Genomic DNA, 288,358 nt, shown 5'->3' on the forward strand with positions numbered 1-288,358 from the left:
ACCGAACAATATAAATTCAAAGATATGAAACCATGAGTAACTTGGGTTATCTCAGAAATACAAGAGTATTTTAATATCAGAAAACCTAAAAATTATATAATCATCTCAATAGATGCAGAGAAAACATTTGGCAAAATTTAATATCCATTCCTGATTTTTTTTAATTTTTATTTATTTATGATAGTCACAGAGAGAGAGAGAGAGAGAGAGAGAGAGAGAGGCAGAGACATAGGCAGAGGGAGAAGCAGGCTCCATGCACCGGGAGCCCGACGTGGAATTCGATCCCGGGTCTCCAGGATCGCGCCCTGGGCCAAAGGCAGGCGCTAAACCGCTGCACCACCCAGGGATCCCCATTCCTGATTTTAAAAACAAACCATGCAACCTAACAATATGGATGGATATCAGAAACTGAAAAGAAATAAAAAAAAAGATGCACCACATACTGTATGATGCCATTTTCACAGATTTCTAATACAAGTAACATGGAGCAGGAGCTACTGGCTGGCTCAGTTGGTAGACCAGGTGACTCTTAATCTCAGGGTTGTAAATTTGAACCCCATGCTGGGTGCAGAGATTATCTAAAAATAATTTATTATTTATTTATTTATTTATTTATTTATTTATTTATTTATTTGACACTAAACATATTGTTTACAGATATACATATGTGTGTGTGTGAATTTTCAAAAATAATTTTTAAAAAGCAAGGCACTGATAAAACTACAATCCGTGTTAGTAGTCCCCTCTAAGATGGTGAAGCTGGGCGATGGAGGAATTCTTTTATTTTTTTTTTTTTTGTAAATTTTTTTTTTATTGGTGTTAAATTTGCCAACATGTAGCATAACACCCAGTGCTCATCCTGTCAAGTGCCCCCCTCAGTGCCCGTCACCCAGTCACCCCCACCCCCGGCCCACCTCCCCTTCCACCACTCCTTGTTCGTTTCCCAGAGTTAGGAGTCTCTCATGTTCTGTCTCCCTCCCTGATATTTCCCACTCATTTTTTTCTCCTTTCCCCTTTATTCCCTCTCACTATTTTTTATATTCCCCAAATGAATGAGACCATATAATGTTTGTCCTTCTCCGATTGACTTATTTCACTCAGCATAATACTTGACTTATTTCACTCAGCATAATACCAATGGAGGAATTCTTAAACTGGGTGGCACTCATTTAATTGTAGTTTTATTGATATTCATTCAATTGTACAGTTGTGAACGTGGCTTTATTATTTACATGTATGTCTCTTAAATGTTGAGGAATGCATCAAATAGTTGTAATAGAAATAATCTTTAAAGAATAGAGGGAGGAAAACGTGTCATTCCCTCTCATTTCTTAATGCACATAATAAGTGCTGGATACATCTAATATTTAAATTTCCTCCTAAATTCCTGTCTTTTATCCTCATCAAGACTAAATAAATGGACTTAAATCACCAGCTTTCAGGATCGTTCTTAGAATTAGAACCTGCGCCCATTAAAACAATTAAAATGAGAAAATATTAAGTACTACAATGCAGAGTAAATTGGAAATAACGTGTTAATGTTTCAACATTTTAATGATAATATTCATCTTTAAAAATCTCATAGTAAAGTCCTCTTTGAAAGAGGAAACAATGTTAAATAGTTTACATCTGGTGTAGAACCAAGGCTGGTTAAACTGACATACTTGATTTTCCAAAGCTGACATTTTGAAGCCATAGGGTTGTTTTTGACTCTGTTCTATTAAAGTTAGTTTCTTATCCCAAACAATCAATGTAACTGAGAACGTTTTAACTGAGTGGGTAGTTTGCAGTTGCCCCTTTGACGGATGGTGAGCACTTGTTCAGATCCTCTGGATGTTCTGTGTTGGACACACAGCTGCCTGGACGATTTGGCAAATCATCGGAGACTCCACGATGTGTGATTGCAACTGTCACCGCCCCAGGTGACTCACAGAGGGCTGGGTGACGATGGAGCAGCAGGTGCTCTCCACTCCACAGGCAGGGGAACACGCGTGGCCTCAGCTTTGGGGCGAGGACTGCATTCGGGCTCCCTGGGGTTCCTAATCTCATCTCAAAACCACACTGGTTGCTATGGGAACAGTAGCCAGAAGAAAGCAGTCATGTTTGTGGATGAAAAATTGTCTGCCTTCTTTCTGCGTGTGGGAGACCAGTTGGGTGCTGGCGGTAGCATATGCTCCAGCAGCCTGCGGGGCCCAGGGGAGCCCGACACCACCAAGGCCATGAGGCTGGGAGTCGGACCTGATTTCCAGGAGCTCACTGTCCACCCGTGACTCTGGGGACAGGAAGTTTCTGGACACCTTTGCTTCCTGGCCTGTGGGTTAGGGCCCGGTGCTTCTGCTGCGCCCAGACTGCACGGCCCCCAACAGCAGAGCCCTGGGCCGGGACCCAGACGCCGATTCCCGCTTGGTCCATGGCCCACGGGCGTGTTGAGTCCTTGGTTCTCAGGTGGAGGCTCGGGCCGAGGGGCCGCCGTGACCCTCCATGACCTCTCGCCCCCGCAGGCCTACTACGCAGTCTTCCTGAGCAAGGGCCGCCTGGAGGTGCACCTGTCCACGGGGACACGGACCATGCGGAAAATTGTCATCAGGCCGGGGCCGAGCGGGTTCCACGATGGGAGAGAACATTCCGTCCACGTGGAGAGAACTAAAGGGTAACAGAAGCTGCTGGGGAGCGGCCCTAACCTGTATGTGGGCCGCGGGGGTTCCCTGCACCCCTCGTCCCCCCCGCTGCACCTCCAGCCCTGCACCCCGGCCCTGCACCCCTTGCCCCCCCACTGCACCCCCAGCCCTGTGCCCCACCACCCCCCACAGCCCCTGCACCCTCTGCCCTGCAACCCACCACCCCCCATAGCCTCTGCACCCTCCGCCCTGCACCCCTCGCCCCCCACTGCACCTCCAGCCCTGCACCCCACCGCCCCTACAGCCCCTGCACCCCCGCCCGGCACCCCCGCGCCCCCCATTGCCCTTGCACCTCCACCCCCGCACCCCACCGCCCCACCCCCCCACCACCTGAGCTGGACCAGGCCTCTGCAGAGTGGCTACAGGGGGGAACAGAGGTGAAGGACACAGAGGGAAAGGCTACCTCGGGGACGACCCAAAAGAACTGCTTCCCAGCCCTGAGTCCTGAAGGGCAGCCACGGTGCCCTGAGCTGACGCGTCCGTCCCCAGAGTGCTGGGCACCGGGTATTCCCTGCACTGGGAAAGTCGTCTGCATTGTCCTCACAGTGATGTCTGACAACGCGGGGAATTAGTTTAGAAGGACAATTAGACAAAAGGAAGACAGAAGCCCCGAGACTTCAGACCCCCAACCAGCAGGCCATTTAATTAGAATGGAGACGTAGAAAAGACCTGGAAATCAACTGTGAGGAACCCTCAGGGCACAGAGCATATTTTTTAAATACAGCAGGATGATGGTGTAGCACTAGTTCAGGTGAGCAGGAGCTACTCTGTACAGACCTGCGTTTTCTAATTAATCCTCTTGTGGGGATAACAGTGTAGATAAGTAATAAGAATGTTTTCCAAGTAAATGACAAAGCTTTCCTTGGCTCATTTTTTTATTGTTATACAGAACATTAGGTTGTGGGCCGAATTACTACTGAGCGTTCTTGCAGGATATCTACTCGCTGCGATGTTTGGAAACCATGATTAAGACAAATGAGGGATCCGTATTTGGACAAACTGAGAATTCGCGAACCTGGGAGCCACACATTGTGGGCCTGTCCCTGAGGCGGAGTGAAAACTGAATTTTCTCATTTGAATCTTAGCGACCGCTCTAAAATACTAGTTTACAACCTTTCAGATAAGACTTAAGGTTCTTTGGCAAACGTTAACCCTTCTCATGGTGGGAAGGGCTTTTTTAACGTCTTTGAACTTGAAAGAATCTCAACAAACAAATGCAGGTTTGACAAGTACAGTTGACCAAAAAAATCATCCCAAATATGTATTTTGGTCGAGAAAGGATTCTGAGGGTCCCCGGTGCGTTACGACATTGCGCTCAGGTGTCCTTTTAACAGGTGTCTCTTTAGGAAGGGCATTTTATTATGCCAACTTCACAGCTGTCGGCCGTTAATCCAGCCTTTATTTGATTAAGTTCAGTGTATAGTACATCGCTGAAAACTGGTCATTCGGCTAATTGGCCATATAAACAAACAGTTTCGCCATTCGCTGTTAATTAGAGGATAATGTATGGGCCGTATTAGTGGGTAGTCGGTGAACTCCGCGGCAAAGCAAGAACACATTTGCTGCCGTAATGTCTCAGTCAGGCCTCTGTGGGCCAAACACAATCACCGCCTATCCTTTCAGCAAGTGCCTCAATTAACTGATTAACTGGAGATGGCTAATGACCCTAAGAACTTCACCCAGAAACATCTTTCAATGCTTCATACCTATTCCACGGCACGCTCTGTGTCAAATGCTGGACACTTCTAACGCCTCCATCTGTGCTTGCCAACTATTTGCTCTTACCCTTCTGTGTCACCTCAAAGATTGTGCCATTTCACATCGAGTATGATGCCCTTGCTAATTTGGGAGTATTTGCCTTCCCCCAACACCATACAGATCATCAATGTCCGTTGTCGCTTCTTTTCCTGAAGCCCTGGATAAGATGATAATCGTAATGCCACTGCACAGAATCACTGCATTTTTACCAAACTGAGAGGCAAACTTCCCGAGGTGCTCTTGCCCTATTCTCTCCCCGTCTGCCTCTCTTTCTCCTTCCTCCCTTACCCTCTCTCTTTTTCTACCCCTCCCTCTGCAAAAATCTCACTTGAGTCACTTTGGTGTCTAATTCCGGGGACTCCAGGGCTCCCTGCCGTCCGTAACCTTCCATAGCCCTCTGAACCTTCTCCCGGACTCCGCGTAAGTGGCCAGTACCCCTAACTGGACAAAAGTACGAAACCCCAAGAGCCTGGAGTAGATGTGTAGGCGAGGAGTTTCCTCCTCTGTCAGAACATTCTCCATATGGGCACAGATTTAGGCTGAAGGGCACAAAGTTAGACCAGCTCTTTCAGGAATAATCTGGGATCTACGGTATCCAGAGTGGAATCATGATTTGGACCCTGCAACCCAAATATTTCTTACCATTCAAAATATGTTCCATCAAAATAAAATTGCAGGACCGCCTGGGTGGCTCAGTCGGTTGAGCATCCAACTCTTGATTTTGGCTCAGGTCGTGATGTCAGGGTCGTGGGGTGTAGGGCTCCATGCTCAGTGGGGAGTCCGCGTGGAATATTCCCTTCCTCTCTCCCTGACTCCTGCCTCCTTCGTGCACGGGCGCAGGTGTTGTGCTCTCTCTCTCCCTCTTTCCCTCAAATAAATAAGTAAATCTTTTAAAAAATGATAAATAAAATGGCAGACTTTGTTCTTCATATAAATTGCAAATGTCAGGGCACCTACTTCTCTTAATTTCTTCTTGCACGTATACAACCCATTTGGCGGTCGTTCGAAAACAAAAGCTTAGACCAATATTCCCAACAAACAAGTAATAGAATATAAGTAATGAAATGTTTTATTATGAAACTCCAAGAAGCAACTTGTAGGCAAATACAGCTGACTTGTTGATAATGTCTATTATAGCGCTTTTTGCCTATAACAGGTGCTCCATGAAGGGGCACTGAGTACATATTTTTAAAAGAGATACAGTAGAATCATAGTGGGCATATTGGTAATGTTCCTCTTTTAACAAAGAATGAAATAAATGATCTAGATCTGATGCTCCTAGAATGTAAAACACAAGCAAGATTTAGCTATCGTCTTCGAGCAATGCCTTCATTAAGTAACACAGCCTCAGTACCATCCCTTAATTAGTGTTCTCCATGGCTTAACGTAGGTATTTTCATCCTCATTTTATAAATGAATGAAATGAGATTGAGCAAGATTAAATACCTGGCCCCGGTCACACTGTCGGTAAGCCTCTACGCTAATACTCCATTCCAGTCGGTTCTTCCCGAAAGCTCACGTTCATCCTGTGTCTCCACCCTGGGGTCTACTAGGACAGGACCACTGGAATGCCCTTGGGGCAGAACCAGATCAGACACGACATCAGAAGCATGAGGGCCTCTGGCTCTTTGAAAACCCTGCTCGAGAGCAGAGATTTGCTCCCTTCAGACAATCCTTAATAGCGGTTTAAATCCCTCATTAAAACTGTTGAGAACATCGCCATGTCGTGTTAGGAAGAGTTTGCTTTTAGCAAGAAAAAAAAAAGGTGTGTGCGTGGGGGCGGGGGGACTGCTCAGTGAGTCACAGATGCCCAGAAGTGTTTTCCTAAAAGTCTCATAAAACCACCAGCATCCTTAGCAATAATGTGGAACCTCTTGAATTTTGCCAACATGCTCTTCCAGAGTTTGGTAAGAAAAAAAAAAACAATATGTCATTTCCCCTTCATGTTCCTTTTGAAAATAAATCCAATGTGCTCCCTCTCCACCCCTTGAACACTGACATTTTGAGCACCGATGAAATCCATTTTTCTTTCATTCTCTTACATCTGAACTGTCTCAACGTCGACCAGTTGCTCAGGGCCATTTCAGACCATCTTTGCCCTGGTTTGTTATTTCTAGTTCTGCATGTGGTTTTTATTCTTTTTAAAAATATATATAATTATTTATTTACTCATGAGAGACACAGGGAGAGAGGCAGAGACGCAGGCAGAGGGAAAAGCAGGCTTCCTGCAGGGAGCCCGACGTGGGCCTCGATCCCGGGGTCACGACCTGAGCCGAGGGCAGATGCTCCACTGAGCACCCCAGGCCTCCCTGGTTCTTATTCTTTATAAAGTCAAGTCAGATGGCATTTTAGGACTGAGTTTCCCCCCTAAGTACTTTGGTTTTCTCCCCGGATATATAGGAAGCTTCCAGGAATTCATTCATGGTCCTCAGGCCGGTGACTAATAGCCTCCCACCCCCTGATCTGGACTGAAATTCAAAGCCTGCTTCTAGAACAAGAGAGGCAATGCCTTTGGTGATGGTCATCATCGGGACTCCGCCCCCTTGGAGTCCCTGCCCAGGGCCCCAGGGCTGTTGTGACTAAGGAGCAGGGCCCCCGCCAGCAGGGGACCCCACGGACAGGCCGAGGGCGCCCGCGTCAGCCTGGTTCTTCCCAGAGCGCCCGGAAGGCTCTCGGCCCAGGTGCACAGCCTGTCCCCCCGCAGGGACACGAGGCACCCGGAGAGATCAAGGCCCCGGGCTCGGTCCCCGCGTCCCCCTGGGCCGCCGCTGCTCTGAGCCACCTGTGGGGGGGGGGGGGCGGTGCCTGTGGCCTCCCAGGGACCCACTGACTCCTGTGGCTCCTGCGAGGCGAGGGGCATCCGGCCTGAGGCCCACCCACGGGCTGGGCGCTGAGCCCTGGGTTGCGGCTGTTTCTCCAGCGTCTTCACTGTGCAAGTGGATGAAGACGGAAGGCACACGCAGGCCCTGCCGGCGGAGCAGGCCATCCAGGTCCACAGGCTCTTCGTGGGGGGCGCCCCGCCGGAGTTCCAGCCACCCCCTCTCAGGAACATCCCTCCTTTCCAAGGCTGCGTGTGGAACGTGGTCATCAACTCGGTGTAAGTAGGCAACTCTGCTCTCTTAAGGGGACCACACGGGGCCACCGCAGACCCAGGGGGTGGGCGGAGAGGCAACAGGAGGAGCTGCCCTCTCGACTGGAAGGGTCAAGCCCTCGCCCTGAGGAGGGGGGGCTGGACTGTTGGAGGCAGCACCTCGACAACTAACGCGGAGTGTTTAATTGCAATCCCATCCATCAGCCCCATGGACTTTGCGCAGCCCGTGTCCTTCAAAAACGCAGACATCGGTCGGTGTGCCCACCAGAAACCCCGCGAGGACGAGGATGCAGCGGTCCCAGCCGAAGCAGTTACCCAGCCGGGGCCCGTGCCCACGCCCGCCCTCCCCACGCCCACCCCTTTTGGGGCCCACGTGAGTGTTTCCATCCTAGCGCTTTCCCATTGGAACCTGTCTTTTCAGCTGTTTTCCGAGAGAAAATAATTCAGGAGATCTAGTACATCCTACTCCTGGAATCCGAGGGAGGGCAGCGTCTACGGAAGCCCGTTCCCCGGACGCCTTCCTCTGATTACTTTTACTTCTATGTCTGTTCCGCTTTGAGCTTCTTTCTCGTGAAACAGCAGTGTTTTCCGGTGAACAGCCAGCATAGCACAGACGCGTCTACAGAACCAAAAACAAGACCCACCTGTAACATCGCCACACACATGCAACCGTATCCGTTTTCAGCCCCTTTTAGTTGCGTTTCAACTAGTAGACGCCGCATCCTGTGTATGATGTGGTGGCCTCTGTTTTAAGACCGGTAATCCGTGACTAAACATCACGCAGACGTGGCTGCCCGACTACGAGGCCGACAGGCCCTGTCTGGGGCCCAGAGGGAGGCTCACGGCCCTGCCGAGAGGTCGGGGCTTCACACAGGATGGAAATCAGACGTGAGCCAGCTTGAGGTGAGGGCGGAGCAGACACATTCGGAGCCGCTGGGAGACTCAGAAAGCAAAGGAGCATGAGTCTTGTCTTTGCTTGGGCCTTGGGCTTTTATCGAGAACCGTGGTCCTCGGACTGATTAGAACAGAGACGAGGGCCCACGTGTGATCGTTTGGGGCCCGGGGTCCTGGTGGCAAGACGTCTAGGCTGGAGATCTGGAACACACGTAAGCTAGCTCTGTCGGTCATTCTCACCCGGGCCTGCCTTAAATGTCACCTGTGCTAAAGCCTTCATCGACCTCTTGCCCCTTACAAGGAGGAGGTACACTCTTTGCGTTCTGAGGCGTGTGTGAAAGGGGGCGGGGTGCCGTACTGGCAAGAACAGAGGAGCCAAAAACGCAGATTTTTGTGGAGTCCTTCCGTTTCCCTATCTTGATGAGTATGTGCGTGTGTGCGTGTGTGTGACACACAGAGACACGTAGGATGTTCCCTTGTGTGGGGGGTAATCATTCCATTGATTAGAGCATGGCTTTCCGAGTAGACAGCCAGGGTTGCAATGCATACACTCCCGTCTACCGTGAGTATGAATCTGGGAAAGCTACTTAGCCAATCTAGGCCTCAGTTTCCTCATCTGTACAGTGAGTGTATTTATGACACATAAGTCCAAGAGTTAACATGAGGACTTAAAAAAATGTTTCTTAAATGCCTAGTGCAAACTCAACATTTAATAAATGGCCTAACTGCTCTATCGTCGTGATCATAATGACTGCCTCCGAGTGCTGACGCTGCGCCAGCCGCTGCCTAAATGATTGCCATTCAGCCTCATATGTAATTTTCATCATGGCTCTGTAAACGATACATCATCCCATTTTTGGTTTGAGTTAATAAGAATTGTCTAGCCTCAGTCGCCCAGTAAATGGCAGAATAGGAATTTTCGCCCAGGAGGCCCGACTACACAGCCGGGCTCCTTATCACTGCAACGCTCTGTCTTTGTAATTCATTCTACTTTTTCCTCATCATAGGCCATTTAGAGTGCTGCTAGTTTTTCACTGTTAGGAACTATATTCTGATGAGCGCCTCTATTTACCAAACTTTCTTCTTTATTGTCTCAAGACAGATTCTTAGATGGATAAATGTCAGATTAAATGAAGACTATCCCGAAGTTTCTCAAAACGTACCCATTAATTGCTTTTTCCAAAGGTCTCATCAGTTTCCATTCTCACCACCAATGTATCCAAGAGGGTGGATCTCACTATACTCTTTACAGCATACCTGTCATATTTATAATGCTTGCCAACTGATGGGTGCAACACGCTGTCTTGAGCACGGATTTTGAAAACTCTTGTTCATTTCATTTTCTCCCTTAGTTTCCACCATGGAAAGGGTTGTTCTGTAGAGCGATCTGCTGCTCATCACTAGAGATATTTTTGAGCTTGCATCTTTCTAGCATCCCTTCCAGGATTTGGGAAGAGCAAAGTCCTTATGCTTGCGGTGAGCGTAGCGAATAGACTTGTGGAATTGCTATGTCGTACACCTGGAACTAACATAACATTGTGTGTCAATGATACTTCAATTAAAAAAGAAAACATAGCAAAAGCTTTTCTCCCAGGGTAAATAGTCTATAACCTCAAGCATTCTCCATGTGACCTAATTTCTTATTCCTTTATTTCAACACATCAATATTCTTTTTTATTTTTTTTATTTTTTATGTATTTATCTTTCAACAGATCAATATTCTGAAGTTTGAAATGTCCCCTTCAAAACGTGGCACCTGGAATAGACAATATTACTCAAAGTGCCCAGGTCAGGGGACAGCAGTACCTCTCCTTCCATTGGTCTGTCCTTATATTTTATTAAGTATACAACTGAGAATACTTTGGTATTTTAACTGAGTCAATCTGCTGGCTCATCCTCAGTGCCATATTCAGTCAACCACAATCTGGAGAGCCTGTCTACCACTCAACCTTCTCTTGGGTCAGGTCTCTCAGCCAGCCCATCTTGACTTGGTCCAGTTCACTGGTGGAGAAGCTCGCTGGTCCCCAGTCATCACCTCTCTTTGCTCAGTGCCTGCACAAACTCTATTTTATAGGGAGTCTCCAGCATATCCCTCTGTGGTTTCTGGAGATCACATTTTCCCCCCTTTTTTTCTGAAAATAAAGATACTTTCCCATCTGGGACTGGAGATTTTTAACTCATTTAAGTTTTCTTGTAACCTTCTGTTCTAATTCCAATTTCCATTTTCTCTCAGCAGTATGTGTTTTAACTTTTCCGAAACAGAGCGTTCCACTGAGATAAGACAAAAGCAAAAGAGAAGTTGAGTGGCAATCCTGTGGGCTGGTATACAAAGACTCACAGAACACCAGAGCTAGAAGAGACCTTAAAGATCCTGACCCTTAATTGACTCTTAACAAAGCCCTAGAACTTAGCTCAGGGCCTGTCATCACGCACATTACTGACAGTTGGCACTAAAACCCAGATATCTCAATTCCATCAGCTATCTCCCCTTATGCCATGTGGGCATAATTACATTTCTTAGAACCTCCATCCTTATGGGGTTATATTTTTACAGTTTCAGATCATGGGACCATACACATCTTTCCATTTGATCTTAATAATAATTAATTATTCTCTTATTTTCTTAAATGATTTAAGAAATACATATATTTAAGAAATAGGAATAATTTCCTTATTTCTCTTAATAATTCTCTTATTTTCATTCTTTGTGTGGAGAGAAGTGTCTGCTTTTTAAAGGGGACCAAAAGTTAAACGTTCAACAATTTATAACGAATATTTGTCGAGAGCCTACTACATGCAAAAATTAATACAATATCATCATTGCTAGCGAGGGAGAGGGGGAGAGACAGAGAGTGGAAGATTTGAGGAATAAGACGCTCATATAAATGACAAACCCACTATGTGTGGAGGTCAGTGTGGCTAAGAGCGGAGTGTGGGCCACACACACAGCCCGCTGGCTTTCAAGACTGAAAACTGGAAACGTGGCAGGGTGTCCCTGAAACTGCATCCAAACCAAATGATTAGTGGCATCTAGAAGTGTAAAAACAAGTCTATAAAATGCAAATTTTAATATATCATCACACTCTTGTACATAAAATCTTTCAGTTGAAACAATACAAAATGATGACATACTTAGGACATTATGTGAAGTGGATGAAACAGGACATAAAAGCATACATATTGCATAATCACATCTACATCAATAGATGGGAAAAAACACATTAAAAAATCCTTGCAAAAAAAATATATCAGAAGCTAACAGCAGATGTATTATGGACTAGAGATGATTTTCATCATTTAAAAAAAATATATATATATATTCTTACGTGTGTTTTGCTTTCATAACTTTTTCTAAAAGATACATTGAAAGCGGTGGCTTTCAACCTCTCTTTATTCCTCTGCAACATCACATTAAGGGCTGGTTTCTCCTCTGGGCACCCCCCTCCATGTTGGGGGCCGCTGAGAACGACTACTGGGCCTTTTCCAGTGATCTGGGACCGGGGCCTGCCCGCCTACTTCCACTCAGTGGCCTCGGGTGAGTGACTTGTCCTCCCTAAATGTAAAATGACCCTTTGAAAAATAAGAATGGTGCCATCTACCCAGCCAAGGATTATCATGAGGAAGTAAATTATATGCTGTATGCAAAGCACCCAGCACGGTGCCTGGCGCTCAGAAACACCCCAAAATTCTTCCGTGGGAATCGTTAGCCTTTCACGCTTTCAGGGGGAGAGCGAGTGCCAGGAAAGAAAGGGAGTGGCGGGTGTTCCACGTTCAACAATTGCAGACTCCAGTGGGATATGGAGGTCATAGCTCGAGTCTCGCATCATTTTCCATTCTCACCATCCCCTTCCCTTTTCACACCAGAATTTAGATCGTAAGAAGGTCGTTAAGAGCTAAGGCCTGTAGGTTAATTCCTCTGTTCTCAGAGGCCGAAGGGGCTGTCCCCTATGGTGGGTCCCCTCCCCGCCAGCATCTCACACCATGAGGATGCTGTTCACCGGGCTCCAGCGCAGGCTCAGAGTATCCTGGGAAAGCCCTGCCCTGAGGACTGTGTCGGTCCCATCATTTGGACTTGCTGGGACGTCACACAGCAGAGGTCACTGTACGTGTATTATCGCATTTGATAGTGTGAGAGCCCAGCTTCCCGTTATGCTTTTCTCTTGTTCCGTGTGTGGCCCAGTTGGAGCTCATTAAATATTTCTATGTGTCACATCTGTAGAGATCCCTCATGAAGACGGTGGGTGGGGCGGGGTCAGACTGTAGATGTCTATGACCACCGGCAGGTCTACACGGGGTTTGTACCGAGTCTTTATAACCAGCATGGCCGTGTGCCTTTGTATACAATGAACTGGCTGCATTTTCTTTTTTTTACTTGAAGCTTATTGGAAAGTTGAACTTTGAAATGTGAATGCTAAGAAGAGTGATGCAAATAGCCGTGAAAAGTCCCCGTGTCGTTAAGGGCTTTGGGGAGTTGGGGAAGAGAAGCGGGCGGAGAGGGAAAGAATAGGCCAAAAGAAAGCCATTTCTCTTGCAACTTGAGTGCTACGACTTTAAAAGCTAAATACGGTCCATGCCGAAGGACGAGTCAGGTCAACCCCGATATGCGTTTAAAGGGGAAAAAAAAAACTATTTTCCATAGCGCAAGGAACCTCTGTCCAGGTGTTAGTGTGTAAATATTACTGCGGGTGCCCAGGACCTACCAAAGGGGCTCGTGGGCAGAGTGGTCACATAATTCACTTTCTCGATAAACAGCTTGAGTAGGGATTTTATATTTCGGAACATTAAAGTCAGTGCTGTGAAAAGTATCTCCCACTTAGTATGCGTCCGTAAAACAGAGCATCACAAAGAAGCGTGCAACTTCTCAGATGCGATTTGAGCCCCCATTTGTTAGTGGGGTTACTGACTCATGAAAGAGGAAAACGATGCAGTTTTCATGATCGTTCATCACTCGGTGCTTTCAAGAACAAAGAGGCCAGTTTTGATAAATGCAATTTGAATGTCTGCTCTGCAGCAATCTCAGTTCCAGGAGGCTGGCCTACCGACCATGGGCTGCCCCCAGTCCGATAAGTCATTTCCAGGTGTCCGCCAACGACCAGCCGTGGGCACGGCCGCCGCTGTATTCTGACCTGAAACGGAGGAGCTGAGGTGACAAAGTTTTCCCCGTTGCTAACCTGCTGCGTTATCCGACCCTGAGCGCGGCCTCGGGGAGCAGGGCTCCGGCCACCGCCTTCTGCGGCTGTGCCACCCACCGCGCCAGGCAGCAGGGCACCGCCACCTGCACCTGCCAGCGTGGAGGAGGAGGAGGAGGAAGAGGAGGAGGAGGAGGAGGAGGAGGAGGAGGAGGAGGAGGAGGGAAGGAGGAGGAGGGGGAGAGGAGGAGGAGGAGGAGAGGGAGGAGGGGAGCAGGAGGGGGAGGAGGAAGAGAAGGAGCAAGCTCACAGCCCCCTAAGCGCACCTCAGTACTTCAACGCGTCCCCACAAGGTGGCAGGGTTGTAACGCATTCAGATTGATGAGTCTGTGGATTTTTTTTTCCTTTTTATTATTGTTGTTTTAACACATTTCAAAGATAAGTGTTTCCAAAATAATACAGGTAAAGTATCACATCCATAAGGATGATGCCTCCTCTCAAGCTCACGTCGGCTTGGAGGAGGAAGCTGTCTTGCAATCGTCATTCTTTTTTGACGCTTCCTTGGAGGGGGCACCTGTGTGGCTCAGCTGCTTCAGCATCAGGTTCCTGATTTTGGCTCAGATTGTGATCTCAGGGCCATGAGCCCCCATCCCTGCCCCATCTGCCACACTCATGCTCCTCGCTCACTCACTCGCTCGCTCGCTCGGCCTAGTCTGCTTGTCCCTCTTCCTCCCCCTGCTTGTGTTCTCTCTCAAATAGATAAAATCTTCAAAAAAAATTGTTTAAAGCATCCTTGGAATTACCCCCATGAGAAGACCCTTTCTCTTAATCCTCTTAACTTGGATTTCTATAGGAAGCAGGTTGAAAAATAAGACGACCTTATTTGTGTGCAGACCATGAGGCACTTTCTGTTCCATCTCATAAATTCCCTTTAAAATGTTAGAGGGGGAAAGGCGCTTAGGCAGCAGGAGGAGCAGCTGGACCCTCGGAGGGGCCCCGGGAATAGGGCCGAGCCACCAGGGTCTGCGCCCTCCTGTGCACATGCCAGCGTGGAGGCAGGCAATAATATATATGCCAGGCCGGCTTGCAGACTCCCCAGGGGAAGGTGAGGCACAGCAAACATCCAGTCCCACGTGCCTTTAGCCAACGGAGAGGACAGGTCTACACTTGCCCCAGAATCAGTGCAGAGCACAGGCTGGCAAATTGGCTTCCCATTTAAATCCAAAAATACATACGTATAAAAATTCTCCTCTGCCAGCACTTCTCGGTTCTCTTCCAGCTGCCAGTTTTAGAAAGGAAGGTGATGGAAGGTTTTTTTTTTTTTTAATATTTTTTATTTATTTATTAATGAGAGACCCAGAGAGAGACGCAGAGACCCAGGCAGAGGGAGAAGCAGGGTCCATGCGGGGGGCCCGACGCGGGACTCGATCCCGGGACCCCGGGGTCACGCCCTGGGCCGAAGGTGGTGCTAAACCGTGGGGGGGGGGGGGCCCCGGGCTACCCCCTACAGCTTCTTACGAGACCGCTCACGAAGCCCCTGCGCTCCTGTGGCAGAGGCTCCCCTCCAATGCCGAGGTGGGCTCTGTGGCCTCTGGAAGGCCCGGGGGTGCGGAGCAAAGCATGGCGAGCGGCTCGGGGCGGCAGGTGGGACCTCGGCAGGTGCCCCGTGACCCCCGCCACCGCCGGACTCGGGCCTCGGGGTGTCTGTGGGCAGCGACTGCAGCCTGGGGGTCGCGGCTGAGCCACGAGGCCTCCAAGCCCCTGGGGCCCGTCCTGCGAGATGGGGGCACCCTGGGGCCGCGTGGACAGAGAGCATGTCCCTGTTCTGCCTGCCGGGGTGAGCCCTCCATGGGCGCAGGGGCCGCCATCTGCCCCCGCGGAGCAGCGTCCTGGCGGCTCACACCCTCCCGGCCTCTCCCTTGCCGAGGCACACGCTCCGTGGACAAGGGACTGCGACGCCTGTCCTCGTCCCGGAGCCACAGCCTGGCGCTGAGGAGTCAGCTGCCCTTGCCTGGGAAGAACCTTCTGTAGCCTGTGCTTGGGGCCAGAGTCTGGGTCGTTACCTGGGTCCCCTCCGGGGCCTCAGTGCTCTACAGAGCCGAGGGTCACACTGCCACATACGGGCCTGGTCACTGGCAGGGCTGGAGCCAAATGGAAACGCGGGGCCCCTTTTTCCAAAAAGGTGACAGGACGGTGACAGCAGAGCGCTGAGCCACGCAGGCTGGCCCGCGCAAGCTCTCCCGCCCCAGCACCGGGTCTGGGTCCCTGCACGGTGACAGCTGGCCTGGGACACAGTTGGTTCCGGTGAAAAGGCGCCGCGTTGCCCAGCAGCCGCCTCAGGGACCGAGTGGCCCGACAAGTGTAGACACAGCCTCCTGAAAGTCGAAATGCGTGGAAGCCTGCTCGGGGGCGATGGTTCTGGAGAGAAAGTGATGCAGGAGGAGATGGGGGGGACACGGGGGGAACACACACCCTCTACTTGTGTAGCCCAGTGGCCTGCTTGTCACCATCCCCGGCCTGGCTTCTTGGAAGATAACTCTTCCCCAGGGAAGTAAACGTGCAAAGGAAATCCCAGTTTTCTCAGAAACATCCACAATTTTTTTTTCCCATCGAGGGTAATGAAAACAGGAATGGATCAATAAATACTTGGGGGCACATCGATTTGGCAAGTCAAGGGCACGACGTACAGGATTCCCGCTTTCGGCTCGCTCCATCGGGAGACACGCCATGTGGCCGAGGGCACAGATAAGCGGAGGCCATGGCTCCTGCTAAGGACCTCGAGTGGGACCACGTGCGAACACGAGGCGACAGGGGAGGAGCCGTTAGAGAGCAGGATCACATCTTCAGGAGCAGAGGCCCTCAGAGCCTCTTTTTCCCCTGGGTGTTTTACAGGGTCCTTGCGCGGCAGATCCAGAGCCAGCTCTTCTGGTCGGGAGCAAGCAGTTCGGACTTTCGAGAAACAGCCACGTTGCAATTGCGTTTGATGACACCAAAGTCAAAAACCGGTACGTGGTGCCCCACGACACAGGGAAGGAGGGCGGCGTCAGGTCCTGAGCGGTCGCTCCTCCTGAGGCCGAATGCAGCTGCATGGAGCTCGGCCGGGGTCAGGCACACACGGAGAGCCGGGTCTCAGGGGCCCTCCTGCTGTCCCCCGGGGACACTCACCCAGGGCCCGAGAGTAAGAACACGCTTGTGGTTCTCCGCTTTGCACGCGTCTCTTCCCCAGGCTCACGATTGAGTTCGAAGTGCGGACAGAAGCGGCGTCGGGCCTGCTCTTCTACATGGCTCGGATCAACCACGCGGACTTCGCCACCGTTCAGCTGAGACATGGGTTGCCCTACTTCAGTTACGACCTGGGAAGCGGTGACACCAACACCATGATCCCCACCAAGATCAACGACGGCCAGTGGCACAAGGTAAAAGGCCCCGCAATGGCGGTGGTGATGGTGGTGGCGGCGTCCTCGAGGGGGACCCGGTGGCAGCGGCGCCACTGTCCCCGGGGCTCCTGCTGTGCTCCCAGTGCACCTGCTGTGCTCGCACTGTAATCCTGACTCTGCAGCCAGCGGGCTGTGCAAATAAAGCAAATAAAGCAAGTGCCGCCTGCAAGCGCCCACCCCTGGGAAGCGTAATCAGACCCGGGCGGACCCCATTCTTGCCCTGCAGCTGCGGTCCCCCAACCACTGGGTACAAACCAAGGCCAGGGGCGTGTGTGCACCGAGAATACCTGGTGAGGAACGTGGGGCAAGGGAGTGAATTCATCTTAACACTCTACGTATTCAACGTAGAGGAATAATATGGGTTCTGAGATGGCCTTTTCCTCCTCTTAAGGTGCTCACACGGCCTCTCGTTTATGAAATCATATTTGACAAACTAAAAGGCAGGGAACTAACGTGGGCCCTGAGGCTTCCTCCCACCCCCCCCCCCCCCCCCCCCCATCAACCCCTTCCTGCTCTGTGGAAACCAAGAGTCTGGGAAGCTGCTAGATCATGTGCAACGTGCTCTCGGGCAGCGTCCCCACCGATAGCCATTTGGAACAACTTTGGAAACTGGCCTTCCACCCAGAAACTGGGCCCGTGATGGGAACCAAAGGCTCACCTGCCAGCTTACTGCCCTCCTTGGCCGGGCTGCAGGTCTCTACCGCATCGCCTGGTTAAAGTGCACACGCAGAACCAGTCTCTGCGCCTGCAGTCGCCTATTCAGCACAGCTTCCCTCGCTAGACTAGTAGAATGTTTAATTTTGCGGATTTGGTATCGTGAGGTGGTGGGTTTCCTCTATTAACAAATGTCGACTTGGCATATCCTATAGGAAGCCAGAGAACCTGAAAAAATACCATTAAAAAATGCAAAGTCAATCAACTCATTATCCTGGATATAAGAAACGGAACCTCCGTGCTTGCCTGAGAGCTCACGAGCCACAAGTACCGATCTTCCCGAAGGAGCAGGAGCCCTCGTTAAGGCCTATTCTCCTCTCCAGGCTAACAGAATAAATATGACATTTGAAAAATGGACCTATTGTGGGTCCACAATGCGCATGGGATTAAGAAAGAAAGTTTGCTATGAGCAGCAAAGTTAAGGAGGCGTTTAGTTTTGAAGACGCATCCCCACTGCCTCCCAAACCAGAACAGACAAGTGTAAAACGAGATCCTGATCATTCTAATCCTGACATAGACTCATTTTAAACCAAGCGGGGTCACCCACTCCTTTTCCTAAACGCAGGCTCCGGGTGTTTCTTAGGCCCAAGCCAGTCTTGACACCCCTGATTTTGCTCCACCCCGAAAGATAATCCTCCCCACGGCCGAAATCTCAGCATCAGGTGGCCGTCTGTCTTCCTCACGCCCTGTGTACCCACCAGCAGCCGTGGAAACGGCCATGCACCCTCGCACACTGCCTTTCCTTCCATTCTGCACCACAAGTGCCTGTTGGGCAGAGGGACACAGCCTATCTGAGATCGTGGGGCACGGATCCCGCAGCTCACTTAATTCACGACAGGGGCTCCCGACTGGCGAGGATCCTGCTGACAGCAGACCTCTTGATCCATGTGCTCCCTTGCCAATCTATAGGAAAAAAAGGCCTTAATCTAAAGCTCACCCAGGACGACTTTGCACCCTTTTGGAGAAGCTGGAGTCATGGAAGAGGCAGGGTGTGAGGGACACTGTAAAGATGGGTTCAATTTCCCTTCTGGGCCCACTTAGGCCCTAAATAAGTTATTCCATTTTTTCCCCTGACGAAGATCCAAAAAGTTCTCATGTCGTACGCTCAGCCTATTGGAAATTTATCCGTGATTGGCTTTAATGAGTCGTCTTCTTTTCATAGATTAAGATTATGCGAATTAAGCAAGAAGGAATTCTTTATGTAGATGATGCATCCAACAGAACCACCAGTCCCAAGAAAGCAGATATCCTGGACGTCGTGGGAATGCTGTATGTTGGCGGGCTACCCATCAACTACACCACTCGAAGAATTGGTCCGGTAAGGGTCCAATTTACTTTTTACGTGTGTGGCTTAAATAACTGCCTCAGCCCTGTATGTACGTTGAGTTACTAGTTCACACGGGGACCCGGCCACTTATAGGTGTGGCCAAGAGATCATCTTTTCTGAAAAGTGACGGGTTTTCTAGACAGATTTGACCCGGAGAGACAATATTACCAAACAGAGTATGGACCCTGGAGCGGACGCCCTTGGCTTAAATACCTACCTACCTGGTAACTAGCTGTGTGGTCTGGAGCAGGCTGCTTAATCTTTGTTTGACAAAATCCCCTATTTTGTAAAATAGGATCAGAGCACCAAACAGAAACAAGGTCACTGTAAAGATTAAGTGAGGTGATATGGCGAAAGAGCTTGGACGAGTACTAAGCATATAGAAAGCACGGGGATATAAGGAAGATGATGTCGATGGTATTGTTTCAGGGCTAGAGATTTCGCAAATATTGAGAGGTGGTATTTAGACTACAGTCGTCCAACACTGTGATGTGGCATTTAGGGGACAGTACGGGATCCAAAATGTAAAGTCCTCACTCGTGAGGACTTATAAACCAGTATTCACGAAATAATGCTTCATCAGACCATGTGTCCTGGTTTCCTTTGGAAAACATGACTTTAAGGAGAAGGGATCAGTGTTTTTAGAGAGCGTATTACAAAGGACCGTATTGCATTTCTGGACCCAGAGCACGTGATGGCGCAGAGCCGTCCTTCGTCACAGATGACCGGTCAGCACAGTTGCAATCTTCAGCTTTGGGCTCCCCTTGTGGGTGGGCAGTGTTGCGTTCCTTTCGTAGCTGTTGGACACGCTACCTCGGCCGATCAAAATGAGAGTGTCTGGAGTTCATCACAAGAGCGATTAACGGGTGCCCCTAAAACCGGATGAAATACAGCGGAGCAGAGAATGATTGAGTTATTTTTATGGTCCCTACACTGTAAATGCTCTGTGCCAACTTTCTAGGTCTAGGTGTATGTGCATTTTCCCAGGAAGGACTCCACCGCTTCCCTTAGGTTTGCATGAGGAAGAAGCACTAAGCCAGACTTGATTCTCTTCAGATAGAATGAGATTAGGACAGAATGTGTATATAGTGAGGTTACTACACGATTGATAAAAACATGAAGTTTTTTACAACGAACATAGGGACTAATTAAATATCTGTTTAATCGTAGAGTTGACACATGTTACATTGGTTTCACTCAACATGTAGTTGGACAAATTTATACGTTATGCTGCGCTCGCTGCACGTTTACTACCACCGGTCACCGTACAGTATTATCACACTATCACTGACTAGATTCCCTGTGCTCTACCTTTTATTCCCTTTTATTCATTCCATACCTGCAAGTCTGTACTTGGTCCTCTTCATCCATTCTGCTCATCCCTCACCCCCAGCCCTCTGGCAACCATCAATTTGTTCTCTGTAATTTTGGGTCTGTTTCTGGTTTTTGTTTGTTCGTTCAATCATTCATCCATTTGTTTGTTGGTTTTTTTAGATTTTACTTATAAGTGAAATCATATAGTATTTGTTGTCTCTACTTTATTTCATTTAACATAATACCCTCTAGGTCCATGCTTGCCCCCCAATGGCAAGATCTCCTTCTTTTTCGTGGCTCAGTAATATTCATTGTATATAAATACCATCTTCTTTGCCCATTCATCTATAGTAGGTATTTCCTTTATTCCCTGTCTTGGCAGCTGTAAATAATTCTCCAATAAACACAGGGGAACATGTATCTTTTCAAATGAGTGTTTTCATTTTCTTTGGGAAAATACCCGGGAGTGGAATTACTGGATCACATGGTAGTTCTATTTTTAATTTTTTCGAGAACTTCCATACTATTTTCCACAGGGGCTGCACCAATTCACATTCCTGCCAGTAGTGCGCAAGGGTTCCTTTTTCTCCACATCCTCACAGAAACTTGTTCCTTCTTGTCTCCTTGATTCTAGCCTTTCTGAGACTGTATGAGGATATCTCATCGTTTTGATTTATATTTTCCCTACTGACTAATACTGTACAGCATCCTTTCGTGTCTGTATTTGCCATCTGTACATCTTCTATAGAAGAATATTCATATCCTCTGTCCATTTTTTTAATTGGGCTATTTTTGGTTTGAGTTGCATTTTGGATACAACCCCCTTATTAGACAGTCATTTACAGAATCTTCTCCCAACCAGTAGGTTGCCTTGTCATTTTCTTAATGGTTTCCTTTGCTGAACAAATGTGTTGGGTTTTTTTTTTGTTTTGGGGGGTTTTTTTTTGTTTTGTTTTGTTTTGTTTTTGGTGTAGTCCCAATAGTTTAATTTTGCTTTTGTTTCCCTTGCTAAGGAGACATATCTAGAAAAATGTTGCTAAGGCCAACGTCAAAGAAATAACTGCCTTTGTTTTCTTCTAGGAATCCTATGGTTTCTGGTCTTATATTTAGGTCTGTAATCCATTTTGAGTTTATTCATGTGCGTGGTACTAAGAAAGTGGTCTAGTTTCATTCTTTTACATGAAGCTGCCCAGCTTTCCCAGCACCATTTAAGAGACAGTCTTTTCCCCATGGTATATTCTTACATCGTTTGTTGTAGATTAAACGATCGTGTAAGTGTGGGTTTATTTCCGGGATCTCTATTCTGTTCCATTGATCTACATGTCTCTTTTTGTGCCAGTCTCATACTGTTTGGATTAACTAAAGCTTTGTAGCATCCTTGAAGTCTAGAACTGCGATATCTCTAGCTTTGTTCTTCCTTCTTAAGAATGCTCTGGCTCTTTAGGGTCTTTTGTGATCCCATATGGTACATTTTAGTATTATTTGTCATAGTTTTGTAAAAAAGCTCCTGGTATTTTGACAGGGGCTGCACTGAATCTGTAGATTGCTTTAACAATATTTATTTAACAATACTAATTCTTCCATCCATGAGCATGGAATATCTTTCCGTTTGTGCCATCTTCAGTTTCTTTCATCAGTGCATTACAGTTTTTAGAGTACAGCTCTTCCACCCCCTCCATTAAGTTTATTCCGTGGTATTTTATTCTTTTTGGTGCAATCATAAGTGGAATTGTTTTCTAAATTCTCTTTCTGCTACTTTGTTAACAGTACATAGAAATGCAATCGATCTCTGGGTATTAATTTTGTATCCTGCAATTTTACTGAATTCATTTCTTCTGGTGGAGTCCTTAAGGTTTTTCTATGTATGTTACATCATTTGCAAATAATGACAGTTTAACAGTTTAACTTCTTCCTTACCAATTGAGACATCTCTTATTTCTTGTCTGATTACTGTGGCTAGAATTTTCAGTACTATGTCTAATAAAAGTGTCAAGAGTGGGAGCGCCTGGGTGGCTCAGTCGGTTAAGTGTCTGCCTTCAGCTCAGGTCATGATCCCAAGGTCTTGGGATTGATCCCCATGTCAGACTCTCTGCTTGGCAGGGAGTCGGTTTCTCCCTCTCCCTTCTGCCTGCTGCTCTGCTTGTGCTCTCTCTCTCTCTCTCTCTCTCTCTGTCAAGTAAGTGAATAAAACCTTTTATTTTTTAAGTGTCAAGAGTAGACATCCTTGTCATATTCCTGATCTTAGAAGAAAGCTCTCAGTTTTTCACCATTATGTATATTGTAAGCTCCAGGTTTTTCAGATATGGCCTTTACTATGTTCCCTCTAAACCCCACCTTTTTGACAGTTTTTATTGACAGATGTTGAATTTTACCGAATTTTTTTTTCTGCATCTGTTGAGAGGATTATGTTATTTCTATTTTCCACTGTGTTAAATGTGATGTATACTGTTGATTTTTTAATATTGGGCCATTCTTGCATGCCCAGAATAAGTCCTACTTGACTGTATTTTCCATATATTACAGAATGTGATTTGTTAATATCTTGTTAAGGATTATTTTTGCATTTATGCTCATCAGAGATATTGGCCTATAGTTCTCTTTTTGTGTGATATCTTTGTCTGGCTTGGGTATCAAGGTAATGCTGGCCTCAGAGAATGCATTTGAAAGCTTTCCTTCCTCTTCTACTTTTTTAAAATACTTTGAGGAGAATAGGTATTCACTCTTCTTTAAATGTTTCGTAGAATTCACCTGTGAAGCTATCTGGTCTAAGACTTTTGTTTGTTGGTAGTTTTCTGATTGCACATTAAATTTTCTTACTAGCAATTTGTCTCTCCAGATTTTCTATTTCTTCTTAATTCAGTTTCGGAATATTGTACATTTCTAGATATTTATCCATTTCTCTAGATTATATGCCAACTTGTTGGCATATAATTTTTCATAGTATTCTCTTATAATCCTTTGTATTTCTGTGGCGTCAATTGTTCTCTTTCATTTTTTATTTTATTTGGGTCCTATCTTTTTCTTTTTTTGATGAGTCCAGCTAAAGGTTTATCAGTTTTGCTTATCTTTTCAAAGAACTAGCTCTTGGTTTTATTGCTCTTTTCTATTGTCTCATTTATTTCTGCTCAGATCTTTATTTTTTCCTTTCTTCTATTCACATTTGTTCTTGGTTGTTCTTTTTCTAGTTCCTTTATGTGTAAAGTTAGATTGTTTACTTAAGATTTTTCTTGTTTCTTGAGGTGGGCCTACGAATTGTTATAAATTTCCCCCTTTGCACCAATTTCTCTGTGTCCATTGTGTTTTCATTTTCATCTGTCTCCATGTATTTTTTAATTTCTTCAGTGACTCATTGGTTGTTTAGTAGCATGCTGTTTAGCAACCACATTTGTATTTTTTCCAGTTTTTTTCTTATGACTGATTCTTAGTTTTATACCAGGTAGCCAGAAGAGATACATATGATCTCAGTCTTCTTCAATTTATTCAGTCATATTTCATGGCCTAACTTGGGATCTACACTGGAGTATATTCCATGTGTGCTTAAAAAGAATGTGTATTCTATTATTTTGAGGTGCAATGTCCTTCTGGCCTAGTGTGTCATTCAAAGAAACTATTTTCCTATTGATTTTCATCTTGGATGATGTATTCATTGATGTAAGTGGGGCATGTATTGCTGTCAATTTCTCCTCTTAGGTCTGCTAATATCTGCTTTATGTACTCAGGTGCTGTGGTGTTGGGCGCGTTGATATTTACAAGTGTTATATCCTTTTGTTGGTTGATCCCTTATCATTGTGTAATGCCCTTCTTTGTCTCCTGTTACAGTCTTTGTTTTAAAGTCTATTTTGTCTAATATAGATACTGCTACCCTGGCTTTTTCTTCTCTTCCATTTGCACTCTATAGCTCTTTCCATCCCTTCACTTTCAGTCTGTGAGTGTCTTTAGGTCTGAAGTGAGTATTTTTGAAGTAGCAGATAGATGGGTCTTGTTTTTGTAGCCATTCTACCACTCAGTGTCTTTAGATTGGAGCATTTAGACCATTTATGTTTAACGTAATTATTGATAAGTATGTACTTAATACCATTTTGTTAATTGCTTCCTGGTTGTTTTGGTAGTTCTCTGTTCTGTTCTTTTGTTCTCCTTGTGGTTGATGACTCTTTGTCGTGTCATAGTTGGCTTGCTTTTTCTTCATCTCTCGTGTATCTATTATATGTTTGGGGTTTGTGGTTACCATGAGGTTCACATGTAACATCTAAGTACATAGGAGTCTCTGTTGATCACCATTTAAATTCAAATACTTTCTAAAAGAACGTATGTACTCCCTCCTCCACATTTTATGTATATGTTATCATATTTTACATCTTTTTATTCATGGTTTTCTTACATCTAATTATGGCCTTGCCCATTTAAAGAAGTCCCTTTAACCTTTCTTGTAAAGCCACTTCAGTGATGATGAACTCCTTTATCTCTCCTTCAATTCTGAATGATAACCTTACTGTGTTGGATATTATTGGTTGTAAGTTTTCTTTTTCTTTCCACACTGTGGATAGATCATGCCCCTTTCTGCTGGCTTACAAAGTTTCCGCTACAAAATCAGTAGATAGCTTTACGGGGTTTTGCTAGTCATAATTTGGCTTCTGTCTTGTCGATGTTAAAAATCCTCCCTTTATCTTTAATCTTTGGCATTTTAATTATTATGTGTCACTGTGTAGACCTCCATGGGCTCATCTTGTTTAGAACAATCTGCGCTTCTAGAACCTGGAAGTCGGTTTCCTTTCCTAGGTCATGAAAAGTTTTCTACAGTCTCCTATCACACAAGTGTTTATTTGCTTACTGTTGTCCAAGAGCCTCATTTTTTAAGAATTCTTTTTCCTTTCTGCTGCTCAGCTTGGGTGCTTTCCATTACCATCTTCCCGGCTACCGATCTGTTCTTCTGCATCTGCTAATCTACTGTTGAGCCCTCTAGTGTATTTTTTCATTTCAGTTACTGTAGTCTTCAAAACGGATTTGGTCCTTTTTATATCTTTTCTTTGTTGAAGTTTTCACTGAGTTCTTTCACTCTTCAGTCTAGGAGTATCTTTACAGTCATGATTTAAAAATCTTTATTAGGCATTTCGCCTATCTCTGTTTCATTTAGTTCTTTTTCTGAAGTTTTGTCTTGTTCTTTTGTTTGGAATGTATTTCTCAGTCTCCCCATTTTGCTTGATTTTCTGTATTTTGGAACAGCTACTTCTGAATTTTAAGAAGTGGTCTTATGTATGGTCATCCTCTGTGCAGAGTGCATGTGCCTGGTGACACTTGCTGGCTGGCATGGGCTGGGGGTCATAGGGCACTCCATGCTGGGGCTGCTCTGGTGAGATGGCTGGAGATGAACTGGGCATATGCTGAGTGGTCCTGAAGGTCCCTGCAGAAAGGGTACTTTGATAGGACAACTGAAGCACAGGTATGTACAGTTCAGGGGTTGCAAGGGCTCTCCACACAGAGGGCACCCTGGCAGGACAGCTGAAGTGGGTAGAAGCTGGGACTCTTCTTGCAGACGATGCCCTTCTGAGAGCTAAACTGGGATGCAAGCTGGACAGTCTGGGGTGCTCCCCATAGGGGGTACCCTCATGGGACAACTGGAATGGAGGCAGGGCCCTGGAGGTTCCTGGGGCACTCAGTGCAGGGAGCATCCTGGTGGTGCTCAGTTACTCATCAGTCAGGAGGATTTGGAGTGCTCTGCATCAGGGTCACCCTGGCGTGCCATCTAGAGCTGAAGAATGCAGGCCTGGGGTGTTCCAGCATGCTTTGCTCATGTGTCACCTTGGTATGATGGCTGGAGCCATAGGGAGCATGACCCAGGGTGGCTCAGTGTGTACCACCTTGGGGTCACCCTGGTGGGACAGTTGGGGCTGATGTGAGCTAGGGGCCTGGGCTTACTGAGGCGATAGCCCAGCAAGGGCACCTGGACCCTGCTACGGTCCATGCGATCGAGGTGGATCAAGTCATGGCTCCCACCGGCCCATCTGACTCACAGAGTTCCAGCAGCTCCCCTGCCGTTTAGCAGGGTTCTAGGCCTGAACCTTTCATATATTTTCTATACCAGACACATCTGCCCTTGGTGCCTCTACTGTCCCTGCACGTGGCTGTTCATAGTGTTGGGGGCAAAGGTTCCCACCGTTGCCTTGTCTCTTGCCATTCTCTTTATCTTTTGTTGTGCTGTTCAGTCAGCCTTCGATTCTTCTTCAGGAGGAATTGCTTTATAAACAGGTATAGATTTGGTGTGCGATGGAGATGAGTTCGGGACCTTCCTTCCATCACCATCTTGGACCAGAACATACCTAAGGAACTCATTAAAGGTCATGATGTTCATCTGGAGCACGTGGTTTCTGCAAAACCAGTGGTCCCCCGCCCCCCCCCCCCGAGACACAGTGTACACTATTCACACTATCAGAGCAGGCTAGGTACAGGCTATAGGCATCCTTGTTGAAAAGCCCCATGCAGGATGCTCCACACCCACTGTGTGAAGCCTGGTGTGATAGGAGGTCCCAGGAGGTCGCGGGCTGTCTTAAGACGACTGGGTGATGATTACAAGCACAGAGCATCCCCACAAATCACGAATTCCATATCAAGGCAAAATTCTGGTAAACCCTGATATTTGATTTTTTTTTTTTCTGACCTGAATATGTAGGTGACCTACAGCATTGAAGGCTGCATCAGGAATTTTCAGATGGCAGAGGCCCCCGCCGATCTTGAACAGCCAACCTCCAGCTTCCACGTTGGAACGTGTTTTGCTCGTGCTCAGAGAGGAACATATTTTGATGGAACAGGTTTTGCCAAAGCAGGTGAGGCACTCCCACTTTTTTCTTGTTGAATATTAACAGGTACAGACATTAACTTCTTGCAGTTATTGGAAAATAAAAGTCCTGGATTTCTTAAATTAGTTTACTTAAACTAGAAATAAAAATGTATAGAAGTAATACCACAAACTTCAAAGATTAATGTACCTGATTCTGAGGCAAACGAATAGAAAAAATAAAGTAAAAGGCTATTTGGAGAGCTTATTCCATCTCCTTCCCTAGAGATCAATAACAGCAAAATGAATTTAATTCTACAAGAAGGGCCGTATGTTGGGGCACCTGGGGGGCTCAGTCATTCCTTCGGCTCAGGTCATGATCTCAGGGTCCTGGGACCAAGCCCTGCGTCGGGCTCCCTGCTCAGCCGAGGGTCTACTTCTCTCTGCCTGCCCCCCATTCGAGGTCTCACTCTCTAATAAATTAATTAATTATTTTTTTAAAAAGCCCATATGTTTATGCACATAATTGATCTACTTTCCAGTTTTCCTTGTGTACCTTTCTGGAGATGAGGTAGCATTTTTCTTTCTTCCCCTCTTCAATTCCTTGCAAGGCTTCATGCCACGACCTCCCACACATTCACCCAGTGCACACGTCCCGGCACCTGTTTCTCATCGATGGTGATGGTGAGTAGCAATTCCCTGACCTCACGCATGTGCACCTTCCCAGTGAACATCTCCAGATCAGGCCTGGATCACATTTTCTTTCCAAATGTACGATTTGGAAAGAAAAATATGAAGTATCTTCTATATAATAACAAGAATAGACATTATCATACCTTGAGACGGACTGTTCAGGCCTTTCTGCCCGGGCTCTCTGGTTCTGGATCAAACCGGACCAGAAACTTAGCCACGTCCCCAGCTGCCCACAAGTCCTGCCAGTCCCTCCGGAGGCTGTAACACAGTCTACACAATACGTGGACACTTACAGGAGGTCACGTCGCTGGAAACACACAGCTTCTTTTAAACCTTTTATATCTTTGTCCTAAAAAACTTTTCAGCCATCAGATCACCATGGCTTTTGCTGGTCACCTCTGTCTTCAGCTGAACTGCTTCGTGTTGTTCTTTTTAATGATTGTATTTATTTATTCCTGAGAGACACACAGAGAGAGGCAGAGACCCAGGCAGAGGGAGAAGCAGGCTCCCTACGGGGAGCCCGATGCGGAACTCTATCCCAGTACCCCAGGATCACACCCTGGGCTGAAGGCAGACGCTCAGACCCTGAGCCCCCCAGGGGCCCCCATGTTGTTCCTTTCCCCTCCTTACCTCTCCCTTTCAGAGACAAAAACACGCACTTTCTGTTTTATTTTGCAGAACAATTCAGCTTCTTTTTCTCTTAAAATCTGCTCCAAACCCACCTTTGCACATCCAAACCCACCAAGGTTCTCTGTAGAACAAGAAGTTTTTCACATAACAGATACTACCATTCATTGGAGACAATCACAGTTACACAGAGCATTTATTTCTTGCCTAGTAAATAGAAGACATGCAGAGAATTTCCATGAGTTCTTCCTTAATACTCCATGCCACTGATTTGTGATCTAACCCACTCTTAACAAATGGCTTTGTTTCTGAGAGGCATATCTTAAATACTCCCTAAAAGATTAAATAAATCAATGTACCCAATATAAGAAATTATAGAAGAAACCTCCCTGGATGAACTGGGAAAATCTGTTTATGTCCCAGGATCTTTTCCTTCGAAATTGCACTTGCAATCCCTTTCTTTATTAATAAAATGGGAACTTCTGAACCCTTTCAGATCACTGTGGCACAATAATCTTCGAGTGGCCTCATAAAATCTTACTGAATAATCACTGAAATGCTTGACTTAATCCAACAGTAAGAATTCCAACACAATTATACATTGCTGTGAGATTCTTTGAGTTAATCTCTGTGTGTGTTTTTTCATCCATTTATTTATTCAACAACTATTTATTAAACCTCCCTGGGTGCCAGATATTTTGGTAAGTGCTGGAATAAAATTTTCCTCGCAGAACTTACATGCTAGGAGGGAAGGCGACCAAAAAATAAGCAAAAACTATGAAGTGTGTTATATGATACACTGTTGGAAGTATAGGCCATAAGAGAGTCTGGAACTTATTATAACTGATTAATATCTGAGCTGAAATCTAAATTCATTACACTGTACAAATTGGAATTCACAATCCCTCAGCTCTAATCTATAATTTAAAAAAAAATCTTCATTTTACAGTTGGTGGGTTCAAGGTGGGATTGGACCTTCTTGTAGAATTTGAATTTCGCACAACTAGAACCACTGGAGTTCTCCTGGGAATCAGCAGCCAGAAAATGGATGGAATGGGTATTGAAATGATTGATGAAAAGGTGAGTGCCAGCTGTCTAAATACTTCAGATTGCCTCATGTCCATACGTAAGAACTGCTGTTGTGAAGCCCTGCCGATACTGTGTTGGGAGAAACTAGATTGCATCTTTTCATCCTTCTAGATTGTCTCTACTGTGTGTTTTCAGCACAATTACTCTGTAGACCAGGGTAAAGTTTAAATGTGCTGATTCTACAGTCAGCCAATTGTATTGACAAAGGATGGGCCAAATGGTTTTAGATCTCAAGCTCTACTGTGTTGCTAAAAGTACACCGATATTCTCTCTTTGTGAATACGTTGTATGTAAAACTATAGATCCCAATGGAAAAAGAGGAGGGGGGCCTGGACTGTCTAAACTCAGCCTTTGCCTCTTCTCACACAGTAGGCACTTCTCCGAAGTCAAGGTGGCTAGCTAACGTGTCAGTTCTAGATGTTGATTTAAAAACATCCTGCTACCATTTCCAAAAGAAGTGCCAATTCATAATAAATTTATATTAGTATAATAAATTGTGTCCGTTGGCTTACCATGGACAAGCTAATTCTAAACACCCATCCAGTCCCTGCCTGCCCAGGAGCAGCATCCTGCACTGAGATGACCCGTGAATAGCCTGTGAACTACAGGCAGCAGGGAAAGAGGCAGGCAAAGCAAGAAGTTACCCAGGTTTTCCCTCGGGCTCTTCAGTAGGAATCCCGCTCCATCTCTGGGCCTGTGTCCGCTCTACGGTGCTGTGGCCTCCCAAGGGGGAAGACCACGCAGTGACCTCAAATATGCTTTCTGTTGCCTCGTCTCTCCCTCCGGCCTTCAAACCATCACCAAAGGCAATGAAGCAAAAAGCTCCAGGAGTACGGAGGCAAAAGGGGGAAACAGATCGGCAGCAGCTCATGGCTTTGCCGCGTTTTCAGACACGTTCACTACACAGCGTCAGAGTCAGCCTCGCCCCATCACCTGCGAATAACCACTACTATCAGTTTGCTGAGGATCAAGTTCCATTACAATGCATTGTATTTCTCCCCAAGTCCTGCTCTTACAAACTCCACCCAATATAGTAAAATCTTAGTACTCACATCACCATTTAGTTTACAAACTTTTTACCTATTGCAGTGTTTCATCTTCTTTTCAAAACCCCTACGTCTCTCCTATTCCCTTGTCAAATGTGTTGCCAGACTGACTGTTTTTAATGTTTCAATATGTTTCTTTCCTTCATCAGCTTCAAAAAGAACTCTGTCATCTCAAATTTCAGGGACTGTTCCATGTTACTGAAAACAGATTTTTCTCATTTAGACATGAACTTCCAATCTAAGTTCTTCATTGTTAAGAATTTAACTGGCCTTCTGGCTCAAAGTCTTTGGCACCTGTGACACATCAAGCCTGCCCAAGAAAGTAATTTATGTTATTCTCCATCCTGCATATAAAATGGAATCCATGAAGGAAAAAAAAAAAAGAATACATGCAATTAAAATATCAAAAGCTTACATTTAAAAAAAATAATCCTCTAAAATGAATTTGTGAATCGAATTAATGAATCACTCTAAACATCTTTTAAGAAATTTTATAGGGTTCACTAAGGACTCTCACACTCTATAAAGATCCATGCTAGGATTTGTCCCGGTGTATATGAGGTACCTTTTTGGTCAGCCAGCCTCAAATTATATATCGCATTTTCTGAACACGGAATTATTACTAGTTTCACACACCTTGTCTCTTGCTCCCAACAATGCCCAGAAGCAAAGAATATACTTTGTGACTCCTGGTTATTAAATTTGTATTTTAATTTCTGCAAACTCTTTTTAATTTTTAAAATGCCCCAGATATGTTCATTTCTAAACCATTCCAGCTGATGCCCTTCCTACAAACATAACATTTTTTGCTATGTGAGCCATCACGATACCTGTCTAATGAAACCATCTGTGACTGTTCCACTTCCTACTTTCTAGCTTATGTTTCATGTGGACAATGGTGCCGGCCGATTCACTGCTGTCTATGATGCTGGGATCCCGGGGCATCTGTGTGACGGACAGTGGCATAAAGTCACAGCCAACAAGATCAAACACCGCATTGAGCTGACAGTAGATGGGAAGCAGGTGGAAGCCCAGAGCCCAAACCAAGCATCCACATCGGCTGATACAAATGACCCTGTGTTTGTTGGAGGTTTCCCAGGTGAGCCTTATCTACTCCATAAGAATTTCTTTGTTGTTAGTGTATTTAAATTTATTTGTATAACTATGTCCATGAATGTGTGCATAAGTACACTTCCTAGCTTTAACATCTACTCCCATAAATAACACCTTACCTGAAACTTCCAGTGTGTAAAATGAGCATATTACTTATATAAACCAACTGGGACCGAACTTTACAGGGTAGCCCCCAAAGTTTCATTCATGGGGAGATGGAGGCTAGAGGAAATGAATTTGGCTTATAAAAGATATGAGGCATTTAACAGCGATGAAGGCCAGCATTGGTGTTCTTTCTGATTTTTTGAAAATTAATATACCAGAGGAATCATAAAATGTAATGGAACTTATTTCCTCAAGTTCTGGAAATCATTGGGTTAAACAAGCTAATTTCCCCTTTAGGTTATTATGGAGTTTATATTTATATTACAAAGAAACCCAAGCAATAAATCTGCATTCAGAATCCCTGTCCAGCACATTAAGTGTAGCACATAAACCACAGTTACCTAAAGTGCCCATAAACAAGAGTGCCCAACTTGATGAGAAATGGCCCAACCGCCTCTTTATAAATACTGTAATAACACACACTTAGAATGGTCTTTCAGCATGTTGGCAAGAGAAACTGTCATTCCCATTTACGTAAAGCTCCTCTGCCTAACAAAACAAGCAAAATATATATATTCAGCAGTGGTTAATGGAGGAAAACATATAGGAGCAATGGGGACCAATTCACAGCTCCTCTTTCCAAAGTTGCTTCTGAGTTTGAAAAGGACCTATTTCTGCTTCAATCAGGATAACCCCCAAGATGCTCTGGAGATATCCTATTTCCCCACTCACAGTCTATGAAATGAGATCATAGCTAGCACCTCCTAGGCCTGCTGAAAGAATGGAGTCTCCTTAACAACAACAACAAAAATTTTGTATGAGTTTTTAACCAGCTTAATCTTTTAAGATGTATTTTTACAATGTAAAATAGTAAAGTCACCATTAAACGTCCATGCCCTAATTCAGTAAAGTATTTGATCAATTGAATTCTTTCATTAAATTCCATAATATAACACAGCTGTAAATTTGTTCATTCCAAACCAAATTCCTATCTTAAAATGTATCATTCTACATGACTCCAAATTTCGGGATATATAACAATAGAAATGCTACAAGTTTAATTGTCAGCAAGGCTAAGAACAAAATCACGAACTTTACTTAAAACAGCCTTCCGGGAAAAAAAAAAAAAAAAAAAACAGCCTTCCGACTTAACCTCAAGGTAACAGCTGACTTGTAAATATGCTCTTCGAACACTTTCAGGGAAGATGGCAGAGAGGACTCTAAGCTCACCTCCTCCCAAAGACACAACTAGATAACACACTCATCAGTGTAAATAACCCAGAAAATGACCTGAAGACAGGAAGAAAAAACTCCACAACTAAATGTAGAGGAGAGGGTAGGAAGGGCTCAGATGCAGTGAGGAGCTAAAGGACCACAGGCCATTGACAGAAATGAAACAGCCAGGGGTGTGGAAAGAGGAGAGAAATAGACAATCATAATGGGATCAGAATGCATGCGGAAGACAGGTCTCTATAACATTTGGCTTTGAAAAGCAGAGGGGCCAAATTTGGGAGTTCTTACAACCAGCAGGACTTAAAGCCTAGAACATTAAAAATCAGCAGACTTGGCTCTAAGAGAGCCAGGATGATGATAAGAAACTGTGTCCCCATCTGTAAAGACAGAGCACAACAAACAGCCTGTGGACAAACAGCAGAGAAGCACAATTTGAAAAATACCTGGGGCATATAGGAGGGAGTTAATTACTGTCCAGAGAGACAGAGATTCCTAGGAGACTCCTCCAGGAGCAAAGAAGCCATCAACTACTGTTTCCCTCCTCTACCTCCCAGCACAAACACACGGTCACCTGCAGGAACCAGTGCAGTCCCAACATTCATCCTGACTTGCTTACACCAAGCCCCACCCCCTCCAGCTTGGCCCACTCTAGTCCTGACTGTGCACAGAAGACCAGTACAAACCTTGCCAACACTGCATCTCCCAACCTTGTGCTTCGGAGGGCCTCTATTCCAGTAGCAGCAGCTGGTCATCTCTCACAGACAGCATATGCACCTTGTTAAAACTGTGCATGCTGCTCATGTGCATTTTGCAGATTGGCCTGGTCTCAGTGACAGTGGCACAATCCTTCTGGCAGATGACCAGCTCTACCTTGTAAAAAGTGCACACCCACTCACTACTTTTAAGAGCAAGAGACTTTAACACAGAGAACCAAATGCATAGAGTTAGACAAAATGAGGAAACAGAGGAAAATGTCCCAAGTAAAAGAACAGGACAAAATTATAGCAAGAGAACTAAGCAAATCATAGCTAAATATGCCTGATAGAGAATTTAAAGTAATGATCATAAAGATCCTCATTGGCCTTGAGAAAAGAGTGGAAAAGAGTAGAGAACGTCAATAAGACTCTTAACAAAAAGACAAAAAAAGAACCAATCAGACATGAAGAACACAACAATTGAAACTAAAAATAAACTAGATGAAATAAATAGCAGATTAGAGGAAGCAGAAGAACAAATCAGTAACCTGGAGTACAGAGTAATGGAAAGTAATCAACCTGAGTGGAGGAGAGGGAAAAAATTATGCAAAAGGAGAACAGACTTGGAGAACTCAGTGACTCCATCAAGTGTAATGATATTCACATTATAGGGATCCCAGAAGAATAGAGAGAAAATGAGGCAGAACATTTATTTGAAGAAATACTAGCTGAAAACATCCCAAGACTAGGGAAGGAAACAGAAATTCAGATCCAGGAGACACAAAGATCCCCAACAAAATCAACCAAAGGAGTTCACATCAAAACACACAGTAATCAAAATGGCAAAAAGTAGTGATACAAAAAGAAATTTAAAAGCACTGTGAGAAAAGAACACAGTTATATACAAGGGAAACCCATTAGGCTCTCAGCAAATTTTTCAGCAGGAACTTGGCAAGCCAGAAGGTAGAGAATAATATATTCAAAGTGCTAAAAGAGAAAAAAAAATCTTCATCTAAGAATATTCTATCTGGTAAGATCATCTCTTCTATTATTAATAATTAATAATAAAAAATAATAATGATAATTAATAATAAAAATCTCTCCTATTATTCAGAATAGGAGAGATAAAGAGTTTCCCAGACAAACAAAAGTTAAAGGAGTTCATGGCCAGAAAACCAGCCCTCCAAGAAATGTTAAGTGGAACTCTTTGGGTGGAAAGGAAAGACCATCAGTAAGAGTGAGAAAAGTAGGAAGCACAAAGTAAAAATAAGTGTATCTGTAAAAAGTAGTCAAGGGATTCACAAAATGAGAGGATGTAAAGTATGACACCATCTAAAATGTGGAGAGGAGAGGAGTGAAAAATGGATTTAAATTTAAGTGACCATCAATTTAACATAGGCTGCAGTATGAAGAAGATGTTATATACAAACCTAAGTAACTGCAGAACAAAAACTAATAATAGATCCACAAAATATAAAAAGAAAGGATTCCAAGATATCACTAAAGAAAACCAACTTATGGTGAGAGAAGAGAGCAAGGGAAGAAATGAACAGAGAAGATCTCTAAAACAACCACAAAGCAAATAAAAAAATGGCAATAAATACATACCTATCAGTTATTACTTTAAATGTAAATGGACTAAATGTTCCAATCAAAAGACATCAGGTGACAGAATGGATAACAAAACAAGACCCAGCCAAATGCTGTGCCTACAAGAGACTTATCTGAGAAGTGAGGACACCTGCAGATCAAAAGTGAGGGGATGGAGAAACATTTGTCATGCAAATAGATAGGAAAAGGAAGCCAGGCAGCAATACTTATATCAGACAAAAATAGACTTTAAAACAAAAGATTGTAATAGGAGACAAGGACAGTATATGATACTAAAGGGACAATTCAACAAGAAGATATAACAATGGTAAATATTTATGCAACCAGATACCTATATATGGAAAACTCTAAATTCCACCAAATTTAAAATTTAGTAACAAATATAAAGAACTAATCAATAATAATGCAATAACAGTGGGGGACTTTAACACCCCACTTACATCAATGGATGGATAATCTAAGCAGAAAATCAACAAGGAAAGAGGGTCTTTATATGCCATACTAGACAAGATGGATTAAACAGATCCATTCAGAACATTCCATCCCAGAAAGCAGGATACACATTCTTTTCAAGTGCACATGGAACATTCTCTAGAATAGAGATCACATATTAGCCCACCAAACAAGCCTCAACAAATTTAAAAAGATCCCAGCCATGCCATGCATATTTTCTGACCAAAATGCACTGAAACTGGAAATCAACTATAAGAAAAAGTCTGGAAAGACTATAAATACATGGAGATTAAATAACATGCTAATAAACAATGAATGGGTCAACCAAGAAATCAAAAAGGAAATCAGAAAATACTGGGACAAATGAAAATGAAAACACAATGTTCCCGAATCTTTGCGATATAGCAAAAGTGGTCCTAAGGAGGAGGTAGAGAGCAATACAGGTCTACTTCAAGAATCAAGAAAAATCTTAAATAAACAACATAAATCTTACACCTAAAGGAACTAGAAAAAGAACAACAAACCTGAAACCGTCAGAAGAAGTGACAAAGATTAACACTGAAATAAATGAAATAGAAGCTTAAATTTAAAAAAACAATAGAACAGATTAATGAAACCAGGAACTGATTCTTTGAAAAGATGAACAAAATTGATAAACCTCCAGTCAGATTTAAAAGAGAGAGACACACACAGAGAGAGAAAGAGAGAGAGAGAGAGAGAGAGAGAGAGAAAGAGAACTAAAAATCAGAAATGAAAGGAGAAAAAACAACTTATATTATATTATGAAAAATATATGCCAACAAACTGGACAACGTAGAATAAATAAATTCTTTTTTTTCTTTCTTTCTCTATTTCTTTCTTTTTCTTTTTTTGTACATTTTTTTTATTGGAGTTCAGTTTGCCAACATATAGCATAACACCCAGTGCTAAATTCTTAGAAACATATAACCTAACAAATATAACAAAACTGAATCAGGAAGAAAGAGAAAATTTGAACAGACCAATTACTGAGAATGAAATTGAATCTGTTATCAAAAGATTCACAACAAACAAAAGTCTAGGACCAGATGGCTTCATAGGTGAATTCTACCAAACATTTAAAGAAGAATCAATACATATTCTCCTCAAGCTGTTCAAAAAATAGAAGAGGAAGGAAAACTTCCAAATTCATTCTATGAAGCCAGGATTACCAAAACCAGAATAAGACTCTACCAAAAAAGAGAACCACAGGCCAATTTCTCTGATGTAAGTATAAAAATCCTCAACAAAATACTAGCAAACTGAATCCACAATACATTAACAGAAAAATCACCATGATCAAGTAGGATTTAATCCTTGGATGCAAGGGTGGTTTAATAATCGCAAACCAATCACAAACCAATCAGCATAATACATCACATCACAAGAGAAAGGATAAAAATCATAGAATCATTTCAATACATGCAGAAAAAGCATTTGACAAAGTACAACATCCATTCATGATGGAATCATTCTGATGGAATCATCAGAGAAATTGGCCTGTAGTTCTCTTTTTTTGTAGAGTCTTATTCTGGTTTTGGTAATCCCGGCTTCATAGAACGTTGACAAAGTACAACATCCATTCATGAAAAAAAACTCAACTAAGTAGGTTTAGAGGGAACATACCTCAACATAATAAAGGCCATATGAGAAAAACCCACAAATAACATCACACTCAATGGTAAAAAACTGAGAGCTTTTCCACTAAGGTCAAAAACAATACAAGAATGTCCACTCTTACCACTTTTATTCAGTATGGTACTAGAAGTTCTGGCCATAGCCATCAGGTAAGATAAAAGCAATGAAAACCATCCAGATTGGTTAGGAAGAAGCACAATTTTCACTATTTGCAGATGACATGATACCTATATATGGAAAACCCTAAATTCCACCAAAAAACGACTAGAACTGATAAGGCATTCAGTAAGGTCACAATAGAAAATCAATGTACAGAAATCCACTGCATTTCTATACACTCATGATGAAGTGGCCAAAAGAGAAAGAAAACAACCCAATTTATAATTGTATAAAAAATAAAACACCTTCGAATAAATTTAGCCAAAGAGATGAAAGACCTATAGTCTGAAAACTATAAAACATTAACAAAGGAAATTGAAAATGTCACAAACAAACATGAAGACTTTAAAATGTCCATACTACCCAAATCAATCTTCAGGTTTAATGCAATCCCTATCAAAATTCCAACTGTAGGGATCCCTGGGTGGCGCAGCGGTTTAGCGCCTGCCTTTGGCCCAGGGCGCAATCCTGGAGACCCGGGATCGAATCCCACGTCGGGCTCCCGGTGCATGGAGCCTGCTTCTCCCTCTGCCTATGTCTCTGCCTCTCTCTCTCTCTCTCTCTCTGTGTGTGTGACTATCATAAATAAATAAAAAAAAATTAAAAAAAATTCCAACTGTATTTCTCACAGAACTCAAAAGTCCTAAAATTTGTATAAAACCACATAAGATTTCAAATGGCCAAAGCAATCTTGAAAAATAAACACAAAGCTGAAGGCATCACAATTTCAAATTTCAAGTCATAATTACAAAGTTGATTTGTACAAACAATATGCTATTGGCACAAAAATAGACCCATTGATCAGTGGAACAGAATAGAAAGCTTAGAAAATAATCCCACCTTAAGGTCAAATACTATTTAATAAAGGAGGCCAGAATATGTAATGGGAAAAAGACAGACTCTTCAACAAATGGTGTTGGGAAAACTGGGCAACAACATGCAAAAGAATGAAACCGGACCACTTTCTTACACCAACAAAACCTTCAAAATGGATTAAGGACCTAAATGTAAGGTTTGAAACCGTTAAATCCCAGAAGACAGCACAGGCAGTAATTTCTCTGACTTTGGCCATAACAACATTTTTCTAAAAGTCTGTGTCTCCTGAGTCAAGGTAAACAACAGCAAAAATAAACTATTGAGACTATATCAAAATAAAGAGCTCTGCACAGCAAAGGAAACAGCCAACAAAACTGAAAGACAACCTACTGAATGGGAAAAGATATTTACAAATGGCATACCCAATAAAGGGTTAGTATCTGAAATATATATTAAAAAAAAGTAGGACAACTCAACACCCCAGAAACAAACAATCCAATAAAAAATGGGCAGAAGACATGAACACACATTCCTCCAAGGACGACATCCAGATGGCCAACAGACACATGAAAAGATGCTCAACATCACTCATCATCAGGGAAATGCAAATCAAAACTAAAAGGAGGTATCACCTCACACCTGTCAGAAGGGCTAAAATCCAAAAACACAAGAAACAACAAGTGTTGGTGAAGATGCAGAGTAAAAGGAGCCCTCGTGCACTCTTGGTGGGAATGCGAGCTGGTGTAGCTGTAGCTACTGTGAGAGGGTAGAGAAGTTCTTCAAAAAATTAAAAATAGAACCCTACATCCAATAATCACACTCCTGGGTATATACACAAAGGATATGAAACAGTAATTTGAAGGGATACATGCATCCCTATGTTTGTTGCAGCATTATTTACAGTAGCCAAGATAGGCAGCAGCCCGTGTCCATAAATAGATGCATGGATAAACATGTGGTTATACATACAATGGAATATTATTCCACCATTAAAAAAGAATGAAATCCTGCCATTTGTGACAACACAAATAGATGGAGATTGTATAATGCTAAACAAAATAAGCCAGTCAGAGAAAGACAATCATATGACTTCACTCATATGTGGAATTTAAGAAACAACAAAACAAATGCACGAAGGGGCGGGGACCAAAAACCAAAAATTTGGACTCTTATCTCTAGAGATTAAACGGATGGTTATCAGAGAGGAGGTGGGTGGGGATGGGTGAAATAGAGGAACAGGATGAGGAGCGCACTTACCTTGATGAGCACTGAGTTATAGACCGGAATTCCTGAATCGCCGTATTGTACACCGGAAAATAATATAATGCTGACTGTCAAGTACTACACTACAATTAAAATTTTTTAAATTCCTTTAAAACAGAAGCTGCATGTCAAAGCTGAGTGCTTTTTGCTTTGTTTTTCAGATGGCCTCAACCAGTTTGGTCTGACGACCAACGTTAGGTTTCGAGGTTGCATCCGGTCTCTGAGGCTCACCAAAGGCACGGGCAAGCCACTGGAGGTCAATTTTGCCAAGGCCCTGGAGCTACGGGGCGTCCAGCCTGTATCATGCCCAGCCAACTAATACAAATAAGTTTTAACTCCAAGAGTGGTCCTTCAAGTATATCGAGTAAAAGAAATATATCTTAACCATATATGTTATTAAAACTAATTTGTGCATGTATATTGACTTCTTTCTGTATTCGGTTGGTGCTAATTCAGATCCCAGCCTGAATTTAAATTCAAGTTTTCTCAAGTCCATGAATATTAAACCAGTTATTTCATTCTAAATAATTGCTTGTTTTGTGTGATTTTAAAGATGAAAGACAACTGATAAACTAATGAATTTGCAACATGCCTTGGACTCATCTCAAGAAGATCTCAGATGTAATTTGTGAAGGCAACTTTCTTGTTTGTTTTTACTAACTCCTACTAATACTTTTATCACCCTCTTCCACATACATCAGCCTTGGCTTTCTGTTCAGGCCACTGAAAAAAACAGTGGATTTGGCATGTTTGATTGGGAAGAAATCAGCTCCTTTACTCCCTCTGTTTGAGAAAGCATTAGCAAATCATTTCCCTGATGCAAGTTCATTATTAGGGGGTTTAAATAGCCATATGAGTGAATACTTTTTTATGCTGAGCATATATTTAGAGAGTATAGATAAGATTCAGGCCAGAGAGCTTAATTACTTGATTTTCCTGTTTGATAATGATTTATAGGCTTTGGGGAGACACCAGAACCAAGCTCCAGAATGACAATTAAGCACACATTTGATACTACAGTATCGACACTCTGGGCTCCTTCATTTTGCAGTGAAAATCACAATATTCATAATCACAGGGGAGTAATGCTGAAATGCATTTTTACTTACCAGGAAACAATAAACCAAAAACTTAATAAAAGTACATCGCTGAGTCTTTTTGAGTCGTAATTTGACCTAACAAATTCATTTCCTAAAAAATGTGTTTGTTTTATTTTTCTTTTATCCACTATTTAAATCCTATTCAAAGGGCTCTGTGAGAAGACTGGCCTAGATTTTATTCATCAACTTAGGAAGGGAGTGTTTCCATTGCCATCTTCAGTAGAAATCGTTAAATCTAATAATGCCGAACATTTAAAAGAAGAGATCGCATGGTGATTTTAGCAGAAGAAGAATCATCCCACAAGGGACAAGAAGGTGCTGTTGCTAATGAAGGAGATGGTAACACGCTCAGCATTCCATCATTGGCCGGTTGCTTGTTACCATTTGCCTACACAGCTTCATTCCAGAGCAAGGGATTCTCAATCAGGGCTCCACTTTGGAATTATCTGGGAAGATTGACTTGGTCTAGGATGCAGTCTGGGCATGAGGGTTTTTTAAAAGCTTCCCAGGCAATCCTAAAGTGCCATCAGGAACAAGAACCACTGTTCCTAAAGAGGAAAATTATCCACTATGCCGCAAGTTTAGAGTCATCTGAGAATCTATGGTTGACTTTGTCTTGGCCACCCCCTCACACACAAAAATTATATTGAATCAAGTTAATGCTTTTTGAGCCATCTTTAAGCTATAAAACTCTTTGAAAACCAATGTGTTTCGAAAGTGAAGATGTTGCTTCTGCACTGAACACTGATAAGACTTGGGCTTATCTGAAAAAAAGTGGATAAACAAAAATAAAGATGCTAAGTTCCTAAATTAAAAGGCCTTTCTTTCCTGAAGCCTGAACAGAAAGAAATATTACAAATTTGAAAGCAAAGGTACCTAATTAACAGTCCTATCAGAGTCAAGCCCTGTTGAAGTCAATTTGTATGTGAGTGCCTTAGAATGGTGGAGTCGGAGGGGCACCTGGGGGGCCGTTGGTTGGGTGACCTACTGTTGGTTTCAGCTCGAGTGGTGGCCTCAGAATCTTGGGATTGGGCCCTGTGTTACAATCTGTGCTCATCATGGAGTCTTCTGGGGTTTTCTCTTCCTCTTCCTCTGCTCCTACCCCTGCATAAACCTGTCCACTCACTTGCTCTCTCTTTAATTAAAAAAAAAAAAGTGTTTGAGTTGGAAAGGCCCTTTGAAATCCATAAATACAGTGATTCTCAATTCTTACTAGACATTGAAATTGCCTTGAGTACATAAGAATCATATCTGGATATCACTCTACACCTTAAATAATCACCAGATAGGGCTCTGGCATTGGCATTTTCTAAACATCTCCAGCTGATTCCAATGTATGACTAAGTCTGAGAACTTGCATTTCTACTGCCCCCATATTTTATGGAGAAACTGGCCCCAAGCAGGATTCACTGCATCGGGTACTGGCTAAATTTGTCCCATACAAAATCCATATTCCAAAATGGATCATGAATTTATATGGGCAAAGTTTGTCCAAATTCTGAGATGAGAAATAAGGAAATTTTGTGAATAGGAAAAGTTTCCCTCGCATATTTTAAATTAATTTTCTGCCTCAACAATCAGATTCTTAGCCCAAAACAAAGCATTTCCTTCATCCAACCTTATCCCCTCAATAATTTCCTCACCTCCTTCCACCCACAGCAATTATGAAGAAAGCAGAATACTTTCCATTTATTTTTCAAACACCCACTCCTACCAGGTTGTCAGCCTTCTTCTTTAAGAAGGTGCTTTGCACCTCAGAGGGAAAACATTTAGGAAGGGAGTTTTACTAAAGTTACCATGGTGAACACAGCTGACAAAGGAAAATAAGGAACTGAGCAGATTTCAGCCCCAAAGCACTAGAACACTGCCAGACACTTAAAGCTTCAATTAGCGATTTCAAAAATCATAACTACTTTCTTCTTCTTTGATTTAGCCTATTATCTCTAACTACAGAACTCTTCTAGATTTTCTGCTTAACAGAGAAAAAAGACTACAAAATGGAAAATCTCAATTTTATGTTAATTATTTGCTGAATTATTTGGGAATAAAATTGGTATCTACAATATATCATGGAAACAAAACGCAATAGTTTTCACAAGTGCAAGGTGTAGTCCTTCACCACCACTTGCGAGAGATGACTTCTTGCTGATGCCATTTTATTTCTATTTTTCAATATCTTTTAATCTCTTTTGAATCAAGAGAAAGATACAAACCAATGTACTGTACTCATTTGCTTGACTGAGAGTAGCACATGCCTCAGACCCAAAGGGTACCCCAAGGGAAGGGTACCCTCAGGCTGGGCCTGAATTCTCTTATTTTAGAATCTTGATAATTCAGGTTAGTGATTCAAACTCACTGACGTTTGTGTCAGATACCTAAGTGAGCATGAAATTTGTGTCCATTGTCAAAGCAAGAGTGTTATGACATGAACTGTGCTTTCCCCTCTACAAATTCATCTGCTGAAGTTCTAGCCCACGGTACCTGAAAATTTGCAGATGGGGCTTTAAAGAGGTAGTTATGATAAAAATGAAGTCATGTGGGTAGGCCCTAATCCAACATGACGGATGTCCTTATAAGAAGAGATTAAGACACAGACAGACATAGGGACAAGACCATGTGAAGACACAGAGAGAAGATGGCCATCGAAGCCCAGGAGAGAGGCCTCTAGAAGAAACCAACCCTGCCAACACCTTAAACTCAGATGTCTAGCCTCCAGAATTGTGAGAAAATAAGTTTCCATTGTTTAAGCTACCTACTTGGTGGTACATGGCTATGGCAGTCCCAGCGAACAAAGGCAGAGCCTTTCCACATACATACATACATATATACAGCATCAGCATATTTCAGGTTCCTTGAGAATGACGCATATATCAGAGAAATCAATTATTTTGAACAGTGAGCATTATCATTTACATAAATGAATAGAAAAAATTTGAAAAAAAAAGAATATTCACAACATACTTAAATAGAGGAAGTTGTTTTCATATGTGCTTGGGGATATTAGGAATAGCTACATAGTAATTATAAATCAAAGAAATGATGTTCAATAACACCACTTATTGAACTTTTCAGCAGAATGGATTCTCTGGAGAGCTTTTCTGGTTTGTATATTCAGGTTTAGAGAACTACTAATTTACCCTTGGATAAATCAAAGCTCTGCTTTATTTGGGCAAGTTGTGTCTCTGGAGCTCAGCCCTCTGCAGGGACATACCTAATAATATAAAAGGTGGTAGCAGTGGAGGTGGTAAGAAGTAATTAGATTCTGATATATTTTGGAGATGGATTAGTGTTTCCTGCAGAATTGCCTGTGGAGTATGAGAAAATAAGGTGCTGATAACTTCTGATCATATGGAAGAACAGAGCAGCCATTATTCAGAGATGAGGGTTGTACTTGAAGTGAGTTTTTTACAAAAAGGAAAACCAGATGATTTGTTTTAGATGTATTAGTTTTAAACTACCCATTAGGTATCTAAGGACACAGTACCATAGGCAGGTGGATAATGAGTCGAAGTTCAGAAAACAGGTCTAAGCTATAGATATAAATACAGGAGTTATCAGAATATTGATGTTATTTGTAGCCACACTATAGGAGAACGAGATCACCAAGGGAGTGAGAGTAGGCAGGGGAATATGGACACACCAAAATGAAGAGCATTAAGAGTATGGGTCTCACAAAAATTAGAACTTGAAAACAGGAAAAAGAAATTGCAGGGTTTTCTTTTTTTTTTTTAAGATTTTATTTATTTGTTCATGAGAGACACAGAGAGAAAGAGAGAGAGAGAGGCAGAGACACAGGCAGAGGGAGAAGCAGGCTCCATGCAGGAAGCCCGACGCAGGACTCGATCCCAGGACTCCAGGATCACGCCCTGGGCTGAAGGCAGCGCTAAACTGCTGAGCCACCCGGGATCCCCAGGGTTTTCTCTCAATGCAGTACTGGGCTTGACTTTCTATCAACTGGGCTAGTTTACAACCCTATAGGGGCAAAGGTATCTTGTAGATTTCTGTCTCAGAAACGTAAACAAATTTTCTGGTTGAAGGTAAGAAGGTAATATCTGAGAAATCTTGTCCTAAAATCCCTTTATGTGTGTCTGTGTGTATATAGATTCTCAAATGCTTTTTTTTTTTTTTTTTTTAAGATTTTATATAGGGCAGCCCAGGTGGCGCAGCGGTTTAGTGCCGCCTTCAGCCTGGGGTGTGATCCTGGAGACCGGGGATCGAGTCCAGCGAATAAATAAATAAATAAATAAATAAATAAATAAATAAATAAAATCTTTAAAAATAAAATAAATAAAAACAAATAAATAAAGATTTTATATATTCATGAGAAACACAGAGAGAGAGGCAGAGACACAAGCAGAGGGAAAAGCAGGCTCCCTGCAGGAAGCCTGATGTGGGACTCGATCCCAGGACCCCGGGTTCATGACCTGAGCTGAAGGCAGACGGTCCACCACTGAGACACCCAGGCGTCCCTCAAATGCTCTTTAGACCAGTTTATCGCCTTATTTCTTCCCTCCTTGAGTAAATAAAATCTTTGACGTGTTCATAGTATATTTGCCTGAGAGTCATAAATATTCAGCCTTTTGAAAATTATACTTTAGCAGGACAGAAGGGGAGTCCAGCTTAAATCAAAACCAAAAACCAAAAATCAAGTCACACATTTTGTTCACTTATGAATTAAGTGTCCAGCTCTTGGTTTTGGCTCATGTCATGAGAGTGAGCCCTGTGTTGGGCTCCATTCTCAGCAAGGGGTTTGCTTGAGATTCTCTCTCTTCCTCGCCTCTGCCTCTGCCCTTCCCCCTGCTTGCATGCTCTCTCTCACACGCACACATGCTCTCTCTTGAATAAATAAATCTTTTTAAAAAAACTGAAATATCAACATGAAAGACTGCTCACTGCAGATGGAGAAAGGCATGCCGTATGGACTAAGACAGGATGAACAAGAAAAACATAATATCCAGTATGAGCCCCAAATCAACACTCACCAAACAGATGCTACAAATTTTAGGTGACAATGTTTCACTGAGATGCATTTTGTGGCAGAAACTCTATAGGGCATATTCCAGGGTTAAAACTGTCGTGATTTACTTAATTAAATAAATGATCGTTCATGAGTCTTCCAAGAGGTATCGAATAAGGCCAGCCAACCTCTTTCTGTATAAACAGATGGAGATGGAAGAAGAGAGGGAGGAAAAAAAAGAGAAAGATTGAGACTTTTCTCTTTTAAAAGGCAATGCCCACTTTAAATATATAGTAATATAGTAAATATACAGAATTTATATCAATTTAATATAAGAATTCATATTAAGATTTCGATTAAAATTTTAGCAGTGTGTTGTGGCATCAAAAATGGATCAAAACTATATAATCTAATGTTCGCAGTTTTTATATTTTTGTACTATAAAACATCAAGTTGGCTTAGCTTAACATTTTTCATTTTTTATTTCTCAATTACAATTAAAAGAAAAAATTCTCCACTACCTGCATGCAGGCACTTCTCAAAAACAACATATTATTACTGTAAATAATTTAATACCAGTAAATAAATAGTTAACTAAATATAATTTTTTTTAACTAAATATAATTTAACAACTTATTTTCTTTTAAATTAGTTTCTAATGTATTAGAGATAATTATGATACATCACATATAATTTTTTATCAGATGCATAAATTAGGAATCTGATGAGGAAAATTTGCAGAAATTAACTCCATCATAGTCACAACATCAAGGTGCCCAGCATCTCAGCATCTCTCTATGGGCTGGTAAACCTACTAAATAACTGAAAACTTGAGGTAGGGATTATCAGAAACACTAAAAGGGGGTTAATACGGAATTTTTTCAGGGGGATATAACAAATAGCAAGTTTGTAAAAAATTGTGTAATGATCCAAATAATACAGGTTTGAACCAATACAACGTATATAATTAAACTGAATTCATAAACTATGCTAGAATATTATGTTTAAAAGTATAGGTTAATAAATAGCTTCCCAAATATTCTGAATCTACCAGGTACAAATGGGTTCAAGTGGGTCCAGAGCTTCATCTCTGAAAAAGTACAGTAGTAATAAGAGTCATGGGAGAACAAAGTTCTTAATTCAGAGGATAACTGGAAAGAAATACAACAGGAACTGAAGATATCAGAAACCAGATATTGAAATCAAAGGAGACTCTTTGAATTAAAAGATTGCCAAAATCCCTTTTCCTTAGAAGACTATGAAAAGTCAAAACCCTATAAAAAGAAAAATAAATAAAAAGACAGCTATTTGTTTAAATCAACCTTTCAATTAAGAATGAATTATTTTCATGCTCATGGATTGGAAAAAGTAATATTATTTAAATGTCTATTCTACCCAAAGCAACCTACAGATTTTTAAGCAATCCCTATGAAGTTACCAAAAGCATTTTTTCACAGAAATAGAACAAACAATCCTAAAATTTACTGTATGGAACCACGAAAGACTCCGAATAGCTAAAGTTATCTTGAGAAAGAAGGGCAAGGCTGGAGGTCTCACAGTCTCAGATTTAAAGATATACTACAAACCTATCATCATCAAAACAGTGTGGTACCTGCACAAAAACAGGCACAGAGATCAATGGAGGAGACTAGAAAACCCAAAAATAAAGCCATTCTATATAGTCATTAATCTATGACAAAGGAGGCAAGGATACACAGTGGGGAAGATACAGTCTCTTAATAGATGGTGTTGGGAAAACTGGGCAGCTACATGCAAAAGAATGAAACTGGACCACTTTGTCACACCATACACAAAAATAAAACTCAAAATGGAATAAAGACCTAAAAGTAAGGCCTGAAACTGTAAAACTCAAGAAGAAAACATAGGCAGTAATTTATTTGACATCAGCAACATTTTTCTAGTTATGTTTCCTCAGGCAAGGGAAACAAAAGGAAAAAAAAAAACAAAAAACTCCTGGGATTCTACCAAAATAAAAACGCTCTTGCACAGAGAAGGAAATCATCAAGAAAAAAAGGGCAACCTACTGAATCAGAGAAGATCTTTGCAAATGCTTATCTCCAGTAAAGGGTTAAATATATAAAGAACTTCTACAACTCGACAGCAGATAAAACCCCAAATAACCCAATTAAAAATTGGGCACAGAACCTGAATAGACACACTTCCAATAAAAGACACACACATGGCCAACAGACACATGGAAATATGCTCAACATCACTAATCACCAGGGAAATGCAAATCAAAGTCACAGTGAGGTATCACCTTACACCTGTCAGAATGGCTATAATCAAAAAAAGACAAAAAATAACAAGTGTTGGCAAGAATGTGGAGAAAAAGGAATCCTTATGCACTGTTGGTGGGAACATACATTGGTGCGGCCACTGTGGAGAAAAGTATGGAGGTTCCTCAAGAAGTTAGAAATACTGTATGATCCAGTAATTCCACCACTGAGTATTTACCCAAAGGAAAAGAAAACACTAGAAAAGATATATGCACGTCTATGTTTACTGTAGCATTATTTACAATAGCCAAGGTGTGGAAGCAGCCCAAGTGCCCATCGATAGAAGAATGGATAAAAAAGATGGGGAAGGAGGGGTGTGTGTGTGTGTGTGTGTATTTATAGATATAAATAAATAAATAAATAAATAAATAAATAAATAAATAAACAGACACATAATAGGATATTACTCATCTATTAAAAAAAATGAGATCTTCATCTGTGACAACTTGGATGGACCTAGAGGGCATTATGTTGAGTGGAATAAGTCAGAGAAAGACAAATACTATATAATTATAATATTATATAATTTCACTTATATGTGGAACCTAAAAAACAAAACAAATGGATAAAAAAAATGAAACAAAAGGCAGAAACAGATCCATAAATACAGGGAACAAACTATGGCTGTCAGGGGAGGGCTGGGTGAAGGGGAGTGAGATACTGGCTTCCAGTTATGGAACGATAAGTCACAGGGATAAAAGGCCCAGCATAGAGAATAGAGCCCACGGTGTTGTAAGAGCCTCGTACAGTGACGGATGGGAGCTGCAGCCGTGGTAAGCATTACATACAGAGTTGTCCAATCACTGTGTGGGACACCGGAAACTAACGTGACACTATGTTAACTACACTTTTATAAAAAATGAAAAGTTTTTTTAAAAAAGAACAAATTATTTCTTAGCATCCATTTCTAAAAATCACATTGAGACAAACTCCTATGAAAGTTTATGCAACAGTTGTAAGAGCTCATATGTAATAAAATATTGGGGAAAGTAATATATCCTATTTTGTGTAGGTTTTTTAAAAATCCTTTCAAAGGTAAGAAAAAGGTACATTTATTGAACTGAATGAGCTATGAAAGACACATATTCCAAATTAATTCCTCTTGCTTCTGAGAAGAATTCCCTACATTTCCTTCGGGGACCTGTCCCTCCCACTATTCCTACACCAGAAATGGGTGCTGACGATTCAATCGGTGAATCCCATCCCGTCCTCTGACCTGCAATGACTCGCATACTAAGGGATCCGATTAGAACCAATGAGTTTTCTGGAAGGCCTTGAAAAGAAGTGCCCTCATCCAAGCTACTGCAGAGTGTGCATAAGGAGGTGACAGATGGGATGGTTGCATCCAGCTTGTCACTAAGTGGGGAGCGCCCACATCTGCCAAGGGACCTCAGGATGGAACCCAAGGATGAAGCTGATACTGCAAAAGGCAGAGGAGAGAAATCGCATCTCTGGTGAGCTAACTTCAGCTGAAGCCTGTCACAACTCTGGCCTAGTCAGTTACGGGCACCAGGATAATTTTTTTTTATTGTTAAAGCCAATATTAGAGTTTTTCTCTGCCTTGGAACATTCGATTCTTATTGACAGACATGCTAACTCTACGCTACCTTACACACACATTCTCCAAGTTAAGCCTCCCAACAGCCTTACCATCCCCATTTTATATATGAAAAAACAGAGGCTTTCAAGGACTAAGTGACTTGCCCAGAGTCACCCAGCCAGGCAGTCCTGGAACCATGAATTTTAAATTGAAAACATTCACGTAAGGTTCAATGCTTTCCGGAAAGAAAGTCCTAGGTTATTATTTTTCTTACACTTTTATTACTTTTAATAAATGGAATTTGCAGACTGAGCTTAAGAAGCAGTTATTGTGAGCCTAGTGCTGTTCTCATTGAGAGGAGAGGTAAAGCTATATTCCTGATCTTTCGTTCCACAAATATTTCTAAATCCCAGAATATACAGTCACTGCTGAGATGAGAAACATAGATCTTTTTCAACTTTCTTTAGTGTATTAAGCCCGCCAAGCCCGCCAAAGCAACACAAGAGTATTTATTATCACAATATCAGGGTTTTTCATGGGACCCAAGGAAAGGACAAAAGCCTGACCTTATAAGGACATGTGATCAAGGACGGAAAACCATCAGCTTCTCCCCCAGCTATTCCACCGCCATCTGTTTCCCATGTTGCTGCTTCAGTCTTCTCTCTCCTCATGGGCTCCCCTGCTATGACTGCATGTAAGAAGACAACTTCTGATTACAAAGTTATTTTCAAGGAACCCACAGAGAAGGACTAGCTATTCTCCAACCAAAGGTTGAATTCCTAAAAAGAAAGCATGATTGGCCGGGCAGGAGTCAAGTGCTGACCTCTTCTGATCAAATCAATATGGCAGCCGGGAAACATCGGGTAGTCCAAACCCACCTATACAGTAACACCCCTCCCTGGTGGCCCAGAGGTGGGAGCAATCTGGAGGGTAGGATTACACCAGAAACTCAAAAATCTGTTCCACAGTAGCATACAAGCAAGACAAAACCAGAAAAAGTCGGTGCTAAATCTAGGGTTCATAGAAGTTCAGGAGAGAAGGGGCTCTGTGGGGCCATCTGGAGAGGCTTTGAGTTCCTGGCAGGACTTTAAGATCCTGACCCTCATCCCGTTTCTGATCACCAGCTATGATTCCGCACCCAATTCCAGTGTGTGAGGGTTTCCCGCCCCCAGCAAGCAATTCTCAGACACCAGTTGGCTCCTCTATGACTTAATGCAACTTTGACTTTGTCTACCTGGAGGTAGCATGAGATCCCGCAGGCCAAGGGCTCGGTCCTTAGACAGTGACCCGCCCCTCCAACTTCACATGCAATCGGAAGTCCAGGGTGTCACCTGTGCTTCTGATATAGATCAAAGATTCCAATGACCCTCTCCTTGAGTTTGCTTAATTTTCTAGAGCGGCTCAGAGAAACATTTTGCTTACTAGATTACTGGTTTATTATGAAAAAATGTAACTCGGGAATATCCAGATGGATGAGATACAGAGATCAAGCTATGGGGAAAGGTTGTGGAGCTCTTATGTCTTCTCTAAGTGGGCCTCCCTCCCCCAATCTCCAAGTGATCACCAACCTGGGGGCTCTCTGAACATGATGACGTTACAGAGGCACGATTGATTAAATCACCAGTCATTGGTGACTGATTCGACCTCCAGCCCTTCCCTCCTTCCTGGGAATTCAGGGGCAGCGATAGGGGACTGAACTGAAGTTCTGATCTTCTAAGCACAGGGTTGTGTCTCCTGGCAAACAACCCCATTGTTAGTTACTTACTGTGTTTTCCAAAAGTCATTTCATTAACATAATAAAGATACCTTTCTTGTTCCTAATACTTAGGAAATTCCAGTGATTTCAGGAGCTCTGTGCCAGAAATCCGAAGAACACCAAATATATATTTCTTATTACAAAACACAATATCACAGGTTTGAACTTGGCCATAAGGGATTTGGGAAGGAGAAGGGAAGGTAATACTAATAGGGAAAGCTGAAACCTATATCATATTTTAATAAAATATTTATCAACAGAAACACACATTGAAAAGAAGTGAACTGACATGTTGAAACTAGAGCTTTTCTGATATTCCCAGAGAGATTTTTAAGAATTATGCGGTGTCTCTTAGAATCCTTCCAAAAAGACAGCTGATAAATGAATTTCTAAACTAGGTACTGGTTTTGAAATGAAAGTTTTATCACCACAACTAAAAAATATTTAGTCATTGATTAAATGATAATGAGTTTTTTAAATCCTTCTTCTTTCTTCCCCTGCTTCTAAACAACTTCATCTGCTTGATAAATCAATCTAAATTGCTCCATAATTTAAAGGCCTGGTGTCTACTCAAAATGTTTGGTTTCTGTGCTTATTGCAGTCCACATAGTGCAAATATGAAAAAAAAATCTAATTTTCTTAATGGAAGGGCTATAATTGACTCAATCTAATGTAGTTCTGAAAGATTAATAAAGCTACTTTTCCTCATGGCAGTAAGACAGACATTAAATAAAAACATCTCTCAAGAGTGAATAGTAATCCCAGTGACCTCTTTCTCATTATCTGCAAACCCTTTATAAACTCACATAAGTGGAATTTGGTCACTGGATTCACAGTCATTTCTACTGAACTAAACTAGATTGTTTTCCCACTCAAGTGGAATAAAAATTGTAAAATTTATACAATGAACTTTTTTATGCTCTCTAAATCAGATGTCTCGGAAGTGAGAATTTTCAAATTCTAAAATGAGATACTAATATTCATAGATTAATAAATTATAAAATGCCTCTTCTACCTTTTATTTTTAACTGTCTTCTCCCTTTCCTCTGCCTTTCCACTGTGCCATTCTCTTGTTAAAAAAAAAAAAAAAAAAAGGGATCCCTGGGTGGCGCAGCGGTTTGGCGCCTGCCTTTGGCCCAGGGCGCGATCCTGGAGACCCAGGATCGAATCCCACATCTTGCTCCCCGTGCATGGAGCCTGCTTCTCCCTCTGCCTATGTCTCTGCCTCTCTCTCTCTCTCTGTGACTATCATAAAAAACTAAAAAAAAAAAAAAAAAAAAAAATTCAGGGGCACCTGGGTGGCTCAGTGGTCGAGCATCTGCCTTCGGCTCAGGGCATGACCCCAGGGTCCTGGGATCAAGTCCCACATCGGGCTCCCCGTTGGGAGCCTGCTTCTCCCTCTGGCTGTGTCTCTGCCTCTCTCTGTGTCTCTCATGAATAAATACATAAAATCTTAAAAAAAAAAAAAAACTTGATGAATGCCAGATTAAGATCAACAGACATGGCTATTAAAAATAAGAAAAGAAACAAATCAACAACAACCACAACAAAAGAGAGAAAACAGACTCATAAAGAACAAACGGATGGTTACCAGTTGGGAGGTGGGAGGAATGGGTAAGAGAGGTGAAGAGGATTGGGGCACACTTCAGTGATGAGCACTGAGTAACACACAGGATTGGTGAACCACTATGCTGAAGGCCGGAAGCTAATTTGCGTGTGAATCACACTGGAATTACATAAAAGAGGAGTTTGTTGTTCCTCCTTCATCTGGCACCTCCTATGGAGTGCCCCTTATATGCAAGGTGTTGGCCGGGTGCTGGGGGACCCCTCGGCTAGCAGAACAAGGGGAATCCTTCATCTCTTCCATTATTGTGGGAGAGAGAAGTAGGGGGAGCAGTGAAATAACCGACCAACCAACCTTTTGCAGTAAGTGCCTCAAAGGAGACAAACAAGAGACCACACCAGAGAGAAACGATGGGCCGCAGCCTCAAAATAGGTGTCCAGGGAAGGCTCCCTGAGCAGGTGATCCTTATGCTGACGCATAAAAATGTGGAGAGACAATTAGGTGAACTGGATATGCGTGGGGAGGGGGTGCCGCATCGTCCTGGAAGGCAGTGCGCGCAGAGGGACTAGACAGTGCAAAGACGCTGACGCGGGTCGGATGTCCGCCGGGGGTGGGAAGCGAACCAGTGTGACCAGGGGACAGCAAGCCCTGAGTCTGGACAGTGACAGAGCCACATCAGCAGGGTGCTATAGGCTGGGGGCTGAATTTGGCTACTGGTCTAGGAACCATGAGAAGCCATGGAAGGACGTTGGATGAAGGGCCTGATTCCATCTCTGTTGCTGCACAACTGGAGACCCAGCCGGAGGGGTCTTGGAGTAGATGAAAGCGGATCCGCAGCAATTCTGGCAAAAAAGATAATGACGGCGTGGACTCAGGTGTGTTTGTAGAAAGAGAGAAGAGGATAAGCTGTGGGAGGTCTCGAAGAAGCAGTTGGACCTGCAGATGGATTGGGTGCAAGGGAGGTGCCTGAGGGAGAGGCAGGGAGGGGGTATCTAGAGACAGCTTTTAAATTTCGGATTTGAATGACCATGTAGACAACCATGATGCCATTTACTGAAATAAGGAAGATAGATGGGGGTTGGGGGGGGGGACCATTAGATTGCTGTTGGCTAACAGAAAACTCATTTGCTTTATTTTTTTTCCCAAGCCAGACTGTATCCAGCTTTATTAAAGATACTTTTCATAAACTATCATGATATTTCAGGCAGGACATGGGCGGACGATCGCTCACAGTATACAACAACCTTCAAACTCCCTTCTTCAGCGGACCACCAAAATCAGGAAGCCACTGTGAAACCCAAGGAAGTCTTCACGTGATGCTCTGAACGGGGAAAGTTTAGAGTTGACAGTTCACATGTAGCATGTTGTTTAACAACTTTTCACAAGCTGACCCTGACTTTCAGGAAATGAAATGAAAATGGCAGAATTATCAATCTGAAGATCCACAAGCTAAAAAAGGGAACTCTTTTGAGGGATGCCATCTCAGTGGCGACCCTGTCAAGTCTAGATTGCCTGACATACTGAGAACCATTTCATGGGGTCAGGTTCTAACAGGTCTCTGGGTTTAAGGGTGTCAAGTCTATGTTGAAGGCAGAGAGGGAGAAGAGGACATAAAAAAATGAATTTTAGTTTTTCCACAGCACCAAGGTGGCTCCTGTGTGTCAACATCAAGGAATCCCTCCTCCTGGGAGCCAAGAGGAAGGTTCTCAAAACTAGAAGGGGAAGGTGTTTTTCCCTTTTGTTATCAATCTAGCTTTGGAAATATTCTATTAGTGACATGTGCCCTTCCCCCAAAACAAAAATGAAGTGTTCCGAGTGCTAACAACATAACTCAAAAAAAAAAAAAAAAAAAAAGTAAAACAAAATTCTGCATTTTTATAAAACTTGATTAAAAAAATAGTATTTCAAATTGTACAGTCACCAGAAGCACACAGTTATCAAAAATGCACACACTTCACTTGGCATCTCCAGCACCTTCAGCTTCTGTGCCTGGTCCGTTTTGGCATCTCCCCTTTCTGCAGGGCTATTTCCATCCTTGCCAGCATCAGCTTTCCCCTTTTGCCCTTTGGGTACCTTCTCTCCCTTCTTTGCAGGGGCCTTTTTAGGCTTGGGCTCTGGCTTGGGAGGAGCAGGTTTAGCAGACAGCCTTGCAGCTCTTCTCTGTGGCTCATCCTTCACCTTGGCTTTATCTCCTTTAGCCTCCCCTTCAGCCCTTCTCTTGGGCATGGGGCCATGGCGGGGATGCAGGGGCCCGCGGGCTTTGGCCGGTCCGGGGGTCGTTCTCGCCTCCTCTTCTACCCACTGCTCCAGTTAATTTGCATTAGATCTTTTGACAACGTGTTAGCTGATACAACCAAGAAGTGAGCAGGAGGGGTCCAGGTGCTGCCCTCCCGAGCGCTGGCTTCGCTCCTCTGCGGTCCTCTTAGCGCTCGGTTCCTTACATAGGACTATCCTCGGCCATGGGGTGCAGCAGTTTTAGGCATGAGCATGTCTAGAGATGGGAGGGGCCATCCCAACCACTGTCTCCTTCCTAGGAGTGAAGAAAGATTTTTCTAGAAGTCCCACAGAAGTCCCTAGTCAAGGTGTTACCGGCAGAATGACCACCCTAACCCAGCTGCATGCAAGGAGAAAGGGACCTCTGTATTGTTCTGTATCCATCAGGATATTTCCCTGATACTGGAGACACAATCCTGTCTCCAAAGTAAGTGAGGAAGGTGCAAATAAAAATGTATGTTCATCCAAAAACCTACATAAGAATGTTCATACCAGTTATATTCATAACTATCAAAAATTAGAAGCCATCAAGGTATCTTTTGATACTTAAATGGGTCATAAACGGTGGCACAGTCGCACACTGAAACCTTATTCATCAATGAAGGAAATGGGAGCTCAAGCTATGGAAAGACCTGAAGGAACTCTACGTGCTTAATAGTTTTTGGTGAAAGAAGCCAATCTGAGTATATGATTGTAACAATGGTACATCCTGGAAAAAAACTGCATAGACATTAAATAGATCAGTGGTTCTATTTTTAGCTCTTTGAGGACCCTCCACACTGTCTCCCACAGTGGCTGCACCAGTTTGCATCCCCACCAACAGGGCAAGAGGGCTCCCCTCTCTCCACACCCTCGCCCACACTGTACCCTACTGTTTCCTGTGTGGTTGATGTTCGCCGCTCTGACAGGCGTGAGGCGATACCTCGCTGTAGGTTTGACCCGTATTTCCCTGAGGATCCGTGACGATGAGCACTTTCCATGTGTCTGTTGGTCATCAGTGTCCCTTCTCTGGAGAAATGTCTGTTCGTGTCTTCTACCCTTTTTTAAATTGGATTATTTGTTGTTGAGGTGTTGAGTTTTGTAGGCTCTTTATATGTTTGGAAACTATCTTTTATCAGATACGTCATTTGCAAATACCTTCTCCCATTCTGTACATTGCCTTTTAGCTTTCTTATTTCCCTTACTGAGCAGAAACTTTTTGTTGTGATGAAATCCCAATAGTTATTTTTGCTTTTATTTCCCTTGTCAAAAGAGACATATCTAGACATAGCTAGTTGCTATGGCCGATGTCAAAAAGGGTACTGCCTGTTTCTCTTTTAGGATTTTTATGGTTTCATGTCTCCCATTTAGGTCTTTAATCCATTTTGAATTTACTTTTGTGTATGGTGCAAAAAAGTGGTCCAGTTTCTTTTTTCCTTTCTTTTTTTTTTTTCTTTTTTGCTTGTTGCTGTCCAGTTTCCCCAGCACCTTTATCAAAGAGACTGTCTTTTTCCCCATTGGATATTATTTCTTGTTTTGTCAAAGATTATTTGACCATATAATTGTGGGTTCATTTCTGGGTTTTCTATTCTGTTCTATCAATCTATGTATCTATTTTTGTGCCAATACCATGCTGTCATGATAACTTTACAGTTTTATAATATAACTTGACGTCTGGACTGTGATGCTTCCAGATTTTTCTTTTTCAAGGTTACTCTGGCTATATGGAGTCCTTTGGGGGTTCCATACAAGTTTTAGGATCCAGCTATTACACTACCGGGTATTTAACCAAAGAATACAAAAATACTAATTCAAAGGCATACACGCACTCCAATGTTTATAGCAGCGCTATCTACAATAGCCAAGACATGGAAACAGCCCAAGTGTCTATTGATTGATGAATGGTTAAAGAAGATGTGGTGACCGCGTGCGCGCGCACACACACACACACACACTACTTATCCATAAAATAGAATGAAATCTTGCTGGAGAGTATTATGCTACACAAAATAAGTCAGTCAGAGAAAGACAAACCCCATATGATTTTATTTATATGTGGAATTTAAGAAACAAAACAAATGAGCAAAGGGGAGAAAAAGAGAGAGAGAGAAGCAAATTAAGAAGCAACTCTTAACTATAGAGAATAAACTGGTGGTTACCGGAGGGGGAAGGTAAATAGGCGAAGGGGATTAAGGAGTGCAGTTGTGAGGAGCACCAGGCCTTGTAATGAAGCGTTGAATCACTATATCGTTCACCTGAAACTATTACACTGTATGTTAACTCACTGGAATTTAAATAAATACTTAAAAAACTGATCAGTGGTTGTTGCCAGGGGGTAGAATGCTGGGGATTGAGGTGCAGCAAAACTATTCATCTGATAGTATGACAGTGGATACATGACGTCATCCACTGGTTAAAGCTGACTGTGTACAACACAAATGTAAACATTGATGCCAACTATGGATTTCAATTAATAATGACTTATCAACATTGGTCCAATATTGGCAAATATACCACACTAATGCAAGATGTTAATACCAGGGAAAACTGTGGGTAAGTGGGGGACTAGAGAGGGATGATATGGGAACTCTCCATACTTCCCACTTAGTCTTTCTCTAACCCTAAAACTACTTGAAAAAGTGGCTAGCAGAAGAAAATCAGAGTTTTGCCAGCAACAAATATAAGATGAGGAGAGTTGCACGAGTGGCTAATAGTGTCTACAATTGATGGTGGAAAGAACTCATGTTCTTTTTCAAACATACTGAATTTGAGATGTGAAGCATCACATGAATATGTTAAGTGACGGTTGGACGTGTACCTCTGACAATTAAAGGAAAGATATGGGCAAGATGTATGAAGCTGGGAGGCAAGGACTCAGGAATCCATGGAGATCCAGAAGATCTAGGGAGAGGAAGGGGGGGGGGGCGGGGTCCCAGGACCAGATCTGAAGAATCCGCACATTTAGAGGTTGGACATAAAGGAGCTGATGTCAACAAAGGAGAAGGAGCAGAAAATGGGATTTCCAGGAAAACGTGGTATCAGGAAATACAAGAGAGGAGAGTATTTCAAGAGACAGGTAGTGTTGATGTGTTTTTCAAATACAAACTGTGTTGACAACATGGTGACCTTGACAAGTGCTGCTTCTATAAATTGGTGGAGGAAAAACAGGTTTGAACAGTGAATGGAAAACCAGAAATTAAAGGGAGAATTCTAGTGAATTAAATTTTTCCTATTTTTCTGTAAAGGGATTATTTTGTGTCAACCTAGTGTCTTGCATACAAATTTGTCCCAGTCACCAAAGGAGTAAAATAAAACAAGAAGAGTAAGTTATGTGAGCATATGTATGCCAGCACAACTCTGATAAAAGATGCTGGCACACTGGCCAAGCTTCTAACACGCCATAAAAGGCCCTGGTTCTCCGAGAGGTGCAGTTCCAGGAACTGAGGTCACCAACAAATCAGATTACCAAGGCCTCCTACCCAAGCACTCTTAGCCAGATTCCGACGTGGGATTTTAAGGAAGAATGCTTCCAGATTTCTAGAGCTTAAATAATTCAGTTAAAATGAATCCCTCTCATCCAGTAAGTACTAAAACCTTATACACTTAGTAGAGAAAATAAGCAAGATAAAACATCAAACACGACATAAAAAGATAGATAATCGAATAGAATCTAGCACACACACACACAAGAACCTAGCAGACAAAAAGAAAGGTGAGTGAAGTGCAAGCACCAGCCCTGCTAGCCGCAGCACCCCCTCCGCCTCTCCCCACACCATGCACAGTGAGCAAGGCCCTTTAAGGCAAAGTGGCTGTTGAGTTTCTCCTGGAAAAATCATCTGACAGTTGAGGCTGGGGAGGGGGTTCCATTCTTAGGAAACTCCAACTGTTTTCCTCAAAATCCAACAAAAAATCTCCTTGGCTAACCTCAGAAACCATAAATAAAATTTAACGTATAAGCACAGGCCTTTTTTGCCATCATTTCAGCTCCTTGTTTTACTTCAAAGGCAGGGTGTTGACCCAAGGGCAGGCCGTGAGTGGATGTGTGTGTTGGGGCGTCAGGGGCCAGGGAAATGGACAAAGTCCCTACTTGATGTGCAGCGTCAGGAGGGCCGCATCCACCGTGACCCAGGAGCCTGAGATTAGAGGAGGGGGTGGAAACAAGACATTTGGATGGAAGTATCTGCTTCAGAGATATTTCGGAATTATTCAAATATAACCAGGTGTCAAAGATATTTCAGGGTTCCTTTTAGAAATGAAGGAGACACTAGAGCTTATTGAGATAGAAAAAAATAACCTACCTAAAAGGCTGAAGACCAGAGTTTGCTTTCCTTCACTTAGATGTCTGATTTCAGGTAAATCATGTAAACTCTTTGAGTCTCATTTGCTTCATTTGTTAATAATAATAATAATAATAATAATACCCCTCTTCTGTGCCACCCAGAGCCTTTGATTTTTTTCATCCTTTCCCTTTTTTTCCTACATTATATTGAACAAGTAATTCTGCCCTTTTTCCCCCACTGATTCTACAGTTATACTTCCTACTTTTGTTCTCTTAATTTTTTTTAATTTAAGATTCTTTTTTAAATTCTTTTTTTTTTTTTTTTTACAGAGAGAGAGAGAGAGCCCACATGAGCAGAGTTGGGGAGGGACAGAGGGAGAAGAGAGAATTTTAAGCAGGTTGCACACCCACTGCAGAGCCCGATGTCGGCTTGATCTCATGATCTTAAGAAAGATTAATTCCTTAACCTTAAAGATATTCAGCTTAAACTCTAAATTCGATTTGATTTTTTTAAAAAAAGTATCAACAAACTTAAAATGCTTCACCCTTATCCTTTCCTTCTTATATGCTATTTTTATATTGTGTTCAAGTTCCACTTTGCTCCCGAACACACCCAAATTGGGTTTTTTTGTTGTTGTTTTGTGGGATTTTTAAAATTTTTTTATATTTTTAAATATTTATTTCTTTGAGAGAAGAGAGAGTGTGCACATGTGCACACGAGTTGGGAGAGGAACAGAGGGAATCCCAAGCAGAATCCCCGCTGAGTGTGAAGCCCAACCCATGGTTTGATCCCACAACCCAGAGATCACAACCTGAGCCGAAACCAAGAGTCCCACACTCAATCAACTGAAACACTCAGGTGCCCTCGGGTTGATTTTTTTCTTTTTAATTCCTGTTTTCAGCTTAGAAACTTTTCTTGCTTACCATTTCTTCCTGGATTCTATCTCTTCCTTCTGAATTCTTCTGTTTTTCTTGCCAAGAAGTATTATTTAAGTAGCTCATATACTGAGAGTCAACCTTTTCACTTTTAAATGTCTAGAAATGCGTTTGTTTCCCTCTTGGTATGGAATGCTAGAAGTCTAAATTAATATTTTTCCTCAGCACATGGAAGATAAAATTTCACTGTCCTCCTGTATCAATTGTCACTGACAAAAAATACCCCCCCAAAAAAACAAAACAACTAATAAGTAACAAAATAGTAGTAACTATATACCTATCAGTAATTACTTTGAATGTAAGTGGACTAAATTCTCTAATCAAAAGACATAGGGTGACTTGACGGCTAAAAGGCAAGACTCATTTATTTTTTTTAAAGATTTTATTTATTTATTTGAGAGAAAGAGAGTACAAGCCAGGGGAGGGGCAGAGGGAGAGAGAGTAGTGAATCCCCTGCTGAGCAGGGAGCCCAATGCAGGACTGATCACAGGATCCTGGGATCATGATCTAAGCCAAAGGCAGATGCTTAACCAACTGAGCCACTCAGGTGCCCCAAGACCCGTTTATATGCTGCCTACAAGAGACTCATTTTAGAACTAAAGACACCTGCAGATTGAAAGTGAGGGAATGGAGAAACATTTATCATGCAAATGGAAATGAAAAGAAAGCCAGATGGCAATAATTACATCAGAAAAAATAGATTATAAAACACAGGTTGTAATGAGACAAAGCAGTAAACCACGCAATTATAAAGGGAACAATCCAATAAGAAAACATAACAATTATAAATATTTATGCACCCAACATATAAACACCCAAATACATAAAGCAAGTATTAATGGACATAAAGGAAGAAATCAGTAGTAATACAATAATACTGGAGGATTTAACAACCCACTTACATCAATGGATAGGTCATGTAGATAGAAGATCAACAAGGAAACAGTGACGTTGAATGACACATTGGACCAGATGGATCTAATAAATATATTCAGAACATTTCATCCCAACACATTAGAATACACATTCTTTTCAAGTGCACATGGAACAGTCTCCAAAACAGATCATCGGTTAGGCCACAAAACAAGTCTCAACAAATTCAAACAGACTGAAATTATGGCATGTGCTTTTTCCAACCACAATGATGTGGAACTAGAAATCAATCACAAGAAAAAAATCTGGGAAGAGTACAAATACACAGAGGTTAAATAAATGCTACTAAACAATGAATGGGTCAACCAAAAAAATCAAACATGAAATAAAAAAAATACATGAAGAGAAATGAAAATGAAAATGAAAACACAACAGTCCAAAATCTTTGGACGCAGCAAAAGTAGTTCTAAGAGGGAACTTTGTAACAATCAAGCCTACTTCAAGAAATGAGAAAAATCTCAAATAAACAACCTAACCTTACACCTAAAGGAGCTAGGAAAAGAATAACCAAAACCTAGAGCTAGTAGAAGGAAGAAAATAAAAAAATAAATAAAATAAATAAAAAAGGAAGAAAATAATAAGATTAGAGCAGAAATAAATCATATAGAAACTTGAAAAATAATAGAACAGATCAATGAAACCAAGAGGTGGTTCTTCGAAAGGATCAACAAAGTTGATAAATCTCTAGCCAGATTCATCAAAGACAGAGAGAGAGAGAGGACTGAAATAAACTCAGAAATGAAAGAAGAGAAATAACAACTGACACCACAGAAATATACATGATTATAAAAGGATATTATGAAAATTATATGACAACAAATTGGACAACCTGGATAAATTTCTAGAAACATACATCCTACCAAAACTGAATCAGAAAGAAATAGAAATTTAAATAGACTGACTAACAGCAATGAAATTGAATTATTAATCCAAAAAATCCCAACAAAACAAAAGTTCAGGACCAGATGGCTTCACAGGTAAATTCTACCAGCCATTTAAAGAAGAGTTCATGAAAACTTCCAAATTCATTCTATGAAGCCAACATTACCCTGATACCAAAACCAGATAAAGATACCACAAAAAAAAGAGAACTGTAGGCCTCTATCTCTGATGAACATAGACACAAAAATCCTCAACAAAATATTAGCAACCCAAACAACAATACATTAAAAAAAAATCACTCACCGCAATTAAGAGGGATTTATTCTTGGGATGTAGGGTGGTTCAATATTCACAAATCAATCAACATGACACATCACATCAAAGAAAAAGGATAAAAACCATATGATCATTTCAGTAGATGCAGAAAAAGCACTTGATGAAGTACAACTTCCATTCATGATAGAAATTCTCAACAAAGAAGTTTTAGAGGGAATAAACCTCAACAGAATAAAGGCTGTATATGAAAAACCCACATCTGGGATCCCTGGGTGGCTCAGCGGTTTAGCACTGCCTTTGGCTCAGGGTGTGATCCTGAGGTCCCAGGATCGAGTCCCATGTCAGGCTCCCTGCGTGGAGCCTGCTTCTCCGAACTCTGCCTGTGTCTCTGCCTCTCTCTCTGTCTCTGTCTCTCTCTCTCTCTCATGAACAAATAAAATAAAAATCTTAAAAAAAAAAAAAAGAAAGAAAGAAAGAAAAACCCACATCTAATGATAAACTCAATGGTGAAAAGCTGATAACTTTTCCACTAAGGTCAGGAGGAAGACAGGATGTCCACTCTCACCACTTCTACTCTACATAGTACTGGAAGTCTTAGGCCACAACAATCAGACGAGAAAGAGGAATAAAAGACATCCAAGTTTATAAGGAAGAAGTAAAACTTTCACTGCATGTGGATGACATGTTATTTCATACAGAAAATCAGAAGGAAGGAAATGAACAAACCCGAAAGACCAACAAAAAACTACTAGAGCTGATAAAGGAATCCAGTAAGGCTGCAGGATACAAAAATCAATGTACAGAAATCCCTTGCATTCCTACCCACTAAAACTGACATATCCAAAAGAAAAAGTGAGAAACAGGCCCAGTTACAAGTGCACCAAAAATAATAAAATGCCTAGGAATAACTTCACCCAGGAGGCAGAAGACCTGGACTCCAGAAACTATAAAATATTGATGAAAGAAACTGAAGATGACAAGAAGAAATGCAAAGATGTCCCGTGCTCGTGGATTAGGCAAACAAATATTGTTAAAATGTCCGTACTTCCCAACGCAACCTACAGATTTCATGCAATCCCTATCAAAATACCAGCAGCATTTTTCACAGATCTAAAACAATTCTAAAATTCATATGAAACCGCAGAAGACCCCGGTAGCCAAAGCACAGAGCTGGAGGCATCGCGAGCCCCACCGCATGTCACAGAGCTTCGGTAACCAGGTCAGAGACACAGATCCCGGATGATTTCACTCAGGTGGGGAATATTTAAGAAAGAAAGAAAACCCCAAAAGCCCCAGACTCTTAAATACAGAGAAATGATTGTCAGAGGGGAGCTGGGGGGTGAGGCAGGTCAAGGGGGTTGAGAGGATGCTTCCCATGAAGAGCACTGCGCAATGCATAGAACTGTTAAGTCATACTGTGCCCCGGAAGCTTCCAGAACGCTGCGCACTGGCGATGCTTGAATAAGAACTACAGGCAAACGGGAAAGCATGTTTTACTCCCTCAGCCGCGAGGGCTATAGAGTATTTTCCTCTCATGAAACAACCCCTGGCCTTGCCCTTCTGTGACGCGATGCTGGGCATTTTGTCAGTGGTAGGAACGTATTCCTGGGAGCTGTTCCCAGCCTAGGGCCCCCGTGGTAACCTGAGCTACACGGGGGACTTACTGAACACTCCCCCCAGCATCCCACTGGACACAAACCGAAATACCCCCAGACCAACTTTGCCAAGGAGACGCACAGCCATCCCAAGGCTCCCCACCCCAAGGACTGTGTGACAGGGACCCAGAGGAATGGAGACAGTGGTCAACCAACGGTAGTTTAAAATCCTGCTTTTACAAATTTTATAGAAACTTATGACAATATGAATACATTACTCACAGGAGACCTAGTTCTTCTGTGCAAGGAAAGGGCCTACACATCGTTGTTTCGGTATAAATCTGAGAGTCCACGTGTTTCCTGTTTCTTTATCTCCTCCCACCGTATTCTGATTTCTTCACTTCTATTTTGCCTTTCATCAGCTATCTGTTCATTAGAGTTATCCCATCCCTTCACTTTTTCATTTCAATGATAATACTTCCATTTCTAAAATTTCTATTTTGTTTTTATGCCTCCCCCTAATTTTATTTTTTAAAAGATTTTATTTATTTATTTATTTATTTATTTATTTATTTATTTATTTATTTGAGAGAGAGAAGAGAGAACATGAGAGGAGAGAGAGGGAAAGAGAAAGAGAGAATCTCAAGTAGACTCCAAGCTGACCTCAGGAGCCTGACATGGGGCTGGATCTCACCACCCTGAGATCATGACCTGAGCTGAAACCAAATCAGACACTTAACTGAATCACCCAGGTGCCCCATTTTCCTAATTTAAAAAAATAATAATATCTTATGGTTGTCTTATGCATTCAATTTCTTCTTCTGTATCTCTAAGCATTTAAAGATACTTACATCTTAATTTATTCTAAATTTCTCTATCATCTATAATTCCTCGAGAGGGAATGCTCCCAATTTTTGTGCCACTGAACAATCTCAGGACAGTGGGGCACCTGGTGTGCTCTGTGGTTCTTGACTGTGTGTCAAACTCTCACATGATAGGCTCCTGTGCCCTGGCTTGTGTAGGCCTCCCTGGGAGGAGGTTCTGTTAACGTCTGCGAACAGAGCTCAGGGCTCACGCGACCACCTACGGGGCCTAGAGCCTCAAGGGCCACCTCTGCGCTGGTACTGGAACCCCCCCCCCCCCCCCCGCCTTGTTGCAGGTGAATGCGGCACAATTGGATCATTTTAGCAAATCCCCAGTTGGGGGGGTGAAGGTGGCCATCTTCCTGCGGGCTGGGACACGTGGCCACCGACACCACACATGGACACAAGCATGTGCTCGCCACACGCATGTAACCTCGAGGGGAGACGGCCCAGCACAAGAAAGCAAGTCTTGAACCAAATTCTGCTCCCCAGCCTCCCCACAAAGAAGGCGGCAGACGTTTGCTAACAACCAAGTACAAAAGTAGTTACGTGCTTGTGGTCTCTGCTTACGGCTCCTGCACGAAAAGCTTGCTGCAACTTAGACACAATATTTTCATGGCAGAAGTACCTAGACTCAGTCACGTGAGACAACTGGACCCCATGAGCGGGGCGGTGGGTGGGTTTCCCCAAGACTGATGGGTCACAGGCTTCCAACACTGCGATGACCGCAGAAGTTTCCTGGGCCGCCCGGAGTCTTGCACTTTGTCCCTGCACAATGTTCCTAAGCAAACACACCTACCTGGAACATGACTCATTTTGCCAATTAAGAAATTGTCTCTAACGTCACTTAAACTAATAATCCTTCTGGTGAAGACTCTGATAATATTTGAAATGCTAAGCACCCGCCTGGAACAGTATGGATTCTGGATGAAGGTGCTTCAAATTCCGACAAACCGCATCGGTTCTCTGCGTGCGTTGACTATAGTCTCCAAATTGCAGCAAAGTGCCTGGAAAGGTGGTCATCGGCAGCCCCTAGGACCCCACTCCACCAGCACCCCAACCACTTTCAGCCCAAGCGTTCCAACGTCCAGTGCTCCTCTTAATCATGGTGTGCAGAACCAAATGGCCTGATGGGAGGAAACATAATCAAGGAAAACAGGACTCTCAACCACCGAGATAGACATTCTAATTCCGTTTACACGATGCAAAGATTTTTAGCAGCTATTTAGCTGATGTTGACATTTTAAGCATTTAGTGCAGTTTTTACACAGGTACACAGCACTCAAAGGCCGGCCCCTCTATACTGCACTTGTAGGATCCATCTTTCATAGCTAAATTTCAGGTTTATATGTATTCTTTTTACATTTAATCTTACAACCTTCTCTACATAATATCCATGGAGGTTTTTTTTTTTTTTTAGAATATTCATTCTGCCATCTGGGTGAACAGATGGATGGATGGATAAAACATCTAACATTACTCCACTCAGTAGACCATGTTTTACAGTCAGCAATGCTGTCCTAAAATTATTTCAAGCTCTGGATCCTGCTTCTATTATTTCCCTGTCATTGCCCCACTTTCTCTCTCTCTCTTTTATTTATTTATTTATTTACTTTTTTTTGGTTATTAAAAGTAGTCACCACTAGTAGCCGAGAAAATTGCAACTGAAGAGAAAAGCTTACCATGAAGAAATAGTAATTTATGAAGTAGTAGCCTGGGGGCCTGGATTATTACAGGCTCCCAGTGAGGCCTACCTCCCTTTGGGGGAGCAGCTCATGCAGCAGGAGAAGCTGAGCCAGTCCATTTCTGATTCTGCGTCCTCTCCTGGTACAGGGTGTGCTATAACCAACTCTGCTAAGGGATCGAGTTTCATGGAACATGTAATGATATCACAGCGGGACTTGAACAAACAACTATCAGAGGTAGCTAGGGAGAGCAAACAGTTATGGAAAAGTCAAGGATCGAAGAGACACGGCTCCTAAGGCAGAAAACTCTTCCTGTGTAGCCTTGAGTCTAGGGAAACATAAATACAATGGTCTATTGTATGACTGTCCGATAGTAATGGACTTTGGTCACTACCAGCGGGGGACTATGTGTACCAGGCAATTTTAAAAATAACTCAGCTGATTCTTAGTCCCTGAACACATCCTGCTAAATAATAATAGTAATAATAATAATAATTTCGAGTCTTGCATACAGTAAGCTTTTTAAAAATCAGCACACTCTAATTCGTAGCAAAATAAAATGTGATAAGGGATACAGTATCAGATTACTCGTCACTCAAAAGCTCTTGAGGATTAGCGTTATCCTGCTGGATATCTGAGACTACAGTTTCTGTTAAATGAATTATCTCCCTAGAGATGAGTTGAACAGGTGCTAAAGACTTCATTTTTTTATGCAATGATTTTTTTTTCTCGAGACTTTAAGGTCTCCTGTGTGTACATTTAAACTCTAGAATTAGTCAAAGTTCCCATTACATAATTGCTCTAAATAAAAAAATAGCTATAAAACCTACCAGAATCCTCTTTTTGTTGTCTTTACTCCTGTGGATGTCCCTTCCATGTCTCCAAAACCTTCCCTCTTCCACGCTTTCCTTTCATTTCCTTTTCATTTCACATTCATTTATTCATATAAGGAAAATTTGTTGTTTCAGAATGAGAAAAGAAATCATTACAGGTTTAAAGAATGCTCACAAAGCCACAAACATCAGAAAATAAAATTACTATTAACTGGCAACAGGGTCGTCATTTTTTGTCATTGTTGTTTTCTTCATTTTGATTGCCTTTTTTCATAGAATCTATATATAAATTAAAATTTATCATGCTTTTCAGTGCTAAAGACCACCATTTGTCCATTGCTATGTGCTGATTATTTTTGCACGACTCCCTTATGGGTTCTCGTTCATGTTTGAAAGATGCCAGTCAAATTCTCTTCTAAGCAGAAAGGAAATTACTTCTTCTGCCGTCGTTCTGGGTTATCTTCGTCATCCTCTTCAGGAGTAAGTAGTGCAAGCAAAGGGGCCGAATAAGTCAATCATCGTGTGCAGACCAGAGGATCCCAATTCACATGGCTCGAGCAGCTCCAGTTCTGACAGCCCCCTACCGAGCCCTCCCGGGGCATGGTGTTACCTGGTGCCTGAGCCATGGGGCCTCCTGCTGTAGCCAACATCTGCCCATGCAGGTTTCTTATTGGGGTGGTAACTACTGTCAAGCCCTGTCCTGCGGGCATGTGAATATACTGGGGCGGGAGCACAGAGAGGAGGCTCTTCAGCTCAGAAAATGACGACCCAGCAAATCCACCACATATGCCAAAGAAGTGGTCTCTTCCTCAAGTAGATGAAGAAGTACAGGTTCTGGTTTGATTCCAATTGCCGAGAGTCCTCTTAAAAAGGCTAGATTTCAGGTTTTCTGTGTCAACGCTGAGTGCCTTTTTCTTTTGTGTTGTTTGTTAAGAAATATACGCAGAAGACAAATAAATACGAAAACTGTGCTGACCTAAATAACTATCCGCCTCATCTTCTCAGATGTAATTTGAAGGAGCTGATAAAGAAACTAGAGTCCCTGAGAGGCCTCCATGTAATTACAAAGGAAACACTCCAGAAAGCTAAAATGGCAAGTATATTTAAGGTAATTCCCTGTGAATAGACTTTGGCTGCCACCATCCATTTTATTATTGCTTTTCTAAATTGCTTTCTTGCCGCTCTCTACAAGAGCCTCAGATCAGTCTCCAGGCATTGTTGTGAGGGCTTGTCCAAAGTAATGACACCTGGCACCGAGCTGTAATTGTTTTATGTGCAGGGCATGGTGGGCTGTACAATAAGTCTTTTTCTTCATTAAGAGACTTTGAATCTCATAGTAGGCTCGAAGCACAAGAGAGGGCACCTTGCAGCAAATGTTTTTAGTCTAAATAGGATTTTCTCCAGAAAGCAAGGAGCACAGGGTCTCCCTCATTCAGAGAATGAGAGGTGATAGGGAGACATCTAGAGCACAATGTGAGTTATCGATTTATTACCTCTCAGCTCCAAATCCACGTGTTCTTCCATGCTCTGCAATAACAGAGCTAAGTTCTGCAAATCTCTCTCCATTGCCAGTTGGCCCAACATCTGATGGCCGAGAGGGATCTCGGATGAGTGAGAGGTCTCTCTGCCTGGCCTGCAGTACTGAGCTTGTAGGGCCCCTGCAGAGTGTGCGATTTTCTCAGCAACGCCTCTCGGCCAGCAGCACGTGACCCCTATTTATGGCAGCTTGCCCCGCACACCCCTTTCAGGAGCGTCCATGATAGTGTCTCTCACTGGGACTGGACTCTCAGCACCCCCTCCCCTGGAGCAGTGTCCCAGGGGGAGCCACTGCTTAGCACCTCTCCGTAAACAGTTCCCCTCCACACACCCCCGGGGTAGACTTCAGAGAAGAAGGCTGGTGGACATGGCTTCTCCCCTCAACCAGCCTTCCCAGACCACTGCAATCTGCAGAGTCCTGAGGCACCTCTATGAGGATGGCATCTCCCAGCACTCCAGGGGAATATTTTGTGCACCTCGCATACCCAGTGAGCCTCTGCTGGGCCCTCTCCTGGAAGGTCCGCATCTCCACTTCAGGGCCAGGGCTAATGGCTCCGCCTATATCGCTAGTCTTGTGTTTGTCTAAATTCTTTTGGCTTGCATTTGCCAATCCCCCATGACTGAAATCCCGTTACTTTTTTATGTTCAACTTTATTCAATTTTTTGGTATTTTCTGTTTCCTGTTGGACACTGACTGATACAATCCCTCTGTGGGAGGGAGCAGAGGGGGACCTCAGTGCTTTACGGAAAGAAAAGCTGCCTCACCAGGGGCATTTCTGCCCCACATGCCCAACCTCCTTCCTAACAACATCCTCGCGTCCATCGGCTACTCTCAGTAAACGGTGATCACTGGTTTAAACCCATTGAATGCTGGGCCCCGACGACTCCTACCTTCCTCACTCCCGAGTTGCCCTACATCCTTGCCCATCTTAGACACACCTAAGGCAGGTAAGTAAGAAGAATCACTTCAATTTCTGTATGAAATGTACTAAGGTACAACTTGTTCGTTGACCTTTAAAAAAAAAACCCACAACTTGGTATTTTGTAGCACATACTTGACTAGAACTCTGACTTGATCAATAGTGCAAATTGCCAAGTTAGTGAAAGTCCTGGAAAATCATGCTGAGAAACAGCAGAAATCTGTTTGTAATGTGAAGGTCAGTCAGGAATTTCTGAATTGCACTGGACAGCATCACAACCGTGGTAGCCTGATTTTGACACGATAATCCATCTCTTGGGCAGCACACAGCAAGCCGGCGCTCCTTATGTAATCTTCCACTGGCTGACCGGAGGAGTGACAAATTGACTTCCCGTGATGACTATAAATAAAAGAAATGCACAGTAAGACTCTAGTCTAATAGCCCGTAGGTAAGTAAGACATTACAGCTAGAGGTTCTGAAGAAATACCCCGATTGTATCTGATCTGATTCCCCTCGCAGCCTTTATCTCCTTGGCCCAAATAAAAAGATGCTCTAATTATTCCCATAGTCGTGGGTAACTTTTGTTTAGCCTCAGGTGTACATCATCGTGACTTGATATTTGTATACATTACAGAGGGAGTCCCACAGTAAGTCTAGTTACCATCTGTCGCCACACAAAGTTATTACCGTGTTATTGACTGTATTCCCCTGGCTCTAACATCACATCCCCACGACTTATTGATTTTATAACTGGAACTTTGTACCTCTTCATCTGCTTCACCTACTGTGCCTGCCTCCCAACTCTTCTCCACTTGGGCGGCCAACAGTTTGTTGCCTATGTCTTTGGAGTCTGTTTCTGTCTTGTCTTTACATTTGTTTTAGATTTCACATGTATGTGAACTAATACGGGATTTGTCTTTCTCTAGGGCCATTTATGTTGTCACAAATAGCAAGAGTTCATTCTTTTTTATGCCTGGTGATAGTCCGTGGTGTGTCTACACCACATCTTCATCCATCCTTCCACTCACGGGCACATCGGTTCCTCCCGAATCTCGGCTATTGCACAGCATCCTGCAATAAACGTGGAGGTGCATATAGGTCTCCTCGTGGTTGTGTCAAGTATCTTTAATCTCGGCTAAAAAGAAAGAGTAATTTGTCTGAAAAATTAAAATCTAAGCATAAAATATGGAGCAACCGGTGGACTTTTGTCCAAGAGCAGAAATGCCTGCCGGGGTTCGGTTTCACCAGCAGCCACCAAAGGTGCAGAGCGCAGCTGTGTTTCTCTACTTGAAATTCATTCATTCGGGAGCATGGAACAGCACCTGGCTCCTCCAGTCTCCACAGGATCTGCACTGAGCCCTGGCCTTGGCCTTGGCAATGCTACAAACACAAGCTTCACTTTCCTGCCCATTAGATTCCCGTCGGCCCCCAATTCACCTCACCTCCAGCCACGAGGCTCTTCACCTTTCTCTCCTGCTCAAGGGCCCAAGGGGAGGCGTCCCACCTGGTGCAGCTGCAGGTGCACAGGTCCCCCCTCTCCCTCCTCCTCCCCAGGAGCTCGCGGCCTCCTCTCCTGGCCCCCACATCACTTCTCCCGTCATTGCCCGGGAATACAGTGCCCATGATTCTCTCCACCTGGGGCTTCCGTTTCCCTCCCCTGCGTCATTTCCTTTGTTACTTCTCGCGTGTCTAAAACCAAAGACTTCGCTGGCCAGGGCTTCTCCTCCCAGCGGTGCCCCCAGGCCCCAGGAGTGTTTCCACGCACCTCCAGCGCTTCCCCGCTTCCCCGTAGAGCTGCCCTCCCTGCCATCCCACTGCATCCCCTGCACCAGGATCACCTAAGAGCTCCCTGTCCAAAAGTTGAAGTTCGATGATCAACTGTCAGTCCCTCCTGTCAACAGCATTTGGTAGGTGACGTGACAGGGTATCACCGTCGACAGACTTCTCCGTCCTGCTGTAGGGAGCCTCCCTCTGGATTTCCTTCCTGTCTCTCCCTTTCTTTTCTCCTTGGCTTCCTAAAAGCGGGAGCGCTCTGGGCCTGTCTTTGGCTCTCCTGTCTTCTCAATGCTTTCCTGTCCCCTGGGTGATCACACTCCGCCTCCTGGCTGTACAGATGCTGGTGACTCACATTCACCCTCAACCCAGACCTCTCTTCCGAATTTCAGATTCGCAGGTCTTCACTGCCTAAGTACTATCTCCACCTGGAAGATCACGGACGTCTCCAACATAGCATATTCCAGACTCAAACAGGATTTCTACCAATCTATTCCCAACCTTCTCTCCCTGAAGGCTTCCCTGTGTTAAACGATAGCAAACACATCCTCCCAGATTCCAAGCCAAAAATCTCTGGAGCCATTCTTAAATCTTTCTGTTTCTCCCCCACTTCGTATTCAGCCCATCAGAAAACCCTATTTGTTGTACCTTCAAAATCTACCCACAGTTGCGTGTGGCTTGTGCACTTCTGCCCTTCTGCACGTGGCAGCTGCAGTGCCTGCCTGGCACTTCCTCCTGGCAGTTCCTCTCCTTCAGCTCCAGTATTTTCAAAATAATAGAAAAAGAAAGAAAAGCTAATGAATAATAGGGCACGGTGTGGGTGTGAAATTCTAATTGCTTGTTAGCATGTCTTTGTTTTCAAGGAAGTTATGCCTAGAAACACAAACACTTCACAGAAAGAAAAATTAGAAGCAGAGTAAGACTACAGATCGTGCGCAACGGCTTAACACTCTGCTGTGTGCAGGGCCCGCCACAGTCGGGGCCCAGTGAGTGCTCATGGACAGAAATACTACTACCTCACACTCACCTGGTGCTCTACCGCGTGCAGGGGCATCCAACAGGCCTCTCGTAAACCTGTTTACTCTTGACAACAGTGCCAACCTTCAGCCAGCCCTGAAGTCTGTGTGGGCAGAGACTGCTGCGCACCACTAGAGGCGAGTGTGGGCCCGGCATCGGGTAGCTGCCCAAGAAACGTCTGTTGAATGCGTGCACTCGTCGACCTAGGCTTATTAGCCACATTTTACAGATGGAAAAAATAAAATCAATGACTTGCTCAGCATAATCATCGAACTAATGATCAGTAGTAAGCTGCCTTCTAATTCCTAAATCAGTGTTCTCCCAAATATTAGATTTAAAGCTTCTTAAAAGTTTGGTTCCCTGCCCCTTCGAGTACACTTTTAATAGAAATTAGAATAGCCTACTATTATGTTCTTCCACTACCTTCCAGCCCAACCTGAGCAAATCTCAGTTTTCTATTATTTTCAGTCATAGATAAACCTAAGAAAAACAATAAAAGTGGTATAGGCTCCTTGGTGACTGAAAGTGTCCTAAAGTGTCCATTTAGTGCTTTCAAGAATATACTACTTTATTTAGGTTGGGCACATTGATTATCCTAAAGCAATGGTATCTCTGAAAACACATACCCTGGATATAACGCTATATATTTGGGCAGTGGACGTCAGAACAGGAGTCAGAAAACCTTCCATCTTAGCTCTCTGAGTTTCCAAGTGCCCCCCCCCCAGCTAACTGCTACCAAATTGTTCTCTTTAATGGTTATTCCTGAGTCACATGGTCACCAAACTCTGACGTCTTGTTCCCTTCACATGGAAGCATCTAACTAAATATCCCTAGATGCTGTCACGTGGGGTATAGTAGTTCATCTCCACTCATGCATTTATCTTACTGATAAGCATAATTTCCATATCCCCACCACCTTCTGGAGTCACTCTTTACCTTTCCATATATTGGGTTCCCAGCCATCAGGCCTCCTTTATCTGTCTGTCCCTTTTACTCCCCAGAGCCTCCCCTTTCTTTCAATACTCTAAGGCAGTCTCTTCATCCTCCTAAAGCCAAACTTTTCATCAATGGCAGCAAATAATCAACCCCCATGCTAACTTGTTTATAACAATAATGGTATCACCCACTTCCAGTACGCTTATTCTCCTTCTCACAGTACTAGTATAATCTATCCGAGAATTCCTAAGATACTGCTTTTCAATTCACAGTCACATGGTACTGACTTCAGAAAACAGGAGAGAGAAGAGTGCCAGGAACGTTCAGATAAAATGGAAAAATGGGGATGATTGCCAGCCTCATTTTAGTAAGCCAGGGCACATAACCAGTCTTCGATGGCCATTACATGGTGCTTTCTGATTAGGACCAATCTCAAGGCAGCTTTGGAACAATCAAAGAAGAGTTAGGCCCTATAGGTTAAGTAATTTTTGCAAGAAAGTAGCACACAAGAACTAAGAAAGAGCAATTTCTTATGAGAAATTTATAATACCTCCATTTTCTTTAGATTTTATACAACCTTACACAGCCTAATAGCTAGTAAACCATTTCTAATAAGCCCAGAAAATGTTCTTTACCTTCTTTCTAACCCTGAAGTGATATTTAAAAAAATAAAAAAAAACTTAATAATTTAAAGGTTCTTGTGCATCCTAATTAACTAGGAAATGAGTAGGGGTTCTAAGTTTGAGTCAAGTCCAAAATTTGCTAGTGACTATGAATAAATTGCTTTTCCTCCTTGAGTTTCCTTATCTGTAAATGAGAATAACATTATCTGCTTCCTAAGACTATTGTAAGGAATAAATGAGATCATATATGAAAGGATTTCAAAAAATACAACGGGGCAAATGCCTGTTAAGTCTGTCATCCAATTCCAGCAAAAAGAGCAGAGTAGGACAACCTGTCAGCTGAGGGAGGAGACTACAACACATGTGCTTGGGAATCCCATTTTCTAACCCGAAAAATTGTTGTTTCTAGTCACCATATTGATTTTTCACCCCTTTTTTAAAAGTAAGCTCTACAACCAAAGGGCTCAAACCCAGATCAAAAGCCACATGCTCTACTGACTGAGCCAGCCAGGTGCCCCCAATTCTTCACTTCTTAAGGAAGAGATATCTTCAGTGACAATGTGTGGAGATTTATGGGGCTCTGGAAAATGATACTGCTGCTCTAAGTACAAGAAAAACAAATGCAAATACTGATACTTAGACTCATTATATTGCATTTTGTTAGAGTTAACTAAGAAAAGAAGAAAATCTGGAAAATTTGAGGTAAAAATGTGGATTTTTTTACAGAAAATATTTTCCTCCATGTAAAAATAGAAAATTTTCCTTTTTTTAAGATTTATTTATTTTATTTTAGAGAGGGAGAGGGGCAACGGGAAAGGGAGAGAATCTGAAGCAGACTCCGAGCTGAGTGCAGAGCACTGTGTGGGGCTTGATCTCATGACCCTGAGATCACAACCTGAGCCAAAACCAAGAGTCGGATGCTTGACCAATTGCACCACCCAAAGCAATAGACACCTGATTTTCTAAGGTAAACTGTTATTTTTTCCTACACATGTTGCAGTATTTCTGACTTAGGCTTCCCAGTCACCCCTCATTTCTTGTACTCTCATTGGCACGGGGTAGCCCCTGGCTTGCTTCCATCTCTATGTCTCTCATTCGCTTGATCCTTTAAATGCCATCGACGCTGTCAACGACTGTCCAGACTCTCTTGATGGACAGACTTTAATATCCAACTGCTCCTCACTTGGATGTCTAATTGGACCCAAACTTAGCAAGCCCCAAGCTGAACTCCTGATCTTTGGCCCCAGTCCTACTTACTCAGCTTTCCCCATCCGTGCTAAGCCTACTACTCCCCCTTCGCGAGACAAAATACTTTGGCGTTGGACTTCCACATCCATTCTGGCAGGGAATCTTGTTGGCCTCACCTTTTAAAGCGTATTTAGAATCTTCTCTCTGCTCACTGACCCCACAGGCACCATTTGGGTCTGAGCCAACAGTATCTCTTGCCTGGGTTGTTACAACAGCCTTCTCATATCTCTGCTTTCATCCTTCTTATCGCCATCCCTACCCCAACTGCGGATTTATTTTCAAAACAGCAACAGAGGGATTCTTTCAAAAATCTCCCTCAGTGCATTTTTTAACAAGTAGTCTCCACATCCAGCATGGAGCTTGACGCAGGGCTTGAACTCACAACTGCGAGTTCTGAGCTGAGACCCTAAGCTGAAATCAAGAGTCCGCCGCCCAACAGGCTGGGCCACCCAGATACCCCTTCAGTGCATCTTACGGCTCTATTCAAAACTCTTCAAGACTAACCCACTTTATGCAGGAAATAGCTTACATAATTGGCTTGGCTATTGTTCTCTGACCCCACGACCCTACTACTCCCCACTCGGGCTCACCTTGTCTCAGCCACACTGGCTTCTCAGCGTTCCGCAAACACACCAGATGTCTCTCTTTTCACAGCTCTGGCACTGGCCTGTCTCCCTCCCTGGAGGACGCCCTTCCCTGTGTCCATGCATCTAGTCCCTTCCCGTTACTCATTTTCTCACTGAGTCCCCATGTTGACCACCTTATTCAAAATTACAATTCCTCTCCTGTTCCTGTTTTCCTCTAAGTACACAGCATTTACAATTCTCACATTTACTGTTTACATTCTGTCTCCTTCTATTTTAATATAAAGGCCATAAGGGCAGCATCCTAAGGAGTCCTCCATCATTCGTGGAATGAATGGCTTGTGTGGCTGGCTTATGAAGGCCTTTGAAGGTCGCGCGTGTGGTGTGCTACTCTAACTTCCATAAGCTTCGTAGCACAGGACAACACGAGTTCATTCTCTTACAGCACCGGAGCTCAGAAGTTTAAAGTCAAGGTGCCAGCATGGCTATGTTCCTTCTAGAAGGTTCGGGGAGAAGTCTTCGGGCCTATTTTTGGCTCCTGGCCCCTTCCTTGTCACTGCAACCTCTTGCTTGTCTTGTCACATCTTCTACCACTTGCTTCCGTCTCCCGCCTCCTCTCGCAGAGTCTTGTGATGCATCAGGGCCAAGCCAGGTGGTCCCCGAGAATCTCCCCACGTCAAGATCCTTACCCATCTCTGCAAAGTCTTTGTTGTTGCTGCTGTTGTCCGAAGCAACGTTCTCGCGTCCATCTTTGGAGCCGTAGCTCAGCCTCAACACGAGGACGGGCTGGCGTGGGGAGCACCGCGGGGGGACGAGGGGTGGCCGGGGCCACGCAGGAGCCCAGGCGCTTGTCCAGGTACCGCGACACGCGCACGGTGGGCTGCCTACGGGGACGCACGCGCTGGAGGCGGGAGAGGCGCCCCGGAGCTGGGGGCTGGGCCGGGGGTCAGGGCGGACACCTGGGGAGTCCCAAGGCCGCAGCCGGGATCGCGGACTGGGTTCCACGGGAGGGGGGACCCCACTGAGGGGACCCCCCCGGGAAGTAGCCTGATCACATTTACCCTTCAAAGCACCTCACTCCCGTGATGATGTGGGGAGGGCGAGGGCGTGAGGACGCGAGGCGACCAGCGGGGAGAGGCGCAGGGCCCAGGGGGCAGCGGCTGCCGACCGCAGGGACCCACCGCGGGCCGCGCAAGGCCGGGCTAGGCGCACCTGTCGCCTCCCGTCGTGATGCTGCGTCGACATCAGCGCCGAGGCCCCGACACGGAGAGTGAAGACGCTCCTGAACAGGACATACGCTCGGTCGCAGCCGGCGCGGGGGACTACAGAGCAGCAAAGCAGGGGCGCGGGCCGGGGGAGGGAGGGGGGGCGAGGGGGCTGGCATCCGTGCGTCCTCGTGCGTCGGGCCGTGCGCACAGCTCCCGGAAGGAGACCACGCGGGACGGCGCGGCCGAGGGGGGACGAGGGGGGGAGGGCTTCTGTGCGTCTCCGTGGGTCGGGCCGTGCACGCAGCTCCGCGGAAGGAGACCACGCAGGACGGCGCGGCCGACAGGGACGGAGGGGGCATGCGTGCGTCGTCGTGCGTCGGGGCCGTGCGCACAGCTCCGCGGAAGGAGACCACGAGGAGGCACAGGTGCCGCAGGGCCGCTTGGCTGCGGAACAACAGATGTTACGAAAACGAACAAGGTGGAGGGTTCTCCGGTGTTTCTTGTCACGTCCCCACGCAACGAGCGACGGCCGTGTGGCGTGCAGCAGCGTGGGCGGGGCACGCGGGGCTTCGGTCGGGCCTCAGTCACTCGCGGGCTGCGGGCGGACCTTTCGGGGAGCCGAGGGCCTCGTAGCGAAGGTGCAGACTGCCAGGCCCTGCAGCACGTTCCGGGGGAAGCGCCCACAGGTGCGGCTGTCACCCCTTTCCTTTCGCGTCTGTCAGTTCGGCACCTTTCCAGGGACCGCAGAGGATCCGGGAAGGTTAGGGAGGCGGCAGCGGGGGCAGCGGGGGCAGCGAGAGCAGCGAGGGCAGCGCCGCGAGGGCTGGGGGCCAGGCCGGGTCGTCTGCACCCGAGACCCAGCTCACTGGCCTGCGGCGCCAGCGAAGAGGGCGGAGCCGGTGCGGCCCAGGTGTGTTAGCCAAGGGCAAGCAGGTGCGGGGGGTGGGGTGGGGAGCCTAGGGGCAGTGGCCGGGCCATTGCGCTGGGAAGCTCAGCTCCCGGGGGTCAGCCGCGGTCACCAGGAATATGACACGCAACACGCGCGGGAGGGTAGGAGGCCACAGCGGCTGGACCCGCGGGGCTGCAGCCCCCGCCCCCCGTGGAGCCGCAGGTGCGCTCACCCCCTACACGGACCTGCCAGGAAGCCCTCCGCGGGCTCCTCCAGGGCGTCGGTGGGGCGCGGACAAGCGGCACCTGAACGCGGCCCACCTGCCATGGTCCAGCGGCGGAATCCTGCGGACGCCCAGCGGATGCTACCCAGGCTCGGAGAGCCCGGCTGGCGGCTTTCAGGTGGCCGGGGGTCAGGAACACAGAATTAAAAGATAATCTAAGTCCCTGGAAGCCAAGGGGTACGTGTCAGTCAAGGATGAGACAAAGAACATGATGTCCCCAAGACCCGGCAGCATCGGAGGTCGGGGACGGAAGAGTCACTGGCCTGTCCTCCTCCTCTTCTGAGGCCCCTGACCCCTGGCTGGATCCAGGGCATTGGCTCCCATGGGAAAGAAGTCCTGTGGCCTCAGCCCAGCCAAGGACCTTGGAGCAGCCCCTGGAGTGGCCGTCGGAAGAGGGACTTAGCAACTTTGACAACGAAGAAGGACGGCATGTCTCGGGCAGACTAGACAGGGTTGATTAGGTGTCAACCTACAGAAAAGATTGCAGCTCCCCGTCGACTGCTCTGGTTTTGAACATCCTTCCCTCTCTCTGCTCAGTCCCCACGGCTGGATCAGGGTGTTCCAGATACAACCCCAATCTGGTGTGGAGACTAACGAGAGGATAGTTGGTCTAAATTCCAAAACCCAAGGATAAACTCCATCCAAGTGCATCTCAAGTGTCACCTCTTGGTCCCCTGAGACGTGCGTGGCAAGGCTCCCACCACCGACAGCCTGGGTGACGGGAAACTGGAGATTCAGTAGGGTCCCCGAGTGCCCAGCGCCCTCTGCCCTCCTGCCCCCTGCTCCCCACACCACACCACTCCTGCCTGCCACGTCCCTTCTCCCAGCCTCCTCACCATCTCCTCGGGCTGGGACGCCCTTTTTCTGCGGTCTGCCTGTTGGACGAAGAAACCAGACATGGCCCTCCAGGCCCCGGCGTGGGAGCTGGTCAGGCCGCGTGGTCAGACTCCCAGATGGCAAGTCCTCTGCGGCGGTAAGCTTAAGGGGTGGCAGCCTAGCAGGGTTACAAGGTGATGCCGGGCTGGGGACGTCCAGGGTGGGGCTTCTCTGGCGTGGGCCGCTTCCTCACCAGGAAACGTGTGGACAGGGCAGGAAGGCCGCGGGCCCGGACCTGGGCGCGTGAGTCTCTGAACCCCAGCCAGGCACCTGAAGTCCCAGCACTACTACCTTAGAAATATCACCAGGGCTTCATCATTGCGTTAGTGGCGGCTGATGCACCAACCCCTACGTAGAGTCACAGGGTGACAATGACTCGGGCCCTTGGAGCCCCGGGCCCCACGGTCGTGGCCTGCCACCCACCGTCTCCTGGGGACGGCCCCCTCCATGCCCGAAGCCACGCAGTCCCCGGCGCTTGGGCTTTACCTCCTGGGTTGGTTTGTGGACGTGCGGGCCTGTGGGGAGCAGGGTGTGCTCTGCGGTCGGTGAGCCTGCTGCAGCCCCTTAGTTGACCTGGTGGGAGAAGGCTCCTCAGCAGGAAAACAGGAGATAGAAGTATCTGCCGCCCAGATGCGGCACGACGCTGACACAGCGATGTGTGTAAAACCCGCGGCGCATGGCCTGGTGCAGTCAGCACCCAGGGGGCGCCACTAACATCCTCTGGATCTTGCTGATGCTTGAGCACATTGCCTGTCCCTGAGCACGGAAACCATGAACACGGCCACCCCGGGACAAAGCCTCCCCTCGCGTGGCCCAGAGTCCTGCGGCCGCCTGAAGGGCCCATCTGGGCATCTTCCCCGATGGCAGCTTTAAACCTGGCAAAGACGCCAGCTTCTTTTTTTTTTTTTAAAGATTTATTTATTTAATTATGGTAGACATAGAGAGAGGCAGAAACATAGGAGGAGGGAGAAGCAGGCTCCATGCCAGGAGCCCGACATGGGACTCGATCTCAGGTCTCCAGAATCGCGCCCTGGGCCAAAGGCAGGCGCCAAACCGCTGCGCCACCCAGGGATCCCCCAAGACGCCAGCTTCTTGAAGTGAATTACGCCTCTGCTGCGGCCAAGCCCGCCTGCCTTCCGTGAATCCTTTTCAGAATCCTCCCCACATCTCGTGTGCGTGAGCCCCAGGGCTCCAGGAGCCACAGACCTTCACGGGTCGCCTTCCATTTGCCAGTCACCGCATTGAACGCTGCAGACACCGGGTGACAAGCAGCAGCCTCTGCGCGAACGTGCTGACAGTCTCCCTCATGGACACATTACATCCTCCAACTCTCACTGCTCACTCCACATGCACCAGGACACAGTTCACACTGCCTGATGATTCGTGATGCTTGCACCCCTTGGTCTTCATATTCTTGAGCTGGAGAATCATGACCTTTTCCATGGAGGATGCCGTCACCGCAAACCCCAGTGTAGACGTGCGCTGGTCACACTGCAACAGCATCATCACCACGGCCACCAACAGAGCTAATAGTCCCAGATAGTGTGCACAGTTTGGAAAGCACAGTCGCACCAATGGTCACATTTTCTGCACCCAGACGCCACGTAGGGTTGGTCCTACCACAGCTCCATGGACTATAAGTCTCCGCTGGGGTTTTTTGTACTGGATAAGCCCAACTGCTCAGTTTGCTTTTGGCCACAACAGATCACTGGGTGTTTGTCTTCACGGAACAATTTACATAGCGTCTGCTAAGTTCCTACATCAGGTTCAGGCCAAGGATGATACATTTTACATTTTAAACTTGAACTAACGTTTCTCCCAAATCTTCATTGTCGTACGTACCATCCTTGGAGGTCATTGGCTACCTATGCGTCCTTTCAGAGATGTGCAAGTTCTTCTTACAGTCTGAGGTCAGATGCCAAAGGATCCTCGTTCCAGAATGATCAGATGTCCTGAAACTGAAAGGTTTTTTTGGTGTTTGTGTGTTTTGCTAATTTTTTATGCACTAACCCTATATCTCTGGAATCTTAGTGATTGTATTTATCTAGAGAAGTTCATTTTCCTTATTCCTTATTACTAGCTGCCTCTGTTCCCTAACCAAATAACTGAAAGCTCCATAAAAATTGTACTTAGATAAACCTTGTACTTAAATACATGTTGGTATAAAAATGAAGAAACCACTTTTACATCTCAAATATATATTCCAGTTTCCAAATACTCAAATGCCTCCTAATCCTTGTTGGGTGCAATTTTCTGTGGATACACACTGGTCCAGGGCAAAACCAGATCTGCAGTGAAATTCCATTTGGCCAGGTCAGGGTCCATGCCACAGCAGTGGTTAAAATCTGACTATCACTCCTCGGCCCACAAGTTTATTTGGATATATTTTTGACATAGGATGCCCCAGTTTTAAATATTGTCTAACTTTGTAGAAAACAACAGATAGTCAGGAAACCTCAAGTTAAATGAAAATTGGCTGAAAGGGAATTTCTCATCTCTAGCAGTTCCTACATTCAAATCAACAAGTTAAATGAGATGGTGAGAATAACATTATTCTAAACACTATCTTCCTAAGGATGGATGGTCTATGTTTCTAAGGAAGCCTTCTTTATTAAATAATGCCCACCCATTCAGAAGAACTCGAGAACACCTAGATAAAACAAAATGGAAAAAAAGAAGTTTTATGTTTAAGAAAAATCAAATTATTGGGGATCCCTGGGTGGCACAGCGGTTTAGCGCCTGCCTTTGGCCCGGGGCGCGATCCTGGAGACCTAGGATCGAGTCCCACGTCAGGCTTCCGGTGCATGGAGCCTGCTTCTCCCTCTGCCTGTGTCTCTGCCTCTCTCTCTCTCTGTGTGACTATCATAAATAAATAAAAATTAAAAAATAAAAAGCTAAAAAATAATAAAAATAAATAAATAAATAAATAAATAAATAAATAAATAAATAAATAAATAAAATTATTTAAAGCCAAACTAAGGAAAACATCTTCCATTGGTGATAATGATGATGCCAATGCCGATGACATTCATATTACTTACCATGGGCCATAAGAAGGTGCCCTTCTATGGCATTGATATTAAGTATTTACCACACATTTATACTCATTCAATACAGAAATATTATATCTAAATATCCTAAGTAAGGTTAAATATCAATATACACACAACTATCTTTGTAATGAACAAAGGCTATGGAGCTACCTTTCCTGATTTTGTGAATTCACAACATATGAAACATAATTAGAATCATAATCAACCACAAAATTTAAACTAAAGCAGAAAAGTATAATTTCTTCACCCATGAAATCAATGAATGTCAAAGAAAATGGTGACACTGAGAAGACATTATCACAAAATTGCATTGATAGGAGTATAAATAAGTACAAGTTTCCTAAAAAGCTATTTTACAATCTGTACAAGAACTTCAAATATTTTTATACTCCTCTTTGAGTCAGTAATCATTTTCCAGCACACTTCTCAGAAAATGACAAAATGAATTACTGTAGCAGCTGAGTTAACAAGTCTGTATATGAGTCAAATTGTCTCAAATTGTTTGCTTTCAACAGTCATGAAGAAGGACCAATTAGCTGGTAGATCACAAATAATTTTGGTCATAGATCACAGTGATTTTTGGCATATGATGAACTTTAAAGGAGTTTAAAGAACTGTTTCACTGCTATAACTAAGTTTTAAAATTCTGATTTACATGCGTATGTTTACAAGTTTTTCAGTGTCTACATATTTATATATGTCATATGTGTCATACACACATAAATAAAAAATAGAAGTAGAATTGAGGCTAGATTTATTAGGAATAAGTTATATCTATCCATTGGTAGTTTAGAAAAAACTAAAAACCCTATCTCACTAAGAACTCCATTTTTTTTTAGTGGTCTATTAGTGGTTTTTTTTTAATAATAAATTTATTTTTTATTGGTGTTCAATTTGCCAACATACAGAATAACACCCAGTGCTCATCCCGTCAAGTGCCCCCCTCGGTGCCCGTCACCCATTCACCCCCACCCCCCCCCCCGCCCTCCTCCCCTTCCACCACTCCTTCCCAGAGTTAGGAGTCTCTCATGTTCTGTCTCCCTTTCTGATATTTTCTATGTATACAATGGAATATTAGTCCGCCATTAGAAATGACAAATACCTACCATTTGCTTCAACGTGGATGGACCTGGAGGGTATGATGCTGAGTGAAATAAGTCAATTGGAGAAGGACAAACATTATATGGTCTCATTCATTTGGGGAATATAAATAATTGTGAAAGGGAATAGAAGGGAAGAACTCCATTTTTAATAAAATTGAAAATATGTATTAACTTTATTAAGATTTATATTTCGTTGTTTTATCAACTATTACTTTAATATATATTTATCATGCTGCAGAGAAATGTAATCAACCTGTGTCACTGAATATATTACATTAGGATAAATTTCTAAGGAGGAAGTACAATGGAAATAGGAAAAAAGCAACAGTATAAAATTTCTTGCTATGAACAAAGAGATTTCATGCATTTTTTTAAAAAAAAGATAATAGTAGCAAATCACTACGGCATTAAATTTCACCTGAAACATGTTAAAGTATTAGAATCCCTTTGCAATTAGTTAAGCTTATAATAAAAATGTTAGATTTCCACTTAAAAACAGGCAGCGCTTTGTAAAAATCATTTTAGAGGGTGAGAAAAAAACTTGAACAGAATCACATAGCACTTCAGTGCACTGTTTACCTCTTGAAATTAAGATTTGGAAATTAAGTTTATAACACGTGTCTTAATCTTGCTTCATATAGCATTGTATTTTCCAAATTCCTATATTTCCCAGATTTTGTTATATATGTGTGTGTGTATAATATATATTAAGTATATATATATATTTATATATATATATAATTTCCTATTATATGTTTCCCAGGCTTCGCCATACACATTATAGTGGGCAGAGCAATGACTCTATGTGCAGCAACGCAGAAGAGCCGTGAGAGACAGAATGCTATCTCCCAATCCAGGGTATTTTCGAAGAGCTGCTAACGTGGAACAGACTTCAATATAAATTATCAGCCTCTTTAACACCAGCTTCCAAACGAGCTTATAATCAGATCGATTGACACAGAGAACAAACTCATGGTTACCAGAGGGGATGCGGAGGCAGAAGATAGGCAAAATGGGTGAGGGGCTGGGAGATACCGGCTTCCAGGTTCAAAATGAAGAAGTCCTGGGAACAAAAGGTGCAGCACAGAGAACATAGGCAGGGGTATTCCAACAGCACCCAAGGTGACAGATGTTGGCCAGAGTTAGGGTGAGCAGAGCGTAAGGTGCTGAGATGCTGAATCCCTCTGTTGCACACCTGAAACAAATGGAGCAGTGTGGATCAACTGTACTGAAAAACAAAGTGAAATAAAGTCAGAGAAATCATTGGCCTTAAAGTTAGGAAAGAGTCTTTAAATTTAAAAATCACAAAAACCATCTCTTAAGGACAAACAACATTCTTAGGGTTTTTTTCACCTTCATCATGGTTAATTTTCTTCAAAAGCTACTCAGTTATTTTGAGTGATATTTTAGATAACAGGAGCCAGGGTGCTCTTGAATTCACTAAAGAAATAAATACAGGCATATCAGGTATTAGGAATCATGGGTGAAAACTATTTTGTGGTCAAGCTTCCTCCCCTTTGCAAAATATCAAATTAAAGAAAAAAAAAAGAAAACTGCATTAAACCTTATTTTTTTGGCCCTCCCCAACAGCCCCAACTAAATTCCCAGCTTCCAGCTCCTGTGAATGTCTTGGCCCCCCCCGCAGCAGGCCTCTGTTCCCCAAACTCCAAAGCCGCTCGCTCTCCAGAGGGTCAGCCAGCGCTGAACGTGTCAGCTTGAGCTTCAATGGTTTCTACTCGGTCTCTGTCTGGTCCACTGCTCTCAATTATTTGACATGGTTGACCATTTCTTGCAAAATCTGTCTTCCTGGACACGTACGATTTTTACTCTTTACTGGTTCCAACTGCTCGTTCTAAGGCACCTCTTCTTGGCATCCCTGAGTGGTCGGGTACGTCAAGGCTGTTCCTGGCCCTCTCTCGGCTCTACGTGCTCACGAGAGGATTCTTTTGGCTCTGTTGGCTTTACCCGTCACCTCCAAGCAAATACGTTGCAAATATACATCTTTCAAAGAAATCTTTCTTGAGGGATCCCTGGGTGGCGCAGCAGTTTGGCGCCTGCCTTTGGCCCAGGGCGCGATCCTGGAGACCCGGGATCGAATCCCACGTCGGGCTCCCGGTGCATGGAGCCTGCTTCTCCCTCTGCCTGTGTCTCTGCCTCTCTCTCTCTCTCTGTGACTATCATAAATAAAAAAAAAAATTTAAAAAAAAAAAAAAAAGAAAGAAATCTTTCTTGAGAGATCTCATTTCTGTTTAAGTTCTTCATGCATCTCACATTTGACAATCTCATTGTCTCTCCCGACCACACTTGTAATACTCCCTTTTCTCTTGCCCCAATCCCATCATCCCATTCTAGAGTGCAATGCAAAACACCATCATCTTTTCCCAGGAGTCTTTTTTTTTTAAGACTTTATTTATTTGAGAGACAGAGCACAAAAGCATGAATAGGGGGAGGGGCTGAGCAAGAAGGAGAAGCAGACTCCCCACCGAGCATCTCCGTCAGTCCTCTCGATCCTGTAGAATCATAAAGTCTTTTTAACCCCAACTCCGGAACATGAGGATGAGCCATTCTCACTCATTTTTATTCTGAGTCTCGTCCTTTCTGGCCCAGTCTAGTCTGTGGCATCCTAACAGGGCTTCCAGCTGAAATGCCACAGCCTCTTTTAACAATTACCCAATCAACAGCATCCTTTCCCTGTACTCCCGCTAAACTTTAATCTATCATTAGCTGCACCCATTTCCGCCTCCCTCCAATCAGAGTCCATTTGCTGAGAACACATTCCCTATGGCCAGCCCACATTAACGGTGTCCCCAAATCTAAATCTGGTGTTCTGTGGAGATGCACAGGTGACCGATTTTCACATCACCAAAATATACAGCACAGTGCAGCACGTATCAAGTGCTGAGACGTTTGGAAAGAAAAGGAGGAACCGGACGAGTGGAGAACCATGTTTTCTTCTGGACCTTTCAAGTACTCCTGGTGATATTTTCCGAGGAACTCGCAGTGCACCATAAGGCATTCTCGAGTGATGCCTAGTAATTTCTTAAGAATAAAGAATGTTAATCCCTTCCCCATTTTTAACATGAAGATAAGCTTGAGGAGGAAAGAGCCATGGCTACAATGTGTTTCCAGATTTTTGGACCAAAAGTGATGTGTAGTCACTCACTAGTTACTCCTTCCTCTTCTCAGAATTTTCTCTGGCCTGATACAAACCGGGTGACACAAACAACCAAAGCTACGACACCCTGCCTTTTCATACCGAAGTGGGAGTTTTGAAGACACAGGATTAAGTCACTTCCTTTCTGTAGAGGACCACGGTCAGGTGCAGGAAAACTACAGTTCAGGCCGCGGCCACCTGCGCCGATGGCCGGGGACCCGCAGCTCACCGTGGCCTGGGGTGGGGGGGTGGGCTGCAGCTCAGGCCAGGGCCTGGGGGGGTGGGCTGCAGCTCAGGCTGCGCCCGCGGGAGTGGGGGGCCTGCAGCTCAGGTAGGGGCCTGGGGGGGGGGCAGTGGCTGCAGCGGGGGTTACATGGAAGCCCAGGCCCCAGAGGCCGAGGGAGAAGCCGGGCCGCGGTGTAGACAGTGGGCGCACAGCTCTGAGGCTGATCGAAGTCCCCTGTTGGAGGCACCGCGACGTGGCATCTGGAGGTGAGAAGCTCACCCCGACCCAGGCTGTGCTGTTGGCTCTGGCTGTGCAACCCCAGCAGCGGCTCTGCTGGCAACGCGGCTGTTCTGCACCCAGCGCGGGGCGACGAGGGAGAGTAGCTCATGCAAACCCTCAGAGCTCTAAGGAGTTTAGGGCCCCCTGGGAGGCTCGGGGCGGAGCGTCTGCCTTGGGCCCAGGCCGTGACCCCGGGTCCCGAGATCGAGTCCCACGTTGGGCCTGTGGGGAACCTGCTTCTCCCTCAGCCTGTGTCTCTGCCTCTGTGTCTCTCATGAATAGATAAAATCTTTTTTTTTTTTTTTAATAGAAATCTTGAGTTTAGGAAACAGTCCCCCTGGGGCAGGGGCTCCTGTGTCGGATCATCCGTCTATGAGAGTCAACTCGGGTGCTGGGAGAGGGAGGAGCTGGGCCGGTGCAGCTGGGCCGCAAGGCCAGGCGAGGTGGGGAATCCGGTCGCCTGCCCGCTAGGGATGAAGTCGGAGAAGCCAGAACCCAGAGAGCCAGGGCGGGAGGGCCTGCGGAGCCGCCTTCGAGAAGGCGCTTGTCGGGTAGAGGGGGCCACTGGCGACACGCCCGTCCCCTTCTGGGCCTGGCACGGGGGATGGGCCTGCGGGCGCCTCGGGCCGACCGCCTCCCCCGGGCTCCCGGCCCCTCTGCCGCTTCATCGGGAAGGCAACGCGTCCTATCGGAAATGACACTGACCCCGGAGGAGGGGAGGGCTGTCACCGAACCCTTCCTGCGCCCTTCCGAAGGACGCCCGCCCGCGCTCTCGGTCCAAGGCGGCGCCCGAGCGACAGCACTGCCGTGGGCTGACCCCGCGGGCCGCTGAGCCTTGTCCAGGAACGAGCCGTCAGCGGCCACCGCGTGGGCTCCTGGCATCCCCGCTACACGAAGGAGAAAACACGGCCGTCGCCCTCGCTAACCAGGCCGCCCGGCTCCGGGACCTCTGTCGCCCCGAGGGCACCATGACGGCACACACTCCAGAAGCGACCGAGTCGGGCGTTCAAGGCCCGCAGGATGCCCCGGGCTCCCGCTGGCTGACGGCCGGGGCTGGCTCCGCTGCAGAGAACTGCACGAGCTGCGGGTACTCACGCTTGGAGCCTTCTCCCACGCGCTTCGGCCGGCTGCTCGGCTGTCAGCGGTGACCTCCAAGGGTACGGGAGGCTGCAGTGTCCAGCCTTTGGCTACATCACAGTCTCCTTGTTGCCTCGAAGGCAGCTCCTTCTCAGGGTCTTTGCTGGTTCCTTCTCTCCTCCCCGACCTCTACCACTGGGCACTTTCTCTACCACATCACTCCCTTGGGGATCGCAGGCAAGCTCACGGTTAACCCACGCACATGCCGCTGACCCTGGCCCAGGCCTCGGTCCTTCCATCAGCACAGATAACTGCCTAGTCGCCATGGCCACTTGGATGCCCAATGGGCACCTCGATCCCTCCTCCCTCACAATACCTGATTTGTCTTCGCCGTCTCTATTTCCATTGTTGGAAGCTCCGTACTTCCCATTGCTCAAGCAAAAAATCTTGTAATTAGTCTTGATTAAAAATGCATTCTCTCTGCCTCATAGCGGGAACCCTATAGACCTCTGACTTCACATCCGGATTCTGACCACTTCGTATCACTCCATAGCTATTGCCCTTGCCAACAGCAAAACTGCCCGTTTTGCTCTCAAAAATGTCTGAAACAATGAATTATTGTTGTCCTAGAACAAGACCACGATGTCCTTTCCCCCGTCCTCATCCCCATCCCAGTGTTACCTCTCTGACCCCCTCCATTTAACACACTCCCCTCCACCCCAGCTCTGCTGCTACCCTTGCTAATCTTTGGGAAGCCAGGCACACTACTGCTTTGGGGCCTGTGTTCTAATTATTCCACGCACACACCTGGCAATTTTCTCAGTTCCTTCAAGTCTTTGTTATTAGATATTCAATGAGAGACTGTTTGCTACTGCAGGGAACCCATCCCTCCACCCTTCATCCCACTTATCCTACTCATCTCTTTTCTCTGTTCACTGCACTTACATGCTTTCAACATATGAGGTGATTTTACTTGTTAATTTTTATTTAACTTATTATTTTGCTCAGTGATGTATCTCAAGGGTAGGACATGCCTGGCACGTGTCGGTAGATGCCCAGTAAGTATCTGTGGAACGAAGAAACCACATAGACACGAAAGACGGATGTCCTTACTGCCACATAGACACGAAAGACGGATGTCCTTACTGCCTTCTTTTCACCTTCCTGGTTCACTGTCTTTCCTCTTGTCCTGATCCTTCTGCTTGAAATAGACATTGTCAAAATGTCTCATCTTGGCTCAAAAAAACCCTCTCACCCCTCTCCCTCCCCACTCAACAGGTTAAGGGTAAAAGTCAGCCAATAAAAGGGAACACGGGAACTCTGGAATCCCTGACCAATACTGCCACCTACTGATCAAGAGGCCAAGAGATCAGTAGGATGAAGTAGAACATGAAATCCAGTCTAACAAAAATCAGGAAAAGGCAATAATAAGACATTTCAGGAAGTCGGTCAAATAAGCTGCTTTTCCCAAAGAGCACCAGCAAGAAGTTTATGCTGAATGCAACAGCAGCCGTAAGCAAAGACTGTAAATAATTACAGTAACCCACTTCGGAAAAGAGGAAACATCTCTGAAATATTAACAGGGCAACGAGTCTTCTCTAAAAACCAGCTCTTAAGTTTTCAACAGCAACTCCCTTAAGGATTAAGCTGTTTGAGATTCATAACAAATATATTTGTTGTTTCCAATGTCCCCTCACGTACAAACAAAAACTCACCTACCACAAGATTTAAAGTTCACTACGGGGAAAAAAAAAATCATAGAAAAAACATTTGGGTTAATTCTAGGCCATTTATATTTGAGGCTCTACACTACTAAGCTCTTCCTCTTCAGAAGTAGACAGACATCTTCATCTTTTTTGATTATGTAAAGGCAATATCGTTCAATATCAAGGAACAGGAGTCATGAGTTCCAAGGACCCGACATGCCATGGCATCTTCTTATGCGTTTACCATGATCTGGCATTCTTCTCATTATCAAAAGCCTCTTGTGTCCCTCTTTCCCCCACCAATACGCATTCTGGGGAATAGTAAATGTGGTAAAAAGCTAGTTGATGTATGTTTACGAAGCCATTTATCTAAATTATTACGTTCACTCCAGTCTTTGTTCGGAATTGTGGACTCCTAAAATGTATTGAGCACTAAAATTTGAGTTTATATCATTAACTGCTTCCATTAGCTTAAAATTATTAAAACATTTTGGAGAATTCATATATATCATCAAAACTAGAAACAGGATACAATGTGTTTTTGAAAAATCCTTAAGAACAGAAGTTTGCATAAGGAAAAAACTAAGGTGGGTAACAATTTTCTATCTTCTACATGTCTTCCCAATTTATACAGGAGCAACAGGGCAATAAAAGTGGATTTTAACCAAAACAAAAACAAAACAAAAATATAGTACATTCATAAACACATAGGATTAAAAGTAATAATTCCAAGAGAAGATAATTTAGAAAAATGCATTTAATTATAAAAAATTTTTAAATAAAAAAGCAATGGCACAAATCACCACAATGTTATTTAAATGATCATATCCACAGGCTGCTCTTATAATTACATGCTAAAAATTTATGACTGTTCTCATTAACAGCATTTTCCCTCCTAACTGGAGTGACATCAAGAGCTTCTGAGAATGTGTAATTTTCCCTAAAATACTAAAAGTATCATAAACACAGTGTGTGCAACATTCATTTACATCACCTTTTATTTACTACACTCTAAGCTCATAAAATATTGAAAGTTTCTCACTTCGTTCCTCTTATTTACAGTTCAGAGGCTCATCTCTTGTCACAATATGGTTTGTGCATTAAACTCCCTGGGAATAGTACTTCCTGCAGCATTTTAATAAATTTACTCTGATTATTTAAAGTACAGAAATAAAAGCTTGTTCATAGGACTGTGTCATACCCAGAAAAAAAATAATTCTTCCTGCAGCCTTATTTATGAGCTTAAAAAAATAATAATTCCCTGTTTCAGTACAATACATTCCTAACCATTAGTGGATCAATACCATCACGCGTGTTTATGCTAATATGACGATAGGCAAAGCCAGCTAAGACTTCGTAAATCTCACTTAGGAGAACATAGCATACATGAAGTGATTTGGCTTTCACTCCCTTGTTATCTGTAATCCAGTTATTCCACATGGATATATTTTATCTATTCTTAGGATGGACGTATTTAATATTTGAGTAATAATTGGCAGTCTCTGACAGTTTTATTTTCTTGATAGTGGATACGGTTCTGTGCACGTGTCAGACGAACTGAAGACAATGCAAATCACTTCGTGTGATACAGCAAGAAGCAGTGGGATGTTCTCGTTGGAACAAATGATTCAAAGGGAAGAACATCAACGTTCGATAGTGACAGGAATACTGTTGAGTTTGGTCTGTTTTCGGATGGACTGTCTTCACGACTCGCCAAATACCTGGTATTGGCGATCTTCTCGGTTTTAAAAAGCAAACCTAGTTGGGGGAAGGCAGACATGAGGGGGAGAAAAAGGAGCAGCAGCACATATTTCTATGGATATGGTTTTAGGAGAGAAAAAGGAGGAGACGGGAGAGAGCATGTTCTCACATTAAACTTACTGTCGCCTCTGGGTACCTCTCCCAGAGGGTGATGGCCACCAAGCTACCAAACTCCCTTTCCTCTCGCTCCAGAGATGCTGGTTTGCTCATCATATTGTTAACAATTAACATAATTCTGGCAGCAGCACAAATCTGTAACTTTTTAAGGCTTCAGGGTGTCACTATTCAATGGTGGGGGACATTTGAACAATAGGAGAGTCCTGCCATTTGCACGCTCGCCCCAGCAAGTAGTCTCAGGAAGTCCTGGTAGATCTGCAGCCTCCACCTCCTAGGATGGCTTTGACTTTATGACCCACTCGGCGCTGGGGTTGAGCTGGAACAAGTCCTTCATGTACGCGTCGTCATCAAGGCAGCGTTCTCCTACCAAAGAGACACTGGGTCAATTGAATATGGTGCAGGGGCCGGGATGCAATGTTAAGCTTATTCCTCATGGTTTAACTCTGAACTCTTACAAAATTTCAAAATATCCCTCCATCCTTTACCTCCCATAACATTATAAGACTTGGCCAAAATATTGAAGTCAATTTAGGAGGCTTTCTCCAAAGGAACGGGTTTCAGATTAATTTAAGAAGTTGAAGATACTTTGCGTGAAGAGCTCTGAAATGGCTCATTCACCTTTATCATGAGTGGCAACAGCTTTGGGTCTACCCAAGTAAGAAACACCACTTCATTCCCAATTTCTAGGAGTAAAAATGCAAGATCAAATATATGAATATTTAAATAAGCCTTGCTAATAAGCTAACAATTCCAGGCTTCTAACAGTTGCAGTTTATTCAAATTGTAAGAGCAAGCCCTCATATTCCCACGTTAAACTTTCAATATTTACTAATCCTTTTGTGTCCCAGGAAAATAATTCCATAAAACTTATCTTAAAATATTTCAATTATTACTTTGAATTAAACACTCTTTATTTGTTAACAATTTCACCCTGTGCCATTTTCGAGGGTCAAAATAAAGAGAAAAATGTCACTTTAACTTTTAATAGGGATGAGTACAACCCACTGATAACTAAAAACGGGCATATAAAATATAAGGCACGGTCAAAACTAATCCATTCATTCTATTTCTATTTCTGAAGTTACCAATGTGCTTGTATGCGTACTTGTGCATTTTTGTGTTTGCCTTCGTGCGTGTGTGTGCATTATTTAGAAGGCAATCAACAATGGCAAAAATAACTTCTGCTTTCACTAAAAATATCCGTACTGAGCCATAATAAAAAACGTAATCCTGGCCTTAAATTAGCTCGGCTACTTCCTTTATTAAGATGTGATGTAAGCATATAAAAAAGAAAGTTGTTTTGAAAAAGTTCATTAACGTCCTAGAAGCAGCTACTATTTTAAGGGAACTCGTCCTTGCTGAGGTTCAACGCAGATGGACCTTTGCAGGGAGGAGCTCAAATAGAGCCTGAAGAGAAAAAGACCACTGAACAAATCCACAATATTCATCATCAACTTCTATATGTAACTTCTGATTTCCGCCCCCAAAGATACAAATAATAACCACCGGCAATGTCAAATCAGCATATGTAACACAGAGAGAAACAAAATGTGCTTACCAATATTTCCTCCAATTTCATACAAAAAAACTTCCCCTTTCTTAAGAGTCTGGGCAATCCCACTATTAGGGACAAAACAAACTGATTAGTTGTATCATCAAACAGCTTGCAAGTAAATCACTTTAATGTGCTTGGGGAATTCGGGCTTGTATGGGAAATTCATAACCTTAGACACACTGTAATTATCGAACATTCGTATTTTCCCATCTGTTAAGTGTGCCAAATAGGTAATAAAAATGTCATACCTGTAAATTAAAATAAACAAATGGACTCATACATCTGAAGGCAAAATAATAAATCAGCATCTAAATTTGTAAAATTAAGAAGAAAAGTAACATCTTCGTGGCCAATAAAATCATCAATATGACCAACTGCTTTGCCAGTTGGCAAAGGGGCCAGGAAGGTCCTCTTAAAACTATAAGAAGAAATGTTTCCGCCTTAGTTTTTACACTGCATTTAGTCAGTAAGTATCCACCACATGTTTGCTGTGCTGACAGCTCACAGTACGCAAGGTGAACGTCAAGCGTAAGACCCGGTTCATAACCTTCCTGTGCTGACTGTTCAGGTACGAGAGTTACATACGCTCGAAGCAGAAGCAAATAGTCCTTATGATGGCCTCAGAAGTAGAAGATGCATTTGCAGATTTGTGCTCTTCAAAGAATAAACTCTTCCAGAGTATTCGGTTCAAATAAAATTCAGCAGTTTTTCAAAACTCTGTATACAAGAGACCTGCTAAAAATTCAGACCCAGAGCTCTAGAAGCTGATCTCGCACATTTGGATCAAACCAAAGAACTTGTTTCTCAAAAGCTCTCTAATGGATTGTGACGCCTAGAAGGCTTTGCGGACCACTCCTGTAAGGCCCTGAAGACACGCTCCCCGGAACTGCAGACGGAAGAGGAGACCCGACTTTCATTCGAGCCATCGTGTTGGGAAGCAGCGTCCCCAACCTGTCGTCCGGTGACTCGTCCGGGTTATCCAACTCCAGCTACTCTGTTGTCTGCAACATGACAGACACTCGGGGCTTTACATACACCCACACTTAAGATCCACCTGCTGACTCGTGCCCTAGCCAAGAGACAGCTCGTTTTATTCCAAACCAGTGTATGCTTGTTTTTAAAATTAAATAATAATTATCTTTACTTATAATATAGACTATGATGCAATAAACTATAATCATAAGAAGTCATTATTTCTATGAAAACCAAGCTGAATGTCTTGGGAGACTTGATAAGACCATTTCTCCAGGATCTGGGTTCTTGTTCTACTTTAAAGAAACCTCAACTAGATTTCCTGGTAAATGCAAGCTTTGGGTCATGCTCATCAAGAAATCTAAAATTAAGGAAAAGGCAATGGCCTTTATCAAGGCTGGTGAGTCAATGTGAAATTTATTGTATATTTACTTTATGTAAATAAAGTGTGTGTTCTTGTCTTTGGTGGAGAAAATAGGGGAGAAAAGGATGGGGGAGGTAGGGTTTCCAATGGTCCCTACACAGGAGGAATGCAAAGGGGAGGGGTGGGGAATGTGGCGGAAGAGAACATATTTATAAACACTGAGGGTTTCACTTGTATGGTCCGAACAAGTAGTGCTATGTGCTCACGGTCACTTCCCCAGCTCATTATTGCAGGACAAGGCTGGTCCTATTAGGGTCTACTCGTAAACGAAAAGCTTGAGGCTTAAGGAGATTACAAATCTAGCTTAAAATGAAATAGGAAAAGATGGCATTTGGATCCAGATCATCTGCCTTCAGCACCCCCAGACGTAAAGAAGGGACCTGAGGAATGGCTGGGGCTGGGGGTAAGCAATGGGCAGAGATGTTTACCAGACTTTCCCGTAGGTGGAGCAGGATGGGCATGAGGGAGGAGGCAGGAAAAAAATGGATCTGGGGCCCCTGGGGGGGGCTCAGCGGTGGAGCATCTGCCTTCAGCTCAGGTCATGACCCCGGAGTCCCGGGATCGAGTCCTGCATCGGGCTCCCTGCATGGAGCCTGCTTCTCCCTCTGCCTGTGTCTCTGCCTCTCTCTGTGTCTCTCATGAGTAAATAAATAACAACTTTAAAAAGAAAAAAAAAACAAAAACAAAAAACAGATCCCACTGCAGGGGGGCAGCAAATGCTCGTTTAACAAAAGCACCCCAAGCAGAAAATCCCAGTATGCGGAGGATAATTGTCACAAACCTTGTGCTCTCTATAATGATATGCCCAGGACTAGCATGCTGTACCCTAAATACTAAAGTCACGGTTGGCCTGACAGTCTCATCTTCCGTCACCACAGTATAGCAACCACAGCACAGACTGAACTGGATGCTTGGGTCCTCAGCGTAGACGCTGTGTCAATAGCTGTGTCTGGCCCGAAAGGGCTGCTTAGATCTGAAGTGTGGCCAGATGTCCTTCGGGCACCCCCTGGGAGCGGGTGGGCGGGCGGGCACTCGTCCCTGGTGCGCACAGCAGCAAGGGCTGGTGTGTCCCAGGCCACAGCAGGGAGTGGGGAGGACGGGGGCTGATTTCATGAAGCAGAAACCCTCCAGGGAACCGAGGCATCCAGCTGCTCTGGGGCTCTGCACCGCTGGCCCCAGGTCCAGGATGGCTTCTGGAACCTGGCTTGTATGGACAGTGTGGAAAGGGCAGCCTTTGCAGGAGGAAACCATGCATTCAGAGTTCAGCACCACCACCTATGCAAGGTGTGACCCTGCAAAGTCTTGATTTTCTCATCAGTTAAACAAGCAATAGCCATGCATGCGTCATGGTGCTGCCGGGGGAGCAGGGCTGGCTCCCCAAGGGCCCGGGCCTTACCCACATGCCCGTCGTCTACGTCGCTGCCGTCCTCACTGCTCAGGCTTGGCTCTTTCCCCAGTTTATGAACCGGGAGCGAAGACATTTTACAGTGTATCTGTATCCCCTTCCGACCTGTGACAGCCTTAACCAGAGCAGAGGCCTGTCAAGTATTCAAGGTGCTGTATTAACTCCAGAGAGGTTTTGGCACAAACCTCCGGGGCTGCCCTTGGACAGCACCACGCGGAGAGGACGTTCCGTGGAAGACCAGCACACAGAATTCCTAAGCCAAGACGCCCGGGCCCTGGATCTCCCTTTTAAGACATTTAGAGTAATTTTCAATGAGTGGAAATGAGGGCGAAATCATTAAAATAATAACTTTAGCTAAAAATAATTAAAAGGGCAAGAACTAAAAACCCAACCTACCTGTTAAAGCTCTAAAATTCCAGAAAAAAAAAATACAATATCTCAAGAAGCAGATGCTCTGATATTATCAGAGGGATGCCAAGGGCTCCCACAGGCCGCCTCCCACGCCCACCAGCCTCAGCGCAGCGGAGATGGCTGGGCTGCGGCCCCCCTGCGGCTCCCCAGGGCAGCGTTCCGGGTGTGTGGGAGACGTCAGAGCTCCAGGCACTGCGTGTCCTCCCTCAATTCCTGGTTTTAAATTTCGGCATTTCTTTTTATTCGTCATAGCTCATAGAAAAAGTTGTATTTTGTATTGTTTGTTTTAATCCCACTGTATCTTATCTGGCCATTTTCCTAACAGCCTACGCGTGGTGATTAACCTCCGATCAACATATTCTAGAAAGCCTACTGAGTGGTCTCAGGGGCCGAGCCCGCTGCAGGCACCGTGAAGGAATGCTCACACATCCTGCTCCAAACAGCCTCGACTCACACATAAACCACCTCCAATGCACTCGACTCATTCCCACAGTCTAGTTGTCAAGTCTGCTCTTCTTTTCTGCTGGGAAGACCAAATTTTGAAGCACTTCACATCAAACGTACTTGTTTTTTTTTTTTTTTAAGGAAGCGGGGGGGTAGGGAGGGAGAGAGCACGCGTGTGAGTTATGCCACGGAATGATTAAAACAAAACAGGCCTCTACCTTTCTTGGCTGAGAAACCTGGCAAGCACATCACTGGCTTTTAGTTCTTCAGTTAGCTGTATTGCCATGGAAACTTTCGAGAGATGGGGAGCTTGCACTCGAATCACTCCCTGAGGAACGTCAGCCTGCAAAGCAATAATGACATTGGAACGAAGCTGGCAGCAGCTGCAACGTGGAACTCTGTACAATGCATTACATGGTAAGTGTGCTCAACTACGACGCATTTTACTTCACTACATAAAAACCTTAACTACTGTATAATGTAATTTGCTAAATTACATCAAACCTCAAATATCCTCTTAATGGTGATAGGGGAACTTTATAATGCCGATGCAGTAATGCTTAATTATTTTTAAAGATGTAAAGAATGACAGCAATAACCATTACTGCCATATTAAGTGCTGATTTCTGAGTATTATCTACTAGAGAGCGCTTCTTCATGTAGCAATTTATGAAATTGAATCAGAAAGAAGTTACTTTGTGTGCTCTCGCAATGTATGCATTTTAAAAATCTTCCTGCACATTGACAAAATCTCACAGAAATTCTTGCTCCTGAGAGCATTTAAAAAATCAAAACAAAAGAAACATACATTTCTAAACGTTTGTATCTCTCCCGCTCCTCGCTTGGTGAGTGGGTTCACATGGCGACCCGCACGCTCTGACCCCAGGTGACCGATTCTAAGTGCTCTGCCGATAGGTGTTAAGAACTGTCTCTATGTTGGGGACTATCAAAGATTGTGAGGACCAGCAAAACATGAGCTAGGACATTCAAAATATCCGGCTTAATTAATTCTTGGTTGTTCTGCCACAATAAATAGTAATTTAGTATTTATAACTGTATGTCACGTCCTTAGGACAAGCAGCACGCGCAAAGGCTTTACAAAGCACTTCCTACAAAACCCTGTTTAATTAAGCTAAAACTCACTAAGCATGGACTGCGTACCAGGCACTGTTCTATGTCTACTCACCTAGCAGGTAATGAGACACACGCCTTCTAGTATTTTTTGTGCTCACAATATCATCTTTTTGTAATGACCATGGTCTTGGATTGCTTTCATTCCCTCTCCCCACACCAACGTAAAGCATGGATACACCAGGAATGGAATTAATGTGACTTCTTTCAAATTTCAACCAAAATAACATGGCTTTAGAGAATGAGGCTACATCACAGTGCAGGTGCCTGCATGAGACTTGCACGTGCTTCTCAGTAACCTGCGAATTGTTGTGCGAGAACCGCCAAGGGGAGAGGCTCAGGCGAGGCTGGACACGGAAGCGTGGGATTGTGCAGGACCACGGCGTTCCCCCCCAGAGGGCCGCAGGCACCTGTTTCAGCTGTGGGGACACCACAGAGGCCCCGGGCCAACCTGGGAAACCCTGCTCCCTCATCTGACCTCGTGGAGAACACTCCATCCAGCCAAACAACGCGGGCCAGCTGGAAGAACCTCCGTGTTCCTAGGGTCCTTTAACTTCTGTCCCTGGGGAAGAGGCTCAACCCCACCCCTGAAGGACACCCAATCCCAACCCATTCCCAGAGCCCTCAACTCCTGCTGCCGTCCCATTGGCCTGGCCCCTTGGCTTGGTTTGCTGACTTTCAATTTCCGGGGCGTAGATTTTGGTCCGACAAAGTAGTCTGGTCTCTGACCCCCGCCCCCCCACCCCCCAGGATGCAAATCTAAGTTACCTTTTTCCTTGATTCTGTGGCAATTTGTTTTCATTTGTAACATTTGGAAAATGAGCGGCTTCTTCCAATGGACAGGGGCTTTTATTTGGTTGTGTGCATTTTTTTCCTTTCACAGCAGCTATGAAATCAATGGGGTACCTTCTAACTCAGGGATTGTGCTGCACACACTCTTCCCTTGGGTTTCATCACTAGCCTATGTCCCACCGTGATCATTCTACCTGCTGGCCCGGCCTCACCTGCTTCCTTCTAGGGGGTGGAAAACAAGAAGCTGGCACAGAACACAAATGTTGGATTAAAATCGTAATAGCAACAGTCAAAGCACAGAGTCTGTGTTCATAAAATCCTAATCCACCTTGTCCACTCAATTAAGCAATAAATATCGGTATTTTGGATTCTCCGTCCATCTACTATTAGTATGGAGGGCCCTGAATAGGGGGCTAGGGTTTGCAGACACCCGAATACTTTATGCCCATTCAAGAAAGTCAGGAAATCTGCTCAAGTCACGGTGCCACATATCCTTACGTACAGGTTCTTCTTTGGCAAAAATAATAGTGGCAACAACTGTTCCCATAATTATATCCCATCCAACAGTAAAATATCAAGAAGGCTGGCAAATCTATGCTGACTTTTAAAGTGAAGATGACAATAAGTCTTTACATATAGGAGATCAACCAAAAAATGAGTTACAATACCAAAATGATCCAGAAAAATAATTTCCTGCCATAGAATTCAGGGACAGGACAACCTTCCTCTGCTCCCGGCCTTTCTCTCCACTATTCCCATGGTACATTCTATTGTTTGGGCCAAAAAAGCCAACCAACATGTGCTACAAACACCCAGGCTTTCCTATCTTGAAGTTCGTTCTCCTCTTCTGTAATATCTCCTGCTATCGATATTTCAAGGCCCAACTCAAATATATCCAACTCCAAGGAACCTTCTTGATCCACAGGGTCCAAGAGAACTTCTTCCTTCCCCTGAGACTCTTTTATGATGGGGTTCCACTATAGGATACCTGTGTTCTAGCTACATGCCACATGACTGCGTCACATCTGTAGCCAGCTATCGAATACTTATTGATGGCATGAATCACTCAAAAACATCTCTAAGAATGCTATGCTAACATTATTGTATTTCTCGAGAATAAAATAACGTACACTGACATGTATTTCCTAAATAGCAAAAAGACTGTCTTAGGAACATTTCCTAAAAGAAACAAATTGCCTCCATCTATCACATGATATTTCCTCCATGAGTGAGAAAAGACAGGCAGGGAAAGAGAGGAAGGAAGGAATTCAAGGTGTTACGAGGGACCCTCCAGTCGTTTACTTCTGCAGGGAGTCACCGATGTTGGTGTGCAGCTGCTCGTGGATGCGGCCACTCTTCCTACAAGACCCCTCTAATACGTTGGCATGACCTACGCTTTCTACATGTGTTCAGAGACGGTGCCGGAGACAGTACAACTCTGCTCCCTTATAAAATACAGCAGTCAGGTCAGTGTGGTGTTGGGGGTCACACCCAAGAGCAGCACATGTGACACACATGGGAATCCAGAGTCTCTCTGATAGAGTTTGGAAGGAAGAGACTCAGGGCCAAGCTACTGAGGACACTCGGGAGTTCTCATGTGTATGTGGAACGTCAAGGAATCGCCGTATCCTGGCTCTGGAACAGATGGGGAGTGGCATGGGTCCAGGTGCCTCATGGAACCTTCCCCCTAGTGAGCAGAGGGTGGAGCTAGGCCAGTTCTGGATCAGCTCTAGCCCTTCCCGAACCACTAACTATACTATTTTGACTCCTTTCACATAGAACTGGGGTGCCTGGGTGGCTCAGTGGGTTAAGCGTCTACCTTCAGCTCAGGTCATGATCCCAAAGTCCCACGATCGAGCCCTGAGTCAGGCTCCCTGCTCAGCGGAGAGTCTACTTCTCCTTCTGACCCTCCTCCAGGAAGGAAGGAAGGAAGGAAGGAAGGAAGGAAGGAAGGAAGGAAGGAAGGGAGGGAGGGAGGGAGGGAGGGAGGGAGGGAGGGAGGGAGGGAGGGAGGGGAACTGGGATATGAGCGCCTGTCTAAACCTTTTTTTGGCTGACAACGGCTCACAGCACCTTCCTAGGTCGACTGGTCACATTCTTTGACAACTAAGGAGACTGCTCTAGCAGGGAAGCTGTGTGTGCGCGTGCGCACATGAGTGTCTAGGACAGGAACAGTTCTTAAGTGTTTCCCTCTGTAGTGATACATTCCATCCAAATTCTCACAATAACACGTACATAGAAAAGTCTGACTCACTTTGAAGCTGCCATGCCCTTCACTATTGGAGAAAAAAATGCATGTAACTGGCAGGCATAATGGTTAAAGATGGAGAGTTTAGAAGCTCGTTCTGGAAACCTTTTTTTCCCCAGATATCTTGACAAGGGTGGCCAAATGATATTTGCTAAAGACTATAAACAATAAATGATGCCAAGGCTCTAGTTTAAATGGTGTATGACAATTTCTATTAAGCTCCAAAATCATGCTACATCAAATACTCAAGCTATTAGTGCACTAATTACATTGAGCTGCCAAGCTTTGAACAGATACAACAGGCATGATCATTAAGCCAAATAGTCTGTTCTTAACTTGAGCCACAGTAATAACTGAACCTGTGAATAGTATAATCTTTGTAACTTTCACATTTTTTTTCGTGTGTGTCTTAACAGCTGTGACTCTCTTATTTTTTTAATGTTTATTTTTGGTGTGCTGGTGAGCTGAAGTTATGTGATGTACAGCAAGACTGGAGAACAGTATTTCACTAACACAACCTTAAAATTTAGTCACAAAGGATTTTACAACTTACAAAATAATTTCTTACGCATATAAAAACTGTTACAATGGAGAAAATCATCTCATATGGTCCTCACATGTTTTATATATTGAACTAAAGAATATTTTTAAAAACAAGATTTTAGGGCAGCCCGGGTGGCTCAGTGGTTGAGCATCTGCCTTTGGTTCAAGGCGTGACCCCCCAGGGTCCTGGGATCGAGTCCGTCAGGCTCCCTACAGGGAGCCTGCTTCTCCTTCTGCCTGTGTCTCTGCCTCTCTCTCTGTGTCTCTCATGAATAAATAAACATAAAATGTTTTTTTAATATATTTCATTTCTTATTATTTCTTATTTGGTTAAATAGAAAATGACTTTAGCATTTCTTCATAACATGTAGATAAACACTGCATTGCTCATATTTTTGCACTCTAGATTAGAAATTCAGTGTCAGACCTTTAAAAAATATTAATTTATTTTTTTCATTAAAAGCTAAGTTAAATGTAAGCTGACATTTTTAATGCTACAGAAAAATATTTTATCTTCAACAGGGCAAAGTGAAAAAACAACTTTCTTAAGAAAGAGAATATAACACATATTTTAGGAAATTAAACAAGGACATTTTAGCAAGGTGCCTTAAACTAAAATGGCATATTTATCACCTTAGTCCGACTGGAGGTGAGACATGAAAGTATTCTCTACCATCTTGAACTGCCTAAGTCCTGACTATAATAGACCCTCTATTATCCAAATGCTTAAACTTTTATCCAAATCAGATTCAGAGACTTTTAAAGAACCTGAAATAGCTTCTATAGGAATATGCATTTAATTTACAACAAAACTAAGTTTTTTTTCCTCTAATATGGTATTCTTTATGTACTATAATAAAAATCACAAACGTCTTCAAAAAAAAAAAAAAAAAACAAGATTCTGCGCTTGATACTATACTGTGATTTTCCACGTAAGTCCCCAGGTAGATCCAGACACTGTTTCCAGACCTAAAGCAGATGCTCAAAACAATATCTGCAATGATGCTCTGGGTCAGAGCTGTTAAATGAAACCAGAAATGGAATTCTAAACAGGGTTGTGACCAGACATGCAGCCCTGGCTATAAACAATCCAGAATCCACACCGCACTGCTGTCAACTCCAAGATTTTCTAGAAGAGAATGGCAGAAAGTAGCAGCAACAGATTTCTTTTCCAAGCCCCAAATCCTAAATGTTAAAAAAAATTTTTAAGATATTTATTTATTTATTTACTTACTTACTTACTTACTTATGAAAGAAAGAGAGAGAGAGAGAGGCAGAGACACAGGCAGAGGGAGAAGCAAGCTCCATGCAGGGAGCCTGACGTGGGACTCGATCCCAGGACCCCAGGATCACACCCTGGGCTGAAAGTGGCGCTAAACCGCTGAGCCACCCGGGCTGCCCCTAAATGTTAAATGTTATAAGATCATCTTGGACCTTTTAGCAAGTCAGGTAAGCTCTCTAAATATGGGTTCCTCAATTATAAATTTAGGGTGTGACATGAGATCATCCTGGGCTAACACTGAAGTTAACCACAGAGGGAATATTCCCTCTACCAAGGAGGGAAGATGTGAGGAGCTCAGCTTATTTGGCAAAATCTCTTTCTCATAAATGTACAGCTTCCGAGGGTGCCTGGGTGGTGCAGTACGTTGAGCATCCAACTCTTGTTTTTGGCTCGGGTCATGATCTTGATCGCATGGTGGGTGAGACTGAGGCCCAAGTCTGGCTCCGAGCTCAGTGCGGAGTCTGCTTGGGATCCTCTCCCTGTCTCCCTCTGCCCCTCCTGCTCGTGCTCCCTCTCTAATAAATGAATCTTAACAACAACAAAAAGTACAGCCTCCATTTACGCTGAAAGGTGAGCTTGAATGATAGTAGAAAAATCACAGATCAAAGTCCTCAATGGACTTGAGACCTACATGATTCAGCAATTCATAACCAGATGCTCATCAAAGCAGCCCCAGGCCCTTATAAGGCAGAGATGCAATGTGAAGAAATTATGGGTGAAATGACAGGATGTCTATGATTTCCTTATAAGTACTAGAAGGAAACAAGGTGTGGGAGACAGGATGGAATGAGATTAGAAAAATAGGTGTGATCACTGTTGATAGGTTTATGGGGTTCATATACTATTCTGTTTTTTGTATCTAGGTAAGAAAAAATCCGTAATACAATTAAATATAAATTTACACATACATACGTACCCAGTGGGGAGAATCATACTCACAGTTTTTATACAGTACACATGCCAAGGTCCTGCTCTGAGAGGTTCTGACTCAGTGGGGTCCAGGGAGCGGCCCAGTCATGTTTTATAAAGAATGCTACTACAGACAACCCTATTGCATACTCTGGATAAGATAGCATCAATCTGGCCCTACCTCTCATTTTATAGCGGAAAGTAAGGCGCAGAGAGATAAAATGATTTGCTATTAATGTCCCACTGATGGCAGAGCTAGAGCTATATCCTCAAGCCACAACTTCCAGTACGTGATATAGAGCATATATACCCGTGTGTGTGTGTGTGTGTGTGTGTGTGTGTGTGTGTGATATCAGTCCCAACCACACGTTGAAGGCTGTCACAAAATGGTTATTTTTAATGGTCTACCATTTTGTTGTTTTTCACCAAGTGTTTCCTTCTGGTGCAAATGATGTGTTCTTAGTATTCAAGAAAGTCACATTTGTATCAAACAACTTACTCATTTAAAAACATTTGTCATATTAAGTAGATACTGTGTCCCTTACAACCTGGTTCAAACTATTAATTTATCTAGTCAAGCAAATCTCAATAACATGAACCCTGAGTACATATGGTCAGCATTAATAGCATACAGAATGCTTTAAAAATATATATATATATTGCCCTGATGACTTTTCATGATCTACAGTCTTTTGTCTTTCCTTCCTCAATCCCTGGCAATCTGGCTTCTTCCAACCGTAGTTACTGACAGTGCTTTGGAGAAAGTCAGGAGTGACCTTTCAATGCAGAATGCACTGACCTCTGCCCAAAGTTAGCCTTCTCCAGCCTCTGTCTAGCACGTGGTACACTAACCAAGCTCCTTTCCCTACCCATCTTCGTCCCTGGGCCTCCAAGACGCTGTAATCTTCCACTTCCTCTGACTTCCTACTATTTCTTGGCCTCTTTGACCAGCTCCTCTTCCGTGGCTCACCACTAAAATATTGGCATATTTGGCTTCCATGGCAATCTCTGTGCTGATCCCAAAGGCACACCTCCAGCTCTGGGCCTTCTGAGCTACAGCCCCGTGGAGCCAAAGTGCTTTCACACAGAGGGTCAACTATCCATGTCAAGAACTGACTACCTCAATTAAGAGTCCGTTCCTTTTGCTGAGTGCTTTCTATCAATGATAAAATCACCCACGGTAAAACCAGCGAGTCATTCTAGATTCCTCCTCATTCTACATTCCTCGTATCCAGTTAGTTTCCACATCTTGTCGGTCCCCCCAGCTCACACTTAACACTTCTTTCCATTCCCATTGCTGGGTCTTGGCACGGCCCAGGACTGTGGTTAAAAGCTATACATCGAACACACGTTAATAATGGCAGTCCTACGTGTTCACTGTATTACTACCCACGAGCTGGGACCCAGGAACACAACTCTCTCAGAGTTTTTCTGTGACCTCTAAGGAAATAGGGGATATGAGTAAAGAGACTCAGATTTAAGATCATACAGATTTGGTTTCAGAGTCCAGCCCCATCACTTCCTATCCAGATAACCTTAAGCAAGTTACTTGAGATTGCTGACCCTCACTTTCCTCATCTATAAAAAATGAGACAATATTACCGTACACTTCAATTAAACTCCTGTAAATATTAAATGAGATGATGTTTGCAGAAAATGTTTAGCAGCATGCCTGTCCTCTGGCAAGCACTCAAAATAATGACACTTATTACCCCTTGCAAGTATGGCTGCCTTCGCTAATTTGCAAGTTTTCTCCAATATATTATGAATATCTTCCAACGTCAATATACACCCTTGTATTTCCATGATATTTCGCTACATAAATGCGCCATAAGGTATGGAACTCCTCGTACCCTTTCGGGCTATTTCTGGTTCTGGCCAGCATAAAGAATACGGCGAGGAACTTAAGCATAAGCCTTTGCATGCTCGTCTTACTACTCCCTTTGAAGGAATTTCTGAATACAATGAAAAGCACAGTCTTCAGGCCTCTGCCATATGCTCATGACTCTCCGGGGAGAGTCTACCAAATTATGTGCCCCCAATGGCGATGAAATTAGGGGCACCACCTACCCAACCTCCTGTGTTTCACCGCTCCAAACTTTCCTTCACCTGACATCTCAGCAATGATTTGAACATGCAAGTGTAACCCTGTGACTCCTGGGGTCAAGATTTGCCCGAGTGGAGGTCAGGCTCCTCCCGGAGACCCCGCCTGGCCTTCCTTCTGCCCCTGCTCCACGCGCCTCACTGGCCCCTAGGACCTAATTTTCCCACCAAACACCCTCAAACATCCCTACTTCTTTTTCTAACATGAATCTCACCCTCAACACGCCCTGACTGGAAACTGTGATCTTCCCTGCTGAAGGGGCAATTCCATCCTTCCAATTTCTCCGGCCAAAAACCTTGGAGTCACTTGTTACTTCTTTCTCTTAAAATTCGTATCATTTCAACTTGAAGAAATCCCAAGGACTCTGACATCAAAAGACACAGAATGTGACCGTGTCACCTCTGGCACTAGTATCCTGGTGTCCTGCTTGCACCGAGACATGAACTTCTTCCTCTGATGTGGTCTCCCCATAGATGTGGCTCTCCCAGAGTCTATCCTCAACACAACAATCCAAGGGCACATCTTAGGACATAGATGTTCAAGCCTTAGCTCAAACCGTGCAACGACCCCACTTCACTCAAGATACGTCCAAATTCCTGAAGATGGCCTACAAGGCCCTATGTCATCTCCTGGTCCTGTGGTCCCTGTGATCCCATCTCCTACTGCCGTCCCCCTTGCCAGCCCACTCGGGTTACAAGCACTGCTTGCTGGTCCTCAAATACCCTCAAGCAAGTTCCTACCAAGAGGCTTTTGACAGACTATTCCTTCTGTTCTTCCTGAGAGAGACACGCACCTTGGCACCCCGTCCCTCCTTCACATCTTCACACAAATGAACAATACCTAGACCACCCACCTTAGTATTGCAAGGGCCTTCCTCCTTTCTTTGACTCCCTTTTTCTGTGCTATTTTTATTATTTTTAGAGCCCTTCTCACGTAGTAACATACGATGTAATTCACTTACTAATTCTTAGTTACAGAATTTAAGCTGCACAACAACAGCAGTCTCTGCCCGTATTTCAGGTGCCTAGAACAGTGCCTGGCATGTGACAGCCATACAGTAAACAGCTGCTTAGCAGATGAATAAAATACCCTGGCCAGTTTTAGGCTCCGTAATCTCATGCTACACATTCAAGTGATTTGGGGAAAAGTAAGGAAACACAAACTACTAAGACAGAATGGGACTGGGCAGCTAACCACAAAATAGCTGGCCCATGTTCCATCCAGTAACTTGAGTGTTGTTCTGTCATCGTTCTCTGTGTGTTGTCGTTCTCGCTAATAAAATGGCAGCAACTTGAACAAAACTCTGGCAAGTGCTTGAAAATTTTAGTCAAGATGATGGACCCAATGAACCTCCACCGCGAGTCCTGACTACCTCTGGGCCACGCCTCTGCCAGAAGCTTCCTCTGCTAGTGAGAGCTCTTTATGCAATTTGCTGCCTAAACAACACCTACGTGCTTTTCACACCCGGCTCTCCTTCCCAGGAAGCCTCTCAGAGGCCCACTTCCTGTTCCGCAGCCCCGGGAACCCTGATCAGGCTTTCAGTCCCACACCTGTGGCACCTGTAAGCTCGACCCTTCTGGACCCCGCAGCCCCTCCAGCTCCCTGAGGGTGAGCACCAGCCTCGCCATCTTCCTCTGAATACCTAACAGGGAGTGGGGGCTCTGCGCCAAGCAACGGTTAGCAGCATTCTGGTAAAAGAACTGAGTTTCTCAGAAGACAAAAGCAACACTCAGAGAGACTGAGTAACAGCTAATACATGATAAAACAGAGACTTAAATCCACGTTTGAATCCCAAGGCTTAAAATGACAAGATGGCTTCTACGTAGTACAGAGATTCTCAGACCATCTCACCTTGTTAATCCAAAGTACGAACTAAAGAAATCTAAGTTAATACAAATTCTCTAGAAATAACAATATGATGTAAACGTTTCATCTCTAAAACCTAACTTAAATTTTTTGTCCAGGGTTTTATTATTTAAAAGGTACAGCATAAATGTTTCCTCGGATGTATGACATACCTCACATTGTACTACCTTATAAAAAAGGCAGGGTTATAAAACCATCTAAGTTAATACGAATAAGCAGAGCTACAGAACAAAATTATATTCATGTATTTGTAATGATTTTAGGGGAAATGAAATGTTCTAAGTTAAATGAAAACGGTACGTCAAAAATCCTTTCTAACCTGTGACAAGAGCAAGCCCTTTCTCAAAATAATAAAACAGTATCAACAATTCCCTTTTACTACATTTTATGTCCTTAAAAATACTTAAAAATTGACCAAAAATATTTCATGCCTTCATGCCAATGTTATTTTTTTGATGGCGAGAGGCACAATATAGAATATATATGTGTGTGTGCTTATATATGCGTATATTTTATAATTACTAGATCCTTAAGTAGGCCAAAGCCAAGGCCAAAAAAAAAAAAGGGAATCACAGCCTGATAATTGCATTTCCACATTATTCCACAAGATGTCAGCATGTAACTGAATAACCTCAAAGGTGGCGGTGCTGGTGGTGGGGGTGTCTCCACCATAAACAGAACAATAGAAACCCTTCCGTTTCCCGATCTTAACTTAGAGCTTTGGTAACTCACTTCATAAATGTGTCTTCATGTATATTTTACTATTTTAAACCTGATTCTTAATACATTCTTATGGCAGTTTCTAAATGCTATTTAGGTATTTCTTTTTAAAACATTTTAATTTTCTTTATTGCAGCATACATCTCCCCGGATTCGGCGAGTGACCCAATGAAGAACTTACTGAAACCCAGGAAGGATCCTAGGCATAACCAACCATTGGTCTGTTTATCTGACTCAGTTATTTTTCCCCATTTGACAGATGAGAAAATGGAAAAAAAAAAAAAAAAAAGATCAAGTGGTTCACACAGGGACGCCTTACTCAGTAGATTACATGTTCAGTGGACAATGGCGTCTCCACAGAGTCCTCTGTGTGTGTGGGGGGGGGGGGGGGTGAGCGGGTGTGTGTCAAGACATTCTTATTTTCCTTTGTTCCCCACTAACAGCTCATATGCTGAGTCACCAACACCCGAGCAACTGCTAGTATGATCATTACTAGGAGCACAGTTGCCCTTAGTGGGTCTAGAACTCGTCCATAGCAACCGGGCCCAGTAAGTGTGTGGAAGGTCCTGCTAACACAGAAACATATGAAAGTCCTTCTGGTGCGTGTGAAAGTAAGAACAATACTGACATCTGCATAAACACGTATCGGCAAGTTTCTCTTACATCATTTGTGTTCTTATCCTGCTTTTCATATTTTTCTCGGTCATAAGCCATTTTCTTCAGCAATTTCTTCATGGCTTTTTTATCTTTTTTATGATTTTCAGTGTTTTGCTTCCTCACTTGGTTGACAATAAACTTGGGAATCTATGGAGAAATAGAATTAAGTTTGGGGAGGAAAAAGAAGTGGCATGACTTTTGAGCTCTAGAAAAGGTTTTATCTTTATATTTTAAATGTGGAGACAAGTAAGGGTTTTGACCATTTCATCAGACCCATAAGACCATGCTATTTTATACATGCACTATTCATTAAATATGGAAAAAAATGTATCGTATTATTCATTCGTCATGAGGACAGAGCATGCACAAGAAGTAATTTATCCCCATTGTGTAGGTTGGGTTCAAAAAGAGGCTTGGTAAAGTTCAAGGACATAGTGTCCATCTCCTATGCCTTACATGCCAGGATTAGAGACTGCCTGAGGTGACTGGCCTTAGGGACCACTACATTGAAGGTTGGTCCCTTTTGCAGCCACCTGTGAACAACCCAGCCTTTAGCTAACCTGCAGTCCCTTCTAATAACCAGCTAGCCTCGCCTCAAAAGAAAAGAAAAACTCGGGATCCCTGGGTGGCGCAGCGGTTTAGCGCCTGTCTTTGGCCCAGGGCGCGATCCTGGAGACCCGGGATCGAATCCCACGTCCGGTTCCCAGTGCATGGAGCCTGCTTCTCCCTCTGCCTGTGTCTCTGCCTCTCTCTCTCTCTCTCTCTCTCTCTCTCTCTCTCTCTGTGTGACTATCATAAATAAATAAAAATTAAAAAAAAAAAAAAAAAGAAACCACCTTCTCCAAACCTGCTGAAAAGAACTCCTGCCTCTCTGCTAAATCCTTGGAATTGAGACTTAAAAAAAAAAAAAAGAAAGAAAGAAAAACTCACCAATAAAAGTGACAGGTATCTAGTGATAATCCAGGAAAAATCGATTCTCAGAAATTACATGAGCAAAAATAAAATATTTTAGAAGTTTCCAAACTGAAACAATGAAATAATGCTGGCATTTTAAAAACTGAGATTTAGGGATCCCTGGGTGGCGCAGCGGTTTGGCGCCTGCCTTTGGCCCAGGGCGCGATCCTGGAGACCCGGGATCGAATCCCACGTCAGGCTCCCGGTGCATGGAGCCTGCTTCTCCCTCTGCCTGTGTCTCTGCCTCTCTCTCTCTCTCTCTCTGTATGACTATCATAAATAAATAAATTAAAAAAATAAATAAATAAAAATAAAAAAATAAAAACTGAGATTTAATAAATGGACATTGGTTTTTTATTTTAATTCCAGTGTAATTAACCCAGTGTTATATTAGTTGTCAGGTGTATGAACATCAATTTTTTTTTAAAGTCACATTGGAATCACTTCTACTGGTTTGCTTTTTAGAGAAAATATAACCATAAAAAGACTTTAGAATCTAGATATCACTATTCATTAACAGAACTTAAAGATATATACTTACTGTCCACAGAAGTTGTTGATACTTAATCAATAAATGCATGATGTTCGCTGTCCCAGCTGCCATTATGAATTCTCGCTGTTCATTGGACTTCAAGCCTAACGCGTGACACATGAAGAGATTCGGGGCCATGACCATTGCTACATTCATGGTTGTCATCTTATTTTTCTCTCTATTGTCTATTACTCTTTGGAGAAATTCAAGCAGGGCCTGAAACAGAAATGACTCTTTGAGATTTGTGTTTTAATGAAGATAAAAGAGATTTAAAAGCATTGTCAACGTATGGGATTTTTACTTAGTTAAAAAATAAGTTGTGCATAATCACCACAGTCGGCTAGGGGCATGCGATGGGCTCTGCCAACAAAGCTTCTCTGTCTGGTTAGCACCTCGACGTGGCACTGGGCCTGGGACAGACAGGACACCGTCGGAACCAGGCATGAATGGAGGCGCTCAGACATAGGGCCCACTGGAGCCACGCAGCACTGAAAAGCAGCTGCTTTTCATACAAATATTCACTTGCTTCACAAAGTACTTCACTTTTATCTTTAGTAATTAAAAAAAAAACAAAAACAAAAACAGAAAAGAAAAAAAGAGAAAGAGAAGAAAAGAAAAGAAAGAAAAAAAAGAAAAGAAAAGAAAAAAAGAAAGAAAAGAACAAAAAAGAAAATAAAAGAAAGAAAAGAAAAGAAAAGGCAGAAATGACGTAAGTCAGAAGGGAAGGACCTGAAAGTCTTTTGTCCTTCATTGAATGCCTTCAAGGCCCCTTTGTTCCATTCCTTTCTTTCCTTGCCTTTCCTTTCCTTTCCTTTCCTTTCCTTTCTTCCTTTCCTTGTTCCTTTAGGAGAAGGGAAGGGAAAAAAAGCTCTCTTAGGCTCATTTAATCTCAGGTACTCGACAGCCAGCTGACAAGAAACCTAGAAGAATGGAGACTGCCATGTGGATTACGTTATCCTGTGAAAAGAAACCAGGAAAGATCTTAAAAACTTGTAATAGACAAGGAACTTTTCACCAGAACAGGCTGGTTTCTGCTCATGTGGATGAGGAAACGAGGTATGTAAGTGATGCTACCACAGGTCATCGAGCTGGCAGATGGAGGACAGGGTCTACCTGGCTTTTGTTTTGGAATTCTTAACTACAAAAAAAAACCCGTGTTTTCATATTTATCTTAAAATCCCTGAAAGGTGAAATAAACTCTATCGAAGTGGGGGGGGGGGGGGAAGAAACAGTGTTCATTTCTCATAAGATTTAGGGGGAAAAAGAATTCCTGTGTTAACAGGTGGATCTTAAATCAAGTTTAGCTGCTATATAGACTTCAAAAAACTGAAACAAACTAAAGGCACAGCCTCAATATCTAACAATAAGATTTATGTATCTAATTTCTGGTACAGTGCTCAGAAAGTTAAATTGTAATCTAAGCATAAGGTTATACAGTAACAATACCTTCTCAAATGAGGACAAAAGATTAATTGGTGAGGTCCAGGGGAAAAAAATTTAATTTTGCACCAGAGACCAGAATAATTATTCAGGGACCAGTGTATCTCTTTCTTTACAAAGTATAAATGATAGAGATTAGGTAATAAACCACTTTAATTGTGGTGTGCATATGCAATACGATTATCCAAACTATTACTATCAGAATATTAGAATATGCATGTGTGCCGATATGAAATTAATAAAATGTTAGTCTGGCCCTTGCCAAAAGCACTTCATCTTCAGACATATTTTTTCTTACCTGACACAGAAGAAGTGACCTTGCTAAAAAAGTATCAGAGGCAGCTGGGTGCCTCAGATGGTTAAGCCTCCCACTGTTGATCTCAGCTCCCCTGTCAGGTTCCTCGAGGGGCATGGAGCCTGCTTAAGATGCTCTCTCTCCCTCTGCCCCTCCCCTCACTCTAAAAAAATTTTAAAGAGCATCACTAGTCTGGTGTCACACAAGCCTCACTGGTCTCACTCCCTGAAAACCAGTTTGAGTCCCAGCACAGTTAGTTATTAGCTGTGTGAGATCTTAGGGTAAACTTCCGACATATCTGCCCTTTAACGTCTTCATATTCATAAAACAGGAATACTAATCTCCCAGCCTGCCAGGATTGAGCAGGACAATGTTACAGAGCTAACTTCCTAAAGATAAATACAAATAAATGAGTAAATAAACACCAATAATTATATTAACACAGATCCCCCACTAATATCTTAACATCAATCCTCTTTCTTCCTCCAAGTCAAAAGTAGTTATGATCACTGATGCAAATATACAATAATCCAAGGTCAAAAACAACAACAACAACAACAAATCCTGGTCAAACAGTTTTCCCAAACACCTGTCTCTTTAGGCTTAAAGTAGGACATGGTGCTTAATGCAGTGCCTCCTAACCCTTCGATGTGCTCTCGTAATAGTCTGCAAAGGTCACACCCATGATCATGTTCCTCCAGATAGGAACTGACTTTTTACTAGGCTTGTAAAAATTGGGGAATTTTGCATTAAGCTTCCTGAAATTACCTTGTGATAGAGTTTTCCTTAACTTTGAACTAAATGTAAATGGCTTATTTTCTTGTGCCTATGGCATTCTTGGTTCAATGTTTCTATTATTAGAATTCTTGTTTGAAACATTTATCAAGACTAGCTAAAATTAAGATTTTAAATAAAGGTTAATTATTAAATTTACACTTCTTCGGCATTTTCCAATTTTGTTATCCCAAAAAAGTATTTCCCACTTTATTTATAAAATTGTACTCCCGAGCAGCCCGGGTGGCTCAGTGGGTTAGTGCCGCCTTCAGCCCAGGGCATGATCCTCGAGTCCCGGGATCGAGTCCCACGTCGGGCTCCCTGTATGGAGTCTGCTTCTCCCTCTGCCTGTGTCTCTGCCTCTCTCTCTCTTTCTCTGTGTCTCTCATGAATAAATAAATAAAATAAAATAAAATAAAACTGTACTTCCAGTAACCTTATAAACAAAAATTAAAACTATTCTAAAAGTTTAAAAACTTTTTTTCAAACAATTTTCAAAACAGTACGCTGCCTGGAATTCTGAAGGCAAATTCTGAAATTGCATTGTAAACCACCTTTTCCCAACAGTAACCATACTGGAATAAGTGTCTCCTCTCACAATTATTTGAACTCATTTGAATGCAGACATGTTTTAAGGAAATCCTGTGTCTTTCAATGCCCGCCTTATACTGTCATTCACAGGGCCATCACACACCGGTATCTCTATGTGAAGGAAAAAAAGATGGATTAAATTTCTCTTTCAGGGCTCTGTGTCAGGGCATAGCTGACAAGTAGGCTGGAAATCGGTCCCCATGCCATTTCTACTTTGACCACAATCTACACTTACCCAGCAACCCTGGTCACACAATGTTCAAATGTGACCCTTTCTGGAGTTGGCCTCTGTCCCCCAAAAAAACCAACATCTAATGCTGCCTTCTCAGCATGTGACCATCAGTGAAGCAAGAGATTTTTTTTTTCCTCCTGACTTATTAGTAAAGGGAGTAAGTCTTTGGAAGTTCTCCTGTAGAGAAGCAGGGATTTTACTCCAGTAATCCTCGTAAACTCTTTCATCCAGAAAAGTTGACTATTAACATTCATTCCATGGGCATGAAAGAACTACCACCCAGCTTCAGTTCAAGGAGTCTTAATGAGGTACAGCAAAAAGTCTCAAGATTTACCAACTGGTTTTGTTTTCTTGACATGAAATTTCTTGGCATGATTTTTCATTTTAAATAGAAAGAAATGTGGGGAGCAAAAGGGCAAGGGTTCTGCCGTTAGCCATATAAAAACAATTTATTAAGGCAATGGCAAAACTTAAAGCCAATACTGTTTTTAAACTATATTTTAGAAGTTTCCTTACTCTTTCATAAGTTTATAATTAACCTGCACAACTACTCTATAAACTTTTGCTGTTAAGAAAATAAATCAGTAGGAATAATCCACTGGTTATTCTAAAAGCCTCTGACAATGCTTATTACAAACGGTATTAAATCATATAGACCAAGTCACTTTGAAATGATGATGTAAATCAAAACCTCAGGGTAAGCCCTTAGAGAAATAATTAGAATTTATTTGAGTCGGTCTATCTTTTGGCTAACCAAACACTTGAAAATCATCATTACGACTTACTTCAAACTATACTGCCTAGAACTACAAATACAACATCTTTAGGCTGAACAGTAGGTTATATCTGATGAGTCTTATTACTTCCTTTTTAAACATCCATTTTTTTACTTACTACATGTTCATTAAATAAATTTGGAAAATGTAGGAAAATAAAAAGGAAAAACCAAAAGCACCCATGTTTCCATCAAATAAAAAACAATGAACCTTGTTCATTGGTTTTGGTAGAAGTGTTACAGCAAAAATTAAATACTTGATAATACTTTTAACAGGACTAGCCTAGTAAATATGGTAATAAAGAGTTAAAACACTTCCACCATCTATCTTTAAAAGTCGGTCTTTTCTTTGTAGCCTACTGCAAACAAGTCCATGAAAACACCACACTGTTTTGCGACAAATAATGAGAAATTCCTCTGCTTTTCTGAGGGATATTTAATGTAAATGAATCCACTGACCTTAAGTGTGTCTCTGTTTGCATCAGGCAGGAGGATGACAAGAAGGTTCAAAGCCTGGAGTTGTTGCTTCCTGGTTGGAAGATCTGCCGACAGATTAAATAAATCTGAACTCTTTACCAAACCTTTTTTTTTTTTTTTAATATCCTTTTTTCATTTTGTAAGAAAAAAGTTATTTGGCACAAACATGACTATGAAATGTAAGACACAACAACCGAGCAGCGAGCATTCTTGAGAGTGTGTTCGAGAGAGATGAGGACAACCAGCTGCTGCGTTAGAGCTTTCTCTCTCTCCGAATGCTCACTTCCAACTGTGATCATATGATGAGCGGCCTTATGTTTGCAGACACACAACAGTGCTTTGGAAATCATTTCAACTTCTGTGTGATAATTATTCCCCAATGAAGAGACACAGAAAGTTGGACCTCCCGTGGTACGGGGTCAGGGGGCATCTGCAACAGTGAAGTTTGTTTCTTCACTGGTGAGTGGCAAATCCCATGGTAAGGGCCCATCGATTCCAAGAGGAATATGTAACACTGAGCCCGGAACACAGTAAATGCTCAATAAATGTCTGTGGAATGAATCAGAAAACCAACTCACAATGACTGAGTCCAAGAGGTACATTATTATCATGGATATTTATCATTTTTAGTAGCCCTTAACCCCTGTAAGTAATACACCTGGATATCTGGAGTCATTCTGGTACTTTGCTCTTTAGGAATCAATTTGTCCTTGAACCAATAATCAAAGAGTATATGCAAAATAGCATAACTTAACCATTAAAAATATTTTAAACACAAGGTGCTTTCAGTCATGTCTCCCCTCGAAATTCTGAAGAAATATGATATGAGATGATACATGGGAATCATCTCAACAATACATGCTTTAAGAATAGCCTGGAAAACAATAGAATATTATTCAGCTGTTAAAAAAAAAAAAAACAATGAATGAAATCTTGCCATTTGCAGCAACATGAATGGACCTTGAGGGCATTATACTAAGTAAAATAAGACAAAGACAAATACAGATGATTTCAGTTCTATGTGAGATCTTAGAAAACAAACAACAAAAAATAAGATCATAGATACAGAGAACAATTGGCGGAAGCTGCAGGGAGGGGGGTGGGAAGGGGGTCAAAAGGTACACCTTTCAGTTATAAAATAGCTAGGTTATGGGGACACAATGTACAGCACGGTGACTACAGTTGATAACAACATACTGCACATTTGAAAGTTGCTAAGAAAGTTGATCTTAAAAGTTCTCATCACAAGAAAAAAAATTCTGCAAGAGCGTGAGGTGATGGGTGTTGACCTGATGTACTGTGATGATCCTTTCACGATATACACAAATATTGAGCCATTATTTGTACATTAAGAATGTAGGTCGGGCAGCCCCAGTGGCGCAGTGGTTTGGCGCCGCCTGCAGCCCAGGGCGTGATCCTGGGGACCCGGGATCGAGTCCCACATCGGGCTCCCTGCATGGAGCCTGCTTCTCCCTCTGCCTGTGTCTCTGCCTCTCTCTCTCTCTCTCTCTCTGTCTCTATGAATAAATAAATTTAAAAAAAAAAAACAATGTAGGTCAATTATATCTCCATTAAAAAAAAAAAATGGAATAGCCTGGAACAGTTCTGGTGGACACTGTCGCTCGCCGTAATCATCAGCAGTGACGCCCTTTCCCTCTCATGGTGTCCCAGGTTGGAAGTTAAAAATATGGTCATTAGAATATGTTGATGGCATTTTTCCTTTTTTTGATGCCCTCCAGGACTCAAGGGAATAACGACAGCAGTACGTAAACCTCCTAAGATCTCTGTGTTCACCAGAAAAGAATCAAGAACTGATGGAGACGTTAACTTGGAGCTTGCCCAGGACCACAAAATGGCAAGATGTACGAAGTCTGCAGCCCCCTCCGCGGGAGGCAGCCAAGTAGTTTGTTCCGTGTTTCTGCATGGCAATCTCAGAACTTAATTTTTCAGGAAAATAATCACTGCCTGTGCCACATCTCCTGTGCTCTTATGATAACTGTTAATCCGCAGCTTCTCCAGTAAGTGTTGCTTTTAACACTTGGCAAGAAAAACGTATCAGATCTGACATGACTCATCCTATTACACAAGAAATGTGAAGTTCCAGGCTTAACAAGAAAATGCATTGTATTGCTGACTGGGCGTGCAATCAACCTGCCCCTGAGGGGAGCGGCCTGTCATCCCAGTAGGGGGAGATGCGCATTCGCGGAAGCCTAGGCCGTGTCCACCAGGGTGGACCAGTGGACGCGGTTCTGTTCTCTGTGCTGTGGGGTGGTCGGTGTGGGCGGCAGGAGAGGGCGCTTACCCTGGACAGCCTGGAAGGCCCTGAGGTACTCTACGCTGAGCAGCGGCTGGGGCAGCTCCCGGATGAAGAGCTTCAGCAGGCTGGCTGCGTCGTGCTGCTTGACACTTTCCCAATTAAAAGTCCCTTCGTAGAACTTTGCTTCTAGTTCTTGGCAAAGATTCTGAAACGCAGAAGGAAGAAAAAAAAAAAGAAGAAGAAGCTACCAGTAAGTGCGGGTTTTTTCTTTCCTCCTGCTGAGCCCGTGATGCTACTCTTCCCGCTTTACAAGAGATTCTACTCTTCAGAGAAGAATCTGGAAGAACTAAGAGGTCAACAGTTCCCTGTCACTCAGAAAAATATGACCCTGCCAGGGTACTTGACCATTGAAACCTTCCACCCCAGGCCGCAAAACCCGAGACTGTAGACATTTTCCTGAGGGTGCGACAGACCTCACGCAGCAAAGGTCTAACTAGAAGATTCCTTAAGGCGGCCCTGCATGTGGGGGCTTGGCTTAAGATACTCCAATTTTTCATTCAATCATTAAAAATCACTTTTAAAAACTCTGTTTTAAATCGCTCAGGAGCACATTCCGTGACAATATGGGTCCTCAGTCTCGGGGCCTAGGGCAGGAGGCCGCCTCCGGCCGGTCACCTGGGAAATGGAAGAGGCCAGATTCCACAGCAGGTGAGGCCTGAAAACCCCTCAGGGCGGCTGCCTCGGCGCAGAGGACCGGGCGGCCGCGCGGAATGAGGGTCTGCCAAGCTATTAGCAGTCACTTTAGCTTCACAGTGACTGTTTCCCACAGGCCTCTTGGCTGTGGCATAAATCCTATTAGGTTAGAAATCCTTCCAAGCTCCTGTCACGTCCTTGATGATTTTAACTGTTCTCCCGAAGAAGGTTCTTCGTTTTTCTGGTGAGGTGGAAACCTATTACACTCTGCTCTTCCCTACGCAGCTCCATCTTCTCCTCCACCCGGCACAGCCCGACCAACAGAGGTGAGCCCAGATGGGGGACGGTGAAGGGACAGTCCGGAGGGGGAAGGAGGGACGGCAACGGAGGGAAGGAGGGAGGGATGTAGAGAGTAAGGAGGAGGACGGGAGGGGGGAGAAGAGAGGAGAGTACAAAAAATTGGGGGAGAAAGACCACCCAAAACTCTGCGTATTAGGTTTAAATTATGTACAAGGAGCCACTGCGGCCTGACGGGGCTGAGGCAACGGGAGCTGCCGAGTCCACTGAGCCACCTTCTGAGGAGTCCCGGGAGCTGAGCTCGGCGGCCGCCGTCCTGCCACACATGGAGAGCGCGCCTGTGTTCAGACCGCGGGCGGCGGGTGCAGGCCCAGGGTGGCGTTACGCTGCGGGAGTCAGTGCTGCGGCCGCAGGACCCGAGGGTTCCGGCCCGTGGGGACGCAGGTCGTGCCTTGTCCCTCTCAGACTCCGGTTCTCTGCAGGACAACGCGCTCCTCACCGGGGCTCGCCCCACAGTCTCTCGCTGCCCTACGTGTCCGCGGAGGCTGACACGCGGCGCCTTAGCAAAGCTCCACGGGCCGCAGCATGGCCTCAGGGACCTCGCAGGGGCAGGCGGCCAACCCGGGCACCAGAGCAGTGAGTGTGTGAGCGGGGCCGTCCGGCTGCTCAAACCCAGGGCGCTGACGCGACTGTGTGGTGGGAGCCCCGCGGCCTCCGGTTCAGTCTCTGGTTCCATGGCTGAGGAGGCCCCTCGGCCCCGCTCCCCACCTGATGAGGCCCCTTGGGCCCCGCTCCCCACCTGAGGCACCCCCTCGGGACCTGCTCCCCACCTGAGGAGGCCAGCGGCCTGTCCCTCCGGCCTGTCCCTCGGTAGCAGCCCCCCCCTCCCCTGGCTCCCCACGCCCAGCCTCAGCCCGTCATATGTTGACTCCTGTTCTGCCTGGGTCAGGAGGGAGCAGCGGCGGCTCTGCGGGTCCCGTCTGTTGGCACCTCGGAGAGCCCAGCAAGGCCGCTGGGCCCCTTGGCCTCTCTGCTCACCAGAGCCTTACTCCCGCTACCCGGCCACTCTGAAGGACATTGACTCCCCACAGAGGTCGGCAGGGGCTCCCGGAGTATACCCGGCCCCGGGCCTGGAGGCCTCCCCGTAGGCGGTGTCTCGTGGGGCAGCTGTGGTCTCGAGGACCGCGCTTACCCGGATTCTCGTGGCGGCCCCGGGGATCCTCAGCAGGCCTTCTGTTTCCAAGCCTCCCTCCTCGATTCGAGCAATCAGCTGCGAATAAACAGAAGAATGTTCTCACTTGGCAACTCATTTCCACCCGTTTCCACCTGTTTTCACCCTGACACAGGCTCGTCCCACACAAACACCCGCACAGCCGCCCTGGGAACCGCCTCTACCGTGGCCACAGCCCCAAAGCTCCAGGTGAAATGGAGGTCCCCCTGCTGCCCTTCCCAGGCCAAGACTGGAGATGCCCATGGTTTAAGAGCCACCACGACCACCCGTGCTTCTGCTTTTCCAGAAACATACATCCTGCAGTCAAATAAATCTTAGGAAATTCCAGGATTTGCACACTTACATCTCCTTTTTGGTTTGTTTGAAAGGATTATTTATGGTCTGAAGGAAAAAACAAGAACAAAACGAAACAAAACATCCCTGTTTGCAAATACTCATTTTTAAGCTTTTCAGCTTTTAGTCGTAACCCAAGATAAAAATCAGTTCCCATAGAGGGCTTCTAAATTACACCTGATACCCAGCGAGTGCACATGGATCTAGCTCCAGAACCCCATTTAAAAAAAAGAAACAAAGATTTTTGCAGGAACCCACAAGAAAAAAGGCAAACAGAGAAATGACAACGACACTGTTGGAAGGTAGGAAGAGGATTAAAAAGTGGTTAATTCTTGGCAGAGTAATCTTCCAACTGAAATATGTATTCCCTGGGCGGGGCGCAAAGGCTTTAGGGGAAACTCTGCTATTTTAGGGAAATCAATCTCCTTGTCCTCAAGTTAAATATAAGGCAATTACCTTGCCTCACATAGCTATTCCTCCCACCACGCACCCCCGCCCCAGAACAAAAGACAGACCTACTCTTCACTCATCCCCAAATTTGCTATGATCTCTCCACACACCCTTAAAGGCATAAAGTCTTCCAGAGTGCCAAAGGATGTAAAATTTTATTTTTTTCCAGGGAAACTTCCTTTAATGACTTACCAAGGCTCTATAAACTACATAAAGCTTACCGTTTCTCCCTTGCTTATAAAAGTGTCTATTAGGAGCAAACCAAGGTATCATAAACTGAGGTCTTTTGACCTTTGTCTAGATGCTCTGAAATCAGATAGATTGTAGCATGTAGACACTGGAAGGGAGGCAATTTTTCTTTAATGACCTCATCTCTCCTATCCCTGGATTACAGCCAAAGAATGTACTGATCTTCAGGGAGTCAGGTAGGAATAAAGCAAAGAGTAGTTTCGAAATTCCCCTAAGGATTTATTATTAGCTAAAGAAAGAACCATCTCTGGCCAGTCAAAGCAGTGCATGATTTTTAAAAATTCAACTAGAATGTTTCCCAAGACCACATTTTTCAAGTCACTCTAGATAATAAACCGAGGCAGAAAAACTTTACACGAATTATTTTAGATTAGATAGGCATTATTCAATAAAGGATTTAAAACCAAACTTATTCAATGTTTGAACAATCTTCATTTTTATTTCATCTTATAAAATGTTTAAAATGATCTATTAGCAAAAAATAAAATTCTATGCCAGCTGCTAGAGCAAATTAGTTTTTAGCAATAGTATATGACTTTCAAATTTTCATTAAATATACAGGGAAAATGGATGATTTCTAAATAACTGAATAAGAGTGAGTTCTGAATTTTTATATTTCTTTTTATTACTCTCTTATCTGGAATACTAGCATTCCATAAATACACACACACACACACACACACACACACTACCTGAAACGATGCCATGTGTTTTTTCATATTTCTCATTTTAAAATTTTTAGCCACATTATATTGCATTATTAAAATATAAATAATAAATACTTTATAGCTCTCCTTTCATTTTCAAGACTTAAAGATGGAAAATAACTATATTGATCTATATATTTTAATCATGCTCTTTTTTAGTAATTTATCTCACAAGGGACATTGCATAATTTATAAGTAATGTTCACAGCATTTCCTAAGATTCCATACTTATATGAATTTATGAATTGAAAATGAAGTCAGAAGTTTTGGACACAAATTATCTTTGATTTGGCTAAATAGTTTGACAACGAGAACAGAATTTGCTAATTTGTCAGAATTTCTCTACAGGTAAAAATTAAGAGTATTTTATTTCCCTAACTTATTCTGAGAATATGGTTTAAACAATGTGCCTCTGAACAAAAACGAGACAAACAAGAAAGTAGGTAAAATTCACAGGTAGTAGATAAGCTTTGTTAAAGCTCTTTTTTGGGGTAGAACTCTTAATAAATGAGAAAGTATAATCCTTTAAAATCTAGTAATAAACCTTTTTGCAAGTTAGTGATTTCCAATTATTTCCTTTGTACAAAATTGAGGAAAACCTAATTGAGGTGACAGTTGATCAATCAAAAAAAATATCTTTCAATGATAGATCACTGTGATTTTTTTGCTTATAATTCAGAGGGGATGCATCTAACAGTAAACTCTTTAGACTCTTTTATTTTTCATGTGAACAAAAAAATCTTTAAGGCTGTTACCTAACAACTTCAAACTGGTTGGAGACCTGAGTCTTCAGAATATCAAAGAGACCAGAAATGTAAAATGACTAAACAAATAAGAAAACAATTTCCAGAGAAAATGATACGGGACTGCATGCAAACCTCAGCCTGATTAGGAGACCTCCCTAAATTTTTGTGAAGACCAAAACTTACTCTTCACTAATGTGATGATGAATTTGATAAAGTCAAGAGGGACACATCACTGTTTTTTTTTTTTTTTTTAAACACCAATCTAGACGTTACTGTGAAGGTATTTTTGTGGATGTAATGAACATTTAAAGCAGTACATTTTGAGTAAAGCGAAGTACTCTACATAATGTGAGCAGTCTTCATCCAGTCGGCTGGGGGACTTAACAGCGAGGACTGAGGTTTCCCAAAGAAGCAGCACTTCTGCTTCAAGACTGCAACATGGAAAGCCTACAGGAGTTTCCAACCTACACATGTTGGACTCAACATTGTAACATCAACTCTTGCCCAAGTTTCCAGCCTCTGGAAAGGGACATCTATTTCACACTTGCCAGCCCCCGCTCTCGCGTAAGCCAATTCTCTAAAAGAAATCTCTCTATACGAATATGGCTGAGCATATGCGTGCTCGCACGCACACATGTTATTGGTTGTTTTGTTGGAGAACCCATGTCTACCGGGAAAGGATACTGCTGAGATCCTTGCCTTCCACAGTCATCTGTGGTGGTAACATGCACCTTTTACTCAAATTAATATGAATATCTGGCCCACATTTGTCAGCACCTCCCAGCTAATCACAGGCCCTGTTGAGCACTCTCCACACAGATACAAGCTCTGTAGGCAGTGGCTGGCAGAGGCTGCTGAGTAGAGCAACGTTCTTTAGGAGAAACGATGAGAGACACAGATGGATGTGATGGGGACCATGAGAAATAATGGAATCAGAGTTTAGTAGGTAAGATAGCTAATGACCGGTTTGGAATAACGGAGGCATCAGTGCCAAGTAGACAGAGCTTTATTCAGTATTGAATGAGTTTGTTGAGCCAGTCAGTCATAAACGTTCCCACTGCCACTCTCTGCTATGCCCAGAACGTTTAGAAATTGTGATGTGCTGGGGCCGCATAGTCCGTAACGGGGGGCTTGGGTAGTCCGTAACGGATCTGACCCACCTTCCCCCCTGTGCATTCTTGCCTTTTATCACATGTTTCTGAACAATGATGGCTCAGAGATTAGACTGAAATTTTTATATTGCCATAGATAATCCCCTTATGAATAACTGTGTGTTGATGACACCAGTGACTTGATAGTTTAGCAATCACTTTCTGATTCTGCTTTATGGTTTCTTTGCCTACTTTGGAAGTAGGCATTGGTAAATTAAGTTGGACATCCTCACTGTAAATAGGAAAGCTTGGGAAATACATAAAGGCATGAAATATTCATGAGGATGCAATTCCCTAGAAATTTATAAGCAGTTCCCACTCCTGTGTATTATAGAAGCGAAATCTCAATTATACAAAGCTAACTAATATAAGACAGGAAAACGATGCCAGGTAATCACAGTTAGAGTAATACCACAGAAAACATCACCATGAAATAAAAATTATAAGCCCTTGAAACAAATTTGTTTCCTGAATAGGAAATCAAAGTACAAAATAAAAAGCATATCAATTGGAAAACTGTATTATAAATATTATGAATGCCTAAAGAGAAAAAAAAAACTTCTATTAGTTTAAGTATGTTCTCTCCAGGCTGACCCACTTAGGCCTACTTACTTTTTGAAATATCAAGGGTATTCGAGTTCCTGGTACTTTCCTCTGATCGTGTTCCAACAACACTGTCAGTGGAATACAAAAAAGGCCAGAATCTGCAACAAAAAATAAAATTTTTTCTTTCATCCATCTATAAAATACTAATACAAAAATATTAAAGGCATCAGATTTCTTGATATTGTCATTCAAACAAACAACTATTTATTGGGCCCCTAATAAGTGGATGCCATTGTCCAGCCATTAGGTATACACATTTTAATAGGAAAGTCTTGGTCTTATATAGTAATCTAGCAAGGAAAGACAGCTAAGCAAATGAGGGCAAATGATCACCAAAATAATTAGAAAAGTTAAACTGTCCTATAAGAGAAATAGTGCCATGGAGTCTGTGAAATAATGCAAATAATTTACCACAGGTAATCAAATTAAAAGTTTTAGCTAAAGCAAATATTACTTATCTCTTCCATAGTTAATTAACATTCAACATTCTACAATACAGAAAAATATAAATGTTTGTTTTTGAGAAATCAGTCAACATTATGATCTTGTTCTACAAATGTTTTAAAATCTTTAGGAAATAGAGACACTCGGTAGTCTTAAATTGAAATTTATAGTTGCATATATTTGGGGATAACTCCAGAAAAAATGAAAGGTAATAGTTTATAATTTTCTACGTTAAAATCACAGGCCTTCAGTCTGGTGTGAGCATAGCTCCTGCATAGCACCTCCCACCCCACCCCCATCACTAAATGAAGTGCAATACACATCATCAGGGGAGATATAGATCATTTGTGAACAAGGAAAAGGGGGAATTGTATTGGGGAGTGAGGACACTGGAAACTGACACTCAATAGAGATGCCGTTCAAGAGAATACCAGTAACCTTATAACTTGTAGCTTAAGAATTATGAAAAAATGGTGCCTGGGTGGCTCAGTCAGTTAAATGTCTGCCGTTGGTTCAACGTGACCCTGGAGTCCTGGGATCACCTGCACAGGGATCCCTGCTCAGTGGGGAGTCTGCTTCTCCCTCTCCCAGTCCCCCCACTTGTGCTCGTTCAATCCTAAAAAGAATCATGAAAAAAAGTAACCTTCAAAAATGTTAAGAGTCCAGTTGATGAATTTATTAGATGAGATGCAAAAATATTTAAGAAACGGAAAGAAAATCTATTCTGTTAATAGCTGTACTCTTAATGAGAATAGCTTAATATTTCTCTCTCTGCTAGGAAGCAATTCTAAAACATAAAAAAAGCCTCTCTAAGCCATTTTAAAAGTCCTAAGCACTGAGTCACAGCTATTTAAATTATATTTCTATTTTATATTTGGCAAAGGCTTTGTGACAAGCTTCTGAAAAAACATCTAAAGTCTTTCATTATCCATAATGGCCTTGCGAAAAATCAGAAGCACCATTTAACTCAGAAATTCACCATCCCAAGCCTTAAGCTATAATAGTCAGTGGAACTCAGCACAGAATGAGCTCTTCTGGGGCCCAGCATGGGAGAGAGGACCTTGAGGGAAGGTATACTTCAGTCCTACAGAGAAATTGCCTCTAAAACGTAAATCAGGTGAAGACGTGTCTTTATTAATGTTACCATAGCAACTTGAGAATCCTCATTCTTGGTATCTCTTTAGGAGAGAACTTAAAAGTTAGAGAAGAGGTCAGAGATTCCTAAACAGTTAAACTTTGTTAATAGAGAATTATCTGCATTTCCAGATCAATAAAATCTTAGATAAAAACCAAGGAGGTGTCTGTTCTCTATCACATTATAAAAAATAAAGTCCGCTTATATAATGGGTAAAGCACAAAGCTTACAAAAGGAAAACTGCGTATCTCCACAATGAGTATAATTTAGTGGTATTATGGGTCACATGGCATGATTTTCTTCATAAAGAATGTTTTTGCAAAACAGTTAAAAGTAGAATAAAAATGAGCACAGGGACAGGCCGCTAACTATCCTATGTATTTCCTATCAAATAAATAAGCAAAAAGTCATTGATCAGTAGCAACAATCTTAGAGTCATTTTTCAAGATCTGATTTTAGAATTAAAGAAGTTTATGTACCAAATGTATTTTTATTTTTTTAGAGATTTTATTTATTTATTCATAAGAGACAGAGAGAGAGAAAGAGAGAGAGGCAGAGACACAGGCAGAGGGAGAAGCAGGCTTCATGCAGGGAGCCCAACGTGGGACTTGATCCTGGGACCCCGGGATCACACCCTGGGCTGAAGGTGGTGCTAAACTGCTGAGCCACCCGGGCTGTCCACCGAATGTATTTTTACTTTTTTTTTTTTTTTTTTTTAAGATTTTATTTAGTTATTCATGAGAGATACAAAGAGAGGCAGAGACACAGGCAGAGGGAGAAGCAGGCTCCCTGTGGGGAGCCTGATGTGGGACTTGATCCCAGGACCCTAGGATCATGACCTGAGCTGAAAGCAGACTCAACCACTGAGCCCCCCAGGTGCCCCCCAAATGTATTTTTAAACGTAGTTTTCAAAGGAGACAGCATTTAAGATTCCCCGATTCAAAAAAAAAAAAAAAAATTCCTTAATTCCGAATTTCCTTCCAATGCAATTAAATATTTGATTATCTCCTTATTTTCTATAGTCTGGAGAGTAGCACATGGTTCTAAAGTTACAAAATTTTGAAGGCAGTATTTTAGAATATGAATTTTAGATATATTCAAGTGTTTGTGTTTCCCCCTCTGAGAATACTGCAAAGAAGCCAAGTTCATCTTTGCTACTTTTGAACTACATCCAACTGTTTTGTTTTTAATTTCAAAATTACCTTTTGTTTTGATTTTCACAGCTTTTTGTTGCTTCAATTCAACACCCAATACGTCATAGAGGGCAGTCAGCTCAATCAGGGCTAAGCGGCAAACTTTCTTCATATCCTGGGGTGCTAGGTCACCAATCCTGGTGGTGCCTGTTTTGTCTTTTGGCAATCTGAAATTCTAAAAGAAACACCATTAACAGAGTAAAGGTTTAGAGTGTCTATGCCCATTTTTAGTGAAAGACGACAAAATTCTAACTATAGAAAGCGAGTAAAGGTTTAGAGTGTCTATGCCCATTTTTAGTGAAAGACGACAAAATCGTAACTATAGAAAGCAGCTGTACGCAGGGTAGCAACAGTGAAAGCTGTGACAAAATTTCTCCAGTCAGAATGAAGAGCCATCTTGTCATGATGATGACCCTCACACCTGCGGGGAGTCAGTACGTGGAGTCCCACAGACAATGCGACCACACTATGTAGTAGGCACACTGATCCCAGGAGCTAAGAGGACAGTAGAGCTGAAGGAGAAAGAGAACTCTAGTTACTGACCTTCCAGAACAAAGGAAGATAGAAGTCAAGAGAAACTATGAGGAAGAAGAGGAGGAAGAGAAAGCAGACTAATAGCCATGAGTGAGTACAGCACTGGGGTGACAGGGAGCATGGGGTGCCAGCAGCCTGAAGCCTGAAGGCCTACCAGGCATCTCGTAATAATCGGGCAATTGTTTAACTACTCGTTCTATAAATGGCAGACGGAAAGAGCGGAGGAGAAGGGAAGGAGGACGGGAAAGGAGGAAGGAGGTGGGCATAGCTCGAGGCGGGAGGAAGGAGGAACAGGTGGAGCAGGGAGGGGGTGACGAGGAGAGGATGGGGAGGAAGGCCACCTAATTCAGAGGGCTGCTGTGGGGTGTAAATGCCTGGCACTTCCCAAGCACCCATATATGGTTGCTATTGTTATCACTTTCACCATTGAATAAAAAGACTTAAAGATCCTACCATCACAGGCAAGTAAGTGGTATTTTGTTGTTTTCTGCCTTTTGCAAATATTATCTACTACCTACTCAGCCACTTTTAATATTAAATACATTAAATATAAGAAAACAAACCAGAAGGCAAAAACATGAATTTCTCTAATATATTGAAGACAAATTATAGTCCCACTGTATTTACTGACTACTAAAACTATGATCATTCTCCAATGGTTTGATTAAAAAAAAAAAAGGTTATAGAGGTTATATCTTTTGGGTTTACCCTTGACTTCCTCATTTAATGGCCAAGGATGTTCAACTGGTTCCCTTTTATTTCTCTTTACTTTGCTGCTTTTTCTTTTTTTCTTTTTTGTTTCTTTTTTTTTTTTTTTTTTTTTTTTACCATATCGTTAACACTTCCTGGTGTAAAATTCAGTGTAAAAGACATGTCTTAGAGCAGTTCTCAAAGCAAGGCCCAGGGAACCACGAAGTTACCTAACACACTTTCAAGGAGCCTATGAGGTCAAAACTGTTTAATAATTAATCCTAAGACATTATTTGCCTTTTTCACTCCCATTCTCTCATGATAGCACAGTGGAGTTTTCCAAAAGTATAAGATAGGTGCTTTTGCAACAGATTGAATACAGATGTAGGTGTGAGCATCCAACTGACTTCTACTAAAGTGAGACACTGGAGTTGCTGAAATGAAAGACCATAACATGCTTCTTACTAATTTTTAGAAAATATGACTATTTCTCATGAAAACTAATATTTATGTTAATCATAATATTTTACTTAAAGTGGTTTAATTTTTAAATTTCTCGCTTTTAATTTCTAATATGGTACATATCCATAGGCACAACTGACATAAACAAAACCTCTACTCCCACAGTCTTCGTGGTTTACTTATCAAGATAAATTATTCTGTAGTCTCCATATTCATGTTACATAGTTCAAGAACACAGGCCAGTGACAAACTTCCATGAAATTCAAATTAATAAATTCTTCACTTTCCAAAATCATCTACAGTGGTCTTGTTCATCTCCTCAAAATCTTTCGTGAAATCATAATTTCTGTACAACTATGTGTAGGTCTTCTTTTTTGGTTCAGCCACAGCATACTTCCACAGAGCTGCAAAGTCCAGGGAGACAACAAATGCCCCCAAAAACAGGAAATCACAGATTTCTTGGCCAGAAATCCTTGTGTCTGGGGTTTTGTCAAAGTGCTGGAAGCCATGGTAGTTACTGTTCTCAATCCCAACATCCTTCTTGCCTAGTGCAACAAAGGCTTTTTGAAGTCCTCAATGCTTTTTAAGAGCCTGAAGGCATTATGAGACTACACTGTTTAAGCATCATTGTCTTAGAGCATTTCCCAAAACTACAACTTCGGGCAACTGAGCAGCTCAATCCTCTCAAGCAAACTCAACTTCAAGGAGAATCTCCCACAGTTCTTCACAGAAGCTTCCTCTATAGAATCTGCTATAGTTTTAAGAAGAGTCCACTATAGGACAAAACAGGTCCTTAACTTTTCACAATACATTTTTTTTCCTTATGAGAACACAAAATGAAACAGCAATAGATATCATTAAATATGCTAAGTGAATTTCCAGGGTAAGTGTTAAACGGTGCAGCACATGGGGGTTGAGAACTGAGAGCCAGACTGCAGGTGGCCAGTCTTGTCTCCATCACTTACTAGCTATGTGACCTTCGGCAAATTACATTCTCTCTGCGCTGCCTCAGCCACTTCATCTGTAAAATGGGAATAAGAGCAGAACCTGCTCAGGAAATGTTAAGTGTTATTACTACATTTCTCTCATGGAGCCTTTTCAATAATCTCAAGATTTCATGCCTTTCCCTTTCTCCTAAATATTACTGTAAGGTAAGGGGGGAAATGGTAAGGCTAATACTCTTATTTGATAAATGGTTTTTTATCCTATTCTGCAAAAGTCCCCTTTGGTAAGAATTATTATAGCAGGGAAACGAGGCTTACTATTACTAATAAGAGTAAATATGGCCACATAGCCAGTGACAAAGTAAGGATGCAAATTTAGATCTTCTAGATCCTAAATTCAGGAATAACCCCATTCTGCTCTGTTCCATTTTCCCAGCACAGCATGAATGGAGGAGTCTAAGTTGGTCAGTACTGATATAGGACTGTGAGCCCCTCGGTCTCCCCCACTGTACCATAGGTCTGGCACACTGGAGGTGTCCTGTTCCAGTCTAGTCGATGAATGAAGACACACATTACAGGAAGACGAGCAGAGCATCAAGCTCTGGGAGGTGCAGGGCCACTGGCTGGAAGCTTCCTCATTGTCCTGTGATTCATACTGAGCTCCGCTTTCAAAATCACACAAAACTTTTCATTATCTTCTGGCGTGGCCCCACAGTTCTGCTAATCGCATTGTTTCCTGCAGGGCTGAACCAATCCTATTTATCAACCCTTTTTTTTTTTTTAAGTTCTAAATGTTTCATTAAAAGCAGTTGTTATTGATCTAATAAGCCAAACATATGTAACACAATTATTCAAAGCATTAGCTAAGGTAAATGTTTAGAGAAACCTGAAATATTATTAGTTCAAACATTTGATTTACCTAGCAAAATATGTCGTGAGCTTTATTTATTTATTTATTTAACACTGTGCTTTAATGAAAGGAGTTAGTTCTTTATCCCAATGTTTAATTCATGGCAGCAGCTTTAAATATTTATGAAGTTTCCTGTCATTTTTGTTTAGTAATAGACTGGATGGTTCAGTTCGTTGGATAAGAGAAGGCAATGCAATTTCAGCAAAAGAAAGCTCTTTGCCTTTTGAAAAACGTGCTTCAAGAATGAAGTGAAATAAAATTTTTCAAAGACTATAAGGTCATTGGTTCCCGTGTGTTACCCGTGAATTAATCCGGTAGCTCTCTCAGACCGCACCCCTCTTTTTGCAGCCCTCACAATACAAAGGGCCCCTTAGGCACTTCACCAGTGATGATGGACTTTGATGGACTTGACTTTAGTACGTTAAGTCACTCTAGCCTCAACTTGGGAAGCAAGAGAATCTATCCTCACCTGGTCAATTTGCACAGATGACTTTTTTTCGGGTCTGCTAGGAAACGCAATTCTTACCTAATGTTTTTCTATGTGTGAAATGTGATTTTATTACAATATTTCATTCATTATCATTTCAGAGAATGAACCTTTTCTAAACAAATGAACTTTTGAATTTAGTTTTTCTATATTTCCTAATTTTTTTTAGCTCAGCGGTGGAGCGTCTGCCCTCAGCCCAGGGCGTGACCGCAGGGTCCTAGGATCAAGTCCCACATCGGGCTCTCTGCATGGAGCCTGCTTCTCCCTCTGCCTGTGTCTCTGCCTCTCTCTGTGTGTTGCTCATGAATAAATGAATAAAATCCTTAAAAAAAATTAAATTAAATAAATAAATGGAGAGCAAAGAGCCATGATGTAACCTTTTCTAGACAATTAGGACCATAACCCTAAACACCTCTTTCTGCATTGTGTACAAGTATGTGTCTGCTAGATTTTCAGTGTTCTCACTCAATCCTGAAACACTTCTTCCACTGCCCTTCAGCTTCCTCTAGAGGCGTTCCGTTCTCCAGCAAACTGCCAATAGGGGCCTCCATGACTAGTTTTCAGCCTTTAGTATCCACAGAGCTATGTTACCAGACAACCAAAGTCATTATAAAACAAGAATTTGCTTGAATGAAACAAAAGTCAATAAGAATCCAAAGGGCACTAAATAAAGACCTAAGAACTAAATTTAGGTGTGCACCTAAGATAAAGGCTTTACCAGTTATAATTTTAAAACTATGATCTTAAAAATTTCTGCATATGCCCTTAATGTTTCAGTCTCCAAAACAGGATGAAGGAGTATTATTAAATTTATATTGTATATGATGGACCCAACAAGCCAGAATCTTATTTATACAATATCTCAAGCTGTCCTGAACAAGTTGTCAGCAGCACCAATACAGAGCCACTTACACTCACACCTAAATTAAATGCAGGTATACCTTCAGGGCACATTACATGGAGTCAACGTGGTCTTCCAGAAAAAAGTCCAGCCCCAAAAGTTGAGTCACCGAAGCCAAGCCTTAGCATGCCATATATAATCTAACCTGTTCCTTGTATAAGAAACAGGAATCATAGTATCTACCTTACAGAGATCATTTGAGAAATAAATAATTACCGGGCATATTTTCTGAGATACAGAGGGTACACAACACAAAACACAGTAAGTAGTAGCTCCATTTTCAAACTGTAGCCCATTAAAGGTTATGAAACCTGATCTCCAAATTTAAGAGAAGAAATTCGAATCTGCTGTGAGAGATCATAAAGAATTAACAAAAACTACCCGATGCTGTAAGAAAAAGGAAACGAATTTAAAAATGAAGTCAGCAGAGAACAATGTATTACATAAAGCTTACTGCTTATTTACAGAAGCAGAGGAGCATGGAGTAGAAATGGAGTTTAAGGTTTATCTGCTTAGACACCTGCCTCGGAGTGATGAATATAAATATTCATTCCATCAACCATGCTGAGGGCTTGTGAAAAGCTTACACGCCCATGCCTTCCAGAAGACATGTGGATAAATGGTTGTATAGATGAACAGATGCATATATGCATAAATAAATACAAGAATATATTGACAATAATTTTCAAAAGCATGGCCTCTTAATAGCTTAAAGGATTATTTTATAGATTTTTATCTAATATAATTCACAATCAGGAAAGACTTAACAAAGTTAGATACTAAACTAGTCCCCAAAGGATAGGATAAGACTTCCTTGGTCAACAGGGAACAACAGGACGGTAGAAATGGGAAGGTCATTTCAAGCTTGGGGTACAACCTGAAGAAAGTGAAGAAGGTACAGGAGCACAAATGTTAAGCAGAGAATGAGATAAGAGAGGAAGTTTTAAGTCTCTGCAATAGATACTAATTTATATTTTGTTCCACTTTTGAATTCACAACTTAAAAGTCAACGTCTTCATTTTTTTTTAATTAGACTCTACCGTCCTTCACTTAAAACCCCAGATTCTTAAAAATATATGATAAAACCTGGAAACTACCTGGATGTCCACCATTAGGAAAATGATTGAGTAAATTATGATGCATTTTCACAATGGAATATGATGTATCTACAAAAAAGAATGAGAACCATTTCTGAATATTCTATATATTACTATGAGGTGATCTCCAGAATATACTAAGTCAAAAAAAAAAAAAAAAATCAAGATTGAGAAAAGTGTGTGTGGTGGGCTACCATTTATCTAAGAATGGAAGGATAAACCATAAAGATAAAATGAAAAGGAATTTACCCAGAAGGTAAATTTACCCAAGAGGAGGAAGAAAACAGAATGACGACAGACTTTTAACACATGTAGGCTTTAAATCTGACTTCTGGATCATGTAAATATTTTACGTGCTTACAAAAAAAATTAAATTACAAAAGAAGCAACCCCTAAAAATTGAAAATGAAACGAAACCATTAACCCAAACAGGTATGCAGTTGGTGGCTTAACCATCTGGAGAATAACTAACTATCCTACACAATCTAAAGCACAGTAATTTTATTATTATAGTGTTTTGAGGATATATCTCAAGGATACAAACAACTGAAGAAAAGAAAAACAAGTTTATATTGTTTTCTAGTAATCATATTGTTGATAGCAGAGGTAGTACTGTTATTCTGAGAATGCCAGGCATTAACTGAAGACACAACAAACAAGTAAATTATATGTGTTCTAATTATATCGCCCTGAGACGACTATTCTTGGCAGGGAAGAAAGAAGATACAGAAGTACTTCTGGCCTCTGAAAGCACTTTAGGCATGACCAGCCCCTAGAAGGGAACAGTCCTGGTGTCCTGATCATAGTTACAGAACTATTACTTCTACTAAATGGAGCCATGGTTTCCGGCAGAAACAGAGAATTCTACATTTAGAGCAGAAATGACAGCAGATATATGTAGGAAATTTTGTCTAGGATCATAGATATGTCTACACCTATGAGTCAAATTCTATTTTTACAAGAAAATTAAAATACAATGACACTAACTGGTCCCTCGTGAAAGACGCTATGGGACCAAAACAGTGAAAACTGGAGCATGAAAAGTAACTGTTTTGAGAAACTTTTGAGAAACTTTTCCTTAAAAGTATTCAAGTTAATAAATGAATAAAAGAAGTGAAAACATCATCTTGTCAACATTAATAAATTAATGGATCAAGGACTGATTAGCTGCTAATGGCACAAAAAGAGAAAGACAAGCAGCTATTCTGTGTCTCTTGATACATAATCATATATGAAGTAATTTTGACCCCCACCTCAAAAAAAAGACAGAAACACACACTGAATGAGATGAATCTATGGTCAATTTATAAGAAATAGGAGAACATGAGGAATTAGTCAGACAGAGGGGGATATTCTCTACAACTTAATAACCAGGTTCCTTCAACAAAGAAATTTTGGAGGACAAAGAGGGGAAAGGAGGAATGGAGACGGAGGGAGAGATTACAGGTCTCAAGACACAGCAACCAACTGCCATATGCATAAACCTTATTTAAATCCAGATTCAAACAAACCTGAAAAAAATAATAATAACAAAATCTGTGATACAATTTGAAATTTGAACACTGATCAGCTATGGGAAATTAATTGTTAGTACTTCTTAGGTACAGTAATGGGAATCTGGGCATGTCTTTAAAAACCCCTCTTTTAGAACTACATATTGAAATATTTATAGGTGATGATATATTCAGAGATGTGTTGCAAAGGAACACAGAATGGAGCACTGGGGGGCTCAGTCGGCTGAGTACCTGCCTTCGGCTCAGGTCATGATCCCATGTCCTGGGATGGAGCCCAGTATTGGGCTCCCTTTTCGGGGGGGTGGGGGGCCTGCTTCTCCCTCTGCCTCTGCATCTGTCCCTGCTCGTGCTGTCAAATAAGTAAAATCTTAAAAAAAAAAAAAAAAAAGAACTGAGCACTGGTTGGGGGTATGAATAGGTGAGGACTAGCCACAGACTAATGGGCAAGTGGGGTAGTACTGGAAGTTCATTATACAATTCTTTTTAGCTTTTGCAGATGTGAATTTCCACAAAATAAATTATATATATATATTTTAAATATAAGACATTCAGGAGCAACAAACAACTTAGTACACGGAGCTTGGTCTCTAAATACTATCTGCTACTAAAGGAAACTAGGGATCCTTGTAGAGGGGATCCTTTCAAGTCAGAGAGGAAAAAAGTACAAAGCAAGCCTAAGGGCATCTTCTACAAGAAAGCTAAGCAAAAAAAAAAAAGAAAGAAAGAAAAAGAAAAAGAAAGCAAAGCAGTAAAAGAATGGGGCACATTAAAATGACACAGGAACCAGTGTCAAGGGTTTCCACTAGTTAAGTTTGGGTAAATTTGAAAAAAATAATGATAATAATGGTTTATAAAACACTGAAAAAAGGAAGTCACCAGTCCATGATGATATTCAGAAACAAAAAGAGGAGAGGGAGGGCAAGTAAGTATCACAGAAGATTGCCAAGAAATCATAATGGGAGGGAAAAATAATTAGAAAATCACCATTTCTCAAATAGTAGTATAATTATTGTTTCGGGCAAGGATCACAAATGGCTGGTGAAGTGGGTAGGTGACAGGTTGTGACAAATAGGACAGTCACCCAGTTTCGGAGATCACACGTTAGTATTAACCGCACGGGGGAAAAGTATCTTCATAACAGGGAGACCTGGTGAACATCTCCCCAACCAAGGGTCACACTTCCATCACCCATTAGAGGACCACGTGACGCCACACCCCTCTTCTCATGATGCCACCAGAGGCCTAGCCTTCATCTATGCGATAGTTAGGCCAAAAATGTTTAACTTGAATCTAGTCATGAGGAACAGACAAAGTCAGAAATTTTATTTCAACTCTTCAAAAATATTAAAAAGCAGGGGAGGTGATTTAGAGTCAAGGATACCAAAAAGATAGGACATCAAATGCAACACATGACCCATATGAGGTGGGGAAGGTGGAAGCTAGAAAGGACAATATTGTGACAGTTGGGAACATTTTAATATAACCATATGTTAAGTATAATTGTTATTTTTAGTGTGTGCAATTCCTTAAGTATGATACCTGTGTTTGTATGTCTTTGTTAAGCTAAAAAAAAAAAAAGTTGGGGCCAGGCGCCTGGCTGGCTCAGGGGGTACAGCATGTGACTCTTGATCTTGGGGCCATGAGATCAAGCCCCACATTGTGCATCAAGCCTATTTAAAAAACAAAAAAACAAAACAAGACAAAAAACCCGTGAGGGGCGCCTGGGTGGCTCAGTCAGCTGAGTGTGTGATTCTCATTTTGGCTCAGGTCACGATCTCAGGGTCGGGGGACTGAGCGCCAAGAGCTCCGCGCTCAGTAGGGAATCTGAGATTCTCGCTCTCCTTCTCCCTCTGCTCCCCTCCTCATGGTCTCTTTCTCCACTAAATAAATAAATCAGCCTTTAAATTAAAAAAAAAAAAAAAAGTGAGTGTGCAGCTGGTAACACAACATATCAAGAGACAGATATCGAAAGAGGAAAAGCAAACGCTGTAAAATGCTGTCAAATGGATCTACATGAACCCCGTGGAGGTGTTTGCTATACTTTTCTTCCAACTTCTCTATGGATCTGAAATTTCCAAAATAAAAAGCTGATGAAAAATAGACTCCTCTATTTTAGTGAAACCGGAATAGTACCACGTACAGGTAACGAAGCATCATTGCCTTTGCTCTTCTGGGGCTTCTCCTTGGAGTTCTCCTGATTGACCGCTTGCTCTGCAAATGATACCTCCAGATTGATATCTGTTTCAGAGGCAGGTGCCTCCTCAGGGACCAGTGGAGTCAGCTCTTTTTCACCAACAACTAGGCTCGATGCCTGGTCTGGGGAGGGGAGGGGAGAATCAATTAATATATTTTAAGTATTTTTTACTTCTTTACATCAACTACATAAAACCCTTTGGGGCAAGGATTATTTACTATAGTCAATAATTAATGGACAGTTTAAAAGAAAAAAGTTTACTCCACGAATCCTACCAATGGTGGATGGAGGGTGTAGGAGGGGAGGTGGAGACTAGAACCTGTAGCCCAGTTGTGGAATCCTTCTCTGAGGTCACAATACTGCGACTGGGTCAGCCTAACACTGAGGATGATCTCAAACTCTGAATGAGAAGCCTCACAAAAGCTTAGTTTACAGTGGGAGATCACAAGCAAAAAAAAAAAAAGAAAGAAAGAAAGAAAAAAAAAAAGAATAAATGGGACACCTGGGTGGCTCAGCAGTTGGGCACCTGCTATCGGCTCAGGTCGTGATCCTGGGATCCAGGATCGAGTCCCACATGGGGCTCCCTGCAAGGAGCCTGCTTCTCCCTCTGCCTGGGTCTCTGCTTCTCTCTCTCTCTCTCTCTCTCTCTCTCTCTCTCTCATGAATAAATAAATCTTTAAAAAAATGAATAAACAAGAAGTGGGGGGAGGGGAGTTGAAAGAGGCTGGTTTTACTTTAGAACTAGTGATTTACCATTTCATTATCTCACAGTGAAATAGACTCCTGGAGCAGACCCCTTCCGCACCTGCACCTGCACCTCCTTTCTGGAATGTTACCTACCTATCATGGGAAGAATTTCAAAACAAGAGTTGATGCCAAAAACTTAGCACAGTGGGAGTCGGGTCTGGAGGCACCTGCTACAGGAACCAGTAGGGTTTGCACCCAATTATATACTAAGATTCTGACAACTACAAACCCAGTCAAATTCTGGATACTTACATCAACATTTCAAGGGTATCTAATAAGTTTAACATTTTTTTTTGTCTGTCTGTTGTTAATCTTCTAGAAAGAATTAACATTCGAAAACCTCTTCGTTGAAAACATTAGCTTTAGAGCTTTGGGGAAAACAGTTCGCATTGACGATTTGGTAAGTTTTTGTTTTAAACACAACTCACATTAGAAAAACCTGGATAACAGGATTACTGGTTGGTTTGTTTGTTTTTTCCCCCATTGGAGACTTAGAATTCAGGGTGAGCAGCTCTGAATTACAAAATATATGTACAGAGTGCATGTATATGCTTAAATACTAACACATCAAGGTGACAAGAGATACAGTTAATTTCAAAATTTAACACAGCTTAGGGTGCCTGGGTGGCTCCGTGGGTTAAGCGTCGGCACAGGCCACGGTCCCTGGGTCCTGGGATCCAGCCCAACGTCAGCACCCTGCTCAGCGGGGAGCCTGCTTCTCCCCCTCCTGCTCCCCCTGCTTGTGCACCCCCCTCTGTCAAATAAATTAATAATATATTTAAAAATTTAACAAAGGCATGCCACATGTAAACATGTTATGAACACTGCTGCTGCCTTCAGAAAAAAAAAGTCCATTGTCATTTAAGTTAAAAAATAATTTTTTGCTTCACCCAATAGAAAATTAGGACTAAAGAGAACTCCGGCCTCATTACTTCCTTCCGATAAGCTGGGCAGGCTTCCAGGTGTGTGACCTGTGCACTCAGGGCCCTGTGCATTCAGCAGGGCCCCCACTATGGGTTGAATGCTCTGCTGTTGCCACCCTGGCATCTCAACAAATTGCCTCACTTTCTCAGTTTGTACCGGGCCCTGCAAACTACATCAGTGGGGCTGGTAGCCTCACCCAGTTAAAAAAGTAAGTAAACACTGACCTATGCCAATTCCGAAAATAAAAAATTTGAAGCTCCTTGATGGTGCTTTTCTGCTGCCATCCATGGCACATTTCTATGTTATTTATGTTGCTCCTCCAACAGCCTATGATCATTTTTTTCATTAGAATAACTAAACCGCTTTACAATTAACTTTCCAAGTATTAACTTAAATGTCAAAAGCACAATTTTAGTTTTCCTTTCCCACTGGGTTCCACTGTTATGTTTTACTGTGAATGTGTATGTTAGTTTCCTAGGAAACCATTCCTGAGAGGGGGGAAAAAAATGATTAGCTGTTTTCTTAAATTAGACGCTACCTTTACAGAAGCAGAGTGTTTATGGACAAGAATTTTAAAACTACTCTTTCCCCCCGCCCCCAACATTCTCTTACAACCATCCCACATTAAAAAAAAAAAAAAATGTCCTGTACTGATTTCAAAGCTGAGGAATTATAATTAAGTCACAATATATTTAAAATACATTAAATTCTTCCAAAATGTGGCAAAAATTGTAAAAACCTGGAGCATACAACTTAAGAGTTCAAATGGTAACTCAATTAAGGTAGATAGTAGGAAAAACAGCTTCAGGCGAGATAGAGAGGCGCTGCTATAAGAAATGGGTGGTTAATTGGCTCATGAAAATATCTATGAATCAATGATCTATCCTCATAGCAAAAGCTAACAGGGAATTCTGAAATAACCCTTTTTGACTCTTAAAATTCCTGAAGTGTAAAGAGCATAATATCTTTGTTCTAAATAGCATAATTCTCCTTTGGTTTTGAAGTGAACAACGGCATGCGTCATAAATATTTTACACAACTCCTTAAAGGTTTTCAGCTGTTCAAAATACCCACAAAGTGCCTTTATTTTTAAAAAGAATTATCCCTCTTCCACAGAAATCAAGAAAAATTAAGTAAATATGCATATTAACATGAAAGTCTTAAAAATGATGTGGGCATTATTAACGTTTCTACGTGTTTTCATAAAAAGTGATGGGTCATTGACATCCATAGTTTTATAATTTGATGAAAAGAGCAATAATTGGCAGATTAATTAATGTGAGATACGACAGCCCTTGCAATGTTAGGACTTTTGTGACTTTTTCATTTAGGATAAATACCTTCCGTTGAACATACATAAAAACCCAAGTGCAGGAAAATACCTAAGAGGCGAGGCGGCCCGCACCCTCGGGTGCCACCAGACAGCGCTCCGCTCGGAACCCCAGACGAGGCTTTCCCGCGCCCCCCGAGCCACCAGTGTTTAGGTGGCAGCGGCTAAGTCACTATCGGGCTATGGCGCTGCCCGCCACGGGCGCCAGGTAAGGCCTGAGGTAAAGCCAGGTAAGGCCTGGTGCCCGGAGGCTGGGTTCTCTGGCACCGGGCCTGGAAAGGGCTCCTCAGTGACCCCGCCTTCCAGAATTCCTTTACAGGGCCTGCAGCCCCCTGGTGATGGAGGGAACCAGCAGGGGGGATGCTGCACTCCTCAGTCTTCACTGAGCCACTGCCAGGGCACGGAAGGCTCGTCTGTCCCGTGACAGCCCTGCGGGCCCCGCCACATGCCACCCCGTGCTCACCGTCCGCAGAGGCGCAAGCCCTCATTTCATTATGATAGAAAACTGCATATATAACTCAAGAAGCCTTGACACAGCAGCAGGTGCTTCCGTGGAATTACAGACATCCATACACGCTAGGCACCCACTTACTTACGCATTTATAAAGGCAGGGGCGCAGGACACAAGTTCCCAGAGAAGGATGGGAGGAAAAATAGAGGCACCGATGTCCCAAGACTCCAAGACCTCACAGGTAACCTTGGACTAACGGGGCTGAGATGAGAAGGTGGAAATGCTCCCCAGCCCCCCACTCTCAGCCTCTTACTCCCCCCACGGCTTCCATTCCTAATGCAACACTATTAATGGCAGGAGCCCCGCAGGTGCCGAGTCTTAAGAATATAAACAAAACAAAGGGACAAGTCCCTGAGCTGGAATCTGGCAACCACAGACCACCCCTGCTACGGTTTTTAAATAACAACAGTAAGGATTAGATTTTTAAGCTTCATTTGGAGTATTTTTTCCTTTTTGCAAATAAGGAAAACAAGCTATAAATTCTTTCTTGATTAAGTGCTAATGAAGCCTTAATACTTATTTTCATTCCGTGCCCTGAATTTCTAATCCATTTCTGAAGTAACAGGTATAGAGGAGAAAAAGGATGAAAAGAATTATAATGAATTGCTCCTCCCAAGACCCCGAGTTTTTACGCCTTTACAGGCTTTCTGAAAAAGAATCCATTTCTGAATTAAGAACTTATGATTTCAGAATGAAGTTCCAAAATCTCTGGTTCCACTTAGCAGCTGAACGGCCTTGGGCAGGTGACTTCCTCTCTGTAAACCTCTGTATTCTCATCTGTAAAATGGGTTCCAAACAGTAGCTCCTATGTACAGTTCCTGAGTAAGTTAAATTAGGTAAACATTTGGGGAAACGGACCATGCACAGAGATGTTAGGACAGAGAAACACAAACATTAACAACAACGACGACAAAGAAAAGACCCACTATATTCCCAGCCTTATGTAATTATCTACTTGGGCACTTTCTATCGGCGTCTTAATCATTGGCTTACTAGAATTGAAGGTGAATGTTTTAAAAGGTTGTATCTGTTTGCGGTGCTAATATACAGGGAAACACAAGAGAACAGGTCCAACATACCATCTTTTCCTTGATGTTTGTTTTCATCTGTTCTGACTGACTGTAAGTCGGTGCCATCTGGAGCCTAAAGATAGAAAGTGGGCCATTGAGTCATCTCCAACTCACAACCAGAGAAATGATATTGTAAATAATTCCATTACTAACCTTCAGAGTACAAGAAACACACACAGAATTACAACCACCACAGAAAAGAAGTACTGCAGCTATAATCAACAAATAAGTAATCATTCCACAAATATCGGATTGCCGCCCGGCGTGTAAGACACAATACTCAGCCCTGTGGGGTTGCCATCCGGGCGCCTAGGTGGCTTAGCTGGCTAAGTGCCTGACTCTGGATTTCCACTCAGGTCATGACCTCAGGGTCCAGGGGTCCACGGAGCCCCCTGGGTCAGGCTGTCAGGCCCTGTGCTCAGCGGGGCGTCTGCTTGAGGATACTTTCACCATCTCCCTCAGCCCTTCCCCCCACTCTCTAATAAATGCATCTTTTTTTTTTAATAATTCTTTAAAAAAAGGGGGGGTCCTTGCCATCAAGTACACCACTATTTAGTTGAGGGGTAAAGACAAACTTACAAAAAACTGGTACTATCCAGTAACAGGGTAGATACACGAAATGTGGTCTATCCACACGATGAAATATTACTCAGCAATAAAAAGAACTGGAGTCCTGGGTACAGACTACAACGTGCATGAACCTTGAACACGTTATACTAAGTCAAAGGAATGAGTCACAGGATAGGATTCCTTCCTTACTATGAAATGTCCAGAATAGGCGAATCCTAGACAGACACAAAGTAGACTGACTGGTGGTTGCTGGGGGAGAGGAGGGAAATACAGGAACGAGAGCTAATGGGCTTCCTTTGGGGGATAATGAAAATGTGCCAAAACTGACTGCAATGATGGTGATAAATCTGTGAATATACTAAAAATCACTGAATTGTAGACTTTAAATGGGTGAATGAGATGGGATGTGAATTATATTTCGATAACACTGTTATAAAACAAAATTACAAGCTGACATGTAGGTAATAAAATCAAAATTCTCAAATTAAAAAAAAAAAAAGCCCTTAGTAATAAATGTGAGATAAATTAAAACTAAATGACCAAGCAGGTACTATGAGCTCAGATATTTAAAGGAACTCTCTTTCCAAGAGGTTTGGGGGAGGCGGGCAGGGGGCAGGGACACCTGAAAACTGTAAAACCTGTAGTCCTCCGCGGGTTTATAGACATAGTAGAACATAGTAGAACCCAGTAAGTGGCCAGGTAACACTTCCTCCTTCCGAGGAAGTCTTCGGAAGGAATTTAGGAATCAGGAAGGGGAGCCTCGATCAATCATACACAGGGGTCTGAAAGAATCTTTTTTTTTTTTTTAATCATACTCTATTGGCTTTTCATCTCTATTCAAATAAAGTGTTTGAAAGGATGACAAATCCCACCTCTGACCTCATGCCGTTAGCCAGAAGGGCTCTCCCCTTCACCTGCAGGCTAGGAAGGGTCCAGAAGGCCCTGAAGCAGACACAGAGGCCACCAGTGCAGCCCCTAGAGGCAGACAGCTCAGGACAGTGCAAAGTGACTACTCAATCATGGAAGCGCATAGGGGTCTCCTCACCCACGAGCTAGCCCTCCCCCGAACCATGGGCACACTGAGCCGCACTGATCTTCCACACAAACACACATCTGGGGGCCCGTGGTCAGAACTGTTTTCCTTAGCAAGTGATGATAACCGTGTAGGTGGTACTCGTGTCTGTATCGGGTTGCCCAGCGTCAGTGAGGGCTTCGTGAGGAAGCATTTAAAATGCAAGAGCCGAATCTGTACTTGTTTGAGGACAAAAGAACTGCAAGTGAAGTGGCTGCTCCATGTTCCCTTGAGGAACGGGGGATGTATTTCTAATGGGTGGCGGCGTTCCAATTAAAGGCATGCAGTGTAAGCAAGCTAGCGCTATTCTAATTCGCTCGTGCTAGTTCTCTGTTAATGGTGCCATCAGATGATACAATCCACCGATTACCTTGGAATCAAACCATGTGGCTTAGATATTACCAAGGATTCGCTGGAAAATGCTGCTGCTCGCACTGAGCAGCAACATCCTCTTGGAGCCTGGCAGGAGTCCCACAGTAGATATTTTGCTTAGGCTCAGTTCATCCCCCTCCCCCATTTTACTTCCTCTTAACTCCCTCAGGGAGAGTTCTTTAATTGGGAAGGAAATGTCATAATACTGTATTTCCTCACCATTCATTTTCCTACATCTGATCTGGAAACCTAGTCCAGGCCTTTGACTTCAGTGGCTGTCCCAAATAACCACTGGGTGGTAAGCAAGGTTTAACTGCCTCACCGCAAGAGACCTGCCCGCAGCAATCCAGTGACCCTAAAACTCCCATCAAATAGACTGGATTTGATCCACAGTTGCCCACGCAAATAGAGTAGCATTCTGAAGCTATTAAGGATTTCTCGGAAGAATAAAATGTCTATAAAACACACACACACAAAAAAAAACAAACCTCTACGTGATAGAAAGATACCTTAAATACAAGGCATCTCTCCGTCTCTCTCTCTCTTTTTGGAATCAGAGGATTTTTGCTACCCTTCAGTCATGATCAATACGGAATCTCATGTTCGGATCACTTACATGGAAACCCAAATATAGCGGGATACATCATGGTTAAAAGCACATACTTCAAAGTCACACAAATTTGGGTTTACTGTCTATGGGACATTGAGCAAGTTACTTAAAGTCTATGAGCCTCAGCCATAGAATGGAAACGGTAATACCTCCTCACTCATAGGACAGCTGCAAGGATTAAATGAGATAACGCAGGGAAAGTAGTTAGCACAGTAAGCGTTCATCAGTGGTGGCAGTGATTATCACTACCGTCGTCACTGTTCAGGATTCCGTTGGTTTGTTCTCGTCCCAGCAACCCTCCTGGGCCTTCTAGGCCAGGACTACTCAGTACACCTGAGAATAATCCAGAATGTAAATCAACTTTAACCCTAAGAATGCCATTTAGTTCAGCCAACTTTTTTTTTTAGAAGCAAGATCTTCCTGATAGAGGAAGAGACCATATTAATCTACCTTTCGCGCAAGCTCCTTCTGTCCTCATGGATGAGTAACAAGCAGCCCACCACGGGGGTGTTCGAGGCCGCAGAGGTCTCTCACTTTCACCATGCCTACCCTGCTATCCTTGTTCCTCCAGTCTCACCATCTCTCCCAGATTCCAACAGCTTTCATAATTAATTAATCATCTTGACAAATATTTACTCAAATCTTCTATGTGCTAGGCACTGTGTTAAGCACTAGACACAAAGGGGAAGTTATTTCATATTTCAGGGTTCCTGCTTTCTAATTATACTGCGGCTAGCTCCCTCATCTCACTCCTACTTTGATTCATCCCCAAATGAGCCTCAGGAAAAGCGAATATTCCTGCAGAAGTTAATAAATGAAGAATCTCTTACCTCCCACTTTTCTGTAAGTAACAACTGGGAGTCACATGTTCTGAGGGTCAGGGCCATGCCTAACGCTGCAAGGAAACCTAACACAGAGATTATCACACTGAATTCTAACTTGTTTTATTTTCTGCCCCTGCGGTGTAGGTTCTAGAAGGACAGGGACTGGGTCTGTCTGGATCCCTGCCAGCACCGGGCTTTAGTGGCTGGTATACAAGTGCTCGTTGGGATTTTAATGATCTGAATTAATAAGCTGGATTGGTCCACTCAATTCAAGGCAATCATTCCGTTGCTTTAACATCAAAAAAAGAAGAAAACCTACTTTTTCTTTGGACTCTCTCTGTTGAGCAAATATATCTCTGACGTCAGGAATCTGGTACTGTTTGTTTTTTTTCCTCAAGGTCTGGGAGACTGTCTCTACCCGTTTCTGAACAGCTGCTGCCTGGGTCCGGGTCAATGTTGACAAAAACACCATGCTTTCTTGGGGATCTCCAGCAGATTCTCCAAAGAGATTGGACAAACCAGCCTCCTTGAGCCATTCCTCTTCCAGTTCTCCCTCTGAAACAGTAGAGAAAAATGGAGTTGAAAGATCACAAAATATGAAAACTTTTGCATTTTTTTTTCCAGCGTTTCAAACACGCTTACTGACATTCTTCTACCGAAATCAAACTGCCATGCTAAGTCATTATCTGAAACTTGGACAACTGCCATAAACTCCAGCCACAAAGATATCAAATTTTAGATCCATTTCATATAAATGCAATTAAAAACTTTAAATGACTGCACATGTGATTAACCTCGATAACGTCGTCCCTGCAGGTTAACTAGGGGAAGATAGTACTGCTCCCTTTCTCGAGATGAGCAAGCAACGAAAAGATAACTTACTTCCATCAAGTTACAGAAGGAAGTTAACACTGGACTTAAAGACCCGTTTCTTGGCTTAACTTCATCTGTGCCTCAGAGTCCAACACTAACTGATGGAAAGGCTTGTTTTCTCCGTTCACCGTAGCTGCCATGGAGTATGGCAAAGGATAAAGAGCATCCAGGCATCAAGAACTAACGAACTGCAAATTAAGTTTTCAACCCCCTTTCGTGTTTTCTACAATTAAAAAAATTTTATTATAGGAAATTAATTATATAATATCAATTCAAAACGCTAAAAGTACAAAGTAAACAGTAAGGCAAATATTGTTTAAGTTCTATGAACATTACAGAAAAACAGAAAGATAACAAGAATCGGTTCCCTCCAAGCAGTAACTTTATAGAGGAAAGTGAAAGACTGATGACTTGAGACCCAAAAACCCTTCGTCAACACTTCGTTTCTCTTCCTTGACAGCCCCGGCACGTTGGACCAGTCACTTGGCCTCAGGCCTACTCCGTTTTCTCATCCGTAATGTAGAGCAGAGCTGTCCTGGCTGCTCCGCATGAGGGAAGGCCACATGGGAAGAGCCTGCGTATCCTTCCACATTGTGTAAGTTCCTCGACGGCAGAAATCTAGTATCAATATCCTCGGTTTTAAGAAACATAAAGTAGTGCCAGGCACTCTGCATGTTGGGCCATAAAACCTGTTTACTGACATAAAAAGTCTGCCCTTACTATCAATGCTGTTAAGGTAGGACTCCACATACGTGTAGAAAACCAATTTCTCAGGGAAAAAGCAGATATTGACACGATAAGTAAACAATATCTGAAAACAGAGTCGCTCGATCCACTAAAAAGTGGGGGTGAACCTCAAACCGCGTAAAGCCAAAGAACAGACGTGGGCATGTTAGGAACTTTCTCAGTTCTTCTCCATAATCACATTAGGAGCGACTATCTATAAACTCATTTTAGTCTTGGAAAATTATGAAATAGATAATGACACGTGGCTACGGATCAGGCTTGAACGCTATTTTCTGACGAGTATCTTCTCATTCAGCAGGAATGGTCTGCTGCTTCCATCTTGAAACACTGAGACAGGAAATATGGGGCGTATGCTGATTATCACAAGCAAGCCCGATTTTACTGGTAACGTGAGAAAGAATGAGAGCAAAATAAAGGAGGACCCAAACAAAAGAACGAGTTTGTGTTAATCTTGCAAATCTAAGAAACGTTAAGAAAAATCTCCAGTTTTTCTCTTTAAAGTATTATTGGTAGATTTTTCAAAAAACGTCATAGCAAGGGGGGAAAAAAACCTACGTAGATTCTGCTGTTTAACAGCACAGGGCCAAGTCATTGCCTTAAGAAGTCCTCTGTTGGGAAGGAGATCAGTATTAGTGGGTCAGGAGGCACTGACTGTCATTATTCTTTCAGCATCCAGATCATTTGACATCCCTAAAACGTACTTACAAATCTATGGGTGGCACAAGGCAGAGAGAGTTAAAATGGGGAACCTGGCTGGCTCAGTCAGCAGAGCATGTGACTCTTGATCAAGGCCCACTCTGAGCATGGAGCCTACTTGGAATTTTTTAAATGTAATTTTTAATAATAATAAGAAGAAGAAGAAGGGAAAGAAGCTAATATATAGATGCCAGAATTGGTCATCAAAAACTTGGTGACTGCTTGAATTTATGAGATGGAAAGAGACAGTATTAATTTGAAGGGAAAAAAATGTTTCTTCTATAATATCAACTATAACAATACAGAGTGTGGGGAAGTATATATAGCTGGAAAGAAACTGGAGACAAATTATGGACCAAATATAAGAAAGAAGCAAATATGGAGGCTGAAAACACTAATGCCATCCTACACTGTCCAAATCCATACCCCCAGGCCAGCTATCCAGCCTCGTATACTCGCACGAAGAAGACCAGGGCTGAGGTAGGTCTGAAAACCACCACGAGGACTGGCTTAGGTAAATCATTTTTTCTTTCCAGAAGAACACGGTGAGGAACAAGACAAGCATCCTCAAACATCTGAAAGGTTATCCCATAAACGTAGAGTAGCCTTGCTGTGTTCTTCCAAAAGGCAAAAACCATGTCCAAGGTAGATGACGGCAGATTTCAAATCAATAAAATGAAGAACATCCAGACAGCTCAAGCTGACTGACCCATGGAAACACGGCATCACTGCAAAGCAGTGAGCACAAGAGCCATGTGGCTACCACAGAAGGAAGGTTAGATCACTTCAAAGATCACGTCTCATCCTAGGAGTCCATGACACTAAGCCTAGCCAACAAGGTTCTAGCCCCATCTCAGACTCAGTGAACTTAACTCATGCTACCGAAATGTGGCAGCTGCATCCAGGAATACGCCGCCAACAAGTACTTTTCAAGCTGAAAGGCCAACGAGCATTATCCTATCTCGGTTGTCCTATCCTTAATTTTCGTTGTTGCGGCTGTCCTCTTCCTTCCCAGGGAGTCATCTCCCACAAACACGGATACAAACAGACAGAAGTTTTATTCAGTGAGTTATTACCATCAGGCTCATTGACAACCACCACCTCTTGATCTTGTCTGTTCTCACTAGATTTCTTGATATTTTCTACTTCCGTCCAGTAGTCCTCCATAGAGAGTTCATCCAGAGAATCCTGAGAACCTGATCGGTCAAATGGAGGCTTTTCGGTGACTTTGGTGATCTCCTGGTTCATCGTGCACTGGCCATATTTACGGCTATAAAGTCAAAAGAAAACATGATTAATTTTAATACATGAGGAAGTAGCACAATTTCTAAAACAACACAGTACTGAGTGAACAATTTGGAAACTCTGTAAGTTCCTTAAAAAAGAACCAAAGAGATGAGTGTTTTGAAGCTATTTAACTTGAGATACCAGTGATTATAATATGTTTGTAGGATGAATAAGGAGTTTCACTGTCAAAAAACAAATACCAGTAAAAAAAAAAAATAGTGGTGTGATAAACCATTTTTCCTTTCCATTTCATGTAAGTTATTACAAGACTTCTTTTAAACCTAAAACTATTCCTAAAAAGCAACAGATTAAATCTTGATGAGGACTCCGCCTGGGTGGCTCAGTGGTTGAGCATCTGCCTTTGGCTCAGGGTGTGACCCCGGGGTCCTGGGATCGAGTCCCGCCTGCTTCTCCCTCTGCCTGTGTCTCTGCCTCTCTCTCTGTGTCTTTCATTAATAAATAAATACAATGTATAAATAAATAAATAAATAAATCTTTATCAGAGGTTATCAGTTAATTGAGACTTTAAGACAGTATCTCATATTTGTCATTTATATCTGCAAACAAAACTCAGCCCTTATACAGCAAATATCTGCAATCAATAAATGAGATACTATTTGAACTTCATTTTTATTTTTGGAACCGAAACATAAATAGAAAAATAGCATATTAAGTTTGCTGTTATGCTCTACTATAGAAGGCAACTTTTAACCTTTATTTATAAACATACCCATTAATGATATATATTTGAAAATATGGTAAAATTTCAGTTACTGGGGAAAAACATTTATTGGCAATTCTGAATACATTGCTAGGAATTACCTCTTAAACCCTTATCTCAAATATTATCTATGAAGAAAAGAATAAGTTGAATAAATGAAGGTTTTTGTATGACTTCAGGTTAACCATAATTTTTTTCTTTATATGTCCTATCCCACCTACTACTAACATTGAATTAATAGACCTTATAATAAATAAGCTTACGTATGTATATATATTGCATAGATAACAGAAACACTAAGTTTTTGTTTTATTATTTTTTATATTGAGATAGAATGGAGAAAACCCTAATTATTTAAAAAAGGAAAATTTTTGGTTATGGTACTTCCTCTTTACATTCAATTTTTTGAAAACATAATTTGAGGACAGTCCAGGTGGCTCAGTGGTTTAGCACTGCCTTCTGCCCAGGGTGTGATCCTGGGGTCCTGGGATCGAGTCCCACGTCGGGCTCCCTGCATAGAGCCTGCTTCTCCCTCTGCCTGTGTCTTTGCCCCCCCCCCCCCCCCCCCCCCCCCCCCCCCCGTGTCTCTCATGAATACATAAATAAATAAATAAATCTTTAAAAAACAAAAACAAAAAAAAACATAATTTGAGTGGGGACAATGGTTGGGGAACTAGTCTTTTGTTATTCTAATTTCAAATTGCTCTTTTATCTCCCAGGAGGATGTTAGAAGGTAATATTTTTGCTACATTGGTTTTCTCACTACACATAAGAAAATTTAAAAATACCATAAGCGTAAATTCTTTAATGGTTTGTGAACATTTTCACATTTAAACTGGCCTTTCCCTTAATCATTCAAACAGCAGGATGTAATACTACATAAGGGAGAAGGTCACTAAAGTCCGGTCAATTTGACCTAGCAGTTTAATTCCAACCGTTTTTTGTTTTTTTTTTTTTAAAGATTGTATTTACTTACTCATGAGACACAAAGAGAGAGGCAGACCCAGGCCGAGGGAGAAGCAGGCCCCTGTGGGGAGCCCAAGCCGGACTGGATCCCGGGACCCCGGGGTCACGCCCTGGGCCGAAGGCAGCCACTCAGCCACTGAGCCACCCGGGGGCCCCAATTCCAACACACAGGTGCCAAGTCACAACACTTCACTGCCTGTTGCTACAAGTAAACACAGCACGACCGACTCCTTGGAGTCATAAGCTGGGCCAGTTTCCCTCGTCAGGGACACTCGCCCTTCAACAGCGCTGCTGCACGTGCGAGTGGACGGCCCGGAACGGCTCCCGGGCAAGTGCGGGGCGGCCGTGGTGGGTGCGGGGCAGGGCTGGCAGGGGGAGGCCGGGCAGGTTTGCATGATTCCCCTCCTCCGGCCTCCACTGTCCACTGGTCGCCTCCCCGCCCTAAGGCCAGGAGCCGTCCTCCGTCCCTGGGGAGGCAGCCAGCCATCCTGATCCCACGTCCTCCGTGGCCCTGCCCTTGGCCCTGGCCCTGCCTTCAGGCCTCTCGCTTTGGAATCCACACTCCTGATGCTTAAAGTAAAATGTGAACAGAAGGCGCTCTCCTCAAAACCCTGAACTGTGGCTGTAGCCTGGACCAGCAGCCCAACCCACGCAGCCTGTCCTCGCCCGGGGCTCGAGTCTTCAAGGCCTTCTGCAGAACACCCAGGGTTGGGGTGGGGGGGGGGTTCCTCAGCAAAGGTGCAGATGCCCCGGGCCGTGCTCGTGCCCTGGATGCCCTGCAGCTTGGGCTGCTGCCCGCGCCCCCAGCGCTGGGAGACGCCAGGGTCCTGCGGAGGCCTCACGACCGGTGCCCAATACCTTGGCTTATCTGCTTGCAGAAAAGAGGTGCAGTTGAATTAAAGTACGTTAAGCTTTTCACTTCTGAAGGAATGTGTTTATTCTGGCAAGAATTTTCCAGTAAATTTCCATTAAGATAGCGGGTGCAGAAAAACCATAAGGGCGTTGAGCAACAGCATTGTTACGTAAATACCTTCTATATCAAGCCCTGCTTTCAAAACAGGCATAAAGCAAAAGTCTAATCGCCTACTGCTAATGAATAGACTCAATATTTTTACTTTAATAAGATTCAAAGCTGAATAGGTCTGTTTTTTTTTTTTTTTCTTATAATGACCTGATGATATGGAGTCATGGAATGGAGGGTTTTGTGTTTTTTTTTTTCTTTTTTTGGATTATCGGTAAATGTTGGAAGAAAAGGTTTTCTTTTTTTAAACGTCAGAGCACGGAAGCAGGGAGGAGGCAGCCATTCGGTGGTTGACTGTCCTCCCCGGCATCATGGATCCGTGGATGCTGCATTTTTCTCTAAATACGTAGCTGAACATTTTTCGATTACAGTTTACATCAATAAATGTGTTTTGTCACTTCTTTTCTTAGAATACACTCTACTTGTGAGCTCCGGGCAGGCAGGGCTGGAAGTGTGGTCCCTCTTACAACTGTCCCGGGAGGAGGCTAGTTAACCAGTCCCTCTCTTCTGTTCTGAGGGGTGTGTTATCCGATACCATGTTCGTTCTGCAAATTGGGTTTCGGAGCATAAAGTAACATCTGCTAGACATAACGATGACGCACGCGGCAGAAATATTTTATATTTCCAGAAGACCCGAGCCAACACACGGTGCTGAAATCAAAGAAACGCCAGGGTCTGTCCCCCCAGGCAACTATCAATTATCCCACCTGACTCACCGGCAAACAACTGTTCTATGTTTTTCTTATGTGCCCCCCAGAATCCCACATGCCAGTCATCCCAGGGCCGCCCTGCGGGAACCGTCACATTTCTCACCTTGTACAGCTCTGACAACAGAACTGGACCCTGTCCTCTGAAAGAAGTGGCTTCCGTGGGCCCATGCCCCCATGCGGCCCGCGTGCCCCCGTACCCCCGTGTCATGGTTGGGCCTGCCCTCCTGGGCGCCAACCTCATCAGCAAATAGTAACTTCACAGACCCTTATGGGCCTTCAGGGAACATCCCTTCTTCTTCTTCTAGCGAGCAGGTTCTTATGCTGTGTTTACAAAAAGCGGGGCTTTGTCCTATTCTCCCCAGGTATATTTTATCCCGTTCACTGGTTTTCCCCCTGGTCAGTGAATCTCAAATGCACTGGTATCATTCATGCCTCTTACTTATACTGGCTTAGAGAACGGTAAATTGGTCTGACACGATCAGTTCTTCCCAGGGAGGTGGAAGGTGCTGGGTCTGCTAGAAGGAAACATGCTGACGGGTGACTTATCCCAGGACCAACGCAGAGAAATGACATGCAGATACCTGGGGCTGGGTGCCATAAGGACCAAACGATTCAGGATCTCCTGAACTATCTCTTTGATTTTGGAGAAATCATTTGACTTCTCTGACTTTTCCTACCTATAAAATGGGAAAAATACCAATAGCCTCGACTGCTTTGTGTGCTGTGAGTTACCAAGCGGGAATGCCTCCAGGAATGCCGCCTGGGTAACCCCCAAGAGGGCACACCACTTAGTATCACTCTGACCTGTAAAACTGCTAACTATAAATAACTGCTCCTCCCACACTGGAATAAGGTCACCTTTGGCCTCTTCTAAGGTTCAGAAAAAATACTTGACCTGTAGGACAGCCATGCTTGAACATGCTGCTCTCAAGACCTGTTCTGCGTTTAAAAATTTTCAAGGACTCCCAAAGAGCTTTTGCTTAAGTAGGTTATATCTATTGATATGTACGCTATTAGCTATTATAATTGGAAAGAAAAATTAAAATACTAATTATTTAAAAAGAATAATCAACATCTTAATATAAGATACTTTGGGGAGGGGGCGGGGACCTATTTTCCATACAAAAAAAAAGAAAGAAAAAAGTAGTGAGATGAGTAGCATTGTTTTACATTTTTTGAAACTGTCTTTAAAGCCTGGCCTAATAGAAGACATGTGGGTTCTCACATCTGCCTCTGCATTCAATCTTTTATGATACTGCACATCGTGTCGTCTCTGGGAAACTCTGCTGTGTTCTCATGAGAGAATGAGACTGAAAAAGGCCAATAACGTCTTTGTGTTCCTATGAAAACAGTTGTGATCTCCTGGACTCCTAAAAGGGTCTTGAGACAGCCTCCCCTCCCCCGCAGGTGTGCCAGGACAACACTTTGAAAACCACTGTTCTAGGATTTCTCAAAAACAACACCTAATGGATCTCAAAAAGCCCTTCTCAATTCTACGGGCAACGCTCCAGAAAGCCTTACTGAAAGACACAGCCATGCCTTCCCGGTGACTCTTGACCTACTTCTTTGTTTATTTTAGTTTAGTTTTACAGCCTTTCATCAAAACTGGGACTTGTTCCAATGATATAACCATATTTAATTTATACTTCAATGACAAAGGATAGAACGTCATTCTAAAACCCTTGCCTTGCCAATGTCTTTCATCATTTGCTTTTATTTATCATGTATAAGAGGCTGAGCCCCCCTGTGGACCAGGGTATTTGAAAATGCGCATTTTCCTTAACACTCCTTTCTCATGCATACCTCTCTTCTTCAACCATCTTAAGGCAAATTTACTTGGAATGAGGACCTTATCTTTGAACTCAAATTTACCTATGTGGTCCAATCTCTACCTTCTGGACCTCACCCTGTCAAGAGTCCTGCTGCTATACGCATCAGTGTGTCGCTCATTCTGCACCTTCTAGAGGCACCTGTGTGGACTAAAGTCTGCTTTCTTGAAGTCCTTTGGATGCTGGGATTTGGTCTTGCTCTATTTTTTTCACAAGATCCTCTCTAAAAGAGCTACACTTTCTGGCATGCTCCTTATCCCAAAGTTCACTTCCGGTGCACAGAAAGAAGCCCAGTGGGTTGGGAGACAAACGGAATAAGACTATTTTTGTTTTCTTTCTTGTTCTGTTTGTAATGCACCAAAGGAAAAAAAAAAATCCCCAAATAAGTTCTTACGCCATAACTCACCCTCAACCATAATGACCAAGTGTATTTTAGATAAAGCCATATTTACCGAAGCAGGCACTTTAGAAGGGTTTTGGACCCTAGGGACTCAAAGCTATCCTATCATTTTCTAGATGAGGTAATGAGGCCCAAGGGTTGAATTTTCCCAGAGTCTTGGTAGAACCAAGATTAGTGTCCTCACTTCTTCTTCAGTAGTCATTTTATTATACCAAATAGACTAGAAAGCGTAGAATTTACTTTTTTTTTTTCATCAGACGCCCGGATCTTCCTCAGTTTGCATTGCACGTAGCAAAACCAAGAGTGGCGCTGACGACGGGCTCTATAATTCACGATTCCAGGTGACCGGACACTATGCAGGGAAAGTCACGATCGGCAATCAGGCCACATCAATCCCAGTGCGGGAGGCGCGGAGCGGGGACACCTGTCCTTGGACCGCGGCTGGAAGAGGTTGGGGAGCTCCCAGGTCAACTTGCTCCGCTCCTCCCTCTGTGTTCTCTCGGTTTAAAAAAAGTTAAAGACTCAAAACAACAACAAAACAAACGGAAGCAGCAGAGGGCCGCGAGCACCCGGGCCCTTCTGTCCCCTGGGGACAGTGTCCCCCACGCCGACCCCACCCCCCTGCAGGTCAGGTGCAGGTGCCGGAGCACAGAGCCCTGGGGCCCCGGGGAGGGCGGGCCATGTCATGGAGGAGGCTGCTATTGATACAGGACGCCTCTCCTGGGACAGGTAATAACGAAATCTCTGTTAATACAACACCAGACTGTGAACACTAATATCTTTTAGTTTAATAGTACTGGATAGGATACTGGTTTTACTTACTGCCCGTGGGCAGACCTCTTGCCCTCCGTAAGACTTTCACATACATATTCACATCGACTTTCCTATGCTAATAAAAACAGGGGCGCAAGGCATAGTTGGATTTAAAAAAAAAAAAAAGAAAGCCCTTTTGATAATAATTAAAGACATTGGCATAATCTGGAAGAAATGTGGGCATTATTATTAAACTCTTCTTGCCTCTTTCTGATTATTTATTATTTATTTATTTATTTATTTATTTATTTATTTATTTATTTATTGAGAGAGAGAGAAAACAGGAGCATGAGCCCAGGTGGGGGCAGATGCACAGGGAGAGAACGTCAAGCCGTTCCACGCCTGGCACAGGGCCGGAGGCAAGGCGCACTCTCATGACCCTGAGATCATGACCTGAGCAGAAATCAAGAGTTGGACACTTCATGGATTCAGCCACCCAGGCGCCCCGTTGTGATTATTTGCTGACATAAGGTTGAGAGATCACCTCATGTGTCAGGGGGCCACGGAAGTATGCATCCACCTTCCACCAGCCCGCAGAAGAAAGGCCACAGACACCGGAAGAACACGTTCAAAGTGGAAGGATCTCCGTGTTTATGCTCCATACAATAAATAGGAAGAGGATATTCATACATTATTTCAAAAGGACACTAACGAATAGTAATGAAACAACTGAAAACAGCAGCAGCAGCAGCAGCATGACAACTACTGGGATAAGAAAGAAGAAACCTGCTCCGCTTCGGCTGCAAAGTGTGATTTTATGGAGAGCTCCAAATGACCTTCAAATACCATAACGTTCCACCCATAAGTACTGAAGGCCAGGAAGTGTTTTTATAAGCCAGGTGCTGAAAGTCAGCTCTGCCGAGGAGATAGAGGGGGTGGAGAAATAATTTTCAGCTAATCAAATAATTTAGCCAAGCTTAGAAACAATTCATCCGTTATGTTTTCACAGCATGTCTCTTCCGCTCTTCAGTTACAAAGTAGAATATGTGACTATTGGAGAGCAATTTCTTTCTCTTTAAATGAGATTATCTAAGACCTCTTTTTTTCCCTAGTATGTTTTAGAATCTCAGCTGACCCAACACAAGATACGTGAATGCAGGTTAGACTCAAACGATACACTAAAAATAAGAACACGGGGAACTCAAGGTCATTTCTAATTGTAAAATACTTCGGGGGGGGGGCGGGGCAACAGACTGTAAGCCTAACATTTGAAGGGAAACAAAACAAAAGAAAAATCCCACCACCATATGTGTTTTCAATAAAAGCCACTGAGCTCTGTTTGGAGTTCAGGAACAGGGCTCAGGGGGCATAATCAGTGTCCTCTTTATATTAACCTGATGTGACCATGAGGGATGGGTTAAGGGTTTTATGGGAAGAAATGAAGGGAACCCTGGGAGGGAATGCAGAAGGCAAAGAAAAAAAAAAAAAAAAGAAGAAGAAAACATGACTAAAGCTATTCCTAGCCTTATCACATCCTCCAGCTGAATTATGGGCATGCTGAGCTCCAGTACAAATGCCCCCCACAGGCACATCAAATTCTCGGAGGATTAAGTCCTCCAAACTGGAAGTATATGAACAAGGCACTGTCAGAGTCTCCCGCTGTCACCAGGCTCATGCTGGCCTACTGTTTACTTGCTGCTCACGTGGGTGGCAAAATGCCCACTTGACCAAAAGCAATATGGCATCTGGGTCTAAAATGTCATTTCACATGGGAGTTTGGAACAGGCCAGGAAGTCCACCAGAAGCTGAAGCCCTTGAGAGTTCCCTTCCTGGACATGGCCAGGGCTGCTGGCACTCTGTAGAGAACTGGTACTAAATCAACGTTCAGCTCAAGGATTCTCAGCTCTGGTCTCCCGTTGCCATCTCTCCTGCTCTCCTCTCCTGTCCCCATCGTTCGACACCTGGATTCTCCTTTCTGCACACATTCCCCACAAAGAAACCATCCAGGTTGATTGATTTCTGCTTTTTTTTCCAAAAGGCCAGCTGCTGGATCACCTTCAGGAGCCCTGCAATCTGCACTGGCCAAGGCTCCCAGGACCTCACATCCCAGCTAGGTCTTGTACCGATGACCCTCCTTGCCAGAAAAGAGAGAGTAGAAGAACCAACCATAGTCTCTTAGGAGACTAAGAGTGGACAAGATTGGCCAATAGGCTACAGAACAGAGAAAAGAGCCTCTAGAGACCAGGACAGAGTCTGAGTAGGTTCTAAAGGGAAACTATGAAAGGATTAAGAGGGTGTGGGTCCCACCGGGGCAGAAGGCGGTTTCTGTGCCGTGTTCACCAAAACAGTGAGGATGAGCGACGGCATCCAAGACGAGCTTCCTTACTATCTTAACAGGGTTAGTCTTCAGAGACTCAAGTTGTCACATAATTTACAGGGAAGATTCACGACTCAGAATTGTTTTCTGGTTCTTTGTTTCCTTTGCCTTTTTTTCCCCCCCCCCACTGTTGTTTGAGGGCCAACTACTAAGGAGTCCTACCTTGGGGCGCCTGGGTGACAGTTTCAGGGAAACCGACTCTTGGTTTGGGCTCAGGTCATGATATCAGGGTCATGAGATCTGGCCCCATGTCGAGCTCTGCACTCAGAACGGAGTGTGCTGGAGATTCTCTCTCCCTCCCCCCTCCTACTTGTGCACACGTTCTCTCTCTAAAAATATATAAATCTTTAAAAAAAGGAAGGGTGTTTCCCACCTCATAATAGACTTATCTGCTGAAGCAGGTTCCATGAAGTAAAATGCGTAGCTTTTAAAAGAATTACTTGTGAAGCTCTAAGCATATGCCAACCACTCTAATACAAGAATGTTAATTTCTTAATCCGAGAGCTTTATGAATAAAAAGTTCCACTGAACAACAATGCGTACATTTATTCATTGGTCTTCCTTCATTATGGATCTCAGTCAGAATTCTGTATTTAAGCTTTATTTCTTAAAAACTGTGATTATGATTTAATCATGAAATTAATCCACACAATGAAATATATTTTCCATTTCAAGTAGTAGATACTAAAAAGAACAGTGCGACTGGAATGAAGTCAATACCCCAGTGTTTTGGTGGAATGATGCTCTAGAGCTTGGGTTCTTGTTTATTAATAATAAACAGATCGCATCACTGTGATTCACACATTCAGTCAACAAATACCGACTCCACATTAACTGTAAGGTCCTAAACCTGTGGGTGTCCAAAGAAACACAAGACTTCACCTCTGATCCTGGAGAGTACACATGTCCTATCAGTGCAGATAAAACATGTGGAAAAATAACAATACAAGGCAGCGTCAGCCCCGTGCTCTGAGGAGGGCAGCAGCAGGTGCTTGCAGGGCTCACTTCTAGTTAAACAAAGACAAACACACAGATGCCAAAAAAGTGTTAAGAAATTGCTGCAGCACAGTGAGAGTAGGTAGGCAGGGAGATTCCAGTCTCTTGCTATACCTCATTCTAATTCTATAAAGCTCTCCCCAGAGCCAACCATGTCTTCCTGTTATTTGATTCAAATTTACTTCCAACTTAAGCCCATTTCCTCTGAGCAAATAAAGAATTAATCAGTGTCCTCTTTATATTAACCCCTTTGTTGGGAACAGTTTTTAGTCCTTCCTACATCTACATACATTGGGGTGGCCCATGAATACCATTCCTTTACTTTCTCCACCTATAGCTTAAACATCAACATCTTAGAAATACACCCTATAGCACGCACGCTTAAAGAGCATCTGAATCGTGAAGAACTACCTACAGGTAACTGCATATCCTCCTAAAAATTTCCCTTTCGGCCTTTTTCAGATTGGCTTCTTGCCCTGCAACTGAAACCCCCAAGCTGATGTTGATTTTAGAAACAAGACCCCTTTTAGGCCCATGTGGGTGGTCCTTGGCACAGATACCAGAGTTGGAAACCTAATCATAAATGTTTTCTCTTCCTGGCCGAGGCAAGTGAGCACTGTTATTAATTGCTTTCCATGGCTCTGCTTTCTTTTTTAAAAAGCCTTTGCTGATCATTTGCATTAATATTATGCTAATAAAAGTAAGGGAATGCTAACTAATTCAGTCTCTTTAGTAGTAACTAAGGATCAGAAAGAGAGGGAGAGAGAAAGGTAATTTGCATATTTTCATGATTGGAGCGAACTGGCATTTAAATACTCGTAACCACTTTTGAAGAGAAATAATAATATATGTTGGGCCAGCCTGAGCAGAAGTAATTTCTCAGGTGGAACCATCTAAAACCAAGTATTTCAGGATACATTCTGCTTCTAAGCATGAATATCAGATGACAAGGATGAGCCTTCAAACACAGAGCAACCATCTGCATCATAAATACGTTTCAGTTCCTCTCTGCAGAAGGAATTCATTCACTGTTGAAGGCCATTCACTTCCACTTCTGACTGCTTATTCCTCAAAAAGCTTCCAAGTACCGTGAGAACAATGATTAAAAGAAGATCTTTCCATCTGCACCGCATTAGGGCTGCAAGACAGCCCCTCCTGCAGAAACAGCTTCTGCATAATTCATCGTGCCATTTTAAACCCTAATCAGTGACTTGCAATAAGCTATGAAGAGAGTGGAGAGGAGAAACACGTTCCCTGGCTACGTCCTGAGCATTCACTCACCCCTCACTTTGGGACACGGCTCCACGAATCGTAGCGTGTGTGTCAGCATGTACACACACTTCATCTTACGCCCAGAGGCTCTTACTGCCCCCCTGAAGGGATGTCATCACTCCTAGGCCATAGCAATGTTCCAAGAAAGAATATTTCTTAGATTATCATCATAGGATAGTTCAGGAAAGAAGATTCTACTGGAAGACAGAAGTTGGTCCAACTCCAGCTCTGCCGTTCTTTATGTGAGCGTCACAGACAAGTCACTCTACATCATGAAGAATAATACCTCAAGTCTATTTCAATTTTAAGAATTATGTAACTCTAATCTGTTCACACTGATTTTGCACATACACAGCTTTAATTGAACCTGCCACTTTGCTGTAGTGTTCCATTTTCCAAAGCAGGGCCAACTGAGGCAGTGAGGAAGGGCCTCTCGACGTCCCCCACTCACCCCTCAACCTTAGAGGCTTCACTTTGATTTGATTTGAAATCCATTTAAGAACGCACTGGAAAAAGTACTTTGTGACTGCAGAAAATCAGAAAAACAACTGCTTTAAGCATCTCAAGTTTAAAAAAAAAAACTTTATAGAATCCTTCCTTAAGCTTTAAATGCTGAAGAATTAATTAGGCAGAAGGTATTAATGACAGTACGCAATGCATAGGGTTTTGACCCAGCACAAGTAGTGAGAAACTACGCTGGCAGTAGAGATGAGGATGTGGAGTGCAAATTTTATAATAAAATTTTTCACTTTCCATTTATTATCACTGCATAAACAATGGTCAAAAAAAAAAAAAGGCATTGAGTTTGTATAGATAGGTGACATTCGTATATAGCTGAAATTTGGTAAAGTCCCTAAGATTTTGCTTGGCAGTTCACTAAAGAATCAAGAGAACCCTCTCAAAAGACACTATAACCTGAAAACTGAGTTTGGTGGTGGTATCTTCAAATAAATGATTTTTTTTTTTGACATAAGCTCTATGCACAACATGGGGCTTAAACTCAAATCCCTGAGATCGAGTCACGTGTTCTACCAACGAAGCCAATCACGTACCCACAAGTCATCTTATTTTTAACTAAATAACTCATAATGATTGAAAATTTGACTGTAAACATTAAATAATTGACTAAATCTTAGAAAGCACAATTGGAACGTGGTAAGAAACCTCCCTTGTATTACTTTGAATGTGACACAAATTATTTTACAACATTGCTATCCATGTGAAATAAAAGGCAGGGGGATCCCTAGGTGGCTCAGTGGTTTAGCGCCTGCCTTTAGCCCAGGGCGCGGTCCTGGAGTCCTGGGATCGAGTCCTGCATCGGGCTCCCAGCATGGAGCCTGCTTCTCCCTCTGCCTGGGTCTCTGCCTCCCTCTACCTCTGCCTGGGTCTCTGCCTCCCTCTCCCTCTGCCTGGGTCTCTGCCTCCCTCTCCCTCTGCCTGGGTCTCTGCCTCCCATGAATAAATAAATAAAATCTTAAAAAAGAAAGAAAGAAGAAAGAAAGAAAGAAAGAAAAGAAAAGAAAAGAAAAGAAAAGAAAAGAAAAGAAAAGAAAAGAAAAGAAAAGAAAAGAAAGAGCAGGCCTCAAATTTAATTTAAACATTTTTTGGTGGCCTATTAAAGAAGGAAAAAGGGGTGCCTGGGTGGGTTAGTCGGTTAAGCACCAGACTCGATTTCAGCTCAGGTTATGATCTCAGGGTCGTGGGTCGAGCCTCACAACAGGCCCTGAGCTCAGCACAGAGTCTGCTTGTCCCTCTGCTCCCTCCCCTGCTCTCTCTCTAAAATAAATAAAACCTTTAAAAACAAAAGTAAAAAGAACCAGGTAATTGTAATAGCACACTTGGTTTAACGGAATATACCCCGAAATATTATCATCACAACATGTGATCCATATTAAAATTATTGAGATCTTTTATTCTTTTTCTCATTCTAAGTCTTCAAACTCCTGTAACTTCTGTTCACGTTCAGTCTGGACTAGCCGTATTTCAAGCGCTCACTAGTCACAGGTGGCGGGTGGCTACCTTACCGCCAGGGCAGCTGCAGAATGAACGAGGCAGGAGGCAGGTTCTCTTCCTATAGCCCCATATACACAGATGACGTAACTCCTCCTACTTCCAACATGCAAAAGCTCATGCCTGTTTGTCTACAGAATGTTCATTTTTTCATTGACTCAAAATATTTAGCGAAAAACGACTTCACACTCTACAAAACTATAGAATTCAGGTGTAGTTGAGACACGGTGGATCCTAGAATTTAGTAGGCAACAAAGACTTATGCAACAGGAACTCCCAATCGCGAGTGGTAATTGCTGTGGAAGCACAGGCTGAGGAAGGTGCAAGCTGGAGGCTGAGGACTTGGTAAAGGCTTCACCCAACAGTCACAGGGGTAGGATCTTAAAGGCCAAATGGTACTTTGGTACTTCATTAGGTAAAATATGACAAGAAAGGTGTCTAGGACAGTGGAAACTATAAAACAGAGCAACAGAAGCCTATAGAGTGAGCCCGGGGAAACTGAGTAAACTGATGTAGACAGACTGCCCTGGCTTCAAGGGAGGAACAACCAGTTGGAAGGGTTGGGGCGGTGGAGGGGGGGAGTGGTGTGTTAGGCACTGGGGGCAAAAAGCCCACAGCCAATTGTGCTGGATGTTGCATGTCCCACCAAGACGCTTGGAATGCAACCGTGGAAGGTTCGTCAACAAGGACACATCACTACCAAATCAGTGTCTAGGAAATGAAGTTCGAGAAGTGAAATACGGAGACAGCCTGGGGCTACAGCGCTCTGGAGCCAGGGGATCCCTGAGAGCCGGGTTCGGGTTTGAATCCCGAGGGCACGGGTAGAAAAGAAGTGAGAGGACAAAGTCGAGAAGCTTTTGCCAAGCAAACTCCGAGTTAAACCAAGTGGATGAAGGAAACAGAAGAAAGCAAGATAACTGCATAGTTTGTTCTTCAACGGGCAGGCGGACGCTGTCCCTGAGACAGAGATTACAGGGCAAAGGGCAGGCTTGCAGGGAACACCTGCTGAGTCTGACCCATCAGAGACCCCTGTGTGACATCAGGCTGCCCACGGCTCACAGGACGTTCTCTGGCTTCACCTGTATACCCTACTCAGAGGTCCTTGGTCACAAAGTGTGCTCCCTGTGCCAGCAGCAGTGGCACCGAGCTCAGGAAGGCAGAGTCTCCGGCCCTCAGGCCTGCTGAACCCCAGTCTGCATTTTACTACGATTCCCAGGTAACTTCCATGCACAACAAGTTAGAGAAGAACTGCTGAGATATTTGAAAATTGAAGGACGCCCGGGTGGCTGGTGAAGTGTCTGACTTCAGCACAGGTCATGACCTCGGGGTCCTGGGATGCAGCCCCACTTGGAACCCAACATGCTCTATGCTCAGCAGGGACCTTGCGTGTCCCCCTCCCACCGCTCCTCCCCCTATGCATGTACCCTCTCTCAAACAAATAAAATCTAAAAAAAAAAAAAAAAAAGAGAGAGAAAAAAATTGAGATCAGGAATTCCCAAAAGAGGTACTGACCACTGACCAAGGGAGGATGATTTTAGATGTCCACAGGATATACGTGACTTAAAACTAAGGGGGGTGGACGTGTACAGAAAACAGAACTTTAAATAGGGTAAGAGAAGCCGTGTGCTGAGGAAGTGGTCACAAGTTTGGAATTAAAATAATCGACATAAAAGCAAACAATGGTTCCCTCTTGTTAAGTCCATTTAATAAAAACTGAACCTGCACAAAGACGAGGAAGAAGAGAAAAAAGGAAACAAGACCTTTAAAAATAAAGAACCACAATGGTGAAGCCCCATTAAAGCTACAAAGATCTCTATTTACAATTAAGAAAATAAAATCACACTAATGTCCCTTAATATTCTAAAATACTGAACGAATTTGTGGAAAAGCAAATATGATGTGAGTGGAGACAGAATTAAATGGCAACGTTACGGTCGCTATTTGCTGCGATAGAGGGGACCGGATGGAGTGAGTTCTAGAACCCGAAGGCTGAGATCCAGGCTGGCCTCCCCAGATCCCACCGCACCTCCACATGCCTCTGTCCACGCTGGGTAACGGGGGCCTGGGAACCAGACCTGCTCCCCTTAGGAGATTGCCGGCTGCCACCACCTATGGTTCAAATTGGGAGTGAGCTCAGGCTGATTATTGCTTCCAAACCCTCCCAGAGCAGGAGCATGAAGAATGTGCCTTCCCCACCCTCAGCCCATCCCCAGTACTTCAGCCTGTCTCACCCACAAAGGACTTTCCTGAAGGTTTGCTAAGACCCCACAGCTCTGCAGAGCTGATTTCAAGGCCACCGAGTCTGCCTGTGTGTCTTATTTCCCAGGTGACACTGCCGCTGTTGCCCCACAACTCCCCCAGAGGGCCCGGGGCTCACCCCACACATGCTCAGAGGGCCTAGGCCTTCCCCACACGGCTCAGAGGGCCCAGGGCTCACCCAAAACTCACCCAGAGGGCCCGGGGGTCACCCCACACTCACCCAGAGGGCCCAGGGCTCACCCCACACTCGCCCAGAGGGCCCAGACCTTCCCCACACTCCCCCACAGGGCCCAGGGCTCACCCCACATTCGCCCTGAGGGCCCAGGCCTTGCCCCACACACGCCTGGAAGGCCCAGACCCTGCCCCAAAGACCCGTGTGAGCTGGGGCTCCCTGAGGCCTGGGACCCTCCAAACACTTCGTGCAGATGCCAAGTGACCAATATGGACCGTGTGTCATTTCCATCCCACGTAAAAGCCTTAGATTATGTTTGTTTGTTTTTTAAACGTGGTCTTCCCACGGGTCACAGAAGCAAGCCGAGCTGCTCCATGGGAGACGGGGCCCATGAGCGCCAGCGGGCAGGTGGTGAATGCACAGCCCAGGGGACAGGCCGCTGGGGGACGTGGGCACGGCGCCTGCTCCCGGGACACACTCTGCTCACCAGGATGTGGGCACCCTGCGAGTCCATGGGCCTCCCCCTTCCATGGGACTCCAGCCGGGTGTCGGGGTGTTCCACTCCAGGGCGAGCCCCGACCCACCGGAGGCATCGGGTGGCGACCTGCAGGGAAGGTCACTGGGACACACCGGGACGCTGCCACGCATCCGCCTGGAGACAAGACTCACCGGCCTGTGCCTGGCGCCGGCCTTCAATGCCAGCCCAGCCGGGTCCGACAGAGAGCGAGGGGCCCATGGTGGCCGGACAGGGAGGCGCCGCTGCACCCCGACTGGAAACAGCCGGGAAGCCTCCACCGTCCTGCCGCGCGCTCGCTCCGTGGGGGGAAGAAACGCAGCTCGGCTTGTTCGCCAGGAACAATAACCTCCGCAGTAAGACGAGAGCTCCCCACTGTCCTCACCACCGTCGGGCTGGCGAAGTGATGCCAGGCCGCAGCCCACACTGCGTGACCCCGGGCCGCAGCCCCCGTCCTGGGCTCTTGGTCTCCATGTGCTGAAGCTTTTGAAACCTGTCCTGGGAAAGCGCGATGCAAACGGTAGCGGAATCGGAGCTGGGGTGACCCTGGGGTCCCCAGGCCGGGAGGGGGTGTCCCACGCTGGCCGCGCGGCCCAGCCACACAGGAGGAGCAGCAGCAAGGCCTGCTAAGGGTCGCCGCGCTCACGGGCAGAGGAGGCACACAACCCACCGCCTGTGTAGCACGCAGACAAAGGCGCGGGTTCAAGCCCCGCAGAGACCTCACCGCCCTGCCCCCAGCCTCAGGGCCGGGCATGCGCAGGGCAGGAACTCGGGTGGCGGGGCCATGGGGCAGGCGGGCGGCCTAACCGAGCACCCTCCACTGAACGCTGAACGCACATTACTCTTCCACTTTATCAGCAGGGCAATAAAGATAGGCAACAGATACTCTTTTATCGATACTTATTTTTCCCTCCGTGAACTTTGACAGCCCAACCCGCTGCTCCAGGCGGGTCTAGAGGGCAACCAAGCTAGGACGGCCCGGCACATATCCTCCAGCGCGGCCACCGCCGGACAGGAAGAAGGAAAAGAAAAGCCGTTGAGACTAGAACTTGGCCGGGCACCCGCGGGGCCACGTCCGGCTGGCAAAAATGTGTTTGGCCAGCAGGGTGTCGCTCACGCTTGTAGGTCCGCATCTTTCTCTGGAGACCTGTGTCCCGGGCTGGCCCTGCGATCACGGACACGCTCCCAGGGTGCCAAGGGCCCTGCGTGTCGCGCTCCGTGCGGGACCCTGGGGGGCGGCCTCCACCGGACTGCATGGGTGTCAAGGCCCTGAACTAGCATGACCCCCGACCTCAAAGCCACCACTGGCCACCGTGCGAGAATAACCCTCCTTCCGTGGAGAAGGAAGGGAAAGCAGCGGTTCAGGGAGGGGCGCTGGTAGCTCTGGTCCTTCCTCCATCAGGAGAGCGCACTGGTACTTTGATCACCTGACCTCAGTGGATCCGGATTATTTCCTCATTTGTAGGAGCAGGCAAGTTGGGACGCCTACTAGGATTCCCCGCACTCCCCACCCCAAAAGGTCCTGCGAGAGGTCTCTTGCTCTGACCGTGTACAAACATGTGGATTTTCCCAGACAGAGGGATATTACCAAAAAGGGGAACATGAGAGACTTTAGGGGGCCGCGTGGACTAGAGCTCGATACGTGTGCCATCTTCCATGAGATCTGAGGCAGGTTCCCTAAAACCCCGAGAGCCGCTGTTTCCTTCCATTCACTCATTTACTCAAAACGATTTGCTGAGCATCAGTTACGCATGAGGCACCTTCTAAATGCCAGGGATCCCACAGTGAACAAAACCGAGTCTCCCCTCCCACAAAGTTCGCATTCTAGTGTTGAGGAGACGGAAAAGAAGACAAAACATTTATAACCTGTCGGTGGGGGTGGGGGGGGAGGGGGGGACGCTATGCAAATAGATGAAGAGGGTGGGGGCGGGAGGGTGCAGGGTTGGAGACAGCGAGGCAAGACTCCCCGGGGAGACCCTGCGCACAGGCCTCAACGGAGGGGGCGCAGAGCAGGTGTAGCCGTGAGGGGACTTGGAACAGACCGCTCCAGACAACACACCCAGGGGTTATTAAAATTCAGTGATGCGACAAGCAGAGCTCCTGACAGCAGCGATAAGCTCGTTTCTTCCTGTCCCTTCCCCTCCCTGAGCAGCACCGTCGTCGTGGGGAGCTGCTGTCGGCCTTTGTAGCGGCACCAAACATACGAAAGCAAAGCAGGCCAAGGTGGGGACGCCTCATGTCTGATTCTGTGTAATTGATGACAGCCACGCGGGAGAGCCACATCATTCCTCAACTGCGCTCGGAGGAAAACTCTTTCATAATCAGGTGTATTCCCCCCCCCGCCGCCCCCCAACGGGGGTGCATATGTACGCTGGGCTCTCCCGGGAGGGCAGGCGGCAGCGTGTGGAGGTTGAGAGCACGGTCTCCGTGTCACAAAAGCCTGGGTCACATCCCAGCTCTCTGTTTGCTACCTGCATGGCCTCGGTCACGTGACTCAGCCTCCCTGGATCTCATGTTCTTTCACCTGTAGATTGGGGCCCAAAACCACCACCGCCTTTCAGGGTCAGAGTGGGACGTGGATGAGCTGATGTCCACGAAACACACAGGACTTAAAGAACAGGGGTCCACAATGCGTAGCCACGTCTATCGGAGCTTCAGATTGTGAAGTGACAGATATCCATTCTGATCAAGAGGAGAATTTCACAAGAAACCTGCTGGGAGATCCAGCCCCCGGGAAGAATGCCCCCAAACCAGGCCCCGGAGTGGCCCGAGGACGCTGTGGGGCAGCGGGTGATGCAGCACAGGCCACCGACACCCACCGCACCCGACACTGTCCCGACTTGCAGTGAAAGGACAGCCCCACCTCCCAGGAAAGCTCAGAGAGCAATGCCCCAAATCAGAACGGATGCTCCCATGTTGAGCAGCCTCAAGAACGGCAGGTGTCCAACCCCGTTCTCACTGAGCCCCCTTAGGAGCACGTGCTGGCTCCTCCTCCCCATCCCCGGCCTGGAGGCCCTCTGCTCCAGGAGGCCTTCCCACCGGCTTCCTGCTCCCTCTCCCCCGCAGCGCATCCTCTCACAAGGTGCCTCATTAAAAACTGGTCTACACCTGGACTATAAATACTCATATACAAACAGACACAAATCCTTTTGGGAATACACGGGGAGGAGATGAAAAACAAACGCACGTGCAGTTATAAATAACACTAGCTGGCTCACTAGTCATCCCGTGTGCGTGTAGCTCGATGCACAAATGAGGCTGTAACTCCTTGCCGACACCATCCTTCTCTCCCTTACCTGTTGGGAGTCCATTTTCCGTTCTTTGCCATGCTGAATACCTCCTCCCTGAAATCTGAGATGAGACACAGTTTTTATATTGAGGGTCAAATATCTACTTTATATACAAATAATCTTTTTGTTAAGAAAAATAGATTCAAAATCAGAAAAAAAGAAAAATAGGTTCAAGCTCCCATATAGAATGGAGAAATTTATCAGTGTCCATAAATTTCACAAAAATATTGAAACACAAATTATCATGATCATTTTACGAGATCGTTTTTGCTCCTTATTTTCAGATTCTTAGAAAACCACTATCTTCCCACTCTGAAAAGTGGGGAATCCCACACTTGCCCCAATTTTACCAAGAGAGAAAAAGAAAAAAGAGCAGGGTTTTTTTTTTCTTTTTTTGTTTTTGTTTTTGTTTTTTCCCATGGACTAACATCCCCATCTTGTGGGCACAATTGTTCAATGTTTCCAAGAATCATGGTGGGATCTTCAGAACTGCGACATCTCAATCCTTTTCAGGGGTAAATAAAATTAAACTACAGCCCCTATGTGGTCCATACGCCAGATGTTCCCTATGTCTTTAATAAATGCTTTCTGCACCGAGAGCTTATGAATTTAAAATGACTGAAAACCTGCAATACTGAGTCAGACATCAACCAGGTCTACGGAAAAAGAAATAGATATTGGGATCCGCAGATACCCAAGGAGGAAGCCTTCTTCTCGTCGGAGAGTTCTCTTCTCCTGAGAGTAATAAACCCATTCAGGAAACGTCTACTGAGATCCAGAGTGGCTTCACAGAACTGGCTACTATCCTCAGGCCAGGGTCTGCCAAGCAGAAGGCCATATATCTCTGTGAAGGGCAAAGAGAAGCCGACAGGAGCCCAGTGGCTCCCAGCAGGCTCCCGGCCAAGGACTGGAGGCTGATAACGTCTGCCTGGGCTCCCGGCCAAGAGGAGGAAGGTCACGGGGCATCCTGAAATACGTGTGTGCAAAACAGCCGAAAAGAGAAGGGAGCGGAGAGTGGAGAGACAATGGAACGCTGGCAAAGCAAGAGGAGGATGCATCATGGACATCCTCTCACCCAGGGGGAGAAAGGACATGCATATCGATCCAAAAGCCAAAAGAAAAACAGAGACCAAGGCGAGAGGCCAAGAACGTCCCCATCTCCCTTCTCCTGCCGTCTTTCAAAGGCCGCCCCCCTGGAATTTGAGCAAGGCTGCCACTTACAGACACCACCGTTGTTCGAAGTACCCCAGTCACCACCTACTATCCTTTGGAATTATCATACAAGTTTCTCGGGTATTGCTTATAATCATTTTTCCCCAAACAGTCCTTTTCTAAAGGAAGAGGGAATCACGCGTCTCAGGCCAGGACGTGATAGCAACCCACTGCTTCTGGCCATTTATTTAAGAACAACCTTTTTCGGGGATCCCTGGGTGGCGCAGCGGTTTGGCGCCTGCCTTTGGCCCAGGGCGCGATCCTGGAGACTCGGGGTCGAGTCCCACGTCGGGCTCCCGGTGCATGGAGCCTGCTTCTCCCTCTGCCTGTGTCTTTGCCTCTCTCTCTCTCTCTCTGTGACTATCATAAATTAAAATAAATAAAAAAAATTAAAAAAAAAAAAAAGAACAACCTTTTTCTTATTGAACAAAGTCATCACTGCAGGATAGAGGACGACGTGCGCAGGATCAACATAGCATCCTCAAGCACTCAGCCTCAAACCATAGGTTTACCCAAATATTCACCAATACTATGTAAACACATTTTACAGATACAACAAGTTTCATCATCTCCAAATTCTCTTCCAGTGCTCTTTGTAAACCCTAAGACCAGTCTGGACAGGAGCCATTGGGCTCGTTGGGTCTCAGGACCCTTTGGTCTGCCATCATCTGACTCGGGCACCTTTCCTTCCCTGGCACCTCGTCCACACAGTCCCCATCCTGCGTCACATTCTCCCTACGCTCCCTAACTTCCACCAAGAGTGCCTGGTACAACTCCAGATTCTGACGGGAGTGCTGTCCCAAGAGAGTCCGGTGCCACAGGGACAAGGGCAGGCTTCAGCCCAACAGCCCCATCGCTCTCTGCATGGAGCACCGTGGGCAAGCTGTCTACCCTCTGGGAGCATCCCTTTCCTTATTTGTAAAATCAAATACAAATACCTCCCTTGCATGGCTCATGAAGACGGGAACTAACAAATGCAAAGGGCCAAATATTACACAACAGAGACCCAAGGGGTCCATGGGTGGTGCAGTCGGTGAAGTGTCCGATTCCTGGTTGGGGCTGGGTCATGGCCTCAGGGTTGTGAGATCAAGCCCTGCATTGGGCTCTGCGCTCAGCATGGAGCCTGCTTGAGACTCTGTCTCCCTCCCCCTCAGCCCCCGCAGCTCATGCTTGCGCTCTGTCCAAAATAAAGATAAATCTTTAATTAAAAAAAAAAAAGTAAACCAAGGTCATGATTCAAAAAGGAAGCAACATCTCCTCTGCCCGTGTCTCTGCCTCTCTATCTCTCTATGCCTATCATGAATAAATAAATAAAAATCTTTAAAAAAAAAAAAAAAAAAAAAGGAAGCAACACTGGGAGTGCCTTAAGTGCAGGGAAATAAAGCCACACAAGAGGCCCTGGTAGGAGCCACTGGCTCCTGGAGAGCGGTGTCGGTGGCTTTCTCTCCATGAACTCAGGGCGCCATCCACTGTGCTTCTTCACATTTAACAAGGAACAGAAAAAGATGATGCAGTAATAAGCACCAAAACGCTAACATATCTTCAGGCACTAGCATTATGGACATTTTTTTTTAATTTGTGCTTTTCTTTATTAACTCAGTTTGCTAAATATAAAGCTATGCTCAGTGTGTTCAGGATCGCAGCCTATGTTTGGTGCCCCAATCCCATTAGACCTTGCAAACAGAAGGTATATCAACAACTGTTTCTGTTTTCACTTCATTTTAAAGCTAGCCATCCTTTCAAACTTCATCCAATTTTTCTCAAGCACTTATGCTTACATAAAACAACTGGATTGGAACAGTTGTTATTAAAATCTCCTTAAATTTAAAAAAAAAAAAATCTCCTTAAATTTGAATCCAGGGGTGCCCAGGTGGCTCAGGCAGTTAAGTGTCTGCCTTTGGCTCAGGTCACGATCTCAGGGTCCCTCGGCCCTCCTCCTCACCGACTTGTGCTCTCTATACCTCTTTCTCTCAAATAAATAAAATCTTAAAAAAAAAAAAAAGTTTGACCCTAAAATATCCCCTCGGAATTTCATTTCTAACCATCGTGAGCATTAATGTTGGATACCAAGTTCAAACTGCCTCTGGTTTAAAACTGACTTTTAAAAGAAAGCCCATCGTCTATCAATCAATTAATGGATAAAAAAAGATACGGTGTGAATACATACACCACGGACTACTACTTAGCCGAAAAGGGATGAAATCTTGCCACGTGCAACAACATGGGTGGCTCCAGAGAGTACAAAGCTAAGATGATGCTAAAGGAGGGAAGTCGGCTGGAGAGAGACAAATGCCGTGATTCCACTTAGGTGTGGGAATAAAGAAACAAACAGGAAAAAAAGACAAACCAAAAAACAAACCCCTTGTATAGAGAACAAAACGATGGTTATCAGAGGGGAGGCGGGCGGGGATGAGCGATGGGGGTTGAGGAGGGCCCTGGTGACGGGCACTGGGTGCCGCGGGAGGAGCCGAATCACCGTATCGTGTGCCAGAGCCCTCGTGCGCTGTTGGTGGGAATGCACACTGGGCCAGCCGCGCGGACATACAGGACGGAGGGGCCTCAAAAACATACAAAGAGAATAACCGTACAGTCTAGCAATCTCACTACTGGGCGTTCACCCGAAGAAAAGGAAAACCATGGTTCCAGAGCATACGTGCACCACGGTGTATTATGGCAGCATCATCTACGACCGCCGAACCAGGGCAGCGGCCCATCAACCGGCCAGCGGGTAAAAGACGTGGCTGACCCATATGATGGAATATTACTCAGCCATCAAAAATAATAATGATAAAATCCTGTCACTTGCATCACTGTGGACAGATCAAGATAGTAAAATCCTCAGCCAAGGAAGCCAGGCACCGAAACACAAATACCGTACGATTTCATTCATTTGTGGAATTTAAGAAACTAAACCAATGAACAAAGGGGGGTGGGTGGGGGGAGAAGAGACACAAATCAACAAAAAAATAAAAAAATAAAAACAAAAAACAAAAACCCAGACTCTTAACTATAGAGAACAACCTGAGAGGAGGTGGGTTAGGGCAGATGGGCAGACTACGTGAGGGGAGGGAGAGCACCCGTGTGTTGGCGAGCACGGGTTATCCGTGGAGTGCCTGCATCACTGCATTGTACATCCGAAAATAAGAGAACACTGTGTCTTACTGATACTGGAATTAAAATTAAAAACATACATTAACGAGGTGCCTGGGTGGCCAGGTCAGTCGGGGGACCAGCTGCTGATTTCGGTTCAGGTCATGACCTCGCGCTCATGGGATCAAGCCCTACATCGGGCCCCATGCTCACTGTGGAATCGGCTTGAGATCTTCTCTCTCCCTCTGCCCTTCCCTTATGCTCTCGCTTAAATACATAAATTTTTAAAGAATAAATAGAGGGTCACCAGGGTGGCTCAGCAGTTAAACATCTGCCTTTAGCTCAGGTCATGATCCCAGGGTCCCCGGGTGGAGCCCTGCATGGGGCTCCCTGCTTGGCAGGGAGGGTCCCTCTGACCCCCACCCCCCCCCGCCCTGTCTCATGCTCTCCCTCCCTCTCTCAAAGAAATCGATAAAAACTCTTTACAAAATAAATAAATTTTAAGGAAAAAGAAATAAACCTGAGAAATCCCACACTGCATTTTAAAGGATGTCTCACTGCTTTGACATTTATGATTTTTCTCATGGCAGGGTATCCATAGTCACGTGCAGCTTTTCTACTTTAGGTGTTCTTTAATATATTATTGAAGCTTCCAAGCAGAAGATAGAGAAACTCTCCCCTTTAAAAGTGAAGCAGAGGGGATCCCCGGGTGGCTCAGCAGTTTGGTGCCTGCCTTCGGCCCAGGGCGTGACCCCAGGGTCCCGGGATCGAGTCCCCTGTCGGGCTCCCTGCATGGAGCCTGCTTCTCCCTCTGCCTGTGTCTCTGCCTCTCTCTCTGGGTCTCTCATGAATAAATAAATAAAAATAAATAAAATAAAAAAATAAAAGTGAAGCGGCAATAGTGGGCCTATTGAAATGGAAAGGAAGACTGCATACCGCGGGGAACTTTCTTCCTGCATTCCGGGAGGGGACCTGCACGCTAAGGATGCACGAAGGTACCATACCACAGGGTAAAAAAACAAACTTCCAGAAGAAAGGGATATACACACTAGCGGGTAGCTAAATTACCTGAAAAACTTCTTACACCGCCTAACTTCATATCAAAGAGAGAACCATCTAGATGAAGCTTAGAAAATAATAATAAAAGGGTGTGAAGTCATAACTCCTACCTTCTTTAATGCTCGTGCCCCCGTGCTCCCTGCTCCGTGGGCTGCCAACCAACACGCTGATCTCCCGCCCGCCCCGTCTGCCTCCCCCCAGGACCTACACCTCCCCTCCAGGTAGGTGGCAACCTCTTCGGGCCTTCCTGGATCCGCAAGCCCTGGCTGCTTTCCATCCGAAGCCCATCCTGATGCTGTCGCTTTTCAACCTTTCCCAGGGTCGAGAACCTTCCTCTTCAAATCAGCACGTTCAGGGAGCCAGTGTATTTGACAGGTGTCGGAAGCCAGAAACCTTGAAGCCTCTCCAGTTAAGTGGCCCTCAACCTTAACAGTCTGGCTCTTATGAGAATGCATATTTTATCACCTCCGCCTTTACCAAAGTGGAGTGAAATTCGGATCACTCATCTCTACGTAATTTGAATAAGATATGTGTGTGCATTTGCCCTTTTATCCTGAGATTAAGAAAAAAATCATGAAATTTAAAACATCCTGTATGTCAGTTAAGTGAACATTTAGATACTAAAAAGACATAATAAGGAAGTAGTCAAGTACTTATATCTACTTAATAATGAGTGAGTTTAGATTTGGGGGGTAAAAAACAAGACCAGAAAAAAAAATTCCTTTAAAAAAAAAATAGAAAATAAGAGATCGAAGGGATGGACAGCACGCGGAGTTAAGCACTTAAATGAAGATGAGCAGAAAGGAGGGGCGCCTGCGTGGCTCAGGCAGGTGAGCTCCCAAACCCGACTTTCGGCTCCAGTGGGTCGTGAGCTCGGGGTGGTGGCTGGAGCCCGGCAAGGGGCTCTGTGCAGTGCGGGGCCCCCCGTCCTGTCGCTCTGCTCGGCCCCCCTCTAGATGCACGCTCTCCCTCTCTCTCTCGCAAATGAATAGTCTTAAAAAAAAAAACAGCAGAAATGAACCATTCTTACGGGGCACTCTTCAGGAATGCCACCTGGGTCGCTGTACAGGCACCAGGGCCACAGACACTGGTAGGCAGGACGTCCCGAAAGGGCAGGCATCCAACGCAGGCCGCCCCATCGAGGGGGCACCGGGCAGCCCCCAAGCCCCAGCGCTGCCCCACGCGGGGACAGGGCGCACCTGCCCCGCCCGCCTGTGCCCGAGGACCGGCAGCCCTGAAGTCACCTGCTTCCGCGCACCGCAGGGGACGGGGAGCAGCCAGTCTGGGACACGCTCCCCGGGTGGTACCCCCCACCCCCGTGGCTGCCGGCCTAACCCCGGGATCCCCGAGCCCCCCCGGCGCCGGCCCCACTGCGCACAGACCTGGAGTCTGCGATGCCCGCTGCTGGGTTTCCCTGCTTCGTGCAAATGTCAAGCAGGTCGAAGTCCACAGGGAAGCAGACCTGTGACCCTTCGCCCTCCTCCACCCCAATGCGCCTCTGCTCGCAGGGGTTCCCTCTCCGACTGCTGGAAAATGCCTGTCAAGGGCCGCCCCAAATCTGCGGGGGTCCTCCCTGGCCAGATGCACCTGCAGAGTCCAGGATGACTGCTCTCTCTCTCTCTCTCTCTCTCTTTTTTCTCTTTTTTTCTCTTTTTTTTTTTACAATTTATTCTCTTTGTTTTGCTTTGTTTTTATTATTGTTTTTATTGTTTGGTTTGCCAACATAGTCTAACCCCCAGTGCTCATCCCGTCCAGTGCCCCCCTCGGGGCCCGTCACCCAGTCGCCCCGTCCCCCGCCCACCTCCCCTCCCACAGCCCCTTGTTCGTTTCCCAGAGTCCAGAGCCTCTCACGGTTTGTCTCCCCACCTGATTTCCCCACTCAGCTCCCCCTTCCCCTATCAGCCCTGTCACTACGTCTTGCACTCTCCGTAGGGTGAGACCGTGGGATGACCGTCCTTCTCCACCGGCCCACTTCACTCCGCACCACCCCCCGGCGACTGCTGCCCCCGTGATCCCCAGGCAACAGTTCCGAGGATGCCCGTGCCAGGGCCGGCTCCTGCTCTGGGTCCAAGAGAAACGCCCTCCCTCTGAAAAAGCAAGTTTCAGACGTCCTTCCGAATCTCGTTCTCCTTAATATCCCGAGTGAAGCTCTCAGGCCCACGGCCTGGGTTGGTGTCCGAATTCTCCCATGATCATACTGACAGATTTGCAGAGATGAAAGACATCTTCACGTGACCTTAGTCAAATCATTTGATTTTTCAGATGAAGGAGCCGGGACCCAGGGAGGTGAGGAAACCGTCTCTGGTCACAGAGCCGGTGGTGTTCACACAGGCTGAGGCTCCCTTCTCTGCCTTCCTGCCCACTTTCTTTCAAGTAGGCCAATGAGTAACGTTTGCATCAGAAAAAAATATTTTGTTTAAAAACATGGTTTGGAAAAACAAGATCATTCTACTTTGCTTCGTACTGTCGTTCATTCAAGTACTTAAAATGGAAATGTTTTTATTTGCTACGTATTTTCATACTACATGGAAATTTAATGCAAACATCCAGTTCCTATTTCCCTTGTTCATTTTGATTTTTCTTTTAAGTCAAAACCACCTCCAGTTTGTCTTCGAGGATAATATAGCCATGCCAATCATAAATGGAGCTACCAAATGACTAGCCCAAATGAAGCTTTTCTTTTTTTAATTTTATTTATTTATTTTTTAGTTTTAAAGCATTTTGGTTTCAAACCAGGTTTATTTTACAGTTGTTTTTCCTCTTTATTTCATAGCTGTATGGGAAGGATGAAATAAAGAAAATCACAATATTTCATCCGAAATCACATCTTCAAGTTCTGCAGCGTGGCTCGCGTGCCTTAGCCGCTGTTTAAATTAGTCAGCAACGATTCACAGGCTTTCAGCTCAGGATAGCTGCCTCCTTGCAAATTCTCAGCCCTCTGCCATCTAGGTGGTAAGTCCCTTGAACCGTAAGATTATTTCGGTTCTTTTCAAAAAGTTCTGTTCACCATTTGCTTTTGTTAAATTAAAGAATCAGTTCATTAATGAATCAGTTGATTCATTTTAATGATATTCTTCATTCATTTTACCGTTAAAATGAATCAACTGATTCATTAATGAATCAGAAAACCACAGCCAAAACCCAGAACACCAACTCATTTCAGACCTGCAGAGACAGATTACTTCGCTTCGTCAGCCTTAAAAAATCTGATGTTTCTATCCTTTGAAGAACTTCTATCCTTCGAAGTTATTTTTTGCTTTATCGTAAACACAATCAAAATGTGGAAAGAGAACGTGACGGTCTCCCAAAGCCACCCGAATGAACGACAAAATAGGAAAAGGCTTCAAAGATCCTGGCTCAAATTTCATTTTCATTTTCTCAATCTCTAGACCCACAGAGTGATTCACACACATACATTCACTCCCCTCTTTGAAAGGAGGTTTTGGAAAAAAAAAAAAAGGAGGTTTTGAGTCACTGATCTGTTTTTAGCTTCTTCCCAACCCTGCTGCAAGCTTTTAATCTCTCCATCGTTAGGCAATACACCTTATTGAAGTATTTTATAAACTGTCTAAAAACTTCAATCAACTATTTTTATCAGCATGAGAGGCATTCAGGGAAATTCTCATTACAACCATGTGATGTTGAAGCAAAACCAGTGTCAGATGCTAGCGAGGCAGGTGCGACTCAGGAAAACCTGTAATACGCGTCCGTGACACAAAGGAGCGAGGCCACCGGCTGCCCGCCTCGCGCTATTATTAACCAGGTTGTCTTGAGTGTGCTCCTTACCTCTCAGGCCTACTTCCTTCCTTATAAATCAAGGGAGTAGCAAATATGAACATAATTTTTATTTGAGCTTCAAAACTCTATGGTTCTAGGAAATCACAAAAAAAAAAAAAATCTGCATTTTTCTATTACACACCTAAATAAAGAAAATATGTTCTTGGGGAATCCCTGGGTGGCTCAGCGGTTTAGCGCCTGCCTTTGGTCCAGGGTGCAATCCTGGAGTCCCGGGATCGAGTCCCACATCGGGCTCCCAGCATGGAGCCTGCTTCTCCCTCCTCCTGTGTCTCTGCCTCTCTCTCTGTGTGTCTCTCATGAATAAATAAATAAATCTTTAAAAAGAAAAAAAAAAAAAGAAAAGAAAAGAAGATACATTCTTAAATATAGAGGTACACAGTCGCACACACATCCTCAGTTGGCCTCTCGTGAGAGCTAAACTATAACTCTTACTTACATCAGCCCATCATTTCATATTAAGTGTGGCCAACCGAATCTATACATAATTCACAAGTTTTGTTTTCATAAGGTGTCACTTCTACTTTTTGTTTTTTTAGATGCTGACAAAATTGCTAGTAAAAGAGCAAAATAGCCAAGAGGGAATAACAATCACCAAGGTGCCAGCGGCTCACCCCTGGTGAGCTCTCGCCCTGGGCCCGGAACTGGGGTGAACGTTTCCTCCTCCTCACAACCACCTTAATATTCCGATTTGCCAGCTGAGAAACAGAGGCCAAAGGGATTAAGAAGCTCGACAGGGCTCTGCCATAAGCGGGGCTCTGGATTGGGCAGGGCACCCTCGCCGTGCTCACTGGGGGGCCAACCCCGTCACCCTACAGTCTCTGACCCACGGGGCGGAGCGGCCCTGTCTACGCCGCGTTTACAAGGAGGGCGGGTGCTGGAGCAGCAGTGCTAGCCTGCCACTACCCAGGCGGTGACCTGGAAAACGTGGGCGGGGTTTTTCTTTAAGATTTTATCTATTTATTCATGAGAGACACAGAGAGAGAAAAAGAGAGAGAGAGGCAGAGACACAGGCAGAGGGAGAAGCAGGCCCCATGCAGGGAGCCCGACGTGGGACTCATCCCAGGATCCCGGCGTCACGCCCTGGGCCGAAGGCGGCGCTAAACACTGAGCCACCCGGGCTGCCCAAGACGCACGTATTTACCGCAGACGTCTAACAGATGAGCATTTCTCTCAGGAGCAGCTCTTACAGCACAGCCACCTGCTGCCCTTGGCCTCCCTTTGAATAAATGAGTCTATAACCCAGGAGGCAGCCTCGGTTCCCAGCCCTGGGACGTATGAAGAGTATTTGGGGGGAATAAGAAACAGAAACTTGGTTTTTCCGCACCTCTTGTTCCTTATGTATCTGCAATCGAGCCCCCTCCCTAGGTCCCTAGGGCTACCGTGCCCTGGCTGCCTAACAAAGCGCTCTCAAGGTCAGCGCAGCTCTCCGTCCAGGCTCAACCATGGCCCCCCACACCACTCTACTGCAGCCCACCCTGCTCGTGCTGGCCCACCGCTGGAGAAGCCGCTGCATCCCATCTAAGGTCTGACCAGGGAGTGGCCACAGACTGACTGATCGATTGATTGGTTTGTGTGAGAGAAAGAGCACGTGGGTAAGTGGGGGAAGAAAGAGAATCTGAGGCAGGCTCCACATCCAGCACAGAGCCCAACTCAGGGCTCGATCTCATAACCCTGAGGGTCATGGCCTGAGCCGGAACCAAGACTAGTTGGATGCTTAACAGGTTAAGCCACCCAGGTGCCCCGCCAGAGATCATTTTAAATGGCAGCTCTGATTTCTGCTAAAAGTATAAAACAGATCCACCCCACAAAGCCTGGTGAGCATCACTGACGTCAGGCACTGGATGTGGCCTCTCAAACCTCAGGCCTGACCCTTTCCCTGCTACACTCCAGAAGGGGCCGCTGAACGCTGAGAGATGGGGTAGAGGATGGGGGGCCAAGGAGGCCAAGCTTCCCCACGTCTGACAGCGCCGGGCAGCGTTCCTGCGGCAGGTGGGAGCGTCATGAAGCTGCGGCAAGTGCGGTCAATGTCTTCTCATCACATGTGACAGTGCTGGGTACTGTTAGGTTTGCTTTCTGACCACCCGTAAGGGTTAAATGACCCCCCACGAGCTGTAAAGGGGCCAACGGGTCAAGTACCAGCCCTCGAACCTACATCACTGGGCCATCCGTCAAGCATGGCGTGCAGTCCTCCTCCTCGGATCTTCACAGGTGCGTGGAACCACCAAACTACCCCAAATCAGCCGGTGGCTCTCTAGAAAGTGGTGTGCATGCCGGGAACCTGCGCGCCACGCCCTGTCGGTGAGCTCGCACACCCGTAGCGTCTCCAAAGTTAGAGGTCACGCTGAAAACGTTCCTTCCCTTACAATCTCTTATGAAGACGGAGTAGAAACACTCTACTCGTCTGTGAGGTGCAACGGAAGTACCAACTTTGCAGAATTTCAATATTAGATTGTTGCCTGGAAAACACGAGGCACGCAGCAGGTGCTTCCCGCGACAACGTCCATCAGGGAGGGGGTTCCGGTCCTTCCATCACCAGCTGTGTGCTAACCCCGAGCAGCCATTACGCAGCCATCGTAGACTCTCCTGGGCTCCGTCCCCAGCTGGCTGCAGGCCACCTCCACGCCGGGTTAGCTGTCCCACCCTGCCTCCTCGCGCGAAAGGAGTTGAGCCAAATGACACTGGAAGTCCCAGTGCTCACCCGTAAAAGTATTATCCATGAAAATTACTTAAGAAACAATGATTTTGGGGGATCCCTGGGTGGCTCAGCGGTTTAGCACCACCTTCAGTCCAGGGCATGATCCTGGAAACCCAGGATCGAGTCCCACATCGGGCTCCCTGCATGGAGCCTGCTTCTCCCTCCACCTGTGTCTCTGCCTCTCTCTCTCTCTGTGTGTCTCTGTGAATAAATAAATAAAATCTTAAAAAGAAAGTCAAGAACTTTAAAAAAAAATAAAAAAAAAGAAAAAGAAACAATGATTTTATCTGAAAAGAGATGAAGAACTACTTGTACAGATTTCAGTTAAAAAGCAGGGGGGGGCGGGGGGGCGCCATCAGTTGGGTATCCCACTCAAGCTCAGCTCATGTCTCGCTCTTGGGGTGGTGAGTTCAGGCCCCTGTTGGGCTCCACGCTGGGTGTGGAGCCTACCAAAAAAAAAAAAAGAAGGAAACTAGAATATTCAGAGACAATCAAACCATTGAATTTTTCACAGATTTCATTTATTTATTTGGGAGAGGGAGAGAACAGCAGTGGGGGTGCGGGCAGAGAGGGAAAGCGAGAGCGAGGAAGGGAGAAGCAGACCTGACGCTGAGCGGAGCCAGAGCGAGGCTGGATCCCAGGGCCCGGGACCACGACGCCCGCCCCAGGCCGACGCCTGCCCAACCCCAGCACCCCTGATTCTGTTATCGCTGCACTCAGATAAGCAACTCACAGACCAGATTTGAAACTGTGAGTTAGGAGATTGTCACGGCCCTGGGGCCGAAGGTCAAACGGAAGCACTTTCATTGCTGATGTATTCTTCACCGTTTTTTGTTTTTGGTTTTTTTTTTTTTTTTTTTTTTTTTTTTGCTCATAAAAATCGTGCTCGGTCATAAGTAGTTCGTTTCAGCCGCGTTGGCCAACTCTTACTCTCATTAAGAGAACAACTTAAGGGCAACCCGGGGGGCTCGGCGGTTTAGCACCACCTTCGGCCTGGGCTGTGACCCTGGAGACCTGGGATCGAGTCCCACATCGGGCTCCCTGCGTGGAACCTGCTTCTCCCTCTGCCTGTGTCTCTGCCTCTCTCTCTCTCTCTCTCTGAGTCTCTTATGAATAAATAAAATCTTTAAAAAAAAAAAGAGAGAGAGAACAACTTAAAAATTCCAGCTCCAACAGAAATAAGGCGCAACGGGTTTAAAGCACTTGGGAAAGGGAGGGGAGAAGGGAGAAGAACCGCAGCGCAGAGCGCCTCCGGTTAGATTGGTCTCCAGGCCCGGGGCCTCGTGAGCGACGGCGCTGCCCTGAGGGGGCTCGGCCCTGGGGCAGCGCCCGCGGGGACCCAACGAGCAAGGCCCTGGGGCAGCGCCCGCGGGGACCCAACGCGCAAGGGCAGCAGCCAAGGGCAGGGCGGCAGCAACGCAGGAATAAGGCGAGGCCTGTCGGTGGCCCGCACACCAGCCGCGCTTCTTGGGTCCCCGAGGGACGGAGCCACCTGTGCACACGCGCCCAGCTCCCCGCGGGGAGGGCGCCCCACGGACCCCACAGCCAGACGCTGGGTCCCGTCCGCACCCCAAGGCATCAGGTCCAGGAAGCCGCCGTCCTCCATCTACCTTCTTCTACGTCCAGGGCGACACACCTGCGCTGCAGGCAACCGTCGAGGTAGGGGTGCTGTTCTGACACAGCCACCCCACTCCGCAGGCGCCCCGCAAATGCGGGAGCTGTGGCCGTGGTGGCCGGCTGTGGGCTCGTCCCTCGTCCGGGCCGCGGGGACACAGCAGGGAGCACGACGGAAACCACTGACCTCGGGGATCCCACACACTGGACAAGGTCCCCAGGGGAACATGGCGAACCCGGGCGCGGGTTGCACCCTGAGGGCGCACATGTCTCTGGCGGGCTGGTGGCACGGTCGCCACCGCAGGGAGCGTCCGGCCATCAGAGCATCAGTCAACCCTGAAGCCACCGACATCTCCGGGAGTTGGGGTTTGATGAGCCTGGCATGTGGCCTGAGCGTCCGAATCTCAAACTTACTTAAATTAAAACTTCGGATGCAGACGTAAGATTTATGGGTATTCACGTCCCGGCTCAAAGCACTTCGAAGGGCTTAAATTCTTCACAAGAGAAGTGTGGGGAAGGACTCCATCATCTTGTTCACGAGATGGTCTCGGGGAGGATTATCGTCTTCAGGACAAAAGTCAGTGACTCGCAAGCAGAAAACTGCTTTCAGGGGACGGGAGCCGTTTTGGATTTCAGATTTCTTCATCTGAGCTTACCACAATCATTTTCCCGTAAACTCCTTTTGTTTCAGTTGCTTATTTTAAAATGTCTTTAATAAAACTGTTAGTTGAAGACCATCCCACCTTTGAAAGAAGAGTCCGTCACCGACGTTCTCGGAGTGTCAACTGCTTCTGCACGATGCTGCAGGCGTGGAATACGTCTGGATATTAGCCATACTGATCCTAAAACACAGCTTAAAGTACATTTTTAGGGAATCCCTGGGTGGCTCAGCAGTTTAACGCCGCCTGCAGCTCAGGGCGTGATCCTGGATACCCGGGATCTAGTCCCACATCGGGCTCCCTGCATGGAGCCTGCTTCTCCCTCTGCCTGTGTCTCTGCCTCTCTCTGTCTGTGTCTTTCATGAATAAATAAATAAAATCTTTTAAAAATAATAATAAAGTACATTTTTAAATCTCTAATATACATTTGATTTGTCCTATTTTGCCTCTTTCTCCTAAAGATGTCACAAAATATCCCAATTAATAGTAAATTCCAGGGCCGTCTGTTATCTGAACACTTATTAGCCAGAAGGGAAAGTGTAGGCATTATTCATTATTTATAACTTCCCGACCTGATTTTTTTTTCTGGCAGAAACATAAAAAGCAATACTGAGAGACGTGGCTGGAAAAGCAGAGTGGAGCCCCAATCCGAGTCACACATAAGCACGTACTCAACTGGGCAGTATCTGCTAAGAACCCACTATGCACCACGCAGCGTGGACACAATCGCGAACACGCCAGACGGGATCCCAAAGGTACAGTCACGTGGGGAACGCGGACGAGCATGCATGACGGATCAGAGTGTGGTTTCTGAGAAGCCCCTACGATGATCAGAACTCAAATAAACCCGAGTGGGCTTGCACCTCAAGTGCCGCGCGTACACAAGGAGGCAAGAGGAGATCCGTAAGGGTGCGGTCCTCCCGACCAAGTCACTTTCCACCTCACTTCTACTGCTTCTCGCTGCTGCAGCAGTTCTGAGCGGCGGCAAACTACTACCAGCCTGGTGGCTTCCAATCCATTCTCTCGTAATTCCAGAAGCTGGATATCCAAGCTTAGGATCACTGGCACCGAAGTGACGATGGGGTTACACGCCCTCGAGATCCCCTCCTAGTCTCTTCCAGCACCTGCTGGTACCAGCACCCCCTGGCCCTTGGCTCTCGCTGCGTGGCTTCGATTTCTGCACTTGCACGTGCACCTGAGGGCTCCCTCCGTCTCCTCTAGGGACAATGGTGAAGGCATCTGGGGCCCAAGCAGATAATCCCAGGTGATCTTCCATCATCTCAAACTCCTTAAACTAATTGCATCTCCAAAGACCCTCTTTCCAAATAAGGTAACGCTCACAGATTCCTAGAATGAGGACCGTATGTAGGTCTTTAGCAGCCACCATGACACCACAACACCCACCCAGAAACCCAATGAGAGGAAAGGAATGGGATGATGGGGAGAAAAGCCAACTTGGCGTCACCACGGCATATACGGTGTCTGCCCCAAACCTGCCAAGAGGTCACCTGCTTCTCTACGGGACCCGAAACGCGAGGCCGTTTGCTCCTCCACTGCGTCCGTGTATTTATGGCAGGAACCGTGAGACAGACAAACTAAACATCGTATTTACTATTTGTCTCTTTTGCCTCCTTAGTCACAACCTCAAGGATCTTTGCAAAACAGCCCCTATAACTGTCACTGACTCATTTCAGGACCCTGGCTTGGTTTCTTTGTGGGGTTTTGTGGGGTTTTTTTGTTTTGTTTTTTGCTACATTAAGTATGGGGAGAAAGAGCTCAAAAAAAGTTCGGCAAGGCAGCTCAACACAGGACAGTTCTTGAGTCTTTAGGACCAGGGGTGAACCGGCTCTGGCAGAGGGTCTCTAGAGCAGGGAAAGTGACACGGCCATTCACGCTGGGGACATCCTAGTTATAACTCTTTTCTACGATCGCTGAAGCCTTGGCTACAGATGCTTGAGAAGTCTAAGGTCGGGGTGCCCGACTGGTTCACTTGGTACAGCGTGTGACCCTTGATCTCAGGGTCCTGAGTGCGAGCCCCTCCCTGGGGGTAGAGATAATGTTAAAAAGAAAAAAAAAAGTATAAGGCAAAATTGTACGGACAAGAAGAGTGGCAGAGAGAAACCTCCCGATTTCCAGTCCAAAAAAAAAAAAAAAAATGCACCTACATGAGATATATGTCCAGATATCTCTCCAGTCAAATCACGGAAGGGCCATTACGCCTTTTGTACCTCAGCACCTGCAGGCCAGGCCACTTGACTAGAACCCTAACAGAGACCATCTTAATCCTGCTTTGCCTCATTATCTGGAGAAATTCTGCTACTGTACTACCCACTATGCCGGGGACCCCGCTAAAGCTCTCATAAGTATTTAATACCGTTAATGCATAAGGTTGGGCCCTAACAATGAACACACTCCGATGTACGGTATTTGACATGAATTGATAACGGCCTGTATACAGGCTGCACCCACCCTCTTCCCAGTCCAGACCTGCACCAGCACAGAAACTCAATTCTCAGCCTCTCAAGCAAGAATTAAGGTACCATCTCCTCACCAACGACGCCATTACAAGCATATTTCCATTTTATTTGAGCTATTGACATTTTTTGCTTTCATGAACAGAATAAGTAAAACACATGTCATTGTTGCATTGACTTAAAATACAGCAACATGAAAGCAAAGGCAACATGGATAATAACCTAGAATCCACGTATTACTCAAGGGTCCTCCATCTCATGTAGGGCGAGCACCATGGGACAGTCCAAAGACATAAAAAAAATAAAAATAAAAAAAACTGCATTTCACCTTCTTGCTTTCCAAGAGCATGACGAGCAATCTCATGGGTTACGTAATCTATAAATGATAATACATGATCATTTATCGGCTTGCCTCAGGGAGCAGATGTGACTGGCAGGTCCCTGGTACGCGTACCGTGTCCCCTCTGCTATCTCATCACAGTCTTTCCACTGCAGTGAAAAACCTGTATTCTCTTACAGAACTATTACTTATTAAAATAAAAATGCGGGCAGCCCGGGTGGCTCAGCGGTTTGGAGCCTGCCTTCGGCCCAGGGTGTGATCCTGGAGACTTAGGATCAAGTCCCACGTTGGGCTCCCTGCATGGAGCCTGCTTCTGTCTCTGCCTCTCTTTCTCTCGTGAATAAATAAGTCTAAATAAATAAATAAATAAATAAATAAATAAATAAATAAATAAATAAAATAAAAATGCAACGATTGTACCAATAGAACATGCTCATACTACAGGATCATAGAATTTTTATTTATTTTTATTTATTTTTATTTTATTATTTATTCATGAGAGGCAGAGAAGCAGGCAGAGGGAGAAGCAGGCTCCACACAGGGAGCCCGATGTGGGACTCGATCCCAGGACCCTGGGGTCACACCTTGAGCCCAAGGCAGATGCTCAACCTTTGAGCCCCCAGGTGTCCCCTGAATCATAGAATTTTCAAAAGGCAGGGTCACTGGAGAGCATAGGAAAGTAGACACACCATCAGTCCATGTCATACTTTCTAGACTAAACTCCTGTGTGTCTGTCCCCTCCCCAGTTTCGGTTGCGGCAAAGCAAGGACGACATTGGCCTAAGGATGAAGGCGCGCCGGGGTCACCGACGAGATAACGCCAGCTTTGGAACACAGGACAACCTGTGCCGTTTCTCTTTGCCAAGTCAGAATACGGACGTGACCACTGGAGCACACTTGCCTCATTTCCATGTGGCCTTGGGCTACCTCCCTTGCTGGCCCAGTCCCCAGAGCCACAGACGAGGCCTCAGAACCAAGCAGCGGCACAAAAGGAACCAAACCAGATCCACGGCCAACACAGGGTGCAAAGGAAATCTCCTGGACAGGGGTCACTACCTGTGGGTGGCTGTCGACACCCGGATGGCGGACGCTGCCGTTAAGGGGTCAAGTTCTTGCGTATTTGGGTAACACATCAAGCTGACACCCTTGGGATGCAAAGGAGGAGGACTATGCCGCCAACCCGTCACCTGAGCAGCAGTCACGTGCGGAGGGTACGGGCCTGCCTCACGTTAACGAGCTGCGGAGGTTCAAGGACAAAGACCGCAGCATGCCCAATACCTTCCTGGTTGATCGTCCAGGAACAAGTGCATATAGGCAGCTGGACGGAACGGGGCACCGCACAAACACACAGGGAACGTGCTCTTAAAAACTTGTGCCCATGAAGCATTTTATCAAAGGAAACCACAGTCGTCATAACACATTTTTGTCCAAGGACATGGTTCGGGCACTACTACTGTGTCCCATTGGCTCCTATTCCTCTCCCCCCCACGTCTCTGTCTCCTTTCCTGTGGTTTAAAGTGTCTATTCCCACACTCACTTGCACCAGGAAAAAAAAAAAAATGACTTTGGGGTGGAGGGAATCAATGCAGAGCTGCAAACTTCTTCTTTGCCAAAGAACGTTTTGGTTTTTTATTGAGAAACCAAGTGTCCCCGCTCAGCGAAGACGCCCGACCGCGTCCAGGAGCGGGACCATGTTGGGTTAGGCCTAAGCCACCAGGGCCCGCGCCTCGCAGGTGCCGGGGCCGCCCCGCCTCCGGCCTCCACATTCCCCCTCCCGCCCCTGCCCGCCCGCCTTCTCGCTCACTCGCTCTCAACCAAATCTTTAAAACAAAATAAAAAAAATACAAAAGAAAAAGAAGTGTAAACTATAGAGCAAGTAGACACCAAGTAACAGATGGGAGAGGAGGGCGCCCCAGCCCAGAAATGCAGGGAAGCACAGGGCTGGGGACGCCAGACGCGCTCCATGTGTGACAGCTTTGGGTGGCGGCGCGTGTCCCCACGAGGCCGCAGCGGGGGTGCAGGCATCTAGAGGCCGAGGGCGACGCGGGCAGCAGACCTGGGCACCAGGGACAGCCGGGATCCGGGGAGGGCAGGGGCCGCCCGAAACCCAAGTGCGGGCCTGAGACTCATGGGGTTGGTGTGGGGGTGGGGGTGAAGCTCAGGGCGGCGGGGGGCCCACGCCGCAGACACGCAGCCCAGCTGGGAGCCGCGGCCAGCCGTCTGGTCGCTGTCCCGAGGACGCAGGGTGGCCGTCCCACGGCCATTGTCAAGGCACAGGCCAAGAGCCCGCAGCCCACCCGGCAGCCCCCGCCGCCAGGACCTAAGCCACAGAGTTGTCGTCGCCATCTGGAGAAATCCCTGGTAGACCTACACAAGACATGGACACCTAGTGTCCCGGCAGTAAGACCCCTGGGGCGGCGGCGAAGCGCACCGGGTACGGGGACTGCCCGCCACGCAGGTCCCATGCACGACCATGGCCAGGAGCGGCCGTCACCACCCCAGACTCTGGGAGCCAGGCTGCCAGGCTTCAGAGCCCGGCACTACCGTTTTCCGAGCGTGTTGCCTGGAGCGCGTTTCTGACTCTGCGTGCCTCAGTTTCCCCAACTGTAGGCAGAGTGCGGTCACCCGTACCCCCAGGATACCGGGAACCCGCCAGAGTCAGTGTGCATCTGCGGGGCTTGGGACGCACGCCAGCCAGGTTTCCTGTCCCCCTGAGGGGAGGTGTTGGAAAACCCTCAGCACCCCCCAAAGTCGCACCTGAGCACCACCCAAGACTGCAAATCACGCAGGTGGGCACTTGATACGCTGTTGCCCTTTTTCCTCCCACCTCCTCTGACTCCCCCCCAACCCCCTGGACCCAACCATCGCCACCCTAGCTGATCCCCGAGCCCCTCAAACGGAATGGCAGCCCGAGAGCAAGGGGTGCGGGCGGTCCCGTCCCCAGGCTCCTGGCCCCGGGGGCCACCGCACCGCCTCCACCCGAAGATCCAGCATGTGGACAACCTCTCAAATCCCAGCAAACTGACTCACCGTACTATTAAGCAGTGTGCGCCTGAGGGAATCAGCGGGGCCCCTGGCCCTGCAGCCCCAGCCCCCGGGGCCCCCCCACCTGTCCCCTGAGCGGGGTCCCGCAGGGCCGCCCACCTGAGCACCCGTGCACCTGCGCTGGGAACCGCTGACGCCCCGGCTGGCCCGCGGGAAGGGGAAGGCAGCGGGCGCCGCCGAGGACCCAGCTTGGCGAGCGGCACCCCTGCCGTGGACCACCCCAGCTCATCCCCTTCGCTGCAGCTCACGGATGCTCCCAGGCACACTCCTGCGAGGACCCAATGGGGGGGGGAGCTCAGCCCCAGGAGCCCGGCGGGGACCAGACGTGTTTCCCTAGCGGCAGTGCGTCTCTGGGCTTTACCTCGTTTAACCTTCGTACCACAGCCGAGGCAGAGAGGTCAGCAACGTGTCCGAGGTCACAGAGCTGAGAAACGACGGGTTCAGGATTTGACACCCTGCTGTCTCACAACCCAGGGCAACCTCTCTGAACCCCAGGGTCCCCGTCCCAGCCAGCAGCTCCCAGGATCATGACGGAGCCTGGGCATTCTCAGAGGCGGGAAGGTCACGAGCGAACACTGATGGAGAGAAATCCCCATCCTTCAGCCAACACTGAGCTTGAAGGTCGGCCACAAACCGGCCTCCCCTCCCACCTCCCACCCACACCCTGCTCCCCAGCCGAATCACCGTCCTCCAGCAACGCACCCCCCTCCCCAAGGTCTTCCTCTACCCAACGGTCCTTCCAGCTGGACTCAGAATCACAAGTGACAGGACACCGAAATTAAGAGGAGAAAATCAAACTTGATATTCATATGCGCGGGGAACCCACAGGGGCCTGAAGGTCTGGGGACAGTGTGGGGCAGGAAGCTTAGAGGAGCAAGCACAGGGGGTCAGGCCTGAGGATACAAAGGGAGAAAGCCCTTAGCGGGAAGGCGGCAGGAGATGTTCGGGAAGCACGGCTGCCCCATGATGCACATGAGCTCCCCGGGAGACGGGGAGTCCGTCCTGGTCCGGGCTCTTCTCTCCAACGTATATGTGAGCAGTTGAGGGGCGCGGGGGGCAGGGAGCTCTTCTAGCATCTTCAGGGCTTGGGTTACCTCTTCCCGCCCACGTGTCCCATCTTGGGGCAGCCTGCCCCTGGCCTTCACGGACCTCCCTCTCCTCAGACTGCATCACCCTCCTCCCCCGAGACCAAACCCTCCCTAAACCGCTCCAACAAGAGGACACTTGAAACTTGCTCTGATCCTCTTAGTTGAAGGTAACCTGTCCTTCCTCTGCAAATACCCATAATGGGGTTGAGGGTTGTTTTTTTTTTTTAACCTCATCACAGCGACTGTGGCTTTGTGTCCTGCATCACAGAGACGCGGCACTGCACATCCTCCTCGGTAGAAATCTGTAAACTCCTTACAGCGTTCGCCTCTGAACAGGGCAGAGCACGAAGCCCCGGTTCAACACACTTCAAGGAGGGAGGACGGCATCATTCGTCCGGTCGTCTAAGACACCCCCATACACGCTGGGGCCCTGGGGACCGAGCACAAACGTAGCCACTAATGGGGGCCGGGAGTCAGCAGGCTCCGTCTAAGTGCACTACATCTCAATACTCTCTGATATAAAAATCTCTATTTTTTTTAATATTATTTATTTATCCATGAGACCCAGAGAGAGAGGGAGAGACACAGGCAGAGGAAGAAGCAGGCTCCCTGCAGGGAGCCCGACGCGGGACTCGATCCTGGGACCCCAGGGTCACACCCTGAGCTGAAGACAGCGCTAAACCGCTGAGCCCCCCAGGCGTCCCTAAAAATCTCTCCTTTCTTTCCATCTCCTTGAGGAGCTCAATGTCAGAAGACCAAAAAGAGGCAGATTCCAAGTAATTCTATAATATCCAAAAAATGTATGTTCTGCTTTTCTTCTTTGCCTGGAATTCACTGAACGAGCAGAAGCAGAGGGGCTGATGCTAAATTTCTACTACTAACCACCTCGCAGCCAGGCCTCTTCAGCAGCGTGGGGACGAACTCATCCGTCTCAGGCCTGAAAGGGAGAAATCTGGCACCTGAAAGGCAAAGGTTCTCCTCTCCAATGATGGGAGCTGCCCCAGGAAGCAGGAATGGGCAGGATGATTTTAAAACTTCACCAGAGGACTTTGAGGAAAGATGCAGGAGGGATAATCCACGTGCACATTATTTTGCAGACGATGTCCCTTTGGCAATAGTTTCAGAAATCACTGCAAGTGTGGGGGCAAAGCGCACACACACACACACACACACACACACACACAGACATCTTTCGGGGCCTTTCATCCCTCAGAAAAATCACATATTTTTCCATTTGCTTCTCCTGGGGACTTGAGAAAAGAGAATCCCTAGAAAAACGATTCTTGCCATACCTCCCTCACCCCCCGCATCCCAGCCTTCAAATTTCCATTCTGAATTCTGGAACCAGCAGAGGTTTGATCATCTAAGTAAACTTGACCAGTTAATTTCTGTTTTGGGGGATCCCTGGGTGGCTCAGCGGTTTAGCATCTGCTTTCAGCACGGGGCGTGATCCTGGAGACCCGGAATCGAGTCTCGCATTGGGCTCCCTGCCTGGAGCCTGCTTCTCCCTCTGCCTGGGTCTGTTCCTCTCTCTCTCTCTCTCTCTCTCTCTCTCTCTGTGTCTCTCATAAATAAATAAAATCTTTAAAAACAAATAAATAAATAGGACAGCCCGGGGGTGCTCAGCAGTTTAGCGCTGCCTTCAGCCCAGGGCAAGATCCTGGAGACCCAGGATCGAGTCCCACATCGGGCTCCCTGCTCGGAGCCTGCTTCCCCCTCTGCTTGTGTCTGTTCCTCTTTCTCTTTCTGTGTGTGTGTCTCTCATAAATAAATAAATAAAATCTTTAAAATATAAAAAAATAAAAAATAAAATAATTACATAAATTGGGGCACCCGTCTGGCTCCATTGGTAGAGTATGGGACTCTTGATCTCGAGGTCCTGAATTCAAGTCCTACGTTGGGCCGAGAGCTTACTTTGAACAAAGAAACAAACAAAAAACCTCAATTTAAATTATGAACCTAATGCTAATAACCAGAAAACACGATTGCTTTTGGCTCAACCATCCATTTGTGACATTTTATTCATCAAGAAGTCAAGACGAATTTCCTGCCCATGTAAATCCATATGTAAGTGTGTGTATACAACATGATTTGCATGGAGATTATAAGTGAAAATAAACAGAATGACTTACTCATAAAGTACAAATGTTAATCCCCCATATGTACAGTGCCTTAAGTGGCACATGCCATTAAAACGAATAAAACCCCTGCTGAGCTAAGTGCATGCTTATGACATATATTCCTAACAAAGGTGATACATTCTTACAACAGAGAAGTCCTAAGTATCTGATGTCACTTGTGCCAAAATGGGAGGTTTTTACCCTGCTCTCAAGTCATCTATCCCTACGTACAACACATAAATTCCCCAAATAGACAATGATCCATGTTTAAAATAGAATAAAACATGATGACAAATCAGAAAGTAAACAAACAGCTGATTGTTTGCTTCCAAGTCTAATTTTAGAACCTGTAGATAAGGTTCATTTTTTTCCAAACAAATCATTAATATTGTCCTTGTTTACTTTTTATCTGAGATGTCACGCAAATAAAACATTAAACCGTGTCAATTCGCTTTGAAAATCCAGATGCGGGCAGCCCAGGTGGCTCAGCGGTTTAACGCCGCCTTTAGCCCAGGGCATGATCCTGGAGACTCCAGATCGAGTCCCACATCAGGCTCCCTGCATGGAGCCTGCTTCTCCCTCTGCCCCTGTCTCTGCCTCTCTCTCTGTCTCTCTCACAAATAAATAAATAGAATCTTAAAAAAAAAAAAAGAAAAGAAAAAGAAAGAAAAGAAAATCCAGATGCATGGAGAAAAGGATGCGTATCTCCAGTTCAGCACCAGGTGGACGTGCAGCATTTACTGTCCTCTCAGAAAGGGAGGGAAACATTTAAAAGATTAAAAAATCTTTTTTAAAGATTTTATATATAAAAAAAAAAATTAAAGATTTTATATATTTTTATTCACGAGAGACACAGAGAGAGAGGCAGAGACACAGGCAGAGGGAGAAGCAGGCATCATACAGAGAGCCCGACGCCGGACTCGATCCCAGGTCTCCAGGATCACGCCCCGGGCTGCAGGTGGCACTAAATCCCTGAGCCACCGGCTGCCCCCTACTATGATTTCATACAGGCCACAATGTGGAAGATTCATCAGGGGTCCGATCAATCTTATAGGCCCTCACCGCATCTGGGCATCCTCTTAAAATGTCCGAAACTGTAAATTTCCTTCAGTGCTGTCATCATTTAATCCGACTCCAACCACTTTGGAGTTATAGGAAAAAAAAAAAAAAAGATGCCAGTGGTGTGCAAGCAGCACAGTGCGACGGTCACTCTGCCCTCCCCACCGTGCGTGGCCTCCCTCCACGAGAGCTGTCCTTTGATGGGGGACGTGAGGTGGGGGCATCACCCCACACAAAGCCCTGCATCCGTGGGTTCTCCAGTGTCACTCTAGTTCCCTTAGAGAAAACAAGGTAGGGAAGGCGGGGGGCGGCCCCGGGGGCCCCTGCAGCACAGACACAGCAGCACCCCCCTCCCCAGCAGGCGAGGGGCTGCACAGACTGCGGCCGGGCCCTGCCAGCACGAGGCCCAGGCACCCCGGGGACCCCCTTACGGAGCCTCTGCGCCGAGGCAGGTCTGGGGGCCCCACCGCCGCCCCACAAGCCGGTGCTTCCTGAGGAACCCCCTCTCCCAGTAGCTCCCCGGGGAGCCTGGAAATGTGAAAACTGGCTTCCTCCCGGCTTGCGACCCACCGGCCGGGGGCCCCGACAAAATCCAGTAAGAGACACTTTCATGTGGGTGCTACCAATTAAAGAATGAAAGGGGGGACGCCTGGGTGGCTCAGCGGTTGGGCGCCTGCCTTCAGCTCAGGTCATGGTCCTGGGATCCAGGATCCGGTCCCGCATCGGGCTCCCTGCATGGAGCCTGCTTCTCCCTCTGCCTGTGTCTCTGCCCCTCTGTCTGTGTCTCTCATGAATAAATAAAATCTTAAAAAAAAAAAAAAAAGAATGAAAGAGGGGCCTGCGCTCAGATGTGTCCCTGCCCAGGTACCCCGGAGGCCCAATGGAAGGGCGCGAACTGGCTCCCAAACGGCAGCAAGCAGCTCATCCGTGGGGTGAGGCTACTCTCCACCCATAATCTGTGCTCAGGTCCCCGGTCCCCGCCGGCGGCCCAGCTCAGGCCACGCGTCCCTGCAGCCACGGGCTCGGTAAGGCCTGCACCCACCACCGAGGCCCCCGGGGCCTCCCCGGGCAGGGAGCCACCTTGGAGGCTGACCCGCCGCGCCCCTGGCCTCCACAGCCGCCCTCCTCCAGGCTCTGCCGACGGTTGTGTGTTTGACCCTGGAGCCCAGGGCCCAGCCGCCCGCCCTGGACTGAGCCCCCCGGGGCCGCTGGCCCCACGGCAGGGCCAGGCCGCCTCGGCTGTTTCGTCGGTTTGGTTTTCACGTCGTGAAATGTCCTAGTCTCCACAGAGTGGGTGCTTGCTTCCTCCCTTCCCGGAGGCAGAAGACCCGGGGGCCAAGGTGCAGCCCCCCTGGGGGCCACTCAGCTGCCCGGGCTCCTCAGCAGCGTACGATCCCATCTTCCCTTCCCTTCCGAGCGCCCCTGCACTGGCTGTGCCCGCCGGGAGGTGGGGGACGCTGCTCCACGCGAACCACCTGCCTGGGTGCAGAGAAGGAAGGATACGATGTCCCGGAGCGTAAAAAGGCACAGAACACGGGTGGACGAAGAGGATGGCCGGCAGACAGCCCTCAAGGAACTCTCCTGGTAAAGTGACACAGGGACGGCATCCTAGACGGCTCCCCACTCAGGGAGCTCTCTGGGTGCACACAGAACTCTGTTTTTGCTCTGATTAGCAACTTGTAAAAAAAAAAAAAAATTTAACAATAAAATAAAATTAAAAATAAAATAAAATAAAATAAAAATACAATAAAATACAATAAAATAAATAAAATAAAAATAAAATAAAATAAAATAATAAAATAAAATAAAATAAAATAAAATAAAATAAAATAAAATAAAATGATTAGCAACTTGTGGCAGCGGGGCATTTATGGGAACATGTCATGCGGGGACACCTTGGCCCGGACATCAGCTATTTATAAAACAGGTCTAGGTCTAAGACCAAAAATAAGGCAACCCAAACCTTCAGCTTTCTGTCGACTTTCAAATGACTTTGCCTACAAATGAGAAGCTCCAGAAAGGGCTGTGGGGAGGTGATCACTTGGTTAATAGTCATAAACTAACTAAAAAAACCTATTTGCTGTGAAAACTATCCATGGCAGAAAGACAGGTACAAGTAAATGCTCCCCGGCCAGCCAGCCCTCAGTCACCACCGTCTTAAATATCCTCCGTAATTGAATCAAAAGTGCTTTTGAGAAACCAAACAGGACATTTTATTTTGAGACTTTTGAGTCTGTGGAAGGTCAAGGCTTTAATGTCCTCGCAGCCCCTTAACTATCTGAAGGCCTTGCGTTGTTTCTTAGCAGCTGTGAGAATGTCACACTTGCACAGCTAAGGAGCACACTCCTTTGGATTTCAGTGGCGAGGTCCCAGGCTACAGAAAGGGCCCCGAGGCCATCTAGATCGCTGGGCAAGACCTACAGGCCACAGACTCACGGCTGTCTTACTGTCCTATTTCCAAGGCTAAGGAAAGACTGATCACTCGGCCTTCACAGAAGAACACAACCACCTAGTGGCAAAGACGGTGGTGGTGGTGGTGGCGGCAGGGTGGTGCTTTAAAGGCCTATCTTGTCACCGTGTCCTGCTGTTTCCGGGAGATTCTCAATGCATCTGAAGAGGGTCTCAAGTTTGTCAACGCCTCCTGATGGAGAGAGAGAAAAGAAACCCCCACCCCTCCCGGGGCTCTGTCCTCTATCTCCAGGAACCACGTCTTCCCCACGAGCTCCTGTGGCCCCACCACTTCCACGCCATGCCCCATGCGGCTCGCAAAGACCCAGCCCAAGGCCTGCCATGCCTCATCCTTCCCATGAACGGAAGCCTTGCTGTCATTCAGACACCCGTGCCTTGAAGGGAGAAAAAGCAGAGCTGCCTTTATTCTGGGCCCGCCAGCAGAAAGACCCTGGCCTGGCTCCACATCCCACCTGGCCTGGACACAAGCTGTGCGGCCGGACACTCGTTTGTTATCCCACGTACAAGAGCTGTCTCTTTTTTTATTATTATTTTTAAGAAAAGGGTAATAATTCTCACCTTATGAGGATTCAACCAATTCCATTTTAAAGGGCTCTGCGCATAGAGGACTCAATAAATATTTGTTTTTCTTTTCCTCTGTGATTTAATTTGCCCCAGTTACATGAATAGCTGACCACAAAATGCCAGGAGACACCTCAAGGCCACACAAAATTATTTACTAAGTGGAAGAATTTAGTAGAACTAAATGGCTACTACTACTAAATTTACTACTCCGCTGCAGTAAAGGGGTATCTGAGGGCCTGAAAGTAGTGAAAATGACCTCCCCAAAAAGTACCTATGTTATCACCAGTGTAATTGCTTCGAATCCCGATTGGCATCACCTTATCTCAATACCAAAAAGAAACGAGTCTTTACCATAAACACGCACACAATCTACTCATCAAGTGTTCTACTGGAATTTAACTTACTCTCTATATCCTTCTAGAAACCACATTCAGTTTACAGAAGTTGGAGACAAGGAATTCCTATGAGTGGCCTAGTGGTGAAGACCCCGACGGCGGCCTGCCTGGGTCCAAATCCCACTTACCCGCCACTTACAGGCTGTAGGAGCTCAAGAAAGCTCCTTTATCATTCCATGCCCTTATCTCCGACGTGTACACGGGAGGGCTAATACCACCTACTGCTTGGGATGCTGCGGGTAGCACATGAATTAAGACAGCCTCTCTAACTCACTGGTAGTCATCCTTACCTGAAAATGCAATGTTGTGCAAGAAAACACCGCTACTGTCACACTATTCTGAATGGAAAAAAGCAACATATGAGATCTATCCAAGACCTTCAATTGGTTTTCTAAAACATAACACACAGTGAAAGTCCAATACGTAAGTAACAAACCATTGTGTTCAACGTAAAATGCTTCGAGCGCTGCGCAACGAAGATCAAAGGAGTAGTAGTAAGGTTAGGTGTCGTTTCTAGGCAGTGACACGGGACCTATCATCTTGGGTGATGCTGGATACGTTTCTCAAGATGTCCACATCATACTACAAATGTAACTCGAGATACTCCCCAACGTTTGTGTTTAAAATGCCATCCTGGGTTTGGAGGTATACACTTTCCCTATACGCACATAAACTAAAAAGTGGTGTATGAAAACACTTGAGTTCTGTGTAGCTTGGGTATTAAGTAAAACACAAGGAACAGGGCAGCCCGGGTGGCTCAGCGGTTTAGCGCCACCTTCGGCCCAGGGCATGATCCTGGAGACCCGGGATCGAGTCTCACGTCGGGCTCCCTACATGGATCCTGCTTCTCCCTCTGCCTGTGTCTTTGTCTCTGTCTCTCTGTCTCTCATAAATGAATGAATGAATGAATGAATGAATGAATGAATGAATGAATAAAATCCAAAAAAAAGAAAACACAAGGAACATTCTTACTATGGAAACATCTTCACCAAGGAGATATTCTAGAGGGTATTAACTGTGTTGGTAAAATGAACTGTGGCCATAGAAGGGTGATTTAAAGAATCGTACTTCTATAAAAAAGCCCAAAATATATTCCTGGTTCCAGGGGCTCAATTGGTTAAGTGTCAGACTCTTGATCTCAGGGTCATGAGTTTAAGCCCTTGCACTGGGTTCCCTGCTGGGTGTGGAGCCTACTTAAAAAATGAAAAATAAAAAAATTATTTCATATTGCTAATTCCAAAATATACAATTTTTAACATTTTTCTACATATAAAGAGGTAACATTATTTTGCAACTTCACAAATTATGATCCCTGAACACTGGTAATAAGTATGCAGAAGAGCTTCTAGGTTGAATAAATTTGGAATATACTTCTTGCTAAAAACTTTTCAGGAATTCATAATGCACGCTTAGATATTATATGCTACAAGACACCCTATGGTAAACTCTGCTTATGCCAAAATATTATTGCCACAAACCCTTATTTTTAGGATGTTCGTATTTAGAGAGAGAGCATGAGTGGGCGGCCGGGCAGAGGGAGCGGGAAGAGGAGAGAGACAATCCTAGCAGCCCCCCACCCCGACCCCGACCCAGGGCACAGCCCGACCCGGAGCTCAATCCACAACCCGGGATCCCAGCCTGAGACGGAACCAAGAGCCGGATGCTCGACTGGCTGAGCCACCCCGGGGCCCCTCCGCAAACCCTTTCTACACGGAACACCTAGTGTCAGTATTCCGCACGCAATTTCAGAAACAGAGACCTAACGCTTTGGCTTATTTATTGAAGAAATTTTGCTTTAAGCAGATTAACAAAGTATTAGTCTCCAGTGAATCGTGTAAAAAGCTATTAGAATAGGCTTTTCGTTTGAAGGACACCTAACATGGACTCTGCTTTCAAGTCCCAAGCTGCAAAGTAAGCTAAAAGGGGATTAGTCTCTTTCTTTAGCCTGAGAAATGGAGAGGATACCATTTCAATCCACAGCATAGGGACGGGAAATCGAGTGAATTTCTCCAAAGGGCCCTAGGATCTTAGGAATTCCGTGATCTGACACATAGGCCATTACCATCGTTTCTATAGACAAATAATTTGAATTTACGCAATAGGTTCTCCCAGAAACGGTGGCCGCCCTAAACTGGGGATACGAAGTATTTTTAAAGAAATACAAACATAATCTAATCTGAAAGTACTGCTTAAAAAAATTTTTTCCTTGAGAGAAATGCACTCCACCCCCTGAGTTCAGAGGGTGTCCTAGCCACTTTACCTTCCGCCTTGCTTTGAAGAAAGTGTGGCAAGAGGCCAAGGGGGGTTAGTAATACATCAGTAAAGCAAAAGTGTCTAAAGAGGGAAGGAAATCCTGCAGTGATGCTGTTTCGGTCACGTTAAGGCTCAGCGACGGGAGCTGCTGGACGGCTAAATGGAACTAACGTGCTGGGAGTAGGAAAAACCAGTGGCTCTAACGCTAGCAATTAGTTTCTATGTGGCCTCTGGGATGATTTCCATATACTATGTGATCTCAAAAATATTATGGACTCCAAAACCCTACGTCTGTGCCCAACAGCCCCTTGGAGGAAAATAGCACTGGGTGTAAACAAACACAGGCCTTTGGCAACTTTGGTGCCACAGGAGGGCGGGTGTGTGTCTTCCGCGAGGAGTAGCTCATTTCCCAGCACTCTACTTCTCAAATTCAAACTCACTTGTGTCTAAAATCAAATTCAAATCTTTTTTGGAAGATCATTTTCGAGAATCAAGTCTTTTCTTTCTTTTTTTGATGGAAGGAAAGGAAAGGCTATATAATAAACTGTCCTGCACACAATAAAATCTAACCCTTCCAAAATATCGATAGCCGTCAAGTCCTATCATACACAGGGCACGGAATCCATCTAGTACTAATATGAAGAAAAACTGTCCCCACAAAAAAAAAAAAAAAAAATATTAAGTCCCTACTTAAGGCATTCACAGTCTACGAATATAAAAAATTCTCTAAAGTAAGCTTACCCAACAAAGCAAGGCAGGCGGATAAATACACACAGGATGTATATATACTAGTGGAGAATTTTAAAGCCAAACTCCAGGGAACAGAGATTTCTATAGCCGAAGAGGCAGGGAATGGTACTGGCATGGTCATGGCTCCCTGGGCGCAAGCCATTCTCCGTCTAAGAGGGGAAGCTTGCTCTTCCATGCTCTTGAAACTGCGCTGGCCTGGGATTAACTGGTCAATAGAATGAGGCCACGTGGCACTGGGTAGTTTCTGAGACTAAACCCCAAGAAGCCTGGCAGGTTGCACCTTCACTTCTTGCCATGCTCACTCTGGGTGAGCCAGCCAGGGCGTAGGAAGTCCCACCGCCCTGCTACTGCCACGCCAGGAGAGGAAGCCCATGCTACTCACGTGGAGACACTGCCCGAAAAGAGATGACCCAGCGGCCCAGGTGCCAGATCTGTATGTGAAGAAGCCGCTGGTGACCCCACCCTCAGCCCATCCTGCTTGACAGACCCCAAGAAAGAACTGGATTCTGGTGCTCTAGAATCATGATAGAAAACTACTATTTTAAGCCACTAAATTTTGGGGTGGTCTACTACAGAGTACCAGGCAACTGAAGCAACCACTTGGATCTTTAGGACAGAGGTCACAAACCAATGGTGCCGGAGTCAGAGCCAACCTGTAGGCAGGATTGGGGGGGGGGGGGGGGAGCCTCAGAATTTTTTTAATTCTGGTTAAATTTTCTACCAAAACCCACATTTTTCTGAGGCCTGCGCTTTCCAGGCATCTACTTCCTTCAGTTGTTATATAGCCTGCCATCCCTCTATTGGGTTTTTTTTTTTTTTTAAAGATAAGATTTGATTGATTGATGGATGGATTGATTGGGCAGGGAGAGAGGGATAAGCGGACTCCAAGCTGAGCACAGAGCCTGACTAGGGGTTCAATCCTACAACCCTGAGATCATGACCTGGGCCAAAATCAAGAGCCGGACATTTAACCCGCTCAGCCACCCAGGTCCCCCCCTCTACTGATTCTTAAGTATACAAACCTTAATCTAAAAAGTGCAGAGCAAATAAATAAATAATCCAGAGCAAAGGATTGACATTTACAGAATTACCTAAATACATCCAGTGCAATGATATGTGCGATTATACTATAATAATACAGAATGACCCAAAATGCTAGGATTCAAAAGATTTTTAGTCTGCAAATATGGAAATATACATATATATATATCCCTTTTCAATAATAAATTTAAAAAACTAACAGTGATTGGTTTCAGAAAATTAAACACCATATAAATTTACTTCTACATTGACCCAAACAACTTCTATCAGATGACAGACTGCACGTTTGGCTGTATTATTTGGATCAGAGGGAAATAACAGACACACACTCAGTAACTCTAGTAAAAACATTAATTATAAAATAAGTTGATCGAGTTACATGTTTCTAGACCACCTATAAATAGCCAAAGTTCCTTTCAACTTTCAGATGCCAACTTACCTTTTCTTACTCAAACCAAATTTCAATTATTCAACAATACATTATTTTAAAGTTTTATACCTTGTGCCAGGACTGTCTAAATAGGATACTGAAAAAAAAATTATTTCAGAATCCACTTAAATTACATTTTAAGTTCCCTCAGAGCAGGAATTCTTACACCTATTCTATTCAAGGCTTATCATTTACACCCAAAAAAAGACTTCCAGGTTTAGTTAAAATACATATTAAAATTTTTTAAGTAATTTTAAATTTCAGATAGGTATTCCATATTAGCATATCCTAATGGCTTTCTAAGTTACCCGAATCTTTCTAGGTAAGATTTCCATTTTATGCTGCCTACCAATATCATTCCTATGATCTTCCTCAAAATGAGGATGCAATCTGATAGAGAGTAGCGTTCAGAAACCATCCAGATCTCTACAGCCAAACCACCCCAAACAAAACATACTGGTTAATGGGGATCCAATATCCCTCCAGACAGTTCCGGTTTCATAGCCGCATGATGCTGAACCATTTCCCCTTAATCACATTTTCTTCTCATGTGATTCAACCACCATCACAGGAGCATGGTTCAGTTTCCACCTTCCTCACTCCTCAAAATAAATGAGGGACGTGAACTCGTGCACATCCCTAGTGGGGGGAAGTCCTGCTGGGGGGCTGTGCAGCCTGCACTCCGAGGAGGGGAAACTACAGGCAGAAAGAGAGACCCGCAAAGGTAGCGGCCTTCGCTTCTCAAGGCAGGACAGTCCTGAGAGGCCACAGGGAAACACCGAACAGTAACATCCAACTTGGTTGAAGATTTCATTGGGTTTGAAACACGCATCCAGGAACCTGCTGCGGAGAGCTCAGAGCACGCTCCCCCATGGCAACGGGGCGACACATAAGCAGCGCTTGAGTTGTGAGGCTGGCGAAGAGTACTCTCCTGAAGCATCACGTGGTGCAACTGGAGGACCTGCAGCCCTGCGAAATTTAAACATCATCTAGGCTACGGTCTTCCCCATGGAGAACAGCTTCAGGCAGCCACCCTCCCCTCCCGCCAGCTCACCACCTCCTTTCTTCCTCCACTACTTCTACTTCCACCAAAAAGGCCCCAGGCTCTTAGAGGTGGAGGCAAACCGGCCTGCTCTTCTGAGCCTTTTGTAAGCAGGAGCTGCAGAGCTCTTGGCAACTGGAGAGAGTGGAGACCTGCCTAGAGGATGGGGAAGGAGTTTCTGGCCTAGGCCCCAGGGCCCAGGAGGCATTTAAAGTAAAGGCATTATGTGCCATACAGATGAAGAGAAAAAAATCAGCAATACGGCTTTCAAATGTGAATGTGCGTGCTAAATGGAAGCAGCGATGGGGCACGGGGCTGGGGTGGGGGGATTGGGGGGAGATCACATTCCCAGATCTGTGCCATGGATAATATCACACCCTCGAGAGATCTGCTCCATGGAAAAGGACTTCTTTCCTTTTCTTTTTCTTTTTTTTAAGGTTTATTAGTTCAGATAGAGAGCACGCACATAGGGTATAGAGGGACAGAGGGAGGTGGAGACAGAAACTCAAGCAGACTCCGCGCTCAGTGTGGAATCCCACGCGGGGCTGGATCTCACCGCCCTGAGATCATGACCGGAGCCGAAACCAAGAGTCAGGTGCTTAACCAACCGGGCCACTTGGTGCCCCACCATTTCTTAGTTACGGAATCAACAGTTGTTCATAAAGCACATACATACATTTTAAGGGGAAACAAAGTAAAAAGTATTCTTCAGTCAAATACTTTGCTTTAGTTAATAGTAACACGGCAGTACATTTACCTGTAAGCATGCAAATAATGGGAGCTCAATTTGCTGAGGAACATGAACCAATAATTCTTCCTTGTTCCGTGTCAGATGATTTCATACATTAAGAATAACAAATGATTTGGAAATGTACATCTGCCCAAACTAAAAAAAAACAAACACTCAAAACAGTCACCTGAGCCTCAAAAGGGTTCAATACCTTAGACCCTTAAGATGCTTTCTGTAAAAAAAAAAAAAAAAAAAAAAAAAAAAAAAAAAGATACTTTTGTAGTCTTAGCAGTTATCAAAATAAATATAATCTGAGCTATTTTTATAACTTATTCATTTTATTTTATTTTTCACAATTATTTTTAAAATCAAGAAGTTATAATGCCTCTCAAAGCAAATATTCTGGGGTGCCTGGGTGGCTCAGTGGTTGAGCATCTGCCTTCAGCTCAGGCCGTGACCCCGGGGTCCAGGGATTGAGCCCCACGTCGGGCTCCCTGCATGGAGCCTGCTTCTCCCCCTGCCTGTGTCTCTGCCTCTCTCTCTCTCTCTCTCTCTCTCTCTCTCTCTGTGTGTGTCTCTCATGAATAAGTAAAATCAAAAAAAAAAAAAAAAGAAAGAAAGAAAGAAAGCAAACATTTTCCCTGAGTCATTCACAAATCATTGTCCAAAATGTTAAGAGTATTTCCCAATTAATTTACCAATAGGTAAGCATCGCCTCTGACTGCCCTACATCATCATAGAAAAACTGTTGTGTTTTTACACAATTAAAAGCACTCTTCTAAGTATCTCACATATATTAACTCATTCAATCCTCCTAACAACTCTTGAGTTAGCTATTGTTTCTTCCTATTTGCCGAAAGAAAAAATACTTGAGGCCCTAAGACATTTAGCAACTTGCCCAAGGTCTCTCAGCTATTAAACTACAGCGGGGATTGTGCCCAGACCCCGTAGCTCCAAAGTCTGCGTGTGTCATCATTAGACTTTATTCGCTCACCCTCATTCAGTAAAACTGTTATTACCCACCTGAGGCACTCTGCACACGCCCAGGTGTACAGGGACAAAACAACAACAACAAAAAACCCCTGCCAGGGTCTCCAACCCTAAGGAACTCACACTCTACTACACAGTAAAAGAAGCAAAATGCAAAGTAATCCACAAAGTCCCGTGCGCCCCTTCTAATGGGGGAGATGGGGGGGAGGGGAGTATCCCTCGGGGGATTCATAGTAACGCGCTTAGTGGCCCGAGCCAGGCCACCTAAGGAGGGAGCGGCTCGGAGGCTCCAGGGTCCACGCAGGCCCACGGCCCGTTCATCCCACAAGGCTGGGTCCGCACCGGGAGGCGCCCACGAAGCCACGGGACACCGGGGTCACAGCCGGGGTCACGCTGGCCACCCGGAGGGAAGAGGAGGGGCCGCGCCCCGCTGTCCGCCAATGTCCCTGGAGGGGCCTTCAGATGCTCCGGCCACAGCGGGCCCTACGGATCCCGTCCACGTGTGGCAAGCGGGCCCACCCTGGCCGGCTGGCAGGTCCCCAGGCAGCCCCCGCCCCACCGCGGCAGCCCACGCTCCCTGCGACCCACGCCCTCGGGCAGGAGGAGCAAGGCCGCAGACCTCAGTACTCTCAGTGCCCACGAGACCTCCACGGGCAGCCCCGGACAGCTGGGGGCTACCTGCCGTCCCACCGGCCCGGCGCTGAGACCAGGGTGCTGGTGACCCCCGCCCCACCAGGGCGCCCGGAGGAAGGGCCTCTCGGGACCCCTGGGCAGAGGCGGGAGGGGGACAGCAGGGCAGGGACCAAGTGAGATGGCACGAGCTCACGCCCTGGGGCACAGGGCACCCCCCGAGGGCACGTGCAGCCTCACCTCTCGAACACAGGGCCAGAGCTCCTTGGGGGCCCAACCGAGAAAAGCCACCGAAGCCTGGCACGCACGCAGGTGGCCACCAAGTGCAACAGAGGCTTCCCGTTTGTGAGTTCACTTTGGGGCGACACTTCTAAAGCATGAGAGCGACCAGGGACTTAACACATAAAGAGAACATGAGCTCTTATTTCTTTTTTAAGATTTATTTGGGGGGGAGAGAGAGAGAGAGAAGGAGCGAGGGGGGAGCAGAGGGAGAGGGACACGCAGACTCCGTGCCGAGAGCCTCGGAGGGGCTCAATCCCCGGATCCTGAGATCATGACCTGAGCTGAAACACAGTTGGACGCTTAACTGAGTCCCCCCGGGCGCCCCAAGAACATAAGGTAGATGGTGCTGGTGACAGTGAAATAGATGGACCACGGAAAATCAAAGGTTTTTGGCAGGGTTTTGGGTTTTTGTTTTGTTTTTTTGTTGTTGTTGCTGTTCTTGTTTAGCAAGTGGTTGGTGGAGCAGTTCTTGAGATTCATAAATCCTCATATTAGAAAGGCATAAACCTAGTATAAGTTCCATGAAGAGAACTTTAAACAGCCACAGAGGGGGTGCCCGGGTGGCCCAGCGGTTTAGCATCTGCCTTCAGCCCAGGGCATGATCCTGGGGTCCTGGGTTCGAGTCTAGCAACATCGGGCTCCCTGCAAGGAGCCTGCTTCTCCCTCTGCCTGTGTCTCTGCCTCTCTCCATGGGTATCTCTCATGAATAAATAAATAAAATCTTTAAAAAATAAATAAACAACCCACAGAAATCACAAACTTCACAGATGAGGGCAGTTAAAAGACAAATATCACATAACTCTAAAAAAAGGTGAGACCCGCCCAGTTGGAATAATGGGTGCGTCTTCCAATGATTCAAGAGAAAATTATGGATAAGGCTTCTAAAGTACACAGTAAAGAAGTTTTCAGCAAGTGCTCTTACGCCATGAAATGGAGAACTAGATTGATCTAGAAGCAGTAATCCATATGGTCAGGTTAAAAATGCATTTGGAATGCCTTAAAAGCAAGGGTTGGGAAAAGTATAAAGAAATGTTACTTCACTTTACTACATAACTACACTGTAAAAACACTTGACCATCCTTTTCTTCACCAAAAAATACACAATTTCACATAATACACAAATTCAGAGGGAAAAAATTCTATTCACAATATAGTATGTAGTTTTTTTTTTTTTAAAGCTGTGTATTCACGCAAAAACTCTGAACTCATCAAGAAAGATAACCACGTCCTTCCCTCGACGTTTCTTTGAAAAAGACATTTCTGAGTGGTTGGTACAAAATTCAGCTTCAGATCTTAGCCAGCCCATCCTCCTTTCACTCTGGAAGCCTTCCCCAGTGAAATAAAATGGAGCTGCATAGGCCAAACCTTGCAACAATCTTTATTCCCATTGGCTCAAACGCTAAAACCATCAGGAAATCCAGTATTCAGAATACTTCAGCACCCACCACCCGCACAAACAACTGAAACTCTGGCCAAAGCGTCAAAGCCACCATCACCCTACCCTTGCAAGGACTACAGTCTACAACCTACACAACAGCAGGAGACACTCCTTGTTCCTCCAGCGTTCAAGATCCTCCCCAGCCACTGGCTTCCCATCTCACTTCGTGCAAAAATTAAATTTGTCAAAGGGCCCCAGGGGGCTCAGTGGTTGAGCATCTGCCTTGGGGTTAGGGCGTGACCCCTGGGTCCCGGGATACAGTCCCATGCCGGGCTCCCTGCGTGGAGCCTGCTTCTCCCTCTGCCTGTGTCTCTGCCTCTCTCTCTGGATCTCTAATGAATCAATAAATAAAATCTCTAAAAAAATTTAAATTCCTCGAGTGGGCTACAAAACCATCTGATCTATCTACCCATCCCGTCTAGTTTTCTCGTCCTCAGAGCCACTTACTCGCAACCACCCCCACCAAGCAGGGCCCCTGGCTCCCCGGGGTGCTGGCTCTAGGGCTTACTCTAAACTGAGGGCTTCCATGCTCCCTACCCAGCTCTGCCTTGACAGCTCTTCCCCTAACTCTTGTCCCGAGAGACCTGCCAAGCTCACCTGCTCAGGCCTCCACTTTCTACTCTGTGACCCAGCCCCCAACCACTGCCCCCATATGCAGTTTGTCTGGTTTTTCCCCCATTACAACCCCAGCTCCTGGACAACTGCCAGACACACATCAAGAGCTTAGTGAAAACACAAGGAACGACTGAGTGACCAAATGGTTATGCTTACGACGGGATTGTATAGAACCAAGAAAAATGGGCAGGATTTGAAAAAGTCTAGAATTAAACAAAGCTTATGAAGATGTCTACCCCCTTGCATTTGGCACAGCTGGCAGTAAGTAGTTCTTAAAGGAGGAAGAGGGACATTTGGGACAGCAAGGAGTCCAGCTGCGAGGAAGATCCACCCACATCCCATCTTGCCATAAAAGGCAGTGCTTACAGACCTCCTCAGGGCCCCTGGGTGCCCCAAGGCAGGTTCTCTAAAAGCAGCTGCCGCTGGTTCAAATTCTAAATGTTGCTGTGGGTCAAAAGGACAACTCCAAGGTCTTTTCAAATGTCAAAGGCCTGAACTTTTACATTATGGTTAATTTTCAGTTACACCAATTTGAGTTAAGCCCACAAATCGCACCCATGTTTTAACACATGACGAAGTGATATTTATGAAAATGCTTCTAAAATGAGAAAGAACACTTCCTATGCTGCAAAGCTCAGTAAGTGATTGACCTCATGTTACAGTGAGTAGCAGCAGCTACAAAGCAGACACTGCTCGGTGGGATTCACAGGGGACAGCCCACTTAATCCCCCCAGTGAAGCGGGTAGGATCAAGCTCCAAGTCAAGCAGGGGGTGAAACAAACCCTCCAGGGTCACACTGCTCATGAGCGGGAGAGCTGGGATGTGGAACCAGGCAGCTCGGCCCCTGAACAGAGAATTTCAGAGCCTATGTCACCGTGATAAACATACATATTTATCAAATATTGACAAAAACGGATATGAAGCAAAAATAAGTTTTTCGTAAAAAGTCAAAGAGTAAAAATGGACAAACTGCAGTATTCTTTGAAAAGCTGCTTTGCTAAAAAGCAAATAAGAAGCCTGCGTGAAAATTAACAAGTAAATACTCATAAATATAGCTAGTCATAAAAAGTGGTTTCCTTTGGAAATATCTGATTGTGGGTAAGTCAGAACAACTAATGTTAGCATATTTCTTCAAATCTTAATGTTTTAAGGAAGAAATAGGACGAAAAAATGAAAACAGGACTCTAAATATTTGAGAGGCTCTAACCAGGAGGAGGAGGAGGAGGGAGGAGAAGGAGGAGGAGAAGGAGGAGGAGAAGGAGGAGGAGAAGGAGGAGGAGGAGAAGGAGGAGGAGAAGGAGGAGGAGGAGAAGGAGGAGGAGAAGGAGGAGGAGGAGGAGGAATTCCTTAATCAGTCATCCAGTGAATGTCCTGATAAAGAGGGATAATGGAATGGAAGGAATTCTAGACCAACAGATTACTTGCGAAAATATTAATTCCCTACTACCCCAGCTTCTCCAAAGACCAAAATAAAAGCAAAAGAGGACTCGGGCAAAGCTAAAATCAAGCAGGATCCATAAATATCCTAAATCCTATACATAGCCCTTTATGCTTTTCAAACGACATGTAGGAGTTCATCTTATTGAACCAAACATTTGACTAAAGAGTTCAAAGTGCACATTATTTGGAAAAGACATAATCTTGAAATAAGCAAGGTTAGACTTCTTTCTGTGTTCCCTCCACCAACTGCTCAATGGGTGGGAGAGAACAGTCTAACTCTGCCTCTTTTTGAGCTTTGTTTGTTTTGGTTTGGTTTGCATTTGAAGAGCTTTTTAAAATAGCCGTCAACCTTGCACCTCAGAGCAGCTTCCCTGTGCTTAAAGCACCAGGCAACCAATCCAGCAGAGTGAAGGCCCCCGTGCACTCAGTTCCCCCATCTTGAGGGGGTCCCTCCAGACCCCATTCCACCCTCGAATCCCTCCTCCCTCCATCCAACCCCCTCCTAAGCCCCTTGTAGTAGTATCTCAACCCTTCCAGGCAAAAGAGGGTCCCTCCCAAAATAACACTAAGTGAAAAAGCCATTAGGGGGGGATCCCTGGGGTGGCTCAGTGGTTTAGTGCCTGCCTTCAGCCCAAGGTGTGATCCTGGAGACCTGGGATCCAGTCCCACATCGGGCTCCCTGCAGGGAGCTTGCTTCCCCCTCTGCCTGTGTCTCTGCCTCTCTCTGTGTGTCTCTCCTGAATAAATAAGTAAAATTAAAAAAAAAAAAAAAAACACACATTAGGGATTGTTCCTTCTCCCTGTTTCCTGCCTTTTCGACCAGCCCTCAAAACCAGGATTCCCATCTTCTCCAGCCAATACAAAGGACTGCTCCAGGGTGCCTGGCTAGCTCAGTCAGTAGAGCAAGCAACTCTGGATGTCAGGGTCATGAGTTCGAGCCTTACATTGGCCATGGAGCCTACAAAAGAAAAAAAAAAAAAAGTCCCTAGCACTCTAAATCAGTGGTAGGAATTCGGGGCCAGTGGTGAACAAGCAACATGGCAGCCAGCAGGGAAAGCAGGCAGGAACAGACCTGGTGCTGTGGCCACAGGGAGAGCACCGGCCGCATGGTCAGCTGCCACCCTGCTGCCTCAGCACCTCTTGATTCTACTCTAGCATAGACTGGGGGTGATCTGTCCTCTTTTGTGCTCTCAACCCACTCAGGTGCAGGCCACCAGCAACAGGCTGCAAATCTGCAAATACAGGGATCAAGCGTCCAGAACTGAATATGCAGCCGCCTGGCACAGGCCTATCACCACAGGCCTTGCAGCGCCCTAATAATTTCTAGGGTTTGAGGACTCAAGGGGAGAAGGAGAGGTTTGGATTCTATGTCCCTAACGTTCTCTCCACGCTCACAAGCAAGATCCAATTTTCAGCTCAGATCCCCAGGCCCCTCCAGAGGAAAGTCGCGTAAAGAACGGACTGGGTTTGCACAATTCTGGCAATTTTGACTCTGATGTGGACTCCACGATGGGGAATGATGTGAGGCTGGTGTAACAGGCTGCTGACTGCTCAAACGTCACTAACGCATTAGTGAGCTACAGAAAAAAAAAGAAAAACAAAAAACGCTTCATGATTCCGCACAGAAAATACTTAAAAGAGCAACACGTCTAAAGCACAAGTAGCAATTCCCCTTTTATCTCTGGAAATGAATTCATCCAAGGGACTACATACAGCGGTGGCTACGGAAGAGTTCTGGTCAGCCTGAGAGTCTCACAGAGAGCTATAGCCCTTCCTCTGATTTTCTTTTTTTATTTTTAAATTCCCCTCCCCCACGGTGGAGGATCTTAAAAACCAATGAAAGAAGGCATTATGTCAGCTTTAGGCATAAGCATAAGTCATATAAGAACAAAGGAGGTTTTATTATCCCATTAAACATCAAGGAGGAAATATGCTTACTGATAACTAATTTAGGTCATGCAGAGTCTCAGGGCAAGCACTGGCTTTTTGCAGGCTTCTAAGCCAACATTTGCAATGTATATCTAACACCGGAGGCAAGAAGGTTCAGCTTAGTAAAAAAGGTCATTAAGAAGTGAAAAGGGAGAAAAAAAAAAAAAAACAAGCAGTACACGCAGAAACAGGCCGACCTGCAGCCTGAGCCGCCCGCAGCACACGTGCCCCGTCCGCCTGCAAGGGGGCTGAGCGCCAAACGCCCCGCGCTCCGGCCTGACTGCGAGCTTGAACCCGTGGCGCGGGGCCGTGCGAGCGCGTCCACCGCCGGGGTCCTGGGCTTGCTGCCCCGAAGCCGGCTCCCCGCGAGGCCAAGGGCACGTCCCCCGCCGGCCGGCCCGGCCCCAAGGGAGCGTCTCCCCTACAGCCAGCCGACCTTCCGGCCTCGCACACGCACCTGCACACGCACCTGCACACGCACCTGCCGAGCCCGAGCCCCGCGGCCCCCGGCCACCTGCAGCGGTCGCCACCCGGGACAGAGCAGCCCCGGCCGCCGCGGTGCCCTCCGCGTGCCCCGCACCGGCTCCCCCGCCCCCGGTCCTCCCGCAGCAGGTCGGAGGCTTGGCTTTGCGCTCGGGCTGCGGGGCCAGGGCTTACCTGGACGTGGCCTCCTCCCGCCCCTTGCCGCCCGGCCCCCCGACGGCCTGGTCCTTGCCGCTGGGGTGGTAGGCCGTTAGGACCACTCCCTGGGAACTGGACAGCCAGCTCATGGCGACAGAAGGGGCATAACTTCTGCGAGCCCGCGGCGGAGAAGGGAATGAAGCTGCCCCGGCGCTCGGCTCCCGGGCAGCGGCCGGCTCCTCCTCCCCCGGCCGCGGAGGCGCGGGGGGCGGGGCCTCGAGGCGGGGGCGGGGCTGCGGCCGCGGAGGCAGATGAGGGGCGGGGCCTCGCGGCGGGGGCGGGGCCTCGCGGCCGCGGAGGCAGGAAAGGGGCGGGACCTCGCGGCGGGGCCTCCTACGCGGACGGCGGAGCCTCCTACGCCGATGGCGGGGCTGCGACCGCGGAAGCACAGGAGGGGCGGGGCCTCGCTGGGGGGCGGGGCCTCCTACGCGTAGGCACAGGAGGGGCGGGGCCTCGCTGCGGGGCCGGGGCCTCCTACACGGACGGCGGGGTTGCGGCCGCGGAAGCACAGGAGGGGCGGGGCCTCGCTGGGGGGCGGGGCCTCCTACGCGTAGGCACAGGAGGGGCGGGGCCTCGCAGCGAGGGCGGGGCCTCCTACACGGACGGCGGGGTTGCGGCCGCGGAAGCACAGGAGGGGCGGGGCCTCTCTGGGGGGCGGGGCCTCCTACGCGGAGGCACAGGCGGGGCGGGGCCTCGCGGCAGGGGCGGGGCCTCCAGTGGGGAGGGCGGGGCTCAGCATTGTTCCAACCCCGGGGCACAGCCCGGGGGCTCTACCGCGGGAGGGCGGGAGGGGAGAGGATTACCCCCAGCCCTGAACGATTCTGATTAAACTGCCAGGTTGTGGACTCTCCTCATGGATGCAAGGACAAGTACCAGCCGTCTGAGTCAGAAAACAATGAGTTACTACAGAGGTTTTTTTTTTTTTCCCCTTTCCAGTTCCTGTTTCCATCTGATAATTTCTGCTACTTCATGTAACATGAGTAAGGGCATTTCTTAACCCCTGCAGGCTCAGCGTTAAAGTTAACCAAAGCAAGAACCAATGAACGTGGAGCAAAAGCGTGTAATACAGGTAACAAGAAAGGCTTTACCTCTGTGTTTGCCTTAAAATGTCTCCATAAAATGATTGTGCATCCTACAATGTCATCTTCTTTCACATAAAAGCCAATGCCAAATTTAACCTCTTGCTTTTGTCACAACACCCTTCAGTACTAGAAGCATCTACCACTACTCTGTTACTGCTGGGAACACAAGAGGTGCTTACCATTTGTTGAGCACCTACTATATGCCAGGCCCTCTGTGACAAGTGTTTCACATGTATTATCCCTTCAATTCATTTCAAATACTTTCTCTCTTACACACACACACACACACACACACTACAAGATAGGCATCACTATCACCTAAGTAAAGCTGAGAAATCAGGTTTCATTGTCTTGGCTAAGAAAACACATTTGTTCTATGCCAGAAGCTGCATTTGAACAGAATTCTAGACTAAAATCCCTTCTTTTTAACCAGCATGCTGTTCTTTATCTTATAGATTAGGAAACAAGCTCAAATAGAAGAGATCTTTCTGTTCTTTCTCCCCCATCAAGAGATTTTTACTCTCTTCTATATACCTAAGGAGTCTGAACTGAAGTGAGTTTTTGTTGCTGCGGTTGACCTCAATGATCCCAAAATTCCTCATAAGCAAGTTCTCACCTTCATCATTCCATAAACATTCTGTTTACACTTTATTAGTTATTTAAAATAATCACGAGAAATAAGTACTTTATCTGTCCTTACGTACTCTTAAAATATTTTTAAAATTTTTTAAGTTTTCTCTTCCCTGTCTACAGTGAACTGTCACAGAAGTCTTCCTAGGGTGCCTGGGGGGCTCAGCAGGTTAAGCATCTGCCTTTCGCTCAGGTCATGATCCCGGGGCCCTGGGATCCATCAAGCCTGGCATCTCCTTCTTGCACTGGGCTCCCTGCTCAGCAGGGAGCCTGCTTCTCCCTCTCCCTTTACCCCTCCCCCCTGCTCTTGCGCATGCACTTTCTCTCAAAATCTTTTTAAAAAGTCTTTCTTAGGGATCCCTGGGTGGCACAGCGGTTTAGCGCCTGCCTTTGGCCCAGGGCGCGATCCTGGAGACCCGGGATCGAATCCCACATCGGGCTCCCAGTGCATGGAGCCTGCTTCTCCCTCTGCCTATGTCTCTGCCTCTCTCTCTCTCTGTGACTATTATAAATAAATAAAAATTAAAAAAAAAAAAAGTATTTCTTAAAAAAAAAAGATATTTTATCTGCCTCCATCTCCCTCCACAATTGTTCAACCTTTGCATTTCCACCTCCATTGGCTCTACCTGCTACCTTCTGTCTGTTTGCCTGAGTCCCTTTGGGCCCCGTATAGTTAGTTAGGTCTTAGTTCCAATATTACAACAGCCCTTTTAGCTCCTTCTTTGCCTTCTCTTTTTAATTATTTTGCATATTACAGTTGACGCTTGAACAACACAGGTTTGAACTGCAAAGGTCTACTTACAAGTGGATTCTTTTCAATAAATAAGTATGGTAAATGCATTTTCTCTTATGATCTTTTTTAGCCTTTTCTATTGAAGTATAGTTGGCTCTTCTTTATTTTTTTTCTAGTTTTTTTTGTCTGTTTGTTTTTTGTTTTTGTTTTTTAGAGAGAGAGAGAGAGAGAGCAACCAAGAGTGTAGGAAGGTGAGGCATAGAAGAAGGAGAGAGATCATCTTAATCAGACTCCATGCTCAGCACAGAGCCCAAGAGGGACTTGCTCTCACCACCCTGAGATCATGATCTAAGCTGAAACCAAGAGTAGGTTGCTTAACTGACAGCCACCCAGGTGCCCCTTCCTTATTATTTTTCTTAATTTTATTTTTCCTGGCTTACTTTATTATAAGATTATGGTATATAATACATAGAACATAAAATATGTGTGAATCGACTATGTTATTGGTAAGGCTTCCAGTCAACAGTAGGCTGTAGTAGTTAAGTTTTAGACAAGTCAAAATTATAAATGAATTTCTGACTGCATAGGGAGAGTGCTGGATCAGTGCCCCTAACCACCCCACCTCCACCGCCCCTAGCTGTTCAAGGCTCAACTGTTTTATCAAATCCAAGCACAGCCCTAATGGTGTCTCTCCTTACTTAAAAACTTCCACTGGCTCCCCATGGCTAATGGAACCAGTTCCAAACTTTTTGAGAGGACCACTGAACATTCTTGCTACCTTATCCACACACCCACGCCTTCCCATCTCATCTGCCAGACACCATTCCCTCTGGTCCCACTGTCATTCCTTTCTCTTCCTTCCACATCTAACTGCTTCCACACAATGGGCCTTGAATGAATGTTGACTGAATTGAAAAAAAAAAAAAAACCTGAATGAGCTTCATGTGTCCTTAAAAAGGTTACTGGGCACTTGGGTGGCTTAGTTGGTTGAGCATTTGGTTATTGATTTCAGCTCACGTCGTGGTCTCAGGGTTGTGGGATGCAGCCCTGCATCAGACTGCACTCAGCAGGGAATCTGCTTGGTATTCTTTCTTTCTCTCTATTTCTCTCAAATAATTTTTTTTTTAAGAAATCACTAAATTTTTAGCCAAATTTGGTAATATTGGGACACCTGGGTGGCTCAGTCTGATAAGCCTCCAACTCTTGATCTCAGCTCAGGTCTTGATCTCAGAGTCATGAGTTCAAGCCAGCTGAGTATGGAACCTACTTTAAAAAAAAAAAAGGTAACATTAAACAGTTGATTGGTAATGGTAATAATGGTAATATTAAACAGTATTTCATACCTGTGATGAAATAGGCAAGAGCTCAGGCAAAATGAAAACTACAGGAAGAGAGGTGAAAGGCAAGTCAATTGGAATATGTGAGTTTTGTCTACTTAATGCCCTTATGTATATAAAACAAAGCATAAAATGTATAATGATGACTCATACCCTCCAGAGTCACCCTTACTTTTTTTATGTGTCTGCTCTCAAATGCAAAGACGTGGGAATCATTACCTTCTAACATCATTGGCGGTAGGCCGTACATTCTATCTTTTGGATATGCTTTTCTTCACTGTTTTCCTTGCCATTCCACTCCATTCCAGCCCTTAATTCCCTGGGCCTCCTTTTATATTTTTCCTTTATTTTTCTATTTTTCCTTCTTCCTTTACTATATCCTCAAGCTGCCAGTGTCACACATACCCACCAACAGCCACAGGCACTGCCTTCTCTCATGAAACAAATCATGATAGAAACTTTGCCCGGTTTTGACCAAAATGATGATTACATTGTATCTTTGCCTAATTATAATCTCTTCACTTGTTTAATTACAAATAAATCACGATATATATGCTTTAAAATATAACCATAAGTTCAGAATAATATTTGGGTTCACAATAACCATGGCTTTTTAAAATTTTCATGAGGCAGAAAACATAGCACAAGTTGATTTACCTAGCTTAGTACATAAAACTTGAATCCTATTAATTTAACTCCCAGGGACATGGAAATCCTCTTGCTTTTTCATCCCACTAAGCCCTGTTGTTACTGGTCTGAGGATATTGCTTGTCACAGGCAGCAAGTGGTAGGACTCTGCACATGCACCGTGCCCTGGTGCATGCTGCCTCAAATATAGTCTCAAGTAGATAAAATATGATTTTCAGAACTTTCTTATGACCATCACAGAAGCAAATATCACTACCAATATGCTCCCCTGAAATGCTGTTCTTATTTCACACTCTAAATCCTACCAAGATTTAACTAGAGTCTTCCCTTATGCCCCATCACCTTTCTTGCTAGGAGCATGTTTTATGAAAAAAATATTATTTTAACTCTCTTCCGCAATCACTTTAAACAAACACTGAGAACCTAATGTCCTTGAAGATGTTAATATTCCAGGCTATTGATTGCATGCCAAACACTTTCCTGTTATGAAACATCTTACCAAGTAATTAATAACATTAAGATAGTTTAAACATTCATTTCATTCATTCTCTTTAAATGGGACCTACTAGATGACATAGAGAGGAAAAAGGAAACTGTAACTTTTGTATCCAAATAGGTTGTTAAAAATAGAATGGAGACAGTACTGCAGCCTTGGACAATTTGACAATCATGTTAAAAAATAATGAAAAAATAATAATACATTCAGTGCTTGCATTATCAAAGAGTTTTACTAACTCGTTTTCACATTTTAATTTAGGAGCCTTTTGAGGAGTATGGAATTAAAATTGAAATAGAATCAACATATTCATCAAATTTTTCTCAATCCGTTTCTATTGCTTTAAATGGAATTAGCTAAGGAGGATGTGTACACTCAACCCCTGTAGAATTATTGAAAGCCTTGTGAACAGACACAAGGCCATGTGAAAACTGACCTTTCATTGGCAAGGTAAGACTCAATTTACAATAATATACTAAGAAGTTGAATAAATTAATCAACTGTGAAGTTAAAGTTTTACATAAGTGATAAAAACTAGGTTTACACAGTAGCACTGACTAAGAGAGTGTTCCAGTCTCCCCTGCCTGAAGTTTTATCAAGCCTTCATACGAATAGTTCTTGCGAGCTTGCAAGCAAGCCAATTCTGTACTGGGGAGTCGTTACTGAAAATTATTGCATGTACAGAATCTAAACCTACCTCCTTGGAAATTGCATTCATTTTTACTAATTCTGCCTCTGGAGCATTAAGGGGAAAAAAGCCTTATGCCTCTTTCCAGGCAGCTCTAAAACTTTCTGTATTCTCCAAGTTCGTTCGTTCTTTCTTTCTTTCTTTCTTTCTTTCTTTCTTTCTTTCTTTCTTTCTTTCTTTCTTTCTCTTTCTTTCTTTCTCTTTCTTTCTTTCTTTCTTTCTTTCTTTCTTTCTTTCTTTCTTTCTTTCTTTCTCTTTCTTTCTTTCTTTTTTTGATTTTATTTATTCATTCATGAGAGACACAGAGAGAGACAGACAGACAGACAGAGACACAGGCAGAGGGAGAAGCAGGCTCACTGCTGGGAGCCTGATGCAGGACTCGATCCTGGGACCTCAGGATCACACCCTGGGCCAAAGGCAGGCGCCAAACCAGTGAGCCACCCAGGGATTCCCTCCAAGTTCTTTCCTTAACTGTTTCTCCGAGGAGAGAATACTAGCCATGCCTGGAAGAACCTATAACTGCTGCTGCCAGAGGCTGGTGTAGGCTTCTTGGGAAATATCTAGAAAAGGCCTTGCTCACAGTTAAAGAGTTTATCACCAGTAAGTAAGAATAGCGAATGAGTGCTTATTCTTTGCTAGACAAGGTGTACAGTCTCATTTTATCATCTCGAAAACTGAGAGATTGAAATCACGCCCACTTCAGAGATAAGCAAGGTGAGGTCATGAGGCCAGGAGGCCCCGGAACGAGGACACGTAGGTCTGGGTTGCTGTGACCATGGGGCCTGGGCTCTTAGACGCTGGAAAGGCTGCAGCGGCCCTGGAACTGACTCTGTTTTGCTTATGAAAACACGCACATGAATAATTAAGGAGGCCAAAGAAGCCACAGTGAATCTAAACTTGCTTAACCAGACGAAGCAGTGAGTAGAAGCAGGGCTGCGACATTCACATGCCTCAGGCGCACACAATAGTTTCTTTCCGGGCACTCAAACCTCTTGATTACGTCAAGTTACTGGGGAAACGTGACTCAGTACTTGTACTACTGTAGGCCATCATCATCACTCTACCGTCTTACCTAAAGTTATTTATTACTGATAGAAATTAAAGAGTACCCTGGTCATTAGGATTATAAACATCTTTTTTTTTTTTTTCATTATTAGGCAAAGACAGATTTTTGTTTATAGACCTGAGGTTTACAGAATCTGTTAGATACAGGGTTGTGGAGAGGGACTTGCAAGAACAGTACTCAGAGTTTAACTTCACTGAGCTTCATGATAAATCCACCTCGTATCAAAACTAGCCTGACCTGGAAATTAGCCAAGGAAAGAAAAGTACAATGACTCTAACTTTTCCTTTGGTTTTCTCGTCAACGCTGGATACAGTAAGACCCACACGGCATACACCTCCAACTGGAAGTATGAAGTTGAGAAGATTGAAGTGTATTCTCTGGAGGGAGGTGTATTCTGGAAACGGATTTTTTTTTATTAAGAATGAAGGCTCGTTTGAAACATCTGGAATTGTATCCATACCCAGACTTGCCATAATACGAAAGCCTTCCTGAAGCAGGTAATGAAGAACAATTATTTTCTCATAAAGTAAAAGAAGCCAGTGCGACTGGGGAAGACTTGATAAAGCTGAGTATCTAAGGAAAGGGCTCAGTTGATTTGTGGAGAAAAATGAGGAAATGTTTTCTCTTTGGAGAAAAATGAGGAAACAGAAGCTGTAGTTCTACTGAAAAAAAAAATGGCGGTTATCCAACTCCAGAATGAGGGTGGTTCTTCCAATGTTTTAGAGGAGTTCCTGGAGTAGTTACATTATTCTTCTTGACCAAAATACTTGATACGACTGCACAGGGATATGCCATCAAAGAAGAATTTCTATTTTGTGAGCCCTTTGGGAAATTGCTAAGGCTAGAAATGACTTTAAGAATGATGAAGCATAATTTTACTGAGGGGAAAAAAAAGCCAAAACCCTGACACCCTAAAATGTTCAGCAACACCCCTGGGTTTTGCTTCTCTGGTGAAGAAATTGGATTCAAATGTCATGATAGAAATGAGATTTACGTTCTTTCTGCAAGGGCACACCTGATGGAAAAAGCAACTACTCTAGAAGCATGCAAGTTATCATGGTAGGAGTCTGGGCCTTAAGCACTATCTTTTTAGAAAGGAATGTGAAGCAATAATAGAAAAATATCAGTATGCCTTTGACTACACAGAGCTTCCCTAGTTTTCCAGAGGATGTTGACATATGTCTAACCCTATTTTCTGGAGAAGTTTTAGTTTTTAAGAGAAAAGAATAACCCTCAAAATAATTCCAAAGAGGCATTTAATCAGGGAGTTTGGCTCATTTAGTGATAATTACAGCTGGTCAGTTGAATGAGTAAATCTTTTCATTTTTAAAGATGCAGAATAAGCAGTCGTTTTAGACGAACAGCCATCATGCTGGCAGAGGTCAGAAATTGAAATACTAAGTTTGGAATGCCATAAATGAATGCTGATGTAGAGAGGATCTACTACTTCTCAATTTTGCTGCATGCAAAATTCTCAGAACCCTTTCTCAAGTATGCTTCTACCCAGATGAATGGGAAAGGAACAGTCCTTGACTTCCTGACAAGACTTCAACTCGGGGCCTTAGAAGATTCTAGATAGGCCTGCCTTAACATACTCCGGTATCTAGCAAATTATATGAATTCTAACTTTCTCTGCTATTACGACTACATACCTCCAGGGATTAGCATTTTCAGGAATCTCAAAATGAAATAAAAATAAACTATACACATTAAGAAACTATGCATATTTCTTTGTGGGAAAACAGACTTTTGTTAAAATTATGTTGGGAAGAACTTACTCTGTTTCTTGTTTTAACATTTGGGGTTTTGTTTCTTGGAAATAATCATTAATATTTTTTTCAAACAAGTGAGTCACAGGTCCTGTTTTTTAAAAAAAATTATATCATATTCCCTCAATTCTAAGACGCAGACTTCAACATTTTGGAAATCAATCTATTTGACATGGTGGCAACACTTTTATTTCCGAAAACTTCTATTAACCTTGTTTTATAATCTAGTATCATGAAAATACTCAGTCTCTCTAAAAAAAAAAAAAATGTACAAAATACTTACTTCACTGGATTTGCTTCATTGGTTGGGTACAATTTACTTATTTCATTGGAAATTTCTCTGGGAAAGAATAAATTTCTAGTGAAAGAAGTAAATTTACTCCAAAATTTTGAGTATAATTGTTTATACTGATTTTATTTTTTTATTTTTTTAAAAGATTTTATTTATTTATTCATTAGATTACACAGAGAGGAGAGAGAGAGAGAGGCAGAGACACAAGCAGGGGGAGAAGCAGGCTCCATGCAGGGAGCCTGACGTGGGACTCGATCCGGGGTCTCCAGGATCACGCCCAGGCTGTAGGCGGCGCTAAACCGCTGAGCCACCAGGGCTACCCTATACTGATTTTATTGAGCTAGAGTCTGTAAGTGTCAACAGATTCTCAATATGTGTCCAGAAAAAAACAAAGAACCATTTTCACCCCAATGCTCCAGACCTCACTCTGAGAAAGATCTCCCAATAGGAGATCCTAACTCCAAAGTGCAGGTGCTCCTGAAATATTTTCTGAGAGTTTCCAGGAGTTTGTTTGTCTTCATTCTATTTAAAAATTTGGCTAGCCGGTTTGTTACAAAAGAACATAGTTATAGACCTGAGATCTGTGGCCTCCCGAAATTTTAAAACTCAAGATTATAGGGTTGATGTTGTCTAAAGGTTATCTATATCTCATCCAAATGACTTCTTTTGTAGAAACAGCTGCTCTAAGGAAAGACAAGTTATGCAAAAGGTGGCCAGGCGGACAGTAATAGAGCCACGACTCAAAGATTTTAGGAAAACACCGTATCCTGGCACGAGGATACTTCCTTACAGTTCAAATTGCTCAAGTTCAGAGACAGCCTCAACACACAGTCACTGGCTCAAAGTGTCTATTGTAAGAACTGGCGTCTAGCTCTTATGAATCACTCCTAAATAATGTCTTCAAAATATCTATCCTCCCCACTCACCCCCCCCACAAAAACCATAAGGTTCTCTATAATTCAATTTTAGTGGAAAAAACAATTGAATTTCACTAGAGTAGAAAATATATTATTTTCTATTAACCTATTTTCCCACCAACTATAGTTTGGTTTTTTTCTTTAAAGATATGTAAGATACCCGTTTTCCTTTCCCAATAATAAAATTATATGTTTACTCTCAGATGTCACATTCATACAGGTAAGGAATAGTAATAGTGAGCATAATAAAAGTTCTTCCCATCATCATTCTTCCACATGAAATACAAACAGTGCAGACTAGAAATATTCCTAAGGAAAAGCTTTTATCACAAATCGGCATGAGAGAGAAGAATAGCAGGAAGAGAAGTGCCTCGGTGTGACAAGAGTCGATCATTCAGAGTTTCCACACACAAGGTCTATCACATTGCCGCTTCGTCTTAAACAAAATTAGTTTTTAAAAATGTTTCCAGAAGGTGACTATGACTTTCTGAGCTTTTGAGTTTAAATCACACTCTGATGTTCTGGAAATTTATATCACCATAAATTATCAAGGATTTGAGTCAAGGCAGTGGATCCACATTTCTGGTCCTGAAAACGAGACATATATCAGAATATTCCTTACTGTGCGCCTGCCCCTGTGACACACAATGCTGGTCTCACCTGCAAAGATCATCAAAATAGAGCTGTGGCGCACAAATGGATAAAGACCGTAGAGAAAACTAAGTGAAATGGGCAGAGCCCTCTAGGGTTTGGTTCCTTCGAAGAGACTTCTGAAGTCCCTAACGGAGAAAGACCTCCCCAGGGGAGATACTGTGGGCTGTGGGCTGCGTGCACAGGCATGCCCCTGGCAGGGGACGGAAAGGGAAGCTTGGACACTCGCCATCAAACATAAAAATACTTGCAAAGATTTCAGTCCAGAGTGAACACCCGACCACCTTGAGGCGGTCTTCGGGCATGAGAGGGGCCCCCTGGAGATTCCTCAAATGTCCCAAGGGCACCAGCCGGGCACTAGCCAGGCACCAGGAAGGGAGGGCGTGCTGGGTTCTCCAAGGACACGGGAGGGTCCGCCTGAGAAGAGCAGGTTCCCCAGCAAGCCACGGATTCAGCACTGAAGCCACCCGCCGGGTTAGGCCACAGGGCCCCAGGCTCACCTCCCACACACCTGAGGGCCATGCAGCTGAGCCCGCCCAACCCCAGCAGGTGCCTTCCAGGCAGGACAGACACATGTGTGCATATCCTAACAGGAAGCGTTGTATGATAAATGCAAAAGTGAGCACCTGCACACACCCACACATGCACGCACACACGCACAAATGTGAAGGGAACAGGCACTAAAAGGAGGTACAGAACTCCAAGATCCTTTAGGATTTCAGGGAAGACGCCGGGATGAAGGTAACGCACATGGGTGACTCTCCCCCAAGCTTTCTCCAGTAAACACTTCCTGCTGTGCAAGTGGGGCCGTTTAGGGGCAGCACACCTCGGCCGACACAGCCCAGCAGGTGTTGAACGAGTGTGGGAAGAGCAGGACTTCGCCTGGCCCGGTGGGGCGGGGGCGGGGGGCGGGGCAGGCACTGGGCCAGGGTGTGGGGGGACACGGAAGGGTAGGGGGGATGGGCTGGGAGGAGCAGCACAAAGAACCAGCAATGCCTGCCGGGTGTTGAAGAATGGCCAGGGCCTTGCACGTATGTTCCCCACACAGCAAGGGATGCTCAGATGCTGAGCAGGATGTTAACACGACTGGCCCCATGGGGAAGGACACTGCAGCGGCTGGGAATAGCAGGAAGGGAGGAAAGCTGGAGAGGGCTGCTCGGGCCCAGGCCCCCCCAGGGCAGCCGCCGGCATGGTGCGCATCCACATCGCGGCCACATCGCAGCCACATCACAGGCACATCACAGGCACATCGCATCCACATCGCGGCCATGCAGCCCGCCGAGGGGGGGGGGGGGGGGCCACGCACACAGGCCCGCACTACAGAACCTGTAAGAACTGGTAGGTGCGGGCAGGTGGGGTCCACAGCTACCCCGTGTCTAGCCCGCGTGGTTGAAGGGGCCAACAAATGGGTACAAACGACGAGGAGCACGGGGGTCACGGGGGTCACGGGAGAGCCCGGCTGGTGGCCTGTGCTCCCGCACGGTGGCTCCTCCCTCTCCCCCTCTCCCTTCCTTCCCTCTGGATCCCCCTCCCCCCCTTCTCCCTCCTCCCCCCATCCTTCCCTCTTCCCCCCTGCACTCACCTGCACGCTCTCATCCATTGGTTCATGCGTTCATTCATTGTAAATTAATTAATTGAAATTAAATAAAACAACTCAAGGACAGGCTCGGCTGTGTTCTCACAATGGAAAACCTTGGGCCAGATTTGGCCACGAAGCGCCCGGAGACGGCCTGCTGGTTAAGAAAAAAATGACGGAGGGGATCCCTGGGTGGCTCAGCGGTTTGGCACCTGCCTTTGGCCCAGGGCGATCCTAGAGACCCGGGATCCAGTCCGCAGCGAGCTCCCAGCATGGAGCCTGCGTCTCCCTCCTCCTGTGTCTCTGCCTCTCTCTCTATATATATATATCTATCATGAATAAATAAATAAATAAATAAATAAATAAATAAATAAATAAATCTTTAAAAAATTATTTTAAAAAAAGAAAAAATGAGGGAAACTCTCCTCCCATACTTAAAGTGTGGGGCCCCGGGCAGCCCTCCCCCGAGTACTAGCACCCCGCGACTGCCTTCCTCCGCTTGCCTCCTTGATGAGTGCGGCGCTCCCCCATTTCTCAGGGATGCTCAACTCCCACCCGAAGTCCACCCTGGGATCCCTGAAGCTTCAAAACTGTTTCAGACAATAAATAGTTTTAATCTGGATAAAGGACTGAAAAGGAAAGGAAACGAACGATGCCAAAGGTGAATTTATCGAGCACCTATCAAGTTTAGACACTGGCTAAACTCTTTAAATTTGCTTCTCTCTCTCAATCACACATCTTTCATTCAGGGACCCTCAGCTCTTCAGATGCGGGGTGCACTGTCTGCCACCACCAGCCAGCGCCCCGGGGCTGGAAGCAGCCCAGGCTCCATCAGAAACCCAACTGCAATTTCAAACAACAGGCACGCACTCATCTCCTCTTCACTTCAATTTGGTATTTTATTCCTGAGATGAGACTGCTTGCTCGTTATCTGATCCATTTGCAATCTAATTACAAATGTGATTGCCAAACAGGAAAAAGAAATGTCGAGGTGAAGAAAAGAAAACTCCACAATTGAAAATTTTCAGGCAAAACTGAGAAAATATAAATGCGATTTCCACCACTCCTCTGCGATTCCCCCCTGGATTCAGCCTGCAGGTCTTGCATCCACTGCCTGTTGGTCCATCACAGGACAGAAATGATAACTTGCTTTTGGTTTTGCACCAAGCCCTGAGGTTTAGGATTGATCTTTAGTTTCAGTGCATAATTTTGTTCTAGACAAACAAAAGAATAGCATGAATTGATTTATGGATTACAGTAGTTTTGAACATTTGGTTTCTACCGTTTTGAACCAATTTTCTGTGAACAATGAGATGAGGAAAACATCTGCTCCCAAAAATGCGAGACCAGGTGATATAACATCCTTTTCCCTCTTCCTTTTCCTCTTCTTTAAATAGAAGCCCATCCTTGTTTACAGGATGAGGGCAAGAGGTAAATTCCTTTCCAAAAAGGATGTAGTATGTGACATTATTATTAAGGTATTGTGTAAGACTGTTACACACGCTGCCTGCGGAAATTTATCAACCAAAAAGTAGCTAAACTCTCACCTACGTCAATAGTCACCTGTGAGAAGCCTAATAGAGCTAGAAGAATAGTGGGAAAAAGCAAAGCCTCCACAAAGTTCTTTCTCTTTACTCACTCATGCTGCGAAGCCTCTGTTTCTAAACCTGTAAAATGGAAATTACATATTCTTAACTGATAGAGCTGTTCTAAGATACAACTAGGCTGATGGAAAAGGTAGAGAGAAAAAAAGGAAAGGCGTTCGGCTAAATTTCTTCTTTGAAGGTTTGAAGGTCTTTAGTGCAAAACCTTAATAGGAATGCTTTATTCCAAAAAAAAAAAAAAAAAAAAAAAAGGAATGCTTTATTCCCATCATACAAATGAGAACACTGCAACCTACAGAATAATGTCAGAGCAAGCTCTTTGCTCAGATTTAAACAACAACAGAAAAAACACAGAGCCAGGATTCACAATAAAATCCCTCTGATATAAAAAGCCATGCTTTCCCCATTATCCTATCCTTGTAGAAAGCAGCATATGCAGTACGAAGGTGCGATGCGTATATATATAAAATAGTTTATCACATCTAAGAAACCTATCCCTTTTTATACTCACCATTCATTAATTTGCAAACTGTTGGTTAAAAAGTGATACTGATAATATTATAAACACGAGCAGGGGAACCCTGGGTGGCGCAGCGGTTTAGCGCCCGCCTTTGGCCCAGGGCACGATCCTGGAGACCCGGGATCGAGTCCCACATCGGGCTCCCGGTGCATGGAGCCTGCTTCTCCCTCTGCCTGTGTCTCTGCCTCTCTCTCTCTCTCTCTGTGTGACTATCATAAATAAATAAAAAAAAAATTAAAAAAAAAAACATGAGCAATTGTAAGCTGCATCCCAATTTCAGAGATGTTTAAATGTCTGAGATAAATACACATCTTAGAATCGACGAAATACAGAAATAGAATAATCAAGTAGAACCATTTTTTAAAATTTCACCAAAAGGTCACAAACCTGGTTCTTTAAAGATCTGCCAGGTATTTCAAAGTTTTAATAAACGATTCCGAGATAGTCATTTGAATAAATGAATAGTCATTCATTTATACATGTATTTAACTACCCTGTGCTTAGCACCGTCTAAATCCTCAAAGACCCATTACCAATAAATAACAATCAAGCTGCCAAATGTGATCAGAAAATAGCCATGTCGCCTACAACAGCCGCCAAGTACGTGTTCAGGGTATGGGAGCGGAAGATGGCAAAGGTAGACGGGAACACAGAGCACGGGCCTAGTCAGCTTGTCTGGGGATGACACACATCCTCCATCTCTTCATGGAGGACACGAGGGCTAAGCTGCTTGCAAGTGGCTACCTTCTCATGTCTGAAAACAGCTGGCTTCGGGGGCAAAGTTCCCCTCTGTGATAATACAGCCCCTCTCTGGATTTATTTGGTTATCTCTTTGTCCTTCTTCATCTTTAGAAAGGCTTCTGGCCTTCCAGAATGACACAGAAGTCCTTGCAGTGGGGACCAGTGTCATGGGAACTGGCCCAGGCCTGGATTCTTGCAGACTTCACATGTCCCCACCTATACCCATCACATTCCCTGGCTTGGGTTTTGGCTCCTGGGAAGTCTCTGGGCCCACCCTTTGGTTGACCACCCCTCCCCCCTTTTAAAAGATTTTATTTGTTTATTCATGAGAGACCCAGAGAAAGAGAGAGAGAGAGGCAGAGACCCAGGCAGAGGGAGAAGCAGGCTCCCTGTGGGGAGCCTGACGTGGGACTCAATCCCAGGACCCCGAGGTCACGACCTGAGCCCAAGGCAGATGCTCCACCTCTCAGCCCCCCTGGGGGTCCCCCTTAGGCTGACTTCTACTTCAACATTTTTGCTGAGCCAACCTAGTGGATGAGATTCTGGGTTCTCGAGGAGTGAGCGTGAGCCTCCCAGGGAGCCCCCCATGCCTCCTGAGGTGCCCTGGGGTCATGCGGAGAGGCCAGGCCTTGCTGCCTTTCGGGTTGCTGTTTCACGCCACAGTGAACTTATGGTAGCTCGATAGATTTCTGATACAAACATTCATTTTTCAACACCAAAGCCACTCACCTGTCCCATTAAACTTTAAATTTGTTAATAGAAGAGGAAAGTTCCTAATATCTCTTGAGAGTCTGTGAAATTCTCTCTTCTCCACTTCCCGGATTAACGCGAGGGTCACTAGACTGGCCCTAGACGGTCACTCGCGGCATAAATACCGTCAGGCCACGTGTTTATTGTCCACAGGCGTGTGTTCCTTGGCCACTCATCAGCTCATCCTTTCTGCGAATACTTCCGGCGCGCGCCCCTCGGCCCAGCAGGTGCAGGTGATGCTGACGGTAATAGACTGAAGGATGCGGCCAAGGCTAATAGGCCCAAATTCTTTGATCCCCCAATTGGGGGGAAAATCATTTCTTCAATGCCAATTATAAGGTACTTGGTGCCGTTTCATTTATATGATCTCAAATGCCCTCACCTCTTTGCTTCTGTTTGACAAGTGAGAGAACATAAACATCAGAAAGATAAGGTGATTCACGAGCGAGGGCTCCCGGGCGCACCCGTCTCCTGACCCCACGTCAGTCATCCCGGGTTTTCCCCGAGGCCTGCTGCCGCTGGCGTCCCCCCAGGGGTCTGGGCGCTCCAGGGCCCGGCGGGGGGCAGCTGCACGCCATGGCTGGAGCAGTGCTTCGTGGGCGCGGGACAGTGGGCGCAGAGTCCCCGCAGTGAGGAGAGCCCAGGCCTCGGTGCTCCCAACACTCTGATGCCTGCAGCGCTCCCTTCATTTTCATTCGACGAAGGAAATGGCCCGGCCCGTACTTGATGCCACAGGTCCCTCACGCTGTCAGGCTCCGTGGGGGCACTTGTGACAAGTCCCTGGAACCCGCGATGAGGAGGCCCGGCTCCCCACAGACGCTGCTGCAGGCCTGACTTGCTCGGCAGGTGGCCCGGGCCCCTCACCCCCAGGGCCCTGTTCGAGTGGGCCGGGAGCCAGGAGGCTTCCCCACAGGCCTGCCCCCTGCCCCCTGCCCCTGTCCCCGTCCCAATCCCTGGTGCATTTGAGGCTGTTCCCGCACACATTTGAGTCAAATGTGGACCTGGAGATATACACACAGCCGAGCATTTTTTTAAAAAAATACGGGGCAAAAGCCCCGTATTTCTGATGGGGAAGAACGAGGTACTTAGATGTGCCCTGGACACCGGGGCAGAGGCTGCCCCCCCGGAGGCCACATGTGGGGGGACTGCACCTTGCACCCCGAAGCTGCTCCCACAGTGGGGTCTGGCCTCTGGTCTGCACCCAGCCTGTCCCGCTCAGGCTCTTTCCCTTCCCGACGGCTCCCCTTTGTACGTGCGTGTGCGCCTGCACATTCCGTGCCATCCTGGCTTCCTGGGCGACTCTCCACATTTGGACACGGTCACTCCATGGTCCTCGTTGCCTGCATACGCCAAGGACCCGTGTGAGGGCCACCGCTTGGCCAAGGACGCAGGCCCCGCGAGTCCGGCTGCCCCACGGATGGGGTGCACGCGTCGGGGTGAACCCGCGAGCGGCCCCAGAGCCCTGCACGGCCGGGTCCCCGCCAGGACGGTTTCTCGGGGGGTAAGCGCCCTGAGTCTCCGGTAGGAACAGACGCTTCTGTTGACTCAGCCCCCGGCAGTAAGCCCTGTGTCACCCGCGGGCCGGCCCAACACGCATCGTGAAGTAGGAAGGGAAGGAAAGGTCATCGCACCCTGTCCTTCAACCTGCCCTTCCCTTGGGAGACCAGAGCCCTAGCACACCCGAAGGGACTAACCTGTCAGTAGCCTCCCCAGCTCTTTGTCTTACTGAGCTTCAGGAAACGTGGTAAGAAGGCACGGAGAACACAAACCTGTGATTCCTGCAGCATCGCTCATCAACAACCATCATCAGGCCTGATTATAAATTACAAGGATCTAACTGCAGATGCACTTTGCTTTATACAGCCCGGACGTCAGAGACGCTACTGCCTCCGCTGCCTGCAAGGATCCCAGGCCCAGAACCTGGCCTGGAATTGGCATCCTCTCCTCGGCCTTACGGGTCGGGGGCAGCGACCGTTGGCGGGGACGCAGCACCTCTGGGAGGCTCACCCTGGGCCACCAGCCGGGTGCCTGTCCCACATACGCCTAAAACATCCCTTTGGGTTTTAGATTTTCTTTTGCTTGACTTTGATCTCCGGTGGTCACGGCGTGAATTTTGATACAAATCGTCGCAGGGAGTGTGGAAAACCCAAGTCCACTAGTATTAGGGGTTCATCTTACTGTTAAGAGTTGAATTTTCTCAAAGCGGAGCAGCACCTACCGTGTGGCTGTGGTTGGATCCTGACGTGTCTGGTAGATGCAGCTGTCACAGCACCTGCCAGTCCCACGAGAGGGACTGCCCCCAGTCCCTGGAAAAGGGGAAGCCAACCCTCAGCAGCCGCCTTCTCTGCCCTCTACCTCCAGCCGGCGCGAAGGATTAATCCAGGGGGACCCGTGTTAAGGAGAGCAGTGGCTTCAGGGCACCTGGTGTAGGGAAGGGGTTAGTTAGGGAGCAGAGGCTCTCGGACCCCTCCCACCTCTAGCGATTCTCCATAACATAAATCCTCTAAATAGTCCCATTTGTTATGTCCCCTGGGGTGCCAGGCACCCTAACCCGAAGTGCTCTTCATCCAACACCTTCTTTCTTCTTTCTTCATCCTCGTCTTCCTTCTTTTCTACTTCTTTTTCTTCTTCTTCCTTCTCTTCTTCTTCTTCTTCTTGCTTCTTTTCTTCTTCTTCTTCTTCTTCTTCTTCTTTCTTCTTTCTTCTTTCTTCTTTCTTCTTTCTTCTTCTTCTTTTACAACAGTATATAATATTGTCCCAACTTTATGGATTAAAAAAAATTACTAAGACTCAGAGTTTACCAAGGATCCTGTCTTGCCAATACCTTTTAAAAGTCTTTTTTAGGCGCAGCCCAGATGGCTCAGAGGTTTAGCGCCACCTTCAGCCCGGGGCGTGATCCTGGAGACCCAGGACTGAGTCCCATGTCTGGCTCCCTGCATGGATGGAGCCTGCCTCTCCCTCTGTCTGTGTCTCTGCCTCTCTCTCTCTCTCTCTCTCTCTCTCTCTCTCTCTCTCTGTCTCTCATGCATAAATAAATACAAATCTTTAAAAATAAATAAAGTTTTTTTTAGTTAAAAAGTGTACTTGCTTAAAAATCATGCACAAATTCAGAGGGTAAACCACAAAATCACATACAACCAGACCGAGAAGAAAATGAAGTAGTGTTCTTATAACCACTCTATTTTATCAGTTGATGGCTTTACTTTTTACTCAGCTTTTCAATCTGCCAAATCGAGTGAATGGATTCATTGTTTTAAACACAAGGTTGCATAAATCTTGATGATTCCTCTGACAAACTCCTAAAAAGCTACACGGCTGTGCGACTCTGGTTCTGAGATCCAAAGCGGCCTTACGGAAACTAATCTGTATCTGGGGCTCAGTGTTAAAAATGCCGTAGCCAGAGGTGACTCCGCTTCCGAGTGAAACGCTTTTACTCCCATCCACCTGTCATTTCCATCACGCATTAATATAGGAAAAGACAGTATTTTCACCGGTTATCATAACGAGATGAACTTTTAGCTTTCATTTGGTTGCCACCTGCTGGCTAAAAGACGAAATCTTCCCTCTGCAGCAAAACCAGTGTGGTGACTGAGGACAGGTGGAAGCAGACGAGTCCTCGGTTGTCAGCAAAGCGAGTGCGGGTGACATCAGACTGTCTTCTGAAGGGCTGCTAATCCTCGTGTGTCCACGGTGCACGAGATGCTAGGAAATACCACCAGTCAGCCCCAGCCGTGTGGCTCAGCTCAGTACCAACGCCACTATTTTCAGAGAACAAAGGACTTCAGGTTGCACAACCAAGGAGTGCTAATGAAGGTAAAACCAGGTCTCGCTCAGACATCACCTTTTCTTCACCCACCCACGCTCCTCGCATTGCTCTGCGATGCTCCTCCACGGTGGTCCGGTGGTCCATCCAAGTGATCCCAAGCTAAAGGAAATTCCGATGAGTTGAGGCTTAGAGATGGAGCTACACCTCACGGCTAGAGTTGTGAAACCTTCATGCGGTTTCACAGGTTGAGAACAGACAAGCCAGATACACATTTTGTGAATTTGCCAGGGAGACCCAACATGATTAGTCAAAGGTAGAGCGACCATCCTGGGAGAGCCATCGATAAAAGCAATTTCAGGGAGTCAGAAAGGGAAAAAAAATTTTTTTATTTATTTATTTTTTAATGATTTCATTTTTAAGTCATCTCTACACCCAAAGTGGGGCTTGAACTCAACCCTGAGATCAAGAGTCTCATGCTCTACTGACTGAGCCAGCCAGGTGCCCCCGAAAATAATGAATTCTAAATTATAATTTCAAATATTCAATCCTTCAGCAAAAAAAAATTGGAAAAAAGGAGGATTGGCTATTTTTCATTCACCTTCTTAAGAAGCACTGACCTGCACATCCATCTCCTCATGACCGCCTGTTCCGGGTACCATGTGACACACATGCAGCCTAGCTCCCAGCCGCGAGGAGCCCACGAACTGACCAGTTGGCCAAACACTGACATACCGAGAGCGTCTGCCTTCCAAGACCGTCCCTCGGTCCCATCTCATTCCTCCAGGAGGGGCCCGGGCCCTGTTTTTGAAGACAGCAATGGCTGGTGTTCGAGTGCTGCTTGTAGGCACTGCTCTAACTTCACCTACCTTAACCAACTGAATCTTCATAGAATCGTGTGAGAACCTCTCTTTTACTGATGTGAGGGAGCAATTGGCCCACAATCACACAGATCTCTTAAGTAACAGAACGGGGTTCAAACCCAGGCATTCAGCGCCATGGTTTATACAGACCAGAATATGCAGCCTCCAGGAGAAGTAGGATCGTCCCGGGTTCAAGAACAGGAATGTAACATTCGGGGGACGCGTCAGATGGTGCACAGTTAGGCAATCACAAGTGGTACTTGCTCTCCAACCACTGGTCCCGTTCTCAACTACCACCATCACGTTCTCCTGACAATAAGGCTAACAACCCTCCAAGGATGGAGAATGTTCTTGCACATCACCTAGGGCAGTGCAGTTAGGTGCTGGGAAGGGACCCTGCAGCAGTGATGACTACGGGGTGGGCCTATCCACGTGAGGCTGCTTGGAGGCCACGACTGATGGCCCACAAGGCCATGAACTCCTCCTCTACCTTGGAAGCCCGGAAGGGCCGGACCCAGCGTAACATCCTACGGGGAGAAATGATTACCCAGACCTCTCGGGTAGACCCTGTGCTTTGAGGAACATGTGACATCCCATTTCCACGTTATCGAATTGCAATGATCACCAACTTTGAGGGCAAATTTAAAGAGTAGCTTTACATGCTAGAGTCAGTTGGAAAAGTATGAGAATTACAGTCTACTCCAAACATCACTCCAGAAGTAACGTCTACACAAAGTCATTATTCTCGGATGAAATTTTACTTAAGAGTTTTGGAAGGAATGGCATTATTTAATAGCTACTTCTCTCAATACTGCTATAATTGGAAGATACAGTTTTAATCAGTATTTACCACCCACCAAAATATCGACACTGAAGGCAAGAGTGTGTATAATGAGATACACAGACAGACAAATCTGGGAAGTCATCTGTACAGTACTGGAAAGACAAAGTCAAGGCTAATGGTCACTGATGAGGAGACCTAAAGGAATTTGATGGATGTTTCTTCTGTGATTCCTTTCTTTTTAAGTAGGCTCCAGGCCCAACTGACTGAGCCAGCCAGGCACTCCTCTTCCTTGATTCTTTTTATCCAATTTCTCAGGGCATTAATGTGTATATGGCTCCATGTTTTCTTCTCCACCCCCCATGTTTTCTTCCCACACACATCACCATAGAATGATCTGTTTTCCTTTATGAGGGCTATAGGAGGAAGGAAAAGAAAAATGCAAGTGGAGAAAGAACAATATATGCTGGTATATGTAGATGATTCCATGGAGAATTTTACAAGTGAGTTAATAATTTCCACTGTTCTAAAATTTTTTTATAATCATTGCCAATAGCTTAAAGATACATACATCGTGCTCTGGCCCTGAGCTAAATAAGCCATATTTGTTTTAAGCACTAATGCCACATTTCATGAAAAATATGTAACTAGAGATGATGATTGGGATGGTATTTTAAAAAATCCCAAAATATATGAGAAAAAGAAAGTAGGGATGCTTGTCCTCAAAAGGAAAAGATAATCAGAGATAATAATAGCAAACATTTTTAAATACGTGTGTGTTATAGATCAGACATTGCGCTAATTGCTTACGTGCATCATCTCATTTATTCCCTACAGCTACCATACTAGGTATGTTTTACAAGGAAACAGGATTGGAAATACTCACCCCAGATCACAAGCTGACAAATGGGGAAGGTAAACCCTCTCTGTAGGTCTGCCTCACATTAAAACCTAACATCCCGTTCCATCTGCCATAATGACACCACTGCAAGAGACAATGACCCAGCTGGTTTCATAGAGGATATGGTTCTGGTCCCACTGCTGCCACCATCTGGGAGATACGACTCCAGGTGAATCATCACCGCAATACAGGGCTGATCTGTCATCTGCAAGAGCTGGGATGATTGCTAAGGTCTCACAGCTCAAATTCCGTAATTCCAAATACTGGAAAGTGCATTGAACAGAGAGCGAATGTTGTGTTGGTCTAAATGGCAGAAGTGGAATGAATGGGATGACTCAGCGACTGCCTAGGTATCTGGGTGTTTCTGGCGCTACTCATGAATAAAATGGAGAATCTCCAAATGAGAGAATATGTAAATGAAAATATAAATCTCAAACTAACTCAGTGTTGAGTACATTCATGTTTAGGCAGTACAGTATTTTGATTTCCTAGCAATGGTAAAGTAGAACTAAAAGTAGACCTGAAACTCAACTATTATAAAATTCTAAAATTATAAGATCATTTACAAATCATTATAAATCTAAAATCATTTATAAAATCATTATAAATTATATTCTGTGTACCTTTTACCTGTTATCTTTTTTTCACTCTATTCAAGGCAGTGTCTTTTTCCTTTTAAGATTTTATTTTTAAGTAGTTTTTACACCCAATGTGGGGCTTGAACTCACAACCCCAACATCAACTGTCCCATGCTCCGATGACTGAGCAAGCCAGGTGTCCCAAGCCCCCTCAAGGCAGTGTCTTTCAAAAAACCTAGACAAATTCTGAATCCCCTAAATGCTGAAATATTCCATAATTTGAAATAGTTTAGATATATGATTTGATAGTGCTGACGAAAAATGTTTTAAAACATCCATAATCAACAACAAAAATGGGGATCCCTGGGTGGTTCAGCAGTTTGACGCCTGCCTTTGGCCCAGGGCGCGATCCTGGAGTCCCGGAATCGGGTTCCATGTCGGGCTCCCGGCATGGAGCCTGCTTCTCCCTCTGCCTGTGTCTCTGCCTCTCTCTCCTCTCTCTGTGTCTCTCATGAATAAATAAATAAATAAATATTTAAAAAAAATAACAACAAAAAAACTTCATGTTGAGTATTTATTGGAACAATCCATTCTTAAAAGATTTTAGGTGACAAATTTATTTTCCTATCAAACTAAGGTTATGGTAAAAAAAAATTGAGACTGATAGGAAATCCATGTTATACAGCCATTCTCCTCTAAAAATGATCACTTCTCTGAAGATGACTTGGGTTCTTGATTTCTATTCTCATACTCTCTACTTGGAGTCTTGGCTTCCACAACCTGCTGGATATTGTCCCTTCACTATCTGAACTTCATATATGCCCACGTTGTCGGTCTATGGAGAATATAGATAAATGCTCCAAAGATTTTTTTTTTTTTAAGTAGGCTCCATGCTCAGTGCAGAACTTGAATGCACGACCCTGAGATCAAGAGCCACAAGCGCATTACAGACTGAGCCAGCCAGGTGCTTCTCCCCAAAAGAACTTTTAAAAATGACTGCAATGAATGGCACCTGGGTCGCAGAGTCACTTAAGTGACTGACTCTTGATTTCAGCTCAGGTCATGATCTCAGGGTTGTGAGATCAAGCCCTGGTAGGGCTCCACACTCAGCAGAGTCTGCTTGAAATTCTGTCCTACCTCTCCCTCTGCCCCTCCTGCTCATGCTCTCTCTCTCTCTCTCAAATAAATAAGTAAATCTCTTTTTTAGGGATGCCTGGGTGGCTCAGCAGTTGAGCGACTGCCTTTGGCTCAGGATGTGACCCCGGGGTCCTGGGATCGAGTCCTGTATTGGGCTCCCTGCAGGGAGCCTGTTTCTCCCTCTGCCTATGTCTCTGCCTCTCTGTGTGTCTCTTGTGAATGAATGGAATCTGATGATAGATAGATAGATAGATAGATAGATAGATAGATAGATAGATAGATAAAAAAATATATATATCTTTTAAATGACTGTAATGAGCAGTCCTGAGTCTACTGATCCAAGTAATGTGAAAGACCAATCAATTCTAAAGATAGCAAGACCATGCCAGTGAAACAAGTTTATGATCTTATTGTGTGAACATATATAAACAAAGGTCTAAAGGGTGAGGGAGGAGAGACTTGGGTCAGGCAAGTAAAGCGGACAGATGCATCTAAATGGCAATGAATTGCAGGAAATGACATCACCTATGCAAATGATGTCCAGGAGGCCAAGAGCCTTACCAACTGGATGTGGAAACCAGCTAGACTTTGTCATTGAGAGACACCTCTCAAGTCTAATGCATCTAACACTTCTTGTTTTCACTGACAAAATCTTTTTTTAATGGCATGGCTTCACGTCTTGGTCGGCCTAGGGGATACTGTGCTACTCAAACAAATTCTTAAGAATTTCCCATTTCTATATGACCACCGATCCCTAATAATATGTCAGTAACATGGTTTCTAACTGACTTGACTTTACATAGAGTATGAATTGGCCATGTCTAAATACTCTAGCCTTGTGATGAGACAAATATACATAAAGAAAAATATGCAAATATATCTTTTTGACTTGTCACAATGCAAACACTCAAGTAGCCCTACCCCATTTAAGAAATAGGGTATTTAAAAAAAGAAATAGGGTATTGCCAGCCCCCAGAAACCTTGTGCCCCTTCCTTCCATGCCCTTTCTTTCCCTCACTACCCCCTACTATCTGAACTTATATGATAATTAATTCCTTGTCTTTTTTTTTTTTCTTTGGAGAATTGCCACCTAAGCATACGTCCTAAAACCATGTGATTTAGTTTTACCTCTTTTTTTGAACTGTATATGAATATAAAGATGCAATATTTATTCTTTACTGCCTGGCTTTTTTTTGTCTATAATTTATGCTCATCAGAGACACCTGGGTGGCTCAGTCAGTTAAGCATCTGCCTTCGGATCAGTTCATGATCTCGGGGTCCATGGGATCAAGCCCCGAGTCTGCTTCTCCATCTCCTCTCCCCGCTCCCTCAACTTGTGCGGGCATGTGTTCTCTCTCAAATAAATAAAATCTTTAAAAATAATAAGAATTCATGCTCATCGATTCATTCACAATGCTCAAATAACTGTAGCTTACTCATTGTCATTACTATATAGTACTCCACTGCATGGATAGATCAAACTTTATCCACTTTACTATGAATAGAAGGTAAGGCTGCTTCCAGTTTTTATCCATACAAACAACATGCTGTGAAAATACTTGTATGTCTCTTGTTACATATGTGAACACATTTCAGTTGATGTATTTACCCAGGAGCAGAGCTGCTAAGTGCACATCTTCAACCTTAGCAGATTATGCCAAACAGTTCTCCGAAGGGTGCACACCCACACACTGGCTCAGCAGTATAGGAGAGTTCCTACTGTTCACACCATTGTCAACCCTTGGTGTGCCTTTTGCATTTTGGTCAATTTGTCGGGTGGAAAAACGTTTGTAATCATAAAAAGAGTTGAATTCTATCAAACAAATCATTCCCCTTTTTCTGTTATAGTAATTGAATTTTTTAATGCTAAATCAATGTTACCATTCTTGAGTAGGCCCAACTTTGTTTTTACATATTATCCTTTTCATGTATTGCTGAATTTGATGTGCTGGCATTTTGTTAAGGACTTTTGCATCTAGTGCCAAAAATTTAAAAAGCAGTATATGCTGTGGTAGGCAGAATAATGCCCTCTTCCCAAAGATGTCCAAAGTCTATTCCTTGCCATCTGTGAATATGTTACCTTACACAGCAAAGGGAAATTAAAGCTATAGATGGAATTACGGTTGCTAGTCAGCTGACCTTAAAATAGGGAGTATATCCCAAATTATCTATGTGGGCCCACTGGAATGATAAAGGTCCTTAAAAGTGGAAGAAGGAGACCTAACAGGGGGTCAGGATGATGCAATGTGATAAGAATGCAACTGCTATTGTAGGCTCCCAAGATGGTGGAGGGGGCCAAGAGCCAAGAATGCTGGCAGACCTCTGGATGCTAGAAAACACAAGGTCCTCCTCAGAACTTCCGAAAAGAAAGGCAGCCCTGCTCACACAATTTCAGCCCAGTGAGATCAGTATTGGGTTTCTAATCTAAAAACTATAATGTAATAAGTTCATTTGTTTTAAACCACAAAGTTTATTGTAATTTGTTAAAGCTGCCACTGAAAACTACTACATGAACTTAGGTGGGATTCCACAAAGAAAAGCAAATAATCATATTATCATATTAGTTTCTTGTAATAACCTTCTCAGTGTTTGATATCAAGGTTCTTGTGATCTCATACAACATGGCAAACATTCCCTCTTTTTCACCTATCTCCAAGAGTTTGAAAAATACTCGTTTTTTCTTAAGTGTTGTATAAAATTCATCAGTGAAGCTATCTGGGCCAAGGGTGTTCTTTATGTGGAGGTTTTGTTTGTTTTGCTTTGTTTTTTAAGTAAGTTTTACATCCAATATAGGGTTTGAACTCATGACCCAAAGATCAAGACTTGCACATTCCACTGACTAAGCCAGCCCCACATGCATTATGTAAAGGTTTTAATCACAAATTCAATACACTTAGTAGTTATAGGGAGGCTCCAATGTTCTAGGCTAGTTTTCTTAGTTATATTTACCAGAAATTTATTGTGGCTAAATTTTCAAATATATTTACATAAAGCTATTCATGATATCCTTTTATCTAATGTCTTTACAATTTATGGTTATCAGTTGGTTTTTTTCTTGATATTGGTTTTTGTGCCATCTCTTTTCTTAATATTAGTATTGCAAAGAAGATATTACATTTCATTTGTCCTTTCAAAGGATCTATTTTAGGATATGTGATTGTACTTTATTGTGTATGTCATTAATTTACATTATTACCTGTTTTTTTCCTGTTTTTAGGCTAAATTTGCCAGCCTACCTCACTGATTTTCAGAATTCTTCTATTCTAACATATGCATATCAAGCTAAACATTTCCTTATAAATAAGAGTTACATTCACCTGTATTTTACAAATAAACAATATACAGTATTATATTTTTATCATCCAGTGCAAAATATTATCTAATTTTAGATTAGATCCAAGAATTACTAAATGTATTTATTTCCAACCATAAAGGATTTTGCTAGTATTTGTTGTTGATTTCCAGATTATTTATATTATAATCAGAGAACGTAATGAGTAGGATTTTAATCCTCTGAAATTTTTATTATTATTATTATTATTTTAAATCTTTTTTAAATTTATTTATGATAGTCACAGAGAGAGAGAGAGAGAGAGAGGCAGAGACACAGGCAGAGGGAGAAGCAGGCTCCATGCACCGGGGGCCTGACATGGGATTCGATCCCGGGTCTCCAGGATCGCGCCCTGGGCCAAAGGCAGGTGCTAAACCGCTGCGCCACCCAGGGATCCCTAATCCTCTGAAATTTTAGGTAACTGTTCTTGATCCAATATACAGCCAATTTGAATGTTTTGCTTTAGTGAAAAGAAGGTCTATGCTGCAGCTGTTGGGATCCATATATTCTTATTAAGTCAGGTTTGCTAATCATATTGTTCAAACTTTCTACATCTTTACTATTGTGTGTGTGTGTATGTGTGTGTGTTTTAATCTCCCTGCTTATTTTATGACTCAGAGAGATATGTTAAAATCACCACTATGGTTGTGGATTGTGCATTTTTCATTGTAGTTCTGTAAATTTTATGTGGCAGTTATTTCTTATTGCAAATTAATGAACTGGCATCCTGATCTTTACTTTAGCCTTCCATGAGTGTTATTTGGGTAGAGTGATTCAGGGTCTTAAATGGCCCAAGTACCCACAAGAGTCAGGGGTTCTCAAACATTGTGCCCTGGACCCTAATGTCAGTCTAGTGAAATCTGTGAGGATTGTCTCAGAATAATGTTTTTAAATGTATTAAATAAACAGGAAAACAAATGAAATTACTTTAAAATGTATCTATCACTTAGTTAACTGTTAAAAAATAAATTTGGGGGGGGATCCCTGGGTGGCGCAGCGGTTTAGCGCCTGCCTTTGGCCCAGGGCGCGATCCTGGAGACCCGGGATCGAATCCCACGTCGGGCTCCCGGTGCATGGAGCCTGCTTCTCCCTCTCTCTCTCTCTCTCTCTCTCTCTCTCTCTGTGACTATCATAAATAAATAAAAATTAAAAAAAAAAATTTAAAAATAAATAAATAAATAAATAAATTTGGGGGACATAGCAAAAGCAGTTTTAAGAGAAAAGTTTACAGCAGTATAGATCTATCTTAAGAAGCAAGAAGTTACCAAAAATATAACCTTATAATCTTACAAATAAAGGAATTAGGAAAAAAAAAAAAACAGAAAAAAGGAACAAAGCCCAATGTTAGTAGAGGAAGGGAATAATAAAGATCAGAGGAGAAATAGAGACTAAAAAAACAAAAATGAAAAAACAGAAACATTAAAAAAGACCAATGAAAGCAAGAGCTGGTTCTATGAAGATAAAATTCAGAAAGCTTAAAAAAAAATTCAGAAAGCTTTTGCCAGATTCATCAACATAAAAAAGAGTACTCAAATAAAATCAGAAACGAAAGAGGAGAATAACCAAGGCTACAGAAAAATAAAGGACAAGCTACCATTACAAAAAATTATATGCCAACAAAATGGACAACATAGAGGAAGTGGATAAATTCCTCAAAACATATAACCTACCAAAGCTAGGAAGAAATAGAACATTTAAACATACTGATTACTAGCAAGAAATTGGATCAGTTATCAAGAGACTACCAACAAACACAGACTAGTTAGCTTCATAGGCAAAATCTACAAACATTTAAAGAAGAGTTCGTCTCTATTCTTCTCAAATCATTCCAAAACAGAAAGTGAAGGAAAACTTTCAAATTCATCTTACAAGGCCAGCATTACCATGTTACCAAAATCAGATAAAGACACTATGAAAAAAAAAAGGAAGAAGAAAACTATAGGCCAATATTCCTGATGAAAGAGATTCAAAATTTCTCAACAAAATATTAGTAAATGGAAGTACAAAAATATATTTAGAGGACCATTCACCATAATCAAGTGGAATTTGTCCCAGGGGTGCAAGGATCAGCAAATCAATAAACACAAATCAATCAACATGAGATATCAGATTAACTAAACAAATGATAAGAACCATATAATAATCTAATAGATGCAGAAAACACATGAAAAATTCTACATCCATTCGCAATAAAAAAAATTCTTAACAAAGTAGGATTAGAGGGAACATACTTCAACATAATGAAGGCCATATATGAAAAACCCAAATCAAACATCATACTCAATGGTGAAAAACTGAGAGCTTTTCCTCTAAGATCAGTACAAGACAAGGATGTCCACTCTCACCACTTTTATTCAACATAATACCGGAATTCCCACCCACAGCAATCAGACAAGACGTAAGAGGCATTCAAACTGGTAAGGAAGAAGAGCACCTGGTGGCTCAGTTGGTTAAGCGTCCAACGCTTGATTTCAGCTCATGTCATGATCTCAGGGTTGTGCTTATCCCTCTCCCTGTGTTCCTCCCACCCACCCACACACACACTCTCTCTCTCTCTGAAATAAAATCTTTTTAAAAATTGGTAAGGAAGAAGTAAAACTTTCACTGCTTTCAGATGGCATACTGAATATATATGGAAACCCTAAAGACTTCATGAAAAATTTTGAATAAATGAATTTAATAAATTTGCAAGATAATTAATATACAGAAATCTGGACTTACAGGGAAGATGGTGGAGTAGGAAGATCCTGGGCTTACCTCATTGCACAGATATACCGAGATGACACCCACATCAGCATAAATAACCCAGAAAATGACCTGAAGACAGCAGAACAGACTCCTCTCAGCTAAATGTCGAGAAGAGGGATCCCTGGGTGGCGCAGCGGTTTGGCGCCTGCCTTTGGCCCAGGGCGCGATCTTGGAGACCCGGGATCGAATCCCACGTCGGGCTCCCTGCATGGAGCCAGCTTCTCCCTCTGCCTGTGTCTCTGCCTCTCTCTCTCTCTCTGTGACTATCATGAATAAATAAATAAAATCTTTAAAAAAAAAATGTCGAGAAGAGACTACATCAAAGTGGGTAGGGAGGACAGACATGCAGCTGGGAGCCAAACTGACTGCAGGACTGTCTACAGGAGGGAGGGATGCTGTGGTGCTGGGAGGGGAGAGGATATCACACTAGGCACCGCACACATGGGGGACCCACACGGGAAGACAAATCCTTATGACATTTGGCTATGAAAACCAGAGGGGCTTGGGACTCAGGACCTGGAATTTTCAAAATCAATGAGCTTCGCTCTAGGAGATCCAGAGGACAATGGGAAACTGAGTCTCTACCCCTGAAAAGATAGCACAACAAACAGCATCAGTGAGACACAGTACAGAAGCAGCAGTTTAAAAGATCCTTGGGGTACAGAGGAGGGAGATTGGCTTGCTAATCTCAGTGCCTATGCTGGAGGGGTAGGGATCTTTGGGAGACTTTAAGAACAAAAGAGCTAGTGGGTGCCATTCCCCTCCTCTGTGTCTGACATCTGTGGGAACAAGCACAGTGTGAGCACTCCCCATGACCCTTGCTAACAGCATGTTAACCCCTGCCAACCCCTGCACAATTCACCAGACCAGCTCCCTCCACACCAACCTCGGCTCCAAGTCCTTCCCCTACGGCAGACCTGTGCAAAACTTGCTAATGCCTTGTGCCCCAACCCACCTTCTCCTGTGAACCAGTTCCTCCCAATCAGCCTCCTCCCACAGCAGACTGGCACAAAGCTTGCTAACACTGTGCAGCCTACACCCGCATTCTCCTGTGGACTCACCCTCCCAAACCAACATTGGCAAGAGTCCATCCAAAGTGGTGCCACAAGTGTGGCAGGGTGCAAGTAGGCCTGACGGGGGTCGGCGCTACCCTGAAATGAGTCTTGCTCCAAGAAGATAGAAAGATAACCACATATACTAGTTAGACTGCATATAATTTATATTAGTCACATCTCATAAATTCCGGTTGTTGGACAGAGACAGAGAACTAAAGCACAGGAAGTTCAAAAAAGAGGTTACTGTAATACATCAGAGGAGTTAAAATTCAAAATATCCAAGACCCCAAAACTAGAACAAAATATAAAGCTTAAAATTTCCCTGTGAGCCTATGAGCCTGAAATTATAAAATTTAGCAACTGTCTAAAACAGAGAATCAAGAGTTCTATGTTCTCAAGGTAAGAAACAAGGAATGCTCTGGAAAGTCAGTTACTACTGAAATCTCTCTGTTCTGTCTCGAGTGACTGTAGAGAAGCATAGGCACAATGTGTATTTAAGAACAGACCTCACAAACTCCTCTTACAATTAGATCTTTCAAACACCTTTCCATTTAGTCAATGAGAAAAGTCCAGTGAGCTGGGGCTACATTTGTTCGGACTACAGGGCCTACCCACCAATAAAAGCTTTTCAGTAACAATGCAGGGAGAGTGCCCTGTAGTTTGGTGGTCCTGCATCTCTAGCAAACACCTGGTCTGACCCAACTCAAGCCCAAGGTGGCCCCAGAGTGGTGTGCTCACAACACAGGGACCAAAACGTGCTCACAACAGGTAAAGAGACCCATTACAAACAACTAGACTGAAGGCAAGAGTAGCAGAACTGCAACAGTAGAGCACACAACACACCACGGGAGATACCCGTGAAGCTCCAGGACCTGGGAAGCAGGGAACACTGCACTGCAGGGCACTACAGGACTTCTCCTTCATAAGGCCACTACCTTCAAGAGCAGGAGATGTAACTGACTTTCCTAACATATAGAAACAGATACAGAGAAACAAAATGAGGAGGCAGAGGAATACATCCCAAAATGAAAGAACAGGACAAAATCAGAGCAAGAGAGCTAAATGAAATGGAGATAACTAACATGCCTGATAGAGAATTTAAAGTAATGGCCATAAAGATACTCAATGGATTTGAGAAAAGAGCAGAGGACTTTAGTGAGACCCTCAACAGAGAGATAGAAAACAAAAAACAACCAATAAGAGATGAAGAACTCAACAACTGAAATTAAAAATACACAAGATAGAATAAGTAGCAGACTAGAGGAAGCAGAAGAATGGAGAGAGACCTGAAAGAGAGTAGTGGAAAGCAATCAAGCTAAACAGGAGAAAGAAAAGAGAATACAAAATAAGAATAGATTGATAGAACTCAAACAACATCAAACATAATAACATTCACAGTATAGAGATCTCAGAAGAGAGAGAAAATGGGTCACAAAATACATTTAAGGAAATAGTAGCTAAAAACATCCCAAATCTGGGGAAGGAAACAGAAATCCAGATAGAGAGCTCCCAACACAATCAACCCAAAGCGATCTACACCAAGATACATGGTAATTAAAATGGCAAAAAGTACTGATAAAGAATTTTAAAAGCAGTATGAGAAAAGAAAATAGTTACATACAAGAGAAAGCACATAAGGCTATTATCAGATTTTTCACAAGAAACTTTGCAGGGTAGGAGAGAATGGCAGGGTATATTCAAAGTGCTGAGAGAAAAAAACCTGTAACCAAGAATACCTTATACAGCAAGCCTAACATTTAGAATAGAAGGAAAGATAGAGTTTCTCAGGCAAACAAAAGCTAAAGGAATTCATCACCACTAAATGAAACTTACAAGAAATGTTAAAGGGGACTACTTGAGTGGAAAGGAAAGACCATAAATAGAAGAAAAGTGGAAAGCACAAAAGCAGGAAAATTAAGTATATCTATGAAAATTGATCAAGGGATACACACACACACACACACACACACACACACACACACACATAGGGACACATGGATGTAAAATATAACACCATATACCTAAAACGTGGAGGAGTGGAGAGAGGAGTAAAAATTTAATTCTTTTAGAATGGGTTCAAACTTAGGTAACCATCAACTTAATATAGCCTGTTATATGCATAAGATATCACATATAAATCTAATGGTAACAACAATTCAAACACCAGTATAGATATGCAAAAAATAAGGAGAAAGGAATCCACATATATCTCTCAAGAAAACCAGTAAACTGTGAGAGAAGAGCAAGAAAAAACCAGAGAACTACAAAAACAACCATAAAACAAAATGTCAATAAGTACATACCTACCAATAATCACTTTGAATATAAATGGACTAAACACTCCAATAAAAAGACATAGGGTGATGAAATGGATAAAAAAAAAAAAGCAGACTTGGGGTGCCTAGTTGGCTCAGGTGATAGAGCATATGACTCTTGATCACGGGGTCATGAGTTGGAGCTCCACATCGGAGAGATTACTTTAAAAATAAAATATGTTTTTTAAAAAAGCAAGGCCTATGTATAGGCTGCCTACAAGGGACTCATTTCAGACCTAAAGACACATGCAGGTTGAAAGTAAAGACATAGAAAGCATTTATTTATTTATTTATTTATTTATTAATTTATTTATTTAGAAAAGCATTTATTATACAACTGACATTGAAAAGAAAGCCTAAGAAACAATACCTATATCAGATAAAATAGACTGTAAAATAAAGATTGTAATGAGGGACAAAGGACAACACATATATTCATAAAGAAAATACAAGAACATATAACTACTGTAAATATTTATATACCCAACATGGGAGCACCCAATACATAAAGCAGCTAACAACAAACATAAAAGAAGTATTCGATAATTTCTATGAATAATTACTTTGCAATGATAGTAGCAAATTTTAACACCCTACTTACATCAATGGGTAGATCATACACACAGAAAATCAACAAGGAAATGGTGGCTATGAATAACACATTGGGCCAGATGGATCTAACAGATATATTCCAAACATTCCATCTTTTTTCAAGTATGCATGAGATATACATTCTTTTCAAGTACACATGGAACATCACATGTTAGGCCACAAAACAAGTCTCAACAAATTCAAGATTGAAATCATTCCATGCATCTTTTCCAGCCACAATGCCATGAGTTTAGAAATCAACAAGTAAAAATCTAAAAAAGACCACAAATACATGAAGGCTAATTATCATGTTACTAAACAAAGAATGGGTCAATCAAGAAGTCAAAGAGGAAATCAAAAAATACATGGAGACAAATAAAAATAAAAAAATAAAAACTCAATGGTCCAAAATCTTTGAGATGCAGCAAAAGAGGTTCTAAGAGGGAAGCTTATAGCAATACAGGCCTGTCTCAAGAAGAAAAAAACAAAAACCCTCAAATAAACAACCTAATCTTATACCTAAAGGAGGTTAGAAAAGAATAAGCAAAACCAAAGCTAGTAGAAGGAAGGAAATAATAAAGATTAGAGCAGAAATACTCAAAATAGAAACTGAAAAAACAAACAGTAAAACAGATCAGTGAAACCAGGAGCTAGTTATTTGAAAAAATGAACAAATTGATAATCCATTAGTCAGACTCATCAAAGAGAGAGAGAGAGAAAGAATTCAAAATTAGAAATGAAAGAGAAATAACAACTGACACCATAGAAATACAAAGAATTGAAAGAGAATATTATGAAAAATTATACACCAAAAAATTGGACAACCTAAAAAAAAAATGGTTAAATCCCCAGAAATATCTAACTTCCCAAAACTGAAAGCGGAAAAAATAAAATTTCCACAGACTAATTACCAGCAATGAAATTGAATTAGTAATCAAAAAACTCCCAACAAACAGAAGTCCAAAACCAGATGGCTCCATAGGTGAATTCTGCCAAATATTTAAAGGGTTAATACCTATTCTTCTCAAACTAAACAGAAGAGTAAGGAAAGCTTCCAAATTCATTCTATGAGGCCAGCATTGCCCTGACACTACAAAAAAGAAAAGCACATGTCACTATATCTCATGAACATAGATGCAAAAATCCTCAACAAAATATTAGCAAACAAATCCAACAATACACTAAAAAAATTGGTAACCACAATCTAGTAGAATTTATTCCTGGGATGCTGGTTCAATAGTTGGTTCAATATTTGCCAATCAATCAATGTGATATATCACATCAATAAGAGAAAGGATAGAAGCCATGTGATCATTTCAACAGATGTTAAAAAAAAAAAAGCATTTGAGAAAGTACAACATCCAATCATAATAAAAACTCTCAACCAAACAGGTTTAGAGGAAATATAACTCAATATAATAAAGGCTGTATATGAAAAACCCACAACTAACATCATACCCAATGGTGAAAAGCTAAAAGCTTTTCCACTAAGATCAGGAACAAGACTAGGATGTCCACCCTCACTTTTATTTAACACAATACTGGACATCCTAGCCACAGTAATCAGATAAGAAAAATAAATTAAAGGCATTCAAATTGATAAGGGAGTAGTTAAACTTTCACTGTTTACAGATGACATGGTAGTATATAAAGGAAAAACTAAAGACTCCACCAAAAAACCTATTAGAACTGATAAAGGAATTCAGTAAGATCACAGAATCCAAAAATGAATATCCAGAAATCAGTTGCATTCCTGTATGCTAATAATGAAATAACAGAGAAATTAAGACAAAATTTCATTTACAATTGCACCAAAAATAATAAAATACCTAGAAATAAACTTAACCAGGGAAGTGAATGATGTGTACTCTGAAAATTATGCAAAAGAATAAAACACAGAAGAAAGAAACTGAAGATGATATAAACTAATGGAAAAATAATCTTTGCTCATAGCTTGGGAGAACAATCTATGTTAAATGTCCATACTATTCAAATCAATCTATAAATTAAAGCAATCCCTATCAAAATGCCAAGTGAAGTTTTTGCAGAACTAGAACATATTATCCTAAAATTTGTATGAAACCATGAAGGACTCCAAATAGCCAAAACAATTAAGTACATACACACAAAAATGGAGGTATCACAATTTAGGACTTCAAATTATATTATAAAACTGTAGTAATCAAAACAGCATGGAACTGGCACAAAAATATATACATTGATCAGTGGAACAGAATGGAAAGTCCAGAAATAAAACCATGCTTCATAGTCAATTAGTCTTCAACAAAGGAGGCAAGAATGTGCAGTGAGAAAAAGTCTCTTCAACAAATGGTGCTGGGAAAACTGGACAGTCACATGCAAAAGAATAAAACTGGACCACTTTCTTACATGTTACATAAAAATAAACTCAAAATAGTTTAAGGACCTAACTGTGAGATCTGAGACCATAAAAATCCTAGAAAAGAACATAGGAAATAATTTCTCTGACATTGGCTGTAGCAACATTTTTATCTTTATTTTAAAGTTTTTTTTTTTTTAAATTTACTTATGATAGTCACACACAGAGAGAGAGAGAGAGGCAGAGACATAGGCAGAGGGAGAAGCAGGCTCCATGCACCAGGAGCCTGACATGGGATTCGATCCCGGGTCTCCAGGATCGCACCCTGGGCCAAAGGCAGGCGCTAAACCGCTGTGCCACCCAGGGATCCCTGTAGCAACATTTTTAAACTCTAGGTAGGTCTCCTGAGGCAAGAGAAACAAAAGCAAAAATAAACAGTTGGTGCTACATCAAAATTAAAAGCTTCTGCACAGCAAAGGAAACAATTGAAAAAAAACCTCCTGAATGGGAAAAGATATTTAAATATTTGATAAAGGGTCAGTGTACAAAATATATCAAGAACTTCTGCAACTCAACACCAAAACAAAACAAATAACCCAACTCAAAATGGGCAGAAGACATGAATAGACATTTCTTTAAAGACATACAGATGGCTAACATACAGGAAAACAGGCTTGACACTATTAATCATCAGGGAAATGCAAATCAAAACCTCAAGGTAATATCACCTCACCCCTATCAGAATGGTTAAAATAAAAAACACAAGAAACAAACAGTGTTGGCAGGAATGTGGAGAAAAAGAAACACTCATACACTGTTGGTGGGATGCAAACTGGTGCAGCAACCATGGAAAAGAGTACGGAGGTTCCTCAATAAATTAAAAATAGAGCTGCCCTCCCTATGATGCAGTAATTCTACTACTAGGTATTTGCCTAAAGAATATGAAAGCACTAATTCAAAAAAAGTATATACATCCCTATGCTTATTGCAGCCTTAGTTACAATAGCCAAAGTATGGAAACAACCCAAGCGTCCATTGATAGATGACTGGGTAAAGAAGATGTGGTATGTGCACAACGGAATATTATCCAGCCACAAAAAAAAAAAAAAAAAAAGAAAGAAAGAAAGAAAAAAGAAAAAGAATGAAACCTTGTCATTTGCAACAACATGGATGGATCTAGAGGATATAATGCTAAGTGAAATGACCCAGAGAAAGACAAACACCACGACTTCACTCATATGTGGAATTTAAGAGACAAAATAAAGAGACAAAAACACCTAGATTATTAAATATAAAAAACAAATAGGTGATTACCAGAAGGCAGGTGAATGGGAGGTATGGGGGAAACAAGTGAAGGTGATTAGGAGCATATTTATTGTGATGAGCACTGAGTAATGTGTAGAATTGCTGAATCACCATATAGTACACCTGAAACTACTATAACACCAAATGCCAATTATACTGGAAATTTAAAAATAAATGAATACATAGCAATAAAAATTTTTTAAAGATTTTATTTATTTATTCATGAGAGACACAGAGAGAGAGAGAGAGGCAGAGACACAGGCAGAGGGAGAAGCAGGCTCCATGCAGGGAGCCCGACGTGGGACTCGATCCTGGGGCTCCAGGATCACGCCCTGGGCTGAAGGCACGCCAAACCACTGAGCGGTCCGGGGATCCCCCATAGCAATAAATTTTTAAAAGAAAGAAATCTGTTGTGTTTCCATACACTAATAACAAAGTACTAGAAAGAGAATTGAGAAACAATCTCATTTACGATTACACTCAAAAGAATAAAATACTGGGCAGCCTGGGTGGCTCCAAATAGCCAAAGCAGTCTTGAGAAGGAGGAATAAAGTTGGAGGTATCACAGTGTCAGATTTTAAGATATATTATGACACAATAGTAATTAAAATACCACAGTGCTAGTACAAAAATAGATTGATCACCGAAACAGGGTAGGTATCCCAGAAATTAACCCGTGTTTATATGGTCACCCTACAACAAAGGAGGCAGAATATATAATGGGGAAGAAACAGTCTCCCCAATAAATGTTGTTGGGGAAACTGGACAGCTACATGCAAAAAAAAAAATGAAGCTGGACCACTTTCTTATACCATACACCAAAATTACCTCAACATGGATTAAAGATCTAAATATGACACCTGAAACTGTAAAACTCTGGAAAGCATAGGCAGAAACCTCATAGACATCGGTCTTAGCAACATTTTTATGGGTAGGTCTCCTCAGGCCAAAAAAAACCCAAAAGCAACAATAAACTATTGGGACTGTACCAAAATAAAAAACTTGCACAGCAAAGGAAACAACTAACAAAATGAAAAGGCAAACCTACTGAATAGGACAAGGCATTTGCAAATGGGATATCCTGCTGGGTGTTAATATAAAGAACTTATACAACTCAACATCGAAAAAACCCCAAAAAACAAAACCCCAAAAACCAAGTCATCTAACTTAAAAATTAGCAGAGGATCTGAACAGACATTATTCCAGAGAGGACAACCAGATGGCTAACGGAGGCCTGAAAAGATGCTCAGCATCACACACGGTCAGGGAAATGCAAATCCAAACCACAATATTACCTCCTACTGGTCAGAAGGCCAGTGTCAAAAAGACAGAAGTTAACAAGTGTCGATGAGGATGTGCAGAAAAGGGGAAGCCTTGTGCACTGTTGGTGGGAATGTAAATTGGTGCAACCACTGAGGAAGACAGTGTGGAGGGTTCTCAAAAAATTAAAAATAGAAATATCATCCCATCCATTAATTCCATGACTGCATATTTACCCAAAGAAAGCAAAAACACTAAATCAAAGAGCCATAAACACCCCTCTGTTTATCGCAGTTTAAGATAGCCAGAATATAGAAGCAACCTAAGAGTTGCATAAAATCCTATTTAATTCTCGTTTTTCTATTTTCTTCCCCCCTTCCTTGTTCTTGCTTTCTCATTCTTCAGTTTACAATAAAAATGCATAATCCTACATTACTAAATGATACATTTGCATAAAGATTTACTTATCTTTGTATTTCATGCGATATGAATAGGCACTCAATAAGTGTTTGTATCCAAAAAAAGCCTTACTGGGGGCACCCAGGGGGCTCAGTGGTTGACCGTCTGCCTTTGGTTCAGGGCATGACCCTGGGGTCCTGGGTTCGAGTTCTGCATTGGGCTCCCCTCAGGGAGTCTGCTTCTCTCTCTGCCTGTGTCTCTACCTTTCTTTCTGTGTTTCTCATGAATGAATAAAATCTTAAAAAAAAAACAAACCCTTACCTTCTAAAAAAATTTTTCATCTTTAGACACCAACTGAGTAAATGAAAAAAAAAAAACTGCCTCCAATTATTGCCTTTTTGTGGTCCCATTTCTTTCTTGATTGACCTAAATCTAGATATGCTCCTGATTTTATTTATATCATTCAAACCTGGAAACTATCCAAATGCCCATTTACAGAAAAATGGAAAAACTCTGGTATTTTCATATAATCAACATTTTAAAAACTATTATTATTATTTTTAAAGATTGCAGGCTCCATGCAGGGGAGCCTGATGTGGGACCCGATCCTGGGACTTTAGGATCGTGTCCCGAGCCAAAGGCAGGCTCTCAACCGCTGAGCCACCCAGGAATCCCTAAAATTATTTCTTTGATACATGAGACAATACAGCTGAATTTCAAAGCATCATATTAAGAAAAAAAGCCAGATACCCCCCCAAAATAGACACAAAGGCATATATGTATTTCATTTTATTTTTTATTTTTTGTATTTCATTTTAAATGAAGTTCATTAAAAGACAAAAATAGTCCTGAAATCAGAACAGTGGAATTTGACTGGAAAGAGAATAGGGCACCTTTTGGGATGATGTGTTTAACTTTACCTTGATCTGGGCTGATGGTTCTACAGAAGCTGCATACTTACCGTGCTTCCATCCTGCCATTGGTACGTTACACCTCAACAGTTAAAAGGAAAAAATCTGTAGCATTTGTAAGAAAATTTGCTAGGCACTAGTCCGTGCATTGGAGAGCAGTAACCAAAACCGTGTGATAAAGAAAAACTAATAATATATTATGATTTTAAACTTCTTTTGACAAGAGTAAAATACCCAGCTAATGACATAACTTGGATGCCCACCTTTCAGAAGCAGTCCTTGTTGATTTCCTATTTTTATTACAGCTTCATGTCTTTATTAGTACATTTTCTTCATATGCGATTAGTAAATGCTCACTGCAGAAAAGAAATTCCAAATAAGCATAAAGAAAATTAATTATCCATAATCCTGCCACAGAGATTATTTTTTTATAATGACTAAATTAATTATTTGTTCTACTACGGGCTCTGTGCAAGTTAACAAGGAGCTTCTAACCATAAATTACAGGATCCCTTTAACACTGAAAATATTCCATTCTCATCAGTTCATCTCTCATTAAAAACAACAAATGACTAAACAAGAAACTCAACTGGGACAGGTTTCATGTACAGTTTCCACAATAAAGGGCACAAGGATCTGTGCCATATTTACAAAATAAACTTCAATCACATTAAAAAATACATGAGGTTGGATGAAACTTTTTTTTTGGCTTTGGAGATCCTAGATTTTAGTCACTGGTTTAGGAAATTTTTAATATGTAAAGGTTCCACGCCCAACCTTATAGAGAAAATGGGGTGAAAAAACAGAGTTGGCGTTAAGAATAAAATGTTTCCGTGGGTCCCCATGGCCTGTGGCGGCTGCAGCTCCCAGTCAGGCTGGGACAGAGTCAGGCATTCTGTGCTCAGTGTCTTTAGGAAACAGGGCAGGGCCATGCGGGGGGAGGGGCGGGCGTGGTTGGTTAAGCATCCGACTCTTGATTTAGGCTCAGGTAATGACCTCAGGCTTCTGATATCAAGTCCCGCCTCAGGCTCCGTGCTGGGTGTGGAGGCTGCTGAAGATTCTCTCTCTCCCCTCTCGGCCCCTTCCCTCAATCAATCAATCAATCAATCAATAAAATTAGGAAACAGGCTATGCCATTTCTCACCCTAAGAAAATTTGCACAGTAGAGTGACTGTCTCTGAACAGGGACAGCGGGAAGCAGAAGGTCTTTTGCACTAAACATTTCCCAACCTTACGTGGCTCCCTAAGCCACCTTCTCCCCTGTCACCACGACTAGGAACTAAGCACATCTCAGAGGAAGGCGGCACCTTGGACACCAGCATTGTCGGTTCCTCATAATGGTCCCATCGGCCTTCCACCTTCTCCTCCACATCGTCCCAGGCACACCAGCCTCCCACCAAAGCAAGGCCAGGGTGGCTCCCTGTAGACCCCCTGGGGCCTCACAGAAGCCACCCCTTGAGACATGCCATTTCCACAGCGTGGACACATGACTCCTTCAGCCTCACCAGCTGCTCAATGTCCACTCATCCTTCACGTGAAGGAAAACCTACACTGCCCGGCTCTCTGCCTGCTAGAGGGCAGGAGCACACCTGCTTCCACACTTCCATCCTGCCTCTAGGCTCCCATCCTCCCTCTACACTCCCATCCTCCTTCTAGATTCCCATCCTCAGTGCGATTTGCATCAGTACAGTCCTTTCCACGACAGATTGTAACTGGCTGTCTTCTTATGATTCCCTATAAATCTCAGTGAGATCCCTCAATGACAGAGTTTTGTCTTTTATTAAGGGGGACGGGCACGTAGGTTCTTCACAAATGTCAGTTAAATGAATGGTCATTGAATAGCTAAGTTATGACACCAGCTCTTCTCACAGAGGGGAATCGAAATGAAAAAACTGTTAGATTAAGGTATCCATATTCTTATTTCATCAACTAATTGGTGGAGGCAGAAGTTCTACCAAAAGTATATTTCTGAAGGGCTCCAGATCCCTCTGTGTGTTATCCGGTGGGAATGCAAATGGTCTTAATGCTACTAACTTGTATCCTTAAAAATTGTTAAAAAAAACCCAATCAGTTTTATACCCTATATAACTTGCCACAATCCTTAAAAGGTACATCAAAATATCAAGTATTTATAAGCTTTTTTTTAATATAAATTTATTTTTTATTGGTGTTCAATTTAGCTTTTTTTTTTTTTTTTTTGATTGTCAGGAGAGGAACACAGTCGAGTAATGCTGTAACCACATTAAAAAAAAAAAAAAGACTTCTTTGGATGAACCAGCAACTTCAAAATGTGCTGAACTGAAATTGAAAACGACACTGGGGGTAAGAACAGACAAAACCAGAAGTGAAAAGATTATACAAGTGAAGATACATGTTTTCATTATGTAATTAAAACACAAAGAGCCCCTTGACTAGAGACAACGAAGAAGCACGAGTGCAGATGACGACCCCATTAGTACCGCTTGTGTTGCAGAGGGCGGCCTACAGCCTCAGTGACTATAAAGTCAGTCGGCTGGTTTTACAAAAAAACGCATTCCAACACCGCAGAAGGACTGTCTATGTTAGAGATTTTTATGCGGCTCATAAGCCAATTCCAGAAGATATTCCAGTCGAGGGGTTGCTGGAGTACTTTGATCCATGACATGCTCGTAATACCAGGTCCCCAAGGCATTTTCTCATAAATTTTCTTCAAAGGGGACAACGCTTCTGGTGTGTTTTAGAATAATCCATAGTAACTTTATGGGCGAGCTACTTCTTTATTCTAGAACCTTTATCAAAAGCTCCAGTGTTTATAAGGGATGCAGAAAAATCAACTGCACTTAAACTTCGATCCGTTACCCACGTGACTTAGAAACACACGGATCACACTCGCTCTGGGCGATTCTCATCTGCTCTCCTCAGAAAGAGAGCGCTTTTGCACTGGCCACCCCCGGACCTTCCCGGTCTCGCTTACAAGAGACATGTCGTGACGGATGAGGAAAGGTGATGGGTGACGAGGTAGGGGCCAGCCCGTCATCTGGGCCTCCACGGCCAGGCTCGAGCCCGGGAGCAGTGAGCGCGGCCGGGCCACCGCGGGAGGACAACGGTGCACAACACCAACAATCAACACCTTTTTCTCCGTTCACAGTTTGTAGCTGTCCTTTCCTCAATCAGATGTGAAAAGACAAAGAAGGAAGTATTTTCCACTTACTTCCATGATTCTGTGTCCTCATTGTCATCAACACTCATGCCAAGGACCTGTGCGGTGCAGCCGTGCCCTTCCCCCCCGCCCCCTGGCCCGGGGCCTGCAGGCCCACGCAGCCAGCGAGGGGTCTTTGTCCCCCGAGGATTCAACACCCAGCCTGGGGACCTGGAAGGAGGCGGCTCAGGAGTGGGGTAGGGGCAGGGCTCGCCGGCAGCTCCCCTCAACCCCACCGAGCAGTGCAGGCGCAGGGGAGCTCCAGGGATGGCCACCCGCCCCATCATCCCGCCTCTCACTTCTGTTTCTTGCTTCTGACCCCTTGTAAGCGACACCGGAGAGGTAAGCATGGGGCATCCCTGCTCGTCCCCTCTCCCCAAGTGACTCAGGCACCAGGGCATCAGATGCCAGGCTGGGGCCTCCTTAGGGCCTCTCCCATCCTCCTCCCCGCGCATCTTGCTGCCTGCTGCCCGTCCCTTCCCTTCCCAGGCTTCTTTTTTTTTTTTTTTTCCTTTTTAAAGATTTCATTCATCCATTTGTGAGAGACAAACACGCACAGAGAGAGGCAGAGACACAGTCAGAGGGAGAAGCAGGCTCCATGCAGGGATCCCGATGTGGGACTCGATCCCGGGACCCGGGGTCACGCCCTGGGCCGAAGGCAGGTGCTAAACCGCTGAGGCCCCCAGGGACCCCTCTTCCCAGGCTTCTAGGCTGCAATCTTGGACTCCTCCCCGTGGATTGCCTGCAGTGGACAGTGTGCCCACCGGACCGTGCCCCTGGCCCCCCTCACCACTGGGGCAACCTGGCCAAGCTTTGACTCCTGACAAGCCACACTGGGGATGCCAGCCAGCCTGCCTTCTAAGCTGACAGTTACGAGCCTGGCACCCCTGGCCTGCCACTCGCAGTGCGACTTCCAGACCGGACACCCCATGAGACGACGAGCATGAAGCTCTGCTGCAGCGATGTTCTCAGCTACCTGGGCAGCTGCGAGAAGAGGGAACCGGAGACGTGGCCTTCCTAACAAGGACCCTGATTCCAGAAGTGACCCATATCAAGGGAAAACCTGCACCCACTTAGCAAAATGTGAACCGTGCAGGAGGTTGGCTAGACTCTGGGGTTAGACAAACCAAATAGGGTTGATCATCAAAGTATCGGTGAATACAAACTGGGCATGGGTATCAGAACACTGTGCGTTATTTAGGGCATACAAAACTGGTAAATAGGGTGCAAGTTGGATCATCCTCAGCAAAGCTTTTTGTTTTCTTCTTCTTATCACAAATTTAAAATAATCTCTGGGTAGTATCACCGGGGTGATGGTGGTCACGGAATGGCATGGATAGTCTCTGCCATTCATTTATTTTTAAAGATTTTATTTATTTGAAAGGGAGAGAGAGAGAGAGAGAGAGAGAGAGAGAGAGAATGAGCAGAGGGAGGAGCAGAGGCAGAGGGAGAAGCAGACGCCCCGCTGAGCAGGGCGCCCAATGTGGGGGCTCCATCCCAGGGCCCTGGGATTGTGACCTGAGCCAAAGGCAGACTTAACAGTCTCCCCTATTTTAATAGACACCAAACACGTATACAATGCTTCTCCAACCCCCTCTACAACCTCCTGGCAGACGTAGAATGCTGCAGACCTGCAGGCTTCTGTCTGGGTCGGTGAAGCCCTCCTCTTACCTTTGAAGTCATATAGGATTACCAAGTTAGTGAGCTATTCAGGCTAATTTGACCTATTATTTTAATTAAGGAATTTAATTCTATATTATTCAAACTGATGAAACAGAAGTTCAGAAAGAACGGTTTCTATGAAAACCAAGTTGAGTGCCTTGGGAACCCTTTATTTACGAAGGTGGGATGCCAAGACACATGCCGTCGGATTAGGGGAGAGTGAGACGGCTATAAAAAAATTTAGAGGGAAATGGGCAGAGATCTAGAATTCTACACTCAGAAGAGGTTTTAAGCCTTAGTGTTATAAGATTCTTATTTTTATAAGACACACCTCAAAATACATTACACCCGTATGTTTCTGTATGATTAGACACCAGGTTGTAAATAGGGATTTCCTGTTTTCTTAGTGTTTTTGAATGCAGTCATGGGAGCATGGGGAGGAAAAAAAAAAGACTGAGGAAAAAGTTACACAATAAATAACATCACAGAGAAAAAGTCATGAAAGGGTGGTCCTTAAGCTATTAATAGTAGTTATCTTGGAACAATTTTAGCTTTCAAGCATTTATGTTTAAATATTTTATGAGCATTTTACATAATCACAAGAAAAATGAAGCAATTTCTCATTTTGGATTTTTTTTGTAGTAAATAAAACTTTTTTTACTACAAAAAAAAAAAAAGCCCACACACACACCACAGAGGAGACCATAAGACTAACTTAAGGGGAAAGAAAAATCAATAACTACACATTGCATGAAAATTACTTTTGGTCCTTGCTGACCTACTCTTATACAAGAGGGAAGGATTGCAGTAAATCCCCTCTATCACCCAATTCCCATCACCAAAAATCCGTTCTTCAAGGAACCAAGAACCAAAAGATTCGTTGTTTCAAACCTGTAACATTCTCAGTTGGCAACACTCGGGCTCAGCTCCACACTTTCTAACAATGACTATATATATCTGCGTGTAGATCTCTTCGAGGTCTACTTGTGATTTCCAAGTCAGCTTGCCTTCTGGTGGATTTTCAGGGTTTAACTCCGAGCCAGTATTTCCTCTGAGCAATGTGTGTCACGTGTTATAGTTTGTCTGTAAGAGCGATGCATTAGCCCGGCCACAGATGGGGAAGGTCAGGTAGGAAGGTGTTAACTGCAAGGGTTTAGCGGACTTTAAATTCCAATGATCAGTTCCCATGTACAGAAAAGAAAAAATGCTTAAACAATTGTTTTTAAAGATTTTACTTATTTGAGAGAAAGAGAGCGAGCAAGAAGAGAGCATAGGAGGGCAAAGGAGGCAGGAGGAGAGGGAGAAGCAGGCTCCCCCACCGGGCAAGGGGCCCGAGGCGGGACTCAATCCCACCATCGTGACCCGCAGAATGCAGACGCTTAACTGACTGAGCCACCCAGGTGCCACTACCGAAGCAAATCTTGTTTTTTTTTTTAAAGTTCACTTAGAAGAAAAAATGTAATAGGGAACAAATTCTAAAAGAAAAATTGTAACTTTGTAGAGAAGGACAAATACCATCTGATTACACTCCTATGTGAAATTGTAGAATCAAATGAACCAAGAGAGAAAAAGAGACAAAAAAGAAACCAGTTTGTTTAAATACAGAGAACTGGTGGTTGCCAGAGGGGAAGTGGGAGAGCTGAAGAGGAAACAGATAAAGGGGATAAACAAGGGCATGCTCATCTGGATGAGCGCCAAGAAAGGTAAAAGTGAGTCGTCGAATCGGTATATTGTACACCCGAAACTAATGCAACACTGTGTTGATTAAATGAACTCAAAAAATGAAAACTTGGCTACAGTGTGGACTAATAATCCAACAAGGTCGGGGACCAGAGAGAAGAATCCGGTCTTCTATGGTCTGTTCTTGGGAAGTGACCATTCATGCATTCTTGAATACTTTTTGCTAACATTTTCTCTTTTCCAATAAATCTCAACCCTTAGACTTCAGTGCTAAAAAAAAAAAAAAAAAGCCACTTTCCTCACCTGTGGCTTATGCCAGAGGCCACCCTCCACGCCTGGCCTGGCCTCGCTGCCCTCCTCACCCCGGCTCAGGCCCTTGTCCTGTTTGACTCACTGGCACGCACACACACGCGCACCCCACAGGTGTGACTGTGTGTTTTGCTGCCGTGTTTGATACGAATGCCAAGAGCATGCATCCTAAGCCCATCAAAAAAAAAGCAATAATTTCTCCCTGGGAAGAACATACGGTTAATTCCCCAACCCTTTCCTCCGGGCAGTAGTAACTGGATTAGTCAGGTGCTGTGCAGTGGGCAGCGCAGGCAGCCAGAACCCGCGGTGCCAAAAGCAGAAGAGGTCAAACCCAAAGGTCGACCAGGCGCCAGGATTACCTGCTTGCAAACGACCCGCTTCCCATTCCCCCCATCCCACGTTAAATGACCACAAACACAGGCGACGTGATGTGGGGGAGGGATTCTGGACTTGGGCCCCGAGCGCTGGGTTCCAGTCCTGGCTCTGCTGCTGACCCACCAGATGGCCAGGGCCGCGGGCCGCCCTCCTCTCCTCGGTCTCTCACCCGTGCAAAGGGCCAGAAGAGGAGTGAGGAACCTCAAGAGCTCCTCCGGCCTAGTCCCCTGCAATTCCAGCACGCCGACCAGCCCTGGACAGCACTTTCCTACTTTTGGGTTTCTTTTTCCTACTTTACACCTTTAGTTGGGCTAAGTATGAATTTTTGTTATCGCTGCCTAGCATGATTAGGGAAAAAAAAAAAAAAAAAGAAAGACCACTCTGTTACAAGACTGATCAAACATCTGCTCTAGTTTTTCCCTGTTTTATTGATGTAATCAATACGCAATATTATAGGAGTTTAGGGCACACAATATGATTTGATAGATGCATGTATTGTGAGGTCATTACCACAGATTTAGTTAACGTGCATCACCTCACAGTTACGATTATTTTTTCTTGTGATGGGAACTTAACAAGATTTACACTTAGCAACTTCCCAATGGACTGTACAGTGTTGCCAACGATGGTCGCCATGCTCTACCTTCAATTCCAAGTCCAATCTACCTTATACCTGGACGTCTGTACCTTCTGACTACCTCCACCCATGTCCCCCACCCCCAGAAACCACCTGTTCTGTTTCTATGAATTCCTTTTATTTTTATTTATTTATTTTTAAATGATTCTTGTATAAAAGAAATCATACAGGTGCAATAAAGAAACACAGAACCGAGGAGGGAGGAACGATGGAGCAGGACCGACTTGAAATTTGTGGTGAGTTGATACTGTTGACAAAGGATGTTATTAGACTATTTAGAATTACAAATGAGGTTAGAAGTACTGTTTGATATTAAACAGATTCCGTTTCACAATAATTAACAAGGGTAGAAAACTAAGCGTGCGAAATCACATCAGAAATTTCCTTCGGCTCTTTCAGGCCTGCCAGGAAGACTGCGTGAGCCGCTTTTATGGCTTGTCCTATTCCTGAAGCAGGAGGAAGAGCCTCAGTCGTCTGCAATTAATTACTCATTGAATTTTCTAAGCCATGATCATTTTTCCTTTTGAGTTTTCATCTAAATATCTCTAAGAACTTTTGAATATTAATTATAACAACACTGTCCTAAAATAATTTGGGGCTGTGATTAAAATCACATGCCCTACATTTGGTGGCTCTCTTCAGGTGGGAAGCTTACAAAAAAAAAAAAAAAAAGAATCGTTAGAAGAAGGTGAGAGCTTGGACACATGTTAACACCCATCAAGCCCCAAGTGAAGGGACGTGCCGTGTTTCCCCGAGCTAGCCTTGAAGCCGCTTCGCGCACGGTAGACCACATCCTGTTCTCCAAGGCCTCACTTAAGCTTGTGCCAAAATAATATATTTCATAATAATCTTTTACCTATTCACCCAAGGTACGGAAGAGATGAACTGATAGAGGACTCTCAGGGCCCAGGCCGGCAGGCAGGCAGGTGGCAACGGTCTGGGAGCCCCAACGAGACAGATTTTCCTTCTCGAGTGGTTTGGTATCTGTCTTATCCTCTCAAGACGAGGGCAGTGAACATCAGGTGAGTCGTCTCCATGTGATGAGTGGCACACACCTGGGGAGTCGGAGGAGCCAGACTGCAATTACGCCCAAGACAACGGCCTCCATACGTCAGAAGGTCTACTTTGGCTAGCAACGTTGGAACCTGGTTCGAGCATCAGGTTACCTGTTGGGGTCACAATAACTGGGGACGAAGTTTTGGTTTTATCTAAAGCGATCTATGGTGCCCAAGGTTCTCTGGGAGAGAGGGGGCCCCCCGGGTGGACGTGAGGACGCTGGAGTACAACTGAGAAAGACCGAGGGCAACCCTGAAAGAGTCACCCAAGAAGTGTTCCAGTTACCGGGGCGCCTGGGGGGCTCCGTCGGTGAAGCGTCCAACTCTGGATTTTGCCTCAGCTCATGATCTCAGGGTGATGGGATCTCGCCCCAAACTGAGCTCGGCGGCCAGAGCAGAGGCCGCTTGTCCTTCCCGCTCCCCTCGCGGCCACGCTCGCTCACTCCCTCTCCAAGAGGTCAACTCTACAACATCCACGTGTGTCCCCATCCATCCACCAGGCGCCATGACGTCTGAGGCTCAAGTGGCACACTCATCTCCGCAGCCACCCTACAGGCCTTCCAAGCTGGACACTAGGTCGGAGAGCCGCTTCCTCCAGCTGGGCCCGCAGGACGGGGACACTCGGCCTCGGCGAGCCTCCGCCTTCCACCTGCGGGGCGGGATGATGGCTGGACACCCCACAGAACTACCGGAGAGGAGAGAAGGCGGGAGAAGGGCCCGGAGGCAGGCGAGCGGCAGGAAGTCCTCGGGCGCCGACACCTGTACACCTGCTGCGGAGCACCTGGGCCCCCCGCAGCGCCGGCCTGGCTCCTGCGTCCTGGGCCCGGGGTACAGCCCCCCCCCAGGGCTACTCCTCGTCTTCTCTTTTTAAAGATTCTGCTTATTTATACGAGAAAGATAAGAAGACAGAGTGGGGCGAGGGGGGCGGGGGCGAGGGAGAGGGAGAGGGAGAGGAGCCCCCGCAGATTCGGCGCTGCGCGGAGCCGCCTGGGGCTCGAGGGGAGCCCCCCACCCCCACCCCCGGGGAGGCTCTGAGCCCCCCCAGAGTCAGTCTGTGAACCAGCCCCCCCACCCCCACCCCAACCCCCGGGGGAGGCTCTGAGCCCCCCCAGAGTCAGCCGGTGAACCAGTCGCCCCCAGCCCCCAGCCCCACCCCCGGGGGAGGCTCTGAGCCCCCCAGCCCCCCCACCCCCAGGGGATGCTCTGAAACCCCCCAGAGTCAGCCGGTGAACCAGCCCCCTCGGCCCCCCAGGACGGCGCACGCTCCGCACCCCAGGCCAGCGTGGCCCGTCTCGCCGTCCGTCCGCAGGTGCCAGGCTCGGGCTCGCCCCCCTCTCCCCCCGCATCCTCGGCCTGGGGTCACCCCCCCCCGGACCCCGCAGACCCGCGGCCACACGGACCGCGACGCGGAGGCGCCGGAGATGCGGATGCCGAGCGCGTCGGGGCAGGACGGGACCAGGATCCTGCAGCAGAGCCGGGCCTCGGCGGGCGGCCCCGGGGCGGGAGGCGAGGGGGGCTCCTCGGAGCGCTCGCCACCCCCCCCCCCCCCGCCCCTGAGCACTTTCCCACCCGAGGGCGGGTCCGGGGCGCGTCCCCATCGGCCCTGGGTCCCGGGAGCAGGCGGCCCACAGCTGCACACGCGCGTCCTGCTGCCCCGAGACAGGACTAAGAGGAGGAGAAGCCCCTGCCTCCCCCCCCCCCCCCCCCGGGACGTGGGGCCGCGAGGTCCTCACGCCGGCTCCGGGACCTGAAGCCTCGGGACCGCCCCCCACCGCGCGGCCGCCCGGCTCTCGGGCGCCACCTAGCGTCCCGGGGGGCACCTGCGCCCAGGCCGGCGGCGCGGAGACGCCTGTGCCCGGGGTCGCCCCCACCTTCCGGGACCTGCCGCGGCACCCGCGGGCCCGCGTCCAGCCTCCTGGTCCCGTCCGTGGGGGCCCGGCACACGCCGGATGCCACGGCGGCCGGGGGTGGGGCGGGGGAGGGGACCGCGGCGCCCCCCGCCCCGCCCCGGCCCCCCCACCCGGTCCTGCGGCCCGTCCCAGAGCAGGGGCTGCTGCGGAGGAAGGAGCGCGCTGAGGTCCTAGGACACTTTGATTCTCCGGAGCACTCGAATCGTGGCCCCCTTTTTTTTTTTTAAATTATTATTATTTAGACGTATTTATTAGAGAGAGAGGAGGAGGAGGAGGGGGAGCAGGAGGAGGAGGGGGGAGGAGGGGGAGGAGAGGGGAAGAGGAGGGAGGAGGTCAAGCCGCCGGTGTGCTGCCCACAGAGCCCGGGGGGGGGGGGGGGGGTCCTCGATCCCACAGCCCTGACCTCACAAGCTGAGCCCAGACCCCGAGTCCCCCGGGGACCCGCTGAGCCCCCCGGCGCCCCGGGGCAGCCGTCCTCAGGGGTGTGAGCGCCCCGTAACCCGGGCCTCGGCAGCCGCGTGGGGTGGCTCGCACCCAGGCCGTTAGGGCAATTCCCGGGCCTGTACGGCAACCGGGGATCCGCTCTTCACCAGCACCCCTCCTCCTCCCGTGGGTGTTCAGTAGGTCCAAACCCACCGCCACCCACCCTCACTCACCCACCCTCCCTCACCCACCCCCACTCTCCCTCCCCCACCTTCACTCGCCCACCCTCACACACTCACCCTCACCCACCCCACCCTCCCTCCCCCACCTTCACTCGCCCACCCTCACCCACTCACCGTCCCCCACCCCTACCCACCCCACCCTCCCTCCCCCACTCACCCTCACCCACCCCACCCTCCCTCCCCTACCCGCTGAGGGACCTGGAACCTTGCATCTGACCTCTCTGTGCTGAAGCTTCAGCACCTGTCATGTGGGGAGGGTAACTGCTATCAAATTTTCGGGGTGAGGACCGTGTTCCTATATGGACACAAAACCAGTCACTTACCTTGGTACAAGTGCTAACAACGCTGTCGTAGAACTGATATTTAAACCTCAACTTTCAAGAAAAAAATTAACAAAGGGGTTGATTTCCTTCATCTGAAATAACTAGGAACTACTACATTTTATATTGTTTAAAAAATGTCATCTTCTTGAAAGATCTGTTTGATAGAAGGATTTCTGGGGTTTTCGGGTGAGTTTATTTTTTTTTTTTTTGGTTGTTTTGAAGGATTTCTGTTTTAAATAATAATGATTTCCCCTGATTTCTTTCTGTATGTGTGTGTTCTACCAAATGCCTGTGGTTATGGGGTGGCTCAGTCCCCGGGACAGTGCTTTCAGGGGGAAGGGCGGGACCGTTCTCCAGACTGCACTGATGAAGAACTAAATCCTTTAGAGAAATGTAGTGACTTACCCAAGTGGACAGAGCTGGTGTGTATGGAAAACCAACAAAACAAAACAAGCAAAGAAACCCAACCCGAATCGCTGTCCAGCCCCGTATAACCACTGTGCAACACGGCCTTCCTGCCGATAAATGGTTGAAGCCAGTTTCTCTAGATACTTCAAAGTGAAAATCCCGGATCCTAAAGCAAATTGCTTCCCTTCTCTAAGTCTCCGTTTTCCTCACATAGATGATGACAGTGATGGGGTCAGGCAATCCAGAATGCTGAAAAATACATGCTTTAAATTCTGGTGTTTCACTTTATAAACCTGGCTGGTGAATCTAGAAATGTATTTACTTGATATTTAAAAATACACCTGCTCGTGATTTTTTTTTTTTGCTTGTGATTTCTCTATTGCATTCTCTAATTAATAGATGTTCTAAAAGTTATCAGTTACAAATATTGGTCCAACAAAAATTGAAATTTGATATTATCTAACTCAGAATTCAAAAAGTATAAGAATATCTGTCCTTGTGCAGATAGCATATTAACTCTGTATTTGGTCATTTTAATAATGCCCGAGTTTTCTATAAGCCTAGATATTTAAAACACCAATACCCACATGGTCTAACTTGTTAAAATCTACAATGTATTAAATGTCTAAGAAAAATCTATGTGATAAAACTCACTTATTGATTTATTCCACATATTCACTCACTTTATTTAATGGCAAAAATGTCACCTCTTAGGTTGTTTAATCAATCATCAGCCAGTCTCAATTTCTTTATTTTGGTAGACACAAAACAATAGGGAAATCTGCACAAATCAACCTGAATATTAGCAAAAGAAAACATTACCTGTTGGAATTTTGTTTTTATTGTCAAGTCAGCCAAACATTTATAATAGAAACAACAAAAAACGTTAGTGAAACTTTACATTTTTTTCATTTATTTTTTATTTATTTTAATTATTTTTTTTAACATTTTCTCCTAGTGTTTTTTTTTCTCAATTTCTATGTTTCTTTCTTTTTTTTTTTTTTTTGTTTAAACATTTCATTCATCCATTCATGAGAGACCCAGAGAGAGAGGGGGGCAGAGACACAGGCAGAGGGAGAAGCACGCTCCATGCAGGGAGCCCAAGGTGGGACTCGATCCTGGGCTTCCAGGATCACTCCCTGGGCTGAAGGTGGCGCTAAATCACTGAGCCACCTGGGCTGCCCTATTTTTTTAAATTTAAGTAAGCTCCAAGCCCAATGTGAAGCTTTACCTCATGACCCCGAGATCAAGAGTCACATGCTGGGGCGCCTGGGTGGCTCAGTGGTTGAGCATTCCCCTTTGGCTCAGGTTGTGGCCCTGGGGTCGTGGGATCGAGTCCTACCCGCATCAGGCTCCCTGTAGGGAACCTGCTTCTCCCTCTGCCTGTGTCTCTGCCTCCCTCTCTGTGTCTCTCATGAATAAATAAATAAAATCTAAAAAAAAAGACTCACATGCTTTACCTACTGAGCCAGCCAAATGCCCCAAAGCCTTGTATTCTTTAACACTCAATTAATACATATCAAATAATTGGAAAGGGCCTACCTGCTATTATAGTGCTGACGTAGTAGCACTAAACCCAGTCCAAGGCCCCATAAATCATCCTATAGAGCTGAGCCTACTCAATGGTTGGGCCAAGCATGTGAAATTGGTAGAGCTGGTAAGATAAGGGACCTGCACCTACAACAAGTTAACATGATATAATAATTATATCTGGTGTAGAAGGAAGAAGAGTAGAACTCCCCCCATCCCTGACCTCCCACTGCGAGCTCTAGGATCTTTCACAAAATACTCTTTGCATCCTCTTCACGGCACTCATAACTCGGACATGCTTACTTATTGGGTCTCTTTCCCCTCAAAAGTCAGGGTCCTGACCTCAGGAATTACCCTGTCTTCTCACTCCTGTAGCCTAGTACCTGTGCTAGTGCCCAACATAGGAAAGATGCTCTGAACACTGTTAGTGAGTAATGAATGAAATCAAGCAAGTGGGTAAACCATGACCTTCTGTTTCTAAGTATTTTTTTTTTTTAGTCCCTACCTACTCCCTTGCTCTGAGTTATTGTCCTGTCTGTGGCTCCACCCATTATAGGCAATTTCCTCTTGCTTGGTTAACTCCTAGGCCTCAATCTGAAAACTCTTCGGAGCCGAGGACAGCCAGGGGTTGTTCAGTGTTGAGCCATCAGTAGCCTGCTCCTGGGCTCTGAGGACACCCTACACCCTACACTTGAAGGACACAACTTTCCTTGTGGGTGAGACGTACTTCAGGATGGCTCCACCTCCCCTGGTGACACTCTGCAGTGTTCGTCGTAGACTACACGCTCTCACTCGGGAACGTGAGTTCTGTGCTCCCCGCCATGTCTAGAGTTACAAGGTTCTTCCGCTACTGAGAGACTTGCATCTTAGAAGCATCATCTTTCGTTAAGGGATGCGTATAATGTCCACCATTCTGACCCATGACTTGGAAAGGGATGTGCCTGCACCGAATCACCGCTTCCTAAATGCACAGCTACCCTCGGACGCGGTCTACTCCACTCCTAGGCCTCCTCAATCTGCAGTAGTTCAGGCAAAGCTCACATCCAAACCACATGTGAGGGCAACAGGCCCATCATCGGGCCTTTCCATACTCCACGGCCCTGTGGTTACCTCCACTGGGAAGTAGATCTCACGGTGCCAAGTCTAAGGAGAGGGCAGTGACTGCAGCAGGCCGCAGGTATTTTACGCTCTAGCATGGACCGTAAGGCCAACCCTCACCTCATGCTTTGGGAGTTGGTGAGCATAAGCTGCACAAAGAATGTGATCCCTTCCAACGGAGGCACATACAGTCAGGCAAACGGCAGCCTTGTCGGTACCACAGAAGTATCACTGGGGACCTGGGCGTGTTGTACCCATTCGTCGCCTGGCCATGCTCGGTTGTCTCCTAAATTGCACTTGATGTCACTTGAATCAGGCCCTTTTTTATTTTGTCAACGTAGACAAACCAGAAACCCGTGGTCACGGCAGAAGAGACCTACAGAACTTCCGAGCTCTATCTATGGGAGGGACCATACTCCACGCACAGGGACGAGAGTGCCTAAGAGGCTTCTTATTTTTTTTTATTTATTATTTATTATTTATTATTTTTTATTTTTTTTTAAGAGGCTTCTTAAGTCACAGATTCCTGATCCGTCATCTCAGAAAATTTTGATTCAGGCAAAGTGACGTGGAGCCAGAGAACCCGTGCTCTTTCAAAGGTTATTCACTACCAGCACTTCCACCCAGCCCCTCAAACACCCGCCCCCACGACATCTGAAGAACATTCGTTTTGGGAATCCACTGACTAAACTAAACCACACTCCTACGAGCAATTCCCAAAGCAACAATAACTAAATCATTTTGCTCTCTCTCTCTCTCTTGTTCATTCACTCACTCATTTGTGCATCAGGCACGATGATAAAAATCTGCAGGAAAATAAAGATGAATGAGATACAGTGTCCGTGGGCAGGGCTAGCGACGTGGCTGTGGGGTCAAGGACAAAATAAAAAGGCAGGGCCTCTTGTTCCAAAAGTAGTAAGCATTTCGAGACAATGACGGCCGAGCATTAAACCAGGCACAGGTCCCTCGTGGACGCGGGCCAGGCATGTCCACAGCGGGAACCCGGGGACAGAAAGGGCGTCCCCAGAGCACTGCGGGGAGGGCTTCATCTTGCTCTCGAAACGAGAACTCGCAGCTCTGCCCATGACACTGGCCTTGCTGTGTGTACAGGTGGAGCCTAGAACATTTCCACTGAGAACTGATGTCCAAATAGGCAACCGAGACCCTTATCATTAAGCAAGAGTCTCCGTTGCAGTCGGTTCTTCTAGGTAAGTAACTGGTCCCAACACTTCCAGTGAGGAAATTTCAAACCACCACCACCACAGACCAACGAATTACCGTTCTCCAATTACTTGGGGATCTCCCTGGGTGCTACGGCTTTCTAGAAGCTATAAAAATTAATCCTCAGGAATAAAAGCATAGGCACAGGCATAAGCAAGTGACATCCACGAGTTCATGAAAAGGGAAAAATAAGTCTACATTTCTACTTTACTCACAATACCTTCCTAACATCCTTTCTAATCTTCTAAGGAAATGAAAAAAAAAAAAAAAAAAAAAAAAGGAAAGAAGAAAGAAAAGAGGAAAAAAGTGTGAAGATTTTCATTGAAGCCAGCCTGCTTGAAACCTGAATTAATCCAAATGCGCTAAATAAATGAGCTCTTCCGTACTTCAGAACATTATTCTTGTTAAGCCATTTGTCAGACTCCTATTCTGACGTTTCACGTTAGTAACCATCATGACTTCATAATATGTAATTTGAGACATGGATGACTGTTCAGTCGTATGGATTTGAGGGATCTGTAAACCCAAATCTTGGTGTTTATCTGTATCTTTTTAGGGCCAAAGAGGAGCAGAAAAGAGCACAGACCCAAAGCATGACCGGAACGCTTGTCCTTTGGTAACACGGTGCTTACTAGTTCTCCGTGTGGCTCGTGATGGTTGGGGTCATGACATTAGCTGCCAAAGTGCCAAAGATTTGGTTCTTTTGGGTGCATTTGGTACATTTACTATTTCATGGCTGCTTGGCCTTATTTGCATTCTGACATAATACTCAGCTTCAGAACATCACAGATAGCAATCAACAAAATTAAAATGAACACAGTTTCACTGCGCAAAATTGTGGTAGAAGGGAAATGCGTTCTCCCAGCAGAAGCACATATGGGGCACCAGGGCTCTGTAGTGTTTTAAAAACACCTGCCCAGATGCTAAAGAATGTTTCCTCCCTGCACACAGAGGAGGAAGAGCCAGGAAAGGAGACATCCCGGTGCCATTTCCAGCAGGCGCTTGTGCATTTAAATTTGCTCCCCCGAAAACCATGGAAAGGCGGTGGAACATGACCTGTTCATGCCCCTGTCCTATGTAAAAACCTCAGTTTCAAGAAAAAAGGAAAAGGGAATCACATGTACAGATTTAAGATTACTTATAGTAAGTGAAAGAAAATTTACAAACATACCAAGTTTTCTAAGGAAAAGAAAAATATTTCTGCCAAATTGAACACAGGGTCCTTTTTGGACTGTTTTTTTTTTTTTGAAGTCTATTGATAGATGTAATGTACATATGTACATCCACTAAACAAGATCCCAGTGTAGAGTTTTTCTTAAAACTGAGACTGTAAAAAAAAACAAAAAAAAAAAAAAACAAAAAAAAAACAGACTGTAAGAAAATTGGTATCTGTTACTTCAGACTTACTAGTCAAAACATCTTCTACGTGCCTTACTCAGCAAAGCCCATAGGATAGTTTCCAAAGCATTTCAACTAAATAAGGTTTCTTCACCATCATTCTTTTTATTTTTTTTTTAAAGATTTTATTTATTTTAAAAAATAGAGAGAGAGATCGGCAGAGACACAGGCAGAGGGAGAAGCAGGCTCCCTGCAGGGAGCCCGATGCAGGACTCAATCCTGGGACCCCGGGGTCACACCCTGGGCCGAAGGCAGCAAGCCTGGGGAATTTGACTTGGTAAGTCTGGGGCAAGACCCATGCATGTTTGTTTAAATAAAATATTTTTAAACTCACCAGGCAACTCTGAGACTCAGATTGCTAAGTCTTCGAACCACTGTTCTAAAGGCATCGTTCTCAAAGTGTGACCTCCAGACCAGCCACATGGGCAGCATCTGGGAACTGGTGGTGACAGCACTTCCGGATCACCACCCAGACCTGGATTAGAACCTACTGGAGGAGGGGCCGTGATTCTGGGTCATGGTAAAGTCTGAGACTAGCTGTTTAATTCAAAAATGAATTAGGCCAAATTCCTTTGTCTTGTAATTACTAAAACGAAGCATCCAGACCTCTCACCAGATTTTCTCTTATAGTTTCTTTATTCAACACACAAATCAAATAAACCTCAGAAATTTATTTCTCCCTCAAAGGACCTAACAGCTGCTACTTTGGACACGTTCCTATAAGCAGTCGCTCTGGCCTCCTTGAGCTCAGCCTCCAGGTCCCTCCCTGGGTTAGGACAGAGGTCAGCAAACTTTTGCTATAAAGACCCAGGTAGTGTTTTCAGCCCAGCAGGCCATGTGATCTCTATCACAGCCACTCAAGTCTGCCATTCACGGCCCATAAATGATGGGTGTGGCTGTGTTCCAATCAGTAAAACTTTATTCACAAAAACAGCGGTCGGGCCAGATTTGGCCCAAGAGTTTGCTGAGTCCTGCGTTTAAGAAATAAACTGGTTGGGGTGGGGGTGGAGAGGAATGAAACCCCATCCCTGACCCGTGAAGGCACATTCTCCCAGAAGCATAGACTTCCCCAGTCTGGAAGCTGCTTCCAGGTGAAGGAGAACACATGATAAAGATAAGGAGAGAGAGAAAAAGCCGTGTGTCTCATTTATCCATTTATAACTTATTCATACAGAAATACTAATCAGGTGCATTCTATGTGCCTGGAACCAAACATCAAAGTCCTACCCCCATAAACCCAAGTCCAACAGAAGACAAAAATAAAAGTTGGAAACAATGCCCTGTGACACAGCCAGACAACGAAATATTATTCAGCACTCCAAAGAAAGAGCTATTATGTCATGGAAAGGCGACGGGAAAACAAATGCACATTACTAAATGAAATGAGGCCGATCTGGAAAGACTGCAGACTGTGGGATTCTACGTATGGGATGTTCTGGAAAAGCCAAAATGACGGGGTCAGTAAAACCATCAGTGTTACGAGGGATTAGGGGAGAGGGTAGATGAGTCAACAGACCACAAAGGACTTTTAGGCAGTGAGACTTCTGTGTATGATACGATCCTGGGAGCTCCGTGCATTATAGATTTGTCCAAACCCATAGCATGTAGGAAATGAAGAGTGAACCGGAAAGTAAACCGTGGACTCTGGGTGAGGACAATGTGTCCGTGGAGGTTCGGCCATTGTGACAAATGTCCTACCCTGGTGAGGGATGTTAATAATGGGAGAGGCTATGTGTGTGTGGGGGCAGGGAGTACATGGGAAATGTCCCCGATGATCTCAATCATGTTTTGAATTTAGAAGTACCCCGAAAATAAAGTCCTTTTAAAACACCAATATTCCCAAAGCACAGAGCGAAGAAGAGATCTGCTAGGACTAGTAGTAGAGGGATATTAGAGTGGAAAAATAATGCCAGTGAGACGGCTGATACTCTTGGTCCAATCATGACAGTTTTATTCGAATAAGTTACACCTCCTGATGCATTAATTCACGGCCCTCAGCTCATGGTTTCAGGGGTAAGTGAACTAATTGCTTTAGGAGCCCACAAGGCCGAAGGAAGAGGCCTGGCCCCAAGGGGGGCCCAACTCCGTCATAACAGTAATAATGACCCCAAACAGCATCCTTCTTTTCTCCCATCAGGGCCCCTTGGTTGGGGTCTTGCTATTAGGCTGTACATTCAAAGAGGGCAACCCCATATCGTATTCATCCTTTTATCTGCAAGAACTAATGTAGTATCAGGCACACGGAAGGCACACAATAAATATCATATCATAACACAAAATGAATAAATTGCCATGTATCGAGCAGCCACTAAAAACAAAAAAATGCTTTAAAATTGATCAAATTGGGCAGCCCGGTGACTCAGCGGTTTAGCGCTGCCTTCAGCCCAGGGCCTGATCCTGGAGACCGGGGATCAAGTCCCACGTCGGGCTCCCTGCATGGAGCCTGCTTCTCCCTCTGCCTAGGTCTCTGCCTCTCTCTATGTCTCCCATGAATAAATAAATAAAAATCTTAAAAAATAAAATAAAATAAAATAGATCAAATTGCTTTGGGAATATAGAAGACTGGCAACCCCTGAGGAAGCCACTAGGTCTGGACCTCTAGGAATGAACAGGATGATGCCACTTGGAGAACAAGGAGAAAGATATTGCAGGAAAAAAAAAAAAGAAAGATATTGCAGGTAGAGGAAACAACAGGTGCAGAGGCAAAAAGCTCAAGACTAAACATTTAGGAAACAGAGAAAATCAACACAGCTGGGCCATAGGGTGCAACGGTGAGGAAAAAGAAGATCTACAAAAAAAAAAAAAAAAAAAAATGAAGGCAAACTGAAATGTACCTTACGCCTGAGAAGTTCAGAGATTATCCAAACATTGTACCATATAATTGGATCAAACATGTAAAAATAAGAAGCCCCCATAAATCACTCTGGCTGTGGCACAGAGGCCCGTAGTCCTGCAGGAGAGGAGCATGCTTAGTGCATCTGCACCCAGCGAAAGAGCTTCACTACCAACGTAGTAACCAGCAGAATGGATCGGGCGGGGGGGGGGGGGAGCGGAGATGGAGAGGCTTTTCTGAATTTGCAAAGGTCTCCTTTTCTATTAGATTAGGAAGAAGGAGCTAAGGAAGATTATGCCCGTTCTCATTTGGGAGACTTTAGAACAGGCAAGACTCTTAGCGGAGTCAGGAACTAGAGCAGGAGAAGCAAGCTGACCTGGAAAACGGAGATAGACCCTAATGTGTCGTGAAGACGTTGAACTTCAGATATTCGGGAGAGGACAAAGCGGAGCCCCAAACGTCTAGTAGTGTAAGTCATACGAAGTCACTCTGAAAGCTTGAAAACACAGCGCAAACTACGAGTATTCTTAACAGTGGCCAATACATGACGCACTGTGACATGTAAGGCACGTTGAAACCGGATCAGGAGGTGAAGTGGTCACGTTTTTAGGGAGCCATCGAGGATTACCGCCAGATTTCTCCCCCAGGAGGTGAAGGCCTATCAACAAAAACCCAGAAAAATAAATATCTGGTCCTCTCAGCCTCCAGATGAGCCTTGCTCCAGCCGCGGCCGGCCTGGCCGACCAAACTCCCCGCGCCGCCATCATTAGTGTAAAGATTCCGGCAACAGGGTCAAATCCGCAGGGATTTGGGGTCAAATCCAGCCTTCCCAACCCCAAGGGATGTTGTGCTATTGATGTGGGACGTGGGAGGGGATGACTTTATTTTATAAGATTATTTATTTGAGAGAGAGAGAGAGAGAACGTCCAGCACGCTCCCCACTGAGCGCGGAGCCTGACACGGGGCTTGACCTCATGACCCTGAGGTCGAGACTTGAGCCGAAACCAAGAGTCAGCCACTACCGACGGAGCCACCGGAGCGCTGGGAGGGGATGGTGTATTGGGACCGCCTTGGCCACAGATCACAGAGCCCCAGCACCTGGGGCGCATAGTAAAAGATTTAACAAAAAACGAAGGGACTCTACGGCACATGAACGAATGTTCTCATCCAGACTCAGGGGAGACATTTTCTAGTTTATTTGAACCAAAAGGGGTCTTATCAGAATATCCGGAATAAACTAGTTTCCTAAAAATAATACATTGGCTTCAAAAGGGATTCAGGGGTTAGAGACCAAGAATATTCATTGCATGTAAAACTGAGCGGTAAGATTGGGGGATATTTCATTTCTTTTGGGAACAGGTCCGCGTATTTTGTAAGTCTTCTAGAGGACAGCTACCAAAAATATTATTACGGGGCATCAGCGTGGGGGGTAGGATCACGATTTAAAATCTCCGGGGACACGTCTGTGTACATTTTTTGGGTTTTCTAGAAGAAAAATACATTAGTTCTGTCATCAGAAACAAAACGGAGTTGGCAGAGGAGCGATGGGGTCTTCTTCGGCCCCCTCCCCGCGGCCTTGGTCCAGGGTACGACACCTGTCACAGCACGTCCTGTTTTCTCTCTGCCCCACGTGGTGCAGCCAAGCGCTCCCCGGAGGGACCTACGGAACCCAGCCTCGACAAGGGCGCCCTCCTGGGCCTGGCCTAGGGCTCCCCCACCTGCCCTGGCCCTCACACCCCAACACACCTTCCCTGCCACCCCCTTCCCCCGTCCAGGGCTCCCTGCAGCCAGCCACGCTGCTTCTCATCGGCTCCAAGAACAAACCAGCCACCGGCTCCAAGAACAAACCAGCCACCGGGCCTCGGGCCTCTGCCTCCGCCTCCCCCCATGCTGGTCCCGGATCACGCAGGGCTCCCGAGGGCCCACCCGACTGCACGTTCAGGCCGCCTCCCGGCACTCACGAGGGCCCCACAGTATTTGGTCTCCTTCCCGGTTTCAACCGCCGTCCTCGCCCCCCGAGAGCAGGGCCCACACTCCTCTCGCTCACACGTCCGTCCTGAAGATCACAGCAGAGCCCGCCGCACACAGACACACCGCGACTCCGGCCCGGCCGGGGGTCATCAGCCGGCAACACCTTACCTGCACGTTGGCTGTAGGTGTACGTTGTGCTCGAGGAAGTGAGGCCGGGCCTCTCCCTCTGGCCAGGCCACAACATCGCCACGGCCCGGCTGCCTGACGTACTGGGGCAGAAGCAGAGAAGAGGCTTTAGCTTGGGGGGTGCTCTCGATGCCTTTAGCAAGGGCCACTTGGAACTGGACGCTGCTAAGCCATTCGCCGGCTTCCCTCTGCGTGCTTACAGTTTTTGGCTTACGATTTTTTTTTTTTTTTTTTACGTGTGATATAAGACATTAAACCACGGTAATACGAGACACCGCAAGATGATGGAGGGAACAGAACATAGAGGCCCACGTAGCCCAAAAGGCACGTAGATTCAAACTGGATCCGTCCTCCCACCTCCCGTTGCTGAGCTCTTCGGCAGCAAACAACATCGGGGAACCGACGCCGGGCTTATCCTCAGAACTTAGGATGGGATTTTGTCCCCACATTAAATCCCCAGCAGTGACAATCTGAAAGTTGCTGGCGGGGCTAAACGCTGTGCCCTTGAAGACGACCCAGGATCCCTGGGACTGTGGACATAAATACATCGACTCCAGAACCAGCTTGATCTGGGCTTCTGGCCTAGAGTCCAGCTACTACTTGAGTATTTCTAGTTCATAGGGGCACAGCGATCCCTTCCCTACATTGCCACAACTAAAGCTAAGAGCTGTCCTAAATAATGGAAAACTCATTTATCAAATCAAAGGCAATCAGTGACTGATTAACACCTTTCATGCCATACAAAGAGAGTTGATTAGCTCTTTTTAGACAGCTTCTGATGGAAGGGATAGCTGAGAATGTTCTATATAATTATTAAAATTAAAACATTTCTTTTAGGATTTTACTTAGTTATTCATGAGAGACCCAGGGAGAGGCAGAGACCCAGGCAGAGGGAGAAGCAGGCTCCCTGTGGGGAGCCGGATGCGGGACTCGATCTCAGGACCCCGGGGTCACGCCCTGGGCTGAAGGCAGACGCTCAACTCCTGAGCCCCCCAGGGGCCCCAAAATGAAGATTTCTGATCATGCGGTTCCTCTACTGAAAGTATGTGGGCTTTATCCTGATCTGGGTTTTGAGAATAAGCATATTGCTGCCGAACTAGGTTCGAATCCTAAACACTACTCGAGCCTGTCTGCAAAGCAGTGGCAGAAGTAGAGAAGCAGATGTCAGTTCTCATTGAACGAAGAAGGAAAAGACCAGAAAACACGCCTCTAGGACCAGGCACTAGGAGGCTTTGATTGCTAAGAGGAAAAAAGAAATCCATTCTGTGCCAAGTGTTTCCTTCACAGCCTGAGGCAGTTTGTGAAATTCCTCCCCCTCCACCTGTTTTCTGTCTGATGCGGGAGAGACGGGGACAGAGGGGAGCGGGCACAGGGGTGGCACGGGCCCCTCAGCCACCAGCAGCCCCTTTCGGGGACACAGAATGACCTGCACGCGAATCCTCCCCGCAGGTCACAGCTGGGCAATGGGGGGACCCACTGGCTTACCTGAGAGCCGGAGGTACAGCGACTTCCTGTCCCATTTTCTTCTGCCAACGGCTCATTGGGACACGGCGCTGGCGGCCACCGGCAGTGCTGAGTGTCAGAGCAAACCGACGGGGCAGGTGCCCTCCTGCTGCGGGGGGACAGGCAGCAGCGCCCCTTGCAGGAGGCCGCGGCGGGTGGAGGCAGGCCTGGGGGCCGGCTTTCCTGGCTGAAGCCCGGGTCCCCCGAGCCCCCCAACAGGCCACTGCGAGCCCATCTGCGCTCCAGGCACCCGAGGCGGGCGCCCCATCAGCAGGCTGAGGTCAGGGGTCAGGCCACCAGCCTCGGAGGCCCCTGGCTGAGAACGCACACTGGGGTGTGGACGGTGGCACCAGGATAGTCACCCCAGGACAGGGAGCGGGGAAGGGATTTCTCCAGGCCCCGGGCCAGAAATGCACTTTTATTTTTTTTGTTTTTATTTTTTTTATTTATTTATGATAGTCACAGAGAGAGAGAGAGAGAGGGAGAGAGAGAGAGGCAGAGACACAGGCAGAGGGAGAAGCAGGCTCCATGCACCGGGAGCCCGACGTGGGATTCGATCCCGGATCTCCAGGATCGCGCCCTGGGCCAAAGGCAGGCGCTAAACCCCTGCGCCACCCAGGGATCCCCAGAAATGCACCTTTAAAGCACTGCGTCCCCTCCGTGGAACAAAGCCTGTGGCACTGGAGGCAGCTGGTTCTGATCCCTACAAAATAAACTAGAAATAGGAATTCTTAGGTCGGGGCAAACCTGATCCCTCAGCCTTTCGTACTAGAGGTTGTTCACCTGTACGTGGTACATGCGCCCACAGGGGAAGGCGGCACAAACACCTGTCAGGCTACTATAGAAGGCTTCGGGGGAGGAGGAGCAGGAGGCGCAGGTGGGAGGTTAAGACACACTTCTTGTGAGGCGCAAGAGGTAACGCAGGGACTCGTGGGGTCATTACATTGTTCACCTGAAACTAATATAACTTTCTCGTACTTGAACGTAAAAACTTAAACGTCTAAACATCCCCCCCCCCCAAATTAACTAAAACAAAAAGGCCTTAAAAGCAGTAATCTGTCCAGAAATTCTTTTTTTTTTCCTCCAGTCGAGTTTTTCCACGAAATATTTCCTTATCTTTTTCCTTCCTCTATCGCCACAAGTTTTGCATTTTGTTTGTTTCAGTTTTGGTCCCCGTCTCTCGAGAAACAACGTACTGTTTCAAGTGACTTGTTACTGACAAATTTATCTTTAAATTACCGGGGAAATGAAGAAATCTAATAGTAGATTAGGAAGGCCCACATTTTTCTGCACCATTTGGTGGCAATGGCCCAAGGCGAGGGAACGCTCCTAGACCCCCGCTCGCTTACTAGGTGGTGGTTTCCCTGGAAAAGTGATCCTTTCTCTCTAAACCTCCAGCTGAATGAACAGTAATGACAACTGCAGCCACTATTAGGGGACACTCTGGACAGTCTCTTCGGGACTGCGGAGTTTACATTTATTGGAACGCTCCCTGTTTATGTTCTGAAAAGCCCCTTTCTTTCTGTTCTCTTTCCACGAAGATCCATCTGAAGATGTTGACTCCACCTTTCTCAGAAATACTAATATGCAATGACAGAGAGGATTCCCGTGTTCGTTAGTTTTAAACTGATGCCTCTGCGGAGAAGCTATCCTGCTCAAGACCCCGAGAATGTGAGGGCGGCTAATTTTTTATTTTTCTTTAAATATGTGGACTCCTATTGATCTTTCAGAGGGAAAACCCTGAATATTTTGCTTCTACAAATAACCAGGCTGACTGTCAAATGAACATTTCCTTTCTGGTCGGCTGAAGTTCAATGCTGTGCAAGGTGGATGTTGAGTTTTAATAATCTCTCTTGGCCGTAAGTGAAATCATGATCATCTTTGAAAAGGCTGCCGATTACGATAAACATTTGCCTATACGGCATAAAGTACCTTTCCCTGGATTATGCCGGGAATTTCTTTTTTTTTTCCCCCAAGTGCTTTTAACCTCAGCCCCTAAACAGAGACCCGACTTGTACCCGGCAGGTCGGGCAGGTCGGGGCCGGGGTGCAGGGTGAGAGACGCCGCAAAGACCCCTCACGCGCATCAGCATCCTGTAGGGACGTCCCGACCACACGGAGAGCCCCATGGCTCAGCCTTCACTGAAGGCCGCCTGGCGCCCTGAGAACAGGGCCAGGGGTCCGCACGCTTCCTCGCTGTGGCTTTGAGGCCCAGCAAAGGGGAGCGGCAGGCGCGAGCTGTCCTTACCTGCCGTGCAGGCGCCACCCGGACGCTCTTCTCACCTCAGAGCCAGGCCACAGCCGGACGCCGGGGCGACAGGAGGCGAAGGAGGGGGCCGAGGTTGGAGCTGCTTCGAGCATCTTCCTGGGACATACCTCCTCTCTGCAGCTCAGAAAGCCGACGGCTGCCCTTCACCCCCCAGGGCTGAGCACCGGCCTGCCAGTTGTGGCCCGGAGCAGGTGCTGGTGGCACACAGTGCAGGGTGCGCACCTAGAGCAGGTGCTGCAGACACATGGTGCAGGTGCTGGAGGCACACAGTGCAGGGTGTGCACCAGGAGCAGGTGCTGGAGGCACATGGTGCGGGGTGTGCACCAAGAGCAGGTGCTGGAGGCACACAGTGCAGGGTGCGCACCTTGGGGGCCGAGCCGGTAGAGTCCATCCATGGCCAGGGCTGCGCGGCCGCAGCTGACAATCCAAAAACTGCGGGTTCCAGAGCAAGGGCCCAGCTGCCGCATGGTCCCCGGAGCCCCCTGAGCCCCCGGAGCCCCTCGAGCCCCCAGAACCCCTCAAGCCCCCACCACTCTGAGCCCCCGGAGGCCCCGCCACCCCAAGCCCCTGAGTCCCTGGAGCGCCCTGAGCCCCCCGAGCCCCCTGCCACCCTGCCACCCTGAGCCCCCCGCCACCCCAAGCCCCCCGAGCCCGGCCAGTGGCCCCCTGCTCCTGAGCATGCTGCAAGCTCCCAGCTCCCGACCGCCCTTCCAGGGCCGGATTGAGAAGCAGGAAGGGGGGTGTGCGGACAGGGAGACCCAGGGGAGCGGGTCTCCACCCCCACCACAACGAAGAAAAAGGACCTACAGGGTGGTAGGTAGCGGGTGTTGATGGCGAGGGTGACAGAGCTGTCTGGCCCACAGTGTGTAGTCTTTCTCTGCCCAATTAAGTTGTCTCTGGGGTCCAGCTGTAGAGGAGGCACCGAAAGGATTTTAACCCTAGAAAAACCCATCACTCAGCGACCGTAGAAACTGCCTATATTTGAAGGTCCGAGTAAGAACCGTGTCCTGAGTCGACAATCTACACCATGAAATCTGCCTAAAGACAAAAACAAATGTATAAAGTGTGCAATTTTTGAGATTTAAGTGTTAATGTATTTCATCGTAACTACACTTGAAGTTTAAATCCGTCAGATGGCAAGGGGCGCATGGCCCGCATGTTGCTTACTCAGGATGGAAATCCCAATCCTTGGCCAGCGCTCCGAAGGCGGCCAGGGCTCCGAGATGTGGGCTTGACAGTGACTGGCCATTGCCTGTAGGCCGTCCAGGAAGGCTGAAGTTCTTGAGCTTGATATGAACTCTGGACCCTCTCAGCTTTGTGTTTGGGGCTGGCCAAGTGTCTGATTATAGGAATACACTTAACTTTTGTTGAATAAGTGTCCGACGCATAAGCAAATTATTTTTAAAGTAAGATTTTATTTATTTATCCATGACAGACCCAGAGAGAGGCAGAGACACAGGCGGAGGGAGAAGCAGGTTCCCCGCGGGGAGCCCAACGTGGGACTCGATCCCGGGACCCTGGGGTCACGCCCTGGGCCGGGGCAGGTGCTCAACCGCTGAGCCCCCCAGGCGTCCAGCAAATTCATCTTTAAATATGGTTCTCATTTTCGTGCGGTTTTGTGCGTGTGTCCCCTTTTCTTCTGTTTGCCGCCCTCTAAGACACTCCTTGGCGAGCCGAGCCAAACCCAGAGCGCATCCTCTCCGCTACTGTTGAAACCAGGGACATGGACTCCCCATGGTTTGCAGATAACAGAATTATGTCATTGTGAAAAACTTCAAGCCATCATTTCTTCCAAGTCTGTGGAGGGGGCGCCCGGGAGAGTTCATGGCTAAAAGCCTGGGCCTGTGAGAATCCATACAGAACAATCCGCGAGCTGGGAGTCAAGTGGTTCTGGGATCCTTACCAGGTGTTGCCGCAGCCCATTGATCCAATCCTTTAGGCAGGAAAATTCCTCTTCCACTACCTCTTCCTCCATCCTCTGACCACCTCCTATGCTCCACCTATGTCTCAGGTGCCTCCTGAGTGTTTCTGGAGTCCAGAACCTTCCCTACCCCCGTCTTCCATGCCTCTTCAGTGCATACTTTCATAACCACACTTCCTGGATAGTCCTCAGCCAAACCGTGTCTTACCCACTACAGTCACCAGCTGTGAATTCTTGAAGGCCTGAGACAATGCTGGCATATCTGCATAGGTACAATTGTATGCATTTCCACAATTACCGGTCTTCCCACGTTTTCAGATTAACTGAGGCACAGTAGGGAGTCCTTCTAATTGTATGGATCAATTGTAAAATTGGTGGAGTTAATGTAGGGATATTTCCTAGAAGTGATTCCAGAAGGATTATTAATTTTTTCCATCCAATCAAAGATTTCGTAGCTGGAAAGGAAGATGCAGGCCTATGTGTATAGACTCATAAATAGGGTACAGCAGTCTGGTCTTTAATTCCTGCTTCTCTATCCCAAATAGAAGTAGAGATGGAGGTGCATCTACCCTTACTGTGGGTCCTAGGGACACACACATTTTATTTCATGGCAAAGATTCCTTGTATCATCTCCCTCATTAACCTCCTACATTTTTTTACTTTTTGCTGTTCATCAGATTGCAGCAAATCTGGTTCTCAAAATCTTTCCAACTGGCAACTCTGTTATAATCTCTTATTCTCCAATTCCTTTTCCATACTTCCCCAAGTCTCTTCCTAAAATCCTATTATCGTTACAGGTGAACTCCGTTGGTTGTCTTGGCAGAGTCCTCCCAACTTTCTCCTGGTAGATCCCCAATTATGGTTATTTATTCATTTTTCAAATAGTCTATTTGCCTAATAATCCCTTGACTGGTCTGATTGGCCTAATTTTCCATACCTTCGCCATTCATTGGTTAAGGAATGGGTATGTGGCCCAATTTTAACTCATAAAGAGGCTGAGAATGTTTGCATCACACGTCAGGAAGGTTCTTTTTCATAAGTGAGAATTATGGAAAACCACTAATGTCTCATTTTATTAATTTTTTTATTATTATTTTTTAATGTCTCATTTTAAACATGCAGCCCCTAATGCTACTGGGAACTATCTTTGTACCTTAAAAAGATCAGTCTTGTAAAGAAGCCAACGTTGTACCAGCAGAAAGAGAGGGAAACCCCAGGTCCTTGGTGAACATCATTACATTGATCCACTTACCCAAATGCCTACCTTACCTCTTGGAATGTGAGCCAATAAAGTCTGTTTAGAGGCATGTTAACCCTGGGTTTTCCTTGTAGTCAAAAGCCTCCTGCCTGAGATAGGCTTTTTTTTTTTTTCAATTTCTTATTCAAAATGCTAAAATGATTAAGAAATAACTAAATTCCTTAGCACAGCATTTGAGAACATTCTCCAGTCCTCTTTGCGTTTGCACGTTTGTTTCCCATTACATTCTGAGAGGCATCTTACATTTTAGCCATGCCAGGCCTCTTGCTCTAACCATGTCGTTCACTATGCCATCACCCAGTCTGTCTTCATCCTGCATTTTCTCCCCCCAAAATCCAACTCTTCCTTCAAGGTCCAGATTAAAAGCTACTTTCTCTGAAGTAGAGTTTCAGAATCAATATTTCAACCTTCTCTATTCCCATGTGTGTTGCCTGTACCTCTGTGTGTAAGTCTGGGTCCCTCCAAGAAGCTGAGCCAAGATGAGATTAGCTGCACAACAAGCTTATCAAGGAAAATGTCTAAAAAAAAAAAAAAAGGGTAGGCAGCTGGGCAAGGCTGGGAGCCATCAGACTAGAATCAAATCTGACCCTGAGTGCAGTTGGGTGAGGCTTTGGAGGGGTCCAGCTTCTCCCAGAAATGAGCTACTTTCATCTCTCTGCCACTGTCAGTGTTTGCCTAGGAGAAGCCTGTGGGATGTGTGGCTTCGGCACAAAAAGCATACGATTGTCAAGGGCATGGGAGCTGTGGCCTTAGCGATGCTCCCAGCAGCTGGAAGGGTAGGAGGCACGTTCCCACGGCTGCCCTGCCTCTCGTTTATCACTCATTCAATCTCGTCCTACATTCTATGTCATATATACGAGTCTCTTTTTCACTAGATTATAAGCTTCTTAAGGGCAGGCATTGGGCCCATCTTTTCCCCATCCTGGTAGAGTAGGATCCCAGCATATTGTTACTCTGTTACTCGAGCCGAGTTCTAGAATAGGTGACCTCAAACTTCTGTATTAATAACTCCTTGCAAAAGAAGAGAGATTGCCCCCCTAAAGTCCATGAGAACTTGCTTCCAGAAGATATCAAATACTACTCCGTGATTAATATCTTTAAAAAGAATGAACATCCTCACTCCCCTGGCTACTAAACTCCTGCAGGTCAGTGAGTCCCCACACAAGTTCTATTCTGATATTTAGGGTCCGCGAGGCAGTGTAGTTGAGTACTGGCTGGTTAACACCCTAGTTTTCACAGACTCCCAAGGCCAGTGGATTCCTGAACTTCTGGGTTAGATTTATAACACACTCGGGTTCTTGACTGGGAAAATAAATTTCTCTGGCATGTTAACATTTTGTACTATTTCCTTGGCATTCATTTTTTAGGTGATATGAATATGGATCTTTCAGGTACATTTTCTGGATAAAAATCAGTTAAAAGTGATTCCCTAAGAGGGAAAAAGAGATTAGGAAAATCTGTGATCACTTAAGGTAATTAAGTATTATTATTAGGCAAAGAAGAAACACATGTAAGTAGAGGTATGCCGGCATAGGATTGCTCGCCATAGAAATGCATTCTGTGTAAAAAAAAAAAAAAAAAAGAAATGCATTCTACATACCACCGCTCATGTGGGGTCAGCCAATTTGTTTATGATTAAGATAGAAGAATAATAAAATAATAATATGCTTAGTAATCAGGATCCAGTAAGGAGACAGAAACCTCAGCAATTTGAAAAAAGAGAGATGAATATAAACAATTATTTCCAAAGAAAACTATTAAAAGGGAATAAAGAGCTTTAAACAATACCCTGTAGAGGCCCAGGGCAAGCTGGCCCCAAGATGGGCCACTTTGGCATAAAGTCCATTTTGAGTTAAAAATAATCAAAATGGGGCACCTGGGTGGCTCGGTCAATAAAGCCTCTGCATTTGGCTCAGGTCATGACCCCTGGGGCCTGGGATCAAGCTGACCCCGGGGCACTGGCATTGGGCTCCCTGCTCAGTGAGGGGCCTGCCGTTCCCCTCCCTCGGGTGCTCCCCCAAACTCGTGCTTTGTGTGCCTGTGTGCACATAGTCTCTCTCAAATAAATAAATAGAACCCTTAAAAAAATAAAAGTAATCAAAACCCTGCAGATGCAGGAAAAGCTCTCTGCCTCCCCCTCATCTGCCTAAACTTACACAGGGAAGTAGGGCCTGTACCGGGGAGAAGCTATTGCCAGACTCTCCTTTATCTAAGAAACTTCTCTGCGTCATAGGATCACCGTGCTTTCCAGACATCCTCTTTCACCTTCCTGCTAATGAGCTTTCTGCACTCTCTGTTCTCAGGGCCCTGCCCCACTCTTTAGGCACCGATCTTCCTGTTGCCTCATTGTCTCTGGAATTTCACGCATGTGGCTTCCCCGTATGTACACCTCTTAAATTTGATTTTCTCCTGTTAATCTGTTTTAGGTTAATTTGATAGTAAATCCAGCTAGAAGGACCATGGGGCAGAGGACGGTCTTCCTCCTGACACCCCCCAGGCCCAGGGGCTACCCAAGGAAGGAGGCCCTGCCCAAGCCTGGGACTCAGCCTCCTCGGGAGTGGTTGTTCCCCACTGGATGGGGGCAAGTCTGTTGGTTTTCCCAGGCCCAGCCCGGCCACAATCAGTGAGCTGAGGCTGGTGGGCAGGGAGGGTCGGGGATGGGGCTCACAGGCTGGAAGCTTCCTGCAGCAATGCCTCCCTAGCGGGAGTTGGCCCCGGGATGCTGAGGAGATCTGTTGGGAGGCCGCCTCCAGAGCCCGTGTTGAAGGCGGTTGCCCCAGAAAAGTCACCTGTAAGAGGTGTTGTCGAACTCCTAGGCATCTGCAGGACCCACCTGAACCCAGGGGCACGGGGTGCCGCGGAATTTGCTGCCCCGAAGCCAGCTGGAGGGGCTGCAGAAGTCAGCCGAGGCTGCATCCTGGAGCTGGGAGGAGCTCGGAGGACCCACCTGGGGGGCTGCTGCTGGGCCTGCCCGGAGGAGGCCGCAGGAGGCAGAGAGGCCGAGCCCGGAGGCCCGCCAGCAGCCTCAGCCGACGGAGGCCAGCGGGCCCAGATGATCGCCGCTGTACATTGGGATGATCTCTTTGTTTCTCTCTCCCACCAGCGGCTGATGGCGAGGCGTCTCAGAGGTCAGGACGGTCTTTATGTTTGGTGCGAAGTGCCTGGGACATAGCAGGTGTTGCACAAACATTTGTCAAACTGCGGTCAGCGTGTTTCCATGTCACGTCCTGCTCTGGTTTGACGAGCACGAGGTTGGCGCCCAGGAGACACTACTGCAGCGTTTGGGAACCTGCTATAGCGGTGGTTGACCGCTCCGCGTCCCTAAAGTCACCGTTTTCTGCAAATGGGACTTCTGTTGTCCCTAGGAATTTCAGTTGCGACTGGCTGACTGGAGATCCCCTGTGAATCACTAGAGATAAAGGAGCCTCTCCTCTTTAGAGGACAGATTATCCAAGGCAGAAATTTACGGAGAGAATGAGAAAAGTGATCATACTGGTAAGCGGAATGATATCCACCTTGCATAGACTCTAGTAATATGGAAAAATAAAAATAAAATGATTCAAATATAGAAGAGAAGCTCATTGCGCATAGCTATGCATCAACAGGATCTTCTTAAAAAAAACAAAACAAAACAAAAACAAAAACAGGATCTTCTTTTGGTGTCGTTCTCACTGAAAGAGTAATCTCATCTAGTGTTGGCGATACCATCTGCACTCAGGATGTCTGGGAGTTGAACTGAGAGATGAATTTATGTAGCCAGCATCAAGTATTATTTTTTTTAAAGATTTTATTTATTTATGCATGAGAGACATAGAGAGAGAGGCAGAGACACAGGCAGAGGGAGGGAGCCCGATGTGGGACTCGATCCCCGGACCCCGGGAATCATGCCCTGGGCTGAAGGCAGCGCTAAACCGCTGAGCCACCCGGGCTGCCCAGCATCAAGTATTAAATCAGTGCCTCCTCTTGATGGGATGAGCACTGGCTGTTATACTATGTTGGCGAATCGAACTTCAATAAAACCAAATGAAAAAAAAAAAATAAATCAGTGCCTCCTACAGAATAGGGACCAGGGTAGAGCCGAGGTACAGGCTTGGCTGCTGCGGTAATGGAAGCCCAACATACAAGGACTCAGGAAAAGTATGAATCAAGGTCTTTCTCGTGTTACAGCCTCGAAGTAGGCTCTGCTCCAGAAAGTCTTCCAGGACTCAGATCCCCTCTTTCCTGTTGCTTGAACGTTCCTTAGGGTGTGGTCTTGCTCCCAGGGTGGAAGGCGGCTCAGTGGCAAAAGACCCTGCTTTGCTATCATATTGGCTGAGGGCTAAGTGGGAAAACCCACAGCTGGTTTTCATCAGTCCATCCAAAAAAAGGCGCCTGTTTGTGAATCATCTCTGCAAGGTGAATATTTTTATTCGGTTTGAAGGCAAAGCAAGGATAGCTTTATTTTCCCAGAGTGGTCACTTTTTAAAAATTTGAGCAAAGATACCCTGTGTGCTCATATTGTCTTGAGCAGCCGCTCTTGGTTCTAGCCCACATGAAAGAAGAAAGAAAGAACAGAGAGGATAAGTAATTCCCTTGGAGAGAAAGGACATGTTGATGCTGCACTTTCACTTAATTCCCTTGGGCTGGAACATAGTCACGTGGTCTGAACTCTGCAAGTTAGGATGGGAAATGTGGCCTCTAACTGGGTTGGGGTTTGCTTTAAAAGGGAAGGCAGGAGGGGGAAAGAAAGTTAGCAGCCTCCACTACACAAAGATCTTTATTCTGATATTAAAACTGTTGCTTGGGGATCCCTGGGTGGCGCAGCGGTTTGGTGCCTGCCTTTGGCCCAGGGCACGATCCTGGAGATCCAGGATCGAATCCCACATTGGGCTCCCGGTGCATGGAGCCTGCTTCTCCCTCTGCCTGTGTCTCTGTGCCTCTCTCTCTCTGTGACTATCATAAATAAATAAAAATAAAATAAAGATTTTAAAAAATAAAAAAAAATAAAACTGTTGCTTGGTTTTAACTACTTCTCATTTTAGAAACACGCTGAATACTTAAATTCTATAATATTAGCTGATGAACTGAAAAATAATGTTAACTATTCTGAATATGTTTTTTTAAAGATTTATTCATTTATTTATGATAGACAGAGAGAGAGAGAGAGAGAGAGAGGCAGAGACACAGGCAGAGGGAGAAGCAGGCTCCATGCCAGGAGCCCGACATGGGACTCGATCCTGGGACTCCAGGATCACGCTCTGGGCCAAAGGCAGGCGCCAAACCTGCCTGAGCCACCCAGGGATCCTCCTATTCTGAATATGTTAAAAGGCTAGAGAATTGACGTCAGCCTTGTTTCATTAAATTAATATACAGGCCACTAAAAAAATATAACCCATTCACTTTTACAAAATAAATTGGTAATAATGGACCAAGAAATAAACAAGCACATTAAAACAACAAGTCAAAAAAATAAAAAATTTCTTTAAAATATATAGCTGACTAGAAGCAGGGGTACAAAATTTAACTTGAAAGACAAAAATTATCTAACAACAGCAAAAAAGTACACCAATATGGAGGAGTGGGCTGTAAGATCATTCGTTACTGTTTGAAAGATGTCACCTGAGGGTGAACCAAAGATATCAAGAACTAATAGGAACAGAGGTGCAACTTGAAATTGTTTTGAAATCTCACTTTGATACATTCAAGTTTGAAGGAAAAATAATGACAGGAATAACCACAATTGAAAAAGAAGCAAAAAAATATATGGCAGTAGTTTCCAGAGCTATGTGAACAAATGTGAAAACTTGAAATAGATGATTTTCTAGAAAGGTTAAAAAATAATAATTGACTCCAGAAAATACAGAAAACCTAATAGATGAACAACCACATAAGAAACTCAGAAAGTAATCAGATACACTCCAAACAAAAAATGGCCTTGTGTATAATATCCTTCACATTTTCAGTGTGCAGAGAACTTCAGTGTTATTTAAACTGCCCCAGAGCACAGAGAAAGAAGGAAGTCCTCTGCGTTATTCAGGGTTCTCTAACGAAATAGAATCAACAAGGTGTCTTGGTCGGCTCAGGCTGCTATGACAAAATACCATAGGCTGGATGATTTAGCCAACTGGAGCCTGGAAATCAGAGCTCAGGGTACCAGCATGGTCAGGTGCTGGTGAGAGCCCTCCCCCTGACTCGCAGGTAGCTTGCTACCTCCTTGCTGTGTTCTCCTACAATGGAAAGAGATGATGGAGAGAGCAAACTCCTTGATGTCCCTTCCTGTAAGGCCACTAATCTCATTATGAGGGCCCCATCCTCATGCCCTCACATAAACTCAATTACTTCTGGGAAGCCCCATCTCCAAATACCACCATATTGAGGGTTTGGGGGGAGGGGGCATACAATTCAGTCATAGCAACAGGTGTGGAGGGAGGTGAGAGAGAAACAGAAAATATTAATGCAAAAATCCTATACAAAATATTAATATATAGACTTTAACAACACTAGTGGTGTAAAATATAACCAAGTGGAGTTCTTTGGATGAATACAATAGCAGAAAATATGTTTAATCCCATTAGTAGGTCAAATGATAAAAAGAATGATGATCTTAGTAAAAGCTTAGTGGGACTGTTTTTTTTTTTTTTTTTTTCTGGCCAAAGGACTGAGAAAGGCCTTTGGCATCTGAGAATACAGAGAAATCCCTGAAATGGCCCGGCTGGGAAATGGGCCTCCCTAAGTATGTGTCTAACCTGACACAAACCTTCCCACAAGCTCACACCTGATCTATGTCACAAACAGATAACATAGATCCTGGAGAACTGACCTCTGATACCACACAGTGCCCCGGCCATGAGTAGTGTGTGCATAGAGCAGACCACATGGCATAGGGTGGGTTTGAAACCTGAGCTGACCGTGGATCCACAGCCTGCGTTTGCAATGAAGCTTTCAGTCTGATGTTGACCGATTCCAGTTGACGTTGTCCACAGGATTTTTAGAGGACCCGGAGTTGCACAGCGAAATATTCAAAATACCCATGATCTAAAACAAATTTATAAAAGGTACCGGGAAAAGATACATAAAGGATAACATGTAAAGAATACATAAAGGAAAAGATACGTAAAAGATAGTCATCAGATGCCAACCCTGGGACAATGAGATACAGGAATTATTGGACAAAGGCTACTACTCAGGAATAAAACAGACAAGAATAGTGAAGTATGGAATGTAGAGGAATCTCAATTGCATATGTTAAATGAAATAAGCCAGACTCAACAGAGCAGGACCTGTGTGATCCCAATTATTTATTTTTATTTTAAAATTTTATTTATTTATTCCTGAGAGACACAGAGAGAGGCAGAGACACAGGCAGAGGGAGAAGCAGGCTCCATGCGGGGAGCCCAATGGGGAGCTGGATCACAGGACCCTGGGGTCACACTCTGAGCTGAAGACAGACACTCAACCACTGAGCCACCCCGGTGTCCCATGAGTGATCCCATTTATATGGAAATCTGGAAAGGGCAAAACCATGGGGATGGTGAACAGATCAGTGGTTGTCAGTGGTCGTCAGGAGTAGGGGGGAGGGATTCTCTACAAAGGAGGGGTACAATGCAATTTTTTGAGAAATTGTCTGTGTCTTGATAATGGTCGGACTATAGGATTCTATGCATTTGTCAAAGCGCAGAACTGTATAGTAAATTGAGTGAATTCACATTTTGTAAATTAAAAAATAAATATTAAAAACATTTCTTAAAAATTGCTCTGTTTTCTCTTCCTGAAAAATAGTTTGACTTTAATGATCCACCACCTATCTTACAATATTATCCAGAATGTTCATATCACCTTGTTTTTCTAGTTACAAATCATATTTATTGTTTTATATACTCAATCCCCTTTAAGATTTACCAAAATATAAAAAAGTTATTTTTTGCTTCTCACATCTCATTACCTTCTGCAATTATTAAGTACTTCTCTTAATAATTCATTTAGCAAGTTTTGTTAACGGTAAATTCCCTTGGGTTTTATTTATCTTAATAGCCCTTCATTTTGACCTCACATTTGAATAATAGATTAAATCTAGCTCCTCAGTTATTTTTCTCTGAACATTTTGAATACATTATTCCACCATCTTTTTGCTTCTAATGATGCTGTTTATAAGGCTGTTTTTGTGCCTCAGTGCTTAACATCTTTTTGTTTCTGACATTTAGTAGTTTATCTAAGTATGTAGTGTTGTTATCCTACTGATTACTTATTTGACTTACAAATCATGGATTCCTATCTATACTAAATTTGGAAAGCTTCCTTAAATATATTATTTAAAAATTTGGCTCTCTTATTCCCTATAGTGTCTTCTCCTGGAATACCAGCTACATATATGTTAAACCTTCTCATTCTCTCCTCTGTGTCTATTCACTGCTCTTTACATCATCTCTTTTTTGACTGTGTTGCCTTGGGAATAGTTTTCTGAGCAGAATCTATCAATTCACCAAGTCTCTTTCTATATTCATAAATCTTACGTTTCATACATGTGGTAATTGTTAAATCCCAGTGACTATTTCTTTTCTACAAACTGATTTTTTCTTTATAAAGTTGACCTGGCAATTTTTGTAGTGACTTACAGGTTTCTCGTGTCCTTATTTGCTTAGTTTATAATATCATAATCATTTAAACATACTTACTTTATACTATGAGCCTGATAATCCTATTCTTGGGGGTAGGGTCCAATCATATCTTTACCTCTGCTGATCTCTTTCATGGTACATTGTTTCCATGCGTGTTTTATAATTTTAGGTTGTGAGCTTATCTTGCCAGGACTTTATGTATAGTAATCTTTTGTGATGTGATTTGACCTATTTTAGGATTATAACTAGTCTAGAACTAAAGCTTATGTTGATTTATTAGTATATAGTTACCACACTACAGAGAGGGTAGTAATTCAAATCTCAAACTTGTGTGATCAGTTCATGATTAAAATTTTGTAATAGAATGCTCATTTTTTTTCAACTGGGGTCTTTTTTTTCTGGTCACCTACTTGTGATGGGGATAAATAATTTTTAGTCTATCCTTCCCCATATGGATATACATTCTACTCCTTATCCTTCTGTAGGACCAATTCCCTACATGTTATTTCAGCATGGATTCATGCTCAGTTAATTTTGAAGCCTCTAGTTTATCAAGGGTGTAAAGGGTATGCGGATACTCCTCTAAGAAACCTTAAATATCAACTTACATTTATTCTTTTTGTGTTCAGTTTCCTTCATATTTTTATCCTCTGGAGATTTTCCTCTTTCTTGTGAGTATAGTTGTATGTATCAAAATAATGTTTGCTATCTTTTATTTATCATTTTCACTATATTTTATTTATAGGACAGATTTTCAGTTTATCTTTGCTACTCTAATTTTCAGGAGGCATTTTTTTTACATGTTAAAATACATTAGTTTGCTTATATCTTTCAAACTCTTCAAAATATTTTGGCATTAATTTTGAAGATATTTTTAATAGCTGCAAAGCAGGATGAAATTATACAACATGACCAATAAATGGTTCATGTTAAAAGACTAAAATGCTGACATTAGGTTAATAAACAAAATGGTAATCTAGAATTTTTGCAGCTGATTTCTTTTAAAGAAAACTGTGAATACAGAAATGATTAGGAAGGGATAGTTGTATAATAAATTGAATTCTTCTCAGGCAAAATTTTTTATTAAGAGATCCTAATTCTAGTAAGAAAATTGGCATAAAATTTTTAAAGCCTAGTGTGCAAATTAATGGTTCTGGATGTTTGCTGTGCATCCATTCTTAGAGACATAAAAATGA

General features: G+C 44.8%; 2 protein-coding genes, 4 long non-coding RNA genes and 1 pseudogene across 8 annotated transcripts in view; 4 read left to right on the top strand and 3 right to left on the bottom strand.

Moving 5' to 3' along the window:
- LAMA2 (laminin subunit alpha 2) overlaps positions 1-40,813 on the top strand; it is a 584,053-nt gene extending 543,240 nt beyond the window's left edge. For both annotated transcript variants that reach the window (XM_038526758.1, XM_038526759.1), the window contains 10 exons: positions 2,502-2,650; positions 7,357-7,533; positions 7,732-7,900; positions 16,443-16,555; positions 16,777-16,966; positions 18,864-19,019; positions 27,007-27,160; positions 29,381-29,511; positions 31,443-31,665; positions 39,832-40,813. In XM_038526758.1, coding sequence (XP_038382686.1) covers positions 2,502-2,650; positions 7,357-7,533; positions 7,732-7,900; positions 16,443-16,555; positions 16,777-16,966; positions 18,864-19,019; positions 27,007-27,160; positions 29,381-29,511; positions 31,443-31,665; positions 39,832-39,989 — 1,620 coding nt within the window. In that variant the 3' untranslated portion in view covers positions 39,990-40,813. The remainder of the gene's footprint in view (positions 1-2,501; positions 2,651-7,356; positions 7,534-7,731; positions 7,901-16,442; positions 16,556-16,776; positions 16,967-18,863; positions 19,020-27,006; positions 27,161-29,380; positions 29,512-31,442; positions 31,666-39,831) is intronic.
- A 13,912-nt stretch (positions 40,814-54,725) lies between these two features.
- LOC119870795 lies at positions 54,726-55,113 on the bottom strand (annotated as a pseudogene).
- Positions 55,114-67,096: 11,983 nt separating this feature from the next.
- On the bottom strand, positions 67,097-76,151 carry LOC111096277. Of its 2 annotated transcripts, XR_005353919.1 has the most exons (5): positions 76,066-76,151; positions 72,679-72,876; positions 72,300-72,407; positions 70,643-70,949; positions 67,097-70,277 (listed from the first exon to the last, which is right to left on the bottom strand). It is a non-coding gene; the product is annotated as an uncharacterized LOC111096277 (long non-coding RNA). The 2 variants fall into 2 exon arrangements; XR_005353918.1 differs by having other exon boundaries at positions 67,097-70,949.
- A 14,507-nt stretch (positions 76,152-90,658) lies between these two features.
- Positions 90,659-209,504, bottom strand: ARHGAP18 (Rho GTPase activating protein 18). Its single transcript, NM_001286967.1, is given in 15 exon segments — positions 90,659-92,154; positions 93,350-93,411; positions 97,221-97,345; positions 109,261-109,401; positions 110,750-110,956; positions 115,307-115,389; positions 117,627-117,786; positions 119,764-119,841; positions 124,051-124,142; positions 126,826-126,991; positions 136,496-136,671; positions 141,141-141,204; positions 144,899-145,134; positions 147,972-148,165; positions 209,380-209,504. Coding segments are annotated over 15 exon segments (1,989 nt in total). The 5' UTR covers positions 209,493-209,504; the 3' UTR covers positions 90,659-92,062.
- On the top strand, positions 137,224-146,239 carry LOC119870798. Its single transcript, XR_005353921.1, has 4 exons — positions 137,224-137,696; positions 138,194-138,428; positions 139,552-139,758; positions 145,913-146,239. It is a non-coding gene; the product is annotated as an uncharacterized LOC119870798 (long non-coding RNA).
- A 662-nt stretch (positions 209,505-210,166) lies between the features above and the next one.
- On the top strand, positions 210,167-217,783 carry LOC111090713. Its single transcript, XR_005353125.1, has 3 exons — positions 210,167-210,472; positions 214,591-214,779; positions 216,397-217,783. It is a non-coding gene; the product is annotated as an uncharacterized LOC111090713 (long non-coding RNA).
- A 43,054-nt stretch (positions 217,784-260,837) lies between these two features.
- LOC111090714 lies at positions 260,838-264,089 on the top strand. The gene is made up of 2 exons (XR_005353126.1): positions 260,838-261,159; positions 263,498-264,089. It is a non-coding gene; the product is annotated as an uncharacterized LOC111090714 (long non-coding RNA).
- Positions 264,090-288,358: the final 24,269 nt, after the last annotated feature.

Source organism: Canis lupus, chromosome 1 (assembly GCF_011100685.1).
Source record: "Canis lupus familiaris isolate Mischka breed German Shepherd chromosome 1, alternate assembly UU_Cfam_GSD_1.0, whole genome shotgun sequence".
Classification (NCBI taxonomy): domain Eukaryota; kingdom Metazoa; phylum Chordata; class Mammalia; order Carnivora; family Canidae; genus Canis; species Canis lupus.